The sequence below is a fragment of the Lynx canadensis genome, chromosome D3 (genome assembly GCF_007474595.2).
Source record: "Lynx canadensis isolate LIC74 chromosome D3, mLynCan4.pri.v2, whole genome shotgun sequence".
Classification (NCBI taxonomy): Eukaryota; Metazoa; Chordata; class Mammalia; order Carnivora; family Felidae; genus Lynx; species Lynx canadensis.
Genome location: NC_044314.2, coordinates 61163995 through 61452352, shown reverse-complemented (window position 1 = coordinate 61452352; position 288358 = coordinate 61163995). Strand labels below are relative to the sequence as shown.

Genomic DNA, 288358 nt, shown 5'->3' with positions numbered 1-288358 from the left:
CCTTCCCCCCCCCCCCAACCTCCAAATTCCTGAAGGTTGATAGTCTAATAGCATCTCCTGGCCTGTTTTCTCACACTTTGAAGACAAAGAAAGCTTATGACAATATTTTGAAGTTTGATGATAATAGCCAACACCTTCACCGAGTGTTTTTGAGGGGCTATGCACTGTTCTAAGCCCTTTGCATACATCTAAGCCTCACAACAGCTATGGGGAATGCACACTATTAATAAGCACCTCTTCCTTCCCTTTTGAAATGTGATCTGTCTTTCAAATAATTCAGAGAGCATTTTTATCCACTCCCTTCCACCTCTCCCCACCCTCTCCCTCAAAAAAAAAAAAAAAAGGTGTATGAAGTCACAACACTCAAGTTTGGAGGACAAAACCACCCATAGGTGTTGGCGAGGAGCAATTTTATTCTGCTTTTCAAGATACTCTGGCTCATCGAAGGATTAAGTTGACATGAAACAGATTAACCGGAGAAAAGCAAATGTAATTTCCTACATACAGGGAATCCACATACGCATGAGATTTCAAGCAAAATGAGGTATATATGTCATCCCGCACTAAGGAGAAGATTGTAGGGGTCTGGGACTGCAAAGAGAAGGAAAGCAGTTTACAGGAAGATGGCAAAGTAAATGTTTGGTAAGCCACTGTTCGCTGGGCCACTCTGAAACAATGGGACATAGAGAGAATTTTGCCAGACTTTACTAGGTTCCTCCCTGTCTACCATGTCTAGTTTGCATTATACTATGGTTACCTATGGTGATAGCTCTCTTCCAGTAGCAGGGCCTCTGTTGAAATTCTCTTAGGCAGTTGCGGGGGGTGGGGGGGGAGGTCAGAGTTTCTTCCTGAGTCTTTTGGGCCTTGATTGTTTTCACCTTGAAATAATCTACATGCCAAAGTGGCACACCTCGTGGTGACTCATTCTGAACCCCTGCACACGTCAACCAAACGTGATTTGTCAACTGAAGCTTTACCTGATTCATAGAACTCTCCCCAGTGGTCCATCTTCTTGGGGCTCAGGATACCCTCTGGAATGGTTTCTTTCTGGACAGCATTGTAGTCCCTCTTTCCGTTCCCAAGAACTGGCAGCCTCTGCTGGAGCATCATTTACAGGAATCCCTCCTAAAAGCCATTCCTAAGTCATTCCTTCCTGGGATGTCTCAAGGAAACCTGCCACCATCATCTCCAGATTTGTTTGTGAAGGCACTCCTTGTATGGGGCCCTCCTTATAGTTTATGCATGCAAGAGGAGACTGGACAGGGCCCCACAGTTGAGTGGTCATGAGGAGATGACCTGTTGATTAAAACAGCTGCCATATGAGTGTTGGCCTAAAGCAGCATTTTCCAGATATGTTCAGGCACAATGACCAAGAGATATTTTTTAAAATTTTATTTTAAAGAGATAGAGTCTGTGAGCAGGGGAGAGGGAGAGGGAGAGTGCAAGAGGGAGAGAGAAAAAGAGTGAGAGCGAGAGAGAGAGAAAGAGAGAATCTTAAGCAGACTCCACACTCAGCATGGAACCGGACACAGGTTCGATCCCACGACCCTGGGATCATGACCTGAGCCAAAATCAAGAGTCAGGTATTCAATCAACTGAACCACCCAGGTGACCCCCCCCCCCCCAAGAGACATTTTTAAAATGGATTCACGAATGACTTTTCCTCCCATGTGCCAAACAACGAAGCTTGAATTTTTCAAATAAACAGAAGGTTTCGGTCCTTTTGAGAAGCCCTTGGGACCACCTAATCGGTCAGATAACCCTACAGCAGAGGCACTAGATGTCCGGGAATCTGTGTGGTCCATTAGGCCACTGCTACTTCCAGCTGAATCTTGCCTGGAGGGAGAATCAATCTAAATGCTTTGCTGGTTGTTGTCCAACATAATTTTGCTTATATTTTATAATGTAGTTTTTATGCAGTTAGGGAACTTTACGGTCAAATCTCAAGAAGCAGCGGCATTCAATGACATATTCCCCAGTTCAGGCCATTGCAGGACATGCGATGCTGGGATACTGTTCCGTGGCTGCTTTCCGATGACCGCGGGGTCATGTGGGTCAGACTCGAGCACCCTGCGGATGATTGGGTCCGTTTTGCTAAAACCGCACACCTAAAGCTTGCTAAACTGTTAAGAGGCTGGGGAGATTGAGATAAACTAAGCTAGAGATCCTTGCCAAGTGGCCATTCTAAGTGTGGGAGCATGCGGTGCTGATGATGTTGAATGCTGGAATAAGTTTCTGCATCAAGCTATTTCTTACACAAGCCTAGAAGCATTTTACACATGGGGCGTATTCCTACCAATGTACAATAGCTTAGTTTCTGTCTGGTGACAGGCCAGAGGAAGAAGTTTGATTTTCAAGTTCCCTCCCTCTCAGGCACTGTCAGACAAGGGATATGAGTCTATTTTGGTTTGCAGTGTTTCGGCCCAGAACTAGGATTTTTTGGTTGCAAAGTTCAGAAGCAAAATCTTGATTACAGAAAGCAGATGATTCACTGGCACTTTCTTAGTCATGGCAAGGCCTGGGGTCCAGATCTCACTTATTTTCCATTCCCTGGGCCTGCTTCTTTTCTGTACTGGTGTCATTCTTCGTCAAGCCATTTCTTGTCAAATGAAGCAAGGGGCAATTCTCTGCTAATGGACATAGAGCTGGTGAGTCCCATGAAAATAATCTCTTTCTCACCAGCTCTAACAAAGGTCCTGGAGACAGTGCGAGGGGACTTGCTGGGATTTCAGTAGGAATCACGTGTGAGGGGGCTGGGGGTGGGGAACTCATTGGCCAAGCCAGGTCACAGCCTGGACTGGAGGATCTGGTCTACCACTTTGGAAATATATAAACCACGTTGGAAGACAGCATTCCCCAAAAGAAGGAGGTGCAGTTGTGCTACAGCAACACGCGACCCCAAGATCTCAGTGGTTTCCAACAACCAAGATGCATCTCTTGCTGGCCCTACGTGTTCGCCACAGTTTTGCTGCAGCTCTGTCCTGAGGCCTCTTCGCTGTGGGACGAGCTCACGAAGCAGCCCATAGGGCAGTGCTTGCCTTGTGGCAGAGAAGGAAGGTGGCCAACCGCACAGCGGCTCTTAAAGCTTTCGCTCAAAAGTGCACTGTTCTCTCATATGGCTGTTCAAGCAAGTCACAAGGTCAAGCCTGGTATCCGTACAGTGGATCGTGTGATTCTCCTACCGTGAGGCCTTCTGGGGCTGCAGCCACGATGATGAACAGTCTACTGGAAAGGCAGTCAGAAAATGGCAGCCAGTAGCGGCCAAATGTGTGCGAGAAGGGTCCTCACACACCCCGGGGTGCAGGCCCACAGTAGGCTCTGCTGCTATGGACCCGTTGGCTACAGTCGGTTCTGGGGCTCACCCTCGAAGAGCATGTAGACCAAGCAGGTGTGCTGAGTCATGAAGAGTGAAAGTATCTTGTCAGGTAAGGAGAATTCTCAGGAAAGGGGTATAGCTAGTTGTGGAATAGATGGTGAGCATCTGGCTAGTGGAAGGGATTCAGGAATAGGCCAGGAGATTAGGCTAGGTGCTTTTGGGGATCCTTTTATACTGAGAGCTTTGCCTGGGACCATGGCAGTCCCGGGCAAAACTTCATGAGTACTTGTCCAGTACTTTGAAAGGCTGAGAAAATTACTTTTTAATACATGCTGTGAAGTCTATTCCTGTGACTTTGGCTTGCCAATGAACTCATTTTGCTCGGCCTTTCCTCAAGACTTTTCTTCCTGGAGCTACTGTGATGTGGGTCCCGAGACCCCCCTGCTGCAGAAGGAGAGGTGAGAGGATGGAGATACTGGCACTTTCTGTGTGACAGGCTGACTGGATACAGCACAGTTACATGACTTTCTCTATGTCACAAACCCAGCATGAATGTTTGGTTTACTTAGATTTTTCTTTTTGATACCCGGAGGTACCACTCTCAGAAAATGGCTGCTTGAGGAAAGAGAATCCTCCAGATAGGTACTGTGGGAGCTAAAAAGGACTGGCAATTACCTTAGCTATCACCTATTCAGATTTGCATGTTAGAAATTAGGACCCAGAGGCTCACTGAGGCGAAGAGGCCTATCGAGCTTCACCCAGCTGGTTGGTTCCAGAGTCAAACTGGATCTTCAGTGAAATTTGTGGCTATTGCTGGTCTAATCCCCTACCCCCTGTTAGTCACCATGTAGAGATATTAGATGAATCTTCATTACATTTATAGCAATGGCAATATTTACCTCACCAAAGAGTGGTGAGGTCATTGTATATATATTATTTGAACACAATCCCCTGGTACTGCTTAGAACAGGAAGAACATAGGATTCAATTTTGTTACACACAGGTCCATAAGGACCTCTTGCTTCCAAGTCACAGCTGTCTAACTCAGCCTGCTTTAGACAGAGAGAAGAAGGCTTTGGAATATTTGTGTGATTGCAGGAAGACTGGCATCAGGGAAATTAGAACCAGGAATTCCAATGCCACCCGATGCTTCCCTCTATTCTCCCAGATCGGTGCACTTCATTTGGAAGTCTAGAAACTTGGCTGATCCATCCCTGGGGCACTGTACTTCCCAGTTTTTCAACAGGGAGTGATGGTGCCTCTTTTTCCAGTTATAACTCAAAAATCCCTTGGGGCGCCTGGGTGGCTCAGTCGGTTAAGCGTCTAACTTCAGCTCAGGTCATGATCTCGCGGTCCGTGAGTTCGAGCCCCGTGTCGGGCTCTGTGCTCAGAGCCTCAGAGCCTGGAGCCTGCTTCAGATTCTGTGTCTCCCTCTCTCTGCCCCTCCCCCACTCTCACTTTGTTTCACTCTGTCTCTCAAAAACAAATAAATGTAAAAAAACATAAAAAAAAAATAAAAAAATAAAAAAAAACCCAGGGAAGGACTCTCACTGGTCTTCTGTGGGTCAGGGATCTTCCCTGGCTCAATCATCCCTAGTCAGGGCCAAGGTATACTAGGATTGGGGCATTAGGAAAAAAATGTTTGGAGAGGCGCCTAAGGGGACATTCATTCCCCCAAACAAAAGGTGTCGCTTCTGGAAGATGAGAGGGAAGATGTAGAAGTAAACTAGATTTCTACTACATGATGTCATGGAATTGTTCCACTCTGCAGTTTTGAATAGAGAGGCTGTGTGTTCTGTAAGCTTCATATTTAATCATTGGTGCTTAATTAAATGTATAATCCATAATATTCAGTAACTTTAGAAGGCTTTGTAAGTATGCTTCATGCCCTTGGAAACAGTTTTATTAAAAAAATTTTTTTAACGTTTATTCATTTTTGAGATACAGAGAGAGACAGAGTGCAAGCGGGAGAGTAGCAGAGAGAGAGAGGGAGACACAGAATCCGAAACAGGCTCCAGGCTCCGAGCCGTCAGCACAGAGCCCGACGTGGGGCTCGAACCCACAGACTGCGAGATCCTGACCTGAGCTGAAGTCAGCCGCCCGACTGAGCCACCCAGGCACCCTGAAAACAGTTTTATTTTATTTTTAAATTTTTTTTCAACGTTTTTTATTTTATTTTTGGGACAGAGAGAGACAGAGCATGAACGGGGGAAGGGCAGAGAGAGAGGGAGACACAGAATCGGAAACAGGCTCCAGGCTCTGAGCCATCAGCCCAGAGCCCGACGCGGGGCTCGAACTCCCGGACCGCGAGATCGTGACCTGGCTGAAGTCGGACGCTTAACCGACTGCGCCACCCAGGCGCCCCAAAACAGTTTTATTTTAAATATCAAAGAGTTTTTATTTGTCAAGAGTGATGGAGACAGGACTGGCAAGGTCCATTCACTAAGAATCCATCCAACAGGCCGAATCATGTGCTTACTATTAAGCCACTTAGAATTGGAAGTTAAAAAAAAAAAGAGAGAGAAATTTTATGCAGGACATTGATCCCCATGAGCTAAGCCTAAATCAAAGAATACGTAACATAGTGTAAAGTAAAAAATTTAATTCTTTTATGATTATCTCTTTATAACAATTAACATCTTCATTTTTTTACTGAGAATTTCCTCCTTCCTTCCTTCCTTCCTTCCTTCTTCCTTCATTTTTTTTATTTTTTAGAGAGAGAGAGAGAGAGAGCATGGGAGAGGGGCAGAGGAAGAGAGGGATAGGGAGAGAGAGAATCCCAAGCAGGCTGTACACCCAGCACAGAGCCCAACATGGGGCTCAGTCTCACATCTGTGAAATTATGGCCTGAACTGAAATCAAGAGTCGGAAGCATAAGTGGCTGAGCCACCCAGGTGCCCCTTACTGAGACTTTCTAAAATGACAATGATCAGGATATGTTCTATGACAACCATAATCCCTCCATCACTGCTGTGTCATGGGTCTAGAAAAAATACAGAGCAGAAATAAGAAAAGCAATGAGTGGGGTGTCAAGGAATTTTAAAAGGATATGGTTTTTACTGAAAAAGATGCTTGACCTATTTTTTATTCACTTTCAAAACACATTGACGTATAATTTCACGTCTGATAGCTTATAATTAGGGAAGGCCAGTAGAGGGCTTGGGTAGGCTCAGTTGGAAGGAACCCAAAGTGGGCTTGAGTAGGATGAACCTAACCCAGGGTGGGGGTGCCACTTAACCTTGGGAAGCTTGTGAAGAGGTTGAACCAAACCCAGACCCCATGTGCTCCTAGACCACTGCGGATGCTTCCATCATTAGATACTCTCCAAAAGTGCATCTCTAGCCCGGAAGGCTGTCCCACCTGGAGTGAACTCTTGAATTTGCCATGGCCACCTGAGGTTACACTGCTCATTTCTGCTTGCCTTTGTATGCCCCCAGGTGCCCAAGGCACTTCTTGGAAAATAACAAAAGTGAAAATATGGTGAGCATGTCCCTGGACAGAATCAAAGGGGGAGTCATGATATACAAGGAAACACCTTTTGATGGGGTACAGTTGAAATTCTCAATGGGCAGGACGGACCTAAAAAGATGTTGTCCTTGGCATTTAGGATAGAAGCCAGCTAGATCATCTAAATTGTCACTTTAGTTTCAAGAGTCATTTGATTCTGTTACATGAATATTTTTATGGTAATTAATTCCATTTCTTCTTAAAAAGCTTTCATATGGAAGGAAAAATCAAATGGAACAATCATTTGAAACATCAGTTGTTTTAGCAAGACAATCAAATAAATGCTTGTGGATTTAAGGCAATGGGTGTATTCAATTAAAAACCTCATTGTTTTTGAATAATTATGGAAACTCTCCCAAGTCTAAACTTTTAAATCTTCCCTGCAGAGCAATATGCAACTTAATGTATGGGTTGGTGAGGAAAAAATGGCCAAGGTATTGACCATTTTATTCATATCTGTTGAAAGCTTTATATTGATGTATTTTAAAATATCCTTAGTTTTCTTAATATAAAAATAATAATTAAGAGCTTTTTATGATGAAAGACTTCATAAACAAAGTATAACGGCAAATGGTGTGCTAGGAAAAAAACATTTGTAGGGCATATAACTAAGGTTCACTTGTCATAACATATAAGAGAATATAACAATTCAGCTAGAATAAAGAAGAAAAAGCCTACAAGAAAAATGGAAAGTGATACTTAGCAACAACTTACAAAAGAAGAAGTACAAATTACCAATAAGTCATATAGAAATAAAACTCATTACTAATAAAAATGTAAATTTAAATGATAGCAAGATCTCGTACCTCACCTGTTGAAACATAAATGGCACAAAATAAATGGACTCATTAGGTAGTGCTGAGGATGTATTTAATAAGGAACTTCTCTATGGAGCATATGTTTTTCAACTTGCTATGGAGGCAAATTTGGTGTTATCTATCAAAATTTAAAATATGCCCATTTTGGGGGGGGGCACCTGGGTGGCTCAGTCGATTGAGCATCCAACTCTTGATTTCAGTTCAGGTCATGATCTCACAGTTCTGAGATCGAGCCCCGCGTCAAGCTCTGTGCTGACAGTGTAGAGTCTGCTTAGGATTCTCTCTTGCTTCTCTCTCTCTGCCCCTCCCCTACACATATGCACACTCTCTGTCTCTCTCTCTCAAGAATAAATAAATTAAAAAAAAACAACTTTAAAAGTATGCCCATTTTTCTTCCACTAGGATGTTAACCTACAGAAATACTGGCTCACATGAGCAGAGACATGTGTATAATATGGTTGAATGCAGGACTGAAATCTGAGGTCTGGTCATATGGGACTGGTTCCATAAATCATGGTAACTGTGGAAACTATGCAGCCTTTTAAAAAGGAATACAATACATATTTATGTCCTAACATAATAAATTGCTTGTTTACTGAAAAAGGCAAGTCATAGAACATAGCCTGTGAGATATCCTTGTTTTTACAAAAAAGAAACTGGTTGGGAAGAAAACACACTAAAAATTAATAATGAGTACTTGTGAGGAATGGAATTCAAAGTAGGGGGTGGGGAACTTTCTTTTTATTTTATGAATTTTTTAATGTTGGAAAATTTTATATAGAGCCTTCTGTTATTTTGTAAGAAAAAAATAGAAAATTGGAAAATAAAGAAACATGGGGGGAGACAAAGGTCACCCATAATTTCGCCACCTACATGTAACTATTTTTAACATTTGGGATAATACTTTCATGTATATATTTCCACGTGTGTGTGTATGTCTCTTGTTTTCAGACGATTTTCCCCTGTGTCAATATTTTTGAGAAAATCCTGTTTAATAGTGGTTTATGACATCCTCCACCAGAGCAATATCATAATTAACTTAATTATTCCACATTGTTGGACATTAACGTGTTTCTAATTTGTAAGTATTACAGATAACTGCGGAGATAACCATTCTGACAAATAAATCTCTGCCTGCATCTCTGGTTGTTTTCTTAAAATAAATTCTTAGAAATAAGTTTACTGGATTGAACTATGTGAGCATTTGTTTAACTTTCAATTTTATAATTTCATCTTTATTATACAGTTGTAATTATAATTTAATTTTGAAAATCCTTGAACAGAAGACTGTGAGGTGAAAAATAAAAGGCTCCCATGTTTCCTTTGTCACCAACGTTTAGTATGTAAAATAATGGGAAAAACATATAAATTCCCAGATGTCTCTAGAAAACAGCTAAGTGAGTCAACTATTTCTGACTTAGGAATATTCATTTGCCATGAAACAGTATTTCCAACCATTTAATGCAAAATAATCTTTCGTAGGCATAAACCAAGGTGTTTGTAATAGGAGAAGAGAGGTAATGTAGGGGTGCCTGGGTGGCTCAGTCGGTTAAGCGTCTGACTCTTGGTTTCTCCTTTGGTCTTGGTTTTATGGTTCATGAGTTCAAGCCCCACATCGGGCTCTGCACTGACAGCACGGAGCCTAGTTGGGATTCTCTCTCTCTCTCCCACTCTCCTTGATCCTCCCCCACTCTCTTTCTCTCAAAATAGAGAGAGAGAGAGAGAGAGAGAGAGAGAGAGAGAGAGAGAGAGAGAGATAGTATATTCAGGTGAAAATGAACTGGAGCGTTCTGGAATGGGACAAGTTATACAGAGGGGAGAGGTCAGTGAAGATGATTTGACTAGTGGTAGTAGGCTGTTTTGCTCATAAATAGCTCCTGCACTCCTCAAACTGTAAGCCAGTTCTGGCCAAGCCCTGTGTTTTGTCAGAGGGCTCCCAGCTCAGTGCTTGCTCTGTCCTAAATTCTGGACTCGATCCCTCTCCATCTGGGATCGGCACACCTTTTCTGCGAAGGACCGGACAGTCAGTATTTCAGGCTTTGCACGCCACACAGGCTGAGTTGCAAAGACTCTGTTCTGCTGCCGTAGCAAAAAAGCAGCTGTAGACAATATCAAAAGGAAAGAGCGAGGCTGTGCTGCCATTAAGTTTATTTATGAACGCTGAAATCTGACTTTCATATAATCACATTTCGCGAAATATTCTTTCGACTTCTTTCCCATCATTTAAAAACGTAAAAACCGTTTTTAGCTTGCAGGGAGGGTTTGGCCCACGGGATGGAGTTTGCAGGCACCTGTTCACAGAATATGGAACGGGAACCTCTTCCAAGGAAAGGATGGAATTGCCTCAGATACAAAAGAAAGGTCCTGCACTGGAGACAGGCTTTACTCATGAGCTGTTTTTGGCTGGCATTGTCCTAGAGGAAAAACCTTGGTATCTTTAGATGTGAAACCTTTCTCAGACAAAGCAGGTGAAAACCTGTTGCCCACTCTCATCTCCTGGGGTGGGGGATGGAGGACCGGCAGAAGCAAATTGCCGATCTGGGGGGCAGTGGGCAGCCGGAAACACAGGAGGATGAGCGCTTCTCATGTCAGTTAGTTCCGGATGACACACGGTTCCTCCTCCTCTCCCCTCGTCTTCCTCTGTCCCAGTTTTCAGACAGACTTCCTTTGAATGACAGAAATCGTGGTGGGGGGCTAGGGGTGGGGGCGAAGTGCAGAAAAGAAAGCATACATGTGAGAAGTTACGTTTTCAAGGTTACGTCGGTCTCCTGTTTCCCTCAAATCCTTGTGAAAAGGACTGGAAGTGGCCACATGGATGGCTTAGTAGAGCGTCTTCATTTAATCGATGAGCAAGCTGGAACCCAGGCACAGTGAGGTGTATGTCTCAGGTTGCCTGTCTCTAGCGGCGGAAGGAGCTCTGGAACTTAGAATTGGGGCTCCTGTGTGCCTGCTCAGGGCCTCCACCCGTTTGGAAGGAATTCCGCAGTAAAAGCCAAGCAAATATCACAGAAGCCAATGACATGGTATTTGGTAGCAGGATATGGAACCCGGTGCCTGGAGCCCACAGGGTCTGTTTGGTAGACAGACTTGGTTGGGAAAGGGCGCTGTGGTCCCTCTCCCATGGCTGCCTCCCTCAGCCCACATGCCATGCCTAGGCAGGGTAGGTGCCTGGCGGTGGCCCAGCCACTGTGCCGCTTCTCGGAAGATCTGCTGCCCAGGTACCTTTGGGGATTCAAACAAGGGACTGGAGCTGGCTTGCGGGATTAGAGAATGTGAACCATTTTAAGACAACTCCAGTTTTCTCTAGGCCCTTTATCCTGGAATCGGTGGGGGACGGGTCAACGCTCCATTGCTCCCATGGTCTTTCATTCAGCCCGAAAACAAGAAAGGCTTTTCAATATTGAATTTGGAAGGATTGACATTTCTCCCTCATGGCATCTGAACTTAATTTATAGTCTTCTACTTCAACTAACTACAAATAAACTAAAGGCCTTACTGAACAGCTGGGCCAGAGTATTATTTTTGGATGTCATGGGGGCCAGCAAAGGAAAAAGAGCCCAATTCACTTCTGTCTCTCCTCTAATCTGCTGCGGGGGATTTCAGGGCTCTTTAGATCAAATCTTCCAGATTGGTTGACGTCCTGATTTAGGATCCAAGAATCCTAAGCAAGGGGGTTCATGTTGAGGTTATTAACTTTTATTAGCCGCGAAACAGGATATGCCTGTTTCTTTCCCACTCCTGTTTGATTCTTGATTGGGATGAATAAAGTAATTTTCACACGTGTTATACGAGTTTGTTATGTGTTCCGTACTGTTCCGAAATGCCTTGGACCACCATTGAGTTAATTTTAAAAATGAAAGGGGAAGAAGCAAAGTTGGGGGATGGAATAAATAGGATGCTAAGTTGATATTGACCTGAGTTCTGGTTTAGCTCTGACCTAGGACAAGTGAGTTTGCCTGGCTGGGTGTCAATTTCCTCGCTTTTCAATTTTTTTTTTTTTTCAACATTTATTTATTTTTGGGACAGAGAGAGACAGAGCATGAACGGGGGAGGGGCAGAGAGAGAGGGAGACACAGAATCGGAAACAGGCTCCAGGCTCTGAGCCATCAGCCCAGAGCCTGACGCGGGGCTCGAACTCCCGGACCGCGAGATCGTGACCTGGCTGAAGTCGGACGCTTAACCGACTGCGCCACCCAGGCGCCCCAATTTCCTCGCTTTTCAAATGAAAGCCACCCGGTTCCAACACACCGTGATTCCAAAACACAGAGTGAGGGCCTTTTTCTTTGTAAGTAGCTTGTATCTCCTGTCATGGCAAGGAAGGAGAATATAATTTTTTTCTCACTGGGCCGCAGAAGACAATGGAAGGAGGCCAATGTCTAGACTTCAGCTCCAAGTCCTGATTTGGTATATGCTTTTTATTTGTGACTTACAGATGGGAGAAAAATGGCTACTCTCCCATGGGTCTCCACAGTTAGCAGCCATTTTCACTTAACCGCAGGGCAAACTTTGGAATTTCCCTCCCATTCAGAAGAACATAACCAGTAACATCTTGGCCTGAGCGGGAAGTCCCACCCGAGAGGAGCCAGCATGGGCAGTGGGAGGGGACCAGCGCAGCTCCCTTCCCTACCCCCAAGGATGAGGCCACTTAGACCCTCTTCCGCTGGATGGATTTCGGGTTCCTAGGAAGACCTGACAAGAGCTCCCAAGACAGCTTTCAGTCAAGTCCATCCCTGTGGTGTTTCACTTGACTTTTTATTAAGTGCTTCTAAATTTGCAGACGAATGTTTACATAGGAGAGACATTTTTATGAGAGCTGGAAAATGGTCCCAGGCAGTGTCTAAAGACATTTTATAATTTATGTAGAATAATCAGCTCTTCACCCAGCTCCTGTTTTTCTTTTCCTGTTTAGAATCTGTACAGAAAAAAAAAATTGAGAAGGAATGTCTTCACTTTATTAAGAGACTTAAAAGGACAGCTGGCGTTAGTAGGAAGGCTTGGGGGGCTGGCGGGGGGCTGGCTGGGGGGGGATGTCTGTTTTCAGAAGGTGAATGGCTGGGCTTCCGAGCACCTGCAGAAATTACTTGATTTGGGGCCGATGCTGCTGCTACCTCCAGGCACCTACAACTGTCTGGTCTCCTGTATTCTGGCACTGTCTTTAAGAGGATGAAGTTGCTTCACCTGTTGAGGAAACTGTAACATAGTGGGAAAGTCATCAGTTTGGAGTCAGAGGCCAGGGTTTGAGTCTATTACAGCTACTTTCTCTCCATGTGACTTTATGAAAGTGGATAACCTTTTCAGAATAAATGGCTTCCCCACTGGCTTGGGAGGGTTAACTATTACATATGCACGTGAAGGGTTGAACACAAAACAGCAGGTCAGGTTATTAGAATGGGAAGGTTGAATCACTTCGGCCATCCAGTCCACTCGATTTACACAGCTGTGCATTTAATATTCTGTCACTTAATATCCATGTGTTGAGTGTTTATAATGCACTAGCCAGGTGCTGAGTGTATGGGGATGAACAATATTCTTTACCTTCAAGGTACTTACACTCAGAGAGAAGCCTTTTATTTAGCCTACAAATGCTGAGCACTTAAAACTTTCAAAGTGTCTTTTAAGGTAGTTTAAGATGTTGAGTAAGTAGATTGATACCAAAGAGAAACCCATTTTTTTGGCATCTTCCCGGAATCTGTAAAGGGAGAATTTTGTAGAAGAGACTACCTAGTGCCCCAAACTTAAGTTGACTGTAATCATCTAATGACATCATCAGAGCAAGCTTGTTTTCTTCTTGGTGAATTCATATGAAGTTACAAAATGATGAAAAAAAAATTAAACCACATTTAGTTATTGTGTTTGTTCATTAAATTGTATATGTTAAGATGAAGTGATTTTAGAACTCTTTCGGGATCTTCATATTGGATCAACAGTGTTTGCCATGGAAGGTGTTGGTTGGGCAACAGCTTGAGTGGTGGGACTGGCCACTGCCCCAAAATGGTGGCCCTGCTTTATTTAGGCTACACAACATTTCTGGAAATGGCAGGTCACCTTATAGACCAAAGAGAAAAGTTACTGTCTTCCCCTAAGCTACTTAATGACCTATTCCATATTATTTTTTCAATGTATCACTGAGAAGTAAAACTACTAAAGTTAGAATGTTTCCAGAAATCATTCTCTGGTTTGAAAATCTTTTGGAAACCAAATGACCTGGGTTCCAAACATTCAGTATTGTAAATCCTTAGGCACATCAGGCCTTAGGGTAAGTGAGAATGGTGTGGTCTTAAGCAATACCTCAAACAGATATGAAACCATTTTTTTCTGAGGCTAGGTTTCGACAGGGAAAGGCAAGAGAAAATATGAACGTCTGCCACTTGCTGAAAAGATAGGTATGTGAAAATTGTGAGTTGGGGAAGGCAGGTATGGCAGCTCCGTGCACGATAATTTTCTCACTTCCAACCCTCATTATATAGGCAAAATTACTCAATTACTACGGGACAAAAACTGAACTTCATCTGTGAATCCCTTTCCTGGTTTTACAATTCTCTTTTTGTTCACATTTTTTCAGTATGCCAAGTTGAATCCAGTGTGCCCCACCCAGTTAAGTTTATTCTTGGTTGTGAAAAAAACGTGTCTAGGTTTTTTCATAGGGATTAAAAAAAATTTTTTTAATTAATAACTTCTTTTCCTGATTACAAAAATAATCTATGTTAATTCTAGGAAATCTAAAAATAGACTGAAATCTGTAAATAACAGAATACCAATCAATCGTCTTCTCCTACTGAGTAATGACTACCACTACTATTATTTTTATCTTCCCTTACCTTAGCTTTTAAAAAAATGAAGATTTAGGTGTAACTTTTTATATCTTAATAAAATAATCATATGCTATACATTTTTGGTAATTTCTATACTTATCTAGCAATCTCTTGGTAAATGTTCATTATTAACATGATTTCAGATGGGTGAACAGTATTTGGTAATTTGGAATTTCCTTAATATTTTAAACTATATTTAACTATATAACCTATTGTTGTTTCCAGTTCTTTGCGTTTATCAGTAGTGTTTGAAATGCTGTGTTTTGATCTTGGAGCGGAATATACTCCATGAATCGCTAGCCTCAAATCTCTTTTTACAGCCAAGGTGCCAGGCAGCCTCTTGAAAGCTGACTTTTTAGCCACCTCTCTCAGTGACATTAAGCCTGCATCAAAAACCACATTTGCCACATACTCAAAGAGTCTTTTATTGGAACACTGGCTGTGTTTCACTTATTGCACGGGAAAACCCGCTGTTGTACCCTTTACTGAACAGGGTGACAGAACACGTTCTGCTTTAGGAGGGTGTTGGGGTGGAAGGGGAACTTCCCCTGATTGTGTCTGAGTCGTGACTCGGACAGACGGGGTGAGATGTGCTTTGTGCTGTTGATTTGGGGCTGCTACCTTTGGAAGCCAGTGTCCGGTTGGTTCCTCATCCCTGATTCTGAGAGCTGAATCAAGGATTGGCAGTTATCCGGTCTTTATCCCAGAGAATACATTGAGTGCTAGGATTCCAACAGCAGCCGTGGCGTCCCGAACAAACCAAACACTTGTGCAGTGTTCCTGGTCACAGCCCTTCCTGGTGGGCATGCTCAGATCTTATTTAACCCCTCCCATGTCACCCATGAAATGGGTAGTCTTCTTATCCTTACACTGCAGATGAGATGACAGAACCAATAACGTTTACACCGAATGCGTTGTTAGTTGCTAAATGAGTTGTTAAATCATTTCGGTCTTGGAGTAAGTTTTCAATATAAGCATCCCTTATTAATGGCACTGTTCAAAACTTAATCGTTCCTGTAATTTCCCCACTATACCTCTGTATTTATTAGCTAATATTTCTTGTTTAATTTTAAACAGAGGCTGGCGAGGGGAAATTTTACATACATTTAATTTTAAACAGAGGCTGGCGAGGCTCCCTGCGTCCCTGTATTTGTGGCTTTGTCAACAAATGTGTCTTCCCTGTGGAAATGTGTGGTGTGGCCTTTTACAGAAGAATGTGTCCTGCACAGACTCTTAAAGGAAGTAGGGGATGTGGTTGTGAAACTCTGACTGGAAAGATAAAATGGTTGCGCATCTATTTTTTGCCTTGTATTTATACTTTAAGCTTGCATATTGGGCAATTTGCCTAGAAATAATTGACTTCCCTTGCCCTCCCCTCTCCCCTGAGCCCCTGTCCCTTCAGGTCCAAAATAGGTTTCCATGGTGTTTGGCCATCCTAGCCAGTGGATATTGTCAAGCCATTAGCTTGTGGAATTTCGCGCAGCCCACACTGAGGGTCTCCCATTCACTTCCATTTCCAAGCTTAAAGCCCAATATAAATCCTTATTTGCCCCTTTGCTGTTTTGCACCTCCTTTTCCCTCACCCCTGTCTCACCCCGTGCCACCTCCCTCCCCCCCCCCGTCCCCCCACCATCCTTGCTTCCTTGCACTTAATCTGGTAGGCCAGATATGGCAGGTAACTGTTTATCAGAGGTCAGAGGGGACTTCTGCCGTCTCTTCCAGGAAAAGGCACCGTTACAGATGCTCTGTAATGGAGAATCGATAGAAAAGAAGAACCTTGGCAAGCTGAGCTGAACAAGAGGCACAAAGCGGCAGAATCTGGGCATCAGGACCGTTAGGTTCCTTGCTTGGCCTCACCATCCCGCGCCTTTCAGAAGGGCTCTTCCTGGCTGGACGTCACCTCGAGGCCCCTTTTCGAATTTCAAATTAAACCCTTCACACACTTCTCTTTTATGGAATGAGAAGAGACATTGGAAAGTTTTTTGACATCTTTTGTCATGATTTTGTGATACCGTTTGAGACCACAGCTTATGAGATCAGTAGGTTCTCTTTGTAGGACTTAAAATGGCCTGGATTTTGATCAGAGCCCAGAAGGAGGTTGCAGTGAAGGGCCAGGCCAGGAGATGCTCCTTGCACAGAGCTCAGACACCTCTGGGTTTGAAACACTACTGACTCCTCAGGCCCTGCAGACATGGAAAAGAACGTCTCCTCCTCCCGCTAAGCACCTCAGCAGCATTCCTTGATCAATAGAATATTTGAGGAGGGAGATGTACCTTCCACCTGTCAACATTCTTGTGCTATCAGGTCAATAAACCATGTGCCAATTAGAAAGTTCTCTGATGGAGTTTCTAGGGACTTGGCAGGGTCCCTAGTGCACAGTTGGTGTTCCAGAATGCTAGATGGTGGTTATTATTCCTCGAAAAAAGAATGGTTCTCCCCTCCCCCCGGCCCCATCATTTCACCTGAGATTTGGTTACATAAGCTTGTCTCTTTTTTAAAAAGTTTTTTTTTTAATTTTTCTAATGTTTATTTATTCTTGAGACAGAGACAGAGCGCGAACAGGGGAGGGGCAGAGAGAGAGGGAGACACAGAATCTGAAACAGGCTCCAGGCTCTGAGCTGTCAGCACAGAGCCCGATGCGGGGCTTGAACCCACGAACTGTGAGATCACGACCTGAGCCGAAGTCGGACGCTCAACCGACTGAGCCACCCAGGTGCCCATAAGCTTGTCACTTAAAACAAATTACAAGAGTTTGGACAGTTAAGCATTGTACATACATCCTTTACCCACTATTTGCAGAGTCCTGGGATGGGAAGGCATCTTGGAAGGTTATGGAGGCTGTTGGTAATTCACTGCATTGGATTCTTTTTTTTTTTTTTTTTTAAGTTTAATTAGAGAGAGAGAGAGAGCAGGGGAGGGACAGAGAGAAGGAGAGACAGAATCCCAAGCAGGCTCTGCACTGTCAGAGAGGAGCCCAATGCAGGGCTCGAACTCACAAACTGTGAGATCATGACCTGTGCCAAGATCAAGAGTCAGAGGCTCAACCGACTGAGCCACCCAGGTGCCCCTCACTGCTTTGGATTCTTACCTCTTGATGAAGTGAATGATTTCTTAAATTCAGTTATGGCTTTTCTATTGCAAATGTTCGAGTATACATTGTGTTCTGTTTTAGTTCAATCCAACAGCAGGTTTTAAGTCTTACTAAGGAGATCCTCAGTGTATCCTGTTCAGCATTCTATTATCAAGATGCATTAAGACGAATTACGCGCTGAGAGTTTACAGGGGTGGTCATCCATCATGCACACCCAAACTTCCTGGAATACTTGGGAAAAGTGTAGTTGTTGAGGCACGACTGCTGCAGATTTGGACTCCGTGAGTGCGAATGGGACTGCCCAGAAGATTCTGACATGTGGCCGGTTGTAAGGACCCCTGACCAGTGAAGATGATACACACATGTTCACATATCATTAACACTAGGCCAGCTAATAATGGCTGTTACTGATTTACAAACAGTATATCAGGAGCACAGTTTCTATGATAACTAAATCAAATTAAATGTTATTTGTAGAGTTACCTGGCTGATTCCCATAGGCAGTCTGTTTCTTGGTACTTGCTCGTCTCAGTGGACATTGGTCGCGATGTTGGAAATTTCCCATTTACTCCTCCAGACCTCAAGGCACCCTTGAGGGCACCGGAGGCTGCCCCGCATGGACTAGTCAAGCCCTTGCCATTCTGGCTTTGTTTGGCCAGTGAGCAGCACTGGCGAGGGGCCGGAGGGCAGGAGGAGAGAGTGCCCACTGTTGAGGGCACTCTGGTTCTCTGCAATCCTTTTTTTTTTTTTTTTTTAATGTTTCTATTTATTTTTGAGAGAGAGACAGAGTGTGAGTGGGGGTAGGGACAGAGAGAGAGAGGGAGACTCGAAGCAGGCCCCAGGCTCTGAGCTGTCAGCACAGAGCCTGATGCAGGGCTCGAACTCACAAGGGCTCGTGACTCACAAGAGGTCATGACTTGAGCCGAAGTCAGAGGCTTAACCGACTGAGCCACCCAGGTGCCCCTGCAATCCTTTATACCTTTTTGTAACCCAGACTACCCTACTGGATATGGCCCCTGCTTTACACTTTAGTTGCCTGGTTTGAGGGTACCACCTGTGGTCCACTAGGTCCTTGGTTGACATGGCCTTATGTATTTGTAGCTAGGAAACAATACATATGGTAAAGCGTAAATTGATTACGCTAGGGATCAAAGAGGAAAGAAAATTAGAATACAGCAAAACTTCTCAATACAGTTCTCTGTGAGTCTGCCAGGAGCTTTAAGGTTCTCCCATGAACATTTCTAATGTCTGCTCTGTAGAGACGAAGAAGTCTTGCTGAGTATGGAAATCCAATGACTAGACAGTCGCAGAGAATGTTCTGGACTTCTCATATAAGGGTGTGGGTCCTAGCACTTCATTTCATCTAGATTTCCTCAACCAAGCAGTTATTGTAAGAGCATCAGAGTGAGAGTTCTTCATTATTCTAATTGTCTTAGAATTCTGCTCTCACGTGTTGCTTTCAGGACCGTCTGTGTTAAGTCCCCAGGGATACGCGAACAAATAGGACATAGTTGATGCCTTTGGGTGCTTACAGTTCTGTGGGTCAGGGGAAGACTTGTAACCAAATAATTCAAGTGTTGGGTACACGTACGAGTCTGTACAAGGCCTCATGGGAACACAGCCAAGGAAGTGCCTCGTTCAGCATGGAGGGTTCAAGAGATGACTTTCTGAATGAGATACTTGAGTGATTAAGAAGACGACACAGGAGGCAGTATGTTTTAACACAAAGGCAAAGAGAAAGCCAGAAAAGAAGCAACAGCAATGGCAGTTGCCAGCAGGTTGTCGTGCCTGAGGGTTTCAGTGTGCTCAGAAGGGAATAGGTGGAAAGGCAGAAGGAACCAGCACGCAGGAGTCTCTGGGCTGCATGGCAAGCCCTCCTCCTGTTGCCACACCTTGCTTCCGACCCTGGAGGGGCCTCCCTGGGAGGAAGCTCAAGACTTCATGTAGCTGGGGGCGGCTGGATGGCTCAGCCGGGTAAGTGGCCAACTTGGGCTCATATCATGATCATGGTTTGTGAGTTCAAGCCCTGCGTCGGGCTCCGGGCTGCTAGCTCAGAGCCTGGAGCCTGCTTCGGATTCTGCATCTCCCTCTCTCTCTGCCCCTTTCCCGCTCACACACTGTCTCTCTCAAAAATAAATAAATTAAAAAAATTTTTTTTAATTAACAAAAAAAAAAAGACTTTATGTCGCTAGACAGAAGCACAAATGCAAACCTGTTAGGGCAGGGTGGGGGGGGGTTATGCACTCTTGGAGAAAAGTTGTAGAAAGAGTGCAGAAGAGAAGGTGAGCACAGTATTTTTTAGGGGATGTGAGGAGGTACGTAGACAAAGTGGGAATAAAATCATCAGCGTTCATAGAAAGCCCCAGAGCATAAAGCTGTTCTCTTGTCACTGTACGTCAAGGTTATACCCTCCTTGAACACCAGCCCCATGTTCTTATTTATTTGCAGAGGAAAAACACTTTTATTATCTAGAGTCAGATAAATATATTTACATTACGGTGAATAATGACCAAGAGTATTGCTTGGAGGAGAGATGCTTATGCACAGACAAGGATTCTGCCTGCGGAGAAGGTAGTTTGGCCCTGTGCTAACTCATCCGCTCTGACAGCCTCAGGGTGGGAAGGGACACTGATGGGTTTGGCCAACTTCCTGCCATGCTACAGATGGGATTGTCAGTCATTGTTATCCAAAACACACAAGACTTACGTTATTCCCTGAGAAGAAAAACCTTGGAGATTGAGGTGCAATTTTGAATGAAAAATCCTACTTCTCTTAAATGTGACATTTTCAGCTTCTTCACCCTAAAAAAATTCTTCCCATAAAAAAAAAACTTGAATTATTTATTTGCCTCAACTTTTGTATTATAAAAAAGTTTAGCTGGATAAACAGGGATCCATTATCACCACATGATTGTGTTTTGCACGTTGATCACTTCCTTCAGAATAATTTCTGGCAGGTTTGTGAATTTGTTCTTATTGTTGGGTATTTTATAATAATATCAAGTTTTCCTCTTACTTATTTTTTCCACTTACTTGTCAGTCTCTTTAACCTGCTGTTAGGGATTCCATACCGAGTTTTCATGACACGAGAACAGGCATAATAATGTATTTAAAACATTAAAACAAAAATGTTTTTAAAACATTTCCCACTGTTGACATACTCTCAATCTTCAAAAATCTGTGTAGATGATAATAAATACTATTTTCTTATATGTCCTGTCAATCCAATTCAATACAACATATATTTGTTGGTCACTCACTCCATGCCAGGAAGTTGTACTAGATGCTGAGAGTATAAGGGAATCATTTATAGTCTTTGTCCTGGGTACTTCACAGGGCTCAGATCACCACATATACCATTAAGGTTTTCATTATGGGAAATATGCCTTTCCTCTCCCTCCCTCCCCACACCTTTCCTTTCTTCCTCCCTACTTTTTTTATGTGTGTTCTAGTAAGCATTATAATTCAAGTGAGATTTAAGTTTCCCATATTTTCATAGTGATGTGTGTTGTTCCATATTTAGCCTGCCATTAAGGTCTAGGAAATTGCAGCTTTAATAGAGAAGGGAAGAGGGGCTCAGGAAGAAGGAAGGGTAGGAGATTCATAATTTATCAAGCTAGGAGTACTGGCTCATCGTTTATGACCAGGAAATGGTTTAAAGATTTAAAGGTGTGTGTAAGAACCCCGCTAGGTCAGGGCGGGTGTGTGGGAGGCTGGGGTGGAGAAGCTTAGCCAGCTTCTGGTTTCACCAGATACATTTGAAAGGGAAGGAAGAGGAGGGGCTTTCCAGGAAACTCGACATCCCATCAGAAAGAAAGGAGGAATGAAAACTTTTGGGTATTTCAGGAAAAGCAGGCAGGTGACTGGAGTTTGTGGCATGGGGAGGCCTGAGGCTGAGAGGGGTTGTCCAGATTTTAGAGGGTGTGGACCGTTGTGGATGAAGAGTCAGTATAAGGAAGCAAGAAGTCTGAAATTGAGAGGTTGAGCCAGTTTTGATTCTTGTTCTGTTGTCTTCTGGTTACTGACATGACTTAGGGCACGAGATCCTTTGAGAGTCCTATCGTGTTCATCTTTAAAAGAAAATGACAGTACAGCACGGGACTTTGTGCAGATAAAAAATATACTCACGTGTGGGTTCATTCTGTCATTGACTCATTTACTTAGCAACTGCTGTGTGGCGACTTCATTCTGGGGGAAACAGACCAACGGAAGAACCAGATGATGTCGAGTCTCTAACATCAGGATGAGTGATAGATGATACAAAATGTATATAACTAATAATTGTCATTACTCTTATCCCACAGCTAGTTTAAGGCAAGGGAAGGGGGTGTTCACATTTATATCCTAGAAAGATGATTCTGGGAGCCTTGCACCCCATTCCCTCTGAAACCTGATTTCTGGAAAACGGGACCTGGGGAAGGTCACATTTGCTAGCGGAGTGATGTCTTAGCGGAGTTTCCGCCATCTCAAATTATTAGGATCGGGGTCTCATTAGATAAAACAGTCAAAAAAGTAGGGTGTAGGCCTCTAAGAGTAAGTAAAATTAAATCACATGGGCAGCCAAACCCAAACCCTGTGCATTCGAGGGGAGGGATGAGAAAGGAGGAAGTCCACGGGACAAACTCACTGTGGGTGGGTCCCCATCGTGATGGATGGCCAGTGTGAATGAAGGAAAGCTTCTGGAATCCAAGGTTTGAGTTCTGGCTCGACGTCCTAACCCTTGTGGGATATGTGCTCTCTGAAAAGGAGTGTTAACAATTCCTACTTCACAGGACTGTAGGATGTATCAAATGAGATAAAGGCTTTGTAACCTGAACAGCTCTAGCAAATTATTTTCCCCAGAACCTGGCAAATGCTCTTTAAGATATGATTGATTCACCAAAGGGTTATAAAGAGAAAATTAATTACATCAGATATCAAATAACTACCATTCCCTTTTTTACCTCCTCTTTCTCCTAATTGAATTGATTGGCTTTTTAATAAAAAATGGACTATGCAGACTGGTTATTTGGTAGCAAAGACATATACAGTGGCTGTCAAATGAAGCTTCCCTGTCCCCTGAGCCCCAGTTGCTTGGCCTGTGAGAGCGCAGAGCTCTCTGAGGATGATTTCTGCAAAATTCCCCAAGTCTTTCTGCCTGGGGGCTTCCTATATCTGTGGCTTGCCTCAGTTCTGCGTCATGTCAAGTCGGATGCAAGGTGCGATTCTTTTAGGTGCTTTGCACGGAGGCTTTATGAGTCCCCTGTTTCCTAGGAGGAGGTCACACCGTGTCCTGCAAGGCTTACACAGCTGAGTGGCTTCACTTCCATGCTCAGGGTTCTCTTTCTAATCTCTCTCCTTTTCTGAAACCCCGTCTAGGAGAGCCTTTGTGCCCTTTCCTGGAATCCTCGGGATCTCCCATTCAAACCCAAGAATCTATCACACAAAATGTCCAAACAAATACAGTTCTTTTTCTAAGAGAAACCCTGGTCCCAGCTACTAATTGAATAAGAAAAAAAAAAATACTGCCATCTTGTAATAAAACACAACAGATTAGCTTTTGAGAGTAGCTAGACATGAAATAAAGTTAAAATATTGAAGTCAGTCTGCCTCATACTCTTCACCCGTAAAGTGATCGTATTCAGATTTTCCTGAGGGAGAGGACTGGCCTTGCACCAGCTGCTGGTCAGGAAGGAACAGGAAGAAAAAAGACTGGTCTGGGCTGGACCCTCCGGTTGTGAATGGCGGGGGGCGGGCAAGTAGAGCAGGTTGCTGGGCTCACCTGAAGGAGTTCTGCAGAGTGAAGGAGGTGACAGCCACTCTGGTGACTGACGTCTGTGACAGAAAGGGTCACCTCTGATTCACAGGACGCTACAGATGGATGGATTCATTCCCGTGTGTTTCCACATTCCTACATGCTGGTAGAGGAGTTGAATATAATTTACTAGGACCAAATTGTGCTTTTTCTCCTTTGAAATGCCCCCCATTATTGCAGTCTGGAAGAGGACTTGGGGGGAGGGACTTGGGGGCCCCAGGGTGTTTTGCTAAAGAAAATGAGTAGGAAGAAGAAAGTTGGAGTTTGCTTTCCTTTACCGTCCCGGTTGTATTTCTAGGCAATCTGCTGCAAAAGTTAACAGAAGTTAACAGGTTCCAGATGATAGCTGAGGGAAAAAAAAAAACACAGAAACTGATTTTTTTTTTTTTTTTTTTCTGAGACAAGACCAAGAAGGATCATTTGTTCTTCAGGATCCATTTGTGCCAAGGAAGGGCAAGCCTATTTAAAAATACCAAACCACCTCAGGATTTCAGTGGAAGGTAGTGAGAGCTCCTAATCTCTGTTTCCCTGCCCTTGCCCTCCTACTTCAGTTGTTGCTACGAAGGTTTAGTTGGCTTACTACACTAGTTATTACTGATGGAGTGGTTGGGGGTGACTTATTGGCCATTGTGTGATTCACCCCAAATCACGTACGTTTCATTTTGCAAATTTCCTGCCCGTTTTTTAAAGTTAATTTTAAGAGGGAGAGAGGGAAAGAGAAGACCACGTGTGCGCGAGCAGGTGAGGGACAGAGAGAGGGAGAGAGAGAGAATCCCAAGCGGGGGCTGTGCTTTTTTTATTTGCTCTTTCAGTAAATAGTTACTGCATGCATACTGTGTTTAGGAATAGAAAGCGGAAATAGAGTAATGAACAGGAAGGAGCCCCTGTTCCAAAGTGGCCAAGGGCCTGGTGATATGCAGGTTTGGGGAATGGCTAATAGGGGGCTCTAGCTGGAATGGAGGCATATTTAAGAGAGTGCATTGTTGCTTAGAGCCTTTGCAAGACATAGGTAATGGTGGCAGGGTCTGCGACCTCCCTATCTTTCAATGAAATATTACCAAGTGACTTAGCAAATGCATTTGTAGAGGTAACCCGACCTCTGCAGAATTTTGATATGAACCACCCAGCTGAGCCTCACAATGGCTCATGAGTCATACCTGCATTTGGGAGATAGACCAAGATACCCAAACAGTCTCATCTGAGGGGACTCTGGGGAAAGTTCTGACACATTGTGGATCATCTCGTAAATAATGGGGCATAACAATGGGTCAGGAAGGGTCAAATGTCATCTTATGCCTGGAAACTTAGGAGATCCAAGACTTCTTTATCTATTGGCCAACAATCAAATGCTTTATCGGGTCAAGGCCGAGAGCTGATGGAAACAGAGTCAGCTTAACCATGTTACTGGAATTGTTACTCTATTTCTCCAAATAGAGCAGCCTGTCAACGAGTTTTAAACTATTTAATTTCATAAGGCAGGAGGATGTGGTATATGTTGAAAAGAAGGGTAGTAAGGCAGAGAGTGGAAAAGGCCAAGGCAGTCTGGGGAGTGGGATGTGGTTGGGTGGGCAAGCCTAGAAGTCTCTGTAAGGATTCTTTTGTACCTACTCCTTTGTCAGTGACACAGACTTTGCGTGCAATCGGCATTTGGAGTGATGAGGAAGGGACTAAATCCAAGGTCAAAGATTCTGCATACAGAGCAAAGAGATCTGGCAGAAGAGGCTAATCCATTGCTGTTTTGGATGTTGTTCTGGGAGCGATGGTTTGACACCGTGGCCGGAGGCTGCCCTCATTCGTGTGGTATCATAAGCATAAAGCCCAGACATGGTCGAGAGCTGAATCGGTGCCACGAAAGGTGTGTCTGCTTCTCAGGCAACAGAAATATTTGAAGGCAATAACAATTAGCTCCATATATGTCAGAGAAGAAGGTGTTCCCAGGAGGAAGCAGGCAGGATGTCAGAGTAAATTTATCAAGATAAAAATGGTTATCTTTCATCAGTTTTCAGCCTTATTAGTTGTTAAACAAGATATAGCTCTGAGCAGCATCGTGTGCTGAGGATGAAAGAAACATGAACTCATTGATTTCTTCTTGTGTGAGTGCACATGTCAGTCCAGGAAGGATGCTACTGAGAATAATCCAGACTGTTCTACAGCCTATGGTGAAAGCCTACACACAAAAAATCTTACTTTACTAAATCTTTCAAAAAAGGAACCGTAGGAGATAGTAAATTAACCCTGTTATTAAAAAGTCACTGCCACTTACACAAATACTTTTTATACATGACTACACCTATGTTCCAGCCCTGGCTGTCCCCCTTTTCCATAGTTGTCTCAAGTGGCTTATAGATAGAATAGCACTGTGGCTGATTCTCTTATTTCTGAAATGGAAATGATGTTTATTCTCCACTTGTAACACGGTTTGAATCATGAGAACTTACTAATATTTAAACATTAGTGGCATATCAAGTTCAGTGGTTCAACCTAGTACTTTAGAGATGCTGATATCCACATAGATGGAGGGTAAATTTCCAAACGTGAAGTCTCGATGAGTCTGTAAAAGTAAACTTGTTAACAAATCTAAGCAAAGTCCAGTAAGGAACTTTGCTTTATCATTAGGTTCCTAAGCACTTCTTAGTTTGTTCAGAGGACCAATGATGTAAAAACCCAGCTACAGTAAATTTGTAATATAGTAGAATTTATATTTTTTAGGAAGAGAAGTTTTAACTTTTGGGAAAATTACAGAAAAGTAGCATTAATTAAAAATAAGATTGAGTTCATAAAGACAGAGTTAATTAGAAGTCAAAAACTGGAAGTGAAAAGTTAATATAAAATTAGGCATGAGTGATAATCAGCACTCTTATTTTAAAACAGTGTTTGGGGCACCTGGACGGCTCAGTTGGTTAAGCGTCTGACTCTTGGTTTTGGCTCAGGTCATGATCTCATGGTTTGTGAGTTCAAGCCCTGCATCGAGCTCTGTGCTGATAGCTCGGAGCCTACTTGGGATTCTCTCTCTTCCTCTCTCTCTGCCCCTCCCCTGCTCATATTCTCTCTAAATAAATAAATAAATAAATAAATAAATAAATAAACTTAAAAAATAGTTTTTACTGAGCACAATAAGTTTTAAATTCTTACAAATAATCTTTTTACAGGTTAAGTCTTCATTGCAGTCAATAATTTGAAACCCTAGAAGAGGGTCTACATTCTGCTAGTCACAGCCTGCTAGAGAGGTAGAATGATCCATAGCTTTGTAAAGTGTTTAGTTACACAGAGGTGCATCAAGATGGAGTTAAAAGGTACTTTCCTTCCTTGTGAATAAATGTGTGTAGAAGAAAGGGGAGTGATTTAGTAAACGTGGCTGGCTGACACACGTTTCATTCGCAAATTCATTCATAAAAGCTTTGTTTCATTCTCAAATACAGGAGACAATCTGTGCTGTTATTCTCTCATGTGGGGAGGGGTGAGCAAGGTCAAGCTTGAGCGGAAGGATTTGTATTTTAAATATGACAACTTTCTGTGGGTAAACTTATAAAATGGTGAATAATAGGTTCAAAGATATTTATAAACAAGGAAAAAGCACCATAGTCTTTAGAATTCGTTTTATGCCAACTGTATAATCAATCAGGATGTGTTTAGAAAACTCAGTTAAACTTAGAATTTTTTTAAATGTTTATCTATTTTTGAGAGATAGAAAGAGGGCGAGCAGGGGAGGGGCAGAGAAAGAGCGACACACAGAATCTGAAGCAGGCTCCAGGCTAGAGCCTGATGCCGGCCTTGAACTCACGAACTGAGAGATCATGACCTGAGCCAAAGTTGGAGGCTTAACCGATTGAGCCATCCAAGCACCCCAAGTTAAGCTTTTAATACCGTTAGTAATATTTGGTATGTATTAAATTAATTAAAAAATAAAACAGGATCCTACCTCTTAATAATTTAAAAGGCAATGAATGTTTAAATTCAGAGGCCAAAAAAAAAAAAAAAAAAATCTAACTAAGATTTTAGTGACCGTCTGGTTCAGCTTTTGTTTTACAGATAGCACCCCAGGTTGTTTTGAGTTAAGTAGAAAACTCAGACCAAAGGCTTCTATCCTTTATAAACGAGATGCTTTCACCTGATTTTTCCTTAAACTGGCTTAAAATTTTAGCAAACTGAGTAATGGTTATGATTTTCTGCTACTACAATTTGATTCTAAGACCTTGCAATCCATTACCATGTAAAAGTCTTATTTTCTTTGATGCTTTATTCTAAAATTACATTCCTTTAACTGACTTCTTTAATGAAATTAATGTACAGTATAATATTGCTCTTCTAGTTTTTCTGAGATATATTGACATATAACTATTGTATAAGTTTAAAGGTATACATTGTATTGATTTGATACACTTAAATATTGCAAAATGATGAACACTGTAGTGTTAGGTAACACCTTCATCATGTCATGTAATTCCATTTCTTTTTTTTTTTTTTTGTGGTGCGATATTTCTATTTCTTGAAGTGTGACAAATACCTGATTGATGGATTCAGGACTGTACTGACGAACTCCGTGGAACGAAGTCAGCTTTCATACATCTCTGGACAATGTTAAAATATAGGGACTATCCCCAAATGTGACAGCATATTCTATTATTTGAAAATGATTTCTATTAGCTTTTTGTGGTACATATGTATGAACATTCTTGTGGTGTGCAGAAAGGAGATAATGCAGGTGTTACATGATAAGAATAAGTACGCAAGCATATGTCTTGCCTTTCTGACCTGTAGGGGGAGAGAGACCTTTTGGTAGCATCTTTCTTTTTTTTTTTTTTTAATGTTTATTTATTTTTGACAGAGAGAGACAGAGACAGAGTGTCAGCAGGGAAGGGGCAGAGAGAGGAAGACACAGAATCCGAAGCAGGCTCCAGGCTCTGAGCTGTCAGCACAGAGCCTGATGCGGGGTTTAAACTCCTGGACCGCAAGATCATGACCTGAGCTGAAGTCGGACGTTTAACTGACTGAGCCACTCAGGCGCCCCTGGTAGCATCTTTCTTGATGAAATATTTTTGAACCTTTCTGAAGGAAGGTGTTCTTGTCCCAGCCTTGTCCAGCCTCTTGTGGACGTGGAGGTCAGACATAAAGGAAACGGGAAGAACTGGGTCCTGACTCTCAGTTCTAAAGCATCACTACTTGAGACATTTATAACTTTAACCGGATCTAAGACACAGGAGTGTATAATGGGAAAAAGAATTCTACACAAATAGACAATGAATCAGGTGACATAACAGCCTTTTTCCTGTCCCTCTTCTTTGATAGCTTTCCTTAGGAAAAATCTACCATTGTTTAATTTTTTTCCCCGCTCCATTGTAAATACTTGCAGCTGATTCTCAAGTCGGTCTTTATTTTTAAAAATAAAATAACCAGGATTTTGAGAGGACATCCTTTTAAAAGCAATTAAATGCTCCAGAGCGGAGAAGGAAAAAATATTAAAAGTACGAACCAACAAAAAATTTCTGGAATCACTGAATGGACAGAACTCTTTTGTCACTTGGTGCTGAAGTTGCTTGTTCTGAATACTGTGTTTCTACTGCTCTGGCAACTGTTAAAATAAACAAAACTCCTTGAGGCAATAAAGAGCATTTAGAATGTACTTAGTTGAAATGGAGATTCTAAACATTTAAAGCATTGTCTCCGAGGCCATCAATAGTGAGATGCTGTTTGGCTTTGCTACAGGGTATGAAGGAAGTAGATCACATCTGGCTAAAAATTCAACTCTGTGAGCCCTTACCTTTAATAACATAATCTAAAATTATTGCCTTCAACTATTATGGAAGGGTAAATTAAAGTTGCCTAAACCTCTCCGCGATCATATTGTAGTCAAGGGGAAATTATTATACAGATGGTCCCGCCTTTCGGCGGATGATTGGACAAAAGCAATATGCATTCAGTAGAAACTGTATTTTGAACTTGGAATTTGGGCTGGCGGCCTGCAGTGCAATGTTCTCCCACGATGCTGGGTGGTAGCAGCCGCTGCACCCCGTTCAACCACACCGGGTACAAGGGTCAGTAGCCGTAAGACTTACATTCTTGCCATTCTATATCCAGACACCCATTGTGTTTGTCACTTTCAGTACAGTATTCAGTCAGTTGCACCAGCGATTCAACACTTGATTATAAAATCGGCTTGTGTCAGATGATTCCTTTAATTGTAGGCTAAAGTAAGTGTCCTTCGGGGCGCCTGGGTGGCTCAGTCGGTTGGGCGTCCGACTTCGGCTCAGGTCATGATCTCACAGTCCATCTGACTTCGGCTCAGGTCACGATCTCACGGTCCATGAGTTTGAGCCCCACATCGGGCTCTGGGCTGACAGCTCAGAGCCTGAAGCCTATTTCAGATTCTGTGTCTCCCTCTCTCTCTGACCCTCCCCCACTCACGCTCTGTCTCTATCAAAAAATGAATAAACGTTACAAAAAAGTAAGTGTCCTTCGCACGTTTAAGGCAGTCTGGGCTGAGCTATGACGTTCAGTAGGTTAGGTGTATTAATACATTTTAGACTATCATTATTTTCATCTTACTTTGGTTTCATTGGGACGTAACCCCACTGTAAGTCGAGGAAGATCTGTACACAAACTGCAATCAAGTATTTTTATAAATGTTGCATGACAGGGGTACCTGGGTGGCTCAGTCAGTTGGGCATCTGACTTCAACTCGGGTCATGATCTCACTGGTCATGATCTCACAGTCCGTGAGTTCAGGCCCCGCGTCGGGCTCTGTGCTGACGGCTCAGAGCCTCTTTGGATTCTGTGTCTCCCTCTCTCTCTCTGCCCTTCCCCCACTTGCACTCTGTCTCTCTCTCTCTCAAAAATAAATAAACATTAAAAAAATAAAAATAAATTTAAAATAATGTTGCGTGGTCATCTTAACAATTTCATACTTGCAACAGATTTTTCCCCTTCTCATTTTGATGAATTGTCAAAGTCCAATCATTTCCTGTTGGGAGAGTTTTCCCAAAACTGCTTGCCAACTTTGATCTTTACAAAATGAAGTTCCTTAATGAGGCAAGTTCAATTGTTTACAGTTCAAACGATGGTATTCGCATTTATAAACCACTTCACTTGATAACTTGTTGACTCCTGGTTTGTAATTGTGGGCCCTCTAGGCCTGGCAAGGTCTTTTGTTTGGGAAATTCCTGTCAACTGTTGTCGCCCTTTTGGGGGGGTTTCCATATAATTCTGGGTCATTAAAACCAGGTAGGAATAGTGGAAACTGTAGTACATTCTTAGCCAAAGCAAAGAATCTTTCTCCTTTGAGCAATTTCAAAAAAAAATTGTACTATCAACAGTAAAGTTCTTGAGGCAGAGGGCAGAGGTCCAGGTGTCTTGACTGTTCAAGAGAGGTGCGGGGTATCTGAACACAGTGCAGACAGAACACAAGAGCTCATTACGAAGAGTTGCAAATGTGCTCCTGAAAAAAGGCAACATCATGCTTGATGAAGGAGCGATTGCTATTTGCCTTCTAAGGCTTTTCTAGCTCACATGTGCTGCCTCAGCAAGTTCAAAGTCATATTTTGCACTTGATGGGGATAACTCACTTAGAAATGTCATTTAGGGGTGCCTGGGTGGTTCAGTCCGTTAAGTGTCCGACTTCAGCTCAGGTCACGATCTCGCTGTTTGTGAGTTCAAGCCCTGTGTCCGGCTGTATACTGACTGCTCAGAGCCTGGAGCCTGCTTCGGATTCTGTGTCATTCTCTCTCTCTGCTTCTGTCCCACTCATGCTCTCTCTCTCTCTCTCTCTCTCTCTCAGTCTCAAAAAATAAACATTAAAAAAAAAAAAAGAAATGTCATTCAGAGTCCCCAGCAGCTTGGGTGAGCTCTTGGATAGCAACTTTACACATAAAAAGTAAAGCAGGGAATTCACCTTGTTGGGCCACTGTCATCAGTCAAATGGGATAATTTCAGACAAAAATAAATGAAGTTGGATTTTTAGAAGTAGCTTGATTTTTAAGTGTGGGTATCTCTTAATGCATACAAATTGCCTAGGTATTTAGCAGCTCAAACTATCTGAGAGTTTCTGGGAGTCAGGAACCCAGGTGTGGCTCCACATGTGGTGCAGCCTGTCTCACAAGGCTGCAGTCAAGGCGGGGTGGGGGGTGGGGGTGAGGTCACGGTCTCCAGATGAGCTGCCTCCAAGCTAACTCGCGTGGCTGCTGGCCGGAGAGGGCTGGCTGCTGGCTGGAGACTTCAGCCCCTTGCCACATGCCTGGTGAGCAAGGGGAGAGGCAGAGGGGCACCCAGAATAGAAGCCACCAAGTGGTAGCAGGATACTTTTACTGTCTCTCTTCACGGGGAGTCACTGGCTCCAGCCCATATTCAGAAGCAGGGGATTACATATGGGCATGACAACCAGGAGGTGGCCATTATGGGGGACCATTGTCCTTGTCCTCTCCTTAAGGTCTTCGGACTTAGCTGTGAATAGTGGTTACCAAAGGCTGTGATGCGAGACCCCAAGAGCGGTCTCCTTTCTCCCCCTCCACAGTCAGTCTTGGGGAATGTCCCCAGTATACACATTTCCACTATGCATAATTGGAAACCTGACAAAGTGAGGTTATAAAACTGAAACAGCAAGACTGATACATGCAGAGCGTTTGTCATCCTGTGGAGGGAAGGCTCTGGCTCACTGAGCCCCTGACGGTTAACTGGGGACGGGATAGACAGGTGACGGCATGGAGCCATCATGAGGCCGAGATGCTTCCTAATGATTGTGCAGCCTCGGGGACTAGACTCCCCGGCTCAATCCTCAGCCTGGTTACTTACCTGCACTTCCTGGTTTTTCGTGTGTAGAGAGAGAGTAATAACAGTCCCTGTGAAAGGGGCATGGTAATCATATGGTCAGTGTGCATGGAGTGCACACGTCAGGGCTTGACACATAGCAAGCACATTTTTTTTTTTTTCAACGTTTATTTATTTTTGGGACAGAGAGAGACAGAGCATGAACGGGGGAGGGGCAGAGAGAGAGGGAGACACAGAATCGGAAACAGGCTCCAGGCTCTGAGCCGTCAGCCCAGAGCCTGACGCGGGGCTCGAACTCACGGACCGCGAGATCGTGACCTGGGCGAAGTCGGACGCTTAACCGACTGCGCCACCCAGGCGCCCCGCAAGCACATTTTTGTAAGCTATTATGAGACACATTCACAGCGGATAAGTCACTGTGAGTGCTCGTTAAAGTGAATTCTACTTGAGTTTTTCCCCCAGAAATACTCAGGAATGGGTAATTTTGCTGCACAATACTAATGAACATGGACAAACCCCCTAGGGTAGGGCTGAAAAGAAAGAAATGTTCCAGTTGTTTAGATGTGTATTTTGTTTACGGTTGTGTAAATGTCAGTTGTGATGTTTTTATTTAAATGTCCTTTGTGGTGTGTTTCTGCTGCCGGGCAGGCTGCACACTTGGATAGCCTGCTTCTCTTTCTGGATGCCCTCACGTCTTTTCCATTCCATTTCATTCATTTCTGCACTTTTCGTGATTCTCGTGGGTCTGAGCACCCCCTGTGCACGGGGCCCTGGAGACAGCAGAGGTGGTCACAGGCATCTGTACTGATGCGTGCGACGCTGAATGAGAAGTGACCTGGGAGAGGCACCAGGGGGTGAAATGCACCTGTTTGGGAGGCTGTGGACATGGGCGATGAGCCAGAGGAGGACACACGTAAGCCGTGTGGCAAGATGCTTGGTGGAGGAAGGATGGGAAGGTGTTGCGGTCGGAGGGAGGGGTGCGGGCGAAGCCTGCAGGCAGGAAGCAGCATATGGAGGGTGATGGCTCTTTAGCTGGGCAGCGGCGCAGCACGCAGGGTGTGAACTGAGGCACGGAGCCGCGGGCCTAGGCAGAAGCTGGGCTTGCAGCCTGGAACTGAGGGTGAGAACCGGCACAGAACTGACATCTCAGAGTGACAGCCAGTGTCTTCTGATCCCTTCCTTGCAAGGTGCACCCGGTCTGGCCCCATCCAGGACTCTGCTGGCACACTGGCGCCCTGTGGGACACTCTGGGGCAGGTCACCCAGGCCGGGCCCGCTTCTGCTCCAAGTCCCCGCCCCGGCACCCTCTCCCACGGAAGACTCGGTCAGCTGGCTCACCTGCCTCACCTACCCCCTTTCCCTGCTGACTTCCTCTTCACATAGTGCTTGTTTTCCACCGTTTCTGGTGGTTGACCTTGTGTTTGTTGTTCCTCATACGTCTCCTCACCAAAATGTGAGTTCCCAAAGGCAGAGGAGGATCTTTGGGGGTCCCGGCACATAGTACACGCTCAATAAATATTTGTTAGCTGAATGAATAACCAAATATCTTTGAATTGTTTTTAAGGAGCTTCAACTGTGGATGAGAAATAAGAGACAGAAGGAAAAACAATCTAGAAAGCCAATTCAAGCATATGTTTTTATTCCTTTACATTGTCCCATTTATATATTTTCCTATCAGCCCCATCAATAGTGTGAAAGTTTATTCCTGCTTTGGGTCTTTCCATAAAGGAGATTAGGAATGTCAGTGATGGTGTAAACAGCTACAAATATGTGCGCGATTCTTTTGGAATGAAAAAGCACGTTTTCTGAATTCCTCCTTTCCTTAGGATACCATCCCTCACTTTGCCCTACTGTGCCGCTGATTGCTGGACTCTAGAGTAAGCCACCAGAAGCGAGGGCTGGGGGCTGGCCTATGCCATGCTCCTGCTGTTCAAATTCTGTCTCAAGATCAGCCCTCCTGGATCTGGTCTCCCTGTGTGGGAACCATGTTTGTGAGTCCCAATGTGCATCCCACACAATGTGCATCCCATCCTGTGGTTCCAGATGCTCCACCCTCTGACCAAGGGCACCCAGGCCTTGCCCGTGCCATGTCTCCCCTACTCAATCCTCTCGGGGTCTCCTGACCCCCCCGGACTGCCCTTCTCGTTTCCTACTTCTTGGTTACAACAGTGCTTCTCTTGCATTTCCATGTGACGACCTCCTCCTTCAGAGACCTTCGAAGACATCCTTGCTGGTGATCAATTCATCTCTCTGTCGTAGTGAACTTTTTCGTGAAAACTTGTTCTCTTGTGAAACTGGACCTTCCTGGATTTTCTCATGTCTGTCCTAAATTTTCTGCCACTTTTTTTCCTTGCATACCTGCCAGTTTCCCCTCCATCTTTACCCCATATGCAAGCAGCAGTCGGGGCAGATGCTTCTGTCTTGTGTACATCTGTCCATTGCTCTTGCCTTGGGAGAATCTGTCCCTTCTTGTCATTTCTGCGAACACTTTGCTCAGGCTGCAGCTCCCTTTCCCCCTAGAGCCCTAAGCAAGGATGCTGTCCATGCTAACGACTGGCTATTTCCATCTGGTCTCCACCCTGTGATTTAATTCTGTGAGTTTGTCTAAAGGTAAACTCATATTTTTTAAAGTTTGATTATTTATTTTGAGAGAGAGAGAGAGAGAGAGAGAGAGAGAGAGAGAACAAACAGAGGAGGAACAGAAAGGGGTACAGAGGATCCGAAGCAGGCTCTGTGCTGACAGCAAAGAGCCCAGTGTGGGGCTCAAACTCACGAACCGTGCGGTCATGACCTGAGCCGAAGTTGGACACTTAACCAACTGAGCCACCCAGACGCCCCTAAACTTACCACTTCTTAAATCACTTTTCTCCATGGCAGTAATCCTTATCATTGCCTGGGTTACAAGCCTTGGAGTCACTGTTGTATAATTTCTCTTCACACCTCTCCATATTTATTTTACAAAATGCTTTTTTATTCCATCTGCTGCTTTTTAAACTTGCTGTCATCACTGCTCTGTCTGGAATCCTCATTTATTCCCCAATTCCCCACAACTTTTCAGTTTCACTCTCTCCCAGTCCAAATTTCTCACACAGTCACCAGATCATCATCATCATCATCATCATCATCATTATTATTATTATTATTTAATAGTAATAATTGTTATTATGGTTATGTACTAACATCAACTCCATAGTCCACTGCCTTCTATTTTCTCTCCTCCCAACTTTCATTCCAACATGTTTCCATCTGTGTAATCATTAAACAGATTTCCTCACCTCACAGGTTCATATTCAGTCCTTCTCGTCTTTAGTTTTTCTTTAGTCAGCCAGTAAATTTATTTCTTATTGCTATAATGTGCTCATTTTCTTTCTGCATGGAACACTGCACACTTTCTTCTCCCCGGATAATAATGAGGATGATACGATAAATGCTCATGTTTTTGAGGGCCTCCTGGGTATAAGACGCTGAGCCATAGGTATTATCATATTATATCTTTCTATTTATCCCTCATAATGAGTCAGTGAGTTAGAGACAGTTATCATGTGTGCCTCACAGATGGGGAAATGGGAACCTGGAGAGCTAAGGCACGTACTGGAGCCAGTCGTTGGAGTTCTGTGTGTCAGATAAGCGATGCACAAGAAGGAGCGTAGGGTCGGGAGCCTGGCAGGTCTGAGCTTAATTCTAACTCGGTCAAATCCTAGTTGGGAGATTCAGGTGAGCGGTTGAGTCTTTCTGAGCCTGACTGTTCCTACTCATAAAATGAGGATTAAATGAGAAAATTTGTGCAAAGCCCTGCCATGGAGCGTTTACCAAATAGCCTTCTGTTGTCTGTCTCTTCTGTCTCCTCTCTTCCATGGAAAAACCCTCCCCAATCCCGTTGCCTCTATATTTCTGTAGCAATGTTAATTTCTCCAGCTTAACTTATGACTCATTTATGGACTGCATTCAGGTATGTGGGTGCTGCCTTCCTGGGTAGATTTTAAGAGCAAGGATCATGCGTTTTAATTCTGCATTTCTGATGGTGCTCGACAGAGTGAGGAACACAGAAGAAAGGCTGAATTTTTACTTCCTAATTGACTTATCTGCTTAGGTCGCCATTTGATCTAGCGACGGCTGATGCGGTCACCCACGCAGGCCCTGTGCACCCTGGTCCCATCAGCCTGCCATTGTTAATGACGCTCTCCTTCTCATTTCTCTTCCCAACCGCAGCTTGTGCGTTCCGGTACAATGGGCTCTCCTTTGTCTACCTCATCTACCTCTTGCTCATCCCCCTGTTCTCGGAACCAACAAAAGCAACGATGCAAGGTAAGAGACGTGTGCTGTTCTCTGCTGAGGTCGGAATGCATTTCGCTGGGCTTCTGGGTCTGTCTTTATCCGATACGAGAGATGCTGTCTGTGTGTCGTGCTGGTCCCGTTGGGACCGGGCGTCAAGTGTTTGAGCAGCTGCAAGTTGAGTAGCGTGGAGCTGGTTGGTGACACGTTTTTGTCATTTACAGAGCTATCCTCCCCCACAAGTTCCCAAGTCGGTCTTCGTTGGTACGCTTGCAGTGTATCTGGAACATTCTGGCTGGTTAAGGTGAACTCAGGGTGTTTTCAACAAAATAAGGCAGAGGGCGGAGCAACATTGGCACACACTTTGCATGTTGGATTGCTGGGGAGAATGTGGTGGCAAGTGGAAAGGAGGCAGAGCACCGTCTTCACATTTCCAAGCCACGTAGCAGGAGTACTGGGTAGGAGGCCGGGTCCCGGTCATGACTTGTTTATACATCAGCTGAGATCTCTTCCATATGCCTCAATCAAGTACTGGAAGAGAGTAATCTGAGTCTGGGGGAGGGTTTCTCAAGCATGTTGCTGCAAAATTTTGGATCCATTTCCCGTTGCCCTGCAAGAATCTGAAGGCATAGAAAAGAATGTGACGATTTCTTCTGAGGTTCAAATTAGGAGGCATGGTCTGCCTTCTGAGTTTCCATATTTGAAGTTCTTCCACAAGTATAAACATTAAACCACACCAGGTCAATTTTTCCAAACAATACCGTCAGAAATAAAGATTGTGCCCAGTGTCTCAGGTGAGATGGCTGTATATTAACATGGAAAAAAAAGGAAGTTGTGTTTGGCCCAACCAACAGGGTGGTGCGGGAAGGGCCATTGGTCACTGCCGCCAACTTATCAACTTGTGGTGAGTCTTCAGGAAAAGAGGTGACGACTTGGTGTATGCAGTACAGCAAATAATGGCTCTGTCTTTCCTGAACTATTGCATTTATAATGCATATTATGATTCTTCATCTGAATAGTGAGGACTGCAGCCGCCGTGTTGACTTTCCTGCCTGAGGGAGAACAGGAGTAACCACTCTTGGTTTTTTTTTTAAGTTTATATATTTATTTTGAGACAGAGAGCACATGAGAGTGGGAGAGGAGCAGAGAGAGAGAGAGAGAGAGAGAGAGAGAATCTCTCACTGACAGCCCAGAGCCCGATGTGGGGCTCGAACTGACGAACCGTGAGATCATGACCTAAACTGAAATCAAGAGTCAGATGCTTAACCGACTGAGCCACTCAGGTGCCCCCCTAAGTAAGGGCTCTTCGAAGTCACTTAAATCCTTACTACAACAAGTGACGAAGAGCTGGAGTGCAAGCATAATCCTTATCAAACCTCAAGATCCCTTTTTCAGGGGACCACACCCACTCTTGCCTCATTCCTACAGTTCAACATAAACGAAGACATTGAAACAGAGTAATTTCTGGCCTCAGAACCAAGGTTATAACATAGAGGCAACTTGTATTTCATGGCTTGGCCTGGAGCTCATGTTTAAAAAAAAAAAAAAAAGGGGGTATCATACACATTCAGAAACAAGTGCTTTAAAAATGAGTACCTGGGGGCACCTGGCTGGCTCAGTCCGTTAAGCGTCTGACTTCGGGTCAGGTCATGATCTCATGGTTTGTGAGTTCAAGCCCTACGTCGGGCTCTGTGCTGAGAGCTCGGAGCCTGGAGCCTGCTTCTGATTCTGTGTCTCGCTCTCTCTCTGCCCTCCCCCGCTCGTACCCGTCTCTCTCTCTGTCTCTCAAAAATAAATAAACATTAAAAAAAAATAAAAAAGGAGTACCTGTATATGTTCAATTAAATGATCTGTTACTTTTATATCAAGGTATCTCCTTATGGTTTTATCTGAAAATCAGGTAACTGGAATTTTCTCCCTTCATACTTAGATGACAGTGCCTGGCTTTGCCTTCTTCCCAACTAACCAGCCCTGCTTTCTGTCGAGTTGCCTCAGTCTCTGCAGGGGTGGTCGTGCGACTATTTCAGAAGCGCGGGACAATCGGCCCAATGTTTCTACCTGGTGCACCAGGGACTGACACTGTCAGGAGGTGAAGCATGAAATCAAAAGCAAAAAGCCCTTCTTCTCTATGTAAAGAAATATCCCGAATTCACAAAATGTTGCAAGGTCGGTGCCCAGGCAAAGCATGGCTCCTAATGGGAGAGAGGGAGGCACTGGGCTTGAATCGGAAACCCACAGGCATCTGTGCAGCTAGTATAGGGAAGCACTGTTGTGAGTACTTTCCTCTTTCCTGCACTTCAGGACCAAGGAGCTAAGACACAGGACTGATATTCAGATACAGTAACCTCACTTATTTATTTGTTTGTTTGTTTATGGAGACACAGAGGGTCTCTAGGCGAGGATACCCCACATATTTTTTTCTGAACATGCAGGGCTCACAATCCAGACATTTCTAAAGTCTGTGTTTGGAGATACGCACACTGGGCATTTCTGGCGGTGCGTGGTCCGGGACCTGCAAGCCGACGTGGCATAGACACAAGCAGTGGTGGGTCTGGCAGAGTGACCGCAGTGTGGTTTTTCAGGAAGAGTCAGGCTCCGACATGCTCGGACCTCCAAATTCGCGTTCACCTACGTTTCTCATGAATCGGTAGGAGAGCACGTTGTCAAACTGAAAGAACTGTCAGCAGCCTCTGTGCTGCCTGCTCGCAGACTGTCTGCCTGAAGCCACAAGTGAGTTTGGATTGCCCCTGGAGCCAAAGGCGTCTGTGCGCATTGCAGGGACCACGTAACGACGTGGACCCCCTAGACTGGAAGCATGGTGCTGACGTGTAAAAGTTACCGCGTGACCCCATGCCCTGCATTTGGTCTGTTGGATTTCTTTCACTCTTGTGTGATTATGTTTCCTCTAAGTGTATCCATAGAGGGACAAGCAGGTGGAGCGTTTCAGGGTTGCAGCTTGGAGGGTGTTTCTGTGGCTTAGTTCCCGACCTCACGATTTCGTGGGTTTGAGCCCCACATCGGGCATCAGGCTCTGTGCTGACGGTGCGGAGCCTGCTTAGGATTCTCTCCCCCTCTCTCTGCCGCTCCCCTGCTCACACTGTCTCTGTCTCTCTTAAATAAATAAACTTAAAAAACTGTAAAAAAAAAAAAAAGAGTCAACAGGGGTGTCTGGGTGGCTCGGTGGGTTAAGCGTCTGACTCTTGAGCTCAGCTCAGGTCATGATCTCGTGGTTCGTGAGTTTGAGCCCACATCGGTTTTGCGCTGACTGCTTGGAGCTTGCTTGGGATTCTCTCTCTCCCTCTCTTTACCCTCCCCTGCTCATGCTTGCTCGTTCTCTCTCCCTCTCTCTCAAAATAAATAAATAAACTTAAAAAAAAAAAGCTAACAGAGGCTGGAGGACTATAGTCATTAGAAGATGATATAATTACATAATTGCAATATTGTGATGGGACTGGATTAGACTACAGTGGGGGGGAGGCAGGGGTGTCATGAGCAGAACTGGGACACAAGAGCCACCTGAGTGTCACTAGAACCACAGGAGGCAGTCAGGGGACCGATCTGTGCGGCCAGGCATGCCTGGCACTCTTACTAATAAGAGTCATGTGAGGCAAATGAGACAGTTCCATGTTCGTGGTCAGTGAACTCCCCATAGCTTTTCAACTGTCAGGAGGGGTGGTGGAGGGGATCTTTCCCTTCAGTCTGTTTTCCACCAGACAAAACATCCCTAGTTACTTAAGAGTGATTTTTCCACCGCTCCATCCAGGTGGACGTGAGCTGGAGGCGCTTCCTCCTGTCAGAATCCCTCCTAAACTGCCAAGTGCAGGAAGCTGAGGTGTAAGTTTGGAATCGCCTCTGAGGACTAGGCACCCCATTTCCCAGCTGTCAGGAGGCCTTGGAATTTCTCCCTGGGAGTTGATGTCTGAAGGGAGCTCTCTCTCCCCTCCAATTCCCCCCTCTCTCGCTTTCTGTCTCTCCCCCCCCCCCCATACACACACACACACACGGGTGTGCACACTCAGGCCATGGAGGACAGGCACCTTTCATCTGCCATAGGTCAGCGTGCAATTACTTACCTCAACAAGACCCTCACCCCTCTTCTTGCCCTTCGGATTTCCCAGGCAAGTCATACTTCAGAGCCGCTCCAGGCCCTGGAGCTCACAGGGGTGTCTCTGGGAAGCCACTCTCACTAGGCTTGAAAATCTTTCTAAGATAGTAAATTCTCTCGGCTTCTCCACCATTCTGTTTCATACCCTCTTCGGGGGAAGGAACCACGGGGTTGAGAACAAATGTCGTTTGCCATAGCATTCATTGGAAAGTGAGGGAGGCTTGGTTCCTCAGCTCTTTCAGGGTTGCCTCTGAAACTGAGCCAGAGTCCCATTTTAATGCATTTATTATCTGAGTCTCTTTCCCTTCTGACATGTAAACTTCAAGATGGGAAGGATTTTGCTGTTTTGTTTACTCCTGTATTTCCAGGTCACAGAAACAATGTCTGGTGTATAGTAAGGCAGTCAGTAAATATTTATGGAATGAATGAATGAGTGAATTTATACTCACACTTTCTCATTTTAGAAGCATTTATAAACATAGCTATGGTCTTATGCTTACCTCAGTCTCCATAATAGCAAACATCATAGAACAGTTTAGTGTATATTTTCAACCCTCGGAGACAGAAGCTTAGGGTACAATGGGCCATGGGATTTCGCTATTTCAGACTTAATTGGGGTCAGAATATCATGAGTAATTTAGTAAATCAAGATGTTTTATGCTCTTATAGGCATTTTATTTAAACATATAATACTGTAGGAAGGAAAAGAAATATTTTTCTGCTGTTTCCCTAATGGTGTGCTTTGCATTGGGATTGAGACTGCACTCCATTAAACACTAATATATAATTAGCTTCAAGTGGCTCATACATTTGAAGTCGAGGAGATACTAAGTTTTTTTTTTAAGTTTATGTATTTATTTTTGAGAGAGACAGAGAGAGAGAGAGAGAGAGAGAGAGAGAGAGCAAGCATGAGTATGGGAGGGGCAGAAAGAGAGAGAGGGAGGGAGAAAGAAAGAATCCCAAGCAGGCTCCATGCTGCCAGCCCAGAGCCTGATACAGCTCAAACCCATGAGCTGTGAGGTCATGACCTGAGGCGAAATCAAGATTTGGAGGCTTAACCAACTGATAACACCTTAACCAGGTGCCCCAAGATACTATGTTCTCTAACCAGACACAGATTCCCTATACCTTGTGGCATATGGAGTATACCACATCAGCCAATATGGTGGAAGAGTGTTTTGTTTGAATGGAATATAAGTAATAAAACATATTAGTTGCAGAAGAAGGCCATGGTAAATGCTCAGTGTATATTGGCTAATAATAATATTATTTTGAAGTACACTATTACTTTCAACATCAGAGCAAGAGAGTTTTAGAAATCCTAGCCTCATCTGGATGACCACCATCAATATTTACCTCGGGACTTTTCCAGCGCTGTCTCAATATCTCTAAGAATCACGTGATTTCCAACGTTTCTTGCTAAATCGTATTTGGGTCAAATAACCTGTTAATAGAAAGCCAATAGCACTGCCTACTAAGCACATATTATTTATGTGCATGAACTAGTTTAAGTCTCACAACGACATTTTGAAGTGGCTGCTGCTATTATTAAAAACTGTTACCCCAAATCCTTGTGCTGCAGATGGAGACTGAATTCCAGGTGGGTTGAGAATAATAAGCCCGAGGACACACAGGTGCCCTATGGGTGGCTGTGCTCTTCGCAACTATGTTGTTCTGACTCGTGCCCCCGAGAGAGAACAAGGTCCTCTGGGGATTTGCGAGGGACAAGGGAAACCTAGTCACTTAATAAATACTTGTTGGCTGATAGATTACTAGGCTCCAGGTCTGGAGAGACAGTTTGAGTATATTTAAAGGAGATATTTTAATTTGCATTGGTTCAGATTGATGACCTATGCCTTATGTTATATAGAACATATATCTTACGGTGACGGGTTATTTCTTTCAACAAATATGAATTCAAAGACTTCCCTTCGCAAAATACGATGTTTGAATTTGTGAAGGATAAAAAGAAGAAAAAAGGGTTCTTCGCCTCTCAAACACATGGATATTATATATCTCATTGAATGAGAAAGCCATATAATTATTCAGTGATGCTGTCATCTCTCTAAATTCATCTCACACTACTTTCCTGCAGTTGGCCTTAGGAGTAAGCTCGGTCTGATTTATGCAACATTTGGAGTCCCTTCAATGGAGGGGGGGGGGGGCTGCTGGTGATGTAATTAGTCTTGTCAATTTTAAGAAAAGAGATAAAACCCTTGGGTGCCTGGGTGGCTCAGTCAGTTGAGCTTCTGACCTCAGCTCAGATTCATGAGTTTGAGCCCTGCATTGGGCTCTGTGCCGACAGCTCAGGGCCTGCAGCCTGCTTCGGATTCCATGTCTCCCTCTCTCTCTGCCCCTCCCCTGCTTGCTCTCTGTCTCTGTCTCTCTCTCAAAAATAATGAACACTGAAAAAAAATTTAAAAAAGAGATAAAACCCAGAATATTTAGTATAAACAAAATATCTTCAGGTCTCTCCTCATTATAAATGAGGATGTTTAAAGTTTATATGAATGTGGGGCGCCTGAGTGGCTCAGTCGGTTAAGCATCCAACTCTTGATTTCGACTCAGGTCACGACCTCACGATCCTGAGATTGAGCCCCGTGTCAGGCTTGAGCTGAGTGTAGAGCCTGCTTGGGATTCTCTCTCTCCCTCTCCCTCTGCACTCTCTTTTTCTCTCAAAAGACATCAAAAACATAAAGTTTATTTGAATAAGAACACCGTTGTTGCTGCACACAAAGGACAAATACACACGGAACATCTTTCCATGATGAATATATGTGGATATAAGAATATATTACATGTAGGGTATTGTTATCAAATGAGATACCCAGACGAGAAGGCAGCATCCTGAAGGAAGTAGCGATTAACTAGATTTACCCTGGAATCTTGACTACAATAGTAGGCAGTGCCTTCTTGACCCAGACCAGAGAGTTAGATGTCATATCTGGAGATGTCCTTGGAGGGAGGATGTTAATAACAGTAAAGGTAGCCAACTGTTATGTCACAGGGTCTATTGTAAGCACTCCCTGTATAGTAACTCATTTGATAAGAAGATAGAAAAATGATTTATTGAAAAGGGAGAACCTCCATTCTGGAATGAAAAGAAAAACCCGCATTTATTGTGAACCAGATTATAAATCCACTTAACAAGCTAGGAATAGTCCATGGTGAGGTTCTCATATTACTGTTGTCTCCTCTTATTAAGGAATTGGTGGGGAGGCTACATTTGTGAGACTTAGATGCCTGTTCTCCTTCTGCCACCCCACCTCATCAAGCCTTTCCATGGGTCCTTCCCCACAAAACTGTGATAGAGTGAGTCCTTGCACGTACCTGGTCATAAATTCTTGGGTCTTGACTCTGTAAATGCTCCGGGTCCGGGGCGTCTTTCAGTTGGTTTTAATAAAAAGTTTTACATCTTTTCATTTACTCTGGATAAATAATAGTTCTGACATTAGAAGCATACATCTGGCCACAGTGTGAATTTGCTGTTCGCTGGAAATTGCTTCTGTCTGCTTGCTTGGTCCTGCCAGCAGGTGTTCTCTTGGGCTGCTGGATAAAAGGCTCTTATCTTAATAGTGTTATTCAGTTCATATAGTCACTTCCTTTTTGGGGGCTCCATGATTAAGAATTCTCCAGCCCCCCACACACATACACACACACACACTAAGACATACGGAGATAATTGTTGTCTAAGGTGTATAATTCTCTCTAATGCCAAAGTTGTCTTCTTGTTTGAAGACCCATACTCATTCTGAGAGCCTTCTTCCCAAATGTTTGCCAAGATTGGGCAACCCTGTAGGAGGTGAGAACAGCACTCCCAGTGGTAGAGGCAAGGGAAGGACCTCGGGTGCCTGTGTGGATCTTTCTTAAGTTTTCTGTTTTCATTTATGATGGCTAGCTCCTCCTGCAGTAGGGGCAGCACAGGTAGTGGGTCCAGTCCTGTGCCAAAGCCAGATTGCCAGAGGAAAAACAGAACCACATGCTGCCAACCCTTTCGGGCTTTGCCTTCAAATATTTTTCAATACGTGGTTTGTGGAGGAGATTTTTATCTTCCCTGTGATCAAAGGAGTGAGTCCCTGAAATATCTTGTTTTTTTAAAAATAAACTTTGCTTTGTTATTTTGAATAAGGTAACAGGTCCCCTGGTATATTTGCTTGCATTTACATGTGTAAGTTACAAAGAACGTATTTTTTTTTCCTCGTTGGTGGGATCTCTTTCAACATTTGGAAGGGGGATAGAATTAGAGAGGGTAGTAAAGGAGATGAGGCTTCACTGAACTTTGGTGACAGTGGTTAGCAGGCCAAGTTAACTTTTGTAAAGGATTGCCAAAGTTAATTTTAAAATGACAGGGGAGAAAAAGATATTTTCATCTATCCAGCTCTGAACAGGGGTCCCGCTTTAGGTGGAAATTGTACTAATCATACGGAGACTGCGTGTGTGTGTGTGTGTGTGTGTGTGTGTACGTGTGTAAAATAATCATCAAAAGGGCCTTATTCTGAGGTTCTCACCCAGGATGCACCTTACCAGAATCACTAACAGCACCCTGAGAAAAGAATGATGTTCAATTTTCCTCTATGAAGAGGCAAAGAGGTCTGTTAACTTGTAAAAACATGTTTAGACGTCAGGGAGGAAATAGTAGCAGATATTTAAAACTGCTTGCATCTGGTTTTTGTTAAAAACACTGTTAGTCTTTATACCATTAGACTTATTATTACTATGTTTTATTATGTCATAATAAAGCAAAACCCAAGAAAATATTTAATTGAGTAAATTATTAGGTGTTTTACTATTAATATCTGCTCACCACCAAGAGGAATGCTAACAGAAATAACGAGATGCTTGTTTCTCGAACTTTTGAATGAATTAATTATAGGTCCTTTTTCGGGATGGTTCAGATGTAACATTCTTTTGTTTTAAATTTGGCAACCACTGCTCGGTCAGACAGAAGGACTTTCAGGAATACATGTAATTCTCAGCCCAGCAAGCATTGGATCATGTTGGTTTATGACTGGGGATAGGTTTTCAGAAATCCCAAACGCTTTCCTTTATTTGGCTCTGATATACCAAGCCTGTAATATGGCCTTAGCTGTTGTTCAGATGAGGTCCTGTCATTACAGGAAGGCAGTTTACCTGAATTGGTATCAGTTTGTTGATCTCATCTCCAAATTACTATTCTTTTGTTTATTCATTGGACAAACATGTACCATTGCCTACCCTGTCAGGCTTTGTACGGGATAGACTGTATTGGATAGACTGAGGTAAATGGTATGGGCTCTCTGTCCCCAGGATATAAATCCAGCTCTGCTATTTATTTAACTGTGTGGTCTTGGGCGAGGTCCTTAGATTATCAGCGTCCTTGTTTCCCCATATGTTGAGCCCTTGGCACTGGTCCTTGACACAATATTAAGAGATCTACCTGTGGGGGTCACGTGTCCCGTACATGGGCACCTACTTATGCCATATATGCTGAACAGATGGATAAAGAGCTCTAGAAATCATAGCTCCTCTCCTACATTTTTTTATTATAGTTGACATGTGTTGTTATATTAGTTTCAGGTGCACAACATAGTGATTCCACATTTATATGCATAATGATGTGATCACGTCAACCTAGCCACCATCTGTTACCAAATAAAATCGTTAAAATATTATTAACTGTGTTCCCGTTCTGTACATTGCATCCCCATGACTTATTTATCTGATAAGCGGTAGTTTGTACTTTTCAATCCTCTTCCCCTGTTTCGCTTATCCCTTACCCTCCACCAGCAACCACCAGATTGTTCTGTTTCTCTAGTCTGTTTCTCATTCGTATTTTAGATTCCACATATAAGTGAAATCATACCGTATTTGTTTTTCTATGTCTGACATATTTTACTCAGCGCGATATCCTCTAGGTCCATCCACGTTGTCACAAATGGCAAGATTTCATTCTTTTTATGGCTGAGGAATATTCCACTATATATCTTCTTAATCCATTCATCTATCAGTGGACACTTAGGTTGCTTCCATATCTTGGCTAAATAATGCTACAGTGACCATAGGGTGCATTTATTATTATTTTTCTTATTTAAAAAAATTTTGTTAAGGTATTTATTTATTTTGAGACAGAGAGCAAGTGGGGAGGAGCAGGGAGAGAGAGGGAGAGACAGAATCTTAAACAGTCTCCATACTATCAGTGCAGAGCCCAGTGTGGGGCCTGATCTCACAAACCATGGGATCATGACCTGTGTTGAAATCAAGAGTCAGACATTTAACCGGCTGAGCCACCCAGGCGCCCCCATAGGGTGCATTTATCTTTTTGAATTAATGTTTTCATTTTCTTTAGATAAATACCTAGAAGTGGAATTGCTGGATCATAAGGTAGTTCTAGTCTTATTTTTCTGAGGAACCTCCTTACTGTTTTCCACAGTGACTTTACCAATTTATATCCCCACCAACTCTGCACGAGGGTTCCCTCTTCTCCATGTACACACCAACAGATGACATCTCATTGTGGCTTTGATTTGCATTTCCCTGATAATTAGGAATATTGAACCTCTTTTCATGTGCCATCTATAGGTCCTCTTTGGAGAAATGTCTATTCAGGTCCTCTGCCCATTTTTAAATTGGATTATTTGATTTTTTGATACTGAGTTGTGTTAAGGATTTAACCCCTTATTGGTTATATAGTTTGCAAATATCTTCTCCCATTAAATAGGTTGCCTTTTTGTTTTGTTGATGGTTTGCTTTGCTGTGCAGATGCTTTTTAGTTTTATGTAGTCCCATTTATTCAGTTTCGCTTTTGTTGCCCTTGCCTGAGGAGACAGATCAAAAATATATATATATATTGTTAAGACTAATGTCCAAGAGATTACTGCCTATGGTTTCTTCTAGTATTTTAATTCTCTGGTCTTACAATTAAACCTTTAATCTATTTCAGGTTTATTTCTGTGTCTGGTATAGAAAATAGTCCAGTTTCATTCTTTTGCATGGAGCCGTCCGGTTTTCCCAACACCATCTATTGATGAGACTGTCTTTTCCCCAGTGTATATTCTTTCCTCCTTTGTTTTTTTTTTAATGTTTTTAATTTATTTTTGAAGGAGAGAGGGAGACAGAGCATGAGCGGGGGAGGAACAGAGAGAGAGGGAGACACAGAATCCAAAGCAGGCTCCAGGCTCTGAGCCGTCAGCAAAGAGCCCGACGCGGGGCTCGAACCAACAAACTGTGAGATCATGACCTGAGCCGAAGTCGGACGCTTAACCGATGGAGCCACCCAGGCGCCCCTCCTCCTTTATTGAAGATTAACTGACTGCATAAGTGTGGGTTTATTTCTGGGCTTTCTATATTGATCTATGTGTCTGGTTTTGTACCATTATCATACAGTTTTGATTACCATAGCTTTGCCGTATAGTTCAAAGTCAGCGAGCATGATGCATGCACTTTGTTCTTCTTTCTCAAGATTGCTTTGGTTATTCAGGGTCTTTTGTGGTTCCATACAATATTTAGGATTATTCTGTTTTTGTGAAAAATTGACATTTTGATAGGGATGGCAGTAAATCTGTAGATTGCTTTTGGGTAGTACAGACATTTTAACAGCATTCATTCTTCCAGTCCATGAGCATGGAATATCTTTCCATTTATCTTCGATTTCTTTCATTAGTGTCTTATAGTTTTCAGAGCACAGGTCTTTCACCTTCTTGCTTAAATTTATTCCTACATATTTTATTCTTCTTGATGCAATTGTAAATTAGATTGATTTTAAAATTTCTTTTTATGATAGTTTATTAGTTTATAGAAATGCAGAATTAATGTATATTAATTTTTTTTTAAATTAATGTTTATTTTTGAGACAGAGACAGAGCAGGGGAGGGGCAGAGAGAGAGGGAGACACGGGATCTGAAGCAGGTTCCAGACTCTGAGCTGTCAGCACAGAGCCCAAAATGGGGTTTAAACTCACGAACTGCAAGATTATGACCTGAGCTGAAGTCAGATGCTTAACTGACTGAACCACCCAGGTGCCCCAATACATATTAATTTTTTAAATAAAAATATTTATTTATTTCTGAGAAAGAGAGAGAGAGAGCACGCGCACACGGCAGAGGTTGGGGGGACAGAAGATCCAAAGTAGGCCCTGCACTGACAAGCAAAGAACCTGACACAGGTCTCGAACTCCCAAACTGTGAGATCATGACCTGAGCCAAAGTCAGATGCTTAACCGACTGAGCCACCCAGGTGCCCAATGTATATTAATTTTGTATTGTGTAACTTTACTGAATTCATTTATTAGTTCGAATGGTTTTTCTGGTGAAGTCTTTAGGTTTTTTTCTATATATAGTCTCCTGTCTTCTGCAAATAGTGACAGTTTTACTATTTTCAACTTCAATGCCTTTTATTTCTTTTTCTTGTCTGATTGCTGTAGCTAGGACTTCCAATGCTATGCTGAATACAAGTGGCAAGGGTGGACACCCTTGTCCTGTTCCCAAGCTTAGAGGAAAAGCTTTCAGCTTTTCACCATTGAGTATGATGTTAGCTGTGGGATTTTCATACATGCCCTTTATTATTCTGAGGTGTGTTCCCTCTATATGCACTTTGTTGAGGTGTTTTTTTTTTTAGCATAAGTAGATGTTGACCTTCATAAAATGCTTTTTTTCTATCTATTGAAACAATAATACAGTTTTTATCTTTTTTGTTTGTTTCGTAAGGTGGTTTGCTAATTGGTTTGCTAATATCTTGTTGAGAATTTTGTTTTGCATCCATGTTCATCAGGGATATTGGCCTGTAATTTTACTTTTTTGTCATGTCTTTTTCTGGTTTTGATATCACAGAATTGCTGGCCTCATAGAAGAAGTTTGGAAGCATTCCTTTCTCTTAATTTTTTTGGGATAGTTTGGGAAGAATAGCTATTAACTCTTCATTAAATGTTTGGTAGAATTTGCCTATGAAGCTATCTGGTCTAGGACTTTTATTTGTTGGGAGGTTTTTGATTATGGATTCAATTTCATTACTAGTATTTGGTCTGTTAATATTTTATATTATTTCTTGATTCAGTCTTAGATTATATGTTTCTATAAATTTATCCATTTCTTCCAGCTTGTCCCATTTATTGGTAAATAATAGTTTGTGGTAGTCTTTTATGATCCTTTGTATTTCTGTGGTAGCAGATGTAACTTCTCTTTCATTTATGATTTTATTCGGGACCTTTCTATTTTTTCCTGATAAACTTACAGTAAAGGTGGTACATTAGCCACCTACACAGCTAGTATGAAGGCTCAAAGATAAAAGTAGTCAAATCATCTATATATACAATAACCAGTCTAGGGATACACAAAATAATGAGATGTAAAATACAACATGAGAACCAAAACATAGGAGGTGGGAGTAAAAATGTAATTGCTTTTATAATGTGTTTGAACTTAAGCCACCATCAACTTAAAATAGACTGCTCTATACATAGATACACAAAGACTAAAGAAAAAGGAATACGAACATAACCCTAAGGAAAGGCACCAGATCACAAGGGAAAAGAGCATGAAAAGAAGAAAGGAACAGAGAAGAACTACAGAAGAACCAGAAAATGATCAACAAAACGGCAATAAGTACAAATCTATCAGTTGTTTTTATCAGTAGTAAGTGTAAATGCACTCAGTGCTCCCATCAAAAGATGTGGGGTGGTTGAGTAAAAAAAAAAAAAAAAAAAAAAAAAAAAGACTTGTCTTTGTGCTGCCTGCAAGAGACTCACTTCAGATTTAAAGATGCACACAGACTAAAAATAAAGGGATGGAAAAAGATATTCCACACAAGTGGAAATGAGAATATAGTCCTATCAAACAAAATAGACTTTAAAAGAAAGACAGTAACAAGAAACGAAGAAGGGCATTCTATAATGATAAAGTGGTCAATCCAAGAAAGGATCTAACATTTGTAAAATTTATGCACCCCACATAAGAGTGCCTAACTATATAAACAACTAATATCAGACATAACATGAGATGTTGATAGTAATACAAGAATACTAGGGGACTTTAGTAACCCACTTGTATCAATGGAAAGATCAACCAGACAGAAAACTGATAAGGCAACATCAGTCTTAACACATTAGGCCAGAGGGATTTAATAGATACTCACAGAACATTCTATACACAAGCAGCAGAATACACATTCTTCTCAGCTGTACATGGTACATTCTCCAGGATAGAGCACATGGTAAGCCCTAAAAGAAGTCTCCATAGATTAAAAAAGATTGAAATCATGTCAAGCATCTTATCTGACCACAACAGTATGAAACCAGAAATCAGTTACACAAAAAAGGAAAATGAACCAACAAAAAACATCTGGAAGAAACACAAACAGGTGGAGGCTGAAAAATATGCTACTAAATGCTACCAGTGGTCAATGAAGAAGTAAAAGGGGGAAGTCAAAAAATACTTCGAGACAAAGTAAATGGAAACACAACAGTTCAAAATCTTTGGGGTGCAGCAGAAACAGTTCTGGGAGGGAAGTTTATAACAATACAGGCCTACCTGAGGGAATAAGAATCTCAAATCTAACCTTCCATCTAAAGAAACTAGAAAAGTGAGAACAAACAAAACACAAACTAAGTGGAAGGAAGGAAATAATAAAATTCAGAGAGGAAATAAGTGAAATAGAGACTGAAAAAAAACAGTAGAAAATATCAGTGAAACTAAGAGCTGGTTCTTTGCAAAGGTAAGGAAAATTGATAAACTTTTAGACAGATTCATCAAGAAAAAGAGAGGGATGGGGCGCCTGGGTGGATCAATCGGTTAGGCATCCGACTTCAGCTCAGGTCATGATCTCACAGTTTGTGAGTTCGAGCCCTGCGTCGGGCTCTGTGCTGACAGCTCAGAGCCTGGAGCCTGCTTCAGATTCTGTGTCTCCCTCTCTCTGACCCTCCCCTGCTCATGCTCTGTCTCTCTCTGTCTCAAAAATAAATACAAAATTAAAAAAAAAGAGAGAAAGAGAGAAAGGGAGCACACCTCCTCTAACTGTTACAATTTATTTTCCCTTTGAACATGTTCAACTGATTTAATATGCTTATGTATGTATTTTGAGTCAGTTTCTTTCAGTTTAGAAGTTGGCTTACTTCAAAGACTGGACAAGACTAATTTCTGTTTGATTCAATTGTTAGGGAGTCTGGACTTTACCTCCTGTGTGACTATTACTCTTAACCCACCTGTGTTTGCACAGATTTATACAAAATAACCTTTTGAGATAAAAACTTACTTTTAACTTTTAAAAGTTTACTATATGCCAGAAAACTCTCCCAAGTTTTCTAGACAGTACTCATTTAATTCTTATAACTCCCTTATGAGATAGGTGTTAGTATTACTGTATTTTATGGATAAGGAAACCGAGAAACACACAGAGGTTCATGAATAATTCTTGAAATGAACAAGTTGTAAATTGATTAAAGGAGTGAGAGCGTCTAGTATAAATAATTCAGTTACCTACATGGACATTTCCCTCATTGGACTATATGATAAAATTAATACAAAGTGAAAATAACTCCATATAGATTTTGCATGTTGTCTAATTGCTTTATGACAATGTAAGTGGACAGTTGTACTGTAAACCACTTTTTACTGTATTTCTTCAGCATTAAGCAGAAAGAATATACTGAGGATATTGATACAAAATATGCGTTAATTTTGCTTGTTCACTGAGTAAGCATTACTGAGTGTCTGAAGTGGGCCAGGCATTCAACTTGGCACGAGAGCCACCAGTAACCGAAAACACTGGTTCTTTTAAACTTATAGCTTACCATTTGGTTCTCCATCATTCCCTTCTCTATTTCCTGCCTCCATCCTATCCTTACTCTCTCCATTTAAAAAAAAAATAATGTTTATTTATTTTTGAGAGAGAGAGCGACAGAGCATGAGTAGGGGCGGGGCAGAGAGAGGAGACAGAATCTGAAGCAGGCTCCAGGCTCTGAGCTGCCAGCACAGAGCCCGATGCGGGGCTCGAACTCACGGACCACGAGATCATGACCTGAGCCGAAGTCGGACGTTTAACCTGCTGTGCCACCCAGATGCCCCACTCTCTCCATTTTTTAAAATTAATTTTTCCTAAATATATTTTCTGCATTTCCACTTGCCAATACTATGCGCATGTAAGGAGCATTTGGGGAAAGCCACCAGCAGCCTCTTCGGTGGCCTGGAGACAGAGCTGTCAAGCTGTGACAAGTGGCACATGGTGCTCGGCATACTGCCTCTGCAGGTGGCAACGGCTGGGCTGGCCTGCAGTCCCTTTCCAGAGCTCCAGACCTGAAGGCCAAGACTCTGTGGGCATTTAGGTATCAAGGATTGCGTGCGTGTATTCTGGAGTGGTTTCAGATCATCAAGATAGCCTCTTTCTTTTTTTCTCTACAACTGGCTCGTCATGACCAGTGCTACAGGATCCCTTGGCAATTGGGTGCAAAGGATTGTCACCCTCATGGATCAACTTCTTCATTGTATATCACACTCCTTTGGGTTTATTTGCATCTGCAAAGTGAAAGTTGCTCTTTTAAAATGCAAGGACACCCGGCAAGGTAGGGCTCCTGTAGTCCGTGGGGAATGCCTTAACTCTCCTTGGAGTGGATCTGTAGTGCTCTGCCCAGGTTCCCCCATCCCTCCCTCTGAGAGCAAGGATGGCAATCATGAGAGACATCACAGAGTAGGTGACCCTGGGGCAGGGCTGGTGGGGAGACACGGGTTGGGAAACAGGGCATCTCAGAGTGCTTATACAGGCTGTGATCCACATGAGCTCTGGCCAAGAGGACTTGTAAAGGCTGAATTCTGGCCCCTGTTTTGCTGACCCCCCAAAATACTAGTCTAGTGCAAAAGCACTTGCTTCCAGAGGAATTAATCCTGTGGGTGAGCTAAGAATGAGAAAAAAAGTAGGAGAGCACACCGCAGACACATTTTAGAGCAAAGCACAGTTTTCCTGAAGGTGAGCCCTATGTCACTCAAAACGATCCTATAAATGCTCGCTCCTAACTTCTTCAGCATTCTTGAGAAACACCATGACATGGCAGGACATTGTGCAGCCCTCAGTCTGTAAGGTTCCTGCCTCCGCCTCCGTGGAGCAACCTCGGTGTGCAGGTCACAGAACTAAAGGGTTGATATGATCCATCGCTGCTCTATCGCATACTGAGAGTTAGTAAGCGGTCAGGTTGTTAAGAGCAGCAGAGCCAGAATGAGCACAGAGAGTGGCCAATGGTAAGGCAAGGTCCTTGCAGAGGTGAGTAATGGGCAACAAAGTTGCAGGATGAGGGTCTTCTGGATGGTGTGATCTGTTACCACCTGGCACCCTTTCTTTGGTCCACAGTTGCCTGCCAGCAGACTGTGCAATAGGTGAGGATTAATTACCTATTTACTGCCATGTTCATTCAACGCCCAGGTTATTAGAGAGGTATGATCAAAGACACAGGCTTTGAAGGCTACTTTTTCATAAAAACAAGGGTTTAGCAAACACTTGGCCATCTGAGTGAGCTGAAAACAGTGACAAGGTGCTGACTGGGCTGCATCTGTCTTTGTATAACAGGCGCTGGTTCTATCGTTCAGCCATATGTTGCTCATCAAATATTCAGCAGCTAGGGCTTTTACAAAGGCTTTTTATACTCTCGTGCACATGCAGCAGGTAATAAGGACACTCGGCTTCTGAAAGCTATGCTTGGCTTTTTTGTTTGAGTACCAGCTCGTTGGAAGGAGGGAGGGGATTGGGGAATGGTTACCTGGGAAGTTTAAAAATATTTGTGGCCCAGGGTTTTGCGGATTTTTTCTTATACTTTGTAACATCCTAACACAATCTGAGTGAACAATCCCCTCCATTTATTCATGGGACGATCTATTATAGGAAGATAGAACTATATTGAATGGCAGGGCAAGATTGTAGTGTTGGTTGATCGATTGATTTCATCTGACAAATATTGTTGAGGCAGTTACTTTTTGAAAATCATATGTTACGAATGAGTAATACAACCGTAAGCAATATAAACCATAGCCCTGTAATCCAGAACTTTACTGTCTAGTTAGTGATCCTCAAGGGTAAGTTTTTTATTTAGAAAATGTTCTAGAGTCTAGAGATTCTTATCACTCGAAGATTCTGTGTTTGTGAATTCACCTACCTGCTAAAATTTATTTGTAATGTCAGAATGATGCTCGTAGTGCTTTCATGGTCATTTGTGGACGTGTGCAGAGTGGCAGAAACTTGGAGTCACCCACCATGAGTGTTTCCAGTTGGGGAAGAACAAGGTGAAACTCTTCCTGCTTTAGCTCCCATTTGGTAAACGAGGGTCCTTTTTGCAGTCTATTTAGTGCCCCATTTTCCACATTTTGTCCTTTTTGTTGGTGATTTTGCTGTTTAAAATGCTCCCCTCGCCCCTGCACAAACCAGAAGAGACTCTTAAACAGAGAACAAACTGAGGGTTACTGGAGGAGTGTTGGGTGGGAGATGGGCTAAATGGGGCATTAAGGAGGGCACTTGTTGTTTTGAGCACTGGGTGTTATACGTAAGGGATGAGTCACTAAGTTCTACTCCTGAAATCATTATTACACTACATGTTAGCTAACTTGGATTTAAATAAAATTAAAAAGTTAAAAATAAAATGGCCCCCTAGCATAGTGCTAAAGTGCTGCCTAGTGTTCCCAAGTACAAGAAGGATGTGAGGTGCCCTATGGAGAAAACTACATTTATCAGGAAGGTTTTGTTTTGGCATGAGTCATAGTGCTGTTGGCCATGAGTCATAGTGCTGTTGACCATGAGTTTGATGTTAATGAATCAACCATATATATTGAATAATGTGTCTTTAAACAGGCACACACATAAAACAAGGTTATATATTGATTGGTTGATGAAAATATTGTAACCAGGAACCTAACCCTATTTTTCCCCTGGGAGCAATGGTTCAGTATTCTGCAATTCAGTGTTCATGGCAGCATTATGGAACGCAGCTGCCTCGAATAACAAGAATTAATTGTATACATTTACACTAGAATGTGAAGGTTAGGGTTATAGTGATACAGAGCTTCAAGTAGGAGAGTAGAACTATCATATTGTTTGAAACGGATTTCTTAAAACGTTGCAGTTAGAATTTTCTTTAAGGTGAGTTATGCTATGACAGCTTGGAAAATAGTGTGGCTGAGGAAAGCCTCTATGAAGTTGTTACAACTTCCTGTTTGTTGAGGAGTTCTCTGTTTGGTTTGCAATTAACTGTGTCTTTTCTGAATTTTTTTTTCTTAAAGGCCTGGAATTTTAAACTTGAGACATAGATCTATCTCTGGGAGTGTGGCACTATGTGAGATATGTGTTATCCTTACAAGATGGGGTGTAGAGGAGGGATGTGAAAGAAGCTTGCAATTTCAAAATTTTGAATGTTTAAATTCTCCATTAATTTAATAATATTTGTTTTTACATTTCACAAAGATTTTTTTTTTACTTTTTAAATTTCTATAACATTCACAACAATATCCTAAAAGATTGGTATTATTATCTTCCCACTTTACAAATGAGGAGTAGGTTCAGGTTAATTTGCCTGTGTGTGTGCGTGTGTGTGTGTGTGTGTGTGTAATTTTTCTTCTAATATTTCAGTCCCCATTTGTGGATCTAATATGTGTGAAAAGATAATGTCAGGACTAGTGTGTTGATGAGACCGTTTTCACTAACAATGGTATTATTTTCAAACATATCAGTAAGCTGTTTATGAGGAATATAGGAAGGCAGAAAATGGGTACTTACACCCCATGAATTTCATGAATGTTTCTTAATTCTTGGTTCTTGCATAATGTATAGGTTTGTTCTTTCTCTTGAAACTTCTGTCTTGCCTACACAGAGGAAAAATGTCCAAAAAACAAGCAAATTATCTATAGTCCATACATGCATACATAATATGAAACATTATGATTACTAGGTAAAATGCAGTATGGACAGTTACTTTTGAATTTTAGATAAATAACCACCAACATTTTAGTATAATTTTTCCTAAATTACACGAAATGTATACTTAATAGTACAAAATTAAATTATTCACTTTTATTTGAAATTCAAATTTAACTGGACTCCTTGCATCTTTATTTGCTAAATCTGGTGACCTTAATGATAAGAGTGTGTGTGTGTGTGTGTGTGTGTGTGTGTGTGCGCGCGCTGTGTGTGTGAAAAGGAAGGAGATATTCCCTACTTTTTCAGATCACCATTCTCTTGACTCAGTATGGGCTTTATACAGTAAGCATTTGTTAACTTGGCTTTTCAATTTAATGCAAAATGTTGATTTACTCAATCAACTGTTTATTTGTAGCCTGTTAACAACAAAACAGATTGGAAATTTCATCAGGCTGGGATTATAGTTAGCTGATTCAACATGTATCTAGAATAGCCCCGTTTATATGCCAAAACACTTTTTTGATAATTTTTGGAGAGTCAGAGCCTGCTTACTGATAAAGCTAAGACTTAAAGTTATCAGAAGAAGACTCTAAAGAAGGACTTTTCTATATCTTAACTGTAAATTTCATTCAACTGAGGAGGCTGATGAGGGTCCCTGAAGTGTCCCCATGTTACAGTTAATTTCTGGCATTCCTCTTCCCATCTCTCACAGCCGTATGATAACATCCAGGTGTATCCTTCATCAAACACACGCATCCTGCTGACCGTAACAGGTGACTTTCTAATAGCCTCCTCTCAGGCCATCAGGAGGTCTGTTTCATCTCTGTCCCTACCCTCCAGATTGCTAACAAACCCATTCCGGGTAGGACTATGTCCAGGTTATCATTGTTCTGTGGAGAAGCCACTGAGTAATCACGGGTGGTGTTTATTCACAATCTGGCGAGCGTTGGAATGCTTTTATTGGTGAAACAGCAGAACTTCCTTTTCCCACACTGGCTATCTGACACTTAGCCCCACAAGGGTCAGTGGGGGCTGTGCGTACAAAGTGCACATGGTCAGTGCCCCTGGCCAGGAGGCATATGTGTGTGCGGGATGCTGACCCTGTGTGACTGGCCTGTGAAGGATGGGAGTCCTCCTGAGATTGGAGGGGACAACAGATGGTTGAGGCTGCCCCCCAGGGTCTGTCCTTCCGGTAGCCTTCTCCCCGGTGTACATTTCTTAGCATCTTGCCTTGTCAGGGAGAGGTTTCTTCTTGGCCTGAATGAGAACACGATTTGTAACTCTCAGGAGAGAGATGGTTACAGGGTGCTCCATGTTGCCTCCCCCCAAAACACTGCTAAAAGAAAGCATCTTTCCTAGAGAGAACACTTGGCCTTTATGAGTAGTAGGAACTAGATGTCATGGAGATAAGATGGCAGCCAGGACCTTGGATAAAATGGCCATCTGGAGAAAGATAGGTGGGACATGGCTATAATCGGTGAAGAGACACTAATTCTGTTCAGCTCCAGGTATCATTTTTGACATTGCTGGGTTTTGCCGAGTGGCCCTATAGACATTCAGTGAGTGGATGTTACCCCGTTGGAGAATTGGATGGAGTAGCAGGCAGATTAGTTCCTCACAGGACTCTATACTTAATTTTCCAAATTGCACAGCATTGTATTGAAGCAGCGCTGATTTGTGATGTTTTCTCATGTTAAGAAGGTCTATACGGTTGACATCGCAGAAAAATGGTGAACACGTTTAGTCTAAACGCAAAATGGCCACAGATGTGGGGAGCTAATATGGTAAAATAAACAATGACTAACATCGTGATTTCCTCCGGTTCCAACTATTTAGTTTAAGAACCCACTGACCTTTAGAAACAATGAGAGTGGCTGTCGGCAACACAGGACGGGCTCTGTGGTGCTGTTTTTGCTTTGAAATCATGTCTTTGTCCCTTCATGAGCTCAGGGCTACACTGCCCCGCTCACAACTCTTCCAGCCTGTGGGTCTTTTGCAGCTCCCGAGCTTGGTATTGAATTGTTCTTCCTCTTCATTCCTAGAGCCCTATGATTAAACTTGGGGAACTTGTAAGTCATGTCCCGACCATCTCCTCAGCGGTTTCTTGGAACTCGCAATGTGCGTGTTTTGGGGCACACATCACTGTTCAGGATTCCCCCAGCTTGTTACCCCAGAGAGTGTGGGGCAATGATTAGAGAAGTTTAGTGGAATGCAAACCAGTTAATGATCCACGTTTTAGAATTTTCTTCAGTTTTCCCACCCGTCACGGACTATCAGGATACCAATAGCAGACTCTCCCTTCTCACCGTGACACCTGGGACAGTCTCACATTGTGGATTATGTAACATGTCCCATCAGAGAGAGGATTCTGTTTCCACCAGAGGGAGCCATTTTGCCCCAGACAGCTCACCAACTTCAGTACTTCAAGGCCTTTCGGACAATTCCCACGAAGCCCATTTACTTGGCCTCATTTATACTTTTCTCTAGAAAAATAAAATTACTTTTCAATAATCCTTTATCTTATCTTGACTATTAGTTGAATTTAAGTTGTGAGAAAAACAAGAATGTTTTTGGAAAGGAGACAAACAGAATACAGCTTCGTGAAAATCAACCTTCCTGGAAAGAAAAATTAGCACTAATGCAAGAACCGATCTTAATGATGAAACCAAAAGACACCCTTTCCCTCCAAATTGAGGTTAACTATGGGGGTGGGGATGAAGGAGAAGGAGAAAGATTTCATAAAGGTAAGTACACTGCTGTAAGTACAAGGCCAGAAAGTAACCCTCATGAGTAGGTACATAGATGATAATAGACTGTGTTTTCTTTTCTTTTTCTTTTTTTAATGTTTATTCAGTTTTGAGAGAGATGCAGCGTGAGCAGGGGAGGGGCAGAGAGAGAGGGACATACAGAATCTGAAGCAAATTCCACGCTCTAAGATGTCAACCCAAGGGGCTCAAACCCACAAACCATGAGATCATGACCTGAGCCGAGGTCAGATGCTCAACCGACTGAGCCACCCAGGCGCCCCAAATGTGTTTTCTACATGAATGATCGAACCCTGAGCATTATGTGGCCTCCCCAGCCACATCCCTCTGTGGTGTCTGTCATTCAAGAATAGCAGTAAAACATCCACTTGTGTAACAAATTTAATTATATTGCAGACATGGGATGCAGTTATTTTATCAACAGTGAAGATGACAGGTCCTCATTATGTTCTTATCACTATACGCATTATCTCTGAGATCTTTATTGGAGAGTTTTAAAGTTAGGACTTAGGATACAAAGAAATAGAAAGAATCAAATGTCTCTAAACTCAAGTAGTTTGCCATCTAATTCTGAGATTATACTTGGAAATAATGTCAGACAACGTAACATCGTGTCCATAATAGGAACTTTAGTTAAAGTATACTGTTTTGTAACTAAAGGGGGTGGGCTTGTCCTGGATGGTGAGGAACATGTACTGAGGGTCCTGATTTTAGCTTGGCATAATTAATATTTAGCCCCTCTTTCAGACAGTGTTTGGCCAATAACAGCTCTGTATGTTTTTACGGCTTCTCCTGAAAAGTGAAAACAGGGCCATGTCATGTGTGACGAGCTATATCTGTGATTTTCTGGGCTACGGTTCATGCAAAGTCTGCTTCAACTATTACAGCTCTCAGTTAAAAAAGTTTGAGTCTGTTTGTGTGTCTTTAGGGAGCAGGGAGGATTGGGAAGGTTGGAGCAGTTGTAGTTCCTGTTCATAGTAAAGCATCAGGAAAAGACGTCCTTGGGGGAATCTTAACATATCCAGTGTGGAAGCTTGTTTTTGCTAATTTTGAATCCTGAAGGTAGTGATGTAAAGGGGAAGAAAGTGTGCCTGTGTATGAACATATGTGTATGTGTAAATATGTGTGTGCATGTGTGTATGTGTGTGCATGTATATGTGTGTTATGTGTCTGTGGACATGTGTATGTGAGTGTGTGTGTATGCATGCATGTATATATGTGCATGTGAATGTGCATTTTTGTGTCTGTGTGTGTACATGTGGGTGTAAGTTTGTGTACCTGTGTGTACCTGAGTATGTGTGTATATGTGTGTGTGCATGCATGAGTGTATTCATGTGTACCTGTGTATTCATCTGTATCTGTGCATCATGTATATCATGTAGTGCGTACATGTCTATTTAACATAGATCCAACTTAGGAAGTGGGTTATTTCGGTCAAGGAGATGAGAAGAACGGGAAGAATGGGAAAGTCAGGAGGCTTTGCCTCAACATTTTAAAGGAGGATAGTACTGTTCTGTAACATAAAGCCAGAAAGCAGAGCGTAACAGAAACCTTGCCCAGAGCAGACTGGTTTTAGAAGAAATCTGTTAAAATGATGTCTCTCCCATATTGTGGAACTTGGCACAGCTTTTTTTTCCTTTCTGCCTATAGAATGTTCCATTTGTCTGAAAAAGTAAAGTCAGTGTTTGGGTGTTACCTTGCAAAGGGTTCGCTACTGTCACCTAATCACTGGTTGAGTGTCACCTAATCAAAGCCCGTGGGCTTTCTGCATGCGGACCAGGCTGTGCTAATGTGTTCCTGCTTATTGCCCTAAGCTGTGCAAGAATACTGGCTTCCTTTCCCTCCTTTCCTTTCCTCTTCAGCTTCATGGAATCGTACACGTGATGTGAGTTTTGCTAACACTAATTTTATGAACTAGACACCCTTTAAAAGTATCCCTTGGCCACTTATTTTGTTTAAGGGCACATCCAACACCTATCCACCTTCTTCCAGCCAAGGCTACTGTGGTTTCAAAACCACGAGACTTACTGTCCTCTGTACTATCTCAAAGGAGCGGAAAAATGGGAAGCTTGGAAAAAGCGAAGCATAGCCCTTTTGTCCCTCGCAGCTATGCTTATGGATTGCATGGAGCTCTTTTCTTCCCTGTTCTTTTCTGTTCTCTTTCCTTCTCTTTTACTTTTTACCCATGGAGAGATTGAAGTGTAGAGAAGTCTCATAACTTATCTAAAGCCACAAAGTAAGCTAGAGATGAAACCAACATAGGAACCTGCGCTTCTGAGGTGTGTGTCTCTTTGCTAATAACTCCCATGCTGCTTTGCAGTGACAGGGTGCTCACCTGTCGCGTACGGACAGTGGGAACCGTACGTGCTCCCGGGAGGTTTGCATAAGAAGCGCTGTCTCCCAGACCTCCATGCATGTTGAGAAATGACAGGTGAGGAAGAGAAATTGGATCGGGCCTAACACTTCTGGCATGGATGGAGATTCCTAAATAATGGCCCAACTTACGCTTGGTGTGGTAAATGGCTACCTTTTAATTTCCGGTCATTGAGTAAGTCTGGGTTAAAAACTAGGGAGAAAAATACAACCTAGAAACACTATTGCTCAGCTAGGCAGTTTGAAAGCTATGGGTTTTCCTTGCAAGGAGTTTGTGTTATTCAAATATAATTTGATGAATTCTGTGTGAATTGGTGGTATGATGGTTATGGCCATGTTCTTGCACAGTGATTCTGGCGCCTGGGATCCGGGGAAGAGAAAGGCTAGGACATAACAGATCACGGGAGTAAACTCATCTGGGATGCAGATATGTAGCCAATATTAAGATAACTCAGCCTCGGGGCGCCTGGGTGGCGCAGTCGGTTAAGCGTCCGACTTTAGCCAGGTCACGATCTCGCGGTCCGTGAGTTCGAGCCCCGTGTCGGGCTCTGGGCTGATGGCTCAGAGCCTGGAGCCTGTTTCCGATTCTGTGTCTCCCTCTCTCTCTGCCCCTCCCCTGTTCATGCTCTGTCTCTCTGTCCCAAAAATAAATAAAAAACGTTGAAAAAAAAATTAAAAAAAAAAAAAAAGATAACTCAGCCTCAAGGAGATAAACATGAAATTCATTTTATTGTGATTTTGGTGATACTTTCTCCCAGTTTATCCCATAGGACAGACTTAATAGGACCATACAGGTTACCTGGTGTGAAAGCAGCCTTTAATAATTCAGTGCCTTCAACACTGTCAAAAGTTTTATATAAAATACTTACCTATTTTTATCAAACATAAATATCTGGCTTTTAAATTTATATCCTACTTTATTCCAAATAGGATGTAAAATGGCTTACAAAAGAATATATAGCCTATTAAGTGAAATTAGTCAGAGAAAGACACAAATCATATGACTTTACTCATAGGAGGACTTTAAGAGACAAAACGGATGAACATAAGGGAAGGGGAACAAAAATAATATAAAAACAAGGAGGGGGACAAAACAGAAGAGACTCATAAATATGGAGAACGAACTGAGGGTTGCTGGAGGGGTTGTGGGAGGGGGGATGGGCTAAATGGGCAAGGGGCACTAAGGAATCTACTCCTGAAATCATTGTTTCACTATATGCTAACTAATTTGTATGTGATTTTTTTTTTAATTAAAAGATTTTTTTTTACATTTATTTATTTTTGAGAGAGAGACAGAGCACAAATGGGGAGGGGCACAGAGAGAAGGAGACAGAATCCGAAGCAGGCTCCAGGCTCTGAGCTGTCAGCACAGAGCCCCACACGGGGCTCGAACTCACAAACTGTGAGATTATGACCTGAGCCGAAGTTGGACGCTCAACCCACTGAGCCACCCAGGCACCCCTTGGATGTAAGTTTTAAAAATTAAAAAATAAAATTAAAAAAAAAACCAAACTATATATAATATAATATAATATAATATAATATAATATATAGCATAATACATAGCACGGGAAGAAAGGTAAATCCAGGGATAAAGTTAATACCTGAGGTTCTGCCGGCTTTAGCAGAGGTGGGTTCATAGGAAACACCAAGCATCTTCACAGCCAAGTCAAAGAGGGAAACAGTCATATAAAGTATTCAGAGACCCTAAGACGGAAATCTCAGAAGTATAACAATTCCTGATACCATGGTGTAGAGTCAGTCTTACTCATCCTCAGGAAGGGGACCTTGTGAGATGCTGTGACCCTCATTCTTACAATATCTTCAGTAGTTAAATAATGGAGACGATTCCCTTGTGTATCTTATGCATAAGATAAAATGGAGATTCTCCCAGGGAACAGAGGACTGCATTTGTTTGAGCCTGAGGGTCCCCATGCTGCAGTCACGTCAGACCGACTTGCTGAAATTGGGTCCAGTTGTCTGGATGAGGACCCAGCGCTGGTGGTTCTGACAGTCCCTCCCATGTTCCGGAGCTCTGCCAGGGCTGTGCCTTGGCTTTCAGGCCATCCTCCAGACACGGACTTTTTGCTAACAAGCGTAGGTAGGGAGTGGTAGAGATCTTGAATTTCTGCCCTCCAACGGATATCTGGAGTGTAGACACTACTGCTACGCATTAGGAGAGAGCCCCATGGGCTTTGGAGTCAGGGCATCATTTTTTTGAAGATAACTTCCATACAAATGGGCGCTGTACCCATTTAGTACATCCTCCCACAGTGTGGATTACTGACTTTCTCATCAATATCTTACTTTCTAGCCCTCTGTGGACATTTTTCAGGGGCAAAAGCAATTTCCCATTCATATTGGAGGTCCCGGATATTTTTTCTGCCTCCTGACAGTTAGCCTGTAACCTCCGTCTCCTGAGTAGGCTGCCCATGTCTAACCTCTAACAGGTGGAGTCAGAGCGGCCCTCAGCTCGTCCACATCCACACGCTGGGATGCATGATTTGTTCTCTCTGGCGAATTGGCTTGCTACACCCCAGAAAACTGGGACTGCTCCCGCCTTTGCACTGTGGGATAAAGATGGTCTTGAGTTCCCTCCTGGCTCATGTCTAGTGTTGGTGAAAGAGCAATCTGCCTGGCACTCAGGAAGTGGCAATTTGGCGAACCCATGATACACGATTTCAAAATGGTTATGACTGCCGGATACCTGATGCTGGAAGACTTTTTCTTTTACATATATTTATTTACTTTGAAAGACAGGGAAAGCATGCATGAGGGAGAGGCAGAGAGGGAAGAGAGAGAGAGAATCCCAAACAAGGCTCTGCACAGCCAGTGCAGAGCCTGACGCGGGGCTCAAACTCACGAACCGTTGAGATCATGACCTGAGCTGAAGTCGGATGCTTGACCAGTGGAGCCACCCAGGCACTTGGGAAGGCCACCCAAGTCTTCCGATGCTGGAAGACTTTTTCAGCACATGGATGCCTATGTGTTTGTTTCAGTTCCAGTAGCAGGCAGTGGGGCAGTAGGACTGGGTGGAGACAGTCCCAAAAGGATGGCACGTTTAATAAATTTACTGTACTCCTCCCCTACTCCTTCCTTAATAGAGGAAATAATGCTAGACAGAAGAGAGTAAAGTGAAACTTTTGACTCAAACATCTCAGGAGAGAGGGGCAGCCCAGGACCACGTTAGCACTAAAAGACCAGGGTCAGCTCTAGATGCCCTTGGAAATGTGCATGCCAGCCCTGACTGAGAGGAAGCCACTGTGAAACCCCGCCCAAGTTTTGGACTTTAAAAAATTGTGTCAGACAATAAAATGTGACTTTCTTTCTCCCTTCAGTTTCAACTCAGCACAAAGTGAGGTGGAGTTTTTCAAGCGTGATGCAGTAAAATCTGCAGATAACATTTTTGGTAGGATGCAAGGGGGAAAAAATGTTACTTGTCAGTTTTGCACATTCTTAGCTGTCAGTGATTATGCACCTAATTCAGTCATGTGCCAACTTTAAATCCTATTTTGAGTTCCTCTGAGCGGCCGTCGTGAGAGCGACGCTTATCCTCTTAGCCCGGCGGGTTCACGTGACAAGAGTGTTTCATCTCTGGCGCGCACTGTATGTGTATGACGCTTGTTACACTGTTTATGTTTTGAGACCGGCTTTCTCAGTGAAATGCAGTTATTTTGACATTAGGCATCGGAGACGGTTTCCAGGAGACAAGCATTTGTCATGGAAGGTGTTCCTCCAGCATCTCATAGGTCATGCTGTCAAAAACCATGGCAAAATAAGCCTTTCTCTAAGTCAACATCATGCTAGCTTTGACATTAATCTCACCCGAAATACAAATGCATGGCAGAACGCTGGCCTACAGCCAGTGCCGTATCTGCATTAGGTTGGCAAGAAAGAGATTGGCATCGCTAGCCAGAGTCAGCCTTAAACTCACTAGTGGTCTAGTGTCTAGATTCAGACATTCCATGCACTTAGAATCACATCCTGCCTCCTCCACTGAGTAGTCTTAGGGCTTTGGTAAGTCACGTCGTACCTCTAAACCTTAGTTTCCTCATTTGCAAAATGAAGGTCTGAATAGGACCCGCCTTGAGTTTATTGAGGATTGTTCTGGGGCCTTACCTGTGTGCTATCCTAGAGCATGTTCCACGTGCACTTGACAAGAATGTTGTATCCTGCTGCTTTTGTTCTGTAAACATCTGTTAAGTCCATCTGGTCTAATGTGTCACTGAAGGCCAATGTTTCTTCATTGATCTTCTGTCTGGATGAGCTCTCCACTGATGCAAATGGGATATATAAGCCCCTTACTATTATTATATTACTGTACATTTCTCCTCTTATGTCTGTTTGTGTTTGCCTCATATATTCAGGTGCTTCTTGGTTGGGTGCGTAAGTATTTATGAATGATATGCCCTTTTCTTGGATTGGCCCTTTTATCATTAAGTAGTGCCCTTCTTTGTCTTTAGTTACAGTCTTTGTTTTAAAGTCTGTTTTTTTCTGACGTGGGTATTGCTACACTGGTTTCTGTTCATTTCCATTTGCATGGAATATCTTTTCTATCCCTTCACTTCAGCCTATGTGTGTCTTTAGATCTGAAGTGAGTCTCTTGTAGGCAGCATAAAAATGGGTCTCATTTTTTTTTTAATCTACTCAGCTACCCTCTGTCTTTTGGGTAGAACATTTAGTCCATTTATATTTAAAGTAATTATTGGTAGGTATATACTTATTAATTTTTTTCTCGTTTTTGTAGTTCTTTTTTCCTTTCTTCATCCCTTGGTTTCTCCTCTTGTGGCTTGATGGCTTTCTTTAGTGCTCTTTGGGCTCCTTTGTTTTTGTGTGTGTATTTATTGTAAGTTTTGGGTTGTGGTTACCATGAGGTTCATATATATGTGCATAGAAAGTCACCTAAATGCAACTGCATTCTAAAGGCACTATGTTTTTGCCCCCTCCCCCATTTTTGTTTTTGACATCATATTTTACATTTTTTAATTATGTACATCCCTGAAGTTATTACACATCCCTTGACTTGTAACAACCTATTTTAGTTATAGTTGATTTTATTATTTTTGTTTTTTAACATCAATACTCACTTTTTAAGTGCCTTATCCACTGTCTTTATTATATATTTGCCTTTACCAGGGAGATTTTTTTCTTTCTTATGTTTTTTATTTCTAGTTATGGCCTTCTCTTTTCTGCTTGAAGAGCACCCTTTAACATTGTTTGTAAGGCTGGCTTAGTAGTGATGAACTCTTTTTGCTTTTGCTTGTCTGGGAAGCTCTTTACGTCTCCTTCAGTTCTGAACAATAACCTTGCTGGATAGGGTATTCTTGGTGGCAATCCCTCCTATACTGTTGAAAATGTAAATTGGTGCTGTCACTATGGAAAGCAGCATGAAGATTCCTCAAAAAATTAACAATAAAACTACCATATAATTTAGCAGTTCCATTTCTGCAGATTTATCCCAAGAAAACAAAAACACTAATTTGAAGAGTTATATGCACCCATGTGGTCATTGCAACATTATTTATGGTAGCTAAGATACGGAAGCAACCCAAGTCTCCATTGCTAGATGAATGGATAAAGATACGGTACATGCCCGGAAACACACACGATGGAGTATTACTCAGCTACAAAAAAGAATGAAATCTTGCCATTCGTGACAACGTGGATGGACTTAGAGGGTATTATGCTAAGTGAAGTAAGTCAGAAAATGACAGTTTTGTGTGATTTCACTTATATGTGGAACCTAAAAAAAAACAAAAAACAACAAAACAAAACAGATGAGCAAACAAAACAGAAACAGCTTATAGATAACAGGAAAGAAACTGTTGGTTACCAGAGAAGAGAGTGAAGCGGTGGATGAAATAGGTGAAGGGGATTCAAAGGTACAAACTCCAGTTATAAAATAACTGGATATATATACATATCCATATATATCCATATATATCCATATATATATATATTTATAATGTATAGCATAGGGAATATAGTCAATAATATTGTAATGATTTTGTATGGTGACAGTAACTAGAGTTGTCATGAAGGATCATTTTGTAACATAAAAATACTGAACCACTCCTAAGTTCACGTGAAATTAATAGGATATTGTATGTCAATTATATTTCAATTAAAAAAAAAAAAAAGAATAGTGCCCGCCTCCATGTTGTAGACGGCATTCAATGACATAATGTGTCAGGCTCAGAATGGAGGCTTACCAGGTGTTAGCTATCATTATTTCCCCACCTGTCCATATCCGACCAGTTGGAAGAGGAGTGGCTGGTCACTGGTCACTTGTATCCCCATTCCTTATCTTCCTGGACTGTGAGTTGAGCACTGCCCTGGACCGGAAGGGGCTCAGGGCCTAGAATTCCTCTTTCTTGTCCATATGCAGCCAGAGTGGCTAAAGTATTTATGCTCGCTCTAGGGCAGTCCCAGAATAGCTCTCTGTACTAAGAGAGCAGGGGCTGAGACTCAGAGAGTCTTTATTCCCAGCTGAGGGAAGGCTATAATGGGCAGATGCTATTACCTTCTGTCTGCAGACACGGAAATGAATGGCCACTAACGGTGTCAGTGTCGTTGATTCCTTTGCAGAAATCTCTGTGGCCTAGTTAAGAGACCCCTGAGCTTTGTTTGTTTCAAATGTAGTCCTCCATCCTTCAGACCATACTGGAGACCTGAAAATCGATGTCGGAACCGAGGACTCTCTGCTGGTGTATTCACTGGGGTTTTAAATTCCTGCCATTCACAAAGGCTTTTTTCACTTCATCAGTTTCTTGTTCAAACTAAATAAAGTAATTAATATCAAGTATTTCTGGCACGTGACAGGCCCTCAGACATGTTAGTTCTCATTATTATTGTCATAATCATCATTAGAATCAGCTGTGGGAGAGAGAGAGAGTGTGTGTGTGTGTGAGAGAGAGAGAGAGAGAGAGAGAGAGAGAGGGAGAGAGAGAGAGACACAGAGAGTTTTGCCTCAGATCTTGAAGAGGTGTTGGTGAATATAAAGGGTTGGGATGATATTCAGCTGGCATGCACTTGTGCAGCCAAGTGGAACATAGAATACTAAAATATATCCAATTGGTTAATAAATAGCCACTTCCCTGAGCCTCGACTCCAGTGCCCAGATGCCCCAGCTCTCAACTCTTCCTCCAGGACCATAAGATCACCTTATGCTTTAGCATCTAGAGGGTTACATCCAGCTCATCAGAAGACTGACCCCCCTCCCGCCCTCCCCCTCGCAGAATCCTTTCCCACTGATAAAACTAGCATAGTTCTGAGTAGTTGGTGTTTAGGTCAGACTGGTAGTTAAGTAACTTGAATATTATTCCCAGAAAAATTAGAAAAATATAAAAATAGTCCAATTTGAATATCACCTTTGTAAAGATTATTAAAATGTCAAAATAGTATGAGTTTCAGAGTTGTAAAATTCAGCTGCTTTAAGAAATGACTAGGCCAATTAAAAAACTTCTAGGAGTCTTCACCAAATGTTTTTTTTTTCTGATATAAAATCTGAGAATTAAGAGTTGAATATAATTTTAAAAACCGTGATGTGTGAAATTTATTTTCTTAAAGACAAAAAGTAAGCTTACTCAAGATCCTGACGGGCCAATTAAAAAATTACCAAAGCAAGATTTTATCACCATGAAATGGTCTATTGACTCTGAAATCCTGCTAAAAGTATAGATGCATTTTGCAGAGTAACTAGAACAAAACCCAAGTTAATAAAAAATATGATTTTTTAGTGAAATCATACCTTTTTTCTAGATGCTCATCTTAATGGACATACTTTACAGTCTGAATCAGTGAGTCATCTTGAATGTGCCCCCTGTGGATGAGGTCTTGCGCAAAATCCACAAGTGGACAGCCTGAGTCCTCACCACGGACCCAGAGGAGACCAGAGTTTCTAGCCCTTCACTGGAGAGTGAGCTAAGCTGGCATTGTGTTTGACTTTCAGAAACTAGGACAGAAGTTAAACTTGATGAAGATATCAGGTGAATAAATGCCAGAACTTTCTAACTGATATCAGGCACTCCCAATTACACTGAGCAGTTGTCTAGTCTTGGGCCTCTATTTTCTCATCACAAACTGAGCGGTTGAACTCAAGAAGTACATAGAAATATTTCTAGATAAGAAATGAAAGGCGGTCCCAAAATCAAAGGAAGTGTTATAGAGAATACTAAGAAGAAGTGCTGTATTTTCTTGATTCCTGGATACATTTTCTCCTTTATTTTGGGATTTTGAAAATGATGGAATATCTCAGAATGGAGGAGCAAATTGGCTCGTAGTCTCTATTTCCATCAAAACTGTGGACTTGACCAAGGGCAGTGAGTATCTATTCAGGTGCTTGGCACCTTAGTTGAATTTATGTACATTAAAGCACCAAACAGGGCTTCGTTTCTTGGCTGAAATTTTGGGTGGTAACTCGTCATTTAAAATTCTTTTTTTTTTTTTTTAATTTTTTTTTTCAACGTTTATTTATTTTTGGGACAGAGAGAGACAGAGCATGAACGGGGGAGGGGCAGAGAGAGAGGGAGACACAGAATCGGAAACAGGCTCCAGGCTCTGAGCCATCAGCCCAGAGCCTGATGCGGGGCTCGAACTCCCGGACCGCGAGATCGTGACCTGGCTGAAGTCGGACGCTTAACCGACTGCGCCACCCAGGCGCCCCTAAAATTCTTTATAAATAACATAGAAATAGCATAGTTTGAGAAGCATTGACATTGAAAGGCGTGTATGCAGAGCATTGCCTTCTTATATTTTTTTTTAAATTTTTTTAACGTTTATTTATTTTTGAGACAGAGAGAGACAGAGCATGAACGGGGGAGGGTCAGAGAGAGAGGGAGACACAGAATCTGAAACAGGCTCCAGGCTCTGAGCAGTCAGCACAGAGCCCGACGTGGGGCTCGAACTCACATACCGCGAGATCGTGACCTGAGCCGAAGTCGGACGCTTAACCGACTGAGCCACCCAGGCGCCCCCTTCTTATATTTCTTAAAGGCGGTAAAAATCACCAAAATTTTCAGAAGAGATAAAACATATTCAAGCTAATTAAGGTTGTTCAGATCCATTCGTACAGCTTGCCCAGCGAGAGGAACAGACAATAACCAAGGACAGTGACAGCGATGTAGTTACTAATTGGGTTCAGCGCTGTGAAGAAAATGAGGATGGTGATGTGAGAGAGGAGACAGATGATGGAAAGGTCCACCTTCATTAGGGGGTCTGGTTAGGCATGTCTGATAAAGGATGAAAAGCCAGCCAAGTGAAGAATGGGGCAGAGGTGGGGACACAGAGGGGGTCCCTGGGGCGGAGAGAACTGTATACGCCTGTTGGCCTGCTGAGGAACAGAAGGAGGGCAGAGTGTCTGGCACCAACAGGAGTGAGAGATGCCAAGGGCATCTCTGACAGATGAGCAGTGTCGTGTAGGCGCTGGCCAAGAATTTAGATGTTCTTCCAAGTGCAGTGGAGAACCACTAACGGGTTTTAAGCAGGAGAATGGTGCGGTCTTATTTGCTGTTTTAAAGATTATAACTATGCCAGGTGATGGATGTTAACTAAACATATTTTGCTCATCTCACAATATGTATGCATCTGTCTCATCAGTACGTTGTGTACCTGGAACGGATACTGTATGTCAATTACAGCTCAACGAGAAAACAATCCACCTGAGGCCAGAGTGGGAAGAGAGATGTAATGCAGCAGGGGGCGGGGCCGATGTGACTGGCAGCAGCAGTGAAGGGCAGACATCCACAATCCGTTTGGGAGGAAAAAGCAGTGAGACTTGCAGATGCATTTGATATGGGACGTGTTGGGGAGGGGGGGGCGGGATTAAGGAAAAGTCCTGGGTTTCGAGTTTTAGCAACTGGCTGGGTGGTGGTGCGCGTTAGCTGAAATGAAGGTAGGGCAGAGTCGGCGGAGGAAAAACCCAGAGTTTCCTTTTGGATGTGCTGTGTTTGAGTTGGCAGGGAATCTGCCCAGCAGTGTTGCCATGGGGGCCGGATTCAGATACATTTTCAAGTGGAATATGAAGAAAGCCTCGATTACATTTGAACTGTGATCGTGAGCATTTCATGTAATCTCCTGGTAATCTTATTTCGTTGTAAATTCGTAAAATCGTAGCGTGATGTTCCCCCGGTTATTATTTAAGCAATTGGCGATGCAGCTTATAATCCATGGTGCTCTAGATGCAAGGTAAAATATGCTCTGCCAGCACAGCTAGTTGTTTTTTTCTTCCCCCAACTCTGCTCCTGTGACACTGAATGTGGTCTTTGGAAGGAGGGCGCTTGAATATTTGCTGAGGAGATGAACTGGTAGGTCTTCTGATAAAGTACCAAGTGCGGGAAAGACCAAGACTGATGATCTCAGCCCCCTGGCCAACTCTGGGTGGCCACGTATTATTCAGAACTGCCCAGACTGTCAGTTCCACCACTCTCCAGAATATTTGAGGATCTATCCAAGGAAACACAGGTGCCTAAAATGGCAGACTTGGTGGTCTGGCTCTACTTTGTCACACGTCGTCTCAGGAAACATTACGGAAAACCCTCAATGACTGTGCCATCACACGTCCATGATGCTACTTCCCTCCGTAAGATGCCCCAGTGCAGCAAAGCCTGAGTTCTTTCCTGGCATTTGGTTCTGAAAGTGGAATACCAACTGGAATTTCTAGAAGTTACAGCTCCTGGTGCCACCACCCATAAATATGAATGTGAGCATCTGATCTATAAACAGAAGTGCCCAGTGCTCGCCCTTCTGTGACAGCCTTTGTGTAAACATAGGGACCCAACTAACCATAAACGGCAAATCTCCTGTTTCTGTGGCGTCCTTCTCGGATAGGGTTTTTGAAGAATTTATCGAAAAAGGCGAAAGATTTATGCGATCTGAAGAGAAACAAACTGAGGGTTGATGGGGGGTGGGAGGGAGGGGAGGGTGGGTGATGGGTATTGAGGAGGGCACCTTTTGGGATGAGCACTGGGTGTTGTATGGAAACCAATTTGTCAATAAACTTCATATAAAAAAAAATAAATAAAAATAAAAAGCTTCAGTAAAAAAAATAAAAAAAAATAAAGAATTTATCGAAAAAGGACTTATTTTAGTAAAACTCTTTTAGTCTACGTAACAATTATTTTTAAGTCTGTTCTGCTGTTAAAACAAAACAAAATAAAAATCTCTTAAATGGAAAAACCACTTACCAAGTCATAAACTGAAACTCCAGTATTGAACTGAAACTCTAAGTGATATATCAGGATCACTATTAGACCTGGAGTTACAGCGAATGGCTATTTTCAGTTAATGTTAATGATTTTTACGTTTGTTTGTACAGCATAATTGTGAAAGTATACCCCAAATGGAACTTAAGCCCCACTGAACCTGCATTTGTCCATCAACCAATTACCTAAGACAGATGTTTAAATTAAATTTTCTCCAGTTTGTAGTTTTTAAAATGGTACCGACCATGGTTTCTGAAGAAAACGAGGCAAAGAAGATACGAAGTTGAAGATTGTTCCAGAAGATTTTTAGGTATGGCTCTCATGCCCGGCTTAGATTATTTTGAAAATTAAATTTTAAGTGATATTTCCTATTTCACTGCCAATGTGATTTTTTTTTAACCTCTTGAGCTTTATTACCAGAGCTCCCCAACGGGACCATTTGCAGTGGCCTAGTGGTCCCTGTGGTATTCAGTTGACCAGTTGGAGCAGCCCCTCATCTATTCAAGCGTACGTTCGACAGAGCAGGGTCCTACCTAGACAGGCGCTCAGAGGTCAAGGTTCACAGTTAGCTCCTTCTGTTCTTTCATCTCAAATGCTATTCGTTTTCATCTCTCCAAGTTTTACCCACACTCTGGGGGCTGTTCAGACACCGTGCCAACCCACTGTGAATTCTGACACTTGCTTCAGTTTGCCTGAATCTCCATCATAAAAGTGTGGCTGAGCTCACATCCCTTTTCACACAGTTGAGCAGTTGACTGCTCCGTGAGACTTCCTTTGCGATGGTCTTGTGTCACAACATAGTTTGTAAGATGCTCTCCAGCAGAGTCAAATCCAGTAAGCCTGAGTCCTGTGCAGAACTTGGAAGGGGTTCACACCAGTTCAAGTCTGCCATAGCTACTTACATTTGGTTCTTTCCAGGGCAGTGGGCTGGCTTGCTTTCTTTCTTCTTTCTTTCTTCTTTCTTTCTTTCTTTCTTTCTTTCTTTCTTTCTTTCTTCCTTCCTTCCTTCCTTCCTTCCTTCCTTCCTTTCTTCTTTCTTTCTTCTTTCTTTCTTTCTTTTCTTTCTTTCTTTCTTTCTTTCTTTCTTTCTTTCTTTCTTTCTCCTTCCTTCTTCATGATTCAGTTCCACACACGTTTAGCAAATGCCTCTTTGCCCCTCATCCTATCTGGGGGCTGAACATACACAGCTGAACATGATGTGGGTCTGTGTCTTAAACCATTTACAGGTTAGTTGGGAAGACACATACATCAGGAATTAATTGAATACCTGATACATAAGTAAAGCAATAGAATTTTTGAAGAGGAGGTTGGGGAGATAGAAGTTAGACATTTGAGCCTTTGGGAATTCAGGAGAAGGATGAACAAAGTTGAATGGGTGAGGGACAATGGAGGGCGTTCTGGACAGAGGGAGAAGCCCCGAGAAGCCATGAGGTAGTTTGGTATGTGGAATGTGGAGTTCAGTCCACAAGGAGTGCAGGCAATAGCATGGAGAACAGAATGCAGATACATTGGTGCCTTGCCCTTAGTTTATCTTTACTGTTTGTTAGTAGATTCAAGACAAGGAGTCCTAGAAGATGGAAATGTGGATGAGATCAGGTCACAGATTGTGTCCAGGAGCTTGGAGCTATCTGAAGCATCAGCAAGCCATGGAAGGGTTCTAAGTAAGGGAGCAGAATGGTGAACTTTCTGTTTATGTATAAGAATGAGACCGGGCACGGGGCACCTGGGTGACTCAGCCGGCTGAGCATCCGACTTCAGCTCAGGTCATGATCTTGTGCTTTGTGAGTTTGAGCCCCGCGTCGGGCTCTGTGCTGATAGCTCAGAGCCTGGAGCCTGCTTCGGATTCTGTGTCTCCCTCTCTCTCTCTCTGCCCCCTCCTCTGTTCATGCCCTCCCTTTCTCTCTCTCTCTCTCTCTCTCTCTCTCTCTCACTCTCTCTCTCTCTCAAAAATAAATAAACATTATTATTTTTTTTTCTTTTTAAAGAGTGAGACCAGGCTGGAAGCAGGGAGGTGAGCAGAAACGTTGTTTCAATCCTGGTACACTTTGTCTACTTTGTTTAGTTCTGCAACAGACTCTAAATGCAACCCGGGTTTCAAAATATCAATAAAAATCAGGGGTGCCTGGGTGGCTCACTCGGTTGAGCATTCGACTTTGGCTCAGGTCACGATCTCACAGTCCGTGAGTTCGAGTCCCACATCGGGCTCTGTGCTGACAGCTCAGAGCCTGGAGCCTGCTTTGGATTCTGTGTCTCCCTCTCTCTCTGCCCCTCCCCTGCTCATGCTCTGTCTCTCTCTGTCTCAAAAATAAATAAAAACATTAAAAAAATTTTAATAAAAATCAGCATAATGTGTGAAAGAAAATAAAGACAATCACCCAGAACAGCTCCAGACTAACTACTTCCTCATATCTTTGGTGGCCTTGGGTATTAGCAATGGCTTCTGGCACAACTCAAAAGCATGTTGATAAAGAAGGAACGATCCCGAGCACCCCGGTGGAACAGCAGATGGGTCCGTGTAAGCTTGGAGACAACGCATTCTCTTGGTCTCAACCAGCAACCAGTTGGCGAGAATTGGGAAGGACATCACTTCCTACTTGTGTCTGTGCAGAGTAGCTCCAAAAAGGGGGGCCCCAGAAGGGACTGGTGGCTCCTGAGGCTTGATGCTGTCCCTTCTCTGAGTGGAACTCAGAGTGGAAAATCTGCAGAGGTAGGCCAAGCTCCTTCTTCTGCCCTTATTGGCTCAGCGATAGTTGTGCAGTATTCAGCGGGGCCAGCTAAATCCTCCCCAGCCACTGTACAGGGGGAGAGTAAATTATGGGGATGTTCTCATTTGCCACACAGTTGTCCTTGAAGGCTCTGATCTGTTTAAAGGATGTGGCTTCGTTCTGTGTCTTCACGGTCTTACTTGGGGCCAGGCATTCAGGAAATGTTGGTCAAAAACAGAGTCTTCTGATTCCAGGAAGGCCCAAAATGTGACACTCCTCTGGGGTGGAAAGAGGAACAGAGTTCCCTGAGTTCTGCCAGGATACGATCCCCTGGATAATGGGGATAATGTGATAAGATCCCTGGCGTTCCTCCTGGGCCCTGGAAGCCCACTGTCTCTTTCCAAGTTCGCCCTGTACTCAGAAGAGCACTTGGAGTTCAGACCTGAGTTCCTGGCCCCACCAGGAACTTGTGGTGCATCCCTGGGCAATCCATGCAAACCCCAAATATTTCCTGTAAGACAACAAATACAGATATCTGCCTTTTTACCTCACATAGGATTTGTGAGGATCAAAAGTCATAAGACACATATATTCATGACTTACTATTTAAAAGACAGTTTCAAGCATGTTACATATTTTAATATAACCAAAAGATGAGGGAGATATTTTGGTTATCTTCTTTATTTACCGAGGAGGACAGAGGGCAGAGGTAGTGTAAGGGCTCACCACTCTTTTAAAAAAAATTTTTAATGTTTATTTTTGAGAGAGAGAGACACACAGAACAAGCAAGGGAGGGGCAGAGAGAGAGAGAGAGAGAGAGGGGGGGGGGAGACACAGAATCCAAAGCAGGCTCCAGGCTCAGAGCTGTCAGCACAGAGCCCGACATGGGGCTCGAACTCACGGACCTTGAGATCATGACCTGAGCCAAAGTCAGGTGCTTAACCACCTGAGCCACCCTGGTGCCCCAGGGCTCACCACTTTTGACTGTAGGAGCTGAGATGTGAACAGAGGCAGTTTGGCATCGAGTACATTGCTACGCACGACAGCAACCCCCAATGAGAGGATGCTTGCAGAACTTCCGTGACAAGTTGAGTTCCACCTTGTGCACGGTGCATGCGTTCCATGTCCAACTGTAAGGCAAAAATCACATATTGTAAATGTTATTTAAAAAAAAAACCTTAAATCTTCATTTTTTTTTCTCCTTCCAGCCCTCCTCCTTTACCTCTCCCCCATCCTTCTTTTTTACTTTTATTTCCCAGCCAAGTACAGATATTTTCATTCATATAATTAAACAGAATTGTGTACTGTAAAGATCCAGAATTCCATTCGCGTGTAAGGTCCCCGTGTTATGCAGTTGTTATGGACTGACTTGTGTCCCCTGAAATTGGTATGTTGAAGCTATAGTCCCCACCGCAACCGTACGGGGGGTTAGGGCCTCTGTAGAGGTAATTAGGGTCGCATGAGGTCATAAGGGGGGGGGGAGGGTCCTAACCCAGTAGGACTGCTTTCACAAGAGGAGGAAGAGAACGGAGCTGTTGCTCACGCAGAGGATGTCACACATGGCTCTGAGGATACCGCAAGAAGGTGGCCGTCTGTAAGCCAAGGAGAGAAGCCTCTGGAGCAACCGTGCCAACGCCATGATTCTGAACTTCCAGCCCCCACGTTTATTGTGAGAAGACAAGTAGACCAGGCCCCTGGTGTGCCATACTTTGTCATGGCAGCCTGAGCAGATGGAGACAGCCCAAACCTGCCTGACAGGCCAGCTTGCTCTTTACTGACTTCACTTCAAGCATGGTTGGTTGTTTTATTTCTTTTTTATTTTCTTCCTTGTCAAGTTAGCTGGCATTCGGTGTAGTCTCGGCTTTCAGGAGGAGATTCGTCACTTACCTGCAGCACCCAGCGCTCATCCCAGCCAGCGCCCCCCCCCCACCCCCATCAACACTCTGTATTTAATTGTTTAAGAGTTTCATATTTGTTTCTCAGAACCAGAACTGAGCGGTTTCCTTGCAGAGGCCGCTACCGTCGCACCCTGTCCAAAGGCCAGATCTGAGCGGCCAGCGTGCTGTGTCGCTGCATGTGACCCTGCGTGGGCAGAAGGCCACGCCTCTAGGGACCCGCGAACTTGGAAGGGTTGACAGCATCTCTCCAACTGTAAGCGCCCTCCCTCCGTCGCCTGCTTTCACGCAACCAGCCCGCTTGCCAAAGTGAGCCCTGGTAGAGACAGGTCACAGAGCATTTCAAACCTGGCAACTGGAGGAAATTGCGAACACAGGGTGAATGCATGGGGTTTGCTCATGAGCTGCTCTCCTGCTCACCTGCCTCGTGTTGGAGGCCCTGCTGGGGTGACTGGGTGAGCTAGAAGAAGGTAAGGCCAAAGGATGCTGCCAGGAACACCGGGCACCTGGACAGTCCTATTAAGATCGAGAAGAATGGAGGGGGCGCCTGGGTGGCTCAGTCAGTTAAGTGTCCGACTTCGGCTCAGGTCATGATCTCGCAGTTCGTGAGTTCCAGCCCCACGTCAGGCTCTGTGCTGACACCTTGGGGCCTGGAGACTGCTTCTGTGTCTCCCTCTCTCCCTCCCTGCCCCTCTCCCACTCGTGCTCTGTCTGTCTCTGTCTCTCAAAAATAAATAAACGTTAAAAATCTCTTTAAAAAAATTATCAAGAAGAATGGAGCCACGTCAGGGCCAGGCATTTCCCTCACTTATGTCTGTAGTCCCCAGTTCTAGAAAAATGCCTGGCACCCTGGAGGTGTTCAAGTGCACGTGCTGAGTAGAATGAGCTAATGAAAGCACGGATGGAAAGGACACACGTTTCTCATTTATTCCACCAACCGTTTTAGCGTGACCTAGATAATGAGAGCTGAGGGAAAAAAGATCCCCAGGTGCCCCATGCAGGGGTTTTCAAGCCGCTGTGTCTCATCCTCAAGGGAATACAAAATGGAGGCAGAAAGCCATCAGAGGGTGGAGTGTTAGCTTCCGCACAGAAGCTCAGCCCGCATTCCCAACCCCGCCACCATGAAGACACGCACGTCGAACTTTCTGTGGCGTGGAGGAGGAGACGAGACTTTCTTTCAGAAACACCCAGACCGGGTGGACTGCTTGCCGTGTGACGCGTTCGTTGAAGGGGACAGGAAGTGTTTCCTCCAAAGTAAAGGAGACCAAGAAACGGGAAGTGACATCACGTTCCATTTCACTCTATGAAAAACCAGCTTGAGTCCTTCCAGGAAGGGACTGCCCATCTCCCGGCCCCTGTGACCGGCACCTCCGGGTTGTGACATGTGAGCTGGTTGAGATGGTGTGGTTCAGGGACAGGTGGAGATGGTTGGAGTTTCCTCTTTTATGAACCAGAAGATCCCTGTAGACCCCTCAGTGGGGTTGGGGTTTTTCTGCCTAGCCCAGACACCCTGTTGCCTATGGTGGACCCATGTCGGTCGGTGCTCCTGGGTTAGGCCAGTATCTCCACCTCAGGTAATGAAATGGTTCTAATCCCTGTCTGCTCTCTTACCTTTTCACCTCACGCACTTCTTTGTTTTCCATTAGGGTTCGTGTCAGTTTGTTTCTTCTGGTTTTTGGTTTGAAAGCTCATAAGAAAATAACTCAAAGCGTAAGACAGAAGAATACAGTAGCAGGTTAGTAACTTGGGAATTTCACGTATTCTTAAAGCTACCCGTGAGGCCTCAGGCTTCAAGAAAGGATGATCGTAGTGAGACCGTTAATTGTTTAAAAAGACAGGGCTCACTTTGTGAAATAGAAACTATGAGTTTGCCTGTCCCTTATTCCCAACTTATATTTAGCGGTTAGAAAATTGCTAGAGACCTGTGATTTTAATATTTTCAAAACACTACTCTGCAATTATTGGGCAGTTTGGACACCAGCTGCCTGCCATGATTTTGTCCACAACCCCAAGAGCTAGGAGGGTTAATTTTTCCAGAAAAAATACAGTAATTCATTAGTGCCAGGCATAGACAGGAAAACAGCTCGTATGCAAATGTGCAAATTAGAAATACCGAATTTTGCATTTCGTTTTGGCTTGAACCAATGATGGGAAATAATTGTACCCCAAGTGCCAATTCGGTTTAGGCTAAGCAGAAATATTACCGTGGGAAATGCCTGGTTGAACACTGTTGAATCGTCTGGAGCGTTGGAACCCTAGAGCTCTGGTGGTGATTTTAAGATGTTAATGGAGCCCATCAGACAGTAGAGGACTGCGGACAAGTATTAAAAGCCATGAAATGGCATAAGATATAATTAAAAGTCACATCTAATCTTTTTGAAAGTGGTCTGTTCTGTGTTGTCTTTCCTTGCGGAGAGAAGAGTTGTTTTGTTTTAAGCCAGTCTCCAAATCCCACATTTTGAGAATTAGGAAATTGAAGCCGAAGTGTCTAATTTGTTTCATAGAAAGCATTTTTTTAAAAGAGAGTACAATATTGGGTCAAATAAAGACTAAATAAAATCAGTCCCAAAGAGAGTTCTTGCATACATTCTGCAAAGCACTTCGTGTGCACAACGTTGGGGCTGAGATGACTTGTGTCTTCATGGATTTACTGTTTAAGGAGAGCTAATCAACAAGGAGGTGATCAAGTACAGAATTCCATTATAGGTTGTAATTAGTGCTATGAAGAAAGTAAGCAGGATAGTGAGATAGAAAGTGTGTAAGTCAACTTGTGCTGCATAACACACAATCCCAGTATCCCACTGATATACAAAAACCAGCATTTCTTGTTCATTTGTGTGTGTAGGGGCAAGGATGTAGGGCATTCTGACCAGTTTGAGGCATGGCAAGGGCACCGATACCAAACATTGCTACAAGGCCAGGAGAGAAGCCCAAACAATGTCTTGGTGTGACAAGACAAGGAAGGCCCCTTAGAAGACGGGACATTTAGATTGAAACTTTAGGGAGGGAAAACATCCAGTCATGCTGACGGTCTGGATGAATTTACCACCCAGGAAGTGCAAAAGCACTCAGTTGGTTAAAAGGCTTACCTGTTCCTGTGATGTGAAAGGAAGCCCATGTGGATAATGGAGAACAGTGTAAGAACAGTGTGGGAGGGTTGACACTGGGGATCTTGTAGGCCTTGGTAAGGATTTTAATTTCATTCTCAGTGTTGTGGAAGTCTTAAATAAAGGGTTTTATACTTAAAAATCCCCTACTGGTGATAATGTGAGAAGATCTACATCTTTACAAGACCTCCATCAAAAATACATGATAAGGGAGTGAAAGGGGTACCAGGGAGACTCCTTAGAAGGCTGTTGCTTTCCATGGTCCAGGACAGAGGTGGTGGCAGCTTGGGCTCACTGTCAGTGGAGATGGGGGAGGGGATGGATTAGTGGACTTCTGGGAGGTAACTCAGCAGGTGTCGCTGAAGGATTGGATGTGGAGTATGGTGGAAGCAGAAACATCCAGAACTTCTCCCACGCTTTTGCATTGATCAACTAGACGGATTATAGTGATATTTACTGACATGAAATAAAAAGGTGGGGAAGCATTTTGGGAGGGAATTAAGAGATTCACTTGTGACATGTTATATTAAAGATAACTGTTACAGATTGAATTGTGTCTCAGAAAGATATGATGGCATCCTAACCCCTAGCACCTCAGGACGTGACCTTATTTGGAAATTGGGGCATTGCATATGTTACTAGTTAAGATGTGGTCATACAGTGGGATGGGCCCTAATCCAAGATGACTGGTGGTGTCCTAACAGGAAGAGAGCGAGACATGGAGATGTATACACACACACATGTGCACAGACACGCACACAACTCAGTACCACGTCATGACTGAGACAGAGATTGCAGTGATGAGGCTGCAAGACGAGGAACGCAGGGTTGCTGGCCACCCCAGAAGCTGGAAGAGGCATGGGAGGACTCTGCCCTAGAGCCTTTAGAGAGAGTATAGCTGACAATCTGACTGCAGACTTCCAGCCTCCAGAACTGTGAGGCAATAACATTTCTGTTGTCTCAGGCCACCCAGTTTGTAGCTTCCTGATGGCAACCACAAGAAGCTAATATAATGCCTAAGGAGGTGATTTGCACAAGAGTCCTTCTGGGCTGAGAGAAAGAGGTCTGAACTGGAAGATGAGAAGACCCTAAGGGAGAATGTTCCAGGCAGAGGGAAGAGCACTCGTTTGGGCAACGTGATGCTATCTCATTTATACTTAAGAATCATTATGCAATGCAACTATCATAAACACTAAGAAAATAAATAGGTGTGAAATTTTATAGCATGTTTCCATCCCTGGAATGATTGAAATAGGTATTATTATGTTATATTATCCCAGTGGACGTAAATAAAAAGCATTCATACTTTAATAAAGATTGCCTACTTGCAGTGAAATGTGTTATAGTGAAAGTCATTTGCACTTCCTCAGAGTATTAAAAATACCACCGTTTTCAGAACCGTAAGGGACATTCGAGGTTATCTCTGGAAGAACTCTCTTGTTAAAGCTGAGGTTTCCTGTGTTACCATGAACAGGTCACTCCATTTCTACTTAAACACGTCCGGTCAGATAAGGAACTCATTGGCTTCCAGGGAATCCAGCCATTTGACATTTGGAAGTTTTGACCTTAGAGGGGAAAACACGTCTCTTGATGACTTCGGCAACTTTCCTGAGTTCTGTCCTTTGAAAGATCTCAAAGTTAAATTCCATGTCTCATCACCTGGAAAGCCATTTAGATGTGTGAATGCCGCTTGCTGGTGAGAATTCGCCCTAGCTTTGTATGACCGATTCTTCCATCCAAGGTTGTTTCTGGCTTCCACCAACCCTCTGGGAGTCCCTGACCCTCCCTTCTGCTCACCAGCATCTTTCCCAACTCTATGCTTAAACATCGGCAGGTCAGAGTGTCCTCATTAAAAATCAATACTGAGGAGAGAAGGAAATAACATAAAGGCTTTGAGCATGAAATGATGAACTTTTCGCATCTGCAAAATTAAAAAGAAAAAGCTAAATAAATACATAAAACCTTCATGCATGTTGATAAAAACTGGAAGGGAATATGCCTCCAAGAAAAATATACTGTACACCTGGATGCAGTTTTTATAATTATAAGTGATCTTTTTAATACCCTGTGTCTGTTTTTACACACTTTTGCTTTTGCCCTTTCTAGGGGTCAATCTACATGCAACTTTTATATCTCTTTCTTTGTCACCTGATCTCTTGTTTTCATGCCTACCTTGTTGCCTGTTCTTCATGAACTACCTACCTACAGAGGTTGTCCTCGTTGTGCCTTGTCTGTGCCTATTTCTTTGCTCTTATTTTCCATACCTTCACTGTTCATATCTGTCCGGTTATTGTGATATAAGGTTCACTGTCATTCTGTCCAGCCCGTTTCGGCCCCTCGACCTCTGTTTCTCTCCCCGTGGGAGTCCAGCTCCCTAGAGAGTCATCAAAGGCTCATTTCCTTCCTCCTGCCCACAGTACTGATTACATTTGCAACACTGAGACATAAACATAGGTTAATAAAAGTTTCTGTTGTCCTTGTTGGTTTCAGTGTACCAGAATGAAGGAAAAGAGGGAAAAATAACTGAAGGAGGTGAGGAAGGAGAGGGAAAGCAAGGCAAGAAGGAAGAGGGCGTGTGCCAGTGTGTCACCAGCACTGTGTCTGATGCCTAGCTATTTGTCACTAATGCGGTGACCGAAACAAGGAAATGTTACAAAATAGTTGGAAAGGTTTCTATATTCAAAATAATGTCTAAAATATAGAGTTGAGTGGCATGTGGCTGGCTCAGTTGGAAGAACATGCAATTCTTGATCTCAGGGTCGTGAGTTTGAGCCCCACATGGGGTGTAGAGATTACTTAAATAAGAAAAAAAACCTTTAAGTTGAACACTCACGCAGGGGTTTTCATGTGTGTCTGGGTTTTAATTTTCCATAAGAAATTCAAGTCTGCCCATAGAGGGCCGTGCCAGTTAACAGAAATGAAGTATTACACATACGAGTTTTTTTCTGTTCTGTAGCTTAAGGTACATAAGAGTTGTGCCCTGTGCCCCTCAGGGTCAAACGGCCAAGTGGACAAGGTGGGAAAAGTGATAAATCTTGATTGCCAGAGAATATTCTTTTTTTTTTTTTATTTCTAGATGAAATCAGGGAGGTCTGGTGATGCTGGGACTCTCAGGCATGGGACAGGGGCCCAGGTGACTGTCATTTGGATTTAGGGCCACACCTGTTGCAGGTGATGGCGCCTCTGAGCTGCTAATGCCGACAGAGGCTCTGGGTTTCGTTTGGGACTGAGTAGATGACCCCTATATTCATGAGCCAATAAACTTTCACTTACCTTCTGTTCCTCTGGGTTTCTTAGTCCACTTGCAAGGTTCTTAAAGTCCCATTAGTTCTCGGGTATCACTTCTTCTATAGACCTTGGATGGATTTTGGAACTTTGTGTTTTTGAATGACCTCTATTGGAGGAGGAATAACGCATTTGAGGATTGAAACAGTACGGTCTTGGGCACCATCCAGCTGGTAGAAGTCTCTCTGACGTGTTTTGTCTAAGTGTTAGGTTTCCCATATCACCACCTTAAAGAGATCATTTAGTTTCAGATTGAGGCCCACATCAGACCACCCACATGCCTTGCAGTGCTCCTAATGAATTAGAATGTTGCATCCCATTGTTCACCATTAGGTGGTTAGCTCTGCAACTGGTAGGGGTAGCAGCCGGTCCATCTGCTCTATTCACAACCTCCCCAGTTGCTCAAAAATGCATATTTTTTTCTGGTATGTGGATGATCTTGAATTAGTGACTGAAGTGTAATAGAAAATGGTAAAGTCAAGATCAACTGCTCTTCTAACAAATTACCACAAACTTAGTGTCTTAGAACAACATGAGTGTATTCTCTGATGGTTCTGGAGGTCTAAAGCCTGAAATGGGCTGAAACTAAGGGTTGTAGTGCTTACTGTAGGCTCTGGCGAGAACCCACTTTCTTGTCATTTTCAGCTTCTAGAAGCTTCCAGGGCACTTTTTTTTTTTTTTTTTTTTTGGACTCGTGGCCCCTTCCATCTTTAAAGCCAGAAATGACTGGTTGAATCCTTCTCATGATCCCATCTCTTTCCTGCCTTCATCTTAACCCGGTAAGGGCCTTTGTGATGACACAGGGCATGCGTGGGTACTTCAAGCTCATCTCAAGATCTTTAACTTAATCACAACTATAAAGTTTGTTTGTTTGTTTTGCCAAGTAACGAAACATATTTTCAGATTCTGGGGACTAAGGTATGGGCATCCTGAAGGGCCATTATTTTGCCAGGTAACTTTTCAAATGGATAGTGAAGAAATACAAGATTTAATCAGAAAATTTTAGGATCTATGAATAACCTAATGTTTTGAAAGAATGCACTGATAATCAGTGCTAATGTATATCAAATTAAACATTACATTCATTTATGGACTAATGGATAGAAAAGGATGGCCGTCTATTTTCTGGCTTAAAGATGTTTTCATTTGCATGGTGTCATATAATGAGGAATGGAGAAAAATCAATTTAAATTGCCACCTGAGCTTGCAGCCTAGCACATCTGATGAAAATCAGACATTTACATTTAAGTTGCTCACACAAGTTTTTGAATCTATTTAATTATTAAATAGAAATGAAGCCTAATTAAAGATTGTTGGCATCTAGAGGCATTTAATAGGCTTTCACAGTGTCTGTAGAAATTAGATATAAGATGAATAAGGACTGAACGCTGTACGTGTCCTAGGTGCTGGGAATATAGATGATTCCTGTACCTTAGTTTGAGGATGTGTGGTACTTGAGAAAAAACATGTTCATTAAACATTGTGGGTAGATGCTCTCGCTCACATTTAGATGTCATAATGGAGCACTTAAGGGAGTTAAAGAGGATGCTGGTAATGATTTTCTAAAGTTACAAGTAATAATCATTCAGGTTTATATACTTTTGAAAATATTTCACCTTCAAAAATAGAACACAACCTAAATTTTTTTTTTCCTTTTGCTAAGGGACAGTACACTGAAATCCATTGGTAATGTACCAGTTTTCAGTTTTAGGCACGTTTACCTTTAATATTTTTGGTGGTCCTAGCTATATCAAGGATTGTGGACTTAATTTTCGTTGGGAGTGCAAGTGAAAGAGCAGCTAACTGCCTATTTCAAGGGCATTTCTTCCAAGGCAATGGTATGGGCTATCCAGGCTGTGAATCTTCTCAATGAGGTTCTAGCAGTTGAGTGCTGGAAAATAATTATGCTAGAAAAGAAATAGGAACGCCCATTGCAAGGTTTTTAATATTCTGTTTCAAATAGAATTCTAGGGGCACCTGGGTGGCTCAGTCAGTTAAGCGTCTGACTTCGGCTCAGGTCTTGACCTCATGGCTCCTGAGTTCCAGCCCCACATCGGGCTCTGTGCTAACAGCTCAGAGCCTGGAGCCTGCTTCAGATTCTGTGTCTCCCTCCTTCTCTGCCCCTCCCCATTCTGTCTCTCTTTCTTCAAAATAAATAAAATTAAATAAATAAAATTTAATTAAAAATTAAGATAGAATTCTAGTGGTTTTTGTATGTAAGAGGCTTAAAGTAAAATCTAGCATATTTAAAATATAAATATTGTGTTAATACATGCAGTAATAAGGTCTTTGTTAGCTATAGATGTAAGTTTCATCCTACTACAAAAGGAAAAGGATTAGCATGCACCCATGCTCTGATTTACATAAGAGAAAAAAGTCTGACTCCAGTTGCCAGGAGAAATGAGTTTGATACTGATGCTTATAACATTAACCCCATTTTTCAATCATTGGTAATATAATTGAATTAAGACTCTTTTTCAAAGTACACTTAGAGGAAACAGAACATGTGGAAACAAATCCTTGTCAAATAGATGAATGAATGAAGAAATAAAAGATTTAATTTGAAAATTAAAATGTCAGAGAGATGAATATATGTTTTGAAAGTTCCTAAGTCCTTTATCCTTGTAGTTTATAGGAAGGTCCTTGCATATTATAGCTGAGGGACTGGGTATAGCAACTTGTAGTTAAGGGCTGTGCCTTCTCTGTTTTGTTTTGTTTTGTTTTTCCACACTGAAAACATAGTGTCTTATCTACTATAAATGTATAATGAATACATGTTGAATGAACAAATAAATTCAGTGAATTAAAGAATAACCTAACATTTCATCCATTTGTTGATTCAGTAGGAGGATGTTTATAACAATATACTTACTCTTTTAAAAAATATTGATTTGGCTTCCTCTTTGGGCCAAGTACTTCTTTGGACAAGTGTGTGAACACATAGAAAGTAGACAAGAGCCCCATCCTCATGGCAGTTATCAGGAAGGCAAAATAATAGTCAGTATATTAGATTCTTACATTATTTAATGAACTACAGATGACTGTAATTTCGTTTCTCTCCATTTTTTCAGAGCCACCCATTCCAACTTGAGGTTTTCCAAGAAAACAGAGCTAGAGAATAAGTGAGCGTTTGTGAGTTAAGACCCTTTGAATCAGTGACTTGATTCACTCACACATAGAACAAAGATGAGTTCCATTGGTGCATTTCTGTCCTCAGAGACTTTATGGATGTATGTGAAGAGTGTGAGGTCACATCCTGGACTTCACTGTGTGATTAGGTGTCTGTCATTCCTGTTTTTTATACAGCCTGCTCCCCTTCTCAGAGCATTTTACAAGCAATAAATCATGATCTTGCATAGAATCTGGGGAGCAGATAGGGAGCATTTTGAATGGCTCCATTTGACAGATTTGGAAACCAAAGGATGGAGGGATGATCTCTTTAAGGGCCTTTATTTCTCTCTGGTTTATGTGTTATTCAAAGGCAGGTGCAATCCATTGCACCTAGTACATATTTATTGAATTAAAGCTACTTTTTATGTAGCGCTTTGCAATGAGTCCTTTCACTAAGGAGCTATTGTTGAAGAACATCTTGAAGTGAAGATTCAGAAGTTCCTTCATAATCTTTTTCTTTTCGTGCAGTGCCCACAGGTGCCCATTTTCTAGGGCTGCCATAACAAAGTACCACAGCTCTGAAAGCTGGATATCCAAAATCAAGGGGTCAGCACGGCTTGATTTCTTCTGAGGCCTCTCTCCTTGGCTTGCCAATGGCCGTCTTCTCCCTGTATCTTCACATGATCTTCCCTCTGTGTGTGTCTGCGTCCTAATTTCCTCTTCTTATAAGGGCACTAAGTGTATTAGATGAGCCCTCCCCTATCACCCCGCCCCGACCTCATGTTAGTTTACAGGAAACATTACCTTTTTGTAAATCCTGTCTCCAAAAACAGTCACGGTCCGAGGGACTGGCGGTTAGGACCTCCACATAAGCATCTGAGGGGGACGCAATTTGGCCCATAACATTTATTTGTATGGTGCCCCACTTGTTGTATTCATCTGTATGAGTACAAATGAAGTTTGGTAATCTTTAGAAAATTAAGAGGTATTAAGACCTCTAAAACATTTCCACAGTTTACCTTGACCAGCCTTCTTGCCCAGCCAGGCCTCACCTTCCCTCATCCAGAACTTTCTGTATAGGAGTCCTCAGCCCTGGCTTACTGTGGAATTACCTGGGGAGACTTGACAACAAGCCTATGATCTAACCCATCCCAGAGCAATGTAATCATAAGCTCTGAGAGTGGAATCTGGACACACTGTTTGCGAGGGCCCCTGAGTAGCTTTAACGCAGCAACCTCTGCGAATCCCTGCACCCTTCAGAGACTCAAAACTTAGTCAATAATTATTTCATAAAAACCCTTCGCGTATGTTGTCCAGTTAAATGACAACTACACCTCAAGAACAGCCAGCCACAATCTCTGCCTTGAGGCAACCTCTGATTTGGTGTAGTAAGAGAGTGTGTCACAGATTTTGAAGGACTTGAGCAAAAATCACATGAGTCGTTATATAGCAAATTTAATCCTATAAATGAAGCATAAGGGCTACTATGAGAAGTTAGTAAAAACAATTATTGTATGAAAAAGTTTCTGTGCCTATCTCCCTATTGAATTAATCAGCCGGAAGATTTATTATTATCAGTAGCAAAGCTGGGATATATGGCAGAAGCCAGTGAACCCAATAAAAAATAGGGCCCAGTGCCTAGCCAAAGACAGATGTCCATAGGAAAACAACTGAGGAACTGGGAAAATCATCACTGAGTCATTAAACTGTCCAGGTAGCTGGGAGGCAAAGTGGCCACAAGAGTTAACTAGCCATTGTAGTGTGAACTAATTAAGACAAGGGCGTATGTATTTGGAATTAACTTTGATGTTTGTTGGTTGGACAGAAGCCAGCGCTCTGGTGTTGGTTGGTCTGTTTTCAGTCCAGAGACAGCATCTTGGGTGATTAGCACAAGGTGCCTGCTATGGCTGGAATGTGTATTACAGGCTCAGAAGGCAAAGGTAGTTTGGTTGTTTTCTAAATGATCTGGAAAAAAAATTCTTTTTTAAAAAGGGGACATTTCTAAGTTTAGGGAGTTTGATACCCACAAAGTGATTGATGGGAAAAACTATCGGACAGAGGATCTCCAGGTTTATGGATTACTCTGTAGGTACATGTATCACCCCTTTGTCACTTACACAGTGCACTTGCTAAATGAGGAAGAAGGTGTACTCTCTGAGGGGCAGTCAGGAGCCAGTGAGACTCGGACTGAAGTTGGTGTAGGTGAGAGCCAGAATTTTATATTTACTCACATACTTACCATTTCTGTATTCTTCATTGTTTTGTGTAGATCTGAGTTCCTAGGTAGTACGATTTTCCTTTCCTGAAGAACTTTCAGCATTCCTTACAGTACAGTTTTGGCGGTTGTGAATCCTCCTGGTTTTTGTGTGTCTAAAAATGCCCTCATGTTTGCCTTCACCTTTGAAGGATAGCTTCACTAGCTGTAGAATTTTTGGTTGAAAAACCTTTCCCTCTCTGCTTCTGTATAATAAATATGTCATTCCGGTATCTTCTAGCCTCCATAGTTTTTGATGATGTCAGTCATAAATCTTGTGATTGTTCTCCCTTAATGTGTTTTTCTCTGGCTCTTTTAAAGCTTTTCTCTTTACCTTAGACTCTCAGTAATTTGAGTATGATATATACCATGGTGATTCCTCTTTGAGCTTATTATGCTTAGGGTGCACTGAGATTTTTAAATCTCTAAGATGGGTGATAATTGACTAGAAAGGGTGTGAAGGACATTTTGGGTGGTGTAAATGTTGTAGATCTTGTCATGATGGTTTCACAGATGCAGACATTTGCCAAAACTCACTGAATCTTACACTAAATATGTATTTCACTATTCAGTCTAGACAAGTGACTTAAAGCTTTTATGTTTAAGCATGACCTATGGGAGCTGTGTGTATTTTCTCTAAAAATTGAGTCTGTAATGACTAAATGTGGGAATTCAATTTACTATTTTGTTTCTGAGGACTCTTTAAAAATCTCTGCACGTATATTTTTTCCTCTAAATGATGTAAGTCCTGGTTAAAGTGAAAAAAAAATAGGTGATATAGTAAAAGTACTTTAAGATCATTTTTAGATTACTTGGAAGGGTTTTAATATTAAGGATGTACTCAAGTGTCAACAGAAAAAACTAAAAGGGAAGCATCTTAAGAATTTGTGTGTGTGTATGAGAGAGAGAGAGAATGGGGAAGGAAGAAAGAGGGAAGGGAGGAAGGATGGAGGGGAGGGAGGGAGGGAGGGAGGGAGGAAGGAAGGAAGGAAGGAAGGAAGGAAGGAAGGAAGAAAAGAAGGAAAGAAAGATGGAAGGAAGGAAGGAAAGATGGAAGGAAGGAAGGAAGGAAGGAAGGAAGGAAGGAAGGAAGGAAGGAAAGAAGGAAAGATGGAAGGGAGGGAGAAAGGAAGGAAGGGAGGGAGGGAGAGAGGAAGGGAGGAAGGAAAGAAGGAAAAGGATGAATGAACTTGAAGGTGATGGGAAGGAGGGATCTGTGAATTCGGCCACTATGTTTCACAGCAGATATAGGGATGTCGATATGAATGCAAGGCCAATAAACTAATAGTAGGTAAATTTTTTAGCTCAATGAATTTAACTGGGAGGAGACAAGTTTTGCCTATTTCTTTCCCTTCCATGCACTAATATCCTGCTTCTTTCAATCTGTTACCCTGGTGAAGGTTAAAGATTTTACATTATGTCCTCCACGTGGCTGTGGTAACAGCTGTACATCAGCACATGACTTCTTACGTTCACCTGTTGCTTTTCATTCATTCGTTCATCCATTCAACCAATATTTATTGTGTGCTACTTAAGCACTTTTCTGTGCTTTGGGGGTGCAAGGATAATCAAGCAGGGCAAGTAGGATCTTGGACTTGTGAAGCTTACATTTGAGATAGAGATAGAGAGAGCTATAGATAGAGAGAGATAGAGACAGAGAGATAGAGATAGGGGAGAGAATAAAAAAAGAAACAAATTAAGGTAATTGCAAGTGGTGAGGTGTGCAAGGCAGGGTAACATGAGCACCTGGGGGCGGGGAGATGGTGTCCATTTCAGCTTGCAGACCAGAGATGGGTTTAAATGTCTGATCTGAGACCTGAGCAAAAGGAAGGGGACAGATGTACAATCTAAAGAGAGAAATTGGCATGTCTTCTTGCCAGTTTCATAGATAAATGAAAACATACCCATGGAGCAATGGCAAAAAACTAATTAAAAGGCTGTTTTTTGAGAATGTGCTAGGCTCTTTCTGCGGAGAGACGTTGAGGATAATATGTGCCTTTTACTGGAGGACCCACACCCCCCTCCCGCCTTTGCAGATGAGTCATTCCTCTGGTGCTGTGAGCACAACCAACCAACAGAAGGCAGTGCTGGCTGAGGAGCTCAGGAACGGGGAACATAAACACTGCAGGTCACAATGCACTGAGTCATAGCAACCTGGTGCATGTTCCCTGTGGGGAAAAGGACATGATAACAGCACAGAAATCTCTCCTGACCAGTCAGCCAGGGCAGAAAGACTCTCCTGGCCAGCAAATCCGGGCGCCTCACGCCAATGGAAAAGCAGATGTGGAAAAAAGCATGACGAAGGTGGGCAACAGCTGGAAGCAAGCTGACGGTCACTCATCTACACCTGTCTTTGGTGAGCGCCACTCTCAGGTGTGTGGGGACACCTCCAGTTCCCCCCCCAACTTTCCGAGTCTCTATCCACATGAAGCTGAAGGCAGTAACTCCTTCCTCCATCTATCCATGCCTGACAATACGTGTGGAACTAAACCCGCCTTTTTGAAGAGATGCAAGAGAAAAAAAGACAAAGGTGAAGTTATATGGGTAGATCTAAGAGAACGAAGTGTAGCAGAACAGACATTTTTTTTTTTTTTTTTCAGAATTGAATTCACCGTTTTCCTGAAGGGATTGCAGAATAACTCTGTACAGAAAACATCTAAAGCTAATTGCTGGAAGAATACTCCACAGGGAACGAGCCCGCCTTGAAGGGGAATGGACTCAATAACCTGATTGTTTTCTCCCATTCATTACCATTTGTGGGTCCCCTGGTGCAGAATTTGGCAAACTGGCTTAGTAAAATAACAAGAAGTACGCAGACTTCTTGTTGGCTTGATGCGAAACGTTCTTGCCAACATACATTGGGATCAGTACACAAGGACCACGTTCTCTCTCATTTGTGTGATTTTCATTTATTAAGTCCTCTCAGTAACCATTTAATGGGGACTCTTGTGTGCAAAGTGCTGTACGAGACACTCAGGAGTGTCTACAGAGGTGTGATATTTGGCTCCTACCTTCAAGGAACTTACAGTCTGGTCAACATTAAGAAAGACACAAATCAATGATCTGGAACGAGATGTTGGAAAGGACTTCTCTGACAAGCCTGTGTGGTGTTGAATGCAGTCAGAATTGGGGAAGCACAGATTTCAGAAGGCGCTTTTTCTATCCCCGAGCAACGAATTATGGAGGTCACTGAAGTTCTTAGAAATGAGACCATTAAGTTCACCATTTCCTTAAAAAAAATTCTCCCTTACGATTTGGACAACTTCTCATAGTTGGAATCATCTAAAACATGACTAAGCCTTTTTATTCCCAAAAGCCAACTCCCTGATACATTGAGTTGTTATGCAGTTTCCTTGAGGATAAGTGTGGGGGTACAACTCAGTCTGGATAATCTGTGAAATCCCAGAACCAGAGGTGGAATGGGGCAGGGTCTGGTAAATATCTAAGTTCCTCTCTTTTTTTTGTTTCACTCTGAAATTTGTGGGATCTCTATCCAGAGGGAACCAGGGGGCAGTGTAGCCGGCCCCCTACTCCCAGTGCTGGGGGTGTTACTACCCACCCCATGGGCAATATGTAGACCCCTGGGAACTTACAGGGGCATGGGGCAGGACATGTCTGCAGTCAGAAGATGTCTGCAGACAGGGAGTTTCTGCAGTGGATAGGCCTGCACTCACAGCCTACACTTCTCAGGTCTTGGCAGAAAAACATGGAAACCATCAGTTGTTTAGAGTCAAAGTTGCAGAAGCCATAACATGGTTTAAAAGACAACAACAAAAAAGAGAGAGAGAGAGAAAAGCTCCAAAAAATAACAACTATTAATTCTCTTCTCTTGTCCTATAGTTTGTTTACTGAATTGGCAGAAAGCCCCAATTCAGAGGTTTCACTTTTACATGAAAGCTTTTCTCAGTGCTCTGCTAAATAGCGTACATATTCTTGAATCTAACTGTATCATTCAGCCTCCAAGTGCTGTCCTCCTCTCCAGAAGGAAGACGTGGAAGGACAAGGACAAGGCTCATTACTGGGGTGGGTCTGCGGAAGGCTGAGCAACTTCCTGTCTCCTGTGTTTGGATCTCTGCCTTTGACTTCATGCAAAGGCATTGACCATTCCATGAGGGAGCCCCAGTGCTCACTGCACTTGGAAATGCCTTCCTCTGTTTGAGTGAGACTGGTTAATCAATTGATCCTACTAAAGGAATTTCTTCATATCCACGTTGGATGCTTGTATTGGCCTGTTCTCTGCCAAACCTGCCTGTGGAGGGACCTGAGAATGTGCACGGAAAGCCATTTTATTTGGGTGCTTGAGTTCTCCAATTTGGCCTCCTTTCCATAGTTCAGCTTTTGAGACTTAAGCAGACATTTTTAAGTGTGCTTACACAAGGTTCTGGTATATTAATACATTTCTACCTGCCTATCGTTTTTTCTCCTTCTGTAAAACATCACAACAGAACAACTACCTCATAATATTAAGAATTAGGTAGGGGCGCCTGGGTGGCTCAGTCGTTTAAGTGTCCAACTTCGGCTCAGGTCATGATCTCGCGGTCCGTGAGTCCGAGCCCCGCGTCGGGCTCTGTGCTGACAGCTCAGAGCCTGGAGCCTGTTTCGGATTCTGTGTCTCCCTCTCTCTCTGACCCTCCTCCGTTCATGCTCTGTCTCTCCCTGTCTCAAAAATAAATAAACGTTAAAAAAAAAAAAAAAAGAATTAGGCATATATCTACAACCTGAGTTCTGGCTTTTGGCCTGACCTCCTTTTGGAAATGGGGAAATTAGAGAAAGTGAAGTGGATGGGGTGGGGGGGTCTTCTCCAGGGAACGGAGCCACATGAATGGAGACAGGGACACCTGGTATGGATGAGTCATACTGGGCTTTGTTTCTTCTCCACAAATGTGGAAGGACCCTCAGACATCACAGAATCAGTGCAAAGCCTACTAGGAAATTTCTTGACTATCAAAGCACAGTTCTTTTTGACTTCAAATGTGCTTTCTTCTACTAGAGCAGGGACCAGCAAACTGCAGCCCACAGGCCAACACTGTCTCTACCCACCACTGTGGCCTGTGAGTTAATTTAAATTGCCCCCCCCCAAAAAAAATTGAAATTATTTCGTGACATAGGAAAATTACCTTTTATTCAAATTTCAGTCTCCATAAATCAAATTTTACTGGAATACAACCATAACTTGCTCATGGATTGTCTGTGACTGCTTTTGCACTACGATGGCAGAATTGTGTCCTTGCTTAAAATATGTACTATCTGGCCCTTAGAGCTAGAGGGCCTAGAATTTCCAATTCTGATGAAAGTTTTGGCATCTTCCCCACTCTACATGTTCATGCTCATGTACATGTATGTATCGTTGACCCTTGAACAACACAGGTTTGGACTATGCAAGCCCATGTGTATGTTTTTTTTCCAAGTAAATATGGTAGAGTACTATAGATATATTTTCTCTTCTTTATGACTTTCTTTTGTAAATTTTTTTAATGTTTATCTTTGAGAGAGAGAGAGAGAGAGAGAGAGAGAGCAAGTGGGGGAGGGGAGAGAGAGGGAGACACAGAATCCTAAGCAGGCTTGAGGCTCCAAGCTGTCAACACAGAGCCCGATATGGGGCTCTAACCCATGGACCGTGAGATCATAACCTGAGCCAAAGTTGGACGCTTAACCAACTGAGCCACCCAGGCGCCCCTATGATTTTCTTAATACTTTTTTTCACCTCTAGTTTACTTTATTGTAAGAATACAGTATATAATACATGTAAGGTACAAAATATGTGTTAATCAACTATTGTTGGTTAGTCTTCTGGTCAACAGTAGTCTATTAGTAGTTAAGTTTTTGGGGAATCAAAAGTTATATGTGGATTTTTTACTGTGTGTGGGGGGGGGGCCAGTGGCCCTGACCCCACATTGTTTAAGAGTCAACTGTATGTTTCAAACATGGTTTCTAATAATTTAAGAAAAAAAATGTCATTTCCAGTTGCTTTCTAGTTTTTATTACCTTTCTGATGTACCTAGCATATTTTCTGCTTCTCAATAACATGTATGATCTGAAAGGTACAATATGTCCTGTTCTATCCAAAGACACTGAAGTTTTAAACAAGATGTCTCTCACATAGTAGTTGCCAAACAGTAGTTTCATGAATACATTTACAAATAAATGGAAGGCAATTCATCAAATAATTCTCCCACTGTTTCTGCTGCTTTCCTGGAATTCCTAATGATCTATGTTGAATTTTTTCGGTCTGTCCTCCATGCTCTCGACTGCTGTTTTACATCTTCTTTGTTACCTTGTGCTGAGTTCTGCATGAGGTCCTCAATACTGTCATCCAGTTCACCGAATTTATCTTGGCCTCCACCCAATCTAGGGGGTAGCTTACCTGTTGATCTGTTTCAGTAGTTAAATGACCATATTTTAAATTTCTAAGACATTTCGTTGCTATTTTCAGTGTCATCTATTTTATTTCATTTCTTCTGTCTTTGAAAAAACAATTTCTTGTTCACTTTTCGGGATTTACCTTATTTCTCTTTTTGGGGGAACCCCAAGAAACTTAGTTTAAAGTCAATTTCAGTCTGTTGTATGTTTCATTTTACTTTCGATGAATTCATGTTTCTTCATGTATTTTGAATTACTGTTTGTTCACTAATATCAAACAAGAAGGCTTCCTTGGTCTCCGCCCCAACCCCTCTTGCTCTGGTTCTAGCTTTCCCCTTCTCCACACCCTCTGTGCTCATCTCTCTAAAACTTTTCCGTTGCTCCCACCTGGACCTATGGGATCCCAGTGGAGACGGAGAGATCTCTCCTGTGATGATGCTGGGGGTTTGGGCTTCCCAGGTATGGGGTATCCATGTTCTCCCTCTTCACTAAGCACACAGCTCCTTGTAAACTGTAAATCACAAAGTGGTCAGGAGAACATTCTTTCCCAGCATCCTTTTAAAATCTGGGGAGCTGTAACCAAACCTTTATTTTAATCAGTGTTCCTAACAACAGCTCCCTTGCTCATGCCAAGCATGTCATTAGATATTCACCATGAAGCCCACTTTCATTTTTTTGTGTGCCTGCTTTAAGACCAGCCTGCACTCAGCTTTGCATTTCTCTGCTCATCCTGACCCTTACATATGTTTATCTTATGCTGGTGCCTGGTTATATTTTCCTGGTGATCAGCTTCATATTTTACCTATTGCAATTGACCCTTGAACAACCAAGGGCTTGGGGCAAGCCCCCCCCCCCACCAACTCCATGCAGTGGAAAATCCACCAGTAACTTTTGACTCCCTAAAACATAACTCTTAATAGCCTACTATTGGCAAGAATCCTTACCAGTAACACAGCCAATTAGCACATATTTTTGTATTTTCCGTGTCTTCTATGCTGTATTCTTACAATAAAGTAAGCTAGAGAAGAGAAAATGTTGATAAGAAAATCCTAAGGAAGAGAATATATATTTACAGTGCTGTATGTAAATTTTTGAAAAAAAAAATCCATGAATAGGCAGGCCAGGCTGGGACAGGCGCAGGGGCCTGGACTTAGCTTCCAGGGGAACTGCAGGAAGGGACAGCTGCCCTGTGTGCCTGGAGGTACCCCACCAATAATGGGTGGCCATCAGCAGCCAAAGCCACACATGAGTGCATTGGCCTTCGGATGCAGAGATGCTGAGGTGCTGCTTTAGGGTTGGGGGCAAAGTGGGGAGGCGCTTCTGGTGCTATGCCATCCCTGCCCTCTGGGCAAGTTCCTGTGCTTCAGCCCAGCCTCCTGACAGCCAGCTCTGTCCTGGTGCTCTCCCCGACCTCCCCATCCATACATGGGGTGACCTACAGCCCTGCCAGGTCCTGCCCTTGCCTGGGCTCACCAGGGGGCCTCCTTGGTCCTCAGAGGTCAGCGGCCATGACCCCTGTGCAGATTGCCTTCCATTGGGTCCTATGGAGAAATGTCTCTGGCTTGTGTGGTTAACTCTTAAAAATTCTGTGTACCAGTGGACCCGTCCAATTCAAACCCGTGTTGTCCAAGTGTCAATTATATTTCCATGTATGTCGGGCAAAAGGTACCTCAAAAATAGGAACTTTCTACCCCTGGGAAGTCCCAGGCCCCTGTGCTTTCTAGAGTGAGAAAGCCCTGCCACTTCATGCTCTCAGTTCTGCTTCTTGCCCCAGATATTTAGCCATTGAGGTCCCTGTTAAGCTTGAGATATTATGCTAGCGTGGTGCCTGCTTTCAGGAGGCTTATGCTGCATCTGAGGACAACGAATGTCTAGAACAAGATGACCTAGTTGCTCTGTGAGGTGCTGCCCCTAGCCCCTCCATGATGGTGGCACTGATTCCCCCAGGTTTCCTGAAGAGTTGACTCAGGACTGCTCACCGCAATCACTATCGTGAACTGTAGGAAGCTGCCTTGCTTAAGTAACACCCATCTCTGGGGACAGCTCACATCTAGTTTCTGGCCAGTGATGGGGGTGAGTGGGATACACAGGCTTAGCCCGCTTGCCTCGATTCCAGACAGTTGTGAAGGGCCATTCCAGCTCCAAAGCTTCCCAAGGACCCTCTGAAGGCTCCGCTGCAGCCACATTGCAGTCCAGATTCTCCCCTGGCTCAGTCCTGCCTCCCTCACCCCTCTATTGATGATATTGCCCACAGCCCTCTCCAGTAATTTCCTATACACCAATCTCAGTCTGAGTCTATTCCTGGTCACCCAGCCTAGGGCAGCAACTGACAATATAAGATATACATTTCTGAGTGTCAGATAAAGACATTGGGTCAGAGTAGTAAGGAAAGATGTAAAAGATGTGAGACCTGGTCATGAATGATAGATTTAGAAGGAAGGATGGAGTGGACATTTGTAATGCTGGCAGCTTCATGTCCTTTTCCTGGTCCCTCCTCTAGCATTCTTCTGTGTGCCCAGAGAGTCATCTTTCTCTCTGGCATTCTTTAACCACCACCGCCCCCCCCCCCCGCCCTCTGATTATATCCATTTCATTGTGAGGAACCTTTTAGAAGAAACTACAATACTTTAAAAGTTATTAAATAATAGCACATAAAGCCAAGGTAATAAATGACGGATCCAAATGGGAAGGCAGAAGGGAAAAAAATATTTTTTTTTTGGCTCCAACAATATGTCAATAAAAAAATTGGAAATAGAAACTTGAACATTTGCAAGGGAGGATTAAGACGTGGGTGTGGTGGGGAATTGCAAGTCCCACTCAGAGACATGCAGTAGAAGCTCGCAGTCTAATTTGTGAAGGTGCGGAGGACTCCGAAGGCAATGATCTTGTCATCCATTCTTCCGTTGGCTTTGTGGTGCTCCCAGAAAGCCCCTCTTGCTGTTTTTTCGCAACAAAGAGTTCCAGGAGGGTTGGAATGATGACCTCAATGAGATTTCAAGGAGAATATGTGGCAGACATGTATTTCTTCTCTGCATTTGTATGAGTCTGATACTAATGAAATGGCCATTCCTGTAGATCAGAATGGTTAGGATTAGCAAGTTCATGTATACTCAACCTACAAGCTTGACGACTTAGTTCATTTTGAAGTCCTAGCACACTCTTTTCCAGCTAATAGGTATCAATAGTTAACCTCATTTTGAATTGAAGAGAAGAACCTTGGTTTTATGTTATTGACTTGCTTTTCGTTTTTTCTACCTGGCGCATAAAGTTGTGGGAAATCCTTTAAATATAAATACTTGCTTTCCGAGGTATATTTTTTCTGTAAATGCCATTTACATTGGCGACATGGTTAATTCCACTGGGGTCTTTCTAATTAAGTTGCAAATAAATAATAAACATATCTTGGATGCTTAAAAATTTGAAATATATATAGAACTCTTCAAACTCTGTTTTTATGCAGAATTTGAATTCAATTAATTAACTTATCTATAAAGCCGTATCAGTGAAACTTCTTGCTGTTTCATTTTCACCAAAAAGTGAATGACCACAAGGCTCAGAGCTCTCTTACAGGAATTGTTAAGTTTATGGAATGCCTTACTTCTTTTTTTTTTTAATTTTTTTAACGTTTTATTGATTTTTGAGACAGAGACAGAGCATGAATGGGGCAGGGGCAGAGAGAGAGGGAGACACAGAATCGGAAACAGGCTCCAGGCTCTGAGCCATCAGCCCAGAGCCCGACACGGGGCTCGAACTCACGGACCACGAGATCGTGACCTGAGCTGAAGTCGGACACTTTAACCGACTGAGCCACCCAGGCGCCCTGTGGAATGCCTTACTTCTTAAATGGAAAATTTCAAAATTAGCTTATAAATATCGGCATAATCATGAAAACCGTGGATCTTTCACATTTGTATGTCACACTTTGAATACATTGAAAGCTAGAGAATTGGAAATGTTGGCTAAGGCAATAACCTCTGAATTACTTTTATAAGTGTAACAAATTATCACATTTATGTTTAGATTTATACCTAAGTTACCTTTATACCTGTCTTTAAATCCCAGTTCCTGGGGGTACCTGGATGGCTCAGTCAGTTTAGCATCTGACTTCTGCTCAGGTCATGATCTCATGGTTTGTGAGTTCGAGCCCTGTATCAGGCTCTGTGCTGACAGCTCAGAGCCTGGAGCCTGCTTTGGATTCTGTGTCTCCCTCTCTCTTTGCCCCTCCCACACTCATTCTCCCTCTCTCTCTCTCTCTCTCTTTTTCTTCCTCCCTCCCCCCCCCAAAAAAAATAAATAAACACCAGAAAAAGTAAAAAATAAATCCTAATTCCTGGATAAAATCCATAAATAATAATAGTCTTTTTTTAGCTCTATTTGAGGAAATATATGACAAATAAACAGAATCTATGAGAAAAAAAAAAGCTTTAAGTTAAAATTTTTGAAAAAAAACCTCTATGTTTTCTCCTTGTTATTTATTTCTTCTGATAGCACTGAATTTTTTCTGCCTTAGCATTCTAATAATTAGAGAAATATAGTATACAAATACACAATTTGGTACTCTGTAATTCTGGCCATAAATTGTTCATTTTGTGAATCTGCTTTTTGGGTACTTCTGTAAATCATCTTGAAGTTAGCATATATATTTTTAATCCTTTTAATATATGCCCCATTTTCTTGTGTTTTTAATTATGAGTGATTATTTATTAGGTGACATATCTTTGGATATTTCATATTTCTTGTATAAATAAGAGTGACTATTCAAAACACATGGGCAACATAATACCCCCAATTATTTCTGTTCACACGAAATATTTCCAAAACCACAAAAAAACCCAGGGATCATTTCTAGAAATGCCATGACTTAATTGGAGCATGGTTATAATCAAGAGGGGTGTGTGTGTGTGTGTGTGTGTGTGTGCACACACGCGCACGCGTGTGTGAAACAAATACCTTTTTATCCATTTTTTATCCATTATGTCATCCTTCAGATGACAGATACTCTTCGATGTATTTTTGTTTTTGTTTTTCATTTGAAAATGTCTGTGTTTTGCCTTCATTCCAGAAGGATATTTTCACAAGTTAGAGAATTCTGGGTTCGTGGTCTTTCCTTTCGTACGTTTAAAGGTACTGCTCCACACTGCGTTCTGGTCTCCATGGTTTGTGGTGACAAATATGTAGTAATTCAAATAGTTGTCTTCCTGTATATACTGTGACATTTTTCTCTTGCTGCTTGCAGTATTTCTGGCATGTTGGTTATCATGTGGCAGGGAGTGGTTTCCTTGAGTTCATCCTCTTTAGGGTTTACTAAGCCTATTGAATGTGTAAATTATGTCTGTACCAAATTTGGGGAAGTTTTAGCTATTATCCTTTTTTTTTTCTGCACCAATCTCTTTCTCTCTTCCTTTGATAACTCTAAGGACACAAATGAAACAAGTGATAAGCCTTTTGAACTTCAGGTCCCTGAGGGCCTGTTAATTTTTTTAATCTTTTGCTCTCTGTTACTCATCTTGCATAATTTCTATTAATCTTTTTAAGTTGACTGACTCGCTCCTTTGTTATCTGTCTTCTACTATTAAGCCCATCCAGGGAGTTTTAAATTTCAGATACTGTATATTTTCAGTTCTAAAATTTTATTTATTTATTCTCTGCTGACAACTTTGATATTTCCATGCATTCAAGATTGTTTACCTTTACCTTGTGGAATGTGGTTATGATGGATGTTTTAAAATAATTTTTTAATAATTTTAACATCTGGGTAATTTTAAAGTTGACCTTATTATCTTTTCTGTTGACAATTGGTCAGATTTTCCTGATGTTTTGTATGTCAAGTAATCTGAGATTGTATCCTGGTCACTTTGAATATTATGTTATGAGACATCAGGGTCATGTTAAAATTTTCAGACAACTGTCGATTTGTTTTTATTCACGTCTGTGTTTTAGCAGGCAGTTAGTCTGTTTGGTTTTACGTCACAAGTTTATCTCACATTCTATGGGTGGTGGTACCAATATCAAAATCTTTGCTTTTCTCTTTGGTTCTTCCCTGCATATGCAGCACTCAGAGATTAGTCTGGTACTTGAGTAGTTCGTTGCATCATAGTTCAGTTCTTAAAGGTCTTGTGGGTCCATTCCACGCATGTGTAATTTGGGCGTGCGAACAAGACTTGTGCTGATTTGTAACAGAATTAGAGGAACTCCCCTTCTGGCTTTCTTCTCACCAGTATCTTCTCTTTAATCTTTACCTCGTGGTACCCCTTTCCCTTGTTCCTCTGATCACAGAGAGGTAGAATTGGGGGCAGGAGGTGGGGGTCTTTAGAGGTCTTCAGGGCAGTAGCAGCAGTGAAGCTTTGCAACTGGAAGAGTCTTTGGTGCAGGATTAGAAGGAAAAAAACAGTTTTGAAAGAGTCTATGTTTGATGGTATTAGATGTAATTATTATGCTGCATTTTATTTAGATAAAGGAATAATAATCTCCTATTCAGTTCGTTCAAAAGAGTATATATACACAGTACATGCACACACAATAAATGAAAACCAAAAGTTTGAATAAAAAATGTTTTGAGGGGCACCTGGGTGGATCCGACTCTTGATCTCAGCTTGGGTCTTGGTCTCGGGGTTGTGAGTTTGGGCCCTGCATTAGCATCTGCGCTTGGTATGGAATCTACTTAAGAAAAATAATAAGGGTGCCTGGGTGACTCAGTCAGTTAAGCACCCGACATTGGCTCAGGTCAGATTTCATGGTTCGTGGGTTTGAGCCTTGCATTGGGCTCCATGCTGACAGTGTGGAGCCTGCTTGGGATTCTCTCTCTCCCTCTATCTGTCTCTGCCCCTTTCCACTTGTACTTTTTTCTCTCTCAAAATAAATAAACTCAAAAAATTTTTTAAAAATGGTAAATCTTTTGAAACCGAAAGAAGACATCAGCAAAAATGGCAGAGAAGGTAGCTTTCCCTACACAGCATGAGGTAAAATTCAAGAAAAAAAATAGAATAATTTTTTCAGAACCGTAGAAAACAGTGAAAGATTTACAATGGCCAAAGAAATGTTGAATCAAGAAAAAGGTAACTTAACGGCAGGATAATTTTTTGGCATTTTTATTTGCCTTTGCTCCCTGCCCAGCCCCAGCATGTTGGCAGTCCCGAAGACAGCTGCCAACATTACCAATGTGGGATCCTGGTCCCTGGTTCCAGAGGGAAGAGAGAAGACCTATTCTCAAAGACTTGTTTTCGTGTGTTCTAATATGTCTGGGGCTGCCTGAAAGTCACTTGACTTGTTTCACCCAATTCAGAAGTCGCTTGAAGCAGAAAAGACCAGCCATTCCTCAGAAACCTTGTGAGGCAAATGAACAACTCACAACTGCCTGTTTCAGAAGGTTACAGCTGAGGCAAGCAATAGGGTGCTGAAAGCCTGGGAGAAAAGCTGAGAAGTAAAATTCCCAAATTTCTTTGGGAATTTTTGGCATCCAAAAGTGCCCATGCATACTGGGGAATATAGAAAGTTATATGCATGCTAAGGGCAGGATGCATACTCTGAAAAGACCCAAGAAGACCCCAAGCTTTCACTTCTGTAAGATCTCTAGTCTCAGCGCAAGTAGGAAGTGAAGGCTAAGGCAGAATTGTAAGCAGCCTCCTCCCTCTCTCCCACTCTTTCTCTCACCATCCACGGTCCCTGATATTTAAAAACATTTCTGTGTAAACACTAGTGAAAGACAACACAGAGGAATGGACCACACATAGAAATGGATATGTATTTCATGAAAATTAGTTTAGAAAAGTAACTAGGTGCACTTTGCTGGCTTAGTCAGTAGAACATGTGACTCTTGATCTTGTGGTTGTGAGTTTGAGCCACACATTGGGTATAACGATGACTTGAAAAATATAGAACCTTAAAAAAAAGAAAGAAAAGTAACTAAACATACAGCTATAGCTGTAATCAACAAAAATAAATTCTGAGGGGGAAGAATCTGGTTTCCAGAATTATCACATGGTAATATTCAAAATATCTAATTTTCAGGATAAAAGTGTGAAGCATTAAAAGAAACAAGAAAACATGACCTGTTCACAGCAGAAATCAACAGAAAATTTCCCTGAGGCAACAGACCTTGAACTTACTAGACATTTTATGTTGCCTATGTTGTATGTGTTCCAAGAGGTAAATGAAGTCATGAAAAAAGAACTAAGGGAAATGCAGATAATTTCTAATCAAATTAGAGGAAATAAATAGAGAGATGGGAATTATAGAAGGTAACCAAACAGAAATTCTGAAACTGAAAAGTATAATAGCTAAAAAGAAAAATAAGTTTCAAAGTGCAGATCTGAGCAGGCAGAATAAAGAATTAATGAACTTGAAGATTGGTCAGTGTAAATTATCCAGTCTAAGAGCAGATTTAAGAAATAAAGAAAAATGAACAGAGTCTAGGAGAATTCTTTTTAATTTTTTTTAAAGTTTATTTATTTAGAGAGAGGAAGAGGAAGAGAAAGAGATAGAGTGTGCAAGTGAGCATGAGTGGGGTAGGGGTAGAGAGAGAGGGAGAGAGAATTCTAAGCAGGCTCCATGCTGTCAGTGCAGAGCCCGACACGGGGCTGAAACTCACGAACTGTGAAATCATGACCTGAGCCAAGATCAAGAATTGGACACTTAACAGACTGAGCCACCCAGGTGCCCCTAAGAGAATTATTAGCCACTGTCAAGCATATCAACACACACATAATGGGAGTCCCAGGGAGAGAGGAGAGAATGAATGGGCCAGAAAGAATATTTGAAGAATATCAAAACATGACAAGTTTGAAAAAGCACATGAAACTACACATTTGAAAAGTCAATAACTTCCAAGAGGAGAAAACTGAATCCCATCATAATCACATTGTCAAAGCCAAAGGCAAGGAGAAAATTTTGAAAACAGGGAGAAAGAAATGACTCACCACAATCAGGGAAACTTCAATTAGATTAAGAGCAGATTTTCATGAGAAACCATAGAAGCCAGAAATGTGATACTTTGAAAGTGCTGAAAGGAAAACAAAAAGAAAACAAAAAGAAAAGAAAACTGTTAACCAAGAATCTTCTATCATGCAAATTTATCCTTTAGAAACAAAGGAGAAGACAAAAATCCCAGATAAACAAAGACTAATGTGTCACTCATAGGTCTGTCCTAGAAGAAATGCTGAAGAGAATCCTTCAGGCTGAAATGAAAAAAACATTAGACAGTAACTCACAGACATTCAAAGAAAGGAAAAACTCCAATAAAGATACTGTGTAAACATAAAACACAGTATTGCTGTATCTTTGGTTCACTACTTCTCTCTTAATTTCCTATATGATTTAAAAGACAAGTGCATAAAGCAATAAGTATAAATATATGCTAATAGGTACACAATGTATAAAGAAGTAAATTGTGACACCAACATAAAGAAAGGATGAAGCTGTATGGAAGCAGAGATTTTGTATAATATTATATTTATATATATATATATATATATATATATATACATACATATATATATACATATATATATATATATATATATACATATATTTTTTTATTTATTTTTGAGAGAGAGAGAGTGCGAGTCAGGGAGGGGCAGAGAGAGTGAGACGCAGAATCAGAAGCAGGCTCCAGGCTCTGAGTTGTCAGCACAGAGCCTGACTCGGGGCTCAAACTCACTGAATTCATGAACCATGAGATCATGACCTGAGCTGAAGTCATATGCTTAACCAACTGAGCCACCCAGGCACCACAAGATTTTGTATAACATTGATGCTAAGTTGGTAACCAGCTCAAACTGGATTGTTATAAATTTAGGATATCAACTGCGATCCCCATGGTAATGAATAGGAAAATGTCTAAAAAATATACACACAAAAGAAAATGAGCAGGCAGTCAAAATGGTACCCTACAAAAATCAATTAAACACAAAAGAAGGAAGGAATAGAGGAAGTGAGGAACAAAAAGGATATAAGACAGACAGAAAAAAATAGCAAAGAGACAGAAGTATATCTTTGGTAATCATTTTTTTTTAAATTTTTTTGAACGTTTATTTATTTTTGAGACAGAGAGAGACAGAGCATGAACGGGGGAGGGTCAGAGAGAGGGAGACACAGAATCTGAAACAGGCTCCAGGCTCTGAGCTGTCAGCACAGAGCCTGACGTGGGGCTCGAACCCACGGACCACGAGATCATGACCTGAGCCGAAGTCGGCCGCTTAACCGACTGAGCCACCCAGGCGCCCCGGTAATCATTTTTATATAAGTGGTAATCATTTTTATATAAACTCTCCAGTGAAAGGCAAAGATGGTAAAATGGATAAGGAAACATGATTCAATTGTATGTTGTCTTCAGGAATCTCACTTAAAATCCAAATACAAAGTTGGTTAAAAGTGAAGAAGATGGAAAAAGGTATTCAATGCAAATAATAACCGAAGAAGTGCAGAAATGGCTACGTTAATATTATACAAAACATACTTTACATAAAAAAAACTGTTACAAAGGAAGCATTCTATATCAATAAAAGATCAATTCATCAAAAACATATGACAATTGGGGCGCCTGAGTGGTTCAGTTTGAATGTCTGACTTGGCACAGGTCATGATCTCATGGTTTGTGAGTTTTAGTCCCGCGTCAGGCTCTCTGCTGTCGGCGTGGAGCATGCTTCAGATACTCCGTCCCCCTCTCTCTCTACCCCTCCCCTGCATGCTATCTCTCTCTTAAAAATAAATAAAACATTTAAGATATGACAATTATAAACATGTACTCACCAAACAACACAGCCCCAAATATGGGAATCAAACCTTGACAGTTTTGAAAGGATAAATAGACAATTCTACAGTTGTAATTGAATATTTCACTAGATCACTTTCAGTACTGGAAAGAACACCTAGGTAGAAGATCAATAAAGAAAAAGAGGACTTGGACAATACTATAAACCAATTATATATATACAGAAAGAGAGAGCGAGAGAGAGAGAGAGAGATCACTGCCCTGAGGAGTAAGAGAACACATAATTTTCACAAGTTTACATAACATAGTTCCAGGAGAGACCATATGTTTGGCCATAAAAGAATACTCAAGAAAGTTTTAAAGATTGAATCATATAAAGCATCTTCTCAAACTACAAGGGAATAAAGCTAGAAATTAATAACAGAAGGAAAAGTGGAAAATTCACAGATACATGGAAATTAAATAATGTGTTCTTAAAAACCAGTGGGTCAAAGAGATAATTACAAGGGAAATTAGAGAATCCTTACAGGCAAAAGGAAACAGAAGCACAATATACCAAAATTTATTGAATGCAATTAATTGAGAATTTGTTGAATCAACAAAAGTTGGTTCTTTGAAAAGATCAACAGAATTGTCAAACCTTTAGCTAAATTCACAAATCTAAAGTGAGACAAGATGTAAATGATAGAATCAGAAATGAAAGTGGAGACAATACTACCAACCTTACAGAACTAAAATAATTATATGTGGGGTGCCTGGGTGGCTCAGTCAGTTGGGTATCCAACTTCAGCTCAGGTTTGTGAGTTCGAGCCCCACATCAGACTCTGCTAACAGCTTGGAGCCTGGAGCCTGCTTTGGATTTTGTGTCTCCCTCTCTCTCTGCCCCTTTCCTGTTCACACGCTGTCTCTGTCTGTCTCAAAAATAAATAAATGTTAGGGGCACCTGGGTGGCTCAGTCGGTTAAGCATCCGACTTCAGCCCGGGTCACAATCTCGCGGTCCGTGAGTTCGAGCCCCGCGTCGGGCTCTGTGCTGATGGCTCAGAGCCTGGAGCCTGCTTCGGATTCTGTCTCCCTCTCTCTCTGCCCCTCCCCTGTTCGTGCTCTGTCTCTCTCTGTCTCAAAAATAAATAAACCTTAAAAAAAAAAATAAATGTTAAAAAACATTTAAAAAATAATTATATGTGAGTTCTATGAACAAAGATACCCCAACAAATTAGATAACCTAATTGAAATGGTGAATTTTCTAGAAACATAAATATTACCAAAACTGACACAAAAAGGAAACAGAGAATGTAGACAGACTTATAAAAGTAAAGAATTGAATCAGTAATCAAAAACCTGTCAGCAAAGTCTTGTACCAGATAGCTTCTCTGATAAATTCTACCAAATATCTAAAGAAAAATTAACACCAATACTTCTCAGTCTTTTCCAAAAACTAGAATAGAATAGGAGGGAATATTTCCTAACTCATTCTGTGGTACCCGTGTTACCAAGTAACAAAGCCAGAGACAACACAAAAGGGGAAAAAAAACAACAAAACTGCAATCAAGTATCCTTTATGAATATAGATGTAGAAGTCTTCAGTGAAATACAAGCAAAAATAGCACTTTGAAAGGATTACACACTGTGACTAAGTGGAGTTTATTTTATCATGCAAAGATGGTTCAACATAAGAAAGTCAATCAGTGTAACACACAACATGAATAGGACAAAAGGGGAAAAAATAACAATCATTTCGATTGACCCATATTTGGCCATTAAAGAAGTAAGTTAAAATGAGGCCATTAGAGTGAGCCCTAATCTAGTCTGTCTGGTGTTATAGAAGGGGGATGTTTGGACCCATAGAGATACCACGGGTACATGTACACAGAGAAAAGACCATGTGAGGGCTTAATGGGAAGGCATCCACCCAAGGGCAAGTGAAGCAGAGAGGCCTCAGAAGAAGCCAGAAATTGCTGACATCTTGATCTTGGATGTCTTGCCTCCAGAACTGTGAGAAAATAAATTTCCATTGGTTAAGCCACCCAATTGTGGTACTTTGTTCTGGCAGCCTTAGCAAATGAATACGTCCATCTACTTTTACAGTTGCCAGTCAACATTGTACAGCAAGTTCTGGCCGAGAAGTTGGGTGAAAAAAAGTAAAAGACTACCAAAGTAGAAAAGAAAAAGTAAAACTGTTCTTATTTGCAGATAGCATGTTCCTACATATAGAAAATTTCAAAGAATCTACAAAAATACTACCAGAGTTAATAAAGAAATTCGGCTAAGTTTCAGGATGCAAGATCAACACACACACACACAGACACAGACACGTACACACACAAAAGATCAATACACAAAAATCAGTTTTGTTTCTGCCCATGGGAAATGAACAATCTGTAGAAAAATTAAGAAAACAATTCTGTTTACATTAGCAAATCAAATAATAAAATACCTACAGATAAACTTAACCAGGTGAATGACTTGTACACTGAAAATGTCAAACATGCTGACACAAATTAAAGAAGATTGAAATAAAGGGAAAGATATCTTGTACTTATGGGTTAGAAGATTTAATATCCTTAAGAATGTCATTATTACCCCAAACAAGCTGTAGATAATGTGCGAATCCAATGAAAATTCCAATGGCCTTTATTTGCAGAAATAAAAAAAGCTAATCTTCAAGTTCATATGGAATTGCAAGGGGTCCCAAATAGCTAAAACGGTTGAAAAAAAGAAGAATCAAGTTTCAGCAATCATGCTTCTACTTCCTGATTTTAATAGATTTTAATACTCACTCCAAAGCTACAGTAATCAAAACAATATGGAATTTCTGTAAGGATAAAAGTGTAAGCCAATAAAATAGAATTGAGTGTTCTCCATAGAAGATGTGCAAATGGCCAACAGGTACATGAAAAGATGCTCAACATCATTAGTCATTAGGGAAATGGAAATCAAAACCACAATGTGATACCATTTGACATCCACTAGAATGACTCATTATTATAGTAAATAATAATTTAAAAAATCAGAAAATACCAAGTGCTGACAGAGATATGGAGAACTTGAAAATCTTGTGCATGGTTTGCAGGAATGTAAAATGTGGGAATAGCTTGGCTGCTCCTCGAAAAGCTAAATATATAATTACCATATGATCATATGCAATTCATTTCCTAAGTATGTACATAAAATAAGTGGAAAAAGTACTCTAACATAAATACATGTACGTACATGTCCACACCAGCACTGTTCACAGTAGTCAAAAGGTGGATACAACCTAAATATCCATCAACAGATGAATAAATGTTCATACATACAAAGGAATAATACTCAGCCATAAAATGAGTGAAGTACACACACAACAACATGGATGAACCTTGGGAACATTATGCTAAGGGAAAAGAAGCCAGACGCCAAAGGCCACGTATTGTATGATAATATTTATATGGAATATCCATAGAGACAGAAAGCTGACTTGTGGTTTCCAGGGAGAAGGAAAAGCAGGAATTGAGAAAAAGTAACTGCTTCATGGATGCTTTTGGAGTGATGAAAATGTTTTGTAAAGTATATAGAAGCAATGGTTTCACAACACTGTGGATATACATATAGAATATATTCACAATGTGAACCGGGATTATCTTAAAATAGGGAGATAAAATCAATTGAATATCTCTCAGGTCTACGTTCAACAAACTCCTTAGAGGGATTTCTCGGTAGCCCAAGAGAAGATCCCATCAAAACCTGCACAATATTTATCTTTGAGGCAAAACAGTGTCTTGGCAAACTGTTTATGTGTCCCACATATGCCACCTATATATCACATACAATATTTATATATTATATACATAATATATGTATAATATATAAATCAAGAAATGTTACTGTAAGGGAATACTTGATAAGTAAAACCCAGTTATTCATATCATATAAGTATACATTATTTGACTGATCTTGAGAAAATTTTATCTCTGTGTGTTAATCCTTAGTTGTCCCTAATGAAAGCAATAAAAACTACAGTAGAATTGAGAAGAAATCAGAAGATTAATTCCCTTCCCTTCTGCTTCCTTTTATTTTAAGCTTTTCATTTTCCTAAAAGGCTAATAAAATTTAACTTCCTTAAGCTATGTTTTTAAGTAACTGACCACATGCCAAAAGTATATTATGTCAAAAGTTAGAGAAACCTGAAGAAAATGCATTTTAGAATGAAATGTACATTTTAGCTGTATATATATTTTATGTTTATGACATTTTAAATCTTTATGCTTCATTTTTTTTTGGGGGGGGGGGACTGTTCCGTATTTTCCCTGAGCGTATTTTATGGGCTCCTCTGTCTTAGGTCCACGCAAGCAGCATTCACTAATGCTTCCACATCAACATTAGAAACACAGAAGTAAATACCCTGAGCTCAGAGCCTGGGGAGAGCCATCGCCCCAGCAACCATGGCAGTGGATGGGGGCGGTTAACACAGTTGCTGAAAAGAGTGAGTTAGGACATGTGTGTGGTTTCTCACTTTGCCTCAAAGATAAATATTGCCCAGGTTTTGATGGGATCTTCTCTTGGGCTACCGAGAAATCCCTCTTTCCTGTATGGGTTTGTTGAAAGTAGACCTGAGAGATATTCAACTAATGGTGTCTCCGTATTTTAAGGTAACCCTGGCTCATTCTTCTTTCCCAACATCAGATTAGTAATCAAGGCAGTGAGACTGTGGCAAGCAGTTTTTTAACCACTAAAGAAGGATTTTATGCTGAAATGAGATAATGTAACTTTTGGTTAGATCTTAAACATGTGTGTGTGTGTGTGTGTGTGTATAACACAAGTATACTTAAATATAAAATTATATGCACTATATTATATATATAGCTTATGTATTTATCATTATGTAAATATAAAGATATAATTTATTTATACATACAAATTCATAAGTATACTACATACTTATCAGGTATGTGTTTGTCATATAAATAAATTTTATTTGTACATAAAACTTTATAGTTTCAAAGGCCTGGGGGTCCATCTAATCAATTCCCCAGTTGCATGACCAGAGGCAGGCCAAGGACCAGAATGTAGACCATCCAGTCTGGCACCTACCTAGTCCTCTCCAGAGCAGAGTTGCAGAAGTGTACTCTTTAATTCACAGAACAGTTTTATTTTAGGATTATTCAGAGAGCATCTCTCATACCCCATTCTCATTCCTATTTCCTGCCTCCCCATAGGAAACTCCTTAAATGTGTTTTAGACATATATTAACTATACATAAACACATTTGTGTTAAACATATATGTTATTTTTCCAGATCTGTGTTCTTGGTTAATCTGAATTATTTTGTGGTCTGTGTCCCGCAAAATAATTGTCCCATTTTGTTTCTTATTATTATTTTTTTTTTAATTTTTTTTCAAGGTTTTTTTATTTATTTTTGGGACAGAGAGAGACAGAGCATGAACGGGGGAGGGGCAGAGAGAGAGGGAGACACAGAATCGGAAACAGGCTCCAGGCTCCGAGCCATCAGCCCAGAGCCTGACGCGGGGCTCGAACTCACGGACCGCGAGATCGTGACCTGGCTGAAGTCGGACGCTTAACCGACTGCGCCACCCAGGCGCCCCGTTTCTTATTATTTTTAACCCATTTTTTTTTTAAGATCTACATAGGTGGTTCTGCTTTCATGCTCCTAATGGTTGCACATATCTCAAGATGCACATTCAGCACATTTTTACATATTCATCTCTTGACTGGCAGAAAATTAGAATATCTCCAAATCTCTGCTGCTACAGACAAGGATGATGAATGTTATGACTCAAGTCCCCATGTAGACCTGTTGCAAAAGTTTCTCTGGACTTTATAACTCAGAATGTGGCTGCCAAGTCAGAGACTGAGACGTATTTACGTACTGACTTCCAGGAAGGCTGTACCAATTTCACGCTATTACTGTAATATTGTTTCCCCTCGGAAAAAAACTCAAACTCAATATTATGGAAATATATACATTTATATACACATACATATATATACACACATATGTATGTATATATACATATACATATATATACACACATATATATGCTTATGTATTTATAAATATATAATTTATGTATAAATTTATTTATAAGTAAATATATAATTATATATAAACATATATAATATATAAATTATATATTTACTTATGTTATATATAATTGTATATTATATATGTTTATATATTTATTTATAAACATATTATATATATTTATTTATAAACATATTGTATATGTTTATATATATATATAAATTTGAGAGAGAGAGAGCACGGGGGAGAGGGGCAGAGGCAGGGAGAGAGAATATCCCAATCAGGCTCCATGCTCATGCTCAGTGCAGAGCCTGACATGGAGCCCGATTTCCTGACACTGGGATCGTGACCTGTCGTGAAATGGAGTCAGAAGCTCAACCAATTGAGCCACCCAGGCACCCCAATATTATAGATTTCATAATTTTTGCTAATATGATGGGTGTAAGGGGTGCCTGGATGGCTCAGTCGGTTGAGAGTCCAACTTCAGCTCAGGCCATATCTCACAGTTTGTGAGTTCAAGCCCCGCATCGGGCTCTGTGCTGACAGCTCAGAGCCTGGAGCCGACTTTGGATTCTGTGTCTCCCTCTCTCTCTGCCCCTCCCCTGCTCTCTCTCTCTCTCTCTCTCTCTCTCTCTCTCAAAAATAAATAAATTTAAAAAAAAATTTTTTTAATGTGATGGGTGTAAAATGTTAACCCATTTTTTATTTTAACTCTAATGACTTAAATAATGTCTTTCCACTTTTAGTTTCTCTGTATAAATATATTGCCCTCTCAAGTTTTCCCTTGTAAGACCTATGTAGATGTTTTGTTCACTTCTCTCTTGGTTCAGTGGTCTTCTTGTTGATGTTCAGGCATTCTTTGTCTATTGAAATATTAATCTCAGTAATGTCATCTCTAATCTTAGATGCCCCAGCTAATCATCTGTCTGTGAAATCTATTTATAGTGGTGTCTATTGAATTTTCTATTTTAATGTAGTCAAACTCATCTTTATTTATTTATTTATTTATTTATTTATTTATTCATTTACTTAATTTATTTATCTTTATTTTTATAGCTTATATTTTGGGTCTTATGTTAGAGGCAATCTCCATGGAAATCCAAAGCACAGAGTTATTCTTCCATATTTTCATCTATTGACTTTAGAATGTTATCTTTCACATTTAGGTTTTTATTTACTGGAAGATCACCTTTATGACAGGGATTCAGTATTATTTTTATTATTTTTTTATTGAAGTCGATTTTTCACCTGCTAGATAGCCTATTCTTCTTCTCTTGGCTTGTGGGGTCAACTTTGACATTCATCAAGCTCATATGAGTGAATTAGGTTTTTTTTTCTGAACTGTATGTGGTATTCCATTTGACTTTTCTTCCTTTCTGTAAGGGAACTAAGTTTCTGTTTGTTTTGTTTTAACTTCCAGGTTTAAAGCATACCTTAATTGTCTGGTAGGACAAATAAACCTCACCCATTTTTTATCTCAAAATTTCAAAATTGGCCTGGCAATTCTGAGGTTTTTGTTCTTCCAAATACATTTTTAAATAAGTTTGTTGAGTTCTTCAAAAATTCTTTTCTTATATATTTTGGAATATGTTTGTTGATGGCCTGAAAGTTTCTCTCTCTTCTCAGACTGGTTTTCAAGACTATCAACTGATTGAATCAGCCCTGCCCAAATTATCAAGGATAATATCCTTACTTAAAGTCAGTTGATTATGGACTTCAATCATATCTCTAAATTCATGGCAACGTCTAGATTAGTGTTAGATTAAAAAACTGGGGACTATAGTCCAGCCAAATTGATACATTGGCAAAACCATTTACAATACAGTTTTGGTTGCTAATTTAGGTTGTATCTTGTTTTCTATTTGATTATTGTTAATATAAAGGAACTATATTGATTTTTATATGATGATCTAAATCATTTTCTGAATTCTTGCATTCTAATAGTTGGTCTGTGGCTTCACTTTGGCATTCTATATTGATTATATCATCTACAAATAGTTTCATTTGCTCATATTGTCTGCAAATAATTGTAGTTATTACAGTTCTTCATTCTTTTTCTTATAACGTTGGCCTATGCACCCAGTGATATGTTAAGTGGTGTCCTTGATCATTGATCATTAAGTGTCCTTGATCATTCTCTGACATTAATGTATGTCTAAAATTCCACCACAAGTAGATTGCTTCTTTTAGCTGTGGTGTAATACCTTCATCATATTAAGGATATTTCCTTCTATTCCTAGTTTATTGAGTGTTACTTTCTTTTATCATAAATAGAATTTGACTTTATGAATGCTTCTTCTGCATCCATTTAGAAAATTATATCAGCCTACTGGTGTGTGACTTACACATATGCATTTGTTAATGTTAAATACTTGTGTCTCTGTGATAAATAAACCCTAGCTTATTATTATTTTCTTAGTATAGTTGACACAAAATGTTTTATTAGTTTCAGGTGAACAACATAGTGGTTCAGTTTTTCTCTGTGTTCAAGTGTAGCTACCATCTGTCACCATGCAATGCTATAATATATACCATTGACTATATTCCTTATGCCGTACCTTTTATTCCCATGACTTAATTTATTCCATAACTAGAAGTCTGTATCTTTCACTCCCTTTGATCCATTTTGCCCGTCCCTCTACCCCTCTCCCTCGAAAGCCACGTTTGTTTTTGTATTACAGGTCTCTTTTAACCCCTAGCTTAATGTGATGTATTCTATTTTTACTCTGCTAATTCAGTTGGTTAGCAAATATCTTTTTTTAATAATTTGTGTCTATGTTCATAGGTAAAACTGGCTTCAAATTCCTTTTTATTTTCTAGCCTTGTTTTATTTTGAATTTAAAGTTACTCTAACTTTGTAAAATATTTTGGGCAACTTCCCTTCTTTTCCTATTTTCTGAAACTACTTTGATAAGATAGTTTTTTTTTTCCCCTTTAACTTTGGCAGAGCTCTCTTATAATACTTTCTGGGCCAGGGGCTATTTGTGGTCCATTTTGTGGTAATTTGTCATATAATAAGTAGGAAAGCATCGTTCTTTCACATTGGATTTTTAATCAATGTTAATTGTACAATTTTACAAAGGGAACAAAATACCTTTAGCTTTAAACTAAGAATTAAGAGAGTAATTATTACACTTGACACACTTCTGGGTGTGTCTATATAATAGATTCGGCAGAAACAGAATCCGCGTGGAATGCTGCAAAGGTCAGAGTGAGTGTGTTGCATCTGAAGCGCCCTCACCGTCTCTGTGTTTCTTACCTTCTAGGACATACGGGCCGGTTATTAAAGTCTCTGTGCTTCACCAGTCTTTCCTTCCTGTTGCTTCACATCATTTTCCACATCACGTTGGCCAGCCTGGAAGCTCAACATCGTATCGGACCTGGTTACAACTGTGAGTGTTATGGTGATTTTTTTCTTCGTATTATGTATGTATGTGTGCTGTAATGCTTATAGAAATCTGTACAACAATTACATCATGAAATCCACAATCATTTGTGGTCATTTGGCAATCCTGTATGAGAAATACATATAAGGAAACTGTCATGGAAAATTACAAGTAAATTACTTAATGAATGTTCAACAAAAATTAGGTATTTGGGCCCTATTTGTATGTAAGACATTATTACTGGGCTGAATCTAAAAAAAATCAAGATATGTATATATATATATACATATATATATGTATATATATATACATATATATATATATACACACACACACGCACACACATATATGTGTATGTATATATGAATATATGCATATATATGTATATATGTATATGTATATATACACATGTACATACATACACACGCACATATATATATACACACACACACACACATATATATGGTGACTATATATGTATACATATATATATGTATATGTACATATATAGTCCCTGGAGCATATGGTACAGCTAGTGAAGCAAGACATATATAGTTTCTAACATGATTAACATGAGTACAGAAATTGAATAACTTATGACTGTGACCTCAGTCCTATTCTACTATTCTATCTCTATACTATTCTACAGTATAATGTAAGATTTCATATAACTTTATGAGAAAAATGTAATGACACAGAGTTTTTTTTTTTAATTGGGAGTATTTTATTGCTACTCACAGGGAAATAGTATGTTTGTATGCATTATATTTTGAAGTTATGATCTGAGAAAGTCAACATATATATTCTTCATCTAGGTGACATCATCTTTCCAAAAGTAACGTGCTATCAGATAATTTGACTTCAGTTTTTATAGGATGTGTGACTGTCATTTGAAAAAACAGAAGCATTTCAAGTAGATGGAATACATTCCACCTGTTTTAAGTTAGGCCTAAAGAAACCCTGAGATATTTGAAAAAGATTATAATAACTGTTTTAAATTGTCAGTTTTTCTTTGAGGAACCTATTTGTAGGTTTTCAACTTCCTGATTTTTCATAAAGGCAAGCACAAGTGATATGAAGTAAACCTATCCTTTCCTGTCAAATAAAAAAAAGGTCAAAATTCTTCATGAATCAAAGACTGTTAACACAAATATAGTGAGATAGTCTTTAGCAAAATTCATATTTATAAATTATTCAGTATCCTTCACCATCTAACTTTTAGGAATCTACAGTTTACAGATCTAAAGTTAGTATTCATTTTGGCCATTTTATTGAATTCAAAATTCATTGGATACCAATGCCTATCAAAATGGTTTTGATTTAAAAATCTATGATTGAAGATATAGTTCTTGTTTTTCAAATTGAGATATAATTCATATACCACAAATTTCACCTATGTAAGGAATATAGTTCAGTGGTTTTTGGAGTGTGCAGCCATCCCCGCTATCTGATTCCAGAAAATTTTCATCACCCCAAAGAGAACCACCCCGTGCATGGAACAGTTATTTCTCGTTCCCTTTTCACCCAGCCCTAATTTAATTTCTGCCTCTGTTAGGTTTACCTGTTCTAGAAATTTCATCAAAGAACTGTGTGATATGTAACCTGTTGTGTCTGGCTTTTCTCACGTAGCATGATGATCTCAAGGTTCATCCATGTTGTAGCATGTATTGCTGTTTTGTTCCTTTTCGTGGCTGAAGAATATTCCACTGTTAACATGGATTGTTAGCAATGTTGTTTTGCTGTTTGGTAAAAGTCAGCTCATTATTCAAAACTTGAAAAAATAAAGTGTTTAAATCATGACACTTTAGTTCCTTTAGTTATGCTATAATGATAAAAAGCATTTATTATGTTTGGCCAGGTTCAGATCTTTCTGGACTTAGGAGAAATGTCAGAAGCTGTATTTTCTCATGTGTTTCCATCACAAATCCTTTGGAGATTTCTTAAGAAGGCATTCGTAGGATCATAAGGAAGGTTGTCTGAATAAAAGACTGTTTCATGAATAATGAGTTGTCTGTCACTGGAAGTATTTAATCACAGGATATATTACAACTTACCAGATTTTAAAATTTTGAGTTTATAAATATCTTGCCCATTTCTACTGAGTGATATTGTGGAAACAACTGTACCGGAGGGTGTCTAGATTAGGAAATGCACTTCATCATTTCTTCTGACCCAGAGTCTAGGTATTTCTGGGTTTTTTTTTTTTTAAATCAAAATGATGATTTGCCACAATTCTACAAAAGTCAAAACACAAATGTAATATGAAATGTTAAAACAGTATTCCCCTTTCCACATTTATAAGTATATTTACTCTATGTATGGCCTCCCTTATGAGGTAGACACAGAGACAGACAGACAGGAAGACATACAGACTTACACACACACATACACATGGAAATTTGTTCCTCCCTTGTCTCCTCCTTCCCAGGCAAGGGTCCAAATTGCCTGGATCCTGTGGATGGGCCCTGCATTAATGCCATGAGAAGTCCACACTTCTCAGTGGTGAAGGTATGGAGGCCATCTTTGGTGTATTCAAAGCTGGCCTCTTGACATAGCATTCTGTACAACTCAACCTTGAGTTAGGTCTGCCTTTACTAACCTCACATCCTAAATATTTGGGCTTGTAGATACCAAGATATTTCCATGTGTCTGTCAGAGATATTGTTATTCATGCACAATTACCTTCTGCTGTCATTGTTCGCTGCAGTGTAACTGGAATATGTCCTGATCTAACATCCTGCCTTCCCTTCCTTTTTTGACATCTCCATACAAAAGCTCTATTCTGTTCCACAGAGAGCCGATATAATGGAGGTCATAACAGTAAATTTTATTTCTACCACGTTAAATTCTAATGTGAAGTTTGTCCCTACAAAAGTTGATATTGCAATTTGCAGTTGCAGTATTTTTGATGAGGTCACCAACAGAGAAGGGATGCGCTAAAGACTGCATTAGAAAAAGGAATTTGAACTCTTTGCTTTCAGGCATAAGCCCCTTGAAAGTGAGTTTACAGAAATCATAAATTTCTTCTGAAAAACGAGTGATGCATGTAACACTGTTGGCTCATCGGGTGTTACAGAGTTTTTTGGTCCAGTTTCGTGTGTAGCATTCAAAAGCAATACATTCTTGAAAAGGGATAAAAGGGACAGGCAAACAAACTTCAGAGCTTTGCAAACTAGGTTAGTCCAAAATTGACACAGACCAGGTTTTCAGCCTCGAGCATTTTTTAATGATCAAGTTATATAAACTCCAGAAAATACTGTTAGAGTGGGTAATGGAAACACTGACTTTTAATTTAGAGTTGACTTCACTTCAGTAATGTTATTGTTCCTTGACCATTTGGAGTTTCGATTACACCATCAGAGTTGTAAACACAAACCCAGCTAGTTTGATATCCCACATTTGAAGGGTAGCCCTTTTTTGGCATCTGTAGACACAAAGCAGCAAAATTTCAAACAAAAAGACACAACGTGTCTTGGCCAGCATTGCTGTGCATTTTGAATGCTTTCTCTCTGCTCAAGACATTGGTAAATGAAAATGCAATAGCCCACACAGGTCAGATTTCCCAATCATATTCAAATTCAAGACCACCATGTGCTCATTTATATGTGTTTAATTTTGTTTTCCTACCTATTCCTTTCCCCATTTGAAACTCATATACTCTTACCCTCATTATAGCAAAAGCTCCCAGGATCCCTCAGGAATCTAAGACACATGTCTGGGGGACAACAGTAGCATTTATAAATATTGAGTCATTGAAAGTTCTCGTTCCCCTAGAGCCCTGTGAATATTAACTGGCAGTAGTAAAGAGTTTTTTAAACCAGCCTATTTAGTTTCTGACTAGCTGGCAGGTTTGTTAAAGGTGCCATTGTGCAGACCTGAAACGTAACCCCCACACCCCCTCTTTCTCTCTCTTTCTTCATTTCCAAAATGGTGCTTATAGGTAAGTGAGGAAATCTATGCGGCAGGGGTGGGGGAACCCGTGTAAATTTTCCTCAAACATGTGTTGTGCCGCTTACTAAAATATTTTCATTCCATCAAACCTATATTATTTAAATAAATGTAAACCCGGTTTCAATTATGTCATTACAGATTCCATAGAAGTAGTTTGTTTGACTCACTGGTGGATGTGTGGCAACATTAGTGAAATTTCAAGGCCAGTCTGGCTTCTTGTGCGGTGCTAAAGCGCGTTATTGATTGGAAGGACCTTTTGAGTTTGAAACTCTGAAGGAGAAATCGGTGGTGATAATAGGTGCTATTTGTAGAGCGTCTACTAACTGGTAGGCCCCAAGGATCATTACGTTCCCTTTCTAATTAATGATTCCTTTTTCTTGTCACAGATGAGCCCGGATATCCTTAAGTAGGGCACTCCATACTCATGGCCCTGGTCCGTTCTCTGAGCAAATCTTTAGGGTAGGTTAGGGTCTGCAGATGGCCAGCTGTGCATTGCCTGTGGGCACCCCCTGAAGAGTTGAGTGGGAGCTGCCATCCACTCCAGGCTCTGAGAGCCAGGCTGGAGTAAGCCGGATGTAGGGGATCATTTTATTGCCACAAAGAGGCAGTCTGCTGGCCAAGCCTTGCCCCGGTGGGGCTGTGCCTTTTATGAGCTGTCTGCCCCAAGATGGTGCCTTTCTTTTGTATACATGCGGTGTCTGTCTGCTGGTGGCGCTGAGGTAGGGATGAGGCTAATGATGGATGAGACAGGGGTGAGGAGTGAGGGTAGCATTGAGCGTGACGGTGAAGAAATGAGCAAGTGAGTCATCCACGCTGCCACACGTCTGAACTGGGATCTGAGCACTGACCTGCCTGGCTTTCCACCTTCTTTCCTTCTTTTTTTTTTTTTTCTTAACGTGTATATATTTACTTGGGGACGGGAGGGGTAGAGAGAAGGAGAGAGAGAATCCCAAGCAGGCTTCATGCCGCCAACACAGAGCCCGATGTGGGGCTCAAACTCAGGAACTGTGAGATCGTGGCCTGAGCCAAAGCCAAGAGTTGGACGCTTAACCGACTGAGCCACCCAGGTGCCCCAACCATCTTTCCTTCTATTTGGGGAACTCCTGATTCCCCATCTATTTAGGATTGTGTCCTCCATTGCACTTCATAGGACTTCGGAGTAGTCTAGTTTCAAAGGATTTACATATGTTTCTGGTATGTCCTCATAATATTTCCTTTGCTTTATTAGATTGCAGCATTCAGTTAGAGTCTTTCCTCCTGAATGACAGAGGATCAGATCAACTGCTTTCTCCCTCTTTTGGGGCAGAGTGGGGGAGCATCTAGAGTTCTGATTTTCCACACTAAGAGCACAGAAACTAGGCCTAGAAGCCCATTGACCAAGAGGTTATTATAGGCCTTAATAGTACTTTATCCCGATGCTCGTCTATCCCAAAACATGAGGGTCTCCGTGCTGAGACCCAATATATGAAACATTAACATGGGACAAGAACACTGAGGGACAGATGTGGGCCTGGCAGTTCGGCATCTCATCGGATGGGGTGGGTGCATGGAGTGAGCCATTCTTATAGACATTCTGATTTCTGGTGCCAATGCTGACTTCGCTCTTGGCACATGTAGACAGAATCATGCTCATCGTTAATCGTGCTAATTGGAGATAGACCCTTAGATTTGCAGTCATCTGATGAGTCCATCCTTGTAGAAGTAACCTCTATGGATAGTCTTTATCTTTTACATTTCACACAGTACTATGGAGGAAAGAGTGAATATTTATGAAGTGGGAGGGAAAATATGTAAAAGGAAACTATCCCTACACTTGCTTTACCAGTAATTTTTGAAGTTACTTTCTGCTGCTTGCTTCTTTATGTAATTCTTTTTTTTTTTTTTAATGTTTATTTATCTTTGAGAGACAGAGAGAGAGAGCATGAGCGGGGAAGGGGCAGAGAGAGGGAGACACAGAATCGGAAGCAGGCTCCAGGCTCCGAGCTGTCAGCACAGAGCCTGACACGGGGCTCGAACCCACGAACTGGGAGATCATGACCTGAGCCGAAGTCGGACACTCAACTGACTGAGCCACCCAGGCACCCCTCTGCTGCTTGCTTTCTTATTGAAGTTAGCCTGGAGTCGCCAACAGGTGACATCGGGGAGAGCCTTGATTCTCCTCCTTCTTCTCTTCTTCTCTCCCCTGACACCTTCGTGAATCGACAAACTGCCCCTCAATACAACAGTTAAAAAAAAAAAACAAAACTCTGGACCAAGTTCCCTGGTCATTTGTGCCAGGATGAGGGTACTGGTCTAATTTTCTCTTAACTAAAATAGTCTAAAAGCGTCTGGGTTGTACATACACCTTACGATTGCATTTATTGTAAGTGCAGTTAGCCTTAGGTGTTATTTCCTTCAGTCCCTGGTAATTGAGGCAGCTTGCTTTTTCCATCCCCCGACATGCTTAGGCACGTGCCAGCCTGTGATAGAGCCTGGCGCTCGTCACTGTGGGCAAGGAAGGCTGTTCCAGTCTAAGACTAATTTATGATCCGTACTCTCTGGATGGGAAGCATTGCTGAAAGAGAACTCTAGCAACCTGAGATTTGATGGCTTCTACTTTCTTGGAATAACAAATGCATTCAGTTTTTACTGCCAAAAGCCAGAATTCTCCAGGCGAGAGGAAGGATTGAGAGGGTAGCACCGTGTGGGAGAGAAACCCCATCAGGATGAGAATCTCTTAGGCCAGTACTTTGTTGAGACCCTGATTTCTCTTGGACTAATAGTCATGCAGTGACGTTCGGTTTACGTAGTGTTTTTCAAATAGAATATTCGTTTTATTGTGAGAAATATTTGGCATGAGAATTGTGTATACTATTCACTACTGGAGCAGAGGCGGGATCTTATGTGATGGTAGGTAAATTCCTCATCTCTGTGTTTCAGAGATGTTGCTTGTAAATGTCTGCCATCTCAAGGCCTGTTTGTGGCGGTTGAGTTAATACAGGCAATGCCCTTAGAACAGTGCCCAGCCCATTGCAAGTGCTCATTAGGTATAAGCTATTATTACTGTTGTCACTATCATTAGATAATGATAGCACAGCTATCATGTAGCACAGCTACAAGGTGACAGAAATTTCTCAGAACTGAATCCCACCTCCAAATTATACACAGTCACAAGGATGCACCTTCGAAATTATGAAATGTGTGAAACTTACATGGTACCAAATAATTCTGTATTCCAATCTTTATCTTGATTGCCTACTAATTCTGTTACATTTGGATTGATGCGACTCTACCCTGGGTGGTCGAAATCATGGCTAATAGGGTGAAATGGTGCTGATTGGAAGGTGGTGTCAATGACACGTGTCTTTAGTGACCCTCCAGCCTCCTTCAGTACTGTTTTTTCCCCTTTTCTTCAAGAGCACCTCCCCCGTTGAGAGATCCCTGCCCCATGGCTGTACTGCTGGGTCTGGCCTGGACTCGTGAATACATCAGAGCCCTCTCCTCATTCCTTCCCTGCCCTGAAGCTTGTCACCCACCCCATGCCCTCCAGCATAGAGGGATAAATACTAACATATTCACTGTTTACTACCTTTTCTATGTTACAGAATTTTAGACAAGGCAAAGGCTGAAAATGTTAGGAAGAGAAGTGCTAACTTTTGTTTTGTTTTGTTTTGGAAAACTAAACGAGCACTTAACTCATATTATCCCACTTAATTCCTCCTATGTCTCTTAAAGCATAGTGGCTCTCAGGGCGCCTGGGTGGCTCAGTCGGTTGAGCGTCCGACTTCAGCTCAGGTCACAATCTCACGGTTCGTGAGTTCGAGCCCCGTGTCAGGCTCTGGGCTGATGGCTCAGAGCCTGAAGCCTGCTTCCGATTCTGTGTCTGCCTCTCTCTCTGCCCCTCCCCCATTCATGCTCTGTCTCTCTCTGTCTCAAAAATAAATAAACATTAAAAAAAAATTAAAAAAAAAAAAAAAACAACAACATAGTGGCTCTCGCTACCGTGGATGTGAGGACTAGAGGTGAAGAGTGTCTTCGTTAGGTCACTCAATTAGTGGCAGAACCAGAATTCAAACTGAGGTCTTTCGGACTCCACAGACCACATCATTTCTAATGTGCTGTGCAGCCTTGTAAGTGTGTGGGGAAAACTTTATGGAGAAATGGGGCTTTGGCTAATTAGATTTTGAGAGATAGATAAGACTAGGACGCACACTTTTTGGAGGATCTGTTGAGGGAGAGGATAATTAATCAATTGCACTTACTCTAGGTAAAGCATTAATGGTTGGTAGTATGTTTTACTTGGTAAATATTGGTGTTTAAGAATATCTTCACCCCCAGGGGCGCCTGGGTGGCGCAGTCGGTTAAGCGTCCGACTTCAGCCAGGTCACGATCTCGCGGTCCGTGAGTTCGAGCCCCGCGTCGGGCTCTGGGCTGATGGCTCAGAGCCTGGAGCCTGTTTCCGATTCTGTGTCTCCCTCTCTCTCTGCCCCTCCCCCGTTCATGCTCTGTCTCTCTCTGTCCCAAAAATAAATAAACGTTGAAAAAAAAAAATTTAAAAAAAAAGAATATCTTCACCCCCAAAAGCGAACAATGTGGACTCTACAGAGGCTTCCTGGTTGGGCGCATGGACGTACGTTTGCCACAGGGAATGCGTATTTCCTGGTCCTTCCGGATCGACTGTCCCTGTCTGCCTCACCTCCTGTGGATCCTCTATCAGCTTGCTAACAATGGAGGCCTTCTGGTCTGTGAGCGGTTTTAATCTGTATTTATCAAGCCTGAGAAAATTGGAGTTTTGTTTTGTTTTTTCCTGAAGAGGTAAATCAGTCAATAAATCAAGATTATGTGGGCTGCGTTTCGGTGCACGGACATCTACTTCCCTGAAATGTGAATCTCTGAGATCCTGGGTCCTGAGGCAGTTTCCAGAATGACACATAATACCGTCTGATCTTTTCTTTTGAAGACAACAGTCTTTCAAATATTTGAAGGCAGCTGTGATATCGCATCTAAGTATTTGTTCCAGGTCCATCCTGAGTCCCTCCCCTGTGCTGTCTGCTCAGCTGGTCAGCGTCTTGTGTGGCTGATCGGATAAGAAAGCGTCAATGTCTTATCAGGTGGGGAAACTGTGGTTTCAGTTTCCAGAAACTGATAACAGACCTCACAGGGCTGTGACTTTCCTTGTTCTCGAAACTGTCCTTTTTTCCCATCAGCTAAACTTATGGGTCTGTCATGGATTGTATATTTGCCATGTAGATCTTTTCTCACCTAAGATATCAGATCTATTTCTTGTGAATCCAACTTCTAATTCCCTTAAGGCAGATGTGCCCCCATCCTTGACTTGGGATTTTGATTCTCCTTGAGTAGAACTCTTTCCTTACCATGCAGCATCCTCCTCTTATCCCTAAATGAAGTAAAATGTGTGGATCTCCTGGCACGCCAATAAGTCTTATTTTCTTCACTCTTGCTTTGGCCTCACCGTATCTCACACCCAGCTTCTTCTTCATCTTTTTTTTTAAAATAACATCTTTTTATCCCTTTCTAAGTTCTAAGTTTTGCTCTAAATCAGTATTGGTAACAGCTTTAATGTACAACTGCCCCTTATGGGCCAGGCATCGTTTTTGTGTAATAATCTCAATATCGCATAGTTCTGCAAGGTACTTAACTGTTTTACTCACTTGCGGTTAAAGAGACTGAACAGCAACAGAAGAGATAGGTTCTGATTGGTTAAAAAGTGACAAGTGTGACTTGCAGGCTCACAAGGATGGCGTTGGCTCCCTGGGGCCCATGGTGTGTGTGCGCACGCGCACACACCACAGGTCAATTGTGCCTCTCTAAGGAGAGGGAGGGGAAGAGCTACAGACAAGGCAGAAAGATGACCTCACCAGCTTTACTTCTCCCGTCTCCATGGGTGTCCTTTCTGCCCCCCCCACTGGCCAGTCCTGCAAGCTTCCAATTCCCCATCTGTACCTTTGCTGTAGTTGTTCCCCTGGGAGAGTCTTCTTACCCACACCTCCCATCCCATTCCTCCTCCGCTGGGCCCACCCTTCAGTGCTGAGCACCTGTTCCAGGAGACCTGGCCGACTGGGTCACGTGCCCTTCTGCTCCCTGAAAGCTCTGCGCATCGTCCATTGATCTTCTTGTGGTGATTTATAATCACTGATTGTATATATATTCTCCCATTAGCATGTGATCAAATTGAGGGTAGGGACCATCACATTTTGTTTGTTTTTGTGACCTGAGTGCCTACCACAGTGCCCCGTGTGTAGTATACGGCCCGGTAAGTGTTCGAAGAGCAAAGAAATGAGTTAAGAGCAGGGAAAAAAGGAAATGAAAATGTGACAAAGATGAGAGGGGACGACTGTCTTGTTTTGTCACCAATTTTCAGGGGACTCCTCCCCATCGAGGTCTGTCGTTAAACCTTTGAGGAGAGCAGCTGTCCCATACGATGTCCCCTCTCTGCCACGAACTTGTTCCGCTCTCTCTGTCCCCTATGTGCCTCCTGAAGATCTGACTCGTAGTCGTTGCCATTCCCCTCCTTTCAGTTCAGGCGGAAATAGGAGAACGATCCATTCACGCGAGGGCTTTTGTTTCTTTTTAAAAACGATATCCCAAACAAAGGAACCTAGTATTGATTTCCTTTGCACAAGGAAATTTGGATTTCCATTCGGATTTGGGGCCATCGAGGATGAACGTAGAGAACATGATGCTGGAAGTCGCAAGGAGGGGAGAGGAGAAGGGGTACGTGTGCTGTGGCAGGGTGGCCTCATTAATAATTAGGGAGGGAAGAGAAGCCCGCCAAAGATAATAGACATGCCATTCTCCTCCAGCTCATTGCTCCCACTCCATGGGCCCACCGGTCCTTGCTGTAAGATAAATCACAGGGCAGGAAGTTTAAAATGATTTGGGATCGATTGTGTTTGCTTAAATAACAATTTCCCTAGCCTCAGTTTCATGATGCAGCGTTTCTAGCGTAAATTATTTACCATAAAAGCACTAAGGCAAGTCTGTGTGGTATGGGAATAAACTTAACCTCAAAGTGATAGACAACATAAAGCTATCAGTGTATGTTTTGAAACTCATGGTATAATGGAAGGATATTTCAAGGGCATAGAACAAGCAGCAAAATTGGGCCAGATATAGTCATGACATTCCAGAAGATATTAATCGTGTGGATGTAAGTTCACTTATTCTTCAGACTTACAAAGTGATCTATGCCTTAGGGCTGAGGTATGTGGGTTCATAAATGAATACCATTTCTTCCTATAAACAGAAGTTTAGATTCAGAAAATCCCTCTTGATTTCACATGTTAAAAGTGTATTTCAAGGATGCAGAAGATCAGCAGAGAAGTTGTTAATATAATTTCTCTCTTATGTTCATTTTTAGAGACATCAAAAACATTTCCTGACGTCTCTATTGTAGGTTATGGGCATATATAGAATATTACTATCAAAGATACTACTGTAAAATATCTGATAACACTTATCGACAGATGTTTTGCATATTGTTTACCATTTATTTTCTGATAAAAGCATTTGCTTTGCAAATATGTGCATCACATTGATAATTATGGCTTCAAATGCTCTAGTTTCGTTACTTTGCATTGTTATTTAGTGATAATCTGTAGGTTTAAGGGAACAATCATTCTCAAAGGGCCCCAAACCATTGTTCAGTAGCAATGCTGTGGAGTAAGATGCGATGGCTGATTTCCAAAAATCCCCATGTGATGATTGCATCTCCCCCACTGCCAACAGGTCACAAAACCCAAGGCAGTCATGACATATAAACCACATGAATCAAATCAGGATACAGCACGCACAGATTTCCTTCTTTTTATTTTTGCAGTATCAGAATTTCCTAATTGAGAAATTTGAAACAATGTTACATTGAAATTAGAATAATGACAACCATGATAGCTTGCCTTGTCAATTTTGAAAATATTTTCCATAAAGTTGAAACCACAACAACCACAAAGAAAATCAGTTCAAAAAAAATTTTTTTTAATGTTCATTTTTGACAGAGACAGAGTGTGAGCGGGGCTGGGGCAGAGAGAGAGGGAGACACAGAATCCGAAGCAGGCTCTAGGCTCTGAACTGTCAGCACAGAGCCCGACGTGCTCGAACTCACGAGCTGTGAGATCATGACCTGAGCTGAAGTCAGACGCTTAACCGACTGAGCCACCCGGGTGCCCCAAAGAAAATTAGTTTTAAATAATTCAGGTTATTTATAATTCCGCGATCCTGTCATGTATTAATTTATTTGCTAAGTGTTTATGAAATCCCTGCTGTGTGCGTTCCTTCTGTTAGGTGCTTCTGATACAGCAGTAAATAGACACCACAGGCCCTCCTGCCCTTACAGACATTCCAGTCTACAAGTAAAAGGCAAAAGCAGACAAATAAATGAATGACAGTAATAGCCTGGTGTAGGCACTAGTGTATGGCATAAGCTATACAAAGAACGATAGAAATATACATAGTACTTACCTCCTTTGGCCTGGGCGGGAGACTCCCTCGAGGACGTGATGCTGAAACAAAAACCCGAAGGCTGAGTATAATCCCTTCAATCTGTGTCCCTGTGATGGACATCAAACCTGGGTCACCTTGATGGAAATCAGAATTTTTTTTTTTTTTGCTATGTGTTGTGTTTCCACATTTCTATAAATATTTCACCTCTGGCATAATCTTTCTTCATCGTGATACATAAGAGTGTCCCAAAGTTTTCCTTGGGTGGTTTTGATTTTTGCTGTTCAGTATCGTTGGTGAGCAGTTATACATGAGCAGTTGGTGAGCAACTGTTGTTGGTGAGCAAATCTGTTGTTTATTTCCTGAGGATAAGTTTCCAAGCGTGGATTTCTTAGGTCAAAGAGTTTAAATATTATTATTCCTCTTCTTATACTGTAGCATATTGCTTATCAACATACTTGTAAAGCTTTTGGAATGCCACCTGTAAACATAAATAAATGATGAATAGAAGGAAGGATGGATTGATGGATAGATAGGCAAATAAGTGAGTAGAGAGAGAGAGAGAGGGAGAGAGAGAGAAATTTAAGACTGTCTCATAAACTTTGAAGTCTTGGGACCCCTGAAAGCCTCAGAGAAATCCTCACTCACAGCTTCGTTCTGACATAGAAATGGCCAAGGAACACATAAAAAAATGCTTAGCAGTAGTCATTAGGGCCATACAAATCATACCCACAAGGAGATACCACCTTGCAAACACTAGGATGCCTATAATAAAAATGTTAAGACAATAACAAGCATTGGCGAGGCTGTGGATAAATTGGAACCCTCATACATTACTATTACAAGTATAAATGGTGCAGCCACTTTGGAACTCAGTTTTGTGGTTCCTTAAAGTATTAAACAGAATGACGTGGTGATCTGGCAATTCCACTTCTAGGTAGATGCTCAAAAGAATTGAAAGCAGGCGTTCAGATGCTTATATGTGAGTGTTCATGGCAGCATTATCCATGATAGCCAATGATGAAACAAAATCCAAATGTCCATCAAAGGGTGAATGGATAAACCCAATGTGGGGAGGGGCAACAGGGAATGAGTATTTAATGAGTGTGGGGTGTTCTTTTGGGGTGATGAAAATGTTTTAAAACTAGAGAGAAGTGAGGTTTTCATAACAATGTGAATGTACTAAAGGCTACTGAATTGTTTACTTCCAGATGCTTAACCCTATGTATATGAGTTTCATCTCCGCAAAGGAGAAAAATAATAAAGAAGTGTACCATAGTCACTGAAGTCTCATCAGCATTTGAAGAAAGCATTTTTGCTGCCCTAGTCAGTGTTAAATAACCCAGTGCTTTTTCTTCTTCTTCTTCTTTTTAAATGTTTTACTCATTTATTTTGAGAGAGAGAGAGTGCAAGAAGGGGAGGGGCAGAGAGAGGGAGAGAGAGAATCCCGAGTAGGCTCTACGTTGCCAGCACAGAGCCTGATGTGGGGTTCAAACTCACAAACTGTGACATCATGACCTGAGCCGAAAGCAAGAGTCGGTCACTTGACCTACTGAGCGACCCACGTGCCCCTAAACCAATGCTTTTTCTAAAAATAATTATTGGTAAAAACAAACATTTTCCCATATGGTTACTATTTATTTTTGTGGAATAGTATTGCTCATATTATTATTCATATTATTCTCTGTGAATATATTTTACAAGTTTGATTTTTAAAATTGATTTTTGTGGGGCACCTGGGTGGCTCAGTCGGTTAAGCATCTGACTTTTGATTTCGGCTCAGGTCATGATTTCATGGTTCGTGAGTTCAAGCCCCACATGGAGCTCTGTGCTGGCAGCATGGAGCCTGCTTGAGATTCTCTCTCTTTCTGCCTCCCTCTCTGACCCTCCCCCACTCATGCTGTCTCTGTCTCTCTAAAAATAAATAAACTTAAAAATTTTTTTAAGTAAAATAAAATTGATTTTTGTTAGGGTGGTTCAGTCAGTTGAGTGTCTGACTCTTGGTTTTGGCTCAGATCACAATCTTGCGGTTCATGAGATTGAGCCCCACATTGGGGCTCTGTGCTGTCCCCTCTGTGCTTGGGATTTTCTGTCTCCCTGTCTCTTAAAATAAATAAATAAACATTTTTTTTTAAATCCTAATTTTGGTTAACTTTCATTACATTGAGTTTTTTCATTTTAAAAATTGTAATCCATTTCTCCTAGCTTTTCTTATCGCTTCAATGCTGTAAATTTACAGAGCTGATATTTATTGTACTCCACTTTTTAATTTTTTTACATTTTAATAAACTAGATGCAAGTCTTTTAATTCCTCTGGAGTTCACTGTGCATAGAAACCTTGGAGAATGGATTCCGCCCCCCCACCCCAAATGGATAGTAGGTTTCCCATAACTGTTGATTAAATAGTCCTTTCTTTGATACCAATAGGTGAGCTTTGCTCATGCACAAGGCACTCTTCTCCGAGGCCTGGCGGAAAGGTGGCTTCTTCAGTATCCTGTAAGAGTTCATTTCGTTAATATATCTGCCTCTCCTGCTGCTTCTCTTTCTCCTGCTTTCCGCTCCCCATCCCATGTTTCTTTTTATTGTGAAACTTGAAATTCTATTTGGAGGAGATTCTGAATAAGCCTGAAAAACTGAAATGCTAGTAGAAAATGTAGATTCCCCCAAATGCAGATGACCATACCCTGAATTAGCAACTATTGATAGGCTCAGTAACCTTCATGTCCAAGTCAGACATCAACTATGTGTGTTTCAATACCAAACCATAAAATTGAGAAAGAGCTTCTGGGAAGGATAAGATTATACCCTATATTTTCAGACTCAGCTCACCTTTAATGTATAGATGTTTTTATCTGTCATCCTTCCATGAATTACATCATTATGAGTAAATACATCTATTTGGGGGAGACAGAAGATAAAGGTAGAAAAGAAATTAAACTTTTTTCTTCTTAGTGTTATCTAGTATAGCCAGTTAATGCGGAAAACCATCTTTGACTTTTTCCAGATGTTACGCATCTGGTCAAGATCTCGACTTTAAATTTGATATGTCTCTGGTGCAATTCTTCAGTTACCTAGGCAGAGGTACAGAAATGTTGCTTTCAGTTTTATAGAGTAAATGCTACTATTTTAAGAGCTATCCAATGTCTCAGTAAACTGGTTCTTTCTGAAGCTATTTCTACTTAATCTTGATTGGAGGAACATTCATGAGAGTGTTTATAGCCCCAGAGCCGAGTCTAAAATTTTCGAGTCCACAACATGATAGAGGGGTGTGCATTTCTTGATTGAATGGAGCTTTCACGGTTGTTACAACAAATAGCTATCAGCTCAGAGGGCAAAGTAACCCCTTATGTAGCTAACATGTACTCATAGAATGTGGTCACTAGAAAGGACCCTTCCATTTAAAGAGGTTCAATCACCAGCACATCCTTGGGATGGAATTATGAGTCCCAAAATTGCAGTGATAGAGCATCTCCGGGTGAGTACTGGAAATGTGTCGGTGGAGGAAAGAAAAGTAGAAGGAAAGGTAGAAAGAGGAAGGGTGATGTAGCGTAGCTGTATGAAGCACAAAAGTCTGGTTCTTCTGCCATCATAACTGCCGAGACTGCATGAAGATCAACCGTGAATCCCAAGGAGAGGAGCAATGAGTGAATGAATCCTGTGTGCAGCTCCTGGACCCCCAGTCTTTACATGTCTCCACTCACTCAATGAAAAAGTTGAGAATGCGTTGGGAGAGAATGCCAGTTGTCAGGAGGAAGCTATGGGGAGCAGAAAAAGGGCAGTGAGTCCCAGGGAGAAGCTGTGGGCTGGCAGGGGGGAGATGCCAATCAACAGACAGGCAGAGGGGCAATGGTTGGGTATTTGACCTACCACACCTACACACGGATGTAGTTTCCTCAGCATAAGCAGCCCTCCCATTGTAATCCACCAGCCTTGGGCAGGGCCAGGTGGGTGGACTCCCTGTCTAAGAAGATGAGAAGGGCTTGAATCTTTGTGGGAGAAATGAGATAAAAGACACAGGTATCTCACACACACACACACACACACACACACACACACACACACACAAAAGCCTGGGATGTCATTCTTTCTCACTCCTTTTGAGACTCTGTCATTGAACAGAGCATGTGGAAAGAATTCTAACTCAGTTGCAATTTGGGGAATCAGTATAAGCGCACAGTGTAAAGAGCTTGTTGTCTTGCTAAGGTAGTTGATTATAGTCTTTGGTCATAGGTTCTTGGACAAAAAAAAATGTGAATTGTGAGAATCAGGGTGCATACCTGGATGGCTTTTCATACAGCCCAAACAGTGAGGGGTCTCACCTGAAATTCTGTTAAGTCCTTCAGGGAAAGCCAATGCTGGTTTTGGGTTGTGAGATGTTTTCATTAATGGATCTTTAGGGAAAGTCCTTGTTTCTGTTTCTTTGTTATTCATTTCAGATTATTTCCTCTCAGACATAGGAGCCATCCGGCCATATTGACTTTTACATTTAAGGTTGGATAAGTGTGGCCTTATATCACTCGTAAAAAAATCCTTCTCTACTGAACTCAAATTCCCTTTGTGGAGTTAGATCCCCAGCAGTGTAAGTAGAGAGTACAAAAATGCCTTAAGAGGATCCCTGGAATCACCTTCTAAATGGCATTTACCCTCCTGAGAATTGTATTCTATATGTGCCACCTCCTTTTTTAATGTCTATATCCAGAGAATAATGGGCTTCTCTATCCAATGGAATGTATAGTTTATCCCATCCAACCTTTTCACTTCAAGGATAACCAAACAGAGACACAGTATTTATGTGACTTTCCCAAGGTCACTGAGAGCTAATTGCAAAGATCATAATAGGACACCTAGTCCAATGCTCATATAATAATGTTTCTGAGAAAATTGTGAATATCATTTTAAAAGTAGGGTTGGGGCACTTTTTCTGGTCTGAGTTGTCAATTCAGGGCGAAATAAATGCACACGCAGTTGATTTATGAAAACCAAATAAAAATAGATGTTTACCATAAAGTTAGAAAATTCATTGTTTTGCAGCCACAGCCATGTAATTACTAATACCCGATTGCTTCTTGATGTTAACGAAGGTGTTTCAATATACTGGGTCTATATGGGGCACCTGGGTGGCTCAGTCGGTTAAGTGTCCGACTTCGGCTCAGGTCATGATCTCACGGTCCGTGAGTTCGAGCCCCGCGTAGGGCTCTGTGCTGACAGCTCAGAGCCTGGAGCCTGTTTCAGATTCTGTGTCTCCCTCTCTCTCTCTGCCCCTCCTCTGTTCATGCTCTATCTCTCTCTGTCTCAAAAATAAATAAACGTTAAAAAAAATAAAAAAAATATACTGGGTCTGTAAAAGACGTTTTTAGGGCTGGAAATGCTACACTTTATGTTTTTAATTACTTTTTAGAGTTTGAAGGTAAGCAATAGTATAAAGACAACCTTTTAGGCTAGAGAATTCTTTTTCTGTTTTGTTTTTGTTTTTTTGTTTTTAATTTTTTTTTAATGTTTATTTATTTTTGAGAGAGAGAGACAGAGACAGAGACAGAAACAGAGACAGACCATGAGTAGGGGAGGGGCAGAGAGAGAGAGGGAGACACAGAATCCAAAGCAGGCTCCAGGCTCTGAGCTGTTAGCACAGAGCCGGATGTGGGGCTCAAACTCACAAGCTGTGAGATCATGACCTGAGCTGAAGTCAGATGCTTAACCAACTGAGCCACCCAGGCACCCCTAGGCTAGAGAATTCTTACTTCTATTGTAGAGTCTGGCTTCCGTGTTTCTTGCAAGAGATCTTCGGAATCAGGCATATAAGAACTTTTGCTGTCATGTAGCTAAACCTTTTAAAGCTATATTTAAAGCATTTTAAGTGAATTCTGCAGCATTAAAACCAATATTAATATTTAAAGTACAGATGAATATTGGCTGGTCATTTAAAACATTTCCTAATTTCAATAAAAAAATGAAAAGCACAACTGCATTCGTGTAAGATCATGCTCAGAGCCTTGTGATCTCAGTTATTCCAAAGCTGATAAAAAGCTTGATTTACTTCAATTTGATCATTTTTTTACTTTTACAAATATTAAAATGTTAGTATCCATATATATAAGAAACTCCAGATTCTCTGAAACTAGAAATGTGGCATCTTTAACAGTTTCAGTACTTATGACACAGAGACATTTCTTTATTTCTAAGTGCCTAGATACAATAGGTATGATAAAGACTTACTGATACAGTCTGTGATGAGATTAAAATTTATGTCTTGTATTTATTTATTATGTCTTGACTTTATTGAAGGTATGTCGAATAATATTTTACTTAAAAGAAATATTGATGCTTATTATATTAGAGCTCTAATTTAAACCGGAGGCTCTTAACTAAGTCTAAAAGTCTTCTGACTCTCCGCCCTTGGACAGGTCACTGTTCCTCAGCAGATTTTGTGATTTCATGAAATGGAAGCGTGGTGGTAGAAACATATGAACTGATTAGAAATCTTGCAGAAGGTGTTGGTATGCACAGGTGTTGTTTAACAAAGCGCAACGCAGAGTTGTCCTAAAACACTTTGAGAATTAACATGTTATATTTGGGTGAATGTGTTACCTCATGTCAACCATACCTGCAATAGATTATCTTTATATGATGTTCTGACATATTGGCAATGAACTTGGCCATGTGACATTTCCCTCAGCCCAAACAATTAAGTGATCCAAAACTCGAGACTTTAAAATTCTGACTTTAGATAAAATAATCCTAAAATAAAAGTAAGATGTGAAGTTTTTGATGAGATCTTTATGAAATCACTGACCCTTTCTATTAATTCAGATGCAGGTGAGCATACCATTTTACCATGAAGATTTTGCAAACAAGAAAAAACCAAATACATTTTCCATTTAAAACAGCTTTTTGAGTCACCAGTTCATATTTTAAAATTTGAATTAATCAGCTATTGAAAAGCAACAAGAGGCATCTCCTTAATAAGACTAAATAATTAACCTATTTTTTTGTTGACAAATATAGTCAGCGTCTTTGTGCTACAGTTACAGGTGGACATTATCATCAACAGTATCTGGCATTTATTTTACTCTTGAAACTATTATTTTTCTTGACAGTGAGTCATAGCAGTAAACATTCTCAATAATGATGTAATTTTTGTAAAAATTTATTATGCTTCAGTAACTATGCCAGTAAACTTTATGCTCAATAAGCTACAATTCTCACAGAGTTGGTATTTTTATTTATGTTTTAAAGTCAGAGTGACCAAATTTATTCCCTAGAATATGTCTACAGTTTTATGGCCTTAAGACTTATTTTAAATGATAGGCTGCCTGAAGTACATGCATGCATTTCTGGAAAAAGTAGGCTTTTTGTTTCCATTAGAGTGAAACCAAGGTGTTATTCCAAGGACGTTGGGATTGGCTAAGAATCCTGAAGCTGATAAGACTTATCAGTTGGAAACTCTTTCCCAGGAGGCCAAGTCATTCAAGGCCTTATATATGATTCCAGGAAATAATGGTGGATGTCTAATTTAAATAAACAGAGAGAGGATGTCCCTGTCCCACCCCAAGAATGTCAGAGTCATGGCAAGCACAGCCTGAGGCTAGTCATTCACCCAATAAATATTTATTATCACACCCACAATGTATTAGATACTGTTCCAGATGCCAGGGATAAAGTCGCTTCAAAATAACAACAAAAATGGAAACCCTTGCCCTTGAGGAGCAGACACTCTGTAATGTGGAAGGCATATAAATAAGCAAGCTTCATAACATTCTGATGGCAATAAATGCTAAGAAGAAAATTAATCCAAGAAGGTAGAAATGAAATATTGACGTCAGCCATGCTTGAAGTTTTAGATAGGGAGGTCACAGAAACACACAAAGTGGAAACATGAAAAAATACAGCAGCAATTTTCCTCATGCATCACTTCTATTTTCGGATGAGTTGGCATCCAAAGCACACACTCTATGGAGTTGTTTATAGAGCTGAAATGTTAAGTAGCTGGAAGGAAACATGAAAACACAAGCATTTCTGTTCTAGTGACCGTATCCACATCCTTCCCACCTCAGGATCCCAGATAACAGGTAACCGAGAGTCTCCTATGGTTTCCCTCTCTCTGTTTTTATCTTATTTTTCCTTCCCTTCCCCTATGTTCATCTGTTTTGTTTCTTAAATTCCACACATGAGTGAAATCATATGATTTTTGTCTTTCTCTGACTGACTTATTTCACGTAGCGTCATACCCTCTAGTTCCATCCACATTGTTGCAAGTGGCTAAATGGGTGATGGGCATTGAGGAGGGCACTTGTTCGGATGAGCCCTGGGTGTTGTGTGTAAGTGATGAATCACTGGATTCGACTCCCAAAACCAATACTACGCTGATGTTAACTAACTTGAATTTAAATAAGTAAAAAAAAAACCCCAAAAACAAAACAAGAAACAGGTAACTGAGAGGAAACATGAGACAGAATTAAATAATTTCTGTCAGGCATCTCACAGGCCTCCAGGCCTCCTCAGGGGACATTTCTCTGTCCCCTCTCTCCTGCTAGAGCCCAGCCTCACTCCTGCCACCCCGAGGCCCCGTTGTCAGTGGAGATGAAGGTGATCATGTCTGAATGTAATTTGGACTTGGTTTCTAGAAAGTCTTTTTCTGTTTGAACTTGCATATTTCAATTCCGCCGTGAAATACAACATAAGGAAGGACACATGTTCTTCTAGAACTTCAAGGTAAAAGCACGCACTCACGTTCCTTTCAGCTCTGCTTCACTTCCTCTTTCTCTTTTTCCCTTTCTCTTCTCCTTTCTCATCTTCCTTTCTGCTCCTTCCTTATAGTCCCTTCTCTCTTCTCTGACTACTCATCTTCTCTATTGAATAGTCACAGTGTGTGAAGGATTGTCTCAAGAGCCAGAAGAATGTAAAGAACTTAGCATCTCATGACGTCTGCACCCCTCAGGGCGTGAGGAGTCTGTGTGCCTTTGTAGCAGACACTTGTTACGTGAGGCTGCAGATCCCCTCAGCCTCCCTATCTCTGGGGCCTTTTGTCACCCTTGTCAGCCATGGCCGTCACCGTGGCAACCAGTTCTGCGTGGGCTGCCACCAGTCACCCAGGCTTGGACCTCGCCCTCCTGTCTGCAGCTTCTCCTGTGGTGTTGAGGTGCGACTGTAGGGAGGCCAATGGAGAAGAGGCTCATTGCACACAAATGGTGAGGGATTGATACCTCAGGGGAAGAACCTTCCATCAGTGCCTGTCAGGAGGAGGATAGGTTTATCTCACTTTCTCCCAGGATGGATTGTCCTGAGAAGCAGTTTCTACCTCTTGGTAGATAGTCCTGCAAGATGGAGCTATGAGTGCCCCTAGGTGGTGGCCAGTTGCTAGAATGTCCAATTCCTGACTTCACTTCCCTTCTTCTTCACTCTTGTTTCTTGAGATTGCCTTCTTGAAAAAAAAGTCCCTCAGGGTTTGCTGTCCCTAGTCCTGGAGCTCCTGGTGATGACCTCTTTTCTGTATATTCCTGTCTTCAGGCACTGAGAGCCAAATATTTTTCACAATAATCAAGTTTAGATACAAGACATCTCTAGAAATTCTTAATGCAGCTTTCACGTTTGTTTATTTAGATAAACCAAACAGGTGTGTGTCTGCCAGCTTACCTGTGCAGAGGATGATGGGAGGGTGAAGCAGAACTTTTGAGATGGTTTCATATTGCTTAGACCTGATCTGCCAAATAATCCACAGAGATGGGATCCTATTCAACTATTAGCTCTCATGACTCACCAGCCTGTTCTAGGATGTGATCAGCTGTAGAGAAAAACTGGTGTCACGGATACTCGATCGTTTCTGAAGATTGGGAAAACAGCCATAAATTATTTTCATTCTTGAAAATAATGAATATAGCGCAGGATGACGAAGGCACCTCTTGTTCTCCTGACAATTATTTGTTCAGTGACTAAATCTACCCAGGGACTTCTTTCTGTAGATGGCCGGAAGCGTGCATTGCTCTCTGCTCTTGGCGCCAGGCACCTGCCGAACAAGGTATTGACCAGAAAATGTGAGCGACTGGCTCAGCACTCCTGGCATCTGGCCGTTTGGCATAAGAAACAGCCCACTCGATCCCTAGTTGATCCATTTCTGTTACAGGGCTTTCAGTTGGCTCCGGGCTCTGCCTGCTGTCATGCCTCAGTCACCACTGTTCCCATGCTCTGACCACACCACAGGTGTGTGGATGGGGTCAGCATGTCCACCGAATTCCCCTTCTTTCTGTTGTGAGTTGGAAGTCCAAACAAAGCCTGTCTCCAATGAGCGGTACACGAACCTGAGGAGAACTCATGTAAGTTACAATGTCACTGTTTTCCTACTGTTTGTTTTTGTGTCCTAAGGAGCATCACTTCTGCTGGGTACACATATAAATGATTCTCATTCCTATACAAACATGCACGCTGTCAGGGACCCTGTCTGTGTAGAAATTCCAGAAGATCAAGGTTGCAGGATACAAGGTCAGCATACAAAAGTCAGTTGCAATTCTATGTACTAGCAGTCAACAATTGGAAATACAATTTTTTAAAATGGTATTTTTTTAAATTTTTTTTAACATGTATTTATTTTTGAGACAGAGAGACACAGCATGAACAGGGGAGGGGCAGAGAAAGAGGGAGACACAGAATCGGAAGCAGGCTCCAGGCTCTGAGCCATCAGCCCAGAGCCTGACGCGGGGCTCGAACCCGCGGACCGAGAGATCGTGACCTGAGCTGAAGTCGGACGCTTAACCGACTGAGCCACCCAGGCGCCCCTAAAATGGTATTTTTAATGGCACCAAAATAGCACCAGATTTGATACAAATCTAACAACATGTGCAGAAACCCCAGTGCTGCTAAAATAAATCAAATGAAATCTAAACAAATGGAGAGATACATTGTATTCATAAATTGGAACACTCAGTGTTGTTAAGATGGCATTTATCTCCTGAATGATCTGTGGATTCAAAACAATTCCAGCCAGCATCCCAGCAGAGTATTCTTGTATAGATCAACCTGCTGATTCCAACACACACACACACACACACACACACACACACACACACACGGAAAAACGAACTAGAGGAGCCAAAATAATTTTGAAAAAGAAAAATGAAAGTTTGAATATTTACACTCCGTGATTTCAAGATATACTTATGTCGTGTAAGGTGTAAAGTTTCATATTCCACCTTGACATCTTTGAGCCTCCCCGGGCTCCCCGCCAAACCGTAAGCTCTCCAGCTCTCACTGAATACGCGCCCTGCAGCCAGAAAGCCTCCCTCAGCTGTGCCAGCCCAGCTAGCCTGGGCTTCATTCGCTGCTACCCCACACAATCATTCAAACAAGCCAATCTCATCCCCCTGGGTAACCATGGCCTACCCTATCCTCTTCACATCACAAAGCCCGCTTCCCACAGCCCTATTGGTTCGCTCTGTTTCTGAGTGCAACCCAGTAACCTTGTGTGTCTACAGTGCCCTCCTTCCCAGGGTTGTGAGTACGTGTCACTGAGAAACTGCTGCCAGTCCGATCTGTCTAGTGCTGTGTGTTGTGTGGCCATCGCATACTGTTTAGGGCAGGGGATCCCTCCCTCACCAAGGGGTAACGGGAGGCAGTCAGAACACCGCAAAACCACCCTCAAGTCAGCTTGCCATCGGCAAAAGGGCATATACGTGAATTGACCGGACTAAGAGAGTCCAGAAATCCACCCACGTAGACATGATCAATTGATTTTCAACAGCATTGCAAAAGCAATTTGGTGGAGAAAGAAAAGACTTGAAGCGAATGGTGCAGGAACAGTTGGGTATCCATGTTAAAAACCAAAACAAACAAACAACAACAAAAAATAACTTCAGCGCTTCCCTTGCATCATATGCAAAAATGAACTCAAAATGGCTTATAGACTTAAATATAAAAGTTAAAACCATAACACTCTTACAAAAATACAGAAGGGGCACCTGAGTGCCCCTTCTAGGGATTCTCTCTCTCCCTCTCTCTCTACCCCGCCCCTGCTCTCTATCTCTTTCCCTCTCAGAATAAATAAATGAACTTAAAAAAAAAACACCTTCTGCTCCTCAAAATCCACTGCGAAAATGAAACAAAGGCAAACCACAAATTGGAAGAAAATTTTTGCCAAACACATATCTGGTAAAGGACTTCTGTCCAGAATATATGAAGAACTTCCCAAACTCAATACTAAGAAAACATGCATCTCATTTTTTTTTAATGGGCAAAAAATCTGAAGAGACTCTTCACTAAAGAATATATACCAATGGCAAATAAAAACAGGCAAATACACTTAACATTGCTAGTCATCAGCGAAATGAAAATTTAAAACGTGAGATTAGCACTATACACCTCTTAGGTTGGCAAAGAACAAAAAAGAGAGAAAGAGAGAGAGAGGGAGGGAGGGAGGGAGGGGGAGGGAGGGATGGAGGAAGAAAGGAATGGAGAGAAGGAGGGAAGAAGAAGGAAGGCAAGAATGAAGGCAGGGAGGAAGAAGGAAAAGAAAGAAGAAACAATACCAAGTTCTGACAAAGATGTGGAACTGGGATTTAAATAACTCACTAGTAAGAATGATTATTGTACAGACAATTTGAAAACAGTTGGGTGGTCTGTTACATAGTTACTATATGCTTATAATTCAATCCAGCAATCCCACTGTTGGGCATTTATTCAGATGAAATGAAAATGTCTGCTCACACAAAAATCTCTAAACAAATGATTATAGCAGTTTTACTTATAATTACCCCAAACTGGAAAAAAGAAACAACAATTGAAAGTCTTTCAGCTGATGAATGGATGAAGAAACTGTGGTCCTCTGATGGAATATTAATCAGCAACAAAAAGTAGCAAACTATTGATACCCAGAGTAGCATTGATAAATCTCAAATGTATTATGCTTAGTGAAAGAAGCCAGTCTCAGAATGCTACATACTATATGATGACATATATGGTATTCTGAAAAAGATCACCCTCTAAGGACAGGAGATAGATCAGTGGACACCAGTGGTAAGGGGATCAGGGCAGTGGTTGACCACAGATGTCATGAAATTTGGGGGCTGAGGAAACTTCTCCACCTCTTGACAGACGTGGTGGTTACATGACGGTATGCTTTATCAGAACTTGAAAATTTATACACAAAAAACCCAGTGAATTTTATTGTGTAAATTATACCTTAATAAGAAAAAAATGATTTTAATTTTTTAATGTTTATTTGTTTTTGAGAGAGAGCACAAGTGAGGGAGGAGCAGAGAGAGAGAGAGCCTGGCGTAAGGCTTAAACCCACGCCCGTAAGATCATGACCTGAGCTGAAGTCGGACATTCAACTGACGAAACCACCCAGGCGCCCCGAAAAAAAAATAGATTTTGAAAGTCAGTGACCACAATTGGAACAGATTGGACTTTTTCCTCAGTATTAGTTTTGAGGCTTTGATGAGGAGTGGAGGGATCACAGCGGTAGATTCTGTTTCTGGCTATAAGTTCTCAAGATCAGTGTGTCAAGATCTATTATAAAGACCAAATTAGATGATGTTTTTGAAACCGTCTTATATTTTATATTTTCTTTATTGAGTTATTCAACAAATACTTACTGAATATATGGGCATACTGTTTCCCAAGAAGTGTCCCAGCCTCAGGGTCTCACAGAGGAGGATGCTGTAGCCCCCTGCCTTGGGAGTTGCACATCTAAAATGTGAGTTCGACATGGAAACACATCCCTGCAGCAATGCACGATAAAGCCCTGTAGATCATTATGGGGTCAAGTGGTCCTCAAAAGAATGATTGAAGGGGCGCCTGGGTGGCGCAGTCGGTTAAGCGTCCGACTTCAGCCAGGTCACGATCTCGCGGTCCGTGAGTTCGAGCCCCGCGTCGGGCTCTGGGCTGATGGCTCGGAGCCTGGAGCCTGTTTCCGATTCTGTGTCTCCCTCTCTCTCTGCCCCTCCCCCGTTCATGCTCTGTCTCTCTCTGTCCCAAAAATAAATAAACGTTGAAAAAAAAATAAATAAAAAAATAAATAAAAAAAAAAAAAAAGAATGATTGAAGAACTTCTCCAGCTATGGGGCCATGGGAGGGAATTGAGAAACTTGGAAAGGTCTTGTACATCATTTATAGAATTTAGAAATTAGTGTCTAGGTAGCAGGAGCCACTGAAATTTTTACGGAGTTGTAGAAACATGAGTAAATTATGTTTTAGAAAGATCGTCCTGGCCACAGTGTTAATTGTTAGTGTAGAGGTGGGTGTGGGTGCGGGTGTGGGGTATGCGTGTATGATAACTGGGGACGATGGAGGTAGAAAGACCAGTCAGGGACTGTTGGGTGAAAAGTGGCGTCTGAGTGAAGCCGATGACAGAGGAATGTTAGAATATTTAGGATTTATTATCTAATTCAAGGAGAAAAGAGAAAGATACCTGACTCAGTGATTAGAGGTACCATTTAAACAGTATAAGACCATGCAAGGAAGCTCATATTTGGCAGAGGGAAAGGGAAAGGGAAAGGGTGGGAGGGGCAGGAAGGATGGGAGTCAGTTTAGTGTTTGAAATCCTAAGATCGATGCGTCTGTCCTGAGATCCATATGCTTTATAAGTGAAAACGTCCAATAGGTCATTGTGTAAGTGGCTCCATGGTTCAGAAAAGACACCTTGGAGACACGAATATTGAGGTTATCAAGGTGCTGGTAATAGATAAAGCCACATTTACAGTAACTTACATTTCCTGCTCCCTCATTGAAAGAAAGAGCAGAAAACCAGCCCTGTTCAATTGGCAATCAGAGATTTCAGCTGAAATGACAAAACATCATCAGTTTGCACGGTGTGTGTGTCCTTCAGTTCTTGCTTTCCATTCGGTTGTTCTAACGTGTGCTTTGTGTGTTTTCGTACCTGCCTCTTCCGTTAGGTGGTGAACTACTTCAGAGAAGCTTACTTCTCTTCTCTTTAGCTTTAAGCAAGGTGTCTGGCACATAGGAGACAGATTTTTTTAAGTGACAAGATGGTATGCTATCGATTGACCTTTCTTCAGTTCACTGTATACTCATTACATGCCCATTAATTTGGGGGGGGGGGGAGTAGGTTTATCTGCGCTAACCCCCTCACTGGAGTTAAACTCTAATTCGTCATTTATTTTCAATATTAGCTCTCATTAAAATATGTAGAGTGAAGCCAACATATGTCTCAGATGACCTGCTTAAGTTGGCCTCGTTAGGAGTCTGAAGGCAGCGATTTTTCTGCCAGTTGTGGCTGATGTCCCGGCCAGACTGAATGCTTTTCTGAGCCTTTTCATCCAGACAACATAGAAGAGTTTTGTGCAAGATTGCTGCATGGGTCCTAGGAGCTGACATGACTTCTTGCTCTGCCCGAAGCCACCTGAACTCTTAGAATAAGGAGGTTGGAAGAGGGGCTCTTGGAGACCTTCTATCACCTCTGGGCTGGAAAACACAGCCCTGGGATGATCGCTAGAAAGGGTATTTGAGAAGCGGGGCATCTTTAGCCCCATAAAGTTCTTGCCCAAACTCCTTTTAAAAAATTAATTTAAGGGGCACCTGGGTGGCTCAGTCCGTTAAGCATCCGACTTTGACTCAAGTCATGATCTCACGGTCCATGAGTTCGAGCCCCACGTCAGGCTCCGGTGCTGACAGCTCAGAGCCTGGAGCCTGCTTCGGATTCTGCCCCTACCCTGCTCGCGCTCTCTCTCTGTCTCTCTCTCAAAAATAAATAAACATTAAAGTTTTTTAATGAAAAAAATTATTTGAGCACATTCAGGTTGGTATTGATGTAGTTTGTTTGATTTTTCTTGTTCTCATATGGCTTGTTGCATTGCTTATGTGAAGGGCAAACGTACACAAGCTCTTCACTCATATCCTGCATTGCTATTGATTTAGGCTGCTACAAAGTGGCAGGAAATGAGGAAAAAAAGGTTTCCTATTTTTCAGTCAGAAGCCAATTACAAAATTCAAACCTTAGGTTATTGCTTCCTGGGAATTTTATCTCAAAATAGATATAACTACTATTTTACTAGCCAATAAATGATTATCCCTGTATTAATACTCAAGAGTTCTATTATTCAGCGTTCTTCCCAGGGCTTTTGGCCTTGCATTGAAATAGACAGGTCCCAGCTATTTTCTGGAGCTGATAGTAAGGGCTTGCGTAATATCAACATGTTTATAAGAGTCTGGCTTGTAGAAACAGGCTATCACACCCTCACATATATATTGTCATGAGAGTGAATGCACGCACATCTACCCGCAGCTTTACAAAACACACCATTTAATTTCTTTTGCATGCTTTGTATTTCTGTAACACACATGCACACATACACATATTATAAAATCAAATCTGAAGTCAAATTCTCTAGAAGTTAAAGTTTGCAAAGAAGATTATATCTTTGTAAATTACTGTTAGAGAATAATAAGACAGTTTGGAAAAAGAATCAGCAGGTCTTTCATAGCCACTTCCAGATATTTTTCCCCTTTGGGACTGTAAATCTTTACACAGTCCTCAGCCCCACACACAGTTTTCCTGTTTGGTACCATACTGATCCCTATCATTTCTGACCATCTGTGAATACATTCTCAACACCCATTCCAATCAACAGACCAAAAAATGCATCAATCTTAAAACATCATCAATACAACAAGTTGAGAAGCAGGTCAGATTTTATTAGGATTATTTGATATTTGCTGGTATTCAAAGATTGCATTAATCAAAACACATGCATCGTAGGTTTTCTTAAGAACACATTTCTTATAGGGGCACCTGGGTGGCTCAGTCGGTTGAGTGTCCGACTTCGGCTTAGGTCATGATCTTGCAGTTCATTGGGTTCAAGCCCCACATCCGGCTCTGTGCTGACAGCTCAGAGCCTGGAGCCTGCTTCGGAGTCTGTGTCTCCCTCTCTCTCTGCCCCTCCCCTGCTTGTGGTCTGTCTCTGTCTCTCAAAAATGAATACACATTAGAAAAATTTAAAAAAATCACATTTCTTATAGAAAAGTCTTCTAATTTAACAAAGTTAATTATATCTCATAAAGAATCTGAGATAAATAAAGAACTATTGGTCAGCATATAAAAATAATTCCATTGTATATGTATGAATATTAGTACAGTAATTGTTAGCACAAGCTTCTCTGAACACCTCTGTGTATTTTAATTATATATTGAAATCATATTTAAAATAAAAAGATTAACAATACAACTAAAACCTTGCATATATCTTAGAAGCCTCAAGTGGGCCCTTCTACAATCTGGAGATTTAATTTAAGGTGGTAATTGATATGTTTAAGCTGATGTCATTTTATGTTTGTTCTATTTTTCCCCCTTTTTTCTTTTTCTACCTTCTTTTTGATTATTTTTTTTTCAACGTTTATTTATATTTGGGACAGAGAGAGACAGAGCACGAACGGGGGAGGGTCAGAGAGAGAGGGAGACACAGAATCGGAAACAGGCTCCAGGCTCTGAGCCATCAGCCCAGAGCCTGACGCGGGGCTCGAACTCACGGACCGCGAGATCGTGACCTGGCTGAAGTCGGACGCTTAACCGACTGCGCCACCCAGGCGCCCCCTTTTTGATTATTTTTAATTAAATTTTATCTTACCCTGTTTTTACTTACTACCCAAAACTCTTTGTTTTGTTCTTTTGATAGTGTTCTTTTTTTCAGTTTTAGTGAGATATAATTGACATATAACATTGTATTAGATTTTGTGGTACAGCCTAATGATTTCATAAATGTATATATTGTGAAAGGGTCACCACAGTAAGTTTAGTTAACGTCTGTCATCACATGTAGCTACAGTATTTTCTTCTTGTAGTAAGAACTTTTAAGATTTACTCTCTAAGCAACTTTCAAATATGCAATATAGTATTATTAGCTATAGTCAATATGCTGTACATCACATACATATGGCTTTCTTTGGGCTTATAATATTCACCTTTAGCCTATCATAGTCTATGTTCATGTGACGTTTATAACACTTCATTTATTATGAACCTTGCTGTAGCATACTGGAATGTATGCCCTCCTAGCACTTACACTGTTCCCATTACATTTTACTTACATATGTTTAAAAAAAACCCATAATACATAGTTTTGTTTATCCAGTCATCTTTCAAAGAAATATACGTAATACATAAAACATCTTCTATATTTACTCATGTAGTTATCATTTCCGGTGTTCTTCATCCTTTTTTTATATTTTCACCTGGATCATCCCCTTCTGCCTCAAGGACTTCTTTTCATATTTCTCATAGCGACAGTCTCCTAGTGTGCAAAAAGTCTATTTCACTTCAAGTTTCTATTGCTGCCCACAATATTTTATTTTTATGCTCCCTATATTGTGTTTGGGATGAGATGCCACAGACAGCATATTGATGAATCACGTTTCTTCTTTTTCTTTTTTTTTTTTTCTTTTTTAGCCACTCTGCCAATCTCTCTTAATTGATGTTTTTAGACTATTTGTATTTAAGGTAGTTATTGATATGTATGTAGGGCTTAATTCAGCCATCTTATTCTTTGTTTTCTGTTTATTTCTTGTGCTTCTTTCTCTCTCTTCTTTTTAATTTTCTTGTGGGTTATGTGAAATCTTGATTTATTTACAGTATTTGAGGGCATCACTTTACAGTTTTCTCATTGTTTTCTCTAGGTGTTACAGTATATAGCTGTGATATGTAACATATCACAGATTATTGGTGTTGATGTTTTTAACACTTCAAAATATATATTGTCTTCAAAATATATAATTGTCTTAATTATTTCCTGTCCATATGTTGAGCACCATATCAAATGGCGTCATGATTTTTACTTCAATCATCAAATGTGATTTAAGAAACTCATTAGAAGGATATCTGTTACATTTAGCCCAGTTGTGGCCCTTGCCATGTTCCTATCTTTCTGAAGTTCCTAGCCTTCCTCTGTTATTATTTCATTTCTGTTAAATAGGATCATTTAGTCGTCCTTAAAAGGTAGAGTTGCTAGAAAGAAATACTCTTAGTTTTTCTTCATCTAAGAATGTTTTTATTTCTCCTTCATTCCTGGAACAAATTTTTACCAGACATAGAGTTCATGATTGACGTTTCTGTTCTTTCAATGCTTGAAAAATCTTGTGTTGCTTCCTTCTGGCCTCCATGGTTTCAGATGAGATAGATGTTCTGATTTGAACCGATCTTCCCCCACAGATGATGCATGATTTCTCTCTGGCTACTTTCAGAGTTTCTTCTTTGTCTTTAATTTTCAGAAGCTTAATTAAGGTGTGTTTTGGCAAGAGTTTCTTTGGGTTGAACCTTCTTGAGGATTTCTCAGCTTCTCGAATCTGTAGGCTTCTGTCTTTTGCCAAAATTAGGGAGTTTTCATCCATTATTTTTTTGAATACTTTCTCAGTTCTACTTTCTTTCTGTTTTATCTGGGATCCCAAAATATGAATGTTAGCTGTTTTGTTCTTGTCTCAAAGATCCCTGACATCTAACTCCTTTTTTTCCCCATTCCATTCTGTATTTTTAAGATTAGACAGATTCTGTAGGTTTTGTTCTTCAAATTCATCATTTTGAAAAGTCTCTGACTTTTCCATGTCATCTACTACCGAACACATCTAGCAAGTTGTGGATTTGTATTTTTTGTTTTATAATTTCCATTTTGTTCTTTTTTTTATGATTTTTATTTTTAAGTGATCTCTACATCTAATGTGGGGCTTGAGCTCCCAATCCCGAGATAAAGAACCACATGCTCTACTGACTGAGCCAGCCAGGTGCCCCCATTTAGTTCTTTTTTTAATAACATTTCTTTGTTGAGGTTTTTCATTTTTCGTGTGTTTCAAGATAACTTATATTTGTTTAATAATGTGTACTTGTGATTGCTGACTTAAAACCCTTGCCAAATCATTTCAAAATCTGATTCATCTTGGTGTTGGTCTGGGATATATTTTTTTTCCCTTGTTCAAGTTGCGGTTTTTCTGGCTCTGATGCCAATGATTGATTTTCACTTGTATCCTGGACATGTTAGATGTAATAGATAAGATTCTGGATCCAAATTAACCTTAAAAAAAAAAGTAGTCTCCCTGTTGAGGTGTAGCACAAGGCCCAGGTGGGTGTTCAGCTTCCCACAAAGCGCTTCCAAAACCAGCCCAGAGAACCACGTGGAGTGTTGAGTCACATTGCCTTATCAGGGATATGTGAGATCAATTGCAAATTTCCATTGACCCCACTGGCACTTTCCCGGTGAAATTTAGTGTATGGCCTCATACTACCTCGTTCCTTTCAAAATGTAAGCTCAGCTCCTCACTGAACCTGCAAGAATACCAGGGAATGGGAGACACTGCTCTGTTGTTGCATGGTGGGAGTGAAATTGCTGTTCCTCACTAAGCATCCCTTCATTTTCGGAAGATCTCTTTGCAGGAGACACAATTAGAAGTGACAGGTTTTTCCTTTCAGTCCTTTAAGTACGTTGTGCCCTTGTCTTCTCACTTCATTGCCACTAGTAACAAATCTACAGTCATTCTTACTTTGTTCTCTGTCGTGAGCGTGTCTTTTTTTCTGTCTGCTTTTAAGATTTTCCTTTTTCATTGATTTGGAGCATTTAAATGATATGCCCCAGAGTGATTTTTTTCCCATCTCTCTTGTTCCTGGACTTCATTGAGCTTATTGGATCTTTAAGTTTATGGTTTTCATTAGAGGTGGGAAATGTTTGACAATTATTTCCGGGTCCAATTACTTGTGTACTATTGCACTTGATGTTGCCTACAGTTCAATGGTGCTTTTTTTTTTTTCATTTTTATTGATTGTTTTTCTTTTCTGTGTTTCAGTTAGGTTACTTGCATGATGTTACTCATGCTCACTAACTTTTTCTTTTGCAACATCTAATCTTCTAATCACTTTCAGAGTATTTTTCATCTCAGACATTGTACTGTTCATCTCCAGAAGCATAATTTCTTGTCCTTTTCTATCTTCTACCTACCTATTTAACTTCTTGAACGTATCGAATACAATTACAACAACTGCTTTAATTTACTTGTCTGCTGAGGTGAACATCTGTGGCAGCTCTGGGATGCTTTTGATTGATTTTTCTGCTAATTATGGGTCATATGTTTTCTGATTCTGTATACATCTGGAAATTTTTGATTGGATGCCCACCTTGTAAATTCCTAGAAAAGCTCTTAAGCTCTGTTCTGGAATGAAGTTAAGTTTTTTGGAAACATTTTGATCCTTTGGGTCTTGTTTTTAAAATTTGTTAGGCAGGACCAGAACAGCATTAAGTCTGGGTCCACTTTTCTTCATTGCTGAGGCAGGCCCCTTTTGATTATTCTACTCAATGCTGCCTGGTAGGAACAGGAAATATCGTTGGCCTTGTAAGATAGGTAGGCACTGTTCCTTTTAATCCTTTCAGATGGGTTTTCCCTCAGGCTCATGGAATTTTCTCATACACATGTGCTGTCTGGTACTTGACTGAATCCCCAAGCAGAACACTGGATATCCAGGGTACTTTTTCTGTGCCGATCCCTACCTCCTTGTACTCTGTCCTGTGAACTGTACCATCCTTGGTCTCCCTGGACCCTCAGCTCTGTCTCCTCCACTCAGGGGGTCCCCTGGACTAAACTGGCCCCCTGGCCCCTCCATGCTCCATTCTCATGGCAGTAATCTGGGAACAGGGGTTGTGCTGCTTAGTTTGTTTCCTTTCCTCAGAGGTCACTGTTAAGGTATAACCCATTACACCTGGGGCCAACTTTATCCAGATGTCCTCATTTGGATTCCCTATTATGGGTGGAACCTGGGATTGATAACCATTTCACACTGCTCTGTGTGACTCTCCAGCATTCCAGAGTGTGGCAGACATTTCTGGAGCACAGACCAATGCCTCGCTCATTCTCTGTCCTCAGAGGATTCCTTGCTTTCTCCTGGGAGAAAGCATTTAAATGCTTTCAGAGGTGCATGTAAATGTCTTTTGAAATGTTGTACTCGACACTTTTTGCTTTTATTTAGGGTATCTAGTTGGCTACACTGCCAAAAATAGAATTCTTTTATGTTTAGATATGTAAATTTGAGACATTTTATGTTTTCAAGTCAATGTGTCAGACTTGTAAACAGGCCCAAGTAGATTTGGTCATGCACAACTATTAAGTTATTAAATAGCAGTAGTCCCTGATATTTAGAGAAATCTAGGGCCATATGTCTTTTCTCTATATCCTTGGTTGGGGTATGAGTTCTCAGATTCCATCTTTTAGTATCTTAGATTGAATGTTTTGTTTCTAAAGTTTATTTATTTATTTTGCAAGAGATAGAGACAGCACAAGTGGGGCGGGGGCAGAGAGAGAGACAGACAGACAGAGAATCCCAAGCAGGCTCCTCACTGTCAACACGGAGCCCCATACGGGGCTTGAACTCACAAAACCGTGAGATCATGACCTGAGCTGAAACCAAGAGTTGGGTGCTTAACTGCCTGAGCCGCCCAGGCATCCCTTAGACTCAATGTTTTTAGAGATGTAAGCATTCATTATCAATAGGCACAAAAGTAGTGACATATCCTGTCCTGTATTCTTCCCAGAGTGCCTGGCCCTAGAAGGAGCTGTGAGCACAGCATGCATGCCGTGTTCACTAGAGGAAAACACTGTGTCTACAGGTAGGATGAGTCACACCTGCCATTGGCATCGGTGCACATGAACCCTGAGGACTCAGTAGGTAGGCCCGGCACTATGATGCAATCAGCCCTCCCCCTGCACCGTGGGCCAGGCCACTGGGAGCACCAGGAGGATTACATGTGGGTACCAGGGCTCCACCACGTGCCCACCAGTGGACACAGCTCGAACACCAACACTTTCACCTGGGAGCCCTCACTTTAACACTTATTTTGATTAATAACAATCCCTGTGTGAATCAGAGATAGAGATGGCCAAAGAAGCTCCTCGAGGGTGTGGCTTTTTGTAGGAGATGTTGGCTAACCCCCCTGGAGTGTGTGTGTCTGACAAGGGCAACTGACTGCCCCTGGGGCGCGGGTGAAAAGCCGCTAACGTGCACGTATCTCCCATGGCCTGTGCCAACACATTTATAGACTAAACTGCCGAGCCCTTTCCACAGGTACATTTTTCTCTTAGGGTCATCACTTTCGTGGTATGTGATGATCGTTCTTTTTGGATTGTTCTATACAAAAAGGCTGAGATCGTCTGTCTCAGCCCTTCAGCCAGCATAAACGCACATGCATCTATGAACTGAAAAATGGCTCGGGATTACAATTTCAGGGCAATCTGTAATATTAACTAAAGCTCCTACATTTTATTTATTTTATTTTATTTTTATACAGTTTTTAAAGTTTATTTATTTATTTTGGGAGAGAGAGAGAGAGAGAGAGAGAGAGAGAGAGAGAGAGAATCCCAAGCAAGCTCTCTGCTGTCAGTGGGGACCAAACTCACGAACCATGAGATCATGACCTGAGTTGAAACCAAGAGTCAGATGCTCAACTAACTGAGGCACCCAGTCTCCCCTTGAAACTATGCCTTTTGAAATGTGAAAATTAAACCCTCGTTATCTCTTTTGTGTGTTAGAAATTTGCTGTTTGGTTCTTCATTTATAAAATGAATAGTTTATAAATTCATTCATAAAATGTGTTGACTAGTCTCTCTTTTTCTGGTCATGAAGAATCTTTCAATATGTTTATTGTTGTCTTTTAGAACGATATATTTTATTCATGACATGTGAAGCCTAAATAATTAATTTTTAGTATATTTCTGGAGTTGTTCAAGGGTAATTAAACTGAAAGCTAAAAATGTTTAAATCTTCGCTAACTTCCTAAGGAGACTTCTTAAAGAGACTGATTTATGGGCCTTTCCTTCCTCCGTCTGGCCCTGGATTTTTGGCACAAGTCAGAGCTTAAAATAGGTGTTTGCCTGTGGTCAGACGTTGCTGCTATTAATACTTATTAGATGCCTAGTATATTAACTTTTATTCAGCTTTTCACATTTCTGGAGCACTGAGCAATTTGCAAAGCACTCGCCACACTATTATTTCAATTTAATGCTAAGAACCACATAAAGCAGGTATTGCTAATTTTGTCTTACAGATAAGAAACCTGAGGCCAATAGCCTGCTGTCACAGTTGGTCAGGGTTGAATGGAGATTTAACCATATGTCTTTGAATCCCAAGTATGCTCCTTCTGTTATTCCCTAGATACCTCACTTCCCATTTTGGTGAATTATGACGTGGGATTAAATATATAATGAGCCTTTTACATGCCATTTCAGATGGCTAAGTTATTTGCATGTTGAAAGCAAAACATGTACAAAAGCAAAACATATATAAGCTCACATATATAAGACTTATTTAAAGTCTACCTACATAACTTCTCACTGAGAGTTATTTCTCTCACCTCTGCTCTCTGAAATCCACTCTTTGTGCCTCAGCCAATTGAATTAAAGCTTTTTTTTAAAGGAACACTCTAATGTGCCTTAATTTACTATTTTCCTACATAAGCACAGCCAAGGCAAAGCCTTTGAGAATTTGGAGTATAACTCAAGAGAACATCAGGGAAGAAGGTGACAAGAAGGCCATCGAGAGCCTAGTAAATTGCTCAGGAGGGACTGGAAGTAGCTGGAAGGTGAGGTGCTTGGAAGGAAGTTCCCACAATTTGGGAGACAGAACACTAGTAAAATGAGAGGAATAAAGAAAAAAATCTGATTCTGTGGAAGTCTGGTTATGATTCCAGTAGAAGGCTGTCTTAAAATTGCTTCCGTCTATCACATGAAGCATAAAGACACCATTATAATGCATAGCTCTGTATATAGGGGAGATAACATCTAGAAATTTAGGGAAATCTGTCAGAATTCCCCAGATCTGTCCAATCCCAGCCACAGGGTGATGACCATTGACCCTTTCTTCCCTGTATGAAGCTCTCCACCAGCATTACAGGCTTAGAACATGTGAAAATATCACATGCACAAGCTGGTTCAAAGAGCATACCGCCAATAGGTCTGGGATGCCTCGTTTAAGATGTTTAAGATGCCAAACTCAAAGTCAGAAAAGAATGAAGACTTCTAGTGTTTGTTGCGAAAGAAGGCTGAAATCAGTAAAATACCAAACAAACGGGAGGTGGCTTTTCATTCATTCCCGTAGTAGCTCGTGGCAAGGCTCCATTCAGCAGCCTCCGGGAGCTGTGTTTAATTTCATGCCATCTCCCCGTCATTACATGTAATTTTCTAGCGAATAGTTTACTCTTCACAAACTAAATATTCATTTCTCTTGATGACAGTAAGCTGGATTGTCTGTTTAGAAGTTGTCATTGTGGAGAAACCAGAGTAGACTAAAATGAACATTCTAAGCAAGTTTAAAAACTGCCCGGATCTCCAGGGATGTCAGAGAGAAGGGCTGGGGGGGCACCCACAAGGAGGAAGCTGGAGGGGAGGAGGGGCCATAACTCTGTCATGCAGAGCTGGGGAGAAGCCTCATCCTCATGGGATTCAAGCAGCTGCAGTATTGACAGGAGCACTATTGGTTTGTGTCTACACATGCCTGAAGGCAGAACTCAGTGGAGTTAGTGTTTTGTTTTTCTTATCTCTAGCGAAGATGTATTCTGTTGGGTTAAGTTTTTGATTGCCTGGCCTATAGTGATGACATCTGACTGTTTCCTTCCTACCTTCAGACACTATTAATTCTAGCCCCAGGAATTTTAATCTTGGCAAAACTGCTACAATTTAGCTGCCAGGCCTTGAACTTCCCCTGGCCAGGAGGGTTAACGCCAACCGGCACAACAGCAGACAAGAAAACTGTAGGGGCAGGACTTTTGTATCAGTGATACTGCACTGAGGGCTTGCTAAAGCCGGTTGTGGATGAAGCTTCTTCTAGTATTGTAAAAACATACAGAAACTCCTGAAGAAGGAAGGAAGGAGGACGGCAATGCAGTGAAATGAATGACTTACTACGGCGGAAGACGCCGCATCCTGCCGGACAATCCAGTCCTTAATGTCCTTATCCGGCATGATCATCTCCAATCCCTCCTCCCTCATCCCTTGTCGTTCTTTCTTTATTTCTTTCTTTCTTCTTTCCTTCTCTCTCTATTTTTTCTCTTTCTTTCTCTTTCTTTCTGTCTTTCTATCTTTCTTTCTCTCTTTCCGGCCTGTGTTCAAAAGCAATCTCAATGTGCTCAGACTCCAAGAGACGTTCCAAAGCAAGCTTCACCTTTGTAAATCCAATGAAGGTGATGAGCTGTGAAGTTTGCGTTAGTTTAAAGAAAAAAAAAAAAAGAAGGAATTGAGACGTTTCAGTTGCAGAACTCTGATCTGCAAGCTGTTCCAATAGAAAGTAAAGCAGGGCCCCCAGAGAGGCATTCATGCTCTGAGAAAGCAAAAGCCTCATTTTTAGCAGGAGTTTCAGGGAAAGCTGGTGCCAGCTAACAATGCTAAATGTCACCCCACAGAGCCTCTCTGCTGTCACTCTGAGAAGTCATTAGAATCTGCTCCCTATGCAGACTGCCCAGAACATCCTCATACATATCAGCTAGGGATAATGTGTGGAAGAGAAGGTTTTTTTTTTTTTAATTTTTTTAACGTTTATTTATTTTTGAGAGAGACAGAGATAGTGCGAGCAGGGGAGGGGAAGAGAGAGAGGGCGACACAGAATCCAAAGCAGGCTCCAGGCTCTGAGCTGTCGGCACAGAGCCCAATGTGGGGCTCAGACCCATGAATCACGAGATCATGACATGAGCCGAAGTCAGACACTTAACCGACTGAGCCACCCAGGTGCCCCAAAAGAGAAGGTTTTTAAGGGGACCATTTTAAATGGATCACTTCCCATGAGCATACCCCCCCACTAAATCCTTCCTCAAAAGTGATAGGAAGAAGAGAATGTGGAGAGTTGGAATCTCCTTCCAGGTAAATGTGGGCTACAGAGCTCCACGCTGGGCCATGCCTAGTGCTCCCAGGGATGCCGTGGGTGGGATGCCACCGCGGTCAGGGTGGCGAGCAGTGGCCTCAGTGGTGCTGGAGATGGGCGAAGTCTCAGTAAATGGGGGGGGGGGGGCGGGCAGGGAGGTGGCTTTGACCGCAATAGAATGAAGAGTCCTGGCTCTTGAATAAGCCAGATTGCTTTTTGAACAAAATGTGCCTTAATTGAAGCCAGAATTTGTTCATAGTTCTAATTTAGCAGATTTCTGTTATGTGCACGAAATCTCCTTTTCCTGGAATCTTAGGTTTGGAAGCGTGCTCTCTTTCATTCCCTCCACCTTTGCACCGAATTTTATCCACTTCATTTCAGAGTCTAGTTCACAAGTGGTGTCCTTTTAGAAGGAGCCACATCAACCTCTGCTGTCATGGTCATCCACGACTTCTAATTCTGCCCTCTGAGTAGCGCTGCGCAGCCTACCTTCTCTCCTGCATCACTGCACTGGAATGTTCCCGGGAGTTGTCAAGCTTCCCTTCCCCTCTGTGGACTACAGGCTAAATAATCCAGGTTTCTGCCAGCCAAGTAAATATTCCTGTTCATGAGCATGGTGGCATCGTAGGGAGGCTCTCTGAGAGTCTGCATGGTGCACTGTCCCCAAGAAGAAAACTAGGAATTCAACCATGATATTCTCAGTTATCAAAAAATGACATACCTTTTCTTTTTAATTTCAACAGCCATGCAGGGCTATTTACTGGGGGAATAGCAACGCCAAAGCAGGGGTTAGAACACAGATATTAGAACCAGACAGCCTATGCTGGAATCCTGGTTCTTCCACAATGGCCATGTGACCCATGGCAAGGTAGTTAACCTCTCTGTGGCCCCAGCTCCCACATCTGTAAAATGGATCTAATAAGAGTCTCTATCTCACAGAGGAGATCTAACAAAATGAATGAAGATTTGTAAAAGCCTGCAATAATACCTGCTACATGTTAAGTGATATAAAATGGCTTATTAAATAAAAAGGAAGAAAGCAAGGGAGGAAGGAAGGAAGAAATGAAGTTATTTAAGAAGAAAGACTTTTTATTTCTTTGCATGTCGATAGGGGGACAGTTAAGCATGGGCTCATAACAGACCTAGGGTGAAAGCATCCTATTGGACCAGGTCTCAAGAGGAGTGGAGAGTTGGACATTAAGTTAAGCGATTCTTCTGAGTGTTTAGGTTTTGAGGCTCTTTGCTGTGCCCAACAAGCCTAACATACCTTAAAAAAATTATCAATGAGGGTATTGTATGTTTGCCAAAAGTAGTATATAGTCTGTAAATATATATTTATAATATTAAAAACTCCTAACTCTTCTCGTCTCTCAGTCTTTGCATAAGATTCAAGTTACCCAACTGAAATTATTCAGGATTCTTTAGCATATTACCAGATGCTTTCCACTATCTAAATGCATGAATTAAAGTGGATTTTCTGCCTGATTGGAGGTGGGGGTGGGACCACAGAAATCTCTGTCCACACCTGCTGAAATACACTCGCCGTGAGAGCCACGTGGGCACCCAGCGGTCACACTGTCCAGTCTTTGACCTCGGTTCTCCCCCTGAGGACACAACGCCACTGTCCTCTGCTCAGGTACTAGGAGATCACAGTAGTTAATTCTGCTGGGGGACATAGAACATGACCACGAGCATTTTTCAGACTGAAAAGTAGTTACATCATGCCATCAGTTCACCTGAATTAGAGCTCGGGAAAAGAAGATCCATCTCGTGACATGTCTGCGTGGCAAACAGCGGTCCTCTGCAGGGCTCCCAAATCCCTCCAGGAGGTGTGTTGGATGGATAGAGAGAAGGTGTAATTCCATCATCTCAAATAAATGACAGATGATATGTGTGATGTAGCCTGTCCCCGTGATGGTGGAGACCCTTGCAGTACATAGCCTAGCACACACTAATTAGCTCCATATCCAAAGATAACAAGTGGGGGGAAAAGTTGCAAAATAAATGGAAAATCATTAACATTCTTAATATATAACCTTAGGAATGAATAAGGAAATGATGACTCCAATAGAAAAATAGAGGGGGGGGGTGTCTGGGTGGCTCAGTCAGTTGAGCGGCCAACTTCAGCTCAGGTCATGATCTCGCGGCCCGTGAGTTCGAGCCCCGAGTCAGGCTCCGTGCTGACAGCTCAGAGCCTGGAGCCTGTTTCAGATTCTGTGTCTCCCTCTCTCTGACCCTCCCCCCTTCATGCTCTGTCTTTCTCTGTCTCAAAAATAAATAAACGTTAAAAAAAAAATTAAAAAAAAAAAGAAAAATAGAGGGGAAAAAGGAAAAAGAAAAGAAACATAGAGAAAAGACAAAAACAAGCAATTAAAAATAATTTTAAATGGCCAATGTAGTGTGAAGAGAAGTTCAGTATCATTAGGATTAAAGAAATGTAAATTCACGGGAGAGTTAGGTAACATTTTCTTTGCCTGTAAAACTGGGACAGACTGAAAAAGTGAATGGTGGCTCTCTGCTCTCCCACCTTGCAGCCTGCAGCTTTATCCCCCGATTACAACTTTCTCGGCCCTTCTGCCCTTCATTCAGCAAGTTCTCAAAGGTGCTAATGGACAACTTTGCTCCAGGTCTTCTGAATCTTATTGTCTCTGCCTGGAAAGTCTTCCCCCGACTCCTTGTCTGCTCTGCTTAAAAATATCCCTTCCCCAAAGCCCAGTGGCTCAGTCAGTTAAGCGTCCGACTTCAGCTCATGATCTCACAGTCCGTGGGTTCGAACCCCGCGTCTGGCTCTGTGCTGCCCACTCAGAGCCTGGAGCCTGCTTCAGATTCTGTGTCTCCCTGTCTGTCTGTTCCTCCCCTGCTCATGCTCTGTCTCTGTCTGTCTCTCAATAATAAATAAACGTTAAGACATTTTTTAAAATAAAAATAAAAATGTCCCTTCCCCTCCCAGTTTAAAGTATTCTCTCTCTCAGCTTTTTTTCACCTTCTTAAAATTGGCTGTAATTTTTAATCATATGATTTTCTTCATTGCGTCTCTTCTGCTCTGGACTGTAAACTGCAAACAGGCAAGAAGCATAGATGGTGTGTTCCCCGATTTATACGCGGGACCTGATTTAATGCTTAGCGTGCAGTTAACTGCTCGCTTCGTATTTTCCAGATGTCTGAATACATTCATGAAGTGGGGTCTTTAAGATTTTTAAAATAATGTTACACTTATGTTATGTCGAGTCCTATGACATTGCCTTTTTTCAACTATCATTATTTTTGTCAACTATCATTAATTTAACATGGTTTGACTTGTAAATTAATGTGATTTCTCAGGGGACATTTTCAGTTACAGTATTAAAAGATGTAAACATACCCACACTCTTGCTATTTCTTTATCTAAGGATAGATAGACGTATAGATAAAGATACACAGATATAAGTAACCATATGCAGAGGGGTGGCGACGCTCACAGCCTTATTCATAATTTAGTAACAATAAAAAAAGATTGAAAAAGAAAAGATTGAAACAGACTAAATGTCTATTCCAAAAGAAGAAGCTAATTAAATTAGGGTACATCCATGTACTGGAAGTTTAAGAATATGTGTTAACCGGGCACATTTTACCACATGAAGTTAAGAGAAGTACATTATGTAACAGTGCATATGATTCTCTCTCTCTCTCTCTCTCTCTCTCTCTCTCTTTCTCACACACGCGCGCGCACGCACACACACACACACACACACACACACACACACACACATCGATAAGAAGCCCAGAAGGATATATACCAACATATTAACAATGGTTAATTTCTGGAAGGTGGGGTTACTTATGATTTAAATGCACATACATTCATGCTATAAGGAAAGATCCTTTGAGAAGATTAAATTCTAGAACCCATTGAAGTTGTAGATAAATGTATGTTTAGATAGTTGGATGGCAGATAAAGATGAGAGAAATAGAATCATAATTCAGTTGAAATCTACACTTCAGACCCTCCCAAATTGTAAGCAACTTCTATTTACCACAGTTACAGAACAGAGTTCTTGATTTTATCACGGAAGTCTGGGGTGGTAAGTGTGAGGTTCTGCAATTTAAAAATTTTTTTTTTCAACGTTTATTTATTTTTGGGACAGAGAGAGACAGAGCATGAACGGGGGAGGGGCAGAGAGAGAGGGAGACACAGAATCGGAAACAGGCTCCAGGCTCTGAGCCATCAGCCCAGAGCCCGATGCGGGGCTCGAACTCACGGACCGCGAGATCGTGACCTGGCTGAAGTCGGACGCTTAACCGACTGCGCCACCCAGGCGCCCCGAGGTTCTGCAATTTAAAATAAACTATTCTCCGTTTTAAACTAAAAGGGCTGAGAAAAATCAAATGAAGCATTCCTAATACCACACTGCGGTGCCTTTAGGAGGTAGGAGATTACCTACAGGGACATCCATTTCTCCGAAATTAAGGCACGTTTGAGCTTGATAACAGAATTATAAAAATGTTATCTGTCATAGCTCCTTAGATATATTTTTGGAAATAGTATCTTAGAGTTATAACCTTATTCTTCCCAAAGTATAACAAGAACCTGAAGAAGCACCTGTGACCAGACAGTGTAGGTCCCGCCGTGCGTGTACTGGGGGCTCAGTAAATATTAGTGCCCTTTTGCACCCCCGGCGAAGAAGCCACTAGAACTTTGTACACTCAAGAACCCCTCGGGTCAAGGTGTTTACTCTGACATCCCATCCGTGTACCAATTTGTGTCAAACCCCAATAAACACTGCAGAAGAGCTTTAAACACTTATGGGTGAGATTAGCAGCCTGTGTCCTCAGGGCCGGCCGTGAACGAGGTCGGGGGGGGGGGGGGGGGGGGGGGGAACAGCCTCCTCTCAGCACCTTGCCAGCGACGTTCCGCTTCCCAGCTCCTCCGAGGTGAGAGCGTGTGCAGCCAGCGACCTACCTGTGCCTTACTTGGAAGGGCCCCCAAGTGTGAAACTTCTGAAATGCAAAAAAGCCTCCTTTACGCTAAGCGATCAGTAAGAGCTTTTTCTTCTTTGGTTCAGACTGTCCAGTCTTACTGGAAGATGCAGGGGCAGGTGTAGGGATCCAGGCAAAATCATTCAGACCTTCTGTGCGCCTGGGGCGGTTCTGCACCATTCTGAATTGGCTCTGGGAGGGCAGCCTGCCTTAGGGTGTCCCCATTCACACAGCAGCAGAGCGCCTTAGTGCTGTCTGTGAGCGTTTGCAGCTCCTGCCACACCTTTTTCAAGATTCCTTTTTTGAGCTCTGTCAGTTGAGATGCTCCACCTCACCACATAAAGAAGGATATTTTCTGTGGCGCTAATTTACATTGCAGCCATGGTTAACGCTGGGAGAGTTTACATGAAGACGGATGCACAGATACCTTTTGAACAGCAGCTGGGAGAGACGACAGTCAGCCAAAACCTCAGCAAAGCGCTGTAAATCTTTTTGAGTCGGCACTAAGACAAACCAAGAATCCTTTTTCCTCCTCCCATTAATGCATCCGAAGTAAGCCATTAAACAGGGTTAAAGGTAAATTGTTGTAAAAGTTTTGCAGAAAGAGGGAGGGGCTGTGTCCAGCTTTGAGACATTGCGACCAGGCTCGGCTTACTCTCCACCTTTTATCCCAAAAGCTTCATGGGGCTGTTTGCAAAGGTTCCTTTGCTTTGAATTATGGCCTGGGAAGAGAGGTTTTGGCCAGTAAAAGAGGGGACAAATGGATGCTCTAGGGAAGCTGGCCACAGACCACTTTAGGTCACTAATAAATAAGGGGAACTCTTGGCTCTTGTGATGCTGGATCTAGAATAGTCTCCTGGTTTTAATCTGTCCCCGTGGACCAGAACATGATGGCATTGCGACCAGGGACTTGTGAAGTCGTTTGTTCCATGCTTGTCACATTTAGTCTTTTATAATACCCCTTTTTCATTTTTTATTTATAGCATTTATGTGCCAGGCAGTGTTTAAGAACTGAGAGTTAAAAAATAAAGTAAAACCCTAGCTCCTCCTCTCAAAGGGGAAGTGAGAAGCACGTAGTGAAGCAGAGAAATCACCATATAGTAAATGAGGCGACTTGTCCTCCTGGTCTGTGTGTGAGCCTGACCTTATTGCTTCCACGTGAAGTCACATCTGAAAGGCTGCTTTGGGCACGGTGTCGCCATGCAAAGGTATGGCATTGTTATTAAGGAACTGGATGCTTATGACATTTTGAATCCTCCCTAGACTAAATATATTAATCCACGTCTAAGTTCTTCAGGGTTTGGTCTGCTGCCCTCGTCATAAACATTTTATTCCCCTAAAAATGCAGTTTTTATATCTCCAATTTGACCTAAAGCATAGAGAGTATACAATAAAATAAAGGAAGCCTGCTATAGTTATCAGCCCCCAGAAAAGCTTACGTCTGCAAGTGTTAGTCTGGCTTGATTTGAGCTGGACTACTGGAAAACCACAGAGAGACAGGAAAATTCTGTACTTTGTCCCAGAAAGCTTTGCCCTTCGTTTTAGGTGTTACTAAATACCTCAGATTTGAAAAAATGATATCTATCTATCTTATCTATATACACATTTAAAATGTCTGATATTTGCTGCATTATTTAAATGGGTATTGATTGCTTTTCAGCTGGTTCAAATTTAAAACTCAGGGATTCTGCTTTGTGCCAAGAAATTAGTCAGACATTCTTAAATGCGAATGTAGTGTTCACAGTATTTATCAGTAAAAAGCATGATTCTGAGGGATAGGCTTGGCTGCTCCGGAACTGTCTGACATCAGCCTCTCCCCATGGCCTGGGGGGTACGGGGGTGGGGGGGCGGAGCCAGAGGAACCCTATGGGGGGCGGGTCTGGAAACTCCCCATGGAGCTCCCCATCTAACCAATTTCAAGTTTCTGTGTGGGAGACAGAGCACCCCCACAGATGCTTTTTTGAGCCAAGAACTCAAGCTTTGAAAGGGGTCTCATCAAAAAAAAAAAGTTAAGAAAAAATCGTGACGTCTGAGAGAGTCAGATAACAATACTTGGAAAAGTGGCTACCAGTCTCTGGGGAGAACAGAGGATGCACAGGAAGGACATTCAGGAAGTTTGTAGCTTGCCGCCTTCTCCTGTGTGTGACCCAGATGACAAGCATATGCCTGCCCCTCCTTCCTGGTGGCTACTAAGTGAAAGATCTTCAGGAAGAAAACATTCTCATTGTTTCTTTCACAGAAGCAGATTGGAGGAGTGCTGTGTGGCTGTGCGTTTAGCCGTCAGACTACATAGTTGCTTAGTTGTTTCCAATAAGACCTCAGGAAAAATAAGGACTAGTTCCTTAGTGTGTCCAGTTTGTATTTTCTAGTCAGCTAATAATGGTTGGCCTTGTAGACTCCTGCTTATTGCAGATCTTCGAGGGAAGCTCTTGTCTTCCTGCTCCAGCAAGAACATCTCAAGTCATGTTGCCTGTTCATCTTTGCAAGCTGGTGCTGGAGAGAGGATGGGGGTATTTGCTTAAGGTGCAGGAATTAGCCCAGACTCCATTCTTTTCATTAAATCTGGCGTCCAGTTTGTTTCAGTTATTTCTTTTTTCCTAAAAGCAGAGGATTAGAGGGGGAAATGCACAATTTGGCCTCAAATGGGAGTCTGGATTATGGAGGTTTCTACCTAGTTGGGTTCATTGGAACCTGCTTTCCTCTCTAGTTGATTTATTGGACTCGGATTTTCAAAGCCCCCTCTTTTGACGTAGTCCATCTGCCTGATTGAATTGAGCCTTTCCAGGTGCTAAGACGGCCACCTAAATATGTCCCATCTAGTGGTGCACTGGGGAAGTTGACATTCAACCAGATATTCAAGGAAAACCACCTGCTTTGTAGTAGTCACTGATTTCCATGGCATAAATACCCTAGCCCTGGGTGACCCCAAGCTGCGAACATGATGCGACTGACCAGGGAGTTAGGAAGAGACCCTGGGCTGGTGCCAGCTACCTCCAGCTCACCCTTGCTCCCCAGGCTGTGGTCAGCCAAAAAACAAATGTCTCTGAGGGTCAGACCGTGACCTTCTGCATCCTCACTCAAGCTGCCATTGGAAGACACTTGTTTTCCGTACCTTTCCCATTACAGGTCTCTACCCTCGAATGCAGACTGAATCAGAGAGGGGATCCTGAGGATGTATTTCCTAATATCTGAAATGAAAAAAATCAGTATTAGTGTTTCTCTAAGTAAAACGGGCAGCCAGTTGCAGAGGAAGTGGCTAGCCGAATGAAGGAAGGGCACCACAAAGTCAAACTTTAGTTTTATGATTCTTCACCCACCTTGAATGTGGCTCAAAAAAATTTACAAACATAAAAATTTCACTTCACTATAAATAAATCCTTCATTTATGTACTTAGCACTTTTATCCTTAAATCCTCTTAAAGATTCACCCTTTTAAATCTGTGACACTTTTATCTCCCTAACCCTACTCTCTTCTTTATTTTCTCCATAGTATGTATGCATGTATATGTATGTATATGTGTATAGCCTGATTTTTGTTATTTTTCCCCCCAGTAAATGTAAGATTCACGTTTGCTGCTCTCTTACCACTGCTTAGCATGTAATAGGGCTTCATAAAGCCTATTGAATAAATTGAATGAATACCTTACTTTTACCTGTTTTCACAGGTATTATTAAATAACGACTGGATTTTATTACCGTATTAACCCAAAGATAATAGGTGACATTTAACAGCAAAGATAACTTAAATAATTACAGAATGAATCATTTAGAAATACACAGTGTTCTCAGGAATAAGGTAATCTTGAAATAAAAATTGTTAAATGTAAGACAGACAATGAGAGGAGGTTTTTCTACATACATTAAATGTTTTATGACATGATAAAATTTATATCAACTGTATTGAAAATGAAGAACTACAAGCTACCCAGCACTCCATATAATAAATAGGTATTATGGACTTTTGTCTGCACTTTATAGTTGACCCATGCTCAGAGGAAACAACTCAATTGCTGCTATTGCAATTTTAAGCTACATATGCTTCATCAGTTTTTCTTTTTCATAAAATTTCCAGCTATCAAAATGTCCGCCAGTGTTTATTCTGTTTTTACAAGTGAACATCAGTCTTTGGCATACGCTTCTGGCAATGGGAAGTTTGTAGTTAGCGTAAAGAAAGCCACAAACCATACAAAGGAACTGTAATGTTATAAAAGACGCCCAAAGGCACATAAAAGTGAAAATCCTCATCCTACGAAACTAAGCATCCTCCACTGAGATGCTTGCCAGTGTTCTATAAATACTGGCAAATAAGAAACCTGAAATAACTCTGTTTTCTTCTTCCTTCTCTCAGAAGAATACTGTAAGTGCATTTTTAGTGGAGAAAATACAGTTGTGTTATAAAAGACCTCATGGGTCAACTTTGCGTTTCATTGTTCCGCCACCTACCTTGCACATGTGGCATACCCCTGGGACCAGTAGCGCAGGAAGTGACAAGATCTCTCGCACACAATTCATGTTCTCACGTGTATCTTTCAGGGACAGCCTCATAAACACCAACCTGAAAACTTTTATAAGCTTGGTAAGCTCTTTGTGAAGTGCTTCAGTGTAAACGAATAAAGTTATTTATTGGTTTAACCTAAAGACACATTCTGCGCCTTTCCCCTGCGATAATGTTAGGAGAGTTTTGGCAAACGTGCGCTAAAAGGAAAAGTATGTACAACATGATACCGTGAAACCAACCACAAAACACAGTGATGTACCAAATTAAGAACAGAAATGCTGAAGTTAATTGCTCTACATTTTAATGTATGCCTTTGTTGAAATCTGTGTGTGTGTGTGTGTGTGTGTGTGTGTAAGGAGAAATTGGGCTGTGGTTATTCCATGCAATTAAGGTTCTCAGGCTCCCCGGTGCTGCCTGCATTGCGACGTCGTACGTTGAAATGCTAGTCAAGAGGCTTATAATGTAGCGGCTACCAGCTGTCTACATTTGGCTGGATTTGTGTGAAGATGCTGCTGATCGCATTGTAGAGACGCCTTGACTAACCTGAGGACCCAAAGTGAGTATACCAGCATCATAGCTGACCGTGCAGGTATCGGAGAAGGGATTCAAGGCTAAAGTTACTTTGCTGCTGGAGCTGAGTTACTGCGATCGGCCCTGCTGAAATTTCAGATACTTCATCTTTGGTTTTGAGAGGAAACCGACACCCCAAAATGGAGAGAAGTTAGCTTCGGTGGTGCCGTCCGGCCAACGTATACAAAATAGCAGACTAGTTTAAGAAAGGAGACAAGCTGTGTGTCATTGACTCTGACATGTAAAATTTTATATTTGAGGCCTAGAAAATAAGGGCATGTGAATTAAATATTAATTTATGAAGATGTGACATATACGGACCCAAGATTGCCAGGCTCCTGACGCCTTTTTTTTTTTTTTTTTTTTTTTTTTTTTTTTTTTTTTTTTTTTCAACGTTTATTTATTTTTGGGACAGAGAGAGACAGAGCATGAACGGGGGAGGGGCAGAGAGAGAGGGAGACACAGAATCGGAAACAGGCTCCAGGCTCCGAGCCATCAGCCCAGAGCCTGACGCGGGGCTCGAACTCACGGACTGCGAGATCGTGACCTGGCTGAAGTCGGACGCCCAACCGACTGCGCCACCCAGGCGCCCCTGACGCCTTTTTTTAAGGTGACTCTAACTTGGTCTCCTGCTACAACTCAGGCCTTACCTCTGATGAGCTGCTCTTGAATTTTCACAATGTTGTGACCTACCGTGTTCCCTAAAGCTGAACACCCTCAGCGGTGGATAGCAGACTGTGAATTTTAACAGTTAGCACTTTCTAGTGATTTTCCACTCATTAATTGATTAGATCTTATCTCCTTAAATTTTTATGTCAAGCCATATCACGAAGTTCCTGTAAGAATGAGCAGGATGGGGTGCGTAAGTGGTTCAGTCGGTTAAGCGTCTGACTCTGGCTCAGGTCATGATCTCATGGCTTGTGAGTTCAAGCTGCACATCGGGCTCTGTGCTGACAGCTCAGAGCCTGGAGCCTGCTTCGGATTCTGTGTCTCCCTCTCTCTCTGCTTCTCCGCCCCCCACTCATGCTCTGTTTCTCTCTCCTTCCAAAATAAAGAAACACTAAAAAAATTTAAAAAAAAAGAATGGGCAGACTGGAATTTTATGAGAGCATCTAAGAGTTTCAGGCTAACTAGGGAACTGACACATTATTTTATTTTTAAAGTCAATTTCAGAGCATATCACGAGACCAATTCAGAGGTAGCCCTTCATTCTAAGCTTTCCACAATGAAGGTGGTTCTTCATAGTAAAGAACATGGCCGGATCCTTAAGTATCTTCTCATTTGTCTAAAACAGATGGCTTTATTTGTGTAATTTCAGTGTTCTACATAATATCACTCCCTGAAGAAAGTAACCTATATATGGATGTGTAGTGTCTGCAGTTCTTGAAGGAGGCAGTCAACCAGGATGCTTTTTTGTGCATCCATCGCTTACATTTCCTGCTCCCTTCCTTCTTTAAAGAGTGCTGTCCGAACTGCCCGGCATCCTGCGTGGCCTCTACTGCAGACACAGTCCACGGATTCTCCCTTGTCTGTCTCCTGTGGTCTCAGAGTCCTCTGCCTGCTCAGAGCCTTCTCTCCTGGCTCCCTTGGAATCTGGCAGTGTCCTTCCTGTCTGTGTCTTCATCCTCGCTTTAGTTTATTAGGACCTCCATACAGCTTAACCTGAAGGAGCCACGTTGTCCATGACCTGGCTCCTCCCACCCCCTTCTCACCCCTCCCCACCTCGAAAAGGCCTGACTTTTATTTGTTTTTTTAATTTAATTTTTTATTGTTTAAAATTTACATCCACATTAGCATTGAGTGCAGCAATGATTTCAGGAGTAGATTCCTTAGTGCCCCTTGCCCATTTAGCCCATCCCCGCCTCCCACAACCCCTCCAGCAACCCTCTGTTTGTTCTCCATATTTGTGAGTCTCTTATGTTTTGTCCCCCTCCCTGTTTTTATATTATTTTTGTTTCCCTTCCTTATGTTCATCTGTTTTGTCTCTTAAAGTCCTCATTTGAGTGAAGTCATATATTTGTCTTTCTCTGACGAGTTTCACTTAGCATAATACCCTCTAGTTCCATCCACGTAGTTGCAAATGGCAAGATTTCATTCTTTCTGATTGCTGAGTAATACTCCACTGTATACATATATCACATCTTCTTTATCCATTCGTCCATCGATGGACATTTGGGCTCTTTCTGTACTTTGGCTACTGTTGCTAGTGCTGCTATAAACATGGGGGTGCGTGTGTCCCTTTGAAACAGCACACCTGTATCCCGTGGATAAATGCCTAGTAGTGCAATTGCTGGGTCGTAGGGTAGTTCTATTTTTAGTTTTTGGAGGAACCTCCATACTGTTTTCCAGAGTGGCTGTACCAGTTTGCATTCCCAAAAAAAGGCCTGGCTTTTAAAAGAAGTCTGCCCTCACCACCTCCACTTCCTGACCATCCATATAGTTCTCAATCACTCCTTTTCTGCACGATCTTTTCTGTAATTCTACTGAGACTTTGCTACACATGTTACCTGTCTTCTCCAATAGCTAAAAATATGTGAATGCCCTCTTATCAAAATTGGTCCCTCTACTACATTTGATTCCCTCTTCCCCCTCTTTTCACATTCATTTAACGTTTTTTTTTTTCTTAACTGGATCATCTTTCTGAAACTGCTCTTTAAAAATTAACTAATTTCCCCCAATCGCCATCCCTGATGATCTTATGTCTCTAAACACTCTTGCTGAAGAAGCAGCAAAAATAATTTGGCATCGTGGAAACCTGGATTTGAATGAATGGGACATCACATCAGCTACGATTTCAGTTAGGTTATATAAAGATTCTGAGTCTCATTATCTCATCAATTTCTATTAAAATTTAAGTTTTAGGGGCGCCTGGGTGGCTCAGTCAGTTAAGCGTCCGACTTTGGCTCAGTTCATGATCTCGCGGTTTGTGAGTTCAAGCCCCGCGTCAGGCTCTGTGCTGACAGCGTGGAGCCTTGGAGCCTGCTTCAGATTCTGTGTCTCCGTCTCTCTCTGCCCCTCCCCCAAGTGTGCTCTGTCTCTCTCTGTCTACCAAAAATAAATAAAATGTAAAAAAACATTTTTTTAATTTAAGTTTTAAAGTCATATAGTATCCTACCTTGTAAAATAGTGTATTTAAACATTTTATAATCATTGCATGTTTAGGCTATTTGTAGTTCTCAGGATGGGTAATTACCAAGTATTTTCAGATCCTAAGTGTTCCTATAACTTTTCCCTGATAAGGACTATGTGCCCGAAAAGACACTGGGCCAAGAGGGTTGGGTCCCTTCCCTCCTGTCAATCACTTTCCACACATGTGAACGTGCACACACGTGCATACACACACAAACACTCCTGGTGTCAATTGTTTCTGAGGGTTGGAGTGGATGTGGAAAGATCTAGAAGGCAGGAAGGGCAGGGAAGGGCAGGGTGATGGTGACAATGACAGGGCCAGCAATCTGGCCTCCTCAGAGGCATTCTGTGCAGGGAAGGCACACTACCACTTCCTGTTCTGTATGGATCTGTGTTTCTGAACCAGGAGGAGTATGGTGGGAAGAGAATGGAACATGTTTTTACCTTCTGAAGGGCCGACTGGTTTGTTTGGTTTCCATGGGAAACAGATGCACAGAACACTACATGCTGAGTTTCACAATTCAGTTGACCTACTTGTGAAAGTTCCTCTTAGATCCTTGAAAATAGATTTACTCTTAGAGTGTGTGTGTGTGTGTGTGTGTGTGTGTGTGTGTGCGTGAGTTCCCTGGAAGTTGGTAGAAGAGACATCACAGGCTGCCAATCAGATCCAATCTTTTTTTTAAAAAAAGATTTTATTTTTTTAAGTAATCTCTACACCCAACGTGGGGCTCAAATCCACGACCCCGAGATCAAGAATCCCATGCTCCCCTGACTGAGCCAGCCAGGCACCCTAGAGCCAATTTTTGTGCTCAACAGTTCATTTTAAAAATCCATTATTTGATGAGGGGATTCATTATTTAGGAGGTACATTTCATTTTGGAGTACTTTGAAGATAGTTTCTCAAAAGAAAATCTTTCACGTGTTGTAACAGCCTCCATTCATAGAGGAGAGTGGCATATTTGTGAATAGACTTGTTGACTATGTCTGAATAGGCTAGTCTTAGTCTCCACAAAGAATGAATACGGGTAATGGATTTTGTCACATACTGACCAGTCAGCTCAGATGACAGCATGAAACATGTGTGGTGCTCCTTCAAAACCTCCTGGACATGAGATATTTGGATACAAAAACACAAATGTAATATTTGTTCCTACTTACTGAGGCAGCAAACTTTCAAATTGAGAGACTGAAAAAGCTAAAATGATAGAAATTAATTAATAATGCAAACAGTCATCAATTCTATTCAGGAAAGTAAAATGATTAGGTAGTCAACATTTTAGTCTAAAAAGCAAATTATTTCCTGCAGACATACTATATTTGGGATTATGAACCCTAATATATAAAGTGTTGTTATAAATCAATTGGATAAAAGACAAACATCTAATAGGCAAACGGACAATGAGCGTGAATAAGCGATTCATAATAGAAAATATTAAAATCTTAAAAATCTAGGAAAATTTATTGAATTTCATTACTAATTACAAAAAGGTAAGTTAAAATGTTTTATAGAAGGTAAAAGGAATTCAGTCAGTTACATGTATCTGAATAAAATTTGGGGGTAAATTTTTGATTAATATTATCAAATATACACATGTATATATAATATATGTATATACTTTAATATGCAGTATATATATATATATATACAATGTATATTAATACATGTTAATGTATATGCATAGATCATGTTACATTAACTCTTACTTTTAGGAATTTATCTTAAGTATTAATTGAACAAATGTTTAAGATATATGTAAAAAGGTATTTAACACATGCTTATGGTATTAGCAAAAATATAGATATAGTTTACATATTAATAAGGACTTACTTTTTTTGAAAAATTATAGAATACTATATGGGCAATAAAATGATTACATGCCTACATTTATTGACACGGAAAAGCTATATTACATATTACTAAGTGATTAAAGCAGGTTTCAAAATAGGATGACCTTTAGTTTATATGTGCGGGTATGAATGTGAGAGTCTTAGCATGGGGGTGGGTGTTAATGCAAAAATAAAAGATTATAAGTATTTTCATGTTTTGTGATGATCTGTGGTTGGTTGACCCTTTAATGACAACACAGGTTTGAACTGTGCGGGTCCACATATACATGGATGTTTTTTGGTAAATGCAGTACAATACTGTAAATGTATTTTCTCTTCCTTGTGATTTTCTTAATAACATTTTCTTTTCTCTAGCTTACTTTATTGTAAGAACACAACATAGAACACAGGTAACATACAAAATAGGTGTTAATGTCATCAGTAAGGCTTCTGGTCAGTAATAGGTTATTAGTAGCTAGGTTACTGGGAAGTCAAAAGTTATATGTGGATTTTCAAATGCACGTGGGTCAGCACCCCTAACCCGCACATTGTTCAAGGGTCAACTATATATTATTTTACAAATAAGGGAAAAAATAAAGTCGCTTATTTTGAAAAACATACTGTTGATGATGTGTTCTATATATGCCACCATATTTTTCATGAGAATTATGAATTCTGACCCTTACCATTCATGAGTGATCATCTCTAGATGATGGAAAATTAAGACCTATTATGGGGGTGCCTGGGTGGCTCAGTCAGTTGAGTGTCCGACTTTGGCTCAGGTCATGATCTTGCGGCTTGTGGGTTCGAGCCCCGCATCGGGCTCTCTGCTGACTGCTCAGAGCCTGGAGCCTGCTTCAGATTCTGTCTCCCTCTCTCTCTGCCCCTCCCCTGCTCTCATTCTGTCTCTCCCCCTCTCTTAAAAATAAATTTCTTTTAAATTAAAAAAAAAGACTTATTACGAAAAGAACTGACAAAGGGTACGTGTAATGAAAACCAAAGTATGCAACTAAATGACACTAACTGTGTACATAAAGTGGTGTGTCATCTATTTACATGACAGAGCAGGACATGATGGGCATTACAAGAGTATTAGGTGGAGGGGAAAATGATATTTTAGAAAATACATGTCATTGAATATGAAAATTATTAAATAAGAGATGGTGAAGAATTTTTTTTTCTTGATCTTTTACAGTGACTTTTAACCAATTAATAGCAAATCTCATCTGGGAGTTAGGATGCCGAAAATTTGACAGATCTCTCACCATGTAACCCAGAGTGCTACAGGCATGCTCAGTGGCTGGAAAAATTGCATTACTTGGGTTCATATCATTCATTATAACAGCCATTTCTGTGGTTTAAGAGAGTTTTAGCTACAGTTCAACCCAAGAGCATCTTCATATTTGCAAAGTGAACTGTCACTGCTGGCCAACTGAGAAGAATCTATTTTTCTCCTAGAATTTCACATTATGTTCAACGTTAGATGCATGGTACAATCTTGACTTGTGGCATAGATGTGAACATCTCTCAGGAGTTAAAAATAATGTAAATGAAGCTCCCACCAGAAAACTTGTAAGCGGTCTAATTTCCTGGTATTTGTGTTTGATCACCGAATTCTGTGCCAGGCCACACGTTCAGCTGCCTGGCAGCCCCTGCGATATATAAAAAGTACTTCCATTTTTATAGGAATGTGCTGGCAAACATCTACCACTTCTATGAATTATTAGTCCTTTTCTGCTAATTATTTTGGAAAAAAAAAAAAGCAGAGGTGTAGGTCCAAGTTCAAGTGGCTCTCAACATCTGAGACATACTTGGGCTAAAACTGTTCAGTTGGAAGAAAATCTCTGCCCCATATGGCCACCAGGTCTACCAGTGCATTATGAAGCCTGTAGGAAAAATCATGTTACTTTCTTTTTGTATTAGAAATTGAGCAACAGATTGAAAGAATGACTGATAAAAGTAATCGCCGAGGAAACATAATAAGGCGAGTGACCAATTTATGACAGAAGGACGTAAATTGACGTCTATGAAAAACAGAAAATTACGAACTGAAAGGGACCTGTTGGACACCCTGGAACTTGAATGGCTGGTTTCAAACAACAGGCCCAGCCCTGCGATTTTACACTACTACTAATAAACAAATTTGAAGAAGTCAAAATTAATCGACCCCGTCCCATCATCTTCAGGTTACATTTTGGCGTGTGGCCTTCTGTCTATGTATATTTGTATAAATTGTACTCCTAGGGGTCATGCTGAGTGCTAAACAGAATTAACATAGTTTTGGAAACTCACAGGTCCTAGATGAAAGATCATATGGGAAGGTGTTTGATGATATATCTTCTACTGGAGGCTCCCGCATGCTTCTGAAATTAATAACCAGACACAGAAAACTTTGTAAAATTAAAAAATTGTTATGAATTCCATATTGAGGCCAGATCAGGGTGAGAGACAAATGATAGCAAGGAGAGTAAGGAAAGGAAGGTGAAGAAGTATGGAAAGGCAAGAAGACAGGATGACAAAGCAATTAGTAAGGAGGTTCAGAACGTTGACTCTGTGGCCCCAAATCTAGATTTCCCTGCCTCCTGGGCCAGGGAGCCCCAGCAGAACGCACCCATTTGGCTTGGGGAAGATGGTTCCCAAGAAAAGAAGTTTCCATAACTTCTTTCTCTTACGGAAAGAACAGGAACTTGGATCTTCAGATGCCAATTGGAAAATGGGGGTGAGAGGGAGAGAGAGAATGGATAGTGTTTTGTTTGTTCTGTAAAGTAGCGATGGTTGATTCATTTCTTCAAGGAGGAAATTTCCTGCACTTCTCTGCATGGTGGTGCCCCCCTTGAAGAGTCCGTGCTGCAGGATGCTACAGGGCATTTTGTTAACCTTGGGCACACACAGCATCGATTCGGGAACTTGCTGTACAGACTGAATGGCCTTGAGTCTTGGTTTGTTTGCAGCTTCTGGACGCTGTCATACGCCATTCCACACTTCAGTTCTGCTGTTGGATGTTGGTGCTATCAAGGGCGATTTTTAGAACTAAAGAATCCTAATTCATTATTTCTGACTCCATCTACAATCAGAAAGGAAAAACGCCCCTAGGCTTTGTGTCTGATATTCTATGCCATATATTTTTCTTTTTGTTGTTGCTGTCCTTTGCTTTCCCTTGAAGAATGGAACATGTTTTAGACTTGTCCATATTATAAATCTCATTTGAAAAGTGTTGAATCAAGGAAGTCTGCCAGCTACTTTTGTTTTCCCTACTTTTCTCTCTCCCTGTTGGACTGCTCCAGCAAAGGAGAATAATATTACCTTACCATGTAAAACATGGTTAATGGCTTTAAAAGAATTCCCCAACAACTGAATAATGAGCTGCCAAAAATATTCTTGGTGCCAGAGGGATCTGGATATGTCTGTTTCATTTATTGTGTGTTTCTCATTTCATCATGACTAAGTGCTCACAAAAGACATAAAAACCCAAACCTCCAGGGTATGTGGGGTGTTGGAGGGCAGAAACCATATTTTAATATATTCAGTCGTATAACTAACACAGTAAGATGATTAGTAGAGTATCCACAGCAAACAATGATGAATGCCAGTTGTAGGTAAGATGCTCAAAGTATCAATTAAGTTAGTATCTGGCCACTAGAAGGAAGTCGTTTTTCTACCATCTCTGTTGTGCTTGGTTGAGTGGCTGAAGAAAATTTATTCCAAGGAGTGCTGGGAGTCTTGTACCAAAAACTTTTATCTTGTTCTGCTTATTTGAGTGAGTCTACTAAGAAATGTGAAGAGGGAACCTATTTCTTTTTTTTTTTTTTTTTAGTTTATTTTTTTGGGGTGGGGAGGGGCAGAGAGAGAGGGAGACACACAGAATCCAAAGCAGGCTCCAGGCTCTGAGCTGTCAACACAGAGCCCGACACGGGGCTTGAACTCACGGACTGCGAGATCCTGACCTGAGCCAAAGATGGACACTTAACTGACTGAGCCACCCAGGCGCCCCTGGAACCTATTTCTTAACTAAAGTTTCATGTTTTAAGAGCCTGATAATAGATAAAAGAGCCTGATAATAGATAATAGATCTATTAAAAAGGGGAGTTTTCTTAGAAATGTATTTAAAAAATGAGTTTAGGGATGCACGCAGCAGATCTGGGCAAAAAAAATGAAAATGTAGAAAAAAATGTAAAGGTGCTTTGTTTCTCACCGGAAGCAAGTCAACGAGAATAGCGTCCGGACCCTCTCATGAACCCCTTCAGCCTCCCCTAGACCCTTGCCACTCGGTCTGAGCTCAGACTGTCTGGTTCTCACTTGGCAGGAGACTCTTAATCTCTCCCACTTCTCTGTTTGGGCCAGGCTGTTGCCAGCTGTCTTTGAATACAGTGTGGTTTCTGACTCAGGTTCTGTTATGTTTTGCCAGGGTCTTAATTGCTAGTATCTCAGGGGCAGGGTAATTGTCTTCCAAGAATTCCTGAGATAGGGATTTTGAATTGCCTGTGACTCACAGGACAGATGACATTCATATGGGCCCACTCCCCTGGATGAGGAGCCATGAACATTCCTGGGCTGGTTAACTAAAATTCCACGACTCCTACTTTTACTCCGCAAAGCATACTGGAATTCAATTGGATAAGAGTGACTTCATCCAAAGAGATAAGCCTGGATCTGCTTTAAATCTGTGTGTGTGTGTGTGTGCGTGTGTGTGTGTGTGTGTGTGTGTGTGTGCATGTGTTCATGTGTGCTCAAAATTCATAACAAAAATGTAGTCCTTTATTATGTAGAATATTTGTTTAAAATGCTTCGTCATAACAAAGTATGTGAACCGAAGGCAAACATCATATTCATGCTCTCTTGGGACTCAGTCTTCAGAGAGGGCCCAGGGAAACCACTGTATAATCCCCTGCCTTTCCAGGAAGCCTAACCCTAGGAGACGCTGAGTTGCCACCAGACAGTAAAGCATCTGAAGCCGAATTCTCTAGAAAGAGATACAGCACCATCGTAGTTCACTGTGACTTGGGGGAAAACAAACAGGGTAGACTTTATCTGCCTCTGGAGACCCAGTGCTGAATCTCCCGTTTCCTGTTTGCAGAAATCAGTTGTACAGAAGGGCAGTGATTATCTGCTGTGATTAACAAGCTAATGCAAAGCATAACTCACGAATTTAGGGCTAAGTGAGTGAGTGCTGAACTCAAAATGTATTTGCCACTGACTCATGTAGATCGTCAAACCATGAGTTAATACAAACCCTTAACTTCTATTAATTCAGTTTTTATTAAAGTGGTCTTTGATAAAAAACAAAAATTTAGCACTCTTCTGTCTATCAGGTTCTCGGGAAATTATTATACCTATAAGGTAGGGAAGAATTATTACATGAAAAATATTATAGAAAATCTTTTTTTAAAGCCCAGCTGTTCTTTTATGGATTTGGATATACTACTCTTTAAATCATGTCACTGGAAACAGTATGTTTTGCATGCAAGAGACTTCTGATTTAAATGTGTAGCTTTAAAAAGAAAGAACTGTTCATCCTTGTGCTTCAACACTGGTGAGATAAAGGCCTGGTGTTTAATGAGTTAGACCTTGAGGGCACCATCTTGCTTTCCATGTGCCACATGAAATTAAAAGTTGAATTTTAGCGGCTACAACTTACAAGATGCTGTTGCGTTAATTTAGACAAGAGAGTTTTACTCCTGTTATTCTGATGCATTCGGACTCTTAGAGTGTGATTTTGTGGCCTACAGTATAACCAGAGGAAAGGGAGGTAGAGCTTTGTCACTTGTTCGTTGTGTGGAATGTTCTCTAAAAGGGCCATTTGGGGACTGGTGGTGGGAACGATGCGTTTGAGGGAAAACTCATCCCATGTAACTGTAAAGCCAAGTATCTACCAGGGTGTGCAAAAAGAGGACAAAACTAACTGAATGCTTGAGGTACATCAGTTAATTATGTTCTTTTGTCTCGTTTACAGGCTCAACATGGGAAAAGACATTTCGGCAGATTGGCTTTGAAAGGTAAGCACCATTTAGCATGGCTTCACTTTTCGGTTCTCCTGTCCTATTTCACTCTAAGTAATTTACTGATGATAGATCAGTGGTCTCGTCACCACTGCTGTAGGGACTCTATGCCCATGAGGAAGTCATCATTTTGCCCCCAGAGCCTCTGTTTCCTTGTAAAGTAGCCCTTTGAATGATAAAATCCCTGCTAGCCTGCAGGGTGAACATGGAGATCAGATGGAGGAATTTATATGAAAATGCCTCTTAAATCAGGAAACAGCATCAAACGTGAGTTGTCTAATTGGAGAATTATGGGAAGTCGTTTGCTCTTTTCTAGCTTTATCACCGCTCGTGTCCCATTAGTTGTACAGTTTTAGCACAAAGAAATGTACATTGATATTGACACCTTTCCAGTCATCACAATTGTTAGATCTTAGTCGCTGCAAGTTAGAAGCTGAGATCATGTCTCTCCTAGCTAAAAGCACTCCTACACCAGCATCTCCCCAAAAGAAAACAAAATGGACTTATTATACCATCAAAGTAGAGGTAGAGTTAATAAGGTTGCTAGCCAACCTGCCTTGGAACTGAGTGGCAGCTTGTGTGACAGACGTCTCTCATTTGGTGTCTACTATGGAGCTTCCCAGGTCGGTACAAACTTATTGGAATAGAGGAAAGTGACTTTATTTTATTTTTTACTCTAAAAGCAGATTTTGACTAGTTCTTTTTATCACATTGGAAATGTGTTTTTAGGTGTATTAATCAAGCTGACAGAATGCTTAGAGAAATAATAAAATACTTTAAAATGCATTTCTCCGTTAGCAAGAGACAATAAGAATTGTCAGGCTCGCCAGGCTAACTATGGTGGCATTTCCTGTATCATTTGTTATTTGATTCAGAGATTTATTTCTCTCTCCACTTAAACTTCCACCAAAAATCAGCACCATCGCTGTTGGTCTCCCCGTAAATCCTTGTAGTTTATTCTGAAGGTTATTGCACGAGGTTGGCTTGAGATAGGCAGATATCATGGGCCAACTTGAAACAGAGAATAGAAAATCCTATCATTCTTTCATTTTGTGTGAAGTCTTTTCCCAAAGTATCTTTCTTTCTCTTGATTCTTCTTTCATGTTAATGACAAACACCAAACATAAGCAAAGGGGTGAAAATAATAAATTGAAAGTCATTATCCAGCTTCAGTGGGAAGCTGGATACTTCTTTCGTCTGTTTTCTTTTTCTTGTCTATTTTAGGGAAAACCTCGGACATCGTGTCACTTTTTCCCTACATAAGTTGAGGATACATCTCTGAAAAAAAAAAAATGGGTGTTTTCTTCCAGAATCATAATACCATCATACCAAGTGCAAATAACAATAAGTCCATGGTGGGAAGCCTGGGTGACTCAGTTGGTTAATTGACTTCCGGCTCGGGTCATGATCTTGGGGTTCATGAGTTCTAGCCCCGAATTGGGCTCTGCACTGACAGCACAGAGCCTGCTTGGGATTCTCTGTCTCCTCTCTCTCTGCTCCTCCCCAGCTCATACTCTCTCTCTCTCTTTCAAAAATAAATAAACTTAAAAAAAAAAAACAAGCCCTTGGTATCAATGCTTCCATTTCCTGATGATCTCAAAAATGCCATCTTAAAGATACTGGTTTGAATCAGGGTGCTATTGAAGCACACACATTCCTGTTTGTTGTTACATCACAGACAACAATTCCCTACCAACTTCATTTTGTTTTCTTCATGTCATTGACTTATCAAGAAACTAGGTCAGTTGTCTTGAAGAAGGTCTCACGTTCTGGATTTGTCTGTTTGTGGGATTGTGTCTCTATTCATTCTATTTCATGTCAATTCAGCATGCTCCCTTTCACTCACTGGGAACAACTTCACCTTGGCTTTTTGTCCTTTTGACACAGGACCATCAGTCTTTTATAGTTTCCGTGTTTCTAGTACAGTTCTATGTACAAGCCCATCCGGTATTCCAGACCCGGAGTCACGCATTCTTCCAAGGAGCCCTACTTTCTTTGTGGAGAGTGGTATTTTGAAATCACAATCTAAATACTTGGGATGCCCATCATTTCTAGACCATCATTGTTTCCGGGCTGTTTCTTCAATACATGTTAGAGGTAGAAAATACTTTTTTTTAATTTAAAAAATACCCTAAATTCATACATTATTTCCAGATCAAATGTAGCCCTACAGAATTTTTAACTTCTCTGGTACTATATTTGTATTTATTTTATTTTTCACTGAAAAATAAAGTTTTGTTTGGTTCTTAACAACACTTATTTCATTTTAATGTATATATATGTAGTATATAGTATATATAAAATATTATATAAAATAATTTAAAAATAATACACTAATATTACAATTCATACTAAGAATGTTAAATGAAGTCTTTAAAACTTGCATTGTCTTGGGGTGCCTGGGCGGTTTAGTCGATTAAATGTCCAACTCTTGATTTTGGCTCAGGTCACGATCTCAGGATTGTGAGATCCAGCTCTGGCTTGGACTCTGTGTTGGGCATGGAGTCTGATTAAGATTCTCTCTCTCTCTCTCTCTCTCTCTCTCTCCCTCTCTGTCTTTCCCCCCACCCTGCTCGTGCTCACGCTCTCTCCCTCTCTCCAAAAAAACAAAAATGTAAAATAAATACATTAAATTAATTAATTAATTAATTAAATTTTCATTGTCTTAACTCTGTATTACATTAAGGATGTACAATCAAAGAATGAAAAGTAAAAGTAAAGTTGCTTAAGGTTTTTTTTCTATGTGATTGTAGTCTAACTTTTTATATATAACTTGGCTCATTTGTTTCAGAACCTTTTTAATGTCAATGGATTTTTAACATTTCATTTTTTAATACATCGCATGTATATATCTCCATGTACCAATTATATTGTTTTTATATGTATAACGTGTTTTCAGAGAAATGTCACATGCATCTTCTTCCCCTGTGCCCCACGCCTTCCTCCTTCTACAATTACCATGTTTATTAGCTTTTGGTTTAACCTTTTGGTGTTTATTTTCACACGTGCAAGCCAGTCCTCGTGTGTATCTGTATCCTTGCCCTATCTTGCATGAAGAGTGGCGTATTATACCCATTATTCTACACTTTGAGAGTATATTGTGGAGATCATTCCCCATCAGTGTTGATAGGTATTCATCACTCCATGAACCTGCCGGTGGCACTCCTTTGTGTGGATGAGCCAGCACAAAGGATGAGACTGGGATCTTATCCAGTATCAAGCTTTACTAATCATTTCAGGGATTCAAATGACCAAAGGACACTGGTAATGTAAGGAGAAATCCAGGATAGCCCATGTGACTCCTCAGGTCCTTTTTCATACCGGCTCTATCCCCTTTGACCCAGAGTGATAGTTGAGGTTTCTAATGAGATTTGTAAGTCCCTCATGTAGGAGGAAGCATTTGATTTTGCAACATGTCTAGTTTTATGCCTAAGAAATGTGACCTTCTCCAAAGAGTCATAACTCATCCATCTATAGATTGAAGATTTATTTATTGTAACATCTTGAACCAGGGCTTTCCTGCTTGACACATTCCATTGATGAGGACTCTCTTCCTAGCGAAAGAAAAACTAATTAATTAATCTGTTTGCCTGGTGATCTAGTTAATATGTTTACACAGAACCTAAACCAGGTCACTTACCTTCTTCCCTCAACCCCAGTATCTCCTTGGTATTCAGGGGAAAATGGATCACAAGCAACTTGCTTCAACTCCTTCTTTGCCAGTACTCTGTGGGTGGACCTTCAGGCTAATTTCCAGTCTTTTGCTCTTCCAAAAGAACTCTGTAATGAATAACCCTGTGCACACTTGTGCTTTTGCCAGATTATCTTAGGGATTAGATTCCCAAGGACAATCAAAGGGTAAATTTATACGGAATTTTGCTAATTTTGCCAAGTTTCACTCTCTTGACTTTTGACAGTTTGCACTCCCACTAGCAATGCAGGAGAGTGATTATTTCCCCAGTGCCTCATCAACAGAACATGCTGTCAAACTTGAGATTTTTGCCAGTCTGATAGGTGAGAAATGGTATCTCAGTGCCCATTTAATTTGCATTTATCCTGCATCATTTTCCCATTAGAGTAAAGAACAGGTTAAGATCTTTGCTGTCAACTACATGAAGCAAGAGCACTTTGGGCAAGAGCTTCTTCTCAGATGATTAAGGATTCACTGATCAACAGGATTTGGCAGTTGAGACATTTTCTGTGTGTTTCTGTCATACACATTTGTATGACCTTAACCTTTCCCCCCTTACTTGAATAATGATCTAAAGAAACAGCTACTGTGTACCAAGCACTATGTTAAATAATTTCTAGTCCATATAGCAACCACACAGACCAGAGATTGGCAAATGGTTACTATAAAGGACACATAGTAAATATTGCAGATTTTACAGGCCATACAGTTTCTGTTACCTCTCAATTTTGCCTTCTGGCAGAAAGCAGCCGCAGACAGTGATTATGGCTATATTCCAATAATACTTTATTTACAAAAACAGGCAACTGGCCATTATTTATTGACACCCACCCCCCCCCCCCCACCGTAGACTGTGGTTGCCATCTCACAGGTAAAGAAACTCAAAGAGGGGCGCCTGGGTGGCGCAGTCGGTTAAGCGTCCGACTTCAGCCAGGTCACGATCTCGCGGTCCGGGAGTTCAGAGCCTGGAGCCTGTTTCCGATTCTGTGTCTCCTTCTCTCTCTGCCCCTCCCCCGTTCATGCTCTGTCTCTCTCTGTCCCCAAAATAAATAAACGTTGAAAAAAAATTAAAAAAAGAAAAAAAAGAAACTCAAAGAAATCCAGTAATCTACCCATATAGTCATGGCCATTGACTTGCATTAGTACTCCCCTATATTCATTTCCAGGTTTGCCTGGTTCCAAGGATGAAGATTTTTACACCAAAACACCCTAAATTCTTCATTATAGGTCTCTTTTGTGTTGTGTTGTTTTATTTTCCATGTCCTTATAGCTCTGGGGATATAATCTCCAGTCACCATCTTACTGGATATTCTTATCTGAATAAAACTAGGCAGTATCAAGTTCATGCTGCAATGCCTCCCTAAAATTGTTATACTTCCAAACAAATGTGCAGATAAAAATATTGTTAAGGAATATATCAAGTGCGAATCTTTATTGTTTAACGTAATCTCAGCTGGGTGATCATCCTGATCTTTAGATGTCACCTTAAAATGTCATCTTGTGTTTTCCTATGTTATCCTATGTTTTCTCATTTATGCACAGGGAGTATTCTCTGCATTGTAGGAAGCATTTAAAAAAAATTTTAATGTTTTATTTATTCATGAGAGAGAGACAGAGTGCGAGCTGCGGAGGGGCAGAGAGAGAGAGGGAGACACAGAATCTGAAGCAGGCTCTGAGCTGTGAGCACAGAGCCCGACACAGGGCTCGAACTCGTGAACCCTGAGATCATGACCTGAGCCAAAGTTGGACGCTTTACTGACTGAGCCACCCAGGCACCCCGCATGAAGCATTTTAAAATATAGAACAAATATTGATTTTGGAGGTTATTGTGCATTTACAGTTGCAAAGGCTGTCGAGCAGTGCTGTTAAATGTGGCTGTGCTTTTTTCTTCTGGAGTTTAACCTCTTCTTTCTCTTAAAGGTAATTCCAATTATATCTTAAATGAAGCGATCTGGTTCTTTAGAGAAATTGTGTAGAGATATTGATCTTTTCATCGCTCTGTCCTTTGAAGTTTGTCCATCAATCTATTTGCTAGCAGATTATTTTAAAGTGGCCACATCTAAAGAAAAGAAGTGACTAAGTCAGCTAAAGCTTCAAAGTTTTCTCCAAGAATAAGAAAGCAAAGACTCCCTTTGTTGTACATTTTGTAACCGAAAGCAAGACCTAAGGGATCTGCCCTGCCTGCTGTCCTTGCAGGAACACTTGCCTGTGAGATGGTGTTTAGCCATTTCCTTTCTGGAATCTGTGTGATTATATACATTATCTCAGAGTAAATACACATCGTCACAGTTTATGTGGCTGAATTCGTGACAATGTGTTTTTTCACCTTGCAGACAACCACATTGCCCCTCTGTGGAGGATATCAAGAGTTTATTTTAGGATTTCAGCATAGGAATGTGTTGTAATGTACAAAAGGTATAGGTTCATATGTCTTGGATCTGACCTTCGTTACCGCCTTCTCAGCCCTGCTACAATATTGGTATTTACATAACAAAAGCAGACATGGGGTTTTTGTTGTTATTATAAAAAAAAATCTGTGCCTAACGGTTTGACTTCAATCTGAAGCTCAGCTTCTTGTGCAGATCGTCTAAATTAATGATTGTAAATGTTTCCAAATCACAGTCCTTCATTAATCTCTGTTCAAGTGATGCATATGGGTGGGGCTTTGGAAATTCACTGATACTCCAACATGTTCTAAGCAAATGTATCAGCTAGGGAATGGCCCACATTTTCAGGGGCTTACTCCAACAAATGTTTCTTTCTCACTCGGGCAAAGTCTAATGAGGAGGCCAGATTGATCTAGAGGGCAGCTTGCCTTGTACATGGCCTGCCATTCTCCGGCTTCAACCTTGTGGCACTTATGCCTCAACAGGACGCTTCTGAGTTTGCTTAAGCCTGGAAGGAGAGCTTGCAGCAATGCATCCTGGCCCTTAAATGTTTCCACCTGGAAGTGGCATTTGTCACTGTGACTCACAGTTTGGGGCCCAAAGAGAATCACCTTGCTAATAATTTAGGGGGAAGAAGAGGTGTCACCGTGACAGAGGTAGAAGGCACTCGTAATATCTGTCACAATAAGCTGTGAGCAAGGTCTGAAATGGCTTTCTCTTTCCAAAGCTGCACTTTTCATCTGAGCAAAAAAAAAAAACAAAAACTTTTTTAGCAAGTAAATAGGTTCCTGCAGAGTAACTTGCCAAAAGAAATAAAAGTTCCTACTTTCTGGGAAGTCTTATTGCTGCCTATTTTAAAATAACAATCTTGTACTGATATTCCACCCTCTTTTTTTTTTTTTTTACTTAAAAAGCAGAGAGCCTATTCTTAATGAATCTGTATAATCAGCACGGTACCTCAAATTAGATTATTAGTAACAGTATTGCATGTGACTTTATTTGATGCTCTACTTGAATTGTGGAATGAAGTATCTTCCCCCTTCAAAGATTATTTTAAAATATAAATCACCCTAAAAGAGCCTGCTGTGATGAAACGCAAATATTCCAAGGATTTTTTTTTTTTTTTTTTTTTTTTTTGCCAATGTAGACATAATTCAAAGAACATGGCTTTGTCTTCGGGGGGTTCACCAGCCTTCCACAGCCTGTCTGTTGTCAGGCTCCTCCCTCGCATCTAGCCCGTGAAGACCATCTACCCACCATTCTAATTTTAAATATTATTGTTTTTGCAAAACCTTACCTGATGGCTTCCTCCCAGGGCCCCACCTCTTCCATCATACCTCATGCATTCTTCTACGCTGCCATATTAGTGCCATACCTTATTGGATGAAATGTGGGCATAGTTGATCAGTTACCTCATATGGTGTGATACATGGACACTTTGTATTGAACCTTACTTCCTGTGTTTCTCTCCCTTTGGACCTTGAAGTCTGTGAGTGTGTGAAGGATGGAACTGCCTTGATACCCTGGTGCCCAGGACACTCTCGCAGTGTGCTAGCTCAGCAGACGCGTGTTGCGTGTTGAGTACAGAACTGAGTCCTCTGTGGCGAGGAGCTCAGGGGTTGGGTGGAAAGGGACTGTACAAGAGTGCGCTTCTTAGGAGGCAGGAGAGCAGGGTCCCAGCGTCTCCTTTTTCCTGCACTGTGGTGGCCTGTAGGAGGAGCCTGCAGCCAGAGCCAGCTCATCCCTGAGAGCATCGGGAGGAGGATGTGGCTTTATTCTCTGTGTCAGTGTGAGCAATTACTTAATTCGCTGACCTTCGTATTAACACGGAGCATCCCGAGTCTCTCTTCTCAAACTACTCAGTCTCATGCGCCGGGTTTGGCACCCGCTGCCTCCCAGCATAGGATTCCCTCTGATAGGACTGAGAGCTCCACCAAGGCAGGAGCTGTGTCTGTCTTGTTAACCGAGACACCTGGCATCTAACTCACTTTGTGAAGTGGTTGGATAAAGGAAGATAGGAGTGAGGACCTGATTCTGGCAACAGAACCAGGGGAGGGCTTAGCAGACTCTTTGTACCGCGTTTCATTGGCTTTCCCCCATTCCTGCCTCTGGTGCCTTTCAGGACACTCACGGTTGTTTGTGCCCAGCCCCCACCTCCTCCCAGAACCTTCCCCTCGCCCCACTGAGCACCACCCTCAGGGTCCTCTCCTGTCCTCTCAACCCCTCCTGCTCTTCTGTTAGAACAAAGCCACCAGGTATGTTCATAATCTTATATGTACTTATCAGTGCATATCAGGTCAGACTAGACCTATCCTTCTGAGGGCAGGACCTCTGTCTCACCATCTTATGGCCTCTAGTGCTGGCCCACACATTGGCAAATACAGGCATTTAATAAGTGTTCGATATATGGCCTTGCAAATAAATATTAGTATGGCATTTCTCTGTTGGCCCAGCCCCGTGGAATCTGCTTGTCCTGATAAATTTTAGTTTCTTTTGGCTTCGGAGAATTAACTGATTCCTTGAGAAATTTAAGGCAAATCTTCAAATTCCTTTCAATCCTCCCGCTTTATGTGTAACTCACTAGCTGTGCTATTGAAATTAATGCTGTTTCTGCAGATAATGCTCTATAAAATGTGGAAAATAATGGAAAGGTGCACTCCAATGATGGATTTATGATGTGCTTTTCCATATGAAAACTTGCATCCAAGAAATGTGATGGTTAAGGGAAATCAATTTTGACAGAAACAAAGATATCAATGTCTAGAGTCACTGTTTATGTTTCTTAATTGTTTAAGGTCATGTCTGTGGGATAAAATGGATGATTTTGAATACCTATTCATTTAGATCAAGACAAGTTTTTCCTTACATTGCCTTTCAGAGAAGCCTACGGAAAGGAAAACACATTAAATTCAAATCACAGCATTGTTATAGTCTTGTGGTCTATGGAGTAAATCAAGGGAAATCATAGCTGGGCTTTAGCAATGTGTTTTCACACTCACAGCATTTAAGCCAATGGTATTTTTGCATATGGATGTAGGTGCACAATAGATGTTTCTCAATTAAATGATTTGCCCTGTTTTGGTTTTCTGAAAGATGAGCTACTAAATTCTTGAATTCCTTTAGACCCCATGTAAATATTCCTGGAAGCTTTAGCAAGCTGTTTTGAAATTACGATATAAAATATTTGTCAAAGTAATTTCTTAATGTTTTTTATTTATTTTGAGAGAGAGAAAAAGCAGGAGTGGGGGAGCGGCAGAAAGAGGGGGAGAGAGAATCCCAAGTGAGCTCTGCGCTGTCTGCACAGAGCCCTACACGGGGCTCGGTCTCACGAACCATGAGATCATGACCTGAGCCAAAATCAAGAAGCTGGACGCTTAACCAACTGAGCCACATAGGCACCCTGCCAAAGTCATTTATATGCAGGAAATGACTAGATGAAAAAGATGTGTCTGTATTTTGGTGTTTAAAATTAAGCCCAACATATGCATTTATTCATTTATTTGACAATTTGAACATTTTCAAACCTCTGCTTTATGCCCACCTCTGGGATAGATTTGGGTTTTCAGAGGAACGTGACAGGGTAAGGGAGTTAGATTTTTCAAAGACCTATCGAATGGTGGCCTCTCTGAGAAACACTTTGCGTATCTGATTTATTGAATTCTTACAACATTCAGGAGTTGGATTCTACTGACTTATGCTAGGCTAGCTAACAACCTCATATCCCAGTGACTTACAAGACCAGGGGTTTATTTCTTGCTCATATTAGGTGTTGGTTTCAGAGGCTGTGGACCAACTGTGGCTCTTCTCCAAAAGCCTTTTTCATTCTGGGATCCAGGCTGAAACCAAGCCTTCATTTGGCACATGCCCTTCTTGTGGCTGGGGAAAATAGCTATGGCCAAGGCAAGCGGTGGCTCTTCCAGTGTTTGCTCAAATGGGAGATGAGCCACTTCCGCTTACTTTTAGTTGCTCAGGCAGGTCCCGTGGCCAAGTGACAGTCTGTAGGCAAAGCAGCACACTCCTCCTGCAGAGGTGCACTATAAGTCACACGGGAATGGTCAGGAGTGTATACTACTGTTTCAGGAAAGGAGAGTGTCCCGTTGGAAGAAGTTATATAATCTACCAGAGCATGCCACCCGCATTTAGTAAATGAGCAAAGCAACATCAGAGTGGTTAAGTAATTTGCTCAAGACCATACAGCTAGTGAGTGTCAAAGACAAGATATGAACTCACTTTTATGTGACTCTACCTTCGGTACTTTCACAGTCTTCCGTCCAGCATTTATGATGCTTCATGCTGACAAGCATTGGTTGAACACACATTATTCTTGCTACGCTGAGGGCTGGGGGGGGAGGGGATGGAAAGACACGGTCTTGGTCTTCTAGAAGACACCAATATGTAAATATAAACTATGACGCAGCGATGATGTGCTACTGTTTAGTGCAGCCGTTTGAAAATGTGTTTGAGGGGCTACTATGTACCAGGTATGACTATAATGATGCAAATAATACAGAATGGAGTAGAGACAAATGGGGCAATGTGCCTGCTTGCAGGGGCACGAGCAGAGGCCTGGCTGCCTAGTTTTGAGAGGCAGGGAAGAGTGGTTTCTGAAATGTCACTGCAGCAACTGCCCTGGCGGGGTTTACAAGGGTGATTTTTTTGGAGACCAACCATCGGATGTTAGAGACAGAGCACAAGGGCCACAAATGAAGACAGAAATGAAACTGAGAACGGGTGGGAAACCCATCAGGATAATCTTTGACAGTGTTGGGAGCCACTGAAGAGTGTGAAACCCAGGGAAGGTACTGTTAGATGTACTTCTAGAAGGATCCCGTGGGCAGTGACATGGACCAGAGGATAGCTTAGGCGAGCAAGATGAACTGGAAAATACTGCAGTAGTTCAGGGGAGCGATTACTCCTGCCTGAACTGAGGTAGGGGCAACTGAATATGATAGAGAGGATGTGTGCCAAATGTGTTTTAGGCTTTAAAATGGGAAGTTACAACTCAGTGGGTGATTGGATGTGGTGTGTGAGAGAAGAATTCTGAAATGGGCCACATCCAGTTGGCTGATTCCACTCTCTGGCTGCTGTCTCTCCATCTAGTGCCTGCAACACTCTGCTTCTCTGCCCTGGGGCTTTCTCTAGCCTTTAGGAAATTTGCTCCATCCACAGGCAGGGCAGCCCGGAAGGGCCTGCAGTGAAAGGCCGGGAAGCATCGGTGAGCAGGAGAAATAAGTGGATATAGGGATATAGGTGCTGCAGCTGCCGTCAAGAATCCAGAGGGCATCGCTTGGAGTGTGCAAAAGCTTCCTAGGAGCCGCTTACAGCAGTGACCTGTCAACGGCACACCCTTGTGGGCTTCTCTTTCTCCATCCATCGCTGTCACATTCTTGCAATTTCCAGAAGACTCCCCAAATAAACCACCTGCACCCAGGGCTTCCACTCCAGGCGGGCTTTTGGAAGACCTGAAATAAGATACCAGTGCTAAACTATCTTAATTGACACTAAGCTAAAAAAAAAAAAAAAAAAAAAAAACTTAGATTCCAATTTTATCTTTGGTATTGATTTATTTTGTGAGTACGAAATAGCGCTATTATTATTTGTAATAGTATGTAAAAATTTTTTTAATGTTTATTTATTTTACGAGAGAGAGACAGGGCAACTGGGGGCGGGACAGAGAGAAGGAGACACAGAATCCGAAGCAGGCTCCAGGCTCTGAGCTGTCAGCACAGAGCCCAGTGCGGGCTTTGAATACACGAACCGTGAGATCATGACCTGAGCCTAAGTCGGACGCTCAACCGACTGAACCACCCAGGCACCCCTGTCATATTATTATTTTAATGAAAAAATTATGAACCTTTAGCAATCTTTGGTTTAAATTTTTGGGGGACATAGGTGGTGACATGTCATAGATTGCTAGAAAATCTGCTGAAAGTAATAGGCTTTCCAGAAAAATTCTCATACTCACATAAACAGAACATTTTACGTGCTGAAGATTCAGGGGATTCAAAGAGCCTTAGAAGCACAGCGCAGTAAATGAACCTCAGTTAAAAAGCCCTGTTTTAGATGAAGACATCATTGTATTTCTTTCTCAGTGTATAGAATCTGCAAATGTTTATTCTCCTCCCTCAATTACCCGGAGGTACATGGCCAATAGGAGTTAAATTGGGGTCCTAGAATCATGCCGTTTGAGACTCCAGAGACTCCAGAGACCCCAGAGGACCCTTCTTCCTTCTTTTGCACATGGTTACATTTAGGCGTAGAGAAATTAAGCAGGAGAGCTAGAAATCGGCTTTTAAAATTTTTTTTTCAACGTTTATTTATTTTTGGGACAGAGAGAGACAGAGCATGAACGGGGGAGGGGCAGAGAGAGAGGGAGACACAGAATCGGAAACAGGCTCCAGGCTCTGAGCCGTCAGCCCAGAGCCTGACGCGGGGCTCGAACTCACGGACCGCGAGATCGTGACCTGGCTGAAGTCGGACGCTTAACCGACTGCGCCACCCAGGCGCCCCTAGAAATCGGCTTTTAAACTCAAGATTGGTCAAAGCCCAGATGTGTGCAGATCCAGATCATTTCATAAAACTCCGTGAAATGGAATTTTATTACTAATGAAATTATTTTGCCACCATTTAGTAAGGCTAATTATGTCATCATTCAGCCAAGTAATAATATTCAGCCAAGCGCTGTAGACATCACTGTGTGTGCATCACCCGCACGCAGTCTCCTGCAGTGGCTGATAGCACCAAGCCAATTTATGCGTATAGAAACCAAGGCGCAGAGCCCCTCCCCTCAGTGGCCACGTGGCTCGGAAGCAGTAGACAATGGATTTAATCTCTGAACACCACCACTCAACCTACTTTCTTGCTTTAGGTCTCAATGACAGTTGCCAAAAATAACTCTATTGACCTTTACTCTTCATGTGCCCTGCTGGATGGGTGCACGTGTGTGTGTGTGTGTGTGTGTGTGTGTGTGTGTGCATGTGTGCAACTATGTATTAAGAAGAGCAAGTGACTTACCTTTCCTGCTTCAGACCCACCTACCGCTGATACACAGTCCAGAATTCTTACCACACCATTAGAAGGGCTAAACCAAGAGCCCCAGGGCTCAAAGAAGGGCCATCACGATGAAACATTCACGGCAATCTATTGATATACTCCACATATAGAATAAAACAAACAGCTAGGCTCCTTTTGCCTGGAAACAATGTGGCAAGCGTGGAAAAAACACCAGAGAATCAGAGAGGTTGATTCTCCCTGCGTCTCACCATCAATCTCCGACATTGGCTGAGGTTTTGTTAAAGTCACAGGATATCAGTTCTCTCAGATGAGGGTAGTATGCACATGTCAAATAGTCTCTGTCAGTAACAGTTTTGTTTAATAAATATTTTCTAACCCTCCCTTTATCCTTTCCTTTCAAAAATGTATCTTTAAAGAATCAAGCACAGGGGCGCCTGGGTGGCGCAGTCGGTTAAGCGTCCGACTTCAGCCAGGTCACGATCTCGCGGTCCGTGAGTTCGAGCCCCGCGTCAGGCTCTGGGCTGACGGCTCAGAGCCTGGAGCCTGTTTCTGATTCTGTGTCTCCCTCTCTCTCTGCCCCTCCCCCGTTCATGCTCTGTCTCTCTCTGTCCCAGAAATAAATAAACGTTGAAAAAAAAAATTTAAAAAAAAAAAAAAAGAATCAAGCACAGGACTAAGTAAGGATGTTGTTTTGGGGAGCTTGGGTAGCTCAGTCAGTTAAGTGTCCAACTTTTGATCTCGGCTCACGTCATGATCCCAAGGTCGCGGGATCGAGCCTCACGTTGGAGTCTGTGCTGACAGAGCGGAGCCTGCTTGGGATTCTCTGTCTCCCTCTCTCTCTCTGCCCCTCCCCCACTCACTCACATGCTCTCTCTCTCTCTCTCTCTCTCTCAAAATAAATAAATAAAACAAGGAATATTATTTTCTATAACCATGTAACCAGGGAACTCAGATTTATTGCCAGTGGCTGACTGAAACACTCAACTTAAAAGTTTTTAGGCAAAAATGAGTGCCATTGGCAGGCAGAGATATCTGCCCTGGGTGTGGAGGGGGACTAGAAGCACACCTGCCTCTGTTTCCCATTCCCAAGGGGACTGTGGACTGTGCCAGGGTGACCATCCTCACACCCCCAGCCTGGCTTAGCAGGATGTTACTATTTGGGATCAGAATGTGTCCATCAGAGATTTGCAAGGCTGTGGTGAGTAGCAGTCCCCCTAGGCACCTTGAGAGAAGACCACTATGTTCTAAGACCGACTGAATAATTTTACCTTAGTCTAAAGTCCTGTAAGATGAGGGAACTCAGTCTTAGCTTTTCTTTAAACTCCCTGTCATGAGATGGCCACATTTCAGCATAAGATAGTAGATAGAGGTCCCGTTCATTCTTGTTATAAGCACTTACTCAGTGTTGCCTCAGCCCATTCAAGCTACTGTCACAGAATACTGCCGACTGGGTGGCTTAAGCAACAAACTTTTATTTCTCATGGTTCTGGGGCTGGGAAGACCAAAATCATGACGCCGGCAGATTCAGTATCTGCCAGAAGAATTGCTTCCTGGTTCAGAGACAGCATTTTTTTCTCTGTGTCCTCACATGGCACAAAGAGAGCAGGAGAGCTCGCTGGGGACTCTTTCATTAGGGTATTAATCCCATTCGCGGGGGCTCTGCACTCACGACCTCATCACCTCCCAAAGGCACCCCTTTTATTTTATTTTATTTTTTTTTAATTTTTTTTTCAACGTTTATTTATTTTTGGGACAGAGAGAGACAGAGCATGAATGGGGGAGGGGGCAGAGAGAGGGAGACACAGAATCGGAAACAGGCTCCAGGCTCTGAGCCATCAGCCCAGAGCCTGATGCGGGGCTCGAACTCACGGACCGCGAGATCGTGACCTGGCTGAAGTCGGACGCTTAACCGACTGCGCCACCCAGGCGCCCCGCAAAGGCACCCCTTTTAATACCATCACATTGCTGGTTGGGATCTCATATGAATTTTGAGAGGACACAGACATTGAGTGCATAACAAGTGCCTGTAATTCCCACACAGTTGGAAGAAAAGCCAGAAGATCTTAACATCTGAGGCTGTACGTCTCTATATGACATATAGTTACATATATATAACATATAACGTATAGTTACATATAGTTATATATAACATGTAACATATAGAAATGCATTAACATTTCTTTTGCAATTGATCAGATTTGCTGTTTTCTTTGATCTGCCAAAATATCTTGTGTATACTTGAAACACATTAAAAGCCACAGACTAATATATGTACAGAGGTGTGTATGTATGTCTGTATATCACGAAAGTAGGTGATTTGCATTTCTTACGTTGTTGAAAGCTTTACCATAGGAATTTGGCTCAGAACTTAGAAAATGACTTTAAATTCAAGTATAGTGACATCAGTCAGTAAGTATTTGGTGAACAGATCTATTTTTCTTCTAGAAAAAAAAAAAAGATGTAATCCTTCATTGAAATTTATCTCTCTCTTAAAATATGGCTGGAAAAAAAGATTTTCTGATTTGTAATCCCCATCTTCACTAAATCAGGTCATTGTGACTAATATAAACAGTCTGAGTTAATGAGTGATAAAGATCAGGTCCTATGGAAAATGATGCAGTCTTGAACTAAAATCCTAAATTCTCAGGTGGTTACCTTGGCACCTTGTCCCATACAAAATTAGAGGTACCAGAAGGAATGTTTTAGATTTCATTAGTAACATGAACAAATGAACTGTGTAATATATCACTTAAAGGTTTCAAGTCTTGGTGTAGACAGCATGATGAATAATAGACAGGAAATTCGTGCTGTTTGATATGGACGTAGAATTTGGATGTTGAGTCTATAAAATGGAATGTTTTGGAGACTTATGCTAATAGTCCGATACAGGCATGGGGTTCAGATTTCTTATTTGCTCTACGTCTTACTTGCAATTCTGAAATTAGCTCTTTCATAGCTCAAACTACTCTGAAATGTCTTTTCCAGTTAAACACCTTAGCTAGAGGCCAAGCCATTATTGCTTGTGGGAAGTTGCAGTTTGTGTTAAGTGTATGTCATAGGAACTGTTTGAGTGTTCCATCGGACCCTTAGAAATGCATCATCCTGGATGACCAAAGTGGAAACAGTTCCTTCTGACTCTTCTTTTTCCTGATCTATCTTTACACATGCCCGTAGGCACATAAATGCGTCTGCACACAAGATATGTGAAGTGGCACACAATTACAGTTTTGCACCATTTTCTGTAGCTTGGTCATTTCATTTCCATAGTGACCTGTGAGTGAAGAGTGAAGTAACTTCTTTTCACACGAGCAAGTGGCAGTTAGGTCTCTCTGATCGTCAAGCCTGCATACTTCTTTGCTTTGCTAACCTCTCAGATGTGAATCCGGGTGGAACCCGTCAGGGGGAATCCCGCCGCCAGAGTGGTGATGGTGTGAATGTCACTGGTTGTGTTCTTTACGCTTTCCTGGCCTCAAGTGATTGCATCCATCTTCTCGCCTCACTCCTGCACTGCACGGATTTACACACGTTCGAGGAACACTTCCCAACATCTGAAAAGGCTCTGAGGTTCATTCCCTCCTTGCCATACACTTCCTATTGTCATTACTTCGGTTTAGGCCCACCTTACTCCTCCTTGGGAATGTGAAATGACCTTCTCTGTCTTACCTTCCTGCTGTGTTCCAATTTTTCCATATCCCCTTGCTTCAAGACAGGAAAACTAAGTTGTTTTTACTAAAACAGATATAATGAAATTATTCATTAGCCTACTGAATTAATGTCTGTCCTCAACCTTAATTTTCTACATTTTCCCAAATTGGGGACCCACCCACATTTCCAGATTGTCTCCCACTGCTTACTTCTACACACATAACTCAGGTTTTCTGAAGATTGGAATCAGAATCCGCCCCATACTTTCTAGACTCTGTTTCTATCTGGAACACCCTTTGCTTCGTGCTTTGTTACCAAAATCTTGCCATCTCGGAGACATTTCCCTTATGTCACCTCACCTCTTTCTGGACAGCCCCCCCCCCGCCCCCTGTCCTGAGTTTCCATGTGATATAGTTTCTCTTCATAAAATTTTTACTTCAGAGAGCATCCTTGCCAAACAGACAACCATATTCATGGCTGAGTGCTCAGCCGGATACCAAATGTGAAGCAGATACAAAATAACATTTGTTGCACTGAATCTCAGAGACAATTGGTAAGCTAGAACTTTATCTAAATCAATGTTTCCTCTGCATAATTAACAAGAATTTGCAGTGTTTGCATCTGCCCATGTGAATATCATTTCACAGCAGGGAAAGCTTTAAAGACAGAGTATTAGGGGCACCTGGTGGCTCATTGGGTTAGATTTCCCTTCATGATCTCAGGCTCTGTGAGTTCAAGCCCCACGTCAGGCTCTGTGCTGACAGCTCAGAGCCTGGAGCCTACTTCAGATTCTGTGTCTCCCTCTCTCTGCCCCTTCTCTGCTCACGCTCTTTCTCTCAAAAATAAATAAACATTTAAATAAATAAATAAATAAATAAATAAATAAATACAGACTATTATATGAAGATGTGTCATCTGCTCTTCCAGTGGAGAAGGAAAAGTACTTTAGAAATCCTTAAGTCATTGTATTACCCAAAGAGTTAGTTGCGGTCCTTATTTCAGAAGGATCATATAAAATAATTACAATTTGTTTGCAACACAGATTGTATTTTCCTTTGACTCTAAGAGTATGGTCTCGTACATTGAAACATGTTTAAAGCCATTGGAAATGGGAAAAATCATGAATATTTGTGCATGTCAATGGTCATGGCTATAGGAAGGAGCAGCACTATTTGGTATTTTTAGTTTTTCACATGACGGTCTTCGGACTTGGGAATCAATACTGCATCACTCTGTTGCGGCAATGAGAGGCTGAGCGATTTTTTCTTGTGCAGAAATTGTGTTGAAGGCCATTACCTGAGAAGGAAATAGTTCTGGACCTCTACCCCCACAACTCTTAATGGTACAGTCGGTGGTGAGGAGAAACAGACTCACAAACCTGCTCTTCAAACAAGAGATGGAAACAGGCAGTGACAAACTCCCACAGTGGAGCAGTTAACCAATATCATGCATTTCTCCCCTCATCTCATAAGCTGTGAACAATAAAAAGCCTGGGAGCATATTATTCACAAAGCAAATGGAGAATGCTGAACAAGGAACAAGTCAGTAGCACAGAGAAGTATCGACATTAAATGAGAGAAGTCAGGGCTGCCTGGGTGACTCGGTCAGTTAAGCATCCGGCTTGGGCTCAGGTCATGATCTTACGGTATGTGAGTTCAAGCCCCACCTCAGGCTCTCTGTTGACAGCTCAGAGCCTGGAGCCTGCTTCAGATTCTGTGTCTCCCTCTCTCTCTGCCCCTCCCCCGCTTGTGCTCTATTTCCCTCTCTCAAAAATAAACAAATGTTAATTTTTTAAAAAAATGAGACAAGTCAGAGAAGCCACAGAGATGGTTCCAAATGGATTCTACTGGATGCTGTTCATTGACCTATTTCTCATAAACAGAGAGAAAATTGTTTTCACTTGGTCATCATGAGAACTGTTAGGGTTTGAAATCTTCTCTGCACTCTGATCTGACTAGTGAAATGTATTTACTTAGAAATCCACACAGATACTTGAATTCCGCACTGGAATGAATACCATTTCAGGGGACGTGCGTGTTTTGTATTAGAACACTAATGGATGTAGACCATTGTCCGGAGGAATAGGATGTCCTTGTCCCTAGAAATCCCAAACCAGATGCTCAGGCTTTGCCCTCAATTATTGGGTAGTCACCAGCACTTTCCAGGAAACAGGTGCCTAACTTCTTGAAGGAAAATGACGGTGAGGTGTGAATGTCGTTCTGCTCGGCTCATCCATTGTTACTAGGATACATCTGCTGAGTGGTTGAGTGGTTCGTGTTGGTCTCCACCTCTTCCACCCAAGGGATGCTCGTATGGTTTACAAATTATCCACACGTTTGTTCTGAGTTACTATTAGGGCAGAAAAATAAAAAAGCCAAAACAAGCAAACAAACAAAAAACAAAGACCCAGGCCATCTGTTGCAGAGAGCCGTCAGGTAGAGATAAAACCCGTGTGTCAAAGTGAGTGTAGTCATTCCAGTGAGTAAGCTGAAGTTTGTTTCTGGCTCTGTCTGAATGAGGCACCCCATGGTCACCAGTCCCTCTCAGGCCCTGACACTGCCGACTATCTGACCAATAGCACCATCCCCCAAGCCATGTGTTCTGTTGGTGGCTCTGGTGTGGGGGCCAATTAGTTTCCCAAGGTCATTGGCTTTCTCTACGAAGCAAGCCAGGAGTAGCCCAGTGCTGGTGGCTAGGAAGCACCTGAAAGACAGACGTTCTCTGGGCAAATGATAGTCCATGAAGGCTGCGGGAGAGGAAGAACCAGGTCGAAGCATGAGCCAAATGCTTTTCTCTATTAGAGAATTTCTTCTTGGGGCGCCTGGGTGGCTCAGTCGGTTAAGTGTCTGACTTTGGCTCAAGTCGTGATCTCGCGGTTCGTGGTTTCGAGCCCTGTGTCAGGCTCTCTGCCCCTCCTGGCTCTCTCTCTCTATGTCTCTCAAAAATGAATAAACATTAAAAAAAAGAATTTATTCTCAGTAAGGAAGGGATACTGAAATCTGTAGACACATAATATTAAAACACGCTCTAGAAGGACACTCTAGAGCCATCACAGTGGCTAAGCACTCAAAAATACTGAATTGAAGTGCTTGTTGAATCGCATGGTAAAATGAGAACTTCATTACAGCATAAACAGTGAGCTGTTATTGAACATCCAGTCGCACCAAAGCTATCAACTCTAAAAAATGTTGATTTCTTGTACAGTGTGATAAAGGTGTTAATTAAATAAATACTTCATACCCAGCCTTGAGGCAGGCATGAAGAGGGTAGGAAAGAAACATAAGAAATGGCCTCATTCTGAACTGTTCACTCATTCTCAAATAGCTGCCCCAAAGTTGACTGTTGGACAATATCAAGAGGACAGCTTTTGCATTCATATCAAGGAACCCAAGTGGAGACACCATGGGTCTGGACTCAAAGGAAGAGACCCAACGTGGAACACTGGTTACATCTTGATGAATCATGGGGGTTAGTTAGTAGTTGCAGGGGGTGAAGGGAGAGTCTGTGAGGGGCAGTGACAGCAACAAGGATGGGGTAGGCGTGACCTGTATGAGCACTGCTGAGAAGTCTGGCTTGGCTGGGGCAGAAGACTCGTATCCTGAAAACAGGAGAGAAGCACCCGGTGTTCAGATTTGTAGGTTTACAAATGGCCACAGGTCACTTGAAGAGTGTTGATTTTATTTATTTATAAGAATACTAAGTCTTTGTTTAGGAGAAAAGCTCTCAATAACCTAGCTGTAATCCCATAAACTGGGGATTTGGTAATAGGTCTCGGACTGTTTGAACATAACTTCCCAGAATTTCGAGCAAAGGGATGCACAAAAGAAACCATTTCCTCTGCATCCAGCAGTGTTAATTTTATCCTTGCCATAAATTTTTCTATTAGGGAAACCCCCTGGGAGAAGCAGCCGATGAACAGCTTCTGTGGAAGTACAGTAGCAAAATGCCCAAGGACCTTTGGGACCATCTTTCTTGTTGAATGTTGAGACGTCACAGAGCAATGGCTACCATTCAGTACATTTTCTGTGTCATTCAGTTAACAGATTTACAGATGCAGCTGGTTTAAAAAATGCCAGTTGTACCGAGTGCTTGCTTGGTTTGGTTGCAGTGTTTCTTCCTTTCCTTTGTCTCAGATGGTGGTTTTCGTCTTGAGTCCTCATAGGTCATTCTAGATTGCCTTTGTCATTTCATACTGGATTAGTCCAGCTTGCTCTCACGCTCTCTGTCAGTCTCAATCTCTCTCTCCCTCCTCTTCTCTCTCTTATTGGGTTTACTGAGGTATAATTTACATTCAGTGAGATTCACCCCCCCCCTTTCAGGGTATAGTTCTGTGACTTTCACAAACAGATACATCATGTACCCACCACCACATTCAAGATACAAAACATCTCCATCATCTCAGAAAAGTCTCCTAGTCAGCCCTCTCCCTGCTCAACTGCTGATCTGATTTTTCTTTCTGTGGTTTTATCTTGTCCACATTGGCCTATGAATGGACTCATGGAGCACATGGCCTCCTGTGTCTGCTTCTTCACTTAGCATAATGCTTTTTTGGTTCATCCACAGAGTTGAAAGTATCTGTACTTCATTCTCTTTTATTGCTATTTGCATTCCATTGTATAGATCATTGCATAGATCAGAAGTATCTATTGACCAGTTGGTGGGTGCTTGGGTTGTTTTTAGTTTGGGGTGATTATGAATAAAGCTGTTAAAAACATTTGCATCTAGGTCTTTGTGTGACTATATATTTTTGCTTCTCTTATTCCGGGAGTCTCTAAATTGTCTATTTTGTCTTCAGTATGCCTGCCAGTTAATGAATTCTGCATTACTCAAAATGCTTACTGAACAAACTTTTGAAAACTAAATCACATTTTAACTGCATGGGGAAGTATATTTAGAGATACTCTTTGGCAATTCTATTTGCGGTAGACCAGCACACTCTAATCTTTGCTTTATAGATTTGTATTTTCATGTTTTTGAATCTATACGGGTACACTTTTTTGACAGTTAAAACTTCAGAGTTTCTTTCTTTTTTTTTTAAACTCATGTGACTACCTGGAACAATTTTGACTTGTTTTACAGCTTAGTACTTCTAGTTTGCTTTAATTTGGTAGAGTACAGATCCGCAGCCCTTACCTGCAACCTCAAATTCAAAAATGCCTGGGAACTTAACATTTGAGTCTAATTTGTTGATGGAAAAGCCTAACCTGACCTGAACGCACCTGGTAGCCAAGGGGAGACCACTGCAGTTAGCGTGGCTTGTCCCAGGCGTGTGTGTTTGGATGGGGCCACAGCCCCAGTGCCGGCTGCCAGCACTAAATCATACAGTAAGAGGAGCCTCTCTTAAGTCTGGAAGAGTATGAATCTTGAAATACATTTGGCTCCAAGAGATTTGGAGAGAGGATTTGTGTTATTTTCATCTGTTCTCTACCTGGGTATCATCTTTATCTGTGCTCTGCCCTATACAACTGCCCCACCTGTTTGACGGAATGTGCTAGAGAATCCTTTTCAAACTTCTCCTGTGACCACGCTAGTACCCTTATGCCAATGGTACAATACAATGCAAATATATGAAATTTCAAAAAACAATGGCCGCTCTTACCACATGCGGTACGCTCCTATGTTTTTGTTCCGTTTCATTCTCTTGCTTCATGAAAAAGAAAATGCTGATTGATGACCACTCAGTGTATTTGCTAATAAATGAATTAGTCATGACCTATAGTTGGAAATGAAACAAAGCAAAACACAACACTGAGCTGGAGGGTGAGGCCCAGCATGATATACAGAAAGCTGGCAGCAAATTAGTGGAAGTTAATCCCTCTTTTAGCTGCTTACTGGGAGACATTACAACAGTGACAAATGCTTGTACCTCATGGCATTTGAAGAGTGTCACACTGACGAATGAGAGTCGCCCTGCCTCAGAAATGCGGATGAGATGCGCCATCCTCACACCTGAGATCAAGCAAATGGAGACCCCAAGGCTGTGGATCCTCTAATAACGTAGAGTGAATCCCTGACCTCCAGAGTAGATTTTGCCTGGTCCCCATTTTGCAGTAACTCAAGAGAGCTTTGCAAGCCCACGAGAGAATTATAGCAGGAATGTGCCACTCAGGGCTTTTGTGGGGCACCAGAGCTGCTCTGTGATACGACAGAGAATTTGTTCCAGGAAAGAGACTGTATAAGTTGTGGGCGGAGCCAGGGAAGCGAAGTTCTGACGGGAAAGATGGAGGTGAGGCAGTGCGTCTGAGGAGTGGGCACATCCAGGACTGGAAGTGGGACCTGGTGGGAAGCTTCTGGAAAGGCCTATGGGAAGCTCTGTCTGTGCAGCCACAGTCTGTGCTGGGCCTGGTCTGCTTGACCTGCGGGTCCAGTTTCCAGGAGGAAGGGCTGGGTGTGGAGTGCAGGAGAGCCAGGGCGAAGGACTCCTGCCTGACACCTCTCCGCTCGTCTGTCACCTCATCCAACTGTGAGAAGCCCCAGGACACAGCGGCCCTGCTTCTCTTGTACCCTCCAGCTCACACACAGGTATCTCCTGGGACATTTCTGATTCAAAACTCTGAAGGGTCAGGATTCCAGAAACAGCCCCACCTTAACCAAATTGAGGCAGCACAACCCAGCAGCTAGGAGGTTACCCTAAACTGCAGATTGTTATTCTAAATACCTTTAACTGTGGTCTTCAGAAACCATACTGTTAATGTTCATCATTAATGTCTCCAGTCTGCAGAGACATTACAGTCATATCTGATTGCTCGGAGAGGTCAAGCATTTGGTCCAAAGCCTGAAAACAATTCATTATCAAAACACAAAGATTTCTCAGTCTGACCTAACCAAACTACTCTATTAATAGGCTGTGGCTTAGAATAATTTGCTGCTGTTTTCCTCAAACATTGCTCAGTGGTACTTTATTCAGTAGGCAAGTCTCAGATTGGGGGGTGGGGGAAACTGAAAGAACATGGGAGCTAGATTGGAACCCAGGGCATTGCCCGACGGAAGTACCTATGCGCATAGGTGCTGCCCCAGATGCGTTTCACTTCTCTCCTCCCTGTTGTCTTTTCTTAAATCTGCCCCATATCAGGAGTCAGCGGGGCCCTTTCCCGTCTTTCCCGGCCTCCCCATCTTTCCTTCTCCCCCTTTGCAATCAAGCATTTAAATGTTACTGCCACAAAGTGTGCCCTTAGGGGTGAAGGGCTGCCTTGAAGTGCTAACTGCTGGAGTGTGGGTGTGGGCAAGCCAGGGCCTGGGGAGCAGGTTGTATGGAGGTACTGGAGGGAGTGTCCCCAGTATAAAAAAGTGACCCTGTACCAGGGATTACATAGCTGCAGGTGGATGAGGCAGCTGGTGTGGTTTGGAAATTAGTTCCATTAAACAACAACAATAACAACAAAATGATTGAGCATACAACTAAACATATACAGCACACTGAGAGCCAGATTTCTCACCATCTGAGCAAAGACTTATAAACAGGGAAGGGGCACTTGGGTGGCTCAGTCGGCTAAGCGTCTGACTTCCACTCAGGTCATGATCTCGCGGTTCGTGGGTTCGAGCCCATCGGGCTCTGTGCTGACAGCTCAGAACCTGGAGCCTGCTTTGGATTCTGTGTGTCCCTCTCTGTCTGCCCCTCTCCTGCTCATGCTCTGTCTCTCCTTCTCTCTCAAAAATAAATAAACATGAAAAAAATATGAAACAGGGAAGGCAGAGACTAGAAAACATCCCGAGGTGTGAAGTTGAAAGGGAACGTATCAGAATGGATTCAAGTCTTTTAAGAATGTATATGCACAGAAAGATGTAGAAATCGTAATCAATGTACATTTTTGTGTGCTAAATACACCTGTTTCCTACCCTGTCGAGTGGGATAGCCCAGAAACAATGGCCAAGCACCCAGACCTCTGAGAACCCAGTTCTGAATACCATGTTCCACTAAGAGAAAACAGGGCTCTCTGGGGACCAGAGAGTAGAAAGGATGGAAGAAGAGGAAATAGGGGACGGGCCTGAAACCTCACTGTGCCAGAAAGTTCGAAAATGCTTCATGGACGATAAGGACGTCACAGGGGCCAGCTTCCAGGGACTCTCCAGCTCAGGGGCAGTCTGAGCCTCAAAATAAATAATGGTAGTTTCAAAATACAATGTGGAATTCTTGGGTCCACTCTGATGTCAGTTGGCTAAGTAATTAATTAATTGGGGATAAGGGGGGAGGGCTTGCTTGGAGCGGAACGGCAATTAAGTACAGGCGCAGTTAACCAGCTTTGGCAGCCATCATAATGGTAGTTGATCCTGGCAGGAGATGTTGATGAGGGTTGAGGTTGGGGGATGGAGGTTTGACAAGGAATGGGGTTTTGTAATTTTGGAATATCTGCCCACAAAATATGAGTCGAGTACAAAAGGGAAAATGGCAACAGTGACCCAACCAAATGACTCAGGTGGGATATGGTGGAATCACGTACCCCCACCTGGTACACAGAGACCAGATAGCATCATCTCTGTGGAACTTTTCACAAGAAGCATGAGACAGATTGAGGGTTATCCTACATAATGAAGACTGTACTCATCCACTGTCGAGATCACGAAAGACTAAGAATGACATACCGAGAAGTTGTTCCAAATGGTAAGAAACTGAGGAGACATGACAGCTACATGCACTTCCCGTGCCTGGGGAGGGTCCTGGCCCCAGAGGAGGACAAGGCACTGTCAGGACATTTGATGGAATAAGAAGGGGGTGGTCATTGGATAGTGGCATGTCGGTGCTGATTTCTGCATGGGAAGAATGCATGGTGGTAACGCGGGAGAGAGCCCTCATTTGGGTGAAGTATTCAGTGGAGCAGAGAGAAGGGGTGACACAGATGGAGATATCCGGTTCTCTTCTTTTATAATTTAGGAAACGGAGAAATTAAACAACTTGCCTACATGTACATATAAAAGCAAGTGGCTTAGGCACCTGGGTGGCTCAGTCAGTTAAGCGTCCGACTTTGGCTCAGATCATAATCTCACGGTCCGTGAGTTCGAGCCCCGAGTTGAGCTCTGTGCTGACAGCTCAGAGCCTGGAGCCTGCTTCAGATTCTGTGTCTCCCTCTCTCTCTGACCCTCCCCCGTTCATGCTCTCTCTCTGTCTCAAAAATAAATAAACACTAAAAAGCAAGTGGCTTATAAATATTGACCAATAACCTCGGCACATGCCTTGGCATTGACATATGAACGTCCAAATGACATTCAAGGTCATTCCTGGCCTGGATCCTGCTACCTTTCAAGACCTTCTCCCACCATTCATTCTCATCTTTTAGATCACAACAAAATGAATTTTCTTAGAATTCCCCAGACACACCATACTAATTGAGACATCCTTTGAAACCCATCTCAGACGTTCAACCGAGGGAGCAGCCCCTGTTGCCTCCTTGACAAATAGAGCTCACCCATCGTTCCCTCTTTTTGCTGACACTTCTACACATGGGTAATATTGATAATATTGACTTCACCCATCTTCAGGAGTTTATTGGCCTCCTACCAGCCTTTCTTAGTTGCTACAGCCGGGCGCAGTGTCTTTCTCTGCACCGTCTGCCTAGGGCCTGGCAAAATGCCTGTGAGCTGATACATACTCATACATATTTGTTGAATTAAATTAACAGGAATGGGGTTCACTTCAAGGTCTTTAAGTCCAAAGTTCATGCTGTTTTCTTTATTCCGTGTTAGCTTTCCGTAGTGACACACAAAGCCTTTTGCTTTTTTTGGATCCAGTGTTTATCAAGATGATAAATGAGCTACTTGGTTGCAGCCACACATCGCATGTCTTACTTTCTTTCCAACAAAATTAATCGTAGTTCATTTTCCCCAAGCTGTTCAACACGGGAATTCAAACAAGGGGGAACCTCTGATGTGGCACGTTGTGTTTACTCCAGTGTGGTTTCAGGATGAAGACCTCTGATTGTTTTTAATATTATCCTTGTAGCCCCACCTCCACCAGAACCTGGTAGCTCACCAGCTGGACAGTGTGACCAGTGCTTTGTTTTCAAGTTGGAAGGCAAGCCACTTCGGGATATGCTCCAGGTGGTGCAGTTCTGGTTTTTGTGAATGTTATGACGGAGTTTTCTCCTTTGTTATGAATACATGACGTGGAGACTCCAAACAGTGATCTATAGGATTTAGTGGTGGTGGTGCTGGACAGACTATCCTCTGAGGGCTCAGAGAAAGTAAGTAAGAAGAAGACAAATCCAAGAGGCGGGCATAGGCGGTTCCCCAGCAAGGAATAGAGGACAGCTGGAGGAAGTTCTTGGTCACTGCATTTTTATCAATATTTTTGATAAACCATAAGAAAAGATTTCTGAGGGGGTTTCACCAGGACCTTGCCTTGGTGGTAGCCTTTTTGTGGCCACAAAAATCAATAAACAGGAGGCATATGAGGAGCTCTCAAATGCATGGAGAAGTGGACAGGAAGTGAGACCAGTGGATAGAATGTATGATCAGTTACACAGAGGCTTCTATCAACAAGTTCAAAAGAGCACACACGTGAGTTTTGATTGGAACAAGTGCAGAAGATGTGGGTGAAAATTCACGCTGATAGAAACTACATCAGCGAAGGTCCAGAAGTTGGAAGAAATATGTCCTTGTCATAGGATGGTGAGACCCCTAGAGGAAGGTCACAAGTTCAGGAGGAACCAGAAATCAGATTAAACATAGGGAAACTTGAACTTCACGGAGAGAATTTTGGATTTGATGCTAAGTTTTAGGGTAGTTTTTAGAATATTGCCCATGAGAGTCATGTGGCAAAAGGAGTGCATTTTATTGTCTGTTTTGGGGGGTTGTTTATTTTGTATTTTGTTGTAGTGTTTTGTTTTTATTTGAATTCCACTTAGTTAACACACCATGTAATATTAGTTTCAGGCATACAGGTTAGTGTTTCAACACCAGGTGCTCAGCACAGCTAGTGCCCTCCTTAATCCCCATCTCCTATTTAACCCATCACCCCCACCCACCTCCCTCCTGGTAACCATCAGTTCTCTATAGTTAGAAGTCTGTTTCTTGATTTGCCTCTCTCTTTTTTCCCCCTGCTGGTCATTTTTTTTTCCTTAAATTCCGCATGAGTGAAATCATATGGTTTGTCTTTCTCTGACATCATTTCACTTAGCTACATCCATGTGGTTGCGAATGGCAAGATTTCATTCCTTTTATGGCTGAGTAGTATTCCATTATATATAATACATATTAATGTAATATATATTAATGTATTAATGCAATATATATTAAAATAACATAGTATTACACAATATATAATGTAATATAATATAACATATTAATATAACTTACTAATATAATATATTATGATAGATTAATATAATGTATTATGATATATTAATATAATATATCATTACATATTATATTATATAATATATTCAGTTATATAATTTATTTATGTAACTTAATTATATATAATTGTATAATTAATTCTTTACTTATCCTTCTTCTACTTTCTTTATTACTCAATTCTCTACTCTCTTCTCTTCCCTTATCTCATCTCTCCTTTCTGTCTTCTTTCTCTCCTTTTCTCCCTCCCTTTCCTTCTTCCCCCCCTTCCCTTTCCCTTCCGTTTCCCCGCCTTCTCCTTCCACTCCTTTTCTCCCGCCTCCTCATTCGCTCTCACCCCTCTTTTCTTCTCGCCTCTTCTCTTCTTCTCTTCCTCTCTTTCTCTCTTCCTCTCATCTCTTCTTCCTCTCCTGCCTTCCTTATTCCTCTTCTATCTTCCTGTATTAACTGTTATTATGTATAAGTATTATGTATTAATATATATAATATATATATAAATCACATATTCTTTATCCATTCATCAGCCGATGGACATTGGGATCTTCCCATAATTTGGGTATTGTAGATAATGCTACTAGAAACACCGGGTGCCTGTATCCCTTTGAGTTAGTGTTTTGTATTCTTTGGGGTAAATACCTATTAGTGTTTAGATAGCAGCAGTGGTGTGCCGGTAAATGTGGAACAACCAGCTCTCTGGGGAAAAGTGCACTATTGGCAGCATTTGCCAACTTCCATGATGTAAATACTCGTACTGTAGTCAGTTTCAAGCCAGTAATACATCGTCACTGAACACAGCTGGAACCAGCCAGCTCCAGCACACTCCTGAACAGCTAAGTACATAAGGACAAATGATTTGACAGTCACCTAACCCTACCCTTCCTTCCCTACCCTTTTGTGAATGCCCTCCATCAGAGCAAGAACCTTAGGATTCTCTTAACTGACCTTCTGCCTCATAAATAACAGAAGTGAAAAGCCATCTGCACACTTACATGAGAGGGAAGTGTGTGTGTTCCAAATGGAAAGTAGCAACTTGTCACAGTGAGATAAGTGGATCAAAATATTTGAGTACTGTTTCACCTTTAAGGTGCTCACAAAAATCTTGCCACTAATAAAAAAAAAAAAATCCTGAAAATCCAGCATCAGCTCATACCTTTAGGATATTAGAAATTGGTATGCAATTGCTATTTTAGGGTAGAAAAGGTTTCAAAGTTCACAGAAATGAGCTATTTGGATTCTCCAATGCATCAACAACTGTGGAATTCTGTTTGAATTCCTTGATTTGGATACTGAAAGTGATTCTCAAAAAGTGGTACATTTCTTTCCAGAGTTTCTCATCTATACCTTGATTCATTGACATCAACTCTGTTGGTTTTGGTTTATGTGACTTGCTGTATGAAATCATATATTCAATAAAGAGATAGCCTCCATCCATATTTTCAAGACATATGTGGGAAACCATTGAAATCAGAGTTCTATATTTCACATTAAGGTTTTACTATTAGATATACATTCACTCTGTTCTTAAAGTGGTTTACTAAATCTGAGAGACTGATGGACGTCAGAGTACTTAAGCTTAAGAAAATCAAAAGTCTGACTGCTAGCGTGTGAACTTCAGAGGCCACTAAAGAACAAGGTAAACCATATTTATAGCTTGTATTCATTTAAATAATGCTCATATGATATTTTAATCATCTATTGGAATTCAATTGAAGCTGACCTTTCTACTAACTCTGAACCGAAGGACTTGCCTCCCCAAAGGAGTTGCACAAATTAAATTATTCTTCTTGAACTTCTGGAGGTGACTGTGGTTGCTTTTGTATCTGGATGTTTCTTCTCAGCAATACTGAAACTTCACCATTTTTCTTCTCTCCCAGTCCCATCTCAATTCCACTGCCTCTTTATTTTGGATTTTTCTAGTTGGAATGAAATTTTAGAGTTCAGAAGACCCTGAAAAATCATTTCGTAGATGAGAAAATCTGAAACTTAGAAAAATTTCCATGTGCCCATGGAAATACCCACATGCTGCACTATTTCTCTGCACCTTGATGGGAAGGATGGTGATTAAATTTGATTAATGAGTCAGACCAAATACAATCATGGTGATTACAGCATTGATTGGTCACTATTCCCTGAAATCATAAAACTCCTAGGGGAAAAAAAATAGGCCATGAGCTCCTTCCATCTTATTGTTGAATTTTGGGATCTGACTCCAAAAGCAAAGGTAGCAAAAGCAAAACTAAACAAGTTGGACTTCATCGGAAAACAAAACAAAACAAAACAAAACAAAAAAACTTCACAGCAAAGGAAACCATCAACAAAATGAAGTCAGTTCACTAAATGGGAGAAGATATTTGCAAATCATATATCTGTTAAGGGGCTAATATCCAAAACACATAAAACTCAAATAATTCAATAGCAAAAACCCAAACAATCCAATTTTTAAAAATGGGCAGAGGATCTAAAAAGACATTTTTCCAAAATAGACATGCAGATGGCCAACAGGCACATGAAAACATGTTCGGTATCACTTATTGTCAGGGAAATACAGATCAAAATCACAGTTAGATACCACCTCACTCCTGTTAGAATGGCTATTATCAAAAAGACAAGAAATAACAAGTGTTGAAGAGGTTTTAGAGAAAAGGGACCCCTCCTACACTGTCGGTAGGAAAGTAAATTGGTAAAGCCACTGTAAAAGCCAGTATGGAGGCTCCTCAAAAAATTAAAAATAGGTCTACCATATGATCTAGATATAGCTAATCCACTTTGGGGTATTTATGCAAAGAAAATGAAAACACTCATTTAAAAAGATACATATGCACCCCTGTGTTCATTGCCAACAGTAAGGAAATAAGCATTCATGGATAGTTGAATGGATAAAAATACGACACACACACACACACACACACACACACGCACACACACATAATGGATTACTTTTTGGCCATAAAAAAGAAGGAAATGTTGCCATTTGTGACAACATGGGTGGATCTTGAGGATATTGTGCCAAGTGAGATAGGTCAGACAGAGAAAGACAAATATCATATGATTTCACTTGCATGTGACATCTTAAAAAAACGAAACAAATGAACACACAAGACAAATGAACAATTAAGACAAAACAAAATTCATAGATACAGAGAACAGATTGGTAGTTATCAGAGGGGAAGGAGGTTCGGAGGCGGACAAAAAGGATAAAGAGGGGTCAACTGTATGATGATGGATGGTAACTAGACTTACTGTCATCACTTTGTAGTATGTACAAATATCAACTTATTGTACACCTGAAATTGATATGTTATGTAGCAGTTTTACCTCAATAAAAGGTCACTATCTTTTCCAGCCAAGATAATTGCCTTCATGTTTTTCACATATGTTCTACACAAGGAATTTAGGCAGTATGACTATTCCAACTTTTAAAAATAATGTGAAGAATTAAAGATAAACTTTTGTACCTACCACTGGCTTTCAACCAGTTTAAGACCTTGAGCATTACCAATATTTGATTATTGGTATTTATATAATAGCTTATGATACCCCTCTTACCCTGCCCAGAAATAAGTATTTGTCATTTTCATGCCATTCTGTATGCACGGATCCCTAAGTGATCTGTATTCTGTACTTTTGCTTCTTCTTCTTTTTTGTTCCACGTTATGTTTGTGAGATGATATATCCCTATTTAGATCCATCACACACACTTTGCTCTAGTTTATTCATTTATAGTATTTATTTTGTGGAAGCATAGTAATTTAACCAATTCATTTTCCTCTTGAAGGATAGGCAGGTTATTCCCAATTTTCAGCTTCCTCAATTCCTTTGCTTTTCTTTTTTTAAAATTTTTTTAACGTGTTTTTGTTTTGTTTTGGTTTGTTTGGTTTGGTTTGAGAGACAGAGACAGAGTGTGAGTGGCAGAAGGGTAGAGAGAGAGGGAGATACGGAATCCGAAGCAGGCTCCAGGCTCTGAGCTGTCAGCGCAGAGCCTGACACGGGGCTCGAACTCACAAGATAATGATCTGAGCTGAAGTCGGACACTTAACTGACTGAACCACCCAGGCGCCCCCTCAATTCCTTGTCAAGAGGTAAAATCATTCTCAACAAATAAGATCAATGTGACTATAGCACGATTGGAAAGAAAATGTTTGCCTTTTTAAGAGAACCTGGTGTTTTAAGCAGTTTAGTGTATGCTTTTTTATATGAAAAGTATCATTGTATGCCCGGAAAGCAACACTATCTAAGATAACATTTTATAGGGAAATGTATATATTCATCTCGTTAATTTATTAAAATCGTTCTACACAAAACATGGTTAGCCTGATTTCAAACGTAGAATTTATTTGAAATACAATTTGCTTTTTTGTTAAATGCCCTGTATGTATACTTATAATTAGTTTAGAGGGCCTTATACAAAAATGTACTCTATACAGTGCCCCGTCCGTGGACAACCTAATTTATTCTATTGCCTTTAGCCAACACACATGGAAGAAAACTCTCAAAACTACCCCTTCAGCCATGATTTCTCTCTCAGGCACAAATTTCATGGGACTTCCAGCATGAAATATCGCCTCTGCACTACACATCACACCCGCCATGAAAACACGGCTTCCATGTCCCACTTCCTGCAACCAAATCACAACCTCTCCTGCGATCTCTGTTTCCTTGGTGATTATGTTCCTCCTTTGTTCTAAATCCTTCAGTAGTTCTGGTTATGTGGGTTCTTTGCCAAAAGTCCAAGCCCTGGGCCCAGCCTTAACCCATCTCTCTGACTTTATCATGCCCCTTACCTACCTTCATAAACCCAACAGTCAATTGCCAGGCTAGTACTTGGCACATGATAGATGCTTAAAAAATATTTTTTTAAATGAACAAATGACAAATTCTGCCAAACTGAGCCATTTAACATTCATTAGATGCACTTCCTATCTCTTGTTCTAGAAATGTTTTCTCCAACGTTTGTATTGGACGAAACCACATGTATATATTTCATGGCTTATATTTTCCAGTTTTGACAATTACATCTTTGTGTCCAAGTAACTGAGACTACTCATGGGCTTCTGATCTCCAGCTAGTCCCAGACAAAGAGACATTTCTTCCTGTCTGGGTTTGTATTTTATTTTTCCTGAGTGAAATTATCTAAATGAACTAAAATATCTCATCTAATGCCTCAGCAGTACTTCGCACAAACTGCTGTGGTACAAAGCAAAGTGTAAATATTTGGAGATAACATTTATTCTGCCAGCTTTTATTCAGTGTGTACATTGTACCATATATATGCATATGTATATATAGAGAGTATATGTATATATAGATAGATAGATCTGTACATATATAAGTACTATATGTAGTATATATAGATACATATGTATATGTATGAGTATGTATGTATATATAGTAAGGATAAGAGATCATATGTCTATATATAGATACATAGATTACATTCATGCATATATGCACATACATACCTATACATTATATATACACACATGCCATGCATATATAGACATATATATGTATATGTATGTAATATTAATATATGTATAGATATATATGTAATCTCTATATATAGATACCACAGAGGAAGTAGAGTAGGACAGCCCTTCCTTTGGTAAATAATCGAGTAGGCATAATATGGTTAAACAGTTTTATGATTGAGTATGTGCAAGGTATGGCAGGCTTCTAAAGGAGGGAGTGTTCAAGGACTGGAGATGGAAGGGGTTCACAGTGGAGATGTGGAAGTGGGTTGTGAGAGATGAAACAGAAATGTAAAAGTGTCATTGGGAGAAAGGGCCACTGTTGCCTGTGGGAAAAGATTGCACAGTAGCTCATAGGGGAAAACACTTGCAGATTCTGGTGCTTGCGTTCAAGATGGATGGAATTTGAGGTACAAGGAAATCATAACAGAGTTAGGGCAGCCAGGCCCGGAACACAGAAGGCCTCATATGTCACACTCAGCGATATGGACCTTTTCTGTAGGCATCACAGTTGACATGCTCGACCTTATGCTTCTAAAAATTAAGCTCTGGTAGCAATATGGAGACCTGACTGGCAGAGAGGACAACCTGAAACAAAATAGTAAGGATGCTATTCCAGTAATCAAGGAGCAGAACTGAGCTGTGGGAATAAAATGGCAGTAAGAGAGACAGTATGGAGACAGAACCTCCAGGTTTTCAGTGAGAGAGTGGTAGGGTCCAGGTTCTCTCTTGGCTGCTGGATGGATAACAGCACCCTTTTTCAAGGTGAGGAATATCACTGGAAGGACAGATTTTGGAATAAAGATAGCATTTAGTTTTAAAAGCTGTAGAAGTGGGGGCGCCTGGGTGGCGCAGTCGGTTAAGCGTCCGACTTCAGCCAGGTCACGATCTCGCGCTCCGTGAGTTCGAGCCCCGCGTCAGGCTCTGGGCTGATGGCTCAGAGCCTGGAGCCTGCTTCCGATTCTGTGTCTCTCTCTCTCTCTGCCCCTCCCCCGTTCATGCTCTGTCTCTCTCTGTCCCAAAAATAAATAAACGTTGAAAAAAAAAATTAAAAAAAATAAAAGCTGTAGAAGTGGAGATATCTGGTAGGAAAATGGGTATCTGTTTGTGTGTCTCAGGGGACATGTTAGGACTGAGTATGTAGATTTGTAAGTCATCATGTTGGTGCCGACTGGAGCCTGGGGAATAGATACATCATCCAGGTCTACCATGTAGAGTTAAAAGAGAAATAAGTGAAGAGTAGAACCTTGCAGACTCATCAATATTTGAGCAGAAAAGAAGAGTCTGTGGGCACAACCCACCCCGTGTTTCTGAGTGGGATTTCCCAGCAGTGTGAGATTTCAAGAACATCCATGGGTAGGTGGGTAACTGGAAAAGAGAGGCGAGAACACCGAGTAGATTTGAGGGCAGCAAGAGCTGATCTTGCTTGTCAAGTGCAGCGCAGAGGTGGAGTAGGATAAGAATTAGAATGGGTCGTTTGGGCCTTATAGCTGGGAGATCACTGGTGACCCTCGACAGGGCATTTTCTGAGCAGTGTGGGGAAAGGAGCCTGTTGCACTAGGTGGAGGACAGGTGCCGGACTATCCGAGCAAAGACAGGTGCAGTGAGGGGTGGCTGTACTCACCAGACAGCTTGGAACAGAAGTGCTCTGCCCCTAGGTGAGAAGTTGAGCCAGTCATTTAACCTTTTCCCTTTTTGGCTTCCAGTCTGTAAGATGAGGAGGACTGGACTATTTCTAGTTATCTTCCAGCTGCATAATTTCAATGACTTACGGAGTCAATGGATGGATGGTTGGACAATCGGATGTGAGAAGGGACTGAGATGCCACTGACTTCTAAACTCATTTGAGACCTATTAAAAATCGAATTTATAAGGATTAGCTACCCATTAGGGTAGTTTCCAAAGTATCTATTAATTTCAACCAAAAATCTAGACCAATAAGCAGACGGTAACCCAACATTTCCTAAGACCTGTTCCACGAACACCAGCTCAGTAAAATGTAACAGGTATTAGATAAAACTTTTAAGAAATGATTTTTGGTCAAATAAATTTGGGAAAGAGTCTTAACTAAATCAGTTTTTTTCTTCCAAGGTTTTATTTAAATTCAAGTTAGTTAACATATAGTGTAGTATTGATTTCAGGAATACAATGGAATATTACTCAGCCATCAAAAATAATGAAGTCTTTCCATTTGCAACCATGTGGATGTAACTAGAATGTATTATGCTCATTTGAAATAAGTCAGTCAAAGAAAGACGAATACACTATGATTTCACTGATATGTGGAATTTAAGAAACAAAACAGATGAACATAGAGGAAGGGAAGGAAAAATAAAATAAGATAAAAACAGAGAAGGAGGTAACTCAAATTTCTTGTTTTGCTACATAACTTATCAGTCTCTACTACAGTAATATGCACTGTGATTTTCTGACACTTATTTGACCACTTTGTTTTCTTTTATTTCGTCTTATTGTATTCAATTCACAGCATTTCTGGGGACTAACATTCTGATTAGCGTACTTTAGTAGACACTGTCCACTACATTGTCCAAACAATGAAGGAAACTTGATTGATGAGACGATCCCCAAATGACATATCAATTAGACTGTGACCTGTTCGTTGTACATGCTCTTCAGATTCTTCAGAAGTTTCATTGTTTCTTCAACGGTTGCATGAATGCACTGCTTTGTTAACTCAGCAAGCCAAGAGTAGTAGTTAATAGGTTAGCACCTCTGTGGCTGAATGGTTTCATTGCAAATCGGGATCACAGCCCAATCCTGGATCCAGTAGCTGAATTCTATCACAGTGAGGGGAGTGATTGCTTTTGCAAACAGCATTCATCTCCTCCCGTGATGTATGTATGCTATGAAATGTGTCTTCGGGGACCAAGAAACACAAAGCTGAGACTGTTGCCTCAAAGTGACTGCAGACTGGGAACTTAATGCAGTCCACAGGTGGGAAAGGCATAAGGCTCTGCTCTGGCTTCCCGGTCTCTGTGCTGTGAGGCAAGAAGCAGCTGAGGCCAGACCTAAAATCCTTGTTACCTTTCCTTTAAGAATTCTTTTTCCTCTCAACTCCGCTTGGTTGGTGCTCTTCATAAAATGCCACAGTCAACGTGTTTCCCGGGAAAGAGCTATAATAATCTATTCCCCCAAGCCCCCCTGATTAGGACTGGTGGGTCTCTGGAACTGAGCCCCGCACAGCACCAAACAGCCCCTGGAGCCTGGCCTTCTTTCCTGGTCTCTCCCCTGGACCCCTTCTTTCTCTTTCTTTCTTCTTTCTTTTTATTCTTATTTTTGTTTGCACTGTCTGATCACTTTTAAAGTATACAACAAACCTCTCCCTTTTTCCTGAGATAAAATCAATCATTAGATCTCATGCTGTATGTTTTGTTTGGGGTGAAGTTTTCTTAATTAAATCCTCTTACCCTTCCCCCAAATGAAAGGGATTTGCCATTTTTAAATACCTCTGCCACAATCATGTCTGTTTCATTTATGGAGGTAAGAGATCTCTTAACTACTCATGCTTCTCTATTCAGAAGGGTTTAGAGCCATGTATAAAAAAAAAGAAGCTTATGTGGGGCATGCCCTATTCCGGACCATTCTTTAAAAAGAAGATGTGAGGATTTTTTTTTTTTTTTTGTCCTGGAAGATCCTAGATGGGAAGATTCTTTAGGTAATTAACACTTAACTTTTACATATGCTATAGTGACAAATAAATGGAAACATTCTAAATGTACAGCAGTAGTGGAATAGTTAAATGCTGTCAGATCATGAACATGGTGATGTTTAAAAATAATCAGTGAGTTGATGGGTGCCTGGGTGGCTCAGTCGGTTGAGCGTCCGACTTGGGCTCAGGTCATGATCTCGCGGTCCGTGAGGTCAAGCCCCGCGTCGGGCTCTGTGCTGACAGCTCGGAGCCTGGAGCCTGTTTCAGATTCTCTGTCTCCCTCTCTCTCTGACCCTCCCCCTGTTCATGCTCTGTCTCTCTCTGTGCCAAAAATAAATAAATGTTAAAAAAAATTTTTTTAAATAATCAGTGAGTTGAAAAACTATTAATGATCTATTACAGGAGCTAATCATTTTCAAAACATAGTATGAGCTTAGTGTTGTAAACCATCACTATGTATGTCTAGAAACAGAGGAAAACTAGAAGGAAAAGCCACGCAGATATACATGCGAGAACCCAGTAGTTGAGAACATTAAATCTGGTCCTAAAGGGAGCTTGAGTATACTTCTGTTCTCTCTCTATCTGTGTGGCCTTGAGGGAAGTATATTTACCTTTTGGAGACTTAGTTGTTGTTGTTGTTGTTGTTTTCATATGTAAAAGGAGGATAAATAATAATACCTATCTCCATATGGTGGTTGGTTGGATGAAATACTATATACCAAGCTCTTAATACAGAGCAATTGCTCAGTTGTAGTAGATATTATTAACAATGCTTTCATTTACCAAAATGTTAACAACGGTCATTTCTAGGCAATGGGGGTCTTGCTTTTTATTATATTTTATGTTTTTTTTTAATGTCTCTTTTTGAGAGAGAGAGAAACAGAGCATGAGTGGGGGAGGGGCAGAGAGAGAGGGAGACACAGAATCCGAAGCAGGCTCCAGGGTCTGAGTTGTCAGCACAGAGCCTGATGTGGGGCTCGAACTCATGAACCGTGAGATCATGATCTGAGCCAAAGTCAGACACTTAACCAACTGAGCCATGCAGGCGCCCCCCATTTTATATTTTTATCAAAATATATAATGCATACAATATAAATGAATAGAGTATGTATTTGATCACGTGCTTAGTTCCTAAACGAGTTTATCTCTGATAAACATTGAATCACTTTCATTTGACTTCTATAAAGAAAGGCAAAGAGTAGTATCCCTTTGGCATGGAGAAGGAATGCATTGGCCATGGGAAACCCCCCAGTGAATACAGTTTGTCAGTGTCAGGCATTACACTTGAACTCAAATCTTCCAATTCTAAGTTCACTGTCCATTCTCCTAGGTTGAAGGAAGAACATATTAGATCCACCTTTCTTGGAACAGTATGGAAAACAAAATCAACTAAGTATTCAAAATAATGAAGAGGTCCTGCATTCAAGGACTGCTTTAACATTTTCTCTCTTTTTCTCTAGCTTTGATTTACATCTAAGGTAAACTATCTCCCAGCTGCTAGTATGTGCTTCAGCTAGATTGCAGACACCTGTATCTGTGCTGCACATGTGGCTTATTTAATAACAATATGGATCATTAGCATGTTTTAGGAGTGAGAATTGGGTTAGGATCCTTTATAGTATTTCAGAAACTCCAGTGAAATCGTGGAACATTCCTGAATCTTAGTACATTATATAAGATTCTGAGATGGAGGGAAAGCTTTCCAGTCCCTTCTAGGCAGAAACTGAGGATCCCTTTTTTAAAACTCATTAAGAAGATTCAGAAATACTTTAAGATAGTGTAACCATAGAAATAGAAAAACAACTAAATTTCCTCCCTCTTTTTTTTTTCCCTCCGTAGCTTAAAGGGAGCTGATGCCGGCAATGGGATCAGAGTGTTTGTGCCTGATATCGGGATGTTCATTGCTAGTCTGACCATCTGGCTCGTCTGCAGGAACATCGTTCAGAAACCCGTGACCGAAGAAGGAGCACAGTATAACTCGGAGTTTGAAAATGAAGAATTGGTAAATCTGACGTCCTGCATCCCTCTTCCTTCTTTGATTTCTGAGAGCCTTGACCCTTAATAAGTTGTGGAGAAGTGAAATGTGCATAGCACTTAGGCTCTGCAGAGCTTGGCTTAAATGTTCACAGTTACTTTGCACAACCCTCCCTCCCCCGGTGTAGTTCTGATGGGTAGGCAGTCTCCTCCACACCTTGGCCACCAGGAGACAGTTCAAGGAGTGTGAACACTGCCATTCATGAGGCATTCACCCCAATCCAGTGTTCTTTTTACTCTCATCTAATATTATCTCTGATGGTTAACCTTTTAAATTCATTATATTGTGGCCCGTTGTCTAGATACCTTAGTCAATACAAAATATTTAGAGAAGTAGCACCTGGTAGTTTTAGGAGAAAAAAAGTAATTCCTTCCTGAAGGGAAGCTTTCTGGTCTGTGTACTTTGCTCTTCAGAGAAGAATTGTGTTCAGAGCATGCTTTGATCATTATTTTAAAGCAATTCGGGGCGGGGGGTGGGGGAGGAATACACACACACACACACACACACACACACACACACACCCCTTTGGAAAAGTATAAGAATTGGAAAAAGGTAAAAATAATGAGGAAAATGTATGTTAATTTTTATCTATGTGTTTTAGTAGAAAGAGTTTCAGGAGGAGCAGGGAGCACATCAGATCTCACTCCGTGTATGAGAGCAAGTTGGACAGCTCGTCACTGTCCCCAGATCTGTTTCAGAATGTTGCTCTGTTCTAACACTGTACTTTGTTATGTGAGTTTCAGTGACGTTGATTTAAAAAGTAATTGATTTGGTAATTGAAAGATGAAATTTGCAAAGGAAAAAATATTGAAAAGACTTACTCTGGACATTTGACACAAGAGACACAACTAGCAAATGTTTTTACTCAGAAGTTGGGCAAGAACTTTCACCTGCAAAACTGGGGTGAATTGAAATCAGTTATTTTGAGAATGGTAATCACAAGGGCATCAGGGAAGACAATTCTCAGTTATAGCAAATGACTTACTTATGTGCCTCAAAATAGGTAGCAAATTGCCTTGTATAGTTATTAAAAAAAACAATAAGAAAGCGAAGATATAATTCAATAAATCCATACAGACTAGAAATGATATTACTACCTAAAATCACTATGGGTAAAAATAAATGATCACATTGTATATCAATATTCTGCTTTTTTAAATTTTTTTTCAACGTTTTTATTTATTTTTGGGACAGAGGGAGACAGAGCATGAACGGGGGAGGGGCAGAGAGAGAGGGAGACACAGAATCGGAAACAGGCTCCAGGCTCTGAGCCATCAGCCCAGAGCCTGACGCGGGGCTCGAACTCACAGACCGCAAGATCGTGACCTGGCTGAAGTCGGACGCTTAACCGACTGCGCCACCCAGGCGCCCCAATATTCTGCTTTTTTAAAGGCAGACGTTAACAAGTACTTGGTGTAAAAAGCAATTATAGCAAGATAGCAACTAACCTTATCTTTCATTTATGTCTACAAACTCTGTAGGACTTATCAGTGTCTTAAAAATGGGGGAAAACTATGAAAGTGCCTTTTCTTCTTGTTGGCTTCACAATTTTAAAGCAGAACTTAAATTTAATTTCTACTTTTACATTTATTTATAATAGTTTACAGTTTTGAAAATAATCTGGCTTTGATAATTACTGCCCAAAATTGTCCAAGTTTGGTGAAAGTAAACCCAGGAACTTGAGCTCTCCAGACTTAGGATTTTGCATTACTATTATTATAAAAGCAAGACTGGTTTTCCGTTATCCTCATATTACGGATAGAGGGTGAAGGATGCTTATTGCAAATTGAGTGGACTCAGAAGGCAGACTTGGAAGCTACCTAACAGTGTTGGTGTGATGTCGAGAAATGTGTTTATTCTCTTTCTTCTGCAAAATGAGGATGATCATAATCCTACGTCGGAGAGTTGCTGCAACCACTAAATGAAATGTCAAATAAAACACACCTAGGGCAGCGCCTGCTCATTGGGCTGCTTAATAAGATGCTACTTGCTCTCCGCATCCTGCTCTTCTCCAATTGGAAAGTTACTGGAGCAGTTTCAAATTCGGAGTCTCTTAGAATGATAGAAAGTTAAGCTGGGCGGTGCGTTTGAGGCCAACCTACTCAGTAAGAGTCTCTTATTCGTCACTGAGCCATAAATGAATCACAAAGCTTCTTAGGAAAAGAACTTCTGTCACCGAGGACAAACACTCTTTTGCCATAGGACTAAGAAAGCCTACATTGACTGATGGAAGGTCATGGATATCAGTTATGGTTGAGGTCACACATCTGGTGAAGAAGAGAACACAAACCATCACATGGATTAATTCTAAATCATGTTTCCTTCCTGATTTCTCACAGCTCTCAAAGATACACTCAGGATACCTCTCTCCTGTTAAAATTTGTTTAAATATCTGTACTCCCTATATTATCAATCACATTATTAAAAAATTACAATAATTGGGGCACCTGGGTGGCTCAGTCGGTTAAGCGTCCGACTTCAGCTCAGGTCATGATCTCACGCTCTGTGAGTTCGAGCCCCATGTCGGGCTCTGTGCTGACAGCTCAGAGCCTGGAGCCTGCTTCAGATTGTGTGTCTCTGTCTCTCTCTGCCCCTCCCCTGTGCTGTCTCTCTCTCTCTCTCAAAAATAAATAATAAATATTAAAAAATTTAAAATAACAATAAATTGATAGACATTCTATATTACTTATTTGGGGATTTGAAAATACTAAATATTATTATGAGGTCGATTTCTTTCTCATTTACATTTGTTTTGGCCTCCTTTAGATATTAATTTCCATCCTCTTAGCACATTTCAGCCCACCAGGTGGCCAGGGAGAAGCAGGCTGGTGAGTGAATCTTCTGAGACAAATCCACAAGGAAATATTTCTAACATGTGAACAATCTTGCTCAAGTCTGAAAAGAATAGAAACACACGGCCAAAATAAGTAGGGAAGTTATTTTGTTTTGGAAGGTCCCAACATATTTCTTCCCTTTATAAATCTTGACATTTGCACCAATGTTTGTTTTTTGAGGATCCTTTGAAAAAATAGTGCTGCGGGCATTTCTTCTCCTTTCATTTATCTCAATAGAGAAACGGCGAGATTAATCCATTGGTGCCTGAGAGACTTTTTTTCAAATCCAGCATTGTTTTAAACTAGCAACTAATCTCTGGAGAAGACTCCTGCGTCTTTCGTAACCTTCCTCGACTGGATAGTGAGGCTCAAGTTTGGTGTTTTAAAGGGCATCACAAATCCCAGAATTCCCCCCAGAAATCCCCAGGGGAAGTCAGTGGGTGGGAGAACCTGTTTCGCTTTTGCGTTGTACAGAGAACAGACCTCAGTAAGGGAGCCAACTCCTCAAGTACCAGGAAGGTTCTCTTTAACTGACAAATCTGTGGGCTTGTTTACCTGTTCATTGTAACTCAGAAGCACATCTACAAATCCTAACTGGGAGAAAGATTCCTAATCTTAAATCTTAAAAAAAAAAAAAAAAGTTATGTTATGAAAATTAAATTGTGAAAATTAAATTGTGCTCAAAACACTTCGTAATTTCACCAAACTGCTATTATCTTGTGTATTTCTGTAAAACTAGCTCTTTCTATTTAATGAGATTTCAGGCTTTATTTTTTTGGGAACAAATAGTATTTTAATATATTATGAAAACAAATTTATGGTAAACTAAATGTTTATTCAAATAGGAATTTTAGTCATGACTTGGTCTGGTTAAATAGTCTGACAAATCAAATGTGAAGCATAAAAAAGAGTATTTCAGGGGCACCTGTGTGGTTCAGTTGGTTGAACATCTGACTCTTGATTTCTGCTCAGGTCATGATCCCAGGGTCATGGGATCAAGCCTTGCACTGGGCTCCATGCAAGCGTGGAGACTGCTTGAGATTGTCTCTCTCTCTTCCTCTGCCCCTCTCTCCTGCTTGCGTGCTCTGTCTCTAAAACAATTTTTTTAATATAATTAAAAAAAAGAATATTTCAGTGTAAGTCATCCGCCATCTGTTAAAAAGTTTGGGGATTCAACATTTGGATCCTGCTAACGTTATCTGGAAATTCATTCTGAGCCTCAAACCCTGTGCCCTCCTTTCTAAAATCTAACGTGAGCCAGGCTCCTGTGGCATCCACATTCTGGCACATAAAATGACCAATGGGGCTATGCCTCAAGTTTCAGCTTTGAGGTTCAAGTTACTATTTTTTTTTTAGAAGAACAACAACAACAACAAAAAAGAATGAAAGAAACCCATCGTTTTGTTGTCACCTTCTCAATAAGCATTCAGCATCTCCCCTGAGATGTAGTCCAAAATCACTTGCTTTAAGTGATCAGATTTAAGACAGATCACTGTCTTTTCAGGTCTTTCCAGTGGCATTTGGAATGTTAGCAAGTGGGGACAACTGCTTCCCCCCCGCCAAAATGCAGCCCGCTTGGTCTGCCTTCTCTGGGTTAAACACATTTACAACTTGGGGGAACCTTAATGGTGGTGATTTTAGATGCCATTCATTTAAATAAAGAAAAAGTTTTTAACTGGAGGAAACCATTGGCCTGTTGTCTTCAGAAAGCTCCAGGAGAGCTCAGTATTACAGTCTGAGCCACAAAGTATCACAGGGACAAGTTAACTTCAGATCCCTGACTAAATTTACCCCCCACTGTCTTCCAGATACATCTTCCTGGACACCAGGTGAGAGCATGAGGTCCCTTCATCCTTTCCTCTGATAGAAACACACGTGGGGAGCATACCCATGTGACAGTCAGAGGCGTCCTTATCACATAGAAAGGCAGGGACATTCTGTTATTGACAGTATGTTAATTGAGTGAACTTTGTCTAGACTGGACTTGACTATGTGACTGATAGTAAAAATAAAAGAAGAATCAGCAGTTAGGAAGAGAGCTCAAATATTTTTAAATTATTAAATAAAATGATTCAAATTAAATACATCTTCATTTCTCCCACCCATTTGTTCATTTGACAACATTTAACAGTGTGTGACTAATCTCTGCTTTTTTTAAAGAAATCAAAGCTTCAGGGGCGCCTGGGTGGCTCAGTCCCTTAAGCATCCAACTTCGGCTTAGGTCATAGTCTCACGGTTTGTGGGTTCGAGCCACGCATCGGGCTCTGTGCTGACTGCTCAGAGCCTGGAGCCTGCTTCGGATTCTGTGTCTCCCTCTGTCTCCGCCTCTGCCCTGCTCACACTCTGTCTCTCAGAAATAAATAAACATTAAAAACAAAAATCAAAGCTTCAAGGTAGACTTTTACCCTTAAACAGTATGTCCTTGATCATGTTTTTAGAAATTCTGGCATATTTTGTTCTGTGTTTGGAATATTTGATAGGTGATTTTGTGCATCTGAAGTGCAAATAACAACAAAACGGTCCCAAGGGAGATTCACGTGGGGAAGTTGCAGGGCCTGGTGTCCCTCCAGTGAGGGTGTGCGGTCAGGCACACATGTGATGGGAGGAACCCATGTGCCCCACCCCTGCCACCTGCTCCTGCTCCAGAGGCTCCACGTCACCCTCACTCCGTCCAGGGTGGTCATGCTCTCCATCCTTCTCTCAGCTGCAAATACCCCTGACATGGAGTTGTCACCAACTTGGTTTCATTGAACTGCCCAGGTTTCTTTTTTTTTTTTTCAATATATGAAGTTTATTGTCAAATTGGTTTCCATACAACACGCAGTGCTCATCCCAAAGGTGCCCTCCTCAATACCCATCACCCACCCTCCCTCCCTCCCACCCCCCATCAACCCTCAGTTTGTTCTCAGTTTTTAACAGTCTCTTATGCTTTGGCTCTCTTCCACTCTAACCTCTTTTTTTTTTTTCCTACCCTCCCCCATGGCTTCTGTTAAGTTTCTCAGGATCACATAAGAGTGAAACCATATGGTATCTTTCTTCTATCTGACTCATTTCACTTAGCATCACACTCTCCAGTTCCATCCATGTTGCTACAAAGGGCCAGATTTCATTCTTTCTCATTGCCACGTAGTATTCCATTGTGTATATAACCACAATTTCTTTATCCATTCATCAGTTGATGGACATTTAGGCTCTTTCCATAATTTGGCTATTGTTGAGAGTGCTGCTATAAACATTGGGGTACAAGTGCCCTTATGCATCAGTACTCCTGTATCCCTTGGGTAAATTCCCTAGCAGTGCTATTGCTGGGTCATAGGGTAGGTCTATTTTTAATTTTTTGAGGAACCTCCACACTGTTTCCAGAGCGGCTGCACCAATTTGCATTCCCACCCAACAGTGCAAGAGGGTTCCCGTTTCTTCCACATCCTCTCCAGCGTCTATAGTCTCCTGATTTGTTCATTTTGGCCACTCTGACTGGCGTGAGGTGATATCTGAGTGTGGTTTTGATTTGTATTTCCCTGATGAGGAGCGACGTTGAGCATCTTTTCATGTGCTGCCCAGGTTTCTTTCAAAGTATTGGTGGTGTGTTTGAGGGCAGGAGCAAGACCTCCCAAGACCTCCCAGCCCTGCTCCCACCAGCCTGCCTGCTGACTGCCCACCCAGTTAACAGGAGCACCGTTCACTGTCACTGGAGCCCCAAGCCCTGGTACAACACTGGGTCCCTTGGGCCGCTTATCCATTACCATCAAAAAGTCCCATGGGTCCTCCCTTCACATTGTGTCTAAACTGTTCACTTTTCTGTCTCTACTGCCACGATCCTTCTCCCACCTCTCAACTAGACCACTGAGTAACCTCCTACCAGACCACCCTCACTTCCAGCTTCCGTTCTTACCCTACCCACGGATACCACGCATAGCATCTGGATTATCCTTGTAAAATTATAAATCGAAACGTGTCACTTCCTTAGGTAAAACACGTCATTGGATTCCCATGAAAGGAGAACAAAATTCGGGCTCCTAACGCTGAGGGCTATGGCACTTCCTGCCTTTACATCCTCACCCTGTGCCCTGCCCCACTCCCACTCTGTGCTGTGTCCACACTGCCCCCCTCTCTGTGCCCAGCACCGGCCAGCTCTTTCCCTTCTGCCATGCAATTCAGTCCCTGCTCATTGCATGGCTGATTCCTCCTCCATCATCAGGCGAGCTCTTTCGCATAGAGGCCTTTGCTGTATCCACCTTGTTGTACCCATAACATTATCATAATCTGTAATTATTCTGCATAATGCTTTTTTTGTTATTTACTTTCTGTCTCCCTCAGTAAACTGTAAGCTCTCTGAGGGAGAGGATCACATCTGTCTTGTTCTTTGTTGCAGCAAATCCTAAGTTAGCAAAGTGATCTGAAATTGTACACATGGTAATACTCAAATACTTATCAAGTTAATTGGTTAAGCACTGGTTGATTAATATGGAGTCTTGCACAATGCAATCCAAAGTGTAAAACTAAAGGAACAAAGTGTAAAGTGTCAGTCCCGGGCGAGGGTTGTTTGCAAAGAGCTGCTTCTCCCACAAACTATCAGAAAAATCCACACGCCTGTCTTGAGTGGTCTCTCCTTGCTGTGACTGCACAAAAGGATGTGTATTTATCCATGGGCATGCTTTTTTATTCAGTATCTGCTATGTGCCAGGATGGGCAGAAACTAATATCTAAGAGGGACTGTTTCTTTAGTTTTTTTTTTCTTTGCTTTCCAAGACATTTGCTCTTTTTTTTCTATCATGTTTGCTTTCGGTATAACTGGTATTGGGCATTCCAAATCCCTGTGGTCAGTTGCACCCCCCTTTCCCTCTCAATGTTCTTAGGATCTTATAGTCACATTTTAGAAACAGTCGTATACACCTGGTTATTTCCTCTGAGTGAGTGCAAACCTCTCTAGATCTTGCACAGTGCTCAGAGCAGAGCTCAGGGTCAGGAAAAGTCTGAGAGGAGGGAGGAACAGGAAGGGAGGATGGAGAAGGAACACTGTGGATCCCAGGGCAGCTATAGCACTGTTCAGCCTTGTAAGGTTTTAATAACAAAAGCATGCATGTTATTTGCATCTTGGTCCATCAGAAGGAATTCTACAGAAGGAATTCTGAAAGATTCGGGAACCGGACGGATTGTGTGCCCTCAAAATGCTGCTTTGTTATCACTCCCTGAATTCTTTATTTCTAGAGGGAGCACCGGGTGTGTCCGTTAGAAGAGCTAAACTCAGCTGCTTCTTATAAGAGAAAATGGGTGGTTCAGGGTCAGAATGATCTCTACAACCAAAGACAAACTGAGTAGATGATATCAGGGTGTGTTTGTGTGTGTGGTGTGTGTGTGTGTGTGTGTGTGTGTGTGTGTATTTTAATACAGACTTAGTTTTACAGTGTTCCATTAAGTGATTTTTTTTTTAAATAAACCTTAAGAGGACTTGGCAGGTCCTTTTAAAGATACAAACCTTTAAAATAATGGTCAGTCCATTTGGCTCCTCTCCATTTTTGTTCATTTCCCTTTCTAATGACGTTCAGGTGATTCTCAAAGACTGTTGCAATTTCTAACTTGGGGACTTGACCTGGGAAGTTTATGAAGGTTCCGATTGCAAGGCCCATCCCAGACCTATGGAATCGAAGTGTCCTGGGAGGCCGAGAAATGGGCATGGTGGCCCCAGGCTCCACTGCTCTCACAAGTTTGGAAAATCGCCTTTCTAGAACAAGGGTAGCAACGGAATGAAATATTTGCTTCATCTGCACGATGTTCTCACAGTAGGCTTGAGTAACATACATGACATCATAAAGACAAGATTCTCTCTGTTCACTTCACAGGCAGCGCTGTGCCTACAGCGTCTGTCTGTCTTCTGCAATGAGGCACCACACTTGCTTCTTCTTCTTTCTTGGGCTCTTCTGTTGAGATGAGCCCATTCTGTAAAGATAAATTGTTAACTTTCAATAATAAACAATAAACAACTCGTGACACTTTAGAAAAATGTTCCCTTTGCCTCCCAGATCCTTGGCTCATTGTTTGTGACTTTGATACACCCCCACTGAAATGTTTTTAATAGCCTGCTTGTAGCCACAAAGAGGAAGCGGATTCATCTAAGGAGAAGTTCTGGGCTAACGCGCAAAGGTTGCCTGAAACCGGAAGGAGGTTGCACAGATAAATTACTTCCATGTATTTTCCAATTAAAGGAGTCTGCCCAGCGTCTGAGTCCAACAAAATATCTGCAGTGTGATCTAGTCTGCCGAGCGTGGAATCAATTGATTGGGGGTTGCAGATGTAGCCTGTGCATGGATTCTAGATGGGCTGCTTCAAAATCACATACGGCAGCTCTTTGATTGTACAGATTCCTGAGATTCACTCCCAGAATTTCTGATTTAGGAAGTTTGAGGTGAGGCTTGATACCCGTCCCTTAAGGTGTTCCCAGGTGATCTCCAGGACTTACCCCAACCCAGGATGAATCATGGAGTGCTCAGAGCTAAAGAAAAATGGATGTTTGTGCTCCACCCTGAGGCACTTCCCTGTCCCATTTGAGTGGAAATGGCTGCTGACGCTGTGCTAAGTGTGGATGTGGCCGTGGTGGGAAGCAGCTGCGGGTTGAGAAGGGGGTGGCTGCTTGGTAAAAGCATGACCTTGCATGCATTTGGTCCCAGAGCAGCGAGAGCTTCCTCTCGTGAAATGAGAGGGTCTATCGTAATATGTGCTGGAACATTCGAAGTCAGGAACTTTCAGCAAAGGCAAGTTAAAGGATTTACATGTCTTCAAATAAGTTTTAGATGTTGACACGGGCGGTAATAATATGGAATATTTTATATGCCTTTCTGAACTGTAAAGGGTTCTCTTTGTCTTTAATTTCTAAGACAGCTCTGGAACCAGGGGATTAAGTCTTCATTTACAGCTACTCCTTAACGCTGGGACAAATTATGGCTCCCCCAAGCAAGGGGTGCTTATTAGTAAATACGGTTAGCGAGTGGATGCTGTTCCAGAGGACCGGTGTTTATACTTCAGCAGACGAATCATTTAGGAGGAGAAAGCCTGCCCATTAATAAGCAGACCTGCCATGACTAATGGCTGTTCTGGCCCCAGCCTGGACAGTGAGGGCTCACGGAGGCCAACCTGGCTCTCTTTCGGCCCTCTTTCAGCTTGGCAGGTTTAGAAAGCGTTTCCAACTGAGGTCCCCAGGGATTCCGGTACAAAAATGCTGAAAACCCTCCAGTACAGTGGTATGTTTATAAAAGTCACAGGGGCCCCCGGTCCCACCCGAGAGAGGTCAAGGAAATGCATTTGTCTAACCTCACAAAGTCTTGACCAGAGAATCTTATTTGATTTAATCTATATCCGTAGCAGTTCTGCAATTGATAACAAGCCATTTATTATGAAAGTTAGGAGTGTGTTTCTGACTGGGACCCAGGCAGCACTGGCTGTGTTCTCTCTCCATGTCTCCTTTTTCAAGTACGGTGACTGAAGGTTTTGGCCAAACTTTCTTCCTCAAGGAGGATTTTTATGGGTCGCCTTGTTGTGAGGGGGATATAAGCAACACGTGCCCCATGAGTGCATGGTTTGTATATAGACAGCAGTGTGGGCCCCATATCAGCAGTCTCACCGGGCAGATCCCCATAGAAAACTCTGCTTGGGGGAGCTGGAGCAGGTAGAAAGGCTTAGGAGATGGAGAGAGGATCACGTTCCATGTGTATTCCAAGGCCAAGAATGTGGATTCTGGATTCTCCATATGCCTGCTTTCCCAGGGTGCTTCTAGACAAAAATGAGGATAAGCCTGGAGAGACAGACTGGTTCTACTTGTGGTAGCATCTGAGGGGTAGTCAACCTCTGTATTCTCTCTAGGTAATCTCACCAGACCCCTGACTTTAAAACCATCTCTATGTCCCTGAACTTCAAATAGACCTCTCCAGTTTTCCACCTCCCTCCAGCATTCCAGATTCCTATCCTGGCTGCCCATATAACACCTCCAACAAGAATGCTTGAAGGGCATCTCAGAACTGAATTTCCCCCAACCCTCTCCGCCCCTGGTTATCCCTGTCTCCTCAATAATGACAGAAATACAGGAATTTTCTTGCTTCTCCTCTGTCCCTCCACCCTCCACATCAAATTTACCAGCGAGTCCTGCTGACTTGACCTTTAAGACAAACTGCAAAGACATGAACCTCCCTTCAGCTCTGTGAGTTCCTGTCTCCTTGACCACAGCAATAGCCTCCTAGCTGCAGTCTGCCTTGGCATCACCATGTGAAACAGACCACATGAGAGCCCCCACTAGGTGGAGTGGTTGGTGATCAAACTCCCTTTAGAGTGAATTCAAGAGAAGTTAGGCATAGGGGAAGTGGTGCCATGTTTTTAGCCCAGCTCTTGGGAGAGTCACTTTGAGAGGCAAATGTGGTTTGGAGGCCACGTGGGTTGGAATTGGTGAGGCGTATTTGTTTGTTGATGGGGAGATATGGGCGGAAGGGAGCAGGAGGTGACGCAGGGGAAAGAGAAGGAGTGCCCTTCTCCCTGGTCTCCCAGGGCATACGACTCATCCACAGTCACAGGACAGGGAATCCGAGTGCCACTGCACAGGTTAGCTCTAGGTCTGTAGGCTGATGTGCTTGATGTGGTTTGGCGGGTGGTGGGGGTCCAGAGCCAAACAGCCATGAAAGAGTTCTTGAGACACCTTTGGTGCAAAAAGGTGATTTATTGAAGCAGTGGACAGGACCTGTGGGTAGAAAGAGCTGCACTGGGGTTGTGAAGAGTGACTGATTATATACTACAGAATTGGGGGCCAGGTAAGGAAAAGGGAGGTTTCCAAAAGGACTTTCATATGTTCAAGAGGACTCATAAGATACTGAGTCCTTGCTATTGTTGAGTTGGTTGATTTTCCCTCTAGCAAGTGTTAACATTAAGACAGTAGGGGGTTCCTGGAGGAATGTTATACTCTGTATTTGTCTCAAGTATTTGTCAACGGGCTGTAGGTTATAAAGAAATTTAACGTTATTTACATTTTCTTCCTGCCTTTGTTCTGCACATCACTAAGGAAGGGAAGGTGATGTTAGGGCTCCAGGTAACTGAGTCTGTGGATTTCTGGAAGTCTGGCTGTTATTATAACATTGCTTTTTTTGTCACTTACTAAGACATTTGCAAACTGATTTCTATCAGTTAACCATTTGTTTCCCCTTTTTCCCCTTCCTTTGTTCTTGGACAGCCAGGAGTGTCTGAGGAATGTCACTTTGGGGGGGGGGGGACAATTGTTAGCTTGTGCTTTGGTCCTCAGCATGTCTTTGGCTCCCTGTCATGCTGGTGGGGTGCTCTCCCCCCCTTCTCTCAGTGAAGTAGGAAGTGGGCTCATCAGCTGACTGACAACTGACAAGGAGGAGGGTGAATTACTAGAAGAGGCAATGTGTCAGGGAACACATGCCTTCTTTCTGAACATACCATGGAATCTTTGACTTGCCCTTCCCTCCATCTGGGATGTTCTTGAAGAGGATTTTCATATGGCTGGTGACTTTGTGACATCCTGGGCTTAAATGTCACCTCCTCAGAGAGGCTCTCCTGACCTCGGAATCTAAAACAGTCACCCTGCCATTCACAGTCATATCCCCCTATTTTCATTCCCTGACTGGCATTTGTTACTGCGAGAGATTCAGCTTGTTAATTTTCTACTTGTTTACATGTGTATCACTGTATCTCCTATGAGATATTAGCACCTACTAGGCCCTGAACAGCGGAAAGAAGTCTTCATGAAGAAGCATGAGGCATTTCTTTTCTTTCAGGGAAAAATACAAATGTGTCATGATAGAAGAGAATAGAACCCAGTTTGGGTATTTAGACTTGAATAGGCCCTAGATTAAATCTGTGTGTGAAAGGGTGCGTTGTAGAGGGTAAGGGTACATCCTACACCCTTGGCTTCATCGATAGATAGCTTGTCACAAGCAGCCTGTATCTTCCTAGGCAAGGAAGATCTCTGAGTTCTCAAGGCCACTGGGCACTAACTTGAGCTTTAATGCCATTCTCTGCAGGCTTCCTTTCATGCCCAAGGGCATAGTTAGAGGTTCAGTTACCAGGCAGTGAATATCAGTGAATATCTGAGCTAAGTGTATCAAGGAAAAAAAAAAAAAAAAACAACCTGTAAATAGGAAAATGGAGAGGCTGGGCTGAGAACGAAATCTTTAAGTGGGAAAATAGAGAGGCTGGGATGTACTCTTTAGGCCATTAAATGGATGTCCGAACTGGGCCTAAAAGACCCTTCTGGCTCCGCAGCCAGTGTGGTCTTTTCAATTGAGCTAAAAGAAGTCTGCCAGCTAGGGGTTCCTGCGTGGCTCGGTGGTTAAGCGTCTGACTTCCGCTCAGGTTCATGAATTTCACTGTTCAGAGTTTGTAGCCCCCATGTCAGGCTCTGTGCTGACAGCTCAGAGCCCAGAGCTTGTTTCAGATTCTCTGTGTCTCCTCTCTCGTCCCTCCCCCACTCAATGCTCTGTCTAGCTTAAAAACAAATAAACATATTTTTTAAAATAATTAAAAAGGGGTGCCTGGGTGGCTCAGTCGGTTGAGCGTCCTGGGTTCGGCTCAGGTCATGCATGATCTCACAGTCCGGGTTTGAGCCCGCGTCGGGCCTGTGCTGACAGTGCAGAGCCTGGAGCCTGCTTCGGATTCTGTGTCCTCCTCTCTCTTGCCCCTCCCCTGCTCATGCTCTGCCTCTCTCTGTCTCGAAAATAATAAAAACGTTTAAAAAAATTTTTTTTATTAATTAAAAAAAGAAATCTGCCAGCCTAGGGGCAAATGCAAAGAGAGTCTGAGCACCTAAAACAACCTTTTAGTCTTAGGTGATGGTTTATATTTCTAACAACTTAAAAAAAAAATCCTAAGACTTCTAGGGAAAGACTATAATTAGCCAAAAAAAAAAAAAAAAATTTCTACGTATTCTCTAAAAACAAAACAGACAAAAACACATCAGTATACCCAGTTAAATAATATATAAAAAATTGTATGTTCTACACCTGTATTTCTTCCCTACATCTCTGAGGATGTTACTGAGGTGCCGAATCACCAGGATCGAACCAGTATATCATTCTGTCAAAGGATAAATTAGGAAGTGACTGTATATCTAGTCAGGTGACCTAAGAGCACTCACCCTCCTCTGACCAGGAGACACTAACATAGTGGACAAATTTACTTCAGAAAGAAAAGGGATTGCACAAGCACAGATTTGATCCACCGTTTTGGGTAAAGCCATGCATGGATACTTAATCAAACTACCTATCCCCCCTGGTGGCAAACACTTTAAATGTGAGGAACCAAACCAAGATTGATGAAAGCTAAGGTTTTAATAGACGTCTCAGACAGTTTCTTCCTCTGACTATAAAAGTGAGTTCATGTGGCTCAGTAGCATGTTGTTATGGGTTCTATGATTGGTGATGTTTCCTGTTTACTTCTTCAGGAAAGATCCAAGTGACTTGGGCTTACACAGGGGCTGGCAGAGACCTGGGGGGACTTCGGTGGTTGTCTGCATTTTTCCCCTGGTTTGTGAAGCTCACCTCACTGACTGACCCATAAATTACAAACCATATAATCTGCGGGGTGGTAGGCAGAGTTCTGGACTGCAGTGTTTTCTGTTTCCCCTTTATTTAGGCCGGAGGAGAGAAAAATAGATCCAGAAGAGGCACTGATCTACGAAGAGGATTTAGATGAAGGGGACGGTGTGGAAGGCGAGGTGGAAGAGAGCACAAAGTTAAAAATGTTCCGCAGACTCGCCTCGGTGGCCTCCAAGCTTAAGGAGTTTATCGGCAACATGATAACCACTGCTGGAAAGTTGTGGTGACCATTTTACTCGGTTCATCAGGTGAGAGTTTCCAGTATGGGTTGGAATACAGGTAGCGCTTTGGCGAGTCATAAAAGACAAGGCTGAGGAGAAAATGCCGAAGAAACGGCCTCATTCCAGAACACCAAACTCATAGCCATAACTTGTAAAACGGCCACGTGTACACACCACACACACAAATAATTTTTCCTGTTCAGTTCTCATGTTTGTGTTTTTAGTCGGTTCTTTTTTTTTAATTTATTTATTTTTTTACTGTGTATTTATTTTTGAGAGTGAGAGAGCGCAGGAGTGGGGAGGGGCAGAGAGAGAGAGAGAGAGAGAGAGAGAGGGAGACACAGAATCTGAAGCAGGCTCCAGGCTCTGAGCTGTCAGCACAGAGCCCAACGCGGGGCTCGAACTCACAGACCGCGAGATCATGACCCGAGCTGAAGTCAGACGCTTAACCGAATGAGCCACCAGATGCCCCTTGGTTCGTTTCTATTAACCTCCGTAAAGCAATCTTTTTCCATATCTAGGTGATGTTATGTTTTATACGTAGATCAGAAAGACCACCGTTCTCCTCCCCCAGAGCCCGTGAATGGCGATCAGCTACGATGAACAATGTCAGTATACTCTCCAGAGAGCCACATGTGTGCATTCTGAAAGCACGTCTGTTTACACTGGGTCATTAGGAGTCTTAATTTAACTCTCCAGGATCTACTATTTTTCTTCCTCAGTTAGATTGTAATCTTGCAGCACAGACACTCACTTCCTTTAAATCTTGGCCGCTGACTGCTTGTTCCATAATAAAGTTATCTCCATTTTCTCCCTCCTTCCATCTTGCTGCTGGCGGCTGCTCCAGAGCCACTGGGAAGTTGGGTCCATACCGCTTCCTTGAAATTGCACAAGATGAAACAATGTGACAGTTTTTTAAATAGCAAAGTTAAAAAGTGGAAAAGAGAATTGAATTCTCAAGAAATATCCCAATATTTTAATGAAGAGTCATTTCAACACGCCCCCTACAAAAGTTTTTAAATGCCTATAAAAAAAATTCCCTCATTTCCACGTCCCCTTTGGTAATAGTATGAATCAGATTTCATTGGGTAGGGCAAAGTTTAGTGAAGACTTTGCCATAGATGGAATAATTTTATGAATCCAACTTACCCCCCAAAAAGTAAGTTATTATAAAAGTGATATCAGGGAGGGGACTCCTGGTGGCTCAGTCGGTTAAGCCTCCACTCATGATTTGGGCTCAGGTGATGATCTCAGGGTCATGAGATCAAGCCCCATGTCAAGCTCTGCCTGGGAGTGCGGGCGCTGCTTGGGTTGTCGGTCACTCCTTCTGCCCCCTTCTGCACTCTCTCAATCTCTCTCTTCACAAAAATAAATAAGGTAAACATTTTTAAAAATGGTATCAGGGTAAGTTGGAATGGGCACACAAGTATCCTGGAAAAACTGGGGGAGAAGTAGAAAGATGGAAACAGGCAAGTAACTGTGGCTAACTTTACTGTATGAAAAGTAGATACTTGCTCTGCCAAACAGCACGGGAAGAATTTCTGGCATCATCCTGTGTTTCCCTATATTAACAAATACCACTTTATGTGTGATCTTTTCCACAAAAAAAATAGTATTAGCTCTGATTTTATAAATGAAATGGGATTCCCATTTTAATCACTGGATCCACACCAGAAAGCATATGAAGGAAATGTCCATCATCTCCAATAGGAACATGTCTTGAGTGGTGAATGATTTTCCCAGTTCCATGCGATTTTTCATGATCACATCTCTTCTTCCTTAGGTATGATGTGCCATCTTTGACCTCATCTGTGTACTTCTTTGTATTTTGGGTCTGTGCACCTGGTGGTCCTGGTGCCGGACGTTTGATCCATTGCTGTTCAGCTGTCTCTGTGGTGCTGCTGGCTATTTTCACTGCGGGGCACTTGATTGGACTTTATTTATACCAGTTCCAGTTCTTTCAAGAAGCAGTTCCACCCAATGACTACTATGCAAGGTAAGACAAAACGTTAAGGCATTTCAAGGACAACTGACTCTCCTTTATGATCTTGTTTGAATTTGCAAGGGTTCCTCTTGATGCCCATTGATGTGTTCCGCACAGGGTCGGTGGGGATGGGGGAAGCAATGTAGCACTTTCAAGTTATTGAATGACAAAGTCCAAAAGGAAGTGGGAGGTCTCTTCAAAATGGAGGTGCTGCTGAGACATGGAAGAGAGGGAAGGCTGCTGGTTTGGTCTCAGCTGTGGAAAAAGATCCCAGAAGAACATTTTGCATCAAAGCATAATAACAACATGCTAAAGCAATCCAGCTGGAAGATGCTCTCACACACCAAATAGAGCATTAAAAATAATAACAAGGCAGGGGCGCCTGGGTGCCTCAGTCGGTTGAGTGTCCGACTTCAACTCAGGTCATGATCTCACAGTTCATGTTTCGAGCCCCGCGTCGGGCTCTGGTGGTGACAGCCCAGAGCTTGGAGCCTGCTACAGATTCTGTGTTTCCCTCTCTTTCTGTGCCCCCCAACCCCCACCACTCATGTGCACACGCATGCACACTCTCTCTCTCTCTCAAAAATAAATAAACATTAAAAAAAAAATGGTTTAAAGAAAAGTAGTTTAATGACTCCAGAGGAAAACAATCAGAGAAATCCAGAATGTGGATTCTATAAAGCAATGATCTGGTCTCTAAAAAACTCAGCATCATAAAAAGAAGTGTGTGTCGAGGCAGTGGGGGCAGGGACTCCGTAGTTTTAAAGGAGAATTTGGGAAACCCAGCAACCAGATGTGAAGCCTGACTCTACATTACATCCTGGTCAACCGCAGATCTCTAAAAGACATTTTAAGGTTAAATGGAGACATTTCAATGTTTCACCGGTTATTAGTTGATTGTATAGAATTACTGTTAACTGGTTTAAATTTATTTATTTGAGAGATAGAGAGCAAGCACTTGGGAAGCGGCAGAGAGAAAGGGAGAGAGAGAATCCCAAGCAGAGCCCCACGTGGGGCTCTGTCACATGAATCATGAGATCATGATCTGAGCCAAGATCAAGAGCCAGATGCTTAGCTGATTGAGCCACCCAGGCACCCCTAGAACTATTGTTAATTCTTATGTGTATGATTGTATTGTGGGCATACAGGAAAATGTCATTATTTTAGGAGATATGTGGTGAATTATTTAGGAGTGAAGTGTCATGAATGTCTGCAACTTCTACTGGTTTAGCAACAGACATGAGAGAGGGAGAGAGAAAGGGAGGAGAGGCAGGGAAAGAGAAGCAGGAAAGAGAGACAAATAAAATTACTTAAACCAGGGGGATTGGCCACTGGGGGTATCCATTGTCCTATGTTAACTTCTCCACTTCTGTGGAAAAGTTTATGCCTGGAAGTTACAGGAAAGTAAACGGGGGCAGAAATGGCAGAAAGGGAATGTGAGGGGGTGAACAGTGTGTGAACAGAGAAATGAGGAACTTGGAATTTCAAAGAACATGAGTCATGCTATCATGTTGATTGGTATAGATTTGCATCCTTCTTTCGAGGGATCCCCATCTGTTTTTTTATGTGATAGTAAATATGAAGCAGCGATGTGTGTGTGCAGACCCACTCACCTTGCTCTTCTTGATCCGTGTGTAAAATCTGTCTAGTTTGTAGCTATGTCTACCCAACGCTAGGAGAAAATTCAAGTCCTAAAACCTCCTATATTCTGTTAAAACAAGTTAGTACCCAATACACACACAGCGTAACTAATTCTAAACCTATTGGCATAATGTGGAGGTTTAACAAGTGTACTTCAGTCTATAAGAGAAGAATGTTTTATGGACACATTAAAACTAAGAAGCCACGATATGGAAACAACCTAAGTGCCCATCGACAGATGAATGGATCAAGAAAATGTGGTGTGTGTGTGTGTGTGTGTGTGTGTGTGTGTATCTGCGTGTATGTATGTGTATACACATGATGAAATATTCAGTCTTAAAAAAAAGGAAATCCTGCCATTGATGATAACATGAATGAAATTTGAAGACTTTCTGCTATTGAAATAAGTTAGAGACAGACAAATGCTATTTGTCCACTTATATGGAACTGAACAAAAGAGTCAACTGATAGAAACAGAGTAGAAAGTGGTTGCCAATGGTGGCGTGTTGGAAGGAATGGGGAGAGGATGGTAAAAAGGTATAAACTCATTAAAAGTTTAATAAATTCTGAAGATTATAAGGTGAACATTATAAGGTGAATAAATTGTGAAGATCTAACGTACAGCAGGCTCACTCTACCTAATAGTACTGTATTGTATATTGTATGCTTGAAATTTGCTAAAAGAGTCAATCGTAAAAAAATTTTTTTTAAATGACTAGGTGAGGTCATTGATGTGTTAATTAACTTGATTGAGGTAATCATTTCACAATGTCCACTATGTCAAATCATCACATTGTACACTTTAAATATATTACAATTTTCACTTGTCAGCTATACTGTCAGCCTCTTTAATGGTGCAGATTTATGTAATATTTATTTATTTTAGGCAGTAGTGAAATAAACGCTAAATTTCAGTACAGACATTCGTTCTAGGCTAAATGAACCCTTTGGTTTCTTTTGAGGCATTTAATTTGGGTTATTGAACAGGTATAGAAAAAATGTTTTGTGCTGTTGGAAGGGGTGACTTTTCAGGGGTGAGTTAATTGGGAATATAAAAATATTCCATATGCCAGTAACCCCCAGTTTAAGGATCTTTTCTGCCATCTAGAGACTGATGATGGGAAATACAAATAATATTCAGAACCACCTTGAAAGCATCAGTTTCTGTAAAGGAATCAACTAACAATATTTGAGACTTTGTCGCATTTCTTTCAAGAAGCCGTTGTAGTGCAAAAGCAGTCACGGACAGATTTAAAGAATGAGTGTGGTTCTCTTCCAGTAAAACTGTGTGAACACTGAAATTTGGATTTCATATTAGCTTCGCATTTCATGAAATATTCTTTTTCTTCTGCCTTTTTCCAGCCACTCAAAAATATAAAAACCATTGTTGGCTCACCAGCTGTACCCAGATAGGTGGTGAATGAGCTTGCCAACCTACGGTGTAGATAATAGTAGTCCCAATAGGCTAATAATGTACTCTCTATTATTCACTTGACTTGTCCCAAACAAAATAATTATAACTTATTACAGGTAATAATAATTATATTACCTGTAATTAATAATTACATTTTGTAGATGATCCGTTTAAACATTTTAAAAAGTCCGTTACTATGATCTCATAGAGCTAAGTCATTAAAAGTTAAGTTGCTTGTCAGGCTCTAGACAGTTTGAGCTAAGCAATTAAATATAAATATAAATATAAATATAAATATAAATATAAATACACTGCCATGTTGTAGATTCCCACCCTCCCCCCGTTAACTTGGTGATAACAAGACATTGCATTTTAGTCCTAGAAAGCTTGGAAATTTACATCTCTAAAACAATAGCTTTTTCATAAGGCACAATTCCAGTGCATTGCTATTAACCCCAAATTATGAGTTAGAAGAAAAAACTGGAAAGTGGCAAACAAACACTCATTTTGCGTGGGCATTTGTCACAAATTTCATAACCACAGAGACCCCAGCGCATATATCCAGCTTCGGATGTGGCTGTTCGTAAAACAATCCAAGCCATTTTTGTCTTCTCAAAAGCTTTCAAATGCGTCTCTCTGGTCAGAATTACCTTTATTTTTAGAAAAGTTGAATTGATTTGTTCATCATTAGGATAATACATATTTTTGGTGATTATTTGGAAAAATGTAATGAAGGATAAGGAGAACCACCTTTTAAAAATGTAATCCTAACTTCCAGAAATAAATACTATTTATTTCAGGATCTGTATTCTCCCAGAATTTTTCCTAGGCATATATGTGCCTTTTTAAAACAAACTTTGAATCATAAGGCAAGTACTCTTTATAAGTTGCCATATTCAAGTTCTACATTTTCCCATGTTATGAAATGTTCTTCTAAAATGTGATTTCCATAGGCAGCGAAGTCTTTGAATGTGTAGATATAGTCAGTCCCTGATTTCTGACCATGTAGATTTTTTCCCCATTTTTCCATTAACTTTATTTTTTTAAGCTTTTAAGTTTTTATTTAAATTCCAGTTAGTTAACATGCAGTGTAATATTGGTTTACAGTGTAATAATGACTCAACACTTCCATACGGTACCAGGTGCTTCTCACAACCGGTGCCCTCCTTAATCCCCATCACCTATTTCACCCATCCCCCCACCCACCTCCCCTGGTAACCATCGGTTTGTTCTCTATGGTTAAGAGTCTGTTTCTTGGTTTGCCTTTCTCTTTTTTTCCCCTTTGCTCCTTTGTTTTAAATTCCACATATGAGTGAAATCGTACGGTATTTGCCCTTCTCTGACTGACTTACTTCACTTAGAATAATACTCTGTAGCTCCATCCATGTCATTGCAAATGGCAAGATTCCATTCTTTTTTTATGGCTGAATAATATTCTATTGTATAAATATGCCACATCTTCTTTATCCATTCATCAGTCGATGGGCAAGTGGGCTATTTCCATAATTTGGCTATTGCAGAAAATGGTGTTGTAAACATCAGAGTACATGTATCCCTCTGAATTCGTATTTTTGTATTCTTTGGGTAAATACTTAGTAGAGCAATTACTAGATCATAGGGTAGTTCTATTTTAACTTTTTGAAGAAACTCCATACTGTTTTCCAGAGCGGCTGCCTGTGTTTGCATTCCCACCAATAGTGCAAGAGGGGTCCCCTTTCTCTACACCCTCTCAAATGCCTGTTGCTTCTCTTGTGTGTTGTTGATTTTAGGCATTCTGACAGGTGTGAGATGATATAACGTTTTAGTTTTGATTTGTATTTTCCCGATGATGAATGACGTTGAGCATCTTTTCAATGTGTATTTCGGTCATCTGTATGTCTTCTTTGGAAAAGTGTCTCTTCATGTTTTCTGCTCGTTTTGTAATTAGAGTATTCATTTTTTGGGTGTTGAGTTTTGTAAGTTCTTCATATATTTTGGATACTGACCATTTAGCAGATATGTCATTTGCAGGTATCTTCTCCCATTCTGTAGGTTGCCTTTTAGTTTTGTTGTTTGTTTCCTTCACTGTGCAGAAGCTTTTTATTTTGATGCAGTCTCAGTAGTTTACTTTTGCTTTCGTTTCCCTTGCCTCGGGAGGCATATCTAGTAAGGAGTAGCTATGGCCATTGTCAGAGGGGTTACTGACTGTGTTCTCTTCTTGGATTTTTATGATTTCACTGACCGTGTAGATTTAGATCATTCTTCATTTTTGCCGTCTTCAGTAAAACTGTGGTGTGCACCCACATTACTTCTAAATTTCAGTAAAACTCCTGACGAACAAGGTGCAACCTCATGTACCCTCAGTTGGGAAGGAGCCTCTGAAGGACTGTTTGGGGCTTACCTCTGCTGGGGATCTGGAGGTTTCAATGGTCCTGGGCCAATGTTAGGATAACGTACTGGTTTGTGATTCCCTCACCATGCTGGTATTGTACATTTAAATCCCATACCTAGGTGTAGCACAGATCTGGGGTTTTATTTTTCTCTAGAGAGAGCTCTTCTTTCAACCAAGCGATCATGAGCTTCCTTGTAGCTCCATCCAAACCTGTGATGGAATTTTTCCATTACGTTTATCCAGGGAGGGGTGTTGAGAAGGTGAGTGGGGACCAGCAGCCATATGGGATGGACAGGAGACCAAAGTTCAGATGGAGGCAGAGTAGGAGAGTGATGTTGCCCCAGGGGGAAAATTAGTGATTCTCTTCCATTTTTTCACATAGGAGCCACATGACCAGATGTTTCTAAAACAAAAGTCAGCTCATTATTTGATAGTTATGATTGTACTTATGGAAAGGTGAAGACGCTGCATTTGAAAAGATTATTTTTCCCAAATCTAAAATGTTGTAGCATATTGTAACCATATAAAAACATTAGTGATCACACTTCTGAAGTTGATCCAGCAAAATAAAACTTCAGAACAAATCCACAAACTATATAAGATCAAGAATATACCAGTCAACATAGTGTGTTTAATAGAACAGAGTCCTGTGACAGCTGTTCTTCTAGAAGGTCTCCCTAACAAAAATGGTGAGCTAAACAAAATTTGGCTTGGCTAATGCAGTGTGTAATCTCTTCCAAAGAGATTTGTATTTTCAAGTGAATTTTTTTAAATTTATTTATTTAAATTCAAGTTAGCTAACATACAGCGTAGTATTGATTTTAGGAGTAGAACCCAGTGATTCATCACTTACATACAACATCCAGTGCTCAGGTGAATTTCTGTAGACAGCAAACCCCTCCTGTTTTGAAAGACGAAGCAAGAGTAAAGGTGGTGGGCTCGTGTTCACATTTCTCCAGTTGCACATGTGTTTATCCTCACCTGTTTCTCTGCTTGTAGGACTGGCCACATTTATGAAGCTTTGAGTCGTAGATCATTTCTGTCCTGCAGGTTTTCTGCATTAAAAGTGCAGAAGGTGTGCTGGGTAGGGATGGGGCCAAGGGCAGGGTTTTTTTCTGTTTTTTTTTTAAATTTTATGTTCATTTTTGAGAGAGAGAGAGACAGAGCGTGAGCAGGGGAGGAGCAGAGAAAGAGGGAGACACAGAATCCAAAGCAGGCTCCAGGCCCTGAGCTGTCGGCACAGAGCCCGACACGGGGCTCAAACTCACTAACCAGCAAGATCATGACCGGAGCTGAAGTCGGACCCTTAACTTACTGGGCCACCCAGGTGCCCCGGGTTCCCTGTTTTTTAATCTTGAGTTATCTGGATAGAACAGGTAAAAGTTCTGACTTAGACCAGGGTGGAAGATGTGGCAAGAGACTAAATGCCTACTCTTTTCTTAATTATGATGGAGGCACTTGGAATGCGTACATTGAATTTTCGACCCCATTAATGAACATTTTGTGTATGTCAAGCATTGAGATGAGTGAGTAGGCCATTCTTTTTTGTTTATTTGTTTATTATTCATTTAGGATTTTTATTTATTTTGAGAGAGAGCGCAAGTGGGGGAGGGGCAGACAGAGGACAGAGGATCCGAGGCAGACTCTGTGCTGACAGTAGAGACCCCCACGTGGGGCTCGAACTCAAGAACTGTGAGATCATGATCTGAGCCCACGTCAGATGCTTAACTGACTGAGCCACCCAGGCATTCCTCGGCCATGCTTTAAATTGTCTCTTTTGAACTTTGACTGGCTTTCGTTCCAAGTCCTGAACTTTCTCAAGAACATTCGCAGGAGTGACCGCAGTCATTGGACTCTTGTTTGCCCAATTCAATGAGTTCATTTGTTGCCTTCTCCACTTTAAGATCTGAAGTTTGAATATGAAATAGGGGGAAGGAATGAGAGAGTTTCAGGCCATTCTCTGTGAAAGTAGGATTCTGTATAAAATAAATACACAACGACTTGTCCCATGTTATCCGTTTTATGTTCTATTTCAGTAAATCATCATGATAAGAAAATGCGTTATGTTTAGTGAAGGAAAAGCTATGTTTATTTCAGTGTAAAAACAATGTAAAAAAGAAAAAGCAAAATCTAAAACTCCAACATCATGAGTAAACTATTCTATGAAAAACATTAAAAAACCAACATTAAGAGTGCGATCTCATTAATTACATTATACTATTTTTATGCTAGTCATAAAAATGTCAGTAACATGTAGGAATGTCAGTTCTTGAGTTCGAGCCCCCATGTGGGGGTCTCTACTGTCAGCACAGAATCTGCCTCAGATCCTCTGAGGCCCCAGTGCTGTATGTCTTTCTCTCCCATTTGGAGAAAGCCAGTGGGTCCTTTAGAAAATGAAACCGCACAATCAGTTTTTATGTTGGGTCGACTGTGGTTTGCTTCGCAAGCTGTTACAGAATTCAGGTTATTTAAAAGAATGCACTTTTGGGCCCCAGCCCCAGATGGCTATGTTGTGCCTGCCTGTCTTGCTTTGGGGTAATCTGAGGTTTAGTTACAAAAACAGCACAGAAAGACTAAATTGTTTTCAATGGAGACCAGTTGGCAAGAATTTCATCTGACAGCGGTCCAGCATGTGGGGAAAAACAAAGGTAAAAAGCAGGCCATTTTCACAGTAAAAAATGTAAATTCACCCAAAGAAGTTGACACTTTTCCTTTGCCTTCCTGCTGAAAGATGGCACTGGTAGGTATCTATCGAACTGTAGAGTTGGTAGGTGATATAATGATAACCAGACTCTGGGTTTCGTTTTTTAAAGATTCTTAGTGGTTAAGTGACTTGTTTGAAGGTCTCAGGCAGAGTTCACTTGCATTTGTCTGAAAGGTGAACAATAGAAGCCAGAAGAGAAGTTGACTTTCCACAGAGAAATGGGAAATCCGTCGAATGTAAATACTTGAACCCCTGAGTCCATCTGGGCAATTTGCACAACCTTATGGCCACTTAGGATGGTGTGTTGTGGATCCCGGATCCCTGGGAAATGGGGTGCCCTGCCCAGCTGTGACACCTGATATTACATGTGAAGCAGCTACTGCTTCTCACCAGGTGGACAAGCCTTGGCACAGGATGTCTGTCTCACTTAGAGACCTAAGACTTCCCAACATCGCTTTCCTGAATTTCAGTCTTGATTAAATGTTGTGGACCAAACTGCTCATGTTTTACTTACTGAGAGCATCTCTCAGGAGGGGTCTCCTTTCCGTTTTCATAGAAAATCTACTCTATTCTCTGTGAGGATTACAGTGATTGACCTGACAGTTGTGTCTCACTCTGTTGGGTTCATATGTACAAGAACAGCTCACCTGCACACACGTGCATACACACACACACCCACGCACACACTGCAACAGGGCAGGACCTTTTTGCCCAAATGCTAGCCCTGTTATCAAGGATAAAGTGGAGGATCTACTTTCTCCTAATGTGATATTGAGAGGATTACACTGATGCTTGCAAACCCATTCTCTGGAGTCCAACAGCTCAGGAGTGGCCCTGTTGCTTTCTAAACAGAGAATCTGGTCACCACATTACCAAATGCTCTGTGCTTGTATTTCCTAATCTATGAAATAGGGATGAGAATAGTGCCTGTCTCAGAGAAGAGTATTGTATCAAACAGGAGAAGAGTCACCAAATGCTGGGCAATGTGGAGCTGATTTTATTATTGTAAACATCATATTAACACACATAAAATATTTTTCCTATTCAAACTAACTTCCCATGTCTGGTGATTGCAGCCTTATCTGGCATCTCATATGCAGCTCCCTGAGCTCATTAAGCTACTCTGCCCCTTGTGCTGTTTCCTTCACTGGAAATGTCCTTCTACTTCCTCATCCCACTCGCTCCTACTCTTCCCTCAAAACCTAGAACATACACCTCCTTCTGGAACCTTCCAGGTTTCCTTCCGTGAGGAACAAGAATTATCTTCTGGGCAATTACTCTATGCAAACTTGCTTCCTCCCATTTGTTGCACTAGACCATAATGATGTGTCCATGAATGTGTCTCCCTGCTAGGTTCTGGTCTGGGTGGCCTGGGGACTCTCAGCCTCTAACCCTGCTGATCACATGGTTTTCAGGAAATCCCTGTTTAATCTGTTTTGTGCACTGTCTCCTGTACCCCTTGCATTTCATGTCCTTGTGCACCAAAATGAGGTAAAATTTGTTTAGGCTTTCCCTGAACTCCCAGCCACAGATGGAGCCACTGCTTATGAGATGTATGGGAAAATTATTTCCCAGAAAGGTCACTGTCACTTGCAGTGCACCCAGTGTAGCCCCACTGCTGTGGTCTGTGGTACATGTCCCCAGTTTGTGAATGTCAAGTGTCAGTGGCTAACAGTACATGTGGCTCCTTACTTGTGGTGTTGGCAAATATTTAGTTTTTGCTTTGAGAAAAAAAATGATAGTTTTACATGTATTTATTTAGAAAATTCAAAAATAGCTTTGTCCCTGGTGGTTAAAGTTAACACAGCTAAAGCAGTAAGCAGCTTCACTTTTGAAGAAATTAGAGATTTCGGTTCACATTCGGTGTTTCTCGGGGATCCAGTTTATCTCTTGTTTGTTGAGAGACTTTGATTTTTGTTTCTTAATTCCCCTAGACTTTGTTTTAAAAATAGGAGAGCCATGGTAATATTGATGAGATGATGCAAATAAAGGTCTGCCCCAGCCCGGCAATCCAGAGGCGATTAAGAAATGTTAGTTCTACTTTTCTCTGTAGTATTTTGTGTAGAAAGCATGCACAGTACGGTTTTCTTCAGTTTTAATGAGAGATATTTGACATGCATCACCATAGTTCAAGGCATGCAGTGTGGTGGTATGATTTATGTATATTATGAAATGATTAACACTGCATTCAACTAACATCCCTCTTCCTATATGGATACAATAAACAGAAAAGAAAGAAGTAAGAAAAAAGGAAACAAATGTTCTCTTTGTGATGAGATCTCTTAGGAATTTACTCTCTTAACAACTTTGCTATGTATCACACAGCAGGCTTAGCTACAGTCGTCAGGTTGTGCATTACATCCCTAATACTTATTTATTTTATAATTGAAATTTTGTATCTTTTGAGCACCTCCTCCAGTTCCCCTCCCTCTCCCCACATCTGGTAACCACAATTCTGATATTCTTTTCTGAGTTTGGGGTTTTTTGTTGGTTGGTTGGTTGGTTGGTTGGTTGATTTTAGATTTCACATGTAGTAGATCATACAGTATTTGTCTCTCTATGTCTGACATATTTCACTTAGCATAATGCTCTCAAGGTCTATCTGTGTTGTCAAAAATGACAGGATTTCCTTGTTTTTATGGCTGAAAAATATCCATGGCATATATATCCTACAACTTTATCCGTTCATCATCGATGGACACTTAGGCTGTTCCATGTCTTGGCTATTATAAATAAAGCTTCTGTGAATATGGGGGTGTAGATATCTTTTCCAGTTAGCATTTTCTTTACCTTTGGATATATTATCAGAAATGGAATTATTTTTTAAATATGAAATTTATTGTCAAAATTGGTTTCCATACAACACCCAGTGCTCATCCGAAAAGGTGCCCTCCTCAATACCCATCACCCACCCTCCCCTCCCTCCCACCCATCATACAATAGTTCTATTTTTAACTTTTTGAGGATCCTCCATACTGTTTTCCACAGTGGAGGCAGCAATTCACAATCCCATCCGCAGTGCGCAAAGGTTTCCCTTTCTCCACGTGCTCCCCAGTATTTATCTTTTTTTTAATGATGGTCATTGTAACAAAGCATGAGGTGATAACTCATTGTTTTTAATTTGCATTTCCCTAATGACTAGTGATGTTGAGCATCTTTTCATGTACCTATTGACATTTTATATATATATATATATATATATATATATATATATATATATTATTTTTTTGAAGAAATGTTTATTCAGGTTCTTTGCCCATTTTGAAATTGGGTTATATTTTTTTATGGCCATAGACTTGTGGTAGTCTCTTATATATTTTGGATGTTAACCCTTACCAGATACTATGGTTTGCAAATATTTTTTCGCATACCATTGGTTGTCTTTTCATGTTGTTGACGATGTATTTTGCTATGCAGAAGCTTTTTAGTTTGGCTATAGCTCCCAATTTTTTATTTTTTATTTTTCTTCCTCGTGCTTTAGGTGTCATATCCAAAAGATTGCTAGTTCTCATGACAAAGAGCTTTGTTCCTAAGGTTTCTTCTAGGAGTTCCATGTTTTCAGGGCTTAAAGTTAAGTATTTAATCCAGTTTGAGTTATTTTTGTGAGAGGTGTAATACATACTGGTTTCATTCAAACCAATCTGGTTTCATTCTTTTATGTATGAACATCATTCATTTTCCAAGCACTATTTATTGAAGAGACGGTCTTTTCTCCATTGAGTATTCCTGCTCCCTTTTCAAATATTAGTTGACTGCACATACTTGGTTTATTTCTAGGTCTCGGTTTTGCTCCTTTGATCTATTTATCCATTTTTATGCCATTACCATGCTGTTGACTATAGATTTATAGTATAGCTTGAAATCAGGAAGTGTGGTGCCTCCTGCTTTGTTCCTCTTTCTCAAGATTCCTTTGGCTATTTGGGGGTTCTTTTGGTTCCATGTGAATTTCATGAGCATTATATCTACTTTTGTAAAAACAATGCCACTGGAATCTTGATAGGGATTGCATTGAATCTATAGATGTTTTCAGTAGCATTGACATTTTAACACCATTAATTCTTCCAGTCCATGAATGTATAATACCTTTCCATTTATTTGTGTCTGTTTTGGTATCTTTCATCAATGTCTTAGTTTTCAACCAAGAGATCTTACACCTCCTTAGTTCAGTTTGTTCCTGAGTGTTTATTATTTTTGATGCTATTGTAAATGGGATCAATTCTTTATTTCTTTTTCAGAAAATTAGTTGCTAGCATATAGAAACGTTGCTGATTCTTGTATGTTAATTTGTGTCCTGCAACTTTACTGAATTCATTGTTTATATCTGACAATTTTTCATTGAGTATTCAGGATTTCTCTAATAATTAAATCAGTCTTTAGGATTCTCTCTATATTACTATAATATAGATAGTAAACAGAGACAATTTTACTTCTTCCTTATCAATTTTGATACATTTTATTTCTTTTTCTTGCATGATTGCTGTAGCTAGGACTTCAGGTACAGTGTCAAATAGGTGTGGTAAGAGTGGGCACCTTGCCTTGTTCCTGATCTAAGAGGAAGAGCTTCCAACCTTTCACCATGGAGTATGATATTAGCTCTGGCTTGTCATATATGCCCTTTATTATGTTGAGATATGTTCCTTCTATGCCTAATTTGTTAAGAGTTTTTATCATGAATGGATGTTTAATTTTGTCAGATGCTTTTTCTGTGTCTATTGAGATGGTCCTGTGGTTATTTTCTTTCATTCTATTCATGTGATGTATCACATTGATGATTTGCATATGTTGAATTGTCCTTGCATCCCTGGGAGAAATCCCATTGATCATGGTAAATGATCCCTTCAGCGTGCTACTAAATTCAGTTAGCTAGTATTTTATTGAGAATTTTTACATCTTTCTTTATCAAATATAATAGATAGTTTTCCTCTCTAGTAGTGTCTGTTTCTGGTTTTGGTATCAGGATAATGTTGGCTTCACAAAATGAATTTGGAAGTGTTGCCTGCTCTTTGATTTTTTTTTTTTTTTTGGAAGAGCTTAAGAAGGATTGCTGTTAATTCTTCTTTAAATATTTGGTAAAATTCACCAGTGAAGCCATCTGTTCCTGGACTTTTGTTTGTTGGGAGATTTTTGATTGCTGATTCAATTCCCTTACCAGATCTATTCAGATTTTTTATTTTTCCTGATTCAATCTTGTTAATTTGTATGTTTCTAACAGTTTTTCCATTTCTTCTAGGTTGTCCAGTTCATTAGTGTGTAGTTGTTATGTGGTAGCCTCTTATGATTCTTTGAATTCCTGTGTTATTAGTTGTAATGTCTTCTGTCCATTTCTAATTTGTTTGATTTGGGTCCTTTCTATTTTTTCCATGTTTAGTTTAGTCTAACTAAGTGTTTGTCAATTTTGTTTGTCTTTTCAAAGAACCAACTTTTAGTTTAGTTCATTTTCTCTATGTTTTTTCAATTTTTAATTTATATCTGTTCTACTCTTTATTAGTTTCTTTCTTCTGCTAACTTGAGATCCATTTGTTCCTCTTTTCCCAGTTCTTTAAGGTGTCAAGTTAGATTGTTTATTTGGGACCTCTCTTACTTCTTAAAGTATGTGTTTATTGCTGTGACTCCCCTCTTAGAACTGTTTTTGCTGTATTCATAAGTTTTGGTATATGTTGAATTTCCACTTTCATTTGTTTAAGAAACTTTCTTATTCCTCTTTATTTCTTCTTTGATCCATTGGTTGCTCAGGAGAGTATTGTTTCTTTCCATGCATTCATGAATTTTCCAATTTTCCTCTTGCCGATTCCTAGTTTTATGCCACTGGGGTCAGAGAAGATGCTTGGTTATGATTTCAGTCTTATTAATTTTCTCAGACTTGTTTTATGGCCTAACATATGGTCTATCCTAGAAAATGTTCCATGTGCACTTGAAGGAAATGTTTATTCTGCTTTTGTTGAAGAGAATGTTCTGTATATGTCTGTTTAGGTCCATTGGTCGCTGGTATTGTTCAAACCTGCTGTTTCCTTATTGAGTCCTCTGACTGGATGATCTCTCTGTTATTGAGAATGAGATATCAAAATCCCCAACTATTATAGTGTTACTGCTTATTTTTCCTTTTAGCTCTGTTAGTTTTTTGCGTTATGTATTTAGATGCTCTAAATTGGGCTCTTAAATATTTACAATTATTGTATATTCTTTTTCAATTTTTTTAATGTTTATTTATTTTGAGAGACAGAGAGACAGAGCATGAGTGGGGGAGGGGCAGAGAGAGAGGGAGACACAGAATCCAAAGCAGGCCCCAGGCTCTGAACCGTCAGCACGGAGGCCTGATGCAGGGCTCGAGTTCACAAACTATGAGATCATGACCTGAGCCGAAGTTAGACACTTTAATTGACTGAGCCACCCAGGTGCCTTATATATTCTTCTTGATGGATTGGCCACTTTATCATTGCATAATGATCTTCTTTGCCTCTTTTTACCATTTTAAACTATTTTATCTGATGTAAGTTTAGCTACCCTTCTTTTTTGTTGTTGGTGGTTTTTGGTTATCATTTGTTTGAAATGCCTTTTTCCATCCTTTCACTCTCAGTCTAGTGTCCTTAAAGCTAAAGTGAGTGTCCTGTAGGTAGCACATTGTTGGATCTTGTTGTTTATCTGTCAGCCATTCTGTGTCTTTTCATTGGAGTATTAATCTGTTTATGTTTGAAGTAATTACTGACAGGTAAAAACTTACTATTTGCCATTTCATTAGTTGTTTTCTGGTTATGATGTAGAATAATTGCTCCTTACTTCTTATGCTGTTGTGTGGTGTGTGTGTGTGGTGTGTGTGTGTGTGTGTTGATGTCTTTTGGTATCAGTATGCTTTGGCGTCTTTATTATGTTCTTTGTATAATGACTACAGAATTTTCCCTTGTAGTTAGTATGAGGCTTACATAAAATATCTTAAACTTATAACAATTTTAAACTGATAACGATTTAACTTCAATAGAATTTGTAAACTTTACACTTTCACTTCTACTCCCCATTCACACTTTAGGTTATTGCTGTTACAGTTTGCATGTTTTTATGCATGCAAATGTACATATAGTTACAGAGTAGTTACAATTGTGGTTATTTTTACCACTTGTTTTTACCTTTTAAGCTAGAGATGTAAGTGAGTTATGAACCACAATCCCATACTGCAAAACTAACTATGACCATATGTTTACCATTACTGGTACAATTTACTCTACCTTCTAATTTTAATGTTTTATGATGTTAATTAGTGTTCTTTTACTTCCACTCAAGGAACTTCTTGTACCATTTCTTATAGGTCGGGTCTGGTGATGATGAAACTTCCTTAGCTTTTGTTTGTTCAGGAAAGTCTGTATCCCTCCTTTATTTCTGAAGGACAGCTTTGCCAGATAAAAAAATTCTTGGTTGACAGTTATTGTCTTCAGTACTTTGAATATGTCATCCATTCTCTCCTGACTTAAAAAAGTTTCTGTTGAAATACCTGCCCAGAGTCTTATAAGCAGATGTCACCTGGATGGTGACATCTCATGGACCTAATGTCCATTTCTCCAGGTTTGGGAAGTTTTCAACCATTATAGCTTGAAATATACTTTCTGTCCCTTTTTTCTATTCTTCTTCTGTAATTCCCATAATGTAAATATTGCTTATTGTTATTGTATTCCATAATTCCCATAGACTTTCTTCATTCTTTTTTTTTTTTCTTTTTGTTCCTCTGAGTGGGTATTTCCAGTGTCCTATCCTCCAAGTTGCTGATTCTTTTTTCTGTATGGTTGAGCCCACTGTTGAAATTCTTTTTTGAATTCTTTATTTCAATTATATTTATCAGCTCTAAGACTTCTGTTTGTTGGTTTGTTTGATGGTTGCTGTTTCCTTGCCTGAACTTGTTTTGTTAATGCATTGTTTTCCTAACTTCATTTAGTTACCTTTCTGTGTTTTCTTGTAGTTCATTAAACTACCTTAAGAAGATTATTCTGAATTCTTTGTCCAACAGTTCATGATCTCCATTTCATTGGGGTCAGTTACTGGAACTTCATTAGTTTCCTTTGATGGCCTTATTTAACTGATTTTTTATGATCCTGGATTCCTTATGTTGTTACCTGTTCATTGGTGTTGACTACCTTATCCAGACTGTAGAGGTTTGCTTTGAAAGAGACTCTTCTTCACAAGTCAGCTGTTGTTTTTCTGAGTGTGCCTGCTGATAATGTCTTTGGGCAAGTGGGACCGCCCTTGTAGTCTATTTTTAGGTGAGATAATTGTTCAAGCTCTAATGATGGGGATGGTAGGCATGTGCCTCTGGCTAACAACAGTAAAATAAACTGTTGATTTGGTTTCCTACCTAAGGCTGTAGGATGGGCTCTGCAGTTGCCTGGATTTTCTGGTCAGGCTTACCTAGATGGTCAGGACTGCGTACTATATTTAGTAGTGTAAGGGGCTATGAATTATCTCCCCTACCCTGGCAGGGCAGCAAGTTGGGACTCGGTGCCTATGTAAATCATTGTTTGGGGAGCCAAATCAAGCAAGTGTGCACTAAATTCTCTCGTCACGTGAAGCTACTAATTTTGCTCTGCCACTGGGGGAAGTCATGGACTCTGCTTTCTCTTCAAGTGCTGCTGTACAGAGGGCCATTGAATGGGCTAGACAGATTCCCATGTGCTCTGTTAGGTTCCCTGGGCAGACAGGATGAAGGCTGTTTAGTGATGAGTGCGGCTACAAATTAGATTCTCTGCTCCAGATGCAGCTGGAAAAGCAGCTCTGAAGCCAGTAAAACTCTTTCTTGTCCCAAGTCAATCTACAGCCTAGTTTCTCTGAACAGGCCGACCAGCTTTGTTTTGAAAACTCGGTTTTCCTGCCCTTCTCTTGACTGGAGCGCCTGTGGGCATCACAGCGTCCAAGAATTATGCCAGCCTTCTGGTGAAACGAGGCTGGGAGACCACTCCACAAATTGGTGGTGCTGTAATCCATTCTTGGCATGAGCATGGGCACACTAGGCTCTAGGGCCAGCAAAACTCTTCCTTTGAGGATCCATATCAAGCAGATCCGCACCCCACTGAGTTCCCTGGTCAGAGTGCACCTCTGACTTGATTCTCTAAGTTGAGACTGCTACTTGGGCATGGCTGAACTCAAGTCTGCCAGAATCTGTGTACTGGTTTTTGCAAGCTCCTCCCCCTGCTCTCTGTCATAGTCAGATTGCCAGTGGTTGAGTCCCACAGATCCCCCTGTAGTCCCCGTGGGGGTGAGATCAGAGTAGGGGCTCCTTCAAAGTGACCATAACACCTGGGGTGGTGATGGTTGTCCCTCTGGGTTCTCTTTTCCCCCTGGAGGAACTGGAGTTCAAGGGACCTCTCCATGTGGCGCTGCACTGCCCTGGAGAAGGGGCAATGCAAGTCAACTATAGCTGCTTCTCTTACCCTTCTTAGGTAGCCTGTCTTGGGCTCTGTGGTGCAGGGGTGCTTCAGACCCCTGTGTTCTAGGATTCTCTCATTGGTGCCTTGTTCTTGAGTAGTTATCGGTTGTTCTTCTTATGAGTTGTTCTTCCTGTGAGTCAGGAATGACCAATTTCGCCATCTTGGTGATGTGATTTTTTTTTTTCATTAAACGAACTATTTATTGTATGCAAGGGGTAGTAAGTAATGATGTTTTCTCCATCTGCTGATTTCCAACTTACCTGGCATCTAGTAGTTTAGTGAAATCCATTCTAATAAATAACGCTTTTCATCTTCCCATAAAAGTCTCATCACCATCATTGTATTATTGATACCAAATCAGCCCTGGCTCTGGGAAATTTAGCACTGTTATTTCAGTTGTTTGATATCCTCCCTATAAAACAAACACATTCCTTAGGCAAACCTAAGGAAATATGTATTTATATACATATAAATATATATTTATAGTAAGGAAATATATATTTATATGTAATATATATTATGTCATACATATCATATATATTATATGTCTATATAAATATCTCCTTAATATATAAGACTATAATATATAGCATATAATATAAGTATATTTATAGGTATAGATATATAGGTAAGGAATATATATTTATATACATATAAATTATGTAGATTACATATAAATATCTAATTATATATATGTTTTTTATATTAATATTATATAAATTTATTGTATATAATCCTATACATAAATATATATTTTGAAAATATGTATACAATGGGGGTAATTATGACAGCTATAGTACCTTCCCCACAGGTTGTCTGAATATTAAATGAGTTAATATTTGTAAAGAATGACTCCTAGCACATAGTAAGAACTGTAAAGAGGTATTTATTTAAACTTATTAAATAAATTGTCAACAGTTAATCAAGGATTAAAGCTCTTTGATCAGAACTTTAATAACAATATATAGCTATAATATTTTATTTTATATATTTTATTTGTAAACTTTGAGCTCAAACAACAATTTTGGTTTAGGCAACATAATTGTAGGTGTTTGTTGCATGACTTAAAAATAGCTTTTATTTTTGGTATGTGACTTTGTTTTGCACAAAGACACTTGGTTTTACTGCTTTGCACCTCTTATTGTATTTAATTTTGAAAAAACCTTTAGAGGTAGGTACTGTTATTTTTATGGCCATTTTTAAAAGACAAAACTGAGGCTTACAAAGGTTGAGTAACCATCAAGCAACAGGTTTATTACGTGACAGAGCCAGGATTTTTACCTTTACTCTGTCTGACTCAGCCTTGTGCCCTATTAGCTATCCGGAGGTATCACCGCCTTCATAAAATAATGTTTCCACTACCTTTCTAGAATATTGATGAACAATCCCTTTTATACTGTACTGCCAGGCCCCAAAATGGCTTTTTCAGTGACCCAGTCTTGTACTTTTTTCCTGTGTCAGAGGTCCGGAGTCTGTAGTTTGAGCTCATGTGGGACATCTATCTATAGTCATAGCAACATGAGGCAGCCTGTTGGTCTAGACATAATGGAGGTGGACTGAACTAGTCCTTTTGGGCACATAACATTTACATCTGGGCAAGGAGCAGTGCTAGAGGATTTGCCTTAGCAACTCAAGGCAGAAACCACAGTCTAATTTATCTTGGTGTCCTCTCAGTATGTGGAGCCATGCCCAGCATGCCGCAGCTCCACTGAACACTTGTTAGGTGAAAAAAAATGACTCTTGTTACATTTCATTTTTCAAAATATGAAGAAGACTAAAGATATAGTTCGGAGTTATATTCTTTTCTAAATTTGCTCCAAATGACTGGTATTAATGAACATATCACATACCAGGCCTGGATGGTGCATTTAGATTCTTTCAACTTTAAAATTAATAATCAGATTAAAGATGGTAGGATTTCTTGTAAAAGAAAGATGAACGGTTCCTTCAGTTACGATAACAGCTTATGAAAATTAAATCTAAAGTGATCTTTTGAGAAAGGGCATTTGTAACAAAACAGTATTTAGTTGTCAAGCTTTTTACTGAAAAGCGTAGCCATCTTGTTTATTACAGTTAAGATTCTCATCCTGGTCTGGGTTCTCATTAATGCAGTAACACTCATTAATTTTTTTTTAGTTTGATTCTAGAGAAGCCAATTGGCTGACTCGTGAAGTATTTTGAGAATAAATATAATGAACAATATTGCCTCAATAACTGCTTGACTTACGAACATTCCAAATGTTGCTTATGCAGTAACTTCTGCAGTTGAGTCTCCTTTTTAGATCTAAGCAACTCTGATTCAAGCACAAGAGATCAGCCCCGAAAATGAACCAAGATGTTTTGATTTTCTCTTCAGAGTTTCTATTCTCCAAGCAGGCTTTTTACTGAGAAGATTTGACAGAGGTTTTTATAAACTTGCTAGTCATTTATTATTGGTGAAAGGAGTGTGATTGTTTTTCTTCACATCTTCCTTGAGGTATAATCGATAATATAATAAATTTCATATACTTAAAGCCATAACAATGTGATAAGTCTGATATAAACATACCCAGTGAAATCCTCACCACAGGCAAGATAACGAACATAGTTCATCAAACCCAAATTTCCTCTTGCCTTTTTTAAGTTTTCTTTCCTGACCTTTATCTTCTTACCCATTCCATCTCCAGGTAATGGCTGATGTGCTATTTGTAACTACATTAGTTGACATCTTCTAGAATTTATATAAATGGAATCATACATTATGTACTGATTACGATTGTGATTTGGCCCTGTTGGGTAGGAGGTAGGGACTCTTTCACTGTGCCTAGTTATTTTGAGATTCAGTCACATTCCATTGCAGAACTTTAGTTCTCTATCCTCACTCACTCTAATATGGTTGATCTTTTTTTAATTTTTTAACATTTTTTAAAATGTTATTTACTTTGAAAGAGAGACAGAGCATGACATGCTGCATTAGTTAGGGAGGGCAGGAGAGAGAGAGGAAGAGAGAGAGAGAAATTCAAAGCAGGTTCCATGCTCAGCATAGAGCCCAACACGGGGCTCTATCTCACAACCACAAGATCATGACCTGATCCAAAATCAAGAGTCAGACGCTTAACCGACTGAACCACCCAGGTTCTCCTCAATCTTTTTTTTAAAGCTGTGCCTTCTAATAAATGTGTACTGGCAATTCATTGTGGGTGTTAATTTAATTTTAATCTTCCTAATGACTAAGGAGCCTGAGAATCTCTTTGTGAGCTGATTTTACATTTCACATACTTTTTGAAGTGTCTCTTTAAAATATTTCCACCCAATTTTTTTAAAAAAGCATCAGAACTCTTTGTTTCTTGGTAGTGAATTCTAAGAGTTGTTTAAGAAATCAAGATACAAGTCATTTATTATTTATCAGATATATGTTTTTGAAAATATTTGCCCAGTCTATGAATTTGTAAGAGTAGATATTTTACTTTTGATGAGGTACAATTTTTAGTTTTTCTTTCAGGAACCATGCTTTTTGGTGTATAGTTAAGAAATATTTGCCAAACTCAAATGATATTTTCATCTGGAAGTTTTATGGTGTTTTTTGTTTGTTTGTTTTTGTTTTTTTGTTTGTTTGTTTTGGGGTTGTTGTTTTTTTTTTTTTTTTGCCTGTGATTTCAAATAGTTCCATGGTCACTTATTGAAATAATTATTCTTTCGGGATGCCCGGGTGGCTTAGTATGTCAAGTGTCCACTCTTGATTCGACTCAGGTCATGGTCTAGCGGTTCATTAGATGGAGCCCCAGTCTGACTTCATGCTGACAGTGCAGAGCCTACTTAGGATTCTCTCTCTATCTCTCTCTTTCATCCCCTCCCCCACTCATTCTCTCCTCTCTCTCTCTCTCGCTCTCTCTTCTCTCTCTCAAAATAAATAAACTTGAGGCACCTGGGTGGCTCAGTCAATTAAATGTCCAACTTCAGCTCAGGTCATGATCTCAGTTTTGTGAGTTTGAGCCCCGTGTCAGACTGAGCTCAGAGCCTGGAGCCTGTTTTGGATTCTGTGTCTCCTCTCTCTCTGCCCCTCCCTCACTTGTGGCTCCTTCTCTCTCTTTAAAAAATAAATAAACCTTAAAAATTTTTTAAATAAATAATAAACTTAAGAAAAAAGAAAAGAAATATTCTTTCTACACTGAACTGCCTTTGTACTTTGTTAAAAATCAAATGTCCATGTATATGTCCTTGCGCTGTACCATTGATCTATTCATTTTTATACCATTGTCTTGATTAAAGTAGTCCTCCCTTATCCATGGGGAATACATTCAAAGACCATCAGTGGGTGTCTGAAACTGAGGATGGTACCAAGAGCCGTATATATATATTATATATATTATATATATACGGCTATATATATTATATATTCTATATATACTGCTGTATATATTCTATATATTCTATATATACGGCTCTTGGTATATATATATAATATATATATATACGTATAATATTATGTTTTCGTATACATACATACATACGATAAAGTTTCATTTATAAATTAGACACAATATGAGATTAACAATAATAATAAAGTAGAACAATGTACTGTAATAAATACATAAACGTAGTTATCTGTCTGTCTGTCTCTCTCAGAATATCTTATTGTATCCACCATTCTTATTCTTGAGGTGATGTGAGATAATAAAATGCCTATGTGATGAGATGAAGTATGGTGAATGACCTAGGCATTGTGACATAGCTTTAGGCTACTGTTGACTTTCTGGTGTACATCAGAAGGAGGGTCATATGCTTCTGGATATTGACTGCAGGTAACTGAAACTGTAGAAGTTGGAACCACTAATAAGGGGTGACTGCTATAATGTAACTTGATAATAAGTTGAACTTAAGTAGTGTTAGTTCAGTTTTTGTTTGTTCAAGCCTATTCTAAGACATGTATTGTTCCATATGAATTTTAAAATTTATTTTTTGAGAGAAAGAGTTGGGGGCAGGGGAGCAAAGGGAGAGGGAGAGGGAGAATCCCAAGCAGGCTCTGCACTGTGAGCATGGAACCAGACTCAGGGCTTAATTCCAAGACCGTGAGATCATGACCTGAACTGATATCAAGAGTCAGATGCTCAACCAATGGAGCCACCCAGGTGCCCCTTCCATATGAATTTTTTTAAATTTTTTAAATGTTATTTATTTTTGAGAAAGAGAGAGAGAGAGAGAGAGACAGAGATGGAGTGTGAGTGGAGGAGGGGCAGAGAGAGAGGGAGACACAGAATTTGAAACAGGCTCCAGGCTCTGAGTGGTCACACAGAGCCCAATGTGGAGCTCGAACCCACAAACCGTGAGATCATGACCTGAGCCAAAGTTGGATACTTAACCAACTCTGCCACCCAGGCGCCCCAATTTTAAATCGGTGTGTCAATTTCTTCAGCAAAGCCTGCTGGGATTTTGGTTGGGATTGTGTTGAACCTGTAGAATGGTTTGGGTAGCATTATGTCTTCTGATGCATGAGTATGTTATATCTCTCCATTTATTTAGGTCTTTCAAATTTCTCTCAGCAATGCTTTTTAATTTTTAGTGCACAGGTTTTGCACATCTATTGTCAGTTATCCCTCAAGTATTTCATGATTTAATGCCATTGCAAGTGGAAGTTTTAATTTTTATTTCTGATTGTTCATTGCTAGTATATAAAAATACAATTAATTTCTATATATTGATCTTGTATCCTGCCCCCTTACTAAGCACATGTACTAGTTCTATAAGATTTTTTTATTGATTCCATCAGGTGTTTTCTTTGTTTTGTTTTGTTTGTTTTGTTTTGTTTTTTACCATGTCATCCATGAATAAAGATAGTTTATTCTCTTTCTCTTTAGTTCAGATACGTTTTATTTCATTTTCTTGTTTTATCACACTTGCTAACACTCCAGTTCAATGTTGAATTGAAGTAGTGAGAATGGACAGCCTTGTCTTTTCTCTGTCTTTGGAGGAAAAGCATTCATTCTTTCATCATTAAATATGATGCTGAGTGTAGGTTTTTCATAGATGCTTTTTTCTCAAGTTGACATAAATCCCCATCTATTTTTGTTTTCTGAGAGGTTTTATCCACAATGCATATTAGATTTTGCCAGATGCTCCATCTGCATCTATTGAAATCATCATTTTTTAATGATTTTCCAGTCAGTTAATATGGTAAGTAGATTTTTTAAATATTAAACCATCCTGGTATTCCCAGAATAAATCTCACTTGGTCAAGCAGGAATATTTTTTTTATGTGTATTGTTGAATTTGAATTGATAAAATTTTTTTTAAATTTTTACATCCATATTTATTTCAGATAATGCCCAGTCATTTTCTTTTTTTAGGGTGTCTTTGATTTGGATATGGAGTGATGCTGTACCCCAAATATGACTTGGAATGTATTTCCTGTTTTTCAGTGATCTGGAAGAGTTGGTTTACAATTTGTATTTTTTTTTCGTCTGTAAGCATTTGGTAGAATTCACCAGTGAAACCATATGGGCTTGAAGTTCTTTTGCAGGAAAGTTTTTAACCACAAATGTGATTTCTTAAATAGATATAAACTGTTTCAGGTTATTTCTTCTGGAGTACATTTTGGTATTTTGTGTCTTTGAAGGAATTTGCTTTTGTAAGTAATATGTCAACCTTATTGGCATAAAGTTATTGATAATATGTATTTATTTTCCTTTGAATATTAGTAGAATCTGTAATGATGCCATTTAATTTATTCCAGAAATTAGTAATTTGTGCCTTCTTTCTTTTCCTCCTGTTCAGTCTATCTAGATGTTATCAATTTATCATCTCAAAGTACTAGCCCTTGTTTTTTTTTTCCTATTGATGTTCTATTTTCTATTCACTGATTGCAACTCAGATATTTTTAGTTTCTTTTTTTCCATTTCCTTTCTGTTTAATTGACTTAATTAAATTAAACTTTGGCCTTAGTAGACTCTTCTTTTTATTTACCTTCTCTGTTGCTAATCCAAAAGTGGAAATTGGAGCCATTAATTTGATATCTTTTTTGATACGTTTTGATATGTTTTTTGATATGTTTTTTCAAACACTATAGGTGTTTAGAAAATTTTAATTAAATTGAAATCGAAATTTCCACCTAAATACTACTATAGCAACATCCTACATATTGATACGGTATAGTTTTTTGTTTTGTTTTTTTTTAGTATAGTTGACACACGATTTATATTAGTTTCTGGTATACAGCATAGTGATCCAACAAGTTTATAGTTATGCGATGCTCATCCCAAGTGTACCTACCATGTTTTATTTTTTAATGTTTTTTTATTTCCAATTTAACAGTGTTTTTTTTTTTATTTTGAGAGATAGAGAGAGCAGGGGAGGGGCAGAGAGAGAGCAGGACAGAGGATCCAAAGCAGGCTCTGTGCTGACAGCAGAGAGCCCAATGCAGGGCTTGAAACCATGAACTGTGAGGTCATGACCTGAGCCAAAGTTGGATGCTCAACCGAGCCACCCAGGCGCCCCTACCATGTTTCATTTTCATTCAGTTCAAAATACTTTTTATTTCCATCTGAGTTTCTTCTTTGATCTATTGGTTATTTATATATGTATTTGGTTTCCAAATATTTGGAGATTTTCCAGAGACGTTTCTCTTTGATCTTAATTTACTTCCATTGTTTGTCAGAGAATGTAATTTGTTTTGTAATCCAGAATATGGTCCATTTTTTTGTAAAATTTCCACATGGAATTATAATGACTTTGTCCTTTAAATCATGTAGAAAATTTAAAACTGGAGTCATAAACCAAAATTGGTTTTAAATTGCCCATGTATTTACCGTTAATGGAGATCTTTATTTCTTCATATGGCTCCAAGTAACTATTTAACAGTTTTCATTTCATCCTGCAGGACCCCTTTTAGCATTTCTTGCAGGGCAGGCCTAGTGGTAATGAACTTTGTCAGTTTTTGTTATCTTAATTTATATTAATTTAGCCCTCATTTTTGAGGGATAGTTTTGCCAGATACAGAATTCTCAGTTGACCGTTGTTTTCTTTTAGCATTGTGAATATATCAACCCACTGCCTTCTGGACTGTAAAGTTTCCGATGAGAAATTAACTGAATATCTTACTGAGATTGCATGTATGTGATGAATCACTTCTCTCTTGTTGCTTTCAAGACTCCTTCTTTGGCTTTTGACAGTTTGATTATAATTATCTCAGTGTGCACCTTTTCAAGTTTATAAGCTTCTTGAAGACTCATGTCTTTCATTATATTTGGGAAGTTTCCAGACACTGTTTCTTCAGATATTCTCTTTGTCCCTTTCTCTCTCTCTCCCGTGAGTCCCCAATGCATTTGTTGGTTCTCTCTGATGACGTCCTGCAAGTCCCTAAGCTGTGCTCATTTACTTCATTATTTTTCTTCCTCTTCTTCAGACTCTATAATGTCAATTGTTCTATCATTAAATTTGCTGACTCTTATACCCTTTCAAATCTGCTTTTGAAACCTTCTAGTATAATTTTCATTTTAGTTATTGTACCTTTTAGCTTCATAATTGCTTTTTGATTTCTTTTTAATAATTTCTCCATATTGATAATATTATTTTTTCATACATTAGTTCTTGTCTTTTTCATGTCTTTGTTTAGTTCTTTGAGCCTCTTAAATAGTTTTTAAAAAACCTTTGTCTAGTAAGTCCAGTGTCCACACATCTTCAGATATAGTTTCTCTCAATTTATTTTATTCCTTTGAATAAGTAATACTTTGCTGTTTCTTTGCATGCCTTGTGATATTTTGTTGAAAACTGGACATTTGAATCTTATAATGTGTTAACTCTAGAAATAAACCACAGGGTTTGCTGGGTTTTGTTTTTCTTTTTTAATTGTAGAGTGTCTTGGCTGGGGTCAATCTGAGGTGAAAGCTTAAGGTCTTCCCTGGTCTTTTATGAATCTGAATCTTTCCTGAGTACCTAGTAGCTTTCTAAATTCCTTCTTATACATGGTTGCTCTTGAATGTCCCCTGGGTCCCCTCAAAAAAAAGCCCAGATGTGGCTCCTTTAAATCCCCTAGAAGCTGTTTCACTCAGTGGAAATTGAAACAATGGTGGTTAACCTCTCTCCCTGAACTTCAGTGACCATGAACAGCAATCTGCAATTCAGATACAAACTCTGATATTAGGAGATCGAGATCCATATTGCCCACCCTAGCCCCAACGAGCCATGCCAGGGATGTAGGCTGCCATCCCCATTGCCACCTTTCATGGGGTTGGAACGTGGGAGATGTGTAGCTACTACCACATTGAAAGATGAATTGACCAGTATTAACTGTGACTTTTAGCCAAGTATTTCTCTCAAAGGGTCAAGCCTTTTACTAAACTCTAGAGTTCCAAAATAATTACTTGATATATTTATATACTGGTGGTTGCTTTAAGGCCTAATTATTTCAAATTTGAGTGATATTATACCACTTCTTATGTAATATAAGACCTATTCAATGGTAAACTACAATTTCTTTCTTCCCAACATTTGTGCCAATGCTGTTATACATTTTTCTTTTGTATATATTCTGAGCTCCATACCACATTGTTATTATATTTAAGTGCCTCAACCATATTTTCAATATTTTTAATTAATGAAAGGCACATATTTACTCATGTGTTATCATTTCTCATGTTATTCATTTCTTCATATACATATATATATATATTCTTTATGTGTGTATATTTCTTTATATATATTCTTTATATATATATTTCTTTATATATATATATTCTTTATATATATATAAATTCTTTATATATGTCTATATTTCCATCTCATTATTTTTCTTCTGCATAAAAGAATTACTTTCACGTTTTTTGTATTGTGAGTCTGCTGGTGATAGCTATTTTTGCTTTTGTAGAACTCTAGGGTGACAGTTTTTATTTCACTGCTTCAAAGAGGTTGTCCCACTGTCCCACTTTTCAGGTATACTGTATCTAATAAGAAATCTGCAGTTCTTATAATTGTTCCTCTGTAGCATGCCTTTTTCCTCTGGCTGCTTTTAAGATTTTCTCACAGTCATTAGTTTTGAATAGGGTATAGTTTTTCTTTACTTTTCTTGTTCTTGAGGTTCATTGAGTGTCTTGCAACTGTTCGTATATAGTTTTCACCCATATCTGGAAATTCTGGGGCCATCATTTAAAAAAAATTTTTTTGATTTTTTTTTGAGAGAGAGACAGAGCATGAGCAGGGAAGGACAGAGATGGAGGGAGACACAGAATCCAAAGCAGGCTCCAGACTCTGAGTTGTCAGCACAGAGCTCGATACAGGGCTCGAACCCATGAACTGCGAAATCATGACCTGAGCCAAAGTTGGACACTTAACTGACTGAGCCACCCAGGCACCCCATAGGACCATCATTTATTCACATATGCATCCCTTTTTGAGAACTCTAGTAACACATATATTATGCTAATTGAAATTATCTCTCAGCTCACTGATGTTCTGTTCACTTTTTTGTTATTTTCTTCTCTCTTTGTGTTACATTTTGTATACTTTCTATTCCTGTGTCCTCAAGTTTACAGATTTTTTTTCCTGCAATATCTAATCTGCTGTTAATCTCATCCACTGTATTTTTCTTCTCATACATTGGTTTTGATCAACAGAAGTTTAGTTTGGATTTTGTATCTTTATATCTTCCATGTCTTCATTTAATTGTTTGTATATTATGAAATATTTGACTTTGGTTACTGATTTTGCATCACACTCCAATCTAGGTCAATTTCAATATTTATTTTTCTCCTCTTTATTAGGTTATAATTGCTTGTATTCTTATGCCTGGTAATTTTTCTTGGATGCCAGACATTGTTATTTTTACTTTGTTTGGTGCTGAATGTTTTGTGTTCCTAAAATTATTCATGAAGGGTGTACTGGAAAGCAACTAAATTGTGTGAAAATATTTGAGACTTTCAGGTCTTATTTTTAGGATTAATTGGGAGGGACAAAAGCAGTGCTCAGTGATGGATGAAACATTCCTCCTTATTGAGGCAAGGTTTTTCTATTGACTCTACCCAGTGCTCCATGATCATAAGAGTTTTTACTCTGGCTGGTGAGATAGGCACTATTCTCTACCCAGTAGGAACACTAGGTACTGTTATCTCTAGCCATCTTCCAGATGATTCCTTTGTCAGTGTAGTGTAGTTTCCTCACGTGCATGAACGTATTTGCATTGGACTATACTCTGCAGAATATCAGAATGTTCCTCTCTTACTCTCTGGAGTTCTGTCTATAGTTTCCTCCTCTCAGATACTCTGTCCTCTGAAACTTAGCTACTGCAGCCTTCTGAAACTCTCCTCAAACATCTCTTCAACCGAGAGAACTTGCTATTTTCTGCCTGTGTTTCTCCTGCCAGCCCCAGAGGAGGGGATGTCAGTGCAGTAAGTGTGGGTAATTTATGAGATTATCTTGTTTTCTCTCATTTTTTTTCAGAGATCACTATTCTGCATTCCCTGATGTGCCGTGTCTATCAAATCATTGCTTCATATATTTTTGGTAGCTCCGGTAAAGACGGTAAATCCAATCGCTGTCACCTTGACAAGAAACAAATTTCTGTGTAGTTATTAGTGCTAATGACAGAAGCTCAGAATGTTGTTTATCCCTCCCCCTACAGTCATCCTAGACCCTGATGCTGACAAACCCATGAAGGAGCCTTTTCTCTATCAGTCACATGCAGGCTGTCCTCTCACCCCACATTTAACTAGTGTATCTGTATCATCACTGATAGGAAGGAGCTGGATAATAATCTGAACATCTAGTGGAAATTCATTGGGCAAGAAAAAAGTGGGTTTTTTTTCCTCACATTTTTCCAGCTACTCTGAAAAATCTGGGCTCCAGCCCCCAAATATAGTTGCCAGGAAGAATCTGCAACCATGACAATTATGAGCCTGGTTCAAATGGCAGATCTAATATGTTTATGGAGAATACCTTTTAAATTGACTCAATGAACTCAATTCCAGTATTTTCCCATTATACCTTTTAATGGGAAATGGGCCCTTTATTGTTGAAATCAGATATTTTGAGTGCTTGTTTATAAACTATACATATTTTACTTTTATTGAGCTAGATTTTTCCCATCTGTTTTTAAAAGGACTGGTTTCACTGAAAGTTCTGGAAGAAATCATACCTGAAGCTAATATTAATGAGAAATTGTTGTGGTCACCTTCTTGACCACTGCCCAGAGTGAAAAAGAAATAGATACAACATTCATTCCCATGATTCATTGGGTTTAGAAGTGGTTAATGTAACCACTAAGCCAATATTTCACTCTCCTAAACCTTTTAATCCCATCTGACACTAACATGCATGACATGAAAGAGTGAACCATATATTAATTTTATTTCTGTGACAGTAGACATAAATAAGAAATTATTTTAGGATTAAATGGAAAGGGACTTTTTTTCATAAAGATAACCTTTGCCTTTCTTTAAAATTACTTTGAACGGGGGCACCTGGGTGGCTTAGTCAGTTGAGCGTCCAACCTCAGCCAAGGTCATGATCTCATGGTTCATGAGTTCAAGCCCCGCATCAGGCTCTCTGCTGACAGCTCGGAGCCTGGAGCCTGCTTCGGATTCTGTGTCTCCCTCTCTCTCTGCCCCTCCCCCCTTCATGCTCTGTCTTTTTCTCTCAAAAATAAATACAAACATTAAAAAAATAAGTAAATAAAATTACCTTGAACAATAGTTCCATGATACATCTTGTATATTAAAATGTTTAGGTTTACTTTTTTTTTTTCCCAAAAAAGAAAATTCCCAAGGATGATCCATTCAGCTTGTACTTTTTGTTGGGTCATGTTATAAGGATATTTCATGGGAAGTTATGGTCATTTCCTATGACCTGAACCTTAGACACTTAGGACTTTATCCCAGCATTTATGGAAACATTTTACCTAGACTCGCAGTGAGAAGATCTGCGTTTTAGTTAGACTTCTACCAATTGTTTCCTTGTCTAGATTTGTTAGTTTCTTTCTTGAGTAGTTTTCAGTTAGCTACTTTTCTTACAGATTTAGGGCTTTCCCTGGTAGAGTATACCTCCATTAGTGGATTATCCAGTCTTCTTCCTTTTATTTCTCTGCATTTTTAGCACTACCTGAACTCCTCAATTATTAATTTGCAAGTTTCTTATTCGTGCCCTTCCTATAAACTAAAATGCAAGAGCAGGTAAGCATCCACTCTCTTGGGAAGTGAGGTTCCCTCCTGTGGGGTCAGTGAGGAGCCTCTGTGCCCTTCAGAGTTAATTCTTGCTGCTTTGCCATTCAGACGGAGGTGGGGTGAGTCATCATCTCCCTCCACCCACCATCCAGGCAAAGCAAATCTATAAGAAGAAAAGCTTGACAACCATCTTCCTATGGAGTGAGCAAGTCAGAGCCAATTTCCTAAAAGCATTCCACCATACCTCTACAGCGTGGGGCTCCTTGTATCTTATTTATCTGGGTGTCCCCAGCCCTGTCTATAGTAGCCAACACAGAGTAAGGATTCAGCAAATAAAAGGATGAATTAATAAGTGAGTCCTGTAATGGAACTTCCATTAATGCCCTTTCCTTAAGGTTTGTCCTGATACTTTTAGGATTTTCTTACACCACCACTCATTGCATTTGAGAAATAGGCAGCGTGATTTGAAACCAGCAGACCTGGATTCGTAAGCTTCACCACTTACCGCCTTTTTGGTCATGTGTGCCCCAAATCTACACGTATAATAGAACCAACAGGAGATACCCATCAGAGTTGGTGTAAGCCTTGTAACAGTACCTGATTCATTGGAGGAGCCACTTACTGGGTATTGGTCTCCTTCTTTCCCACTTTGCAACTTTATTGGTTATTAACTGTGTAGGACTTCAAAATGAGGTATTTAAATTCATGTTTACATTACAGCTACTTGAGGAATGTTATACTTGTGTGTGATAGAAATGCCTACATTTACTACTTCTTATCTTGTGCTCCCCAGCATAAAGGGTCACAAGGTTTGTGCATCAAATTTGGTCTTACTGTCCTAAGAAGCAGCACAGGAAGGAGCCCGGATGAGCAGCTAGCCCTGGGAGTCCTGGTCCTGACTCATTTCTCACATTTCTTTCAGAGGTGAAAATGTGTTCAGGCAAGGGAAATAGACCATAAATTTGAAACACTCATAGAATATAAATGTTCTCTTATGAAACCTAGATGTGACATCAGAGAAAGCTAGAGTGCCTTAATAGTTAAATGGAAACTACCTTTCAAATGGCCTCAGCTTGTTCAACAACAATCACTGTTCTGAAGACAGCACACCTTTTACCTGCTGCAAAATTGTCCTTTGGACAGAATGCCTTTATTACAAGGCACTGTTCCGCACATGTAGCCTCAAGCCCAATTATAGCAAATTGGCAAACAGTTAAGACCCATGTGTGCCAAAAAAGACTTCAAAGCCATGATGCAGAGCCCAGGGGACTCAGTGCAAAGTTTTTCCAAGCTTAAAAAAACAATGTAGTGCGAAACCTGTCAGAATTCAATTTTCCCACACACACGAAAAGTGTCTATGGGTTTGGCATGGAAACGTGTTTAAAGCATAAGTAAGAAACTAATGAAAAAAGATCGTTAAACATTGGCTGTGTTTTTCATATGATGCAATGCAGAGGGAAAAGGGGAATTGGAAGCCAAAGTAGCAAAAACTCATGTGTAAAAAGCAGTATTATACTCATATGGAGGAGATGCCATAAGAAAGAGAGAGAAGAATCTTACTGGAAAGATCACTTAAAGATAGAGTCCATCTTGTTCCAGCAAAGGCATTTGTCTAACACTGAAGGCATTTCTTAAAAGGGTTGGAAACACAAACATCGCTTTTTGTGCACATCTGATCTCCCTGGACTTTTTGACAGTGTGTCCTTGCTTTCTTTCACACGTAAAAGCTAATTCTGTTTCCCCGCTGGTGCCAGCAGTCAGCCCTGGGGCCTTTGCTCTTGCTGATCACGCCATGCAGTGTTGGGTTGGGAAGAGATTCTGCCACCGTCTAGCATCTGCCACCGTCTAGGCAAACAAGCTTAAGCTTGTTGGCTGGCCGCCGTTATCTCAAGGACAGTCCTCCCTCCGTACCACTCCACCATCCCGCCCCAGGAGACAGCCCGCGGGGAAATGTATCAGAATGATAGGAGTGGGGGATGACCACCGTCAATGTGGGTGCAGTTGGGAACGGTGACCTCAGGAGTTTCTGTTTTGCCCCCTTAGTCGATTCCTGTGTCCAGTTGATGCCCATACAAGGCTTACACCACCGTCACCTTATTCACGTTCTCCTCGGTTTGGAAAGTAGTTGCAGGACAAAGAGTATTTCTTTGTTTGATACAAGAAATTAGCATACAAGTTGTGAGTGTATAAGAGTGCATATATGCCAACAATGGAAGAATGTATGTTTTGTAGAAACCCATCTACAGTTTTGAGTATTCTCCCTGGCCTGCTTCTCCCTTCTTTGATTGCATTACCGGGATGAAAGACATAGATTTCTTTCTTGGTGAATAACCTAATTAATAACGCAATGGGGTAAGTTTCGCACACCCTCCCTACCACCTCAGCAAGCTGCCCGAACCTGTGCCAAATATTACCAGCCTTGAAGAGACCCATTTTACCCTGGGGAGGATTATCATTCTGTTCCGTCTTAAAGAGGGCATTTGTCTACTCTGATTTGCCAGCAACATCATTATGGTTTTATAAAAAAGCTGTGACCCCTGCCTAAGCGAGGTTCCTGTTATACTTTATAGGAATGACAGTGATTAGTACCAATAGCCAGAACTTCATGAGCAGCTGTTATGTGCCACATTCTGTGGTATTGGTTCATATGCATTATATCATACCCCTCATTACTTCAGTCTAGTCATAACAACAAAGTAGAGGAATTACCAATGGATTGGCAATAGTTCTCCAAAGCTCTTTCTTCTAGATCTAGTCCTTTTCTTCAGTATGGTACGTGAGCTTGAGCAAGTCGTATCTGGACCAGAAAAGAAGGGAGGGGAGGGCACTGGATAGAGAGAGGAGTGGCAGAGGTAAAGGTCAGTGACGGCTAAGATCTTTTCCCGTTCAAAAATATTTATGAGTCAAAATAGAACTCCAAGGCCTAAAATAACGGAGTCAATAGGCTGCGGATTGTTTGCTGCCATGGGACAGCTTTATCATTCACTATTAAGGTATGGCGTTAGAAATTCTAATAATCACCAGTCGGGCGGGAGGAAGCGAGTATAACTCAGGACTCTTTAAATTTGGAGATGCAGGGAGTGATTCCAGAAAGTAGTTAAGTCTGGCTTAGAGTTATTTTCCATTTGGGGGGAATTTATTAATGTAATCCAGTAACCAAGAGAATCACAAAAACCATTTAGAAAACCAGAAGTTTTACTTTACATTCTACTAGGGAGAAAATTGAAGTGTAAGTGACGTTGGCTAAGTTTGAGTCATTTATATTAGTTTCTTGCAATGACGTTAATTACACTATCAGAGTAAGCAAATGTTTTTTCATAAAGGAAGTTCATGTAAGAACATCAGTTGGGTCTTTGTAATGGAGCATTTGCTAGGATACTGCTAGTCAGAACTGAGGTTTTGTAAGAATTACTAGGAATGTAAGTTATCAATGTACAACCTTGGTTAGGGGTTTTACCGTGCACTCCAGTTATATCACAGGCATTTTGCCAGTGTTGACATTATATACATTTTAATGCAATGGTGGTGTAAAAAATGCTGGAAAAACATTGAATAGATATCTGGAAAGTGTCTGTGTCTTTCTAGAACAATGCTTTATATTGGACCCTGAACACTTCTGTGGCTCCTTGCTCAATATTCTAAATCTGGAACGTCTATTTCTCATCCTGTGTCTTCTACCTCCTTACCAAGTGGACGGAGGTCGTTCATACGACCTTCAGCCTAGAAAAGCCTATGATGACATGACTATAAAAATGAAGAGATGGAGATGGTGTGAAGAAAGGAAACTGGGTGCTTCTTGCTTAAGTGAGATGGGAAGTCTTTCTAGTGCAACCAATCCAGGAGCTGTCCCTTTTCTCGGCAGCGTGGCCTCCTGAGGGGAGGGACTTTAGCATTCAGACTGGCCTGGGTTCCCACGTGCCCTCACTCGCTCTCTGGTTTACTTCTCCATCCTGTAATTGGTTGGATAATACCCACCTCGTGGATCCACAGGTTGTGGCTATAATGGGCCTGGCAGGAGAGCTCCAGAACTCCATGAAGACATACGAAAGGAAAAGCAGGCACCTAGTATACACAGTGGGGCTAGGTTCCTAATCACAATAGTTAAGGTTTATTGAACACTTACTGTTGTCAAGTTCTAACCAATGCGTTGAATCCCCCCCAACAACTTTGTAAGGTAGGTTCTAGAATCCCCCATCTTAAAGATAAGAAAAGTGAGGTGTAGTTAACTAAGCGAGTCATCCCAAGTCACGTGATAGGAATGGCAGAGGAAGGGTTTGAAGTCAAACCTAACTGAAGCCATACTCCAAATGTCTGCCCTGCTTTCCTACTGCACGGAAAGGTAATGGGCTCTGTAGAAAAACAGTAAAAGTAAGCATTCAGGGGCGCCTGGGTGGCTCAGTGGGTTAAGCTTCAGACTTTGGCTCAGGTCATGATCTCTCGGTTTGTAAGTTCAAGCCCCGCATGAATCCTCTGTCTCCCTCTCTCTCTGTCTCTTCTGCGCCCTCTCTGTCTCTGTCTCTCTCTCTCAAAAATAAATAAATAAACTTTAAAAAAAAACAACAGCATTCAGAAGGAATGTTAGCCAGTGCCAAGGACGTGTATACAAGGGCAACCTTTGCTTTGGGGAAAGAGTAAATTAATGAGTTTTGCAAACAAAGGACTTGCAGATACATTTTTGTAAGCAGGGTGTTGAGGTTCAAGCTGAGGAGAGAAAGCATATTTGAGCTAGAGCTGAGGGGAAAGAAGGAGGCCTCTCTCCAGTGACCTAGAAGCCTGAGGAGCTTGGTCTAAGCCCGAGGGGCCGAAATAGGAGGAAAGAGCGAGACTGGCTCTTGAAGCCTCTGTGAGGTGAGGTCTTTACAACTTGCTCCGTTTGTGTATGGTTTGTACTGTAGGGCTGCCCATCCTTGTAGCGAACATTGTCGTGGGCAGGTCACTGTCAGCTCCAATCGCAAAGGCGAAGCCGCAGGGGAGTTCGGTAAATGCTCTGCCACCGTTAGCCCCACCTGAAGAGATTCCAGGTGGTTCAAGACCGGGCCAACCAGTGGTACTTTGAAAGGTCCCCAGGTGACTCCAAGAGAGGAGAGAGTCTACAAGTGCAGCAGTGGGTTTCGAGTACCAGAGGAGAAGAGAAAAGTGGGACAAAGTGAGCCCAGAGCCTCAGGTCTCTGTTTCATCCTTGTACCCCTCCACGGCACGGTGGCTTGTATCATCGACCAGCATTCTCCGAGCCCTCGGCCATTCACCAAGTGCCACCGCCGTGATCACTGCAGCCCTCAGGTGTGGCGACCTCCCAGCCACACAGAAACACAGTCGCCCACTCCGGGCCGAACTTTCTCTCCGAGGCAAGTCTGACCACAGCTGCCAGCAAGCAGGTTCTAAAGAAAATGCCTCTCCTGTCCCTTCAGTCCTGCGGGGTTATGAAGGGGGCTCATCGGAGCAGACCGTGGAGGGCGGGGAGATGGGCCCCAGGAGGAAACATCAGGCCCTGCAGCCTGGGGAGCTGCCCATCAGGGTCTTTCGGGGGGGGGGGGTACTTAGGGATTACCTGAAGTGCTGATCCCCAAAATATGCCTACCCCTGAGCCCCGCATGAATTAAAATCAAGGATTTTCAGAGCTGGGGCCTGGAAATTTGGCATCCTAACAAGTTCTTCCGGTATACAAGGAACCACAAAGAGATGCACGTCATACCAGATTACACTGGACAGGCTAGTCCGCCATTTATGCCATGGTGGATGGATCGTTTAGGATTACAGAGTTCTATTTGTTTGAATTCCCCATGTCCTTCCTTCCTGCTTTTGCTCACCCAAGAAATATTGTCATTAAGCACCAACCTTTTCTGTTCTTACTCAAGAAGACAAAATGCCTCACCCCCCTCTTCCAGGGCCAGTTTGGTCTGTACTCAGATGTTGCTTAACCAGTTGGCAGGAACCATACCATGTGCACTGGGTAAATTAACACTCTCTATGGGTATGGCTTCTTCCAGTACCTTGTCTGCCTGTAGGAGACCTTTCCTTCACATGTATTCTCCCTTCCTTTCAATGCTAACGAGAAATCAAGAATTAGAAATGTTCTTGGTCTAGTGAGAATGTCTCCAACTTCATTTCATCAGTAACTATTCATTTTTGACTGGCATTGAGCTGATCAGAGCTCAGCTCTGATGGTGGCATAAGAATTTCAGGGATTGGGGACTAGAGGACAAGTTTAAAAAAGGCTTTCCCCTGGGCTTCACTCAGTCGTAGGGATGCAGAATGCCTAGAGCTGGGACCTAGGACCTGACATTTTACCAGTCTCTCCAGGCCATCAAAGAACATTTCACCCAGTAAAAGACTGAGTTACATGCTCTGTGTGATGCAAAGAAGCATACATTTTAAACCTTATTCTTAGGAGAGTTTCAGAGGTTACTGAGATGGGTTCTAGACTCATGCAAGTATGAAACATATACCCATCAAATAAGATAAGGCATGTGAAGTAACTTTGGGTACAAATCATGTATGGCCCTAAACATGCAAGGGAGCTCTCAACAGTTGAGTTAAATAAGGTGCAAAAACTTGAGAGAAGAGAGACCAGTGTGGACACAGCCTTGGAGGGAAGGTGAGCAGTTGGAACCAGGAGTCGGGATCGTTCATGAGAGGAAAAGATGTGAACAACTGCAGGAAGATGGAGGTTAGCTGGAGATGCTGGGAGCAGGGATGAGGCTTCCTGACCAGGACTGAGGCTCATTTGGGGAATCGGATAGGAGATAGCAGGACTGAACCATGAACCGCTGATGGCCACATGAAAAATGAATGTACGTTACTGCTCGTGAAAGATGAGTTTGCCTGTGAACTCCTGCCTCTGTGTTATTTCACATACGTTGAACTCATTAAAGCATTGAGGAGCAACCACCAGAACCCTGAGGACACAGCACTTTGCCACTGATAAGAGATGTGATAGAATGTTCAGCCTTAGATAGTAAGGGAGGGGAATGTATTATAAGGCTCTGATACTTTTGTGGATGCTGAGACTGTAGACGTTGGAATTTCTCTGAACGTATGGGCACACATTGTCACATGCATGGTGGTAATGCTGGTGTGTTTGGTGGTGAGAAGAAACAGAGTTTGCAGTTCACCACATGAGATCCAGGGTCCTTTCTGGACATCAACAACTCACGCCAAATACAGTAATTCCATAGTCTCCCTAGAGCCCCTTCTTTCTGTACATTTTACCTTCTGTTAATAGCTCTTCCAGGTTCATTTGCAAAATGGTGGGGGAGGGGGGAAATGGGCATTGAGGAGGGCACTTGTTGGGATGAGCACTGGGTGTTGTGTGTAAGCGATGAGTCATGGGAATCCACCCCCAAAACCAAAAGCACACTGTATACAACGTATGTGAGCTAACTTGACAATAAATTTTATATATATATATATATATATATATATATATAAAGAAAATGACGGAAGGAAAACTTGGCTCCTTTAATAGAAGAGAGCAGTCACAATGCACCAAAAGTGCCAACCATTTTATTAAAACAGAAATCCCTATGGGGCAGCAGCTCCGTTTCTCATTTTGATGAGTTTATTGTCCAATACCCAGTTTAGTCAGTGGGTATTCAGACTCCAACAACTTCGACTTGTAAAAGCCTGGGAAAATTTTCCATTATTAGCACACTTTTCAGAAAGTGGGGAAAGTTTATATCACGTAGTACTTCAGCATCCTGTCTCCAACTATTAAAGTTTGAAGTTCAGTGACATTTGACTGTCTACAAGATTGGTTTTATTTGAATTGGATGCCATCGTGCTATTTAAACTTTTTGTAGATTTATTTGTTGTTAAGCTTGCTGTGGAATCAGGCAATATTTTATGCCTGTGTTCTGCCTTTTGCTTATAAAATCTGCTTACATAATAACTTACCCTTGAGATTTAGCTGCTTAGTTCTTTATTTTTTTTGCATAGGAGATTTATTTTTACCAGAAACTTTTTTTTCCCTTTTGACAATATCAAAGAAAAAGATAGTTACAGTACTCAGATAGATGTTGAAGGCTTTATTTGTTTCATGTACATCAAGAAGCCCCTCAAAATTTTAGTTCCCTGAGCTGAAGAAGGTTTCGGAGGTTTTTTTTTTTTTTTCTAATTTTCTTTAATGTTTATTTATTTTTTGAGAGAGAGAGAGAGAGAGAGCATGAATGGTGAAGGGGCAGAAAGAGAGGAGACAGATTCTGAAGCAGGCTTCAGGCTCCAAGCTGTCAGCACAGAGCCTGACACGGGGCTCGAACTCATGAACTGAAGGATTATGACCTGAGCCAAAGTCGGCCGCTTAACTGACTGAGCCACCCAGGCACCCCTCATTTTTATGAAGCAAAGAGAAGAGCGAGGTACACGACTGTGGTCTTGTCCAAGGTTATAGCTGTCTTTATCTGTAACTGCTGCAAAACTTGTAGCTGAAATTGTGGGAACATGATGCCATGTTTTGAGGTCTTTTTCTCAGAATGGTTGATGCAATCAATTTGGGCAGTTCTCAGAGTAATTCTTTTGAAAACTGCCTTTGTAAGCCTTGTGTGTTGCCCACTAACGTGTAATGCCTGTTAGGGTTCAGTGGCGGGAGTGATACAAAAGGAAAACAAGGAAAAAGGGCAGAGAGAGAAAGAAAAGGAGGCAAACGCTGGTTTAAGCAAAGAAAACTAGGTTCATTTAAATTATTTTAAACATCGGGGCGCCTGGGTGGCTCGGTCGGTTAAGCATCCGACTTCAGCTCAGGTCATGATCTCACGGTCCGTGGGTTCGAGCCCCGCGTCGGGCTCTGTGCTGACAGCTCAGAGCCTGGAGCCTGTTTCAGATTCTGTGTCTCCCTCTCTCTGTGACCCTCCCCCGTTCATGCTCTGTCTCTCTCTGTCTCAAAAATAAATAAACGTTAAAAAAAAATAATAAAAAAAATAAATTATTTTAAACATCAAAACTTTGGAAAGATGCATAATAAAAGAAGTTCTAGGTCTATTCTGTATATAGGGTAAATACTTTTAATCAAAAATCTTAATATCAATTATAGTAATGAAAAATCTAAGAAATATATAAAGACATGAACAAAGAAGGAAAACAAAGGTGGTAGAGAATGGAATATCTTTTTAATAATCTTTAAAATTATAGTGGTAATGCATGTTCATTGGAAAAAGGCTAAATCAATAAGAATATAATATATATATTATATCAGAATATATATTTTTACCCCTATTATATATTCTGATTATTTTATATATTCTGATCCCTCTACCTCGTTGCTATCTGTAATTCAGTTCCTTTCTACCAGAGGTAGCTGAGTCCAATAATAAGTCTCTTTCCAAATATTTTCCCGGTATATTTATACACACATAAGAACACATGTAAGGTCAGAGTAAGGCTAGAAGGATGATGCATATTGCTAAGTGAAAAAGCCAGTCCAAAAAGGCTACATACTATATAATTTCATTTTAGAAAAGGAAAAAACTATAAAGATGGTAAATACATCAGTGGTTTCCAGAAGTTTGGGGGGAGAGATGGCAGAAGGCTGAATAGGTGAAGCATGGGAAACATTTTAAGGTGGTGAAATTACTCTGTACGACACCATAGTGGTGGGCACATGACACCAATAGCATAAATAGTGAGCCTTAGTGTTTGCAAATTTAAAAATAATCAACTAAGAGGTTAGAAGATCCCACCGTGGAATGCGTATGTGGCAAAATAATGTTACAGATGTATGATATAACCTCCCTTAAGGGGATAAGGAGAAAGGTGCCTACTTAAGTAACTTTAGATATGAGTAGAGATCATAAAACTAGAGACAAAGGGAACTGTACATAAGCACTATACTCCGGTTGGTGAAGTTGTTCACCATGGAGCTACGTGTTAAAATTCTAAGGCTGCTATAGTGTATACTGGGATTAAATAAGTAAATGCAAGGCAGGTTGGAGACCAGGTTTGTCACTGTTAAAGAGGAAGTTCACAGATAAGGGCAGAAGGATAGAACCATTTGATAACAGAGTAGAGTTGGAGACATCAGTATGAACTCCTGTGGACTTTAGTGAAGACACAGATGGCTACATACACAAATATGTCCAGATATGTGTATATGCATGAGTAAGTATGCACACAAGTGCTTCCTCGCTTTGTCAGCTGAGAGGGCATACAAGCAGTGACACCCCAGTAGAAATTAGCATGTCGAGTGCCCAGGGCTTGGTTTCTAACACCATTCTCCAGCAAAAGGAACTTTGGAGAAATGGCTGACTCCAGGGTTTGGTCAGGGACTATGACTCTGGAGCATCTTGTAGTGCCAAAAAATAACAAAGTAATGGTACTTGTCAAAGGAACACAAGAGCATACTGAAAGAGCTCCCAGTGGTCAAAGCTGGAACAATTTGAGCAACAAGATAAATAAAGCAGTATTGGATTAGAACCTTATCTGTGGATATGGCTAGAAATACATATAAAATACATATCCATGAGTCCTATGGATCTAATAAATGATTTAATAAATAAATAGAGAAAAGACAAGTCTTCCCATATGAAAGAATTCCAAATAATACATGTTAATACTAACCCCTCAGGAAGGTAGGGCATAGCCTCCCACCCCTTGAGTGGGGGCTGAACATAGTAACTTCTTTCCAAAGTTTAAAATAGGGAAAGGAGGAAAAGAGCAACTTTACAGTGGAAAAACCTAGCAAACCCTTCTTCAGCTGGTCGGTCAGAGTTAACATCATCAATAATAAATCCTGTTGATGGCATGTACCTTTGATGTGATGTGATGAGAATGACACTTTACCTCTGTGGTCGTCCTCCCCACAAATCCATAAATCTTGCTGACCATAGCAAACAAATAAACCAAAATTAAGGGGCATTCTACAGAATGCTTTATCAGGACCCAACACTGTCAAGGTCATCAAAAACAAGAAAAGTCTGAGAAGATGTCACAATCTGCAGGAGCTTAAGGAGACATGATGACCAACCATGATGCTCTACTCTGGATGGGATTCTAGAACAGAAAAAGGACATTAGGTAAAAACTAATGAAACCTGAAAAAAGCATGGACTTTGGTTTTAAAAAATGTTCTAGTATTGTTCATTAGGGGTGACAAATTTAAGATGTTAACGATAGAGGAAACTGGGAGTGGGGAAACCTCTGTGAAGTCTTTGTAGCTTTTCTATAAATCTCAAATTATTCTAAAGTTTAAAACTTATTTTAAAATAATCCCCTGCAACATTTTGTCAAATATGGTGAGATATTCTTTATTATTATTAATTTTTTAAGCTTTTAATTATGTTGAGAGTGGGAGGAAGAGAGAGAGATTGAGAAAGAAAGCAGGGGAGGGGCAAAGATAAAGGGAGAGAGAGAATCTGAAGCAGGCTCCATAGTGCAGAGCCCGACAGCAGTGCTTGAACTCATGAACCATGAGATCATGACCTGAGCCAAAACCAAGAGTCGGTCACTTTACTGACCGAGCCACCCAGGTGCCCCAATATTCTTTATTATTTTTAATGGCTGCATAGTATTCCATAACATATATGGATATGCCATGACTTATTTGGATATACCCTGTCATATTCATTTAGAAAGTTAGTAGCTTTGTCCTATTACTGTCCATGCCCAATAAACATCCTTAAATATGCACATATACAAGAATTTGCCTCTATCAAACACATAGATTCTAAAGAAGCTTTGAAAAAGTGCCAGAGAAAAAACTGCATATAAGAAGCAAAGTCTCTGAAAATATTGAGGACTTGAAGACCTTTATGTCACCTTAATGTTGCCTTTATTTTTAGTACATTTTTCCCACAAATTAATGAAACTTGTATTTTTATACTCCTGTCAAATATTCCATTTCTGGATTTTTAGAGTACTCTGTTTATTTATACCAAGAAATAATACCCAGAAATTAAAATTATTATTATAGGGGCACCTGGATGGCTCAATTGGTTAAGCGTCTGACTTCAGCTCAGCTCAGGTCATGATCTCATAGTGCGTGAGTTCACGTCACATGTCAGGCTCTGAGCTGACAGCCCAGAGCCTGGAACCTGCTTCGGATTCTGTTTCCTTCCCTCTCTGTCCCATCTCTGCTTGTGTTCTCAATCTCTCTCTCTCTCTCTCAAAAAATAAAAATTAGGGCGCCTGGGTGGCGCAGTCGGTTAAGCGTCCGACTTCAGCCAGGTCACGATCTCGCGGTCCGTGAGTTCGAGCCCCGCATCAGGCTCTGGGCTGATGGCTCAGAGCCTGGAGCCTGTTTCCGATTCTGTGTCTCCCTCTCTCTCTGCCCGTCCCCCGTTCATGCTCTGTCTCTCTCTGTCCCAAAAATAAATAAACCTTGAAAAAAAAATTTAAAAAAAAAAAATAAAAAAAATAAAAATTAAAAAAATGAACTCTATTATATATGTGCATAAGAGTATATGCAAATACGACCACTGATACGAAGTCAAGCTCACATAAAAATAGTATGGATTATTTATAGTTGTAGACATATGTAACAAGTGAGCAAATGCTCATGGAAATGATACACACTAATGTCTAGATAGTGTTTGAAGAAGGTAGGGGAGGAGTGAAAGAATAATGGGCAAGGCTTTAGGTATGCCACTAACCTTTTTTTTTTTTTTTTTTTTTTTTTTTTTTTTTTTTTTTTGCTTAAATGTGAGAGAAGCAAATATGGCAGAACGCTAATATCTGTTTTATCTAAGCAAGGGGTATCTATGTGTGTTTTATAAATTCTGTCTTTACACCCAGTTTTTAAAATTTAAAATCATTTTATTTATATGTGGTTTCGTTCAGCCCCTTGTATTGTGGGCAAATTATTATAGGATTCTTCTTCCCTCTGATACTTCAAAAATGGACTTTATCTTGCCTGTGTTGGCACCTGTTGAATGCACCTAAATTTATTCCTTTCTCTTTTTCTTTCCTCCAGACACATTGCTCTTTTCAATTTAAGCAAGACTATAAGAGAATGAAAACTAACTCAAGGAAAAATTGTATTCCCTCAGGCATTCACCAAAATAGTACACAGCTTTTGGTCTTTTATTCCCACATTTACTGGATAATAGATGGAGCTTTAGTGCCTTCAGTACTGTGTTTGAGTTTTTAACTCTTGATTTCAGCTCAGTTCATGATCTCACGGTTCATGAGTTCACACCCCGCATCCAGCTGGCTGCTGTCAGCATGGAGTACGCTTTGGATCCTCTGTCCCCCTCTCTCTCTCTCTGTCTCTGCCTCTCCCCCTCTTGCACTCTCTCTCTCTTTAGGAAATAAATAAAACATTAAAAAATGCATCACAGTTCTAAAGGGGATAGGAAAAGAAGCTTCAGGTTGTTTTTGTTAGAACTCTCCAAAATATGCAATAAGTAAATAATTCAAAGTCACATATACAACAGGAAAAATCTGAAAGCTAAAATTGATTATTTTTAATTAAAAGGACAAAAATACTAAGACAAATTACCAGAAACTTCATACCTCTATGAGTGTACTACCATATAATGGACTGGGTGTTGGTAACATTGGCTGCGAGGTCATGAAAGATCTTAAATCTTTTACAAATCTTGGAAAAAAAAGTCATAGCGTGTTCAAAACCATCTTAATTTCAGATGGACTCTATTTACTTAAAAATAGTGACTTATACCACATATAAGAAGCACACAGATTTCACTGTGGTCCAGTTCCAGAAGTCCGTGGAGCTCCTGATCTATTTGGGTTAGACATAGATGTTAGCTTTCAAGTTTTATTTATGAAAGCTAGCTTAATCCAAATGATCAGGCCTCTGTTTTTTGGCTGTCTTTTGGCTTGTGCTATTTTTAGAAACTTTGGCGTGGAAGGCTAGACTCTCCAGCCTATCCTCACTAAATACAAAGTTGCAAAGAGAGATGCTGATCACATCCAACAGGAAGTATGGCAGTGGGTAGTCACCAGGTCCCTGCCTTCTTCTTCACCCATGAGAGCTGATCCCCTTGGTTGGCCGGGGGCCAGCAAATCCTGACCTGGTTCCTTCTGTTCTTTCCAGGTCAGAGATTTAAGCAGGAAGTGCTTTGGGGTGCCAACATTCCATCTACAGTGCTGGATCAGGGAGCTTCTCTTCTAACTAGCTGTCAGACACCCTGATGACACGAAGCACAACAGAAAACATGTGTTAGCATTTCTTCGATTTTAAAGAATCTCTCTCTCTCTCTCTCTCTCTCTCTCTCTCACACACACACACACACACACACACACACACCTATAAGGAAATTTTAGTTATCATCATGGGTTATATTTGTTGTGTTAAGAACATTAATTATATCAGGAAGAAAAGCTCTAAATGTTTATTTTGAAAGACGTGTCTGAGGAAAAGGTTAATTAGAGATGGTCAATCCATAGTGATAGACTACTGACAATATTCGGACAAGGACTTTTGTATACTCTATGTTGCAGATCATTGCAGGTCCACGACTTGTTTGAAGCAGATTTTCAACAAGTTAAATACAGAAATCTATTTAAAGAGAGAAAGCATTTAAAACCTATGTAGCAGTTTGGCATTGCTGTGGCATTCAGGCATGGGATTATTTTCTGTTCATTACTTTTTCTTATATTTTACACATGTATTTGCACGCAATGGATAGGGATTTCCTGAATGGTCCTCATAGATGGTTTGGGAAACAAGTTTTAGAAAGTGACTGAACTTGGCCTGACACCTATTGTCATTATAAAATATGTAACTTTTGATTTTCCCCAAAACACACTTATCGCTAGCACTGCTGTATTTATAATTTGTCATGTAAATCACTTGAAGATTTACAAATAATATGGAGATAGAGTGAAAAGAAAAGAAGAAATTTTCCTGAGGCTCTTTGGTAAGAGTTAAAGGAAGGTGAGCAGGGAGGGATATATAGGAGAATGTGCATTCATGTCGGGTATAGTGAGACACACAAGAGAAGAAGGAATCTCAATGAAAATGTTCCTCTAGTGACACATGACCAATGCTCCTGCTGACAACAACCTGGAAAGCTTTTGGGTTGTATCTGAAATGAAGGCAGAAGAGAAAACATGAGCCAAGGACACAATCATTTATTTTTATGCATGGGTTTTTGGAATGGACGTATTTATTATTCTCGTTGTGTTTACAGATTAGTAAATCTATGGTAAAAATCTTCTAAGTAGAGTACCCTACTTCTGGATAGATAGGAAGACAGGTATCATTATGCCAGTATATGTGTGTATGAGCCAGGCTGGTGGTTTCTTTTCAGTATATGAAATTTATTGTCAAATTGGTTTCCATACAACACCCAGTGCTCATCCCAAAAGGTGCCCTCCTCAATACCCATCACCCACCCTCCCCTCCCTCCCACCCCCCATCAACCCTCAGTTTGTTCTCAGTTTTTAAGAGTCTCTTATGCTTTGGCTGGTGTTTAAAAGTTATATAAAGTATACAGGACCAGACTTCCTGCCACAAGGCGAAAACTAGACAACAGATATGAAACAACTGTTTTTGAACACTTCACAGTTGGAAGTATAGGAGTGTGATGCTTGGCACAAGGGAAACAACCAAGATGAGCTCTGTGATGCCCCCAGCTTTTCACCTTTTAGCATCCACTGCATGTTGTGTTGAATAGTGAACCTAAGAAGAGCACGGTGGTCTTGCTGGGCTGTAGAAAGAGAGAAGCTGAGGGGGCTGAAACTTGCGGTAAAGACTAATGGAAATAAGGAAGCAGGACAGAGAAAGAGCTCTGGAAATCTGCACGGGGTTCACCCAGATACTTTAGCTGGATTCTAAGCTGTGCATGCACAGAGTGAGACTCCATGAAACCAGACAAATCAAGACTCCTGGGGGAAGGAACAAATATTGAGAACGTATAAACTCAGTAACTCCTGGAGTTCAGATAGGATTGGGAAAGTATTTTAGTTCTAGCTAGTCAGAATAGAAAGACTGCTGAGTCTAACCGTTAAAAGTCTGACTGTTGGGGCACCTGGGTGGTTCAGTTAGTTAAGTGTCTGACTTCAGGTCATGATCTGGCAGTTTGTGAGTTTGAGCCCCACATTGGGCTCTGCACTGGCGGCATGGAGCCTGCTTGGGATTCTCTCTCTCTCCCTCTTTCTCTGCCCCTCCCCTGCTCGTGCTCTCTCTCTCTCTCTTTCTCTGTCTCTCTCTCTTTTTCTCTCTCAAAATAAATAAACATTTTTTAAAAGCCTGTTAAACTAGTTACACAGTAAAGGCCACTCCACACCCACAGTGATCAAACTTAAGAACAAGCCTGCTAGAATAACACTGATCTGCAAGGAACTTAACTACCTGCCAAAACAAAACTCAACATTCTTTAAAGGAAGACAAACAAATCCAGACACTCAACAATATAAAACTTACAATGTCCGGGATCCAGTTGAAAATTATTAGACACATACAGAATCAAGGAAAAATAATCAATCAAGAAATGACCTAGAAATGACAAGCTCTTTGAAACAGCTCTTCTAATTATTTTCAAGATTAAAGAACATGAACATAAGGAAGACAGAAATGGAATCATTAAAAAAAAAGAATGAATGTACAAAAAGAACAAATGGAACTGGGAGAGGTTTAAAAAAATACCGTAGATAAAATAAACCCATCAAATGGGCTTAAGAGAAAGTTAGATACCACAGAAGAAAAGATCAATAAACTTAAATACAGGGTAACAGAAGCTATTCAAACTGAAACACAAAGAGAGAAAATAGATCAAGAAATTAATAGTTGTAAACAGAACCACAGTGGCCTGTAGGATAGTTTTAAAAGGTTTGATAAAAGTGTAATTGGAGTCTTAGAAAAGTACGAGGACAGAAAAAAAATATTTTCATAAATAATGGGCAAGTGTTCCCCCCAAATGGTGATGTATAGAAACCCACAAATCCAAGAAGTTCCATAAACCTCAATACAAACACAAAAAAAGTTCAACCAACGTGCAATATAATTAAATGTTTTAATACCCATGGCAGAGAAAAATATTAAAAGTGACCCAACACAGTAGGTTGGGTTCAAAATACAGTACCAAATACAGTAGGTTCAAGGCAATAATGATAAGAATTGTCACAGACTTCTTGCCAGAAATGATGTACATCAAAAGGAAATGGGACAACATCTTTAAAATTCTGCAGAAATAAAAAAAAAAATTTATACCCATCAGTGTATAATTTTGTATTGAAGGATGTAGGTGGAAAAAATAAAATTCAAATAAAGATATTCTTAGAGAAACAACAGACACTATTCAAAACATTACAGGGTGTTTTGCAGACTGCAGAGAAGTGATTCTAGGTAGAAACTTAGAGCTGCAAATATAAAGCTCTGGAAAGGAGATTCCCCTTTTCTCTACCTCTCAATGAATTTTTGTGAAGATATTTTGTCTGAAGCTGAAACGCTTATGTCATGCCCATGAAAGAAGAATCATGGGAGGACAATAGCAGGGAAAAGAGAATACACATTACTGATTCATCACAGATTCAACCACCCTGGAACCATTTACCTTTGGGCTGTTAAGTGAGGTATGGAATCTGATAGAACAGTCGGTGTCAAACTGATTGGAGAAACGGCCATTTTAAGAGCTTCATACCTGAGTCTTTGGAACTGTTTGCAATGCTTGTGAATACGGCATTAATTTTACATTGATTACGTGAATGAAATCTAAAATATGTAGTCAATATTTTGAATTACTCTTGAACATGTTTTAGTAAGGCTACTCTTAGGGCCACCCTTATAATTATTCTGAGTATGGGCTGTTCATAAAACTATTGTAGATGCTATAGAAGATGCTAAGAACTGCATGATATTGGCTCTTAAGATACAGTACACAGACATATCAAAGAAGACTAATACTATAAGACATTGTGATCTGTGGTTAAATGAAGACTCTAGATGTTAAATAAACCAAAATGTCAACCACACACAACATTTGAGATGGGTCTGGGAAATGAATGGGATTCATATTGGCAGAGATCAACAGGTCATGAGAGACAGTGGGCAAGGAAGTCCCTCCCAGTGAGAGGAACCAAGAACTTCCAGCAAGAGACTTACTGGTCTGCCGGGCAGGAAGATGTCTCAGTTCATGTCCAGCATCTAGCAGGATTTGATAACAACTACAGCCTGGTGGCTGTAGTGTGTTGTCCATATTCCATGTTTCCAATGGGAGATTTTGCTGTTGTGGTGTTACTGTTCAGTGCAATTTTGCAGAACTATATGAAGTATTTCTTGAACTGTAAGAAATGACCAAGCATCACATAGGGATCCAGCTGGTGAGTTGTATAACTGGGTAGAATTTTGAAATGGTGTTCCTTGGGGCGGGAAAGGTATGTTCTCAGTGTGAGAAGAAAGTATATATGAATATTTAGATTATAACCTGAATATACCATCAAGAAACTATTCTCCATTTATTTCTCATTCACATCACCAAATCCAAATATTAGCTATATATACTGCTGTTCAAAAAATAGATATATCATTCCAGCTTGAACTGAGTCTGTATTTTTATACAAGAAAGAAATTAATACCTGTCTGATTTTAAAAGAAATGTACTGACCATATTGCTTGCAATCTGAAACTATTTTACATAGGATATTTGCAAACCCCATTTCAACAATTCTAAGTTGAACTGGCATGAGAAGTATTTCCAAGTCTTACAACTATCATTTCTAATCCTCACGGTATCTTTTCAAGATACGTATTTGCAGGGCGCCTGGGTGGCTCAGTCGGTTGAGCGTCTGGCTCCTGGTTTCGGCTCAGGTCATGATTTCCCAGTTCATGGGATCGAGCCCCACATTGGACTCTGCACTGAAAGCATGGGGCCTGCTTGAGATCCTCTCTCTCTCTTTCAGTCTCTCCCCTGCTTGTACGTGCCCTCTCTAAATAAATAAATAAATAAACATAGAAAATATTTTTTAAAGATACATATTTACTAGCCTCATTTTCCATGTGAAGAAATTGAGGCTCAAAAAAGTTAAAGGCCATATGCAAGGTCACACAGCTGATAATTGAGGCAGGATGTGAGTCTTTACATATATTCCTGTTCTTTCCATTGAGCCCTATAGCTTTTGATTATTTTCAAGTTTATTATGAGTTCATGCTAAGGCCATTTAATTCAAGGGATTCATTTTATAATCAAAATATTATAGAATATATACCACTGACTCTTCATCACATTTTTTTAACCTTTAAAAATAAACCCACATTGGGGCGCCTGGGTGGCTCAGTCGATCGAGCGACCGACTTCAGCTCAGGTCATGATCTCACGGTTTGTGAGTTCGAGCTCCGCACCAGGCTCCGTGCTGACAGCTCAGAGCCTGCTTCTGATTCTGTGTCTCCCTCTCTCTCTGCCCCTCCCCCACTCATGCTCTGTCTCTCTCTGTCTCAGAAATAAACATAAAAAATTTTAAAAATAAAAAATAAACCCACATTTTGTTACCCTTAGACTTATGGTCCTTAGAGTCGGGAAAGAGTAGGCAGAGATGGAAGAAAAAGAAAAGTCAGTTATTTTTAGGCGGTTGGTGATTTTCCCCTGAGTTACTTCCACAAACTTCTTTAGGGTACCCATGTTTGTGTAAAGTGTCAGGTCCCCGAAGACCTTTTCTGGGCAGCTGTGGTTATGGCTGGCTTTATACTCAAAGGCTCTGTGCTTCCCTCTGAACCCCGACTGGTTTACAGAGATGAGGCTTCACCTTTCCCTCTTTGAACTCTACTTGCTGCTTGTTCCTGGATACTCACCTGAGTCCTAAGTGTGTACAACTGGTCAGTGATAATGACCACTGGTTGGCTTCTTGTATTTCGTGAACCTCCACAATACTCAGCATGGGGGCTCTCCATAGTGAGCACTGGGACCCTTGGCATCTGCCATCAAACTCCTTAGCAGGGAAGGGGAGAAGTCTGAGTGAGAATAGAAATGGCTGAGCACCCTGGAGTTCTGACAGTGTGAAAATCTTCATCTTGATGGAGCTGCGCGGATTCTTTAGGAAGCCTCCTCCTTTCTGAGCTTGGTTTCTGCCCTACAGCCTGCACTTGGCACGCAGACTCCCTGAGAAACAGCTTCCTCTCCTTCCCTTTCTATTTCTTCCCTCCATTCAGTCCCCCATTTATTTTCATTAAAGGATCTAAGTTTAAAATGAGAAGATTGTTAAAAGATAGTTTCTCCAGACAGTTGTTGCCCCAAAACAGTCATTTTACTCTAGTTGGAAAGAATAGATTCCCTGGTTTCATAAGAGGATTTAAAACCTTCCCAGGCTTCTATCAACCTAACTGTGTACTAATCCATTCTAGTTAGCAGTGTTTATTTAACTGAAGGATATGCCTCCCTGTATCATAAGAGGTCTAGATTATAAAGAGCCCTGAGCTCTGGAGAGGAAAAGGCTAAATAAAAAGTGTGTTGCCCAACTTCACACCCATTAGGATGGCTACTATCAAAAAATAGAAAATAACAAGTGTTGGGAATGACATGGGGAAACTAGAGCCCTTCTGCTCCGTTGGCGGGAATGTAAAATGGCACAGCCATGATGGAAGGTTCGAAGGTTCCTCAAAAAATTGCAGATAGAATTACCATATGATCCAGCAGTCCAACTTCTGTGTATATGTCCAAAAGAATTGAAAGCGAGGACTTGAAGAGAGAATTGTACATGTGTGGTCATAGCAGCATTATTTATAATTATTTAAAGGGAAAAATGTCCATCTATAAAGAAATGGATAGGGGCGTCTGGGTGGCACAGTCGGTTAAACGTCCGACTTCAGCCAGGTCACGATCTCGCGGTCCGTGAGTTCAAGCCCCGCGTCAGGCTCTGGGCTGATGGCTCAGAGCCTGGAGCCTGTTGCCGATTCTGTGTCTCCCTCTCTCTCTGCCCCTCCCCCGTTCATGCTCTGTCTCTCTCTGTCCCAAAAATAAATAAACGTTGAAAAAAAATTTAAAAAAAAGAAATGGATAAATAAAATATGGTCTATACATACAATGGAATATTCTTCGACCTCAAAAAGAAGGGAAATTACGATGCATGCTACAACATGGATGAACCTTGAGGACATAATGCTCAGTGAAATGAGCCAGACACAAAGGACACATACTACATGATTCCATGTGTATGAGGTACCTAGAGAAGTCATATCCATTGAGACAGAAATTAGAATGGTTAGGTGCCATGAGCTGTGGGAAGGGGGGAATAGGGAGTTATCGCTTAACAGGTACAGAGTTGCAGTTTTGCACGATGAAATAGTTCTCGAGATTGGTTGCAGAGCACTGCGTGTATAGTTAATATGATTGCACTGGACCCTTAAACATTTAAGATGAAAATTGTTATGTGTATTTTACCACAAATAAATTGTTTTAAAATGTGGTATTTTTTTCAGTATTACATAGGTTTTTTTGTTGTTTTTGTTTTTTTTTTTTTTTGCAAATCACTGGGTGTCTATATGACTAGCGACCAAACAGATACGGTCTGGAGTGAACCTGAAAACAGGTGGAGTTTTTATAAAGTTGCCAACATGTGTGAATCAGAACAAATATGCTGCCAATTCACATTCACCGAATGCTTTCAGATGTTATGAGTGCTTTGGAGGCAGAGGAAAAAAAGTGCAAAGCCAGTGCTCCCTGGCAGGTGGAGAGGCATTGACAATGAGCCCCCAGAGCCCCAACGGAGCTGAGAGAGTCAGCTGCACACTGGGGCGGGGGAAGAATAACCAAAGGGCTGTGGTCAGAGACACTTCCTGTAGCTGTGATGTCCTCTTCTAGCAAAAGGCTTGGAATGAATTTTTAGACATAATAAGCTGAGTAAAGTGCAGTTTGGGGGTCTTGAAGGAACCATCCAGGCTGCTCCATATTTTTCTCTTATTGGATATTTGAATCTCTCATTGCTTCTTAATTGGAGAGCTCTTGGGCTGAAAAAAAAGTTACTTCTTGACTATATACATTTAATTATTGATCCATCCAAAAGGTGAAGTTCAAGATTCTTCTTGGCAACCTGTAGGGAACAAAAATAATTATCCGTTCCATATGATGCAAGATACTGTTTAGCGAAAGTGTTCTTGTGATGCCTTTGTTATGCTCTTATTCTGTGTTCTTATTTCCCGGACCGAGGGCACTAAAATCATGGATGGTGTGGCCTAAGCCACAGCAATGTTTCTCTAAAATTCTAGAATGCACATGTGATATAGTTCCTTTCCATCCTGTCTTTCTCTTTTTCTTTTTCCAAAGCAGGAACTTTGCTATCCCTTAGTCTCTACTTCTCCTATATAACCATGGTCGCCTATGATAACTTTATGGTATAACTTAGTGTTTAGTGCTTTTAATTCAACTCAGTAAGCTTACACTTAATACTTGCTATACACTAGGCACATCCATCAAAGCAAGGTGGCAAAACACATACCCTTTTTTTTTTAATTTTTTAACATTTATTCATTTTTAAGAGTGAGAGAGACAGAGCATGAGTGGGGGGGGGTGGGGCAGAGAGGGAGGGAGACACAGATTCTGAAGCAGGTTCCAGGCTTTGAGCTGTCAGCACAGAGCCCGACGCGGGGCTTGAACCCACGGACTGCGAGATCATGACCTGAGCTGAAGTCAAATGTCCAAGCGACTGAGCCACCCAGGCGCCCCCATGTATCCTTTTTTGAAGAAAGTAGAATCGAGCCGGGCAGAGACATAAGCACATAAGCTAACAATAATGCAATTACAAACCGTGACTACAAAGAGTTATTGTGGATACACTGGGAAGGACAAATTTATTCCAGTTAGAAATCATACATTTCCCAGAGGTTGGGTCCCTAGCTCCCAAGAGCTAGGCCTTGATGATATCAAGGCTATCCCACCAAAACAGAAAGGAATAGGAAAAAGAAGCCAAAATGAAGAGGGATGGAGATTGGTTTTGGAGTATTAATTCACATTTACTGTAGAGACCATCTGGGCCAAAAGAAAGAATCAAGAATTGATGCTTTCAGCAAAAACAACTACCATAAATTAGCATAAGGGTTCAGGGGATGGGCTATGGTGGTAATATAATTATGTATTCCTGGGCTATGGTGTTAATATAATTATGTATTCCTGGCCACTGGTATCATGGGGGACCTCTGCAATAATTTAAGGTGGTTGAGCATACGTGGAAGGAATACATGGATATGTATAGATTATGAGATACGGTTGGGGTGGGGCTTGTCCGAGTTGTCCAGAGAGATATCTGTCTGAGAGTCTGTGAACCCTGCCTGGCCTGCTACCTTGGATTTGCATTGCCAAGGAGTGGACAACGCTTACCTGGCACATACACCTCAATCGTTGATTTGGCAATTCCCCCCAAAAAGTCACAACTACCTGGAAATAACCCTGGTAAAACAAGAAGTAGCAAGACCAAGGGGACCAAGATTTTACGATAACCCCCACATAGTCTAGTGCAGCTTGGGTTGATGGCGTCAGGGAGAAAGGAGAGGAGACCTGGCTGCTAACGCGTGCAATACTTTGCTGGCATTTGGGGGTATTCTCCAGGCAGTGAATGAATAGGAAGTAGGAAGGGGAAGGTGGCATGCTGAACCCGAACCTTCTTGAAGGTTACTCTGGGAATGGTCATGCTGTGGAAGGGAGAGAAACTAAAGACTGCCCTTTACGTTGTAATTGTGCAGGAAGAGAAGCTGAGGACCTGTTCTATGGACAGGATGTTGGGAGTGAAATAGCAGAGCAAGACTGGCCAGATACCAAGGCAGGAGTGTGTAGCCCAAGGGGCTGATCTGTTTCCACTGGGAACTGACGATCACACAGGAAGCTGTCTCCAGCCGTACTCTGAAAACTAGAAGAGTTTGTGAGATCTTAAGCAGTTAGCATAAAATCGCCAGGAAAATGTCCTTTCTTTGTCCACATGCTTACACCCTCTGCCCACCCCCAGTTCCATTAGGCTTTACAAGGAACTGGATTTTCAGACACTGTGAGCCATCTACCAAATGCACTCCCATCTGTTGTTGATAGACCCGGCCTGGGGTCCAAGGATATTCCAAATACACAGAAGATCTGAGAAGCTTTATCTTTCTGCTTCTAAATAAGCAGTAAACAGGAATTCATTACTCCAAAGTTGTGCCATCATATACTTCTCTGGCAAAGAGACATTTCTGTGGAGAGAGAGATAAAAGATAGTCATTTTTACGTACTTCAATGACTGAGAAACAATACAGATACTTTTATTCAACCAGTTTGAACTAGGGCTACTGCAAGGGCACTAGCAGTTGTGTGGGAATCATCAAGACAGGAGGAAGCTTATAAATATCCAATGATGCTCCCGTAACAAAAAATAGGGTGCTCTTCTCACTGTGCCCAGTTTCTCTCTCTTCCCAGCCCAGTCCCACAGCCTGGCCATTATACAGGACTCCTCTTTTCTCTCATTTACTCATCTCCCCTTTTTGGACTATCTTGACATGCCACATTCTTCTTCCTGACTACCCTTCCCAGACAGAAACAGCCACAGACAGGAAAGGTTTCTGTCACATCTTGCTCTCCCAAAGGAGCATGTCACGTTACATCATGAGTCACTTCCTGGAGGCAAGGCCCTCCGGTTTCACTTTTCTTTGTATCATCAGTACTACGAAGCAATTCTGGATTATGTGAGGTTCCCAATAAAAAGCTAATAAGCAAGTCAAATAACAGTTGGATGTTGCACAGCCTCCTAGAATTTTAGCACCAGACAGGATGTGAAACTTGAAGTACAAACTTCCCATCTTGTATAGGAATTTTTTCTATAGGAGCTAGCCTACTTAAATAAAAAAAAATTCTTTCTTTCTTGCAAGAAAAGAGAACTCTTAGGTCTTAATGATATTTCCATAGCTCTGTTAGAAAAAATTCCTTACAAGTACAACAGTCAGTCATTCTGTAGCTTGTATCCATGTCGGTTAGTCCGTACTCATTGTACAAAACGTGAGACTGATTCTCAGTATTCTTATAAAATGTGCAAAATCAGTTTGGAATAAACTATGATATCAACAGTAAGGTGTGGGGTCTCGATGTGATACCAAGTCTTTTAGGAGGCACGTGGTTCAGTTTACAGACAGCTGCAGAAATCCCTACAGACTTTCTGATGGGGCAAGACAGGTATTTGGAAACTGATGATCGAGGAGGTCATTTCTAGCATGTGTTCTAGCTGTGGGACAAGAAGACGAGAGACTTGGGGGCTGAAACCTACCGCTTCGTTAAAACAGAGACTTTCAGCTAACAATTGATTCTAAATCTAAACACTTTCAGTTCTGTGCACTGTATACAAGAAATTGACGTTTTAATCTGGGACTGCAAAAACAATTTCCCGGTGTTCTACCACTCTAAGGGGGACATAAGTTTTGTTAGCAGGAAATTTTCTTTCTAATGCTAACTATAAAAAAAATCTGCCTAGACTTGGGAAGAAAAGACCTGTAGGAAGAGCAAGTTCTAGTTAACTTATTTTTTTCTGATAAAATTGAAGAAAGTTTAGTTTCTATTTAGCTTTCTTTAAAATCTATGTCGAACAATTCACTAATACGGCACTAGCCTCATAAGAGAAAACAGTAATAGCCCTGAGAGGTTTTCCAAGTGGTTTTACGAGTGATGGGCATGCAGTCCTTGAAGAGCTTATAACTGAATGAAGAATGGAACTTAAAAATTAAAGGAAGTTCACATATGAAAGATACAAACAGTAGAAAGACATGAGACTCACTTTTTGTGTTTTTTTAATGGTTATTTATTTATTTTGAGAGGGAGAGCTCACGTGAGCAGAGGGAGGGGCAGAGAGCAAGAGAGGGAGAGAGAATCCCAAGCAGGCTCCATGCTGTCATCACAGAGCCCAATGGCGGGGCTTGATCTCATGAACCATGAGATCATGACTTGAGCCAAAATCAAGGACATTTAACCGACAGAGCCACCCAGGCACCGAGAGAGATATGAGACTCATTTCATGTAAAAGTTTTATTCACTTTGTAAAATCCTTTCTTAGAAAAAGTCCATATAAAGTGAATTTCTAAATGAATCATGTCTATATAATTTCCCAATATCTAATCAGATTCATTCTGTTATATAGTAGAAATAACAGGGGCGCCTGGGTGGCGCAGTCGGTTAAGCGTCCGACTTCAGCCAGGTCACGATCTCGCGGTCCGTGAGTTCGAGCCCCGCGTCAGGCTCTGGGCTGATGGCTCGGAGCCTGGAGCCTGTTTCCGATTCTGTGTCTCTCTCTCTCTCTCTGCCCCTCCCCCGTTCATGCTCTGTCTCTCTCTGTCCCAAAAATAAATAAAAAATGTTGAAAAAAAAATTAAAAAAAAAA

General features: G+C 41.2%; 1 protein-coding gene across 1 annotated transcript; it reads left to right on the top strand.

The window, feature by feature from the left end:
* The first annotated feature begins 91205 nt into the window (after nucleotides 1–91205).
* LOC115528584 lies at nucleotides 91206–231502 on the top strand. Its single transcript, XM_032595340.1, has 6 exons — nucleotides 91206–91551; nucleotides 115376–115501; nucleotides 175625–175667; nucleotides 214671–214833; nucleotides 229329–229539; nucleotides 231296–231502. Exons 1-5 carry the CDS (start codon nucleotides 91206–91208, stop codon nucleotides 229386–229388), a joined length of 738 nt encoding a protein of 245 aa, XP_032451231.1. The 3' UTR covers nucleotides 229389–229539; nucleotides 231296–231502.
* The last annotated feature ends 56856 nt before the right edge of the window (nucleotides 231503–288358 follow it).

Bases quoted from the DNA above. Each gene is read 5' to 3' on its own strand.
- LOC115528584 (XM_032595340.1), top strand. From the start codon at position 91,206: ATGATAACAGCACAGAAATCTCTCCTGACCAGTCAGCCAGGGCAGAAA. The intron at 91,552-115,375 runs GTGAAGTTATAT...CTTACCTTCTAG, and splicing joins CAAGAGAAAAAAAGACAAAG to GACATACGGGCCGGTTATTA. The intron at 175,668-214,670 runs GTAAGCACCATT...TTCCCTCCGTAG, and splicing joins CGGCAGATTGGCTTTGAAAG to CTTAAAGGGAGCTGATGCCG.